Below are 288,358 nucleotides of genomic sequence, written 5' to 3'. Positions count from 1 at the left end.
TAATGTGTTTGTCATGGATGAAACCGATCCAACTGTTATGCAAGGTAACTGTTTGGGTTACTGTGGAGGACATATTATACGGTATGGATCATCTAAGGTAAAGGCTTGCCTGCATGTGCCATACAAATCCTAAAGGAAATCAAATACAGAGAAAGTCTGAGATGGCAATTTGATGGAGCATATTCTCCTTCTGCAGTTGCAGGCTCTCTGTCTTTCTGTTTATTTAGTACCAAATAGCCTTCCAATTTATACATGGCAAGACCAGAGGCATAATAATGGATCCGTCTGGTTGATTCTGCTGGACTGGACTTTCTGAAAAGCAATAACAGTTTTTGCAGAAAGAATGGACATTGGGACAAGAAACAAGGAAAACTTATGAGGCTCGGTTCATGGAAAAAATATGCCGTCTTAATGAAGTCTGTAGAAAAATATCATTCATTCTGTCCTCCCGAAAGGAAATCATATAAGGGGGACCTCCAGTTCTCATGCTCCCTTGACTCTTTAGAGTATCAACAAACTCTGCTATTTTTTGTTAAATTGAAAGGTTTACATAGATAGACGTTAACAATTGTGAACAGATTTTTATGATGTAGATGTAAATGTTTTTATTAGATAGATAGATAGATAGATAGATAGATAGATAGATAGATAGATAGATAGATAGATAGATAGATAGATAGATAGATAGATAGATAGATAGATAGATAGATAGATGAGGGCTGTTTTTGTGACAAAAGGGGGACCTACACAATATTAGGCATCTATATACAGTACTGTGCAAAAGCCTTAGACCGCCATGCTACCAATAGATTTGTTGTTTTTGCAATTGTATAGTGATCATATATAATTATTTCTCAGTCTCTTTATTAGAATACAAACAGAAAATACAGGAAATGTGTATGTAGTAAAAAAAAAGTTTTTTTTGGGTAGAAGTATTTAGGGTAAACTCCCCTTCCATTCGAGCAATAGCAGGCAGCTGCAGGATCTCTTAAACCTAAATGAAATTAAATCCTAATTTAATTCTTATCGAATGACTTCAGGACTTCAGTCTCCTCAAAAAGCTCAAGATGTGTTTCGTGCCAAGAGAGGTCACAATAAATACTGACTGATGCCTAAAGACGACATTTAGCTCTGAAAATTGTTTTGTTTTTAATTTGGTGTTCATATTTCCTGTATTTTCTGTATCTTAAAAAAGAGCGAAAAGTAAATATGGATGGACATTAAAATTTTGCCAAAACAACAAAGCTGGTGATGGTGGCCTAAGACTTTTGCACAGTACTTTTTATATAAATAAATAAATAAATATAAGATGTTGACAACAGAGCAGATGAGAAAGGTTAGATATTAAATATAATGACTACCTGGCATATATTGTATGTGAGTTGTATTGATGTGTTTAGTTTTATCAGATCATAAATCATGTGAACTACAGTAATTGTTTTCAAATATTGCTTGCTATTTTGAAATCTTTTAAAGGGTTTGTAAATCTTATGCATCTGGGACAAAATCTCGCTTTTCACATTTTTTTGTTGTTTTCTTGTCACTGTTATGTTTGTGGTTACATACAAATGTCATGTTCAGATTTATATTTTTTAATAAAATTAGATATAGCCTACCAAGTGCTTAATACGCAGTTACTGTACTATTACATTGCCTATTTATTACAGCGATAGTCCCTCTGGAATTACTTGAGGTAATGTAGTTTACTCATTTAAATGATCATAAACATCATTTAAATTATCATATAAGTTAGTTTGACAAAAATGCACTTTAAATCTTATTTAATGTAGCCTACAATATTATTATGTGGAATGTCATATAGGCTTAAAAGGAAAACAAAAGTTAACTATATCGCGTCCTCGCCACACCGTAAATGTGAACGCACGCGCTTACACGCAGTTTTGTACACATGACAGCAGCACGAGAGTTTCTTGAAAAGGGCAAAAGACACAGTGGAGGTGGAAGTGAGTGGTGTGAAAGAGGAGGGACTTGGAGACTTCAGTTTGTGTTTCGCTGTGTAAAGCGAAGGGTGCTCGCTCTCGCTTATGCCGGACCGTTGCGCTACGGAACTCGCCGCGCGAGTCTACTTTGAGCTGTCATAACCGTCGCGTTGAACTCACACAAGAGTATTGCCTACGGAAAAGCCGGTAAACCTCAGAAGTTGTCAGTTTCTTTCCGAGCGTCTCTTTTCCATGCGAGAATGTGAATTTCCACATGAGGATTTACAGCCGTGCCATGGTTTTGACCTGCGCGCTCCTGACAGAAATGGTGAGTGAATAATTCATCTCTAACGCGCTTTTTAACTGTCTGTGGCCAAACTCAAATGTCTCTACTTCTGTTTTAAAGTTAACATATAACTATATGTTTGGACTGTTGTACGTGCGGTGATTAAAAGAGAAAAGTGTCTGTATGTGTGCATTTTGTATAAAATATGGGTTACTCATCTGTCAGACAGTAAGAATGTGTGCCATAAATTAATACTGTCACATTGTATTATGTATTGTATTTTAAGACCAAAATTAAGGTTAATTTCTGTTTTAAATCAATGTTATTTATAAAATAGATTCCCTTGTATAGCATATACACGCCTATCAATCAAAACCAGCATTTGTATTGAATTAGCAAGAGGTATTTTCAACAAGCCTCCTAACATGTCTTTGAGAATCATTTATTATTTATAAATACAAATGTCATAACAGGCCCATACATACTTTGCATGTGACAGAGCATTGTCTAATCTACAGTACATAAACTTACCATGTAGCTAGCTATCTGTAAGGACAGAGACGATCTATGTACCTTGCCCAAAGGTGCAAGAAGCCCATTGGCTGGCCAGTAAATGGTGAGATGTGCATGTTAAGTTTCTTTAATGCTTGCATTAAATATGTATATATTATATTATTTACAAAATAAGATGCTGTAATGATAAAAAAAGCATTCTAGAACGGTTATCTTGTGATTGTTTTAGCTGAATGTCACCTAAGCTCTAAAGTATTTGAAAGCAGTTTTCCATAGCAAGGCAATTTCGTAATTGTCACATTTTAGAAGTGCTCTCTCTTCATCACCATGTGGTAATTCTTCTCCATCATTTACAATTATGAAGTTCTCCAATGATGCAGAAAGAGAGAGAAAAGACAAGAGAGAGAGAGAGAGGGAAAAAATGAACAATATTATATTTTTCTGATTTTGATCTATACATGACAGCATATAACAGAATTTGCATGGAATAACGGTGGTAAAATATTTTTTTAAACATTTCGAATTATCTATACAAATTTCCTAATGTTTTCAGTGAACACATTCATTACGTTCATGTTTCGTATTGTTGCCGGAAAAAGCACAACGTGTGATAGTCAGGTCTATCACGGGTGTAATTTAAGTCAGATGTTTCAGTCAGGTGTGACTTTGAGTGCCGTTCCCCATAAAACAAACACAGACTTTGGCTGTTGCTATTTCAAACTGTGCTCCAAATTACTAGTTTATGTACTCAATTATACCCTGACATAACAAGAATGATAAAAAACAAGAAAAAGAGATGTCGATATTAATAGACTTGGTCTCCATAAAATTGTTCCTGCAGCAAAACTTCAGGAGCACAAGGTTTCATGCTTCACATCGAAAGATCTACTTACTTTTTCTTTGGAAAGACAAAACAGCCCAAATGCTTTAAATAAATCTATTTGTTTATCATATGGGCTTGAAATGACATACTGTAAGGATAACTACGTATTTAGATAATTTTCACTATTCATTTAACAGATGGAGTGTACAGTGTATTTATTTTGTCATTTGTTCAATTAAATGCTAATTTTGTATCACTTTAACAATATGTTCTCATGAGATCCTATGGATCCTAAATCAGGAGGATCTGTGCGTTTTCAATAGGCGGAGTTAATCACATATCCAGAGAGCTACTAGGTCAATTTGCATTTATTCAATAATGAGAACAGCAGTCAATATTGCCGTGTCGAGCGTACAACGAATGCCCTTTGATAGATAGCTTAGCATGGGGTACTGGCCAGAAGATCAATAAGCTTACTTACATTGCATTGGGGACCGGTCTGAGCCTTAAACTAAAGGTGAAGCTCAGTGCATCTACTGCTGCCATTCAGCTGTCTCTACGTTTCCTGAAACCCCATAATCAATTTCTTCTTTTGTGTAATCACTTTCAATGGATGGAAGGTGTAAATCTATTGATAATTGTAGGTGGACATGGAGTTGTCCATTTTTAAAGGGAGGTTAAACATTGTTCGATTTTGGCATGAAGACTTAATGAATTTAGGACACCATGGTGATTGGGATGATTTGTTTCTCGTTCCCTTGTGTTGCGGAGAAGGTTTAGAGACTGGTTAACTTAAAATGACCAACTCACTGAGCTGCTGTCATTCATGACGTTAATATTTTACAGCACAGTTAATTGCCATCTCAGTGTTAAGCCTCCTCAAAGCTTAAAATCGCTGCGGTAATGGATCGTGATTTAGGAAAGTTGATTTTTATTGAGGTACGGTTCCCTCAATGTTAACAAGGGTTTTTGTTTTGTCTCACTTGTCTGAAAATGGGCACCGACCCCAGACGCAAACTGTGTTATGAATGCTGAGTGCAGTATTATTCTGCCTTTTCCTGTTTCCACCTCGTATGAACTTTAGGTTTTAATCTTGTCATGCTTGTCGTTTGGTTTTGTACTGATATAAAACAGCAACGGGCCTTATTCATTGACATGAGCAGATTTTTGTGTAAATTGTTTGTACTGTAAGTCCATTTTCAAAGAAGTTGGCTGAATTGAATTAAATGTGAAAATGTATGCACATTAAAGCCTATTCGGACGGTAATTGTTTCTCATGGGGATGTCTGTAAAAATAAATTTGCATAGTTTATCAGTGATAAAACTCATTCGTTTGAATGAAGATAAGTACGTTTGTAAGTCTGTAATTCACACTGCTCATGTGGATAATCACTTGATCATTCACATGACTTGGACACTTGGTTTACATGTGGATATATATTTGTATGATGATGATAATGGGCAAATTCAAATGTTTTTCATGATTTTCTCTTTATTTTTATCAGCTCCCAGTCGCTGTAGTGGAGCGATGATGAGAAATTGTTCAAATAAATATGTTTCCATCATTTTAGTTATGAAGGTGTAAGTCTGTAAAATGCATGCAAAACCGCTTCACTGATGCAGTGTTTTTCAGTGGACTAAAAGTACAGAATTACTTTTGCATTGATCACGTTTTATAAACTCAGAGATGTTTATTCAGATGGCACATAAATTACCACACGACCTTTGTGTTTGTCAAAAAACAGTAGATAATTTGGCTGGGATTTGGACGGCAATAAAAATCACTGATTAGCCGCTGTAGAAAATACTTTATTTCCCCATGAGAAACAATTAGTCTACTATACGAAAAGGGCTTCTGAGTGAGTTTACAAACATATGACCAATATTTTCAGATCATACATAAAGACATCATGGGGATGAATGCCAAATTTTGTTCAATTGTGTCCATACGGAGTGCTTTAACTAAAAAGTTTTTTTTCAAAGAAATGAAAAATGTGCTCATTTAGTGCAAGTGCTATTACATACTAAAATAACAAATAAAACACATCCATAATGGCCATCAGCAGCCAATCAAAATTCTGCAGTTAATAACTTGAATTCTGAATGGCCGTCTTTTAAAAAATTGGTACAGAACATCAGAATGAGGTGGTTTATCAAATTATGTGAGAATTGACCACAAGGTGGAGCTTTATTAAGCTATTTACCTTTTTTTGTTACACTTATGATGTGTACACACCAAAAGCGAAGCATCATAGCCCTCGTTCTAGATTAGAGCTGCAAGATTAAGGCAAAAATCATAATTGACGATTATTCACCTTGATATTGTAATTGTGATTATTATTGACAATTAATAGACTTTACATTTTAAATTTTTTAAATTTTTTTATAACTTTCTGTATTAGTGATAAACCGATATATCGCCGATATATTTTATATGCATCGGCCGATACGTGGCTGCTGTGTTTGTCGATTTTTTCCGGCATTATTTACTGACAGACTGCTGGAAGCCGCAAGTGATTGCAGGTCATGTGACTAAAAACAACCAACCTGTTCAATAAATGTTACTTTTTTTAATTGAGACTAATATTTGGCATCATGTGTCATTTTTATGATGTAAATTGAGTGAGCAAAAGCAGTATCGGCTCCAAATATCGGCTCAAGAAAATAGGCAGCCTGTATTGGTCCTTGGCTAAGGCTGATGAAACAAAAATCGGTATCGGCATCCGCACAAAAAAAATCCATATCGGTCGATCCCTATTCTGTATAACAGCTGTAATTGAGGCATTATGAAAATTGTTTTACCCGTAATTGTAATCCTGATTCACTAGTTTGCCTGCGCATTCAGTCTGTTGAATGATGGTAAAATAAAATTTGGCTTGCTGTCCTCAGAGGGTGCTCCAACCCGAGGGTCAGCTCGAGCCGCAAGTTCATATCCCCTCATGGTAAGACTGTGCAGAGAAAGGAATGAGCAAAACGAAGAAGATTTGGGAGGAGGAATGCCGGATGAAGCATCGCTTAAATAGGTTTCAGAATGATTGACAGGACTGAATGTTTACAACTTTATAGTTTTTTAATTAATGTTACTCGTGGGATTTAACTTCAAGTCATGCAAATTTTCCAATTCATCTAGCGCAGAAGAAGTGTTTCAGGCTAATAGCCCGTGTTCTTGGCAATCACGCCACCCAATACACATTATTCACATCGCCCCACGCGAATTTGCATCTGTTCGGATAAGGGATCAACCGATATGGATTTTTCAGTGCCGATACCGATTTTTGTTACATCGGCCTTAGCCGATGACCGATATAGGCTGTCGATATTTGAAGCCGATACTGATTTTGCTCAATCAATTTACATCATAAAAATGACACAATGATGATGCCAAATGTTACACGTCTCAATTTTAAAAAAGTTACATTTATTGAACTATATTTAACAAATAGTAAAAACAGGTGAGGGTGCTATGGAACCACAGGGTTTCCAGCAGAAAATGTGTTAGTTAAGGTGGTAGGGTTGTGCCGGTGGGCGGGCCGGGGGCGTGGCAATCAAAGGGGCGGAGCGTACGCGTCATGATGAAAATATTTTTATTTAAAACACTCAAATTAAACTCAATTTTGAAGAAACTATGACAGAAAATGAACACATACTAGATTATTAATTAATTAAATGTTTTATCAACAGGCTAGTTATCCTCCAGACAGTGAGATCATGTCTTTCTCTCATTTCGGCCGTGTGGCGCGTGCCCGCTCGCGGTGTGAATCGCGTCCACGCTATTCTCCGAGATGCACTTGACAGCCTTTTGTGCAACTAATTTTTTTTTTGGACGACCTAGTTAAGGTGGTAGGGTATCCCAGCTTAGGTGGGCCGCCCGAACTGAAAAGTGCTGTGGGAAACCCTGGAACCATGAACTACACTCTCCACAATGACGAGGAACTATCAGCAAAGGATATTGATTTCTAGCACTTTACTACTACAAATCTATATAAAGATGAGAAATAAAAACCCGCTTTGTGCAGCTATGATCAGCTGTTAGGCCAAGCTTTTGATGTTGTCATGGAAAGGTTGGTTGTTTTTAGTCACATGACCTGCAATCGCTTGCGGCTTCCAGCACTCTCTCTGTAAATAATGCAGGAAAAAATCGGAGAACACGGCAGCCACGTATCGGCCAATACACATAAAACTCGCAAATATCGGCCCGATATATCGGCCGGCCGATATATCGGTCTATCTCTAGTTCGGATCTCTGCATTGGCTTGTGTGTGTAATCTACTCGCGCATATAGTTAAATTCACTTCTGGTGCAAGCAGCATAAGAATTTAACCATTTGGCATTAAGAACCCTGTATAGGATTATAGCTAAAAAAATCTAGGCGATCTGGTGCATAGTGCGAGCTATCAGAGGATTGATGACCACCGTATTATTGAGTGGCTCTCACAGATGGCATGAGCCCAGAGAAACACCTGGAGTTCTCCTCATTAGCCTTGTGATGTGCACTGGTATTATAGTGCATCTCAGATAAGATCACAGCAGTCCACATCCTGCAGCGCTGGGGCCACGAATGCACCGTTATTAGGACCACAGCACATTTAGAGAGGCTAAAAGGCTTTCGTGTAGAAAATAAATTTTTATGGTGGCATCAGTGTTGCTGCGGTGCGTACCACACTGGGTCTGTCATCATGGATGCAATTATTTGAACTATTTTAAATTGGTCGTTTTCTTCGCCAAATGTTTGTGGCATGTCATCACATGTTTGAATTTTGGCTGCTTGTTTGAAAACATGCACTGCAGTCCTTCTGCGAACCAGAACGGCTGGACATATTTGGTAGCATCTGGGCCATATTCCAATATATGGGCCTGAGTTTGTTCTAAATGTGTGCTTAATGGAAATCAATGGTAACAAACAAGCAAAGCTGCCTAATTAAATTCATGACATCGATTTCCCTTAAGAAGTGCGCATTTTAGTTCCGTAAATTAACTTTTATTGTTTAATTATTTGTAAACCACTCTGTTTTTCCAGACTTGAAGCATTTTTATATTTTGTGTATAATAGAGGCGAGCATAAACCATAAATGTTTATTTGAGAACTTGCTGTTTTGTTGTGCGGCAACCATGACATGACACTACTTGGAGGATTTGAAAAAAAAAACAAGCCTGCTGCTGTCAGCTCTCGCCTGCCCGCGGACAGAAAACAAACTCGAGAACGGAGCACTTACTCTTCCCCATGCTCCCCTGGCTTACGAAAATGTGTGAGACCCTGTCGCTAATTTATCTGTCACTCGTCTCCGCAGAAATTTACAGTTTATAAGTGAGCTCTGGAATGCAAACGCTTTCAAAGGGGTTGTAGGTCAGATCAGTTTGTCATGCGCGACCAATGAAAATGTAAATTTTACTTTAATTCTCGTCGTGGTGGATTGCAGAAGTATGCGGATGCGAGACATGAGAAGACCTATTGAACTGAATTGTAGGCAGAGTGCTTGACATCAAGAGGATATTGATAAGGATAATATTTACAGTAAGGATAATATTTGTTTGCATAGTACTATATAGCTTAATAATGAGGCGGGATGTTTTTAATAGCCAGGCGTTTTTGCTGCTCACTCACTCATTAATTCTCCATGTAGCTGCCTTTTTCTCCAAAGCAAACAAACTTGATATTTTAATTAGGATTTTGTCATTTTTATTTCCATGCAAGCGCAGTACGAGTTCACAACTGTGCCAAATAATCGATTAAACGCTCTCAGGCCTTGGCTTACAAATTGCCCCGTCTGAAACAACTTTCTATCCAAACAGTCTATAGTTCAATTTATTTTTTTACAAGAAACTCGCTGTGATATGTAAATCTATGGCACAGGCTATTTTAGGGAATGAGTAGGCAAGGCAAAAGCTTGCCACCTGGCCACCTCCTTCTGCAAAGTTTTACCGTACCTCCTCGACTGAGCTAGAGGTGCCGTGCAGCCCTGGTTTTCGACCTCACTTTGTTTCTTCAACCAGTCTCATCTCGGATGAGGAAGACGAGCTTTAACACTAACAAAAACACAGCTCCACAATCAATCCAAGCCGGCATCTGTTTTCCACACGAAGTCTGGTGTAATCTTAAAACCTCAACATCTGACACTTAGACCATGGTTGTATGAAACCTAAGCAAGTGTGAAGCGTTTGCTCTGTGGAATCATCATAGTTTACCCTGGCAGTGGTGCAGCGGTTTTATTACCCCTGTATGAGATGCCACCGCGTCCTCCACACCTGCTGACACTAGAAAATAAACACTTAGAGCCGCAGCCCACTTCACAACGTGAAAATGGATTCCCTCTAGTTTTTTTCCGCCCGCTGGGATTCATCCATTAAATCCGTTTTGATGTGTTGCACAAATGGGGTTGGCGGATTTGTCTTTTTTGTCATGCTTTGCTTTGTGCAAATTTGATGAAATGTTTAATGCTTACAAATATGATCACTTGGACCATGGTGGTGATTCGTTTTACAGTGGAGTGGGGATAAAATTCTTAAAGCAACACAAAAAGAAAGCTTTCAGCGTTTTACGACTCCAGACATTCCTGTTACCTTATTACAGTTCTTAGAATATGTAGTGGAAGGTTTCATTGTAATCTTAGCATGATATATTGAGGCATAACAGTATGTGGATTTGTGTCTGTTGTTTTTAATAAAGTGCAGAATGACGTTTGTTTTGAAAGTAAATGAAGCCAGTACCTTTAGCTTTGTACTTCACTGTTCTCCTTGCATTTGTATTTATGCTCTTAATCACACCACTCTGCTGTTTGCTTTATGGCTTCAATTTAAATCGAAAAACACACTGGGTTTCGTCTTCGGTTTATTCTACTAAAAGAGTTTTAAGGTGAATTAAATGCGCTTTGATTCTAAGGCTAACATGTAAATTTAAAACATTAAATTAAATAACCTTCATGTATCATTTGCATTGCTTCTTCTCACCACAGTAGTATGGGAATGTAATAATAATATAATACAAAGTAATAATAGCATTTTATTTTATGACACATTTATTGGTTACACTTTTAAAAAAAAGACAAAACTGTACCTTTTCTGTCACTAGGGTGGTACCCTCAAGGATTAATTTTTTTTCCTTTGGGTATACAACACATTGAAATGTTGTACCTTTTGGGGTACAATATTATACCCAAAGGACCTATTGTGTATCTTAAGGAACAATTTTGTTCCACTTAAATTTTAGGGGTACAAAACAGTTAACTGTACCTTTAAAGATATACAATAGATCCTTAAAGGAATATTCCATTTTCTTAAAAGAAAAATCCAGATAATTTACTCACCACCATGTCATCCAAAATGTTGATGTCTTTCTTTGTTCAGTCAAGAAGAAATTATGTTTTTTGAGGAAAACATTGCAAGATTTTTCAAATTTTAATGGACTTTAATAGACACCAACAATTAACACTTAAATCAACACGTAACCGTTTTTTTCAACTGAGTTTCAAAGGACTATAAACGATCCCAAACGAGGCATAAGGGTCTTATCTAGCACAACGATTGTCATTTTTGACAAGAAAAATAACAAATATACACTTTTAAACCACAACTTCTCGTCCAGATCCAGTCGTGATGCGTCAGCGTGACCCCACGCAATACGTCATGACGTCAAGAGGTCACAGAGGACGAACGCGAAACTCCGCCCCAGTGTTTACAAGTGTGTTGAAAGAGGACCGTTCCTACGTTGTTGTATGTCAACTGATACTAATGAATGTCTTTGTGTCAGTTTATAGTTTACAATGGTCCGCAAATGTGCGTTTTCCCTACGTCACTATGCATTTACGTTAGGTCACGCTGGACCGGATCTAGACGAGAAGTTGTGCTTTAAAAGCGTATATTTGTCATTTTTCTTGTCAAAAATGACAATCATTTTGCTAGATAAGACCTTTATGCCTCGTTTGGGATCGTTTATAGTCCTTTGAAAAAAACTGTTAAGTGTTGAGTTAAGTGTTAAGTGTTGGTGTCCATTAAAGTCCATTAAAATTTGAAAAATCCTGCAATGTTTTCCTCAAAAAACATAATTTCTTCTCGACTGAACAAAGAAAGACATCAACATTTTGGATGACATGGTGGTGAGTAAATTATCTGGATTTTTCTTTTAAGAAAATGGACTATTCCTTTAAGGTAAATTAATACAGTGGTTCTCAAACTGGGGGCCATGGCCCCCTGGGGGGCCCTGAGATGATGCCTGGGGCCCCAGTTTTAATGACATTTTATAAAAAACATTATAATAATTAATCATAAATTCTGTATTTTTGAGAGTCAGAAAAATTAGGCTACTAACCAACAGCACTAAATTGTATAATTTAATATGTTTTGTTTAATTGTAAGTTTTGTTATGTTATGTTTTATGTCATACATTTTTTGGGGGGGCCACAAAAGGATCCACCATACCCAAGGGACGGGGGCACGCCGAAAAAGTTTGAGAAACCCTGCAGTAATGTATACCCGAAAAGGTACAACCTCATATTATGTTTAGTTTACCTGTAAAAACGGAACTTTAGTGCACCACCCCAGGGACACAAAATGTACAGTCTTGTACCTTTTTTCTGACAGTGTATGATATAAAAGAGAACATTTTAAGTTAAACTTAAATGTTTATCTGCAATAAAACTGTCAATGTGATGTAAATGGCATTTTAAAATGTATCACTAAATGTCTCCAACAACTCTGGCAAAAGTCAGTCCAGGGTCCAGACAGTCTAGAGAAATATCTTTTCTGACGTCAGCCGTTCTGCACACTCACTGATGTGTGAAACTGGCAAGAGCTCACCTAAAATGCGTACAAGGTGAGGTATAGAAAACTGTATAGTAGTTCATAGTACAAACAATAGTGTCAATTGTCAAATGAAAGGAGAAATACGAAAAATAATAAAATGCATGTTTGAGCTGCCTTAATTTAAAAACATCTTCCACTGACACATTTTTTTTACTTGTTCACAATTTTTTGTGATTTATCTTTTATTATTTTTGCATAACTTTGTCAAACAAGTACAACAAGGTACACCAGGGTTTGTTGAGGAACGAATAAAAGGGGGGGGGGGGTACATTTACACATCATCAAAAAAGTACCCACTTATACTTTTACTTTGTATAAGTATGATAGTTTTGGCTTTGCTTTATTCATTCTTGCTGTAGAGCATTCTAGCAATGCAATATTGTTTAATTCTTTAAGCCATACTTTAACTGCTGGGACCAAAGGGTTCATGCTATATTTTAAAGATAGTCTTTTTCGCAGCAGTTAAAGCAGTGTAAAGAATCTAACGCTTGATGACAGTTAAATTATGATCAGAATCATCATTCAGTAAACAAATACCGGGATGTGCTGTATCACATAACTCTGATAGAATTCGGAAAACCTCATCCCAAAATGTACCGATAAGTTGACATTCATAGAACATATGCACGTAAGTCCCCACAGTAGCCTATTAGAGCAGCATAATAAACAAAAAGCAGATGGCACCTGTTTCATTTTATGCAATAGATACAGGGTGGCATAGGCTTTATGAATGAGTTTGTAATGTATTAGCTGATGAGCCAAGTTCTTAGACAGCACTGGGATGCCATCCCAAATCCAGTCCCAGTTAGGTTTGGTACGGACACATCTTAGCATACATTAGTGTTATTGATTTGTCTCAAGACGTTTTTTGTAAGGTATGTTTGTAAAAACCACTTAAATGTCCTAATATATCTAAGAGCTAGTCCTGGATTAATCTAAACCCTGTCCGGGAAACTGCCCCTTTAAGTCTGACATGTTTTCTTATAAATGAGCATTTTTCTATTAGACTTATAAAGGATTCTGCCTACAAATTGGTATTTCTGAATGGCAAAAGGGTCTAGATAATCTAACATTACTTAAATCTTGCCTTTACACTTTAGTGCAGATAATTGCTGTTTTAAATGACAGATAAGTTTCCTCTGAGACATGCTCTGTTGGCCAACTGAATATGATATCCTCATTCAGTCTCAGAACTTGCAGGATCATAATCTGACTATAGAGATCTTTCAGAGCATTACACTTTGCTACATCTTATCCATTTCATTTAAGAAGGAACCCAATCAACATTCTTTTTATTTTCTGCCAGTCATTGCTGCAATGGAAAATCCCATTTGCTTATGCTTATAATTTTATTACCAGGGTTACTTTGTGGTCCATTTGTAGAATTTTCTTAGACGCTTGCAAATACATAGCCCATTTTTAAACTTGAATTGAATTAAAGACTTTTAATTGTTTGCTTTCTGCATGTAATGGGACCCACGATGGGTCAAAAAGGGATGAACCTTTAAGCCTATTGAGTGAGTTGTTTTAACCCAAAATGCTGAGCAGTTTTATCCCATTTTTCGGTCAAATATAAAACTTTTCTTGGTTAATTTAATCCAACAGCTGGGCTCGACCCTTTTTTGACCCAATACTGGATGAAAAATAAATTTTGAGTATTTTAAGAAGTGTACAAATTAACATAAAAAGCTACAGTTGTCTGAAAATTGATTTTAAAATAAAGCAAGGACACCTTTGTGTTGACTACTTTTAGCCACTGAATCATGTAGACAACGTAACATGGTTTATACTTATAAAATGCTTTTACTTGGCTTCTTAGTAATATTCCACAGACAGAGGGAACATGTTTTTAGACTGAGTCATCATTGTGATAAATAATTTCTTAACTAGAGTCCCTCTTTTTTTTTCTGTCTTTTTTTTCAGTGGCTCTGCAGTCTGAAGCTATATTTTAAAACCAATAGTTTTTTTGGTTTAGATTAGTGATTTGCCAATATATTGCAGAGACCAATATATCAGCCGATATTTGGATGTTTTTTTTCTGTTTTTTTCAATCGGCCAGTAAATTTCTAAATGTACTTAAATTTGATGTTTGTAATAAAAGACACTCTGTGTCACTCAATGTAAAGTCTGATAGACAGTAAATTTACCAATAATTATTCACTTTTTAACATGATATTCTGTTGTGTCACACACAACACACACTACAGTAGTTATTCACTAGTTAACACAACAAATTTATTCAAACAGTATCATGAGATGTCAGATCCACATTAATTATGTCTTATAAATAGGTTTTAAAGGGACAGTTCGGGCAAAAATTATAATAAACCCATGATTTACTTACCCCCAAGCCGTCCGAGATGCATTTTTTAGACCAACACATTTTCATTTATTTTAGAAAATGTTTTTGATCTTTCAGTTAATTAAATGTAAAGTTATGGGGTCCACCATGATAAACAAAAACCTTCTGAGGGTAATCCTCTGGTGTTGTTGTAAAAATATCCATATTTAAATCTTTATAAATGAAAATAACTAGCTTCCTATAAAGCGGCTATCTAAGTCTTATCTGCATTCAAGATGAGAGAATATGCAGTTTACGGAGGTTTCTTTGTTGCTGCTCTGTGCCCCCGCCCTCCAAATTTGTCATATGTCACTAAGAAAAGTGCGTACAGTACACTGATACTCTCTCCTGAATAGGGATGCACCGATACCGATACTGGTATCGTGTATCGGCCTCGATACCACATTTTCTAAAGTACTCGTTAAAAGTCCCCCGATACCAGGGATCGATACCACGGTCTGAGAAATGTCTATGTTTGAGCGGCGTGTAAGGGGTTAATGCCTCTTGTGTTGTCCAAAGAGGCAGAGTTTACAACAAACTGGAAAACTAGTCCCTTGTTTTTTTTGTTAAATTATATGACTAAAGCTGTTACCTGTAAATTTAAATCATGTTTTTTATTAAGTACTCGGTATCGGTATCGGCAAGTACTGAAATGCAAGTACTCGTACTCGTATTCCAAAAAAGTGGTATCGGTGCATCCCTACTCCTAAATACAGATTTTCATTTATAAAGTTTTAAATATGGATATTTCTACAACAACACCGGCGGATTACATTAATTTGGACTTGAAGGAGCTGGATCCCGTAACTTAAAGGCACACCATGGAACTTTTTGGCCAATAGGGGGTGCTAGAGTATTTTTTTAACGTTTAGCGCCCCTAGAGGCCACAAGTGCTGCAGCATTGTCGCAAAGGAAAAGACGACAACTCTTTAGGTCACAAAGTGTGCCTTCCAGCATGTCATGTGTCATATAATGTAATTTCATGGGTTTTATTTTTTTCAAACGCCAAAAGATCACGTAGCTCACATTTACAAGCCAGTTGTAATGGTGGTCACTTCGTAAAAGTTTATATAAAAAAAATGGCCTTAAAGGGGAATCGAACCCGGATCGCCCGGGTCGTAGGTCCATGACGCCACCACAGTGCCACAATGTCACGTGATATAAGTTTCTATAAACTCTCCAAGAGTGTTCGGGCACCAAACAGGACTTATATATGCAAGCAATATAACATTACTTACTAGTACAAAAGCATGAGGGCCAAGTCTGCATCAGTCAGAAACCCCTCCTCCTCCTTTAGTTCACGCCAGCGAGCGAATGCTGGCCCAATATAATTGATCCTCATCCTTTTTTTTATTCTATCACTCTCCCTTTTTCTGGTGTCTTCCGACAAAACCTTGGGTTTCTTTTTCTTAGTTGCTGCTTCGGCCATGACAAAAACATCAGGAAAATAAATAGTTGCGCTCTCACGTCCGAATTTGAGGTAGTGGAGAAAGTGACGTATGCTGTAAAGCAACTTTTTGTAGTTCTTTGTTTTGTGCTCGGGTTACTACCCAAAACCCCAAGTTTTAAAGTATGAGTAAAAGCGATACAGACCCCGTCAGGCTATGGTGGACGTGTCATTCAACCTATTTTAAGTCGATGTACCATAAAAAGGGTCTTGAAAATATATTATGAATGTTGAAAAACTACAAAGTGTCACTTTAACATTTGATTAACTAGAAGATCTAAGACATTTTCTAAAATAACTGAAAATGTGTTTGTCTGAAAAATAATGAGCATATGCATCTTGGACGGCTTGGGGTGAGTAAACCATCCCTTTAAGTACTTTATAAGGGTATATTTACAAATGTTTATTTAGTTTCACCACTTTCCGTTTGTCTCTTATTTACTGTAATAACATTTGTGTTATATCAGCCTCATATCGGCCAATCGGCAAAACAGCTTTCTTTTCTTGGTATCGGCATCTGCCATAAAAAACACACATATCGGTCACCCACTAGTTTGGATGATTCAGTCATGCCTGTGATGCCAAAAATGCTGTTTTATTCAGTGGTATATTTTCTGGTTTGCAATGTTTGAATTTTTTGTATGTGCCTAGCAAACCTAAAATGACTCTCTTCGGTAAGTAGCTGTCTAGTTTCAAATGATCAAAAGTGTCTTAATGTCCAAAAATGCTGTCTATGAGAGTACTGAATCTCACTGTGGTTGCGGCTGTGGTTTGAACAATTCAAATGTGCCTCAGATGCCCAAAAAAATGTTGTCTACTGTAGGTTGTTTTCTGGTTTCTGATTATTGGTTGAAATGATTCAAACGTGCTCAGAAATGCTGTGTTAGCTGTCTTAAAAGGTTTTGACACACATCCAGAGATTCTGCATTTGATAAACTTGTGGTCTACACATACATTACATAAACGTGCATGTGGTCGGTGGCAGCGGTTAGCACACCAGACCCTCAACACAATATGGGAGTCCTTCGACTCTGCTCTCAATTTTAAGATATGGAGAGGAACTCAGACGGGTGTTAATGGGTCGTAAAATAACGGGGGATGCTAAAACTGTAAAAACATGGCATCCACTATTGAATTAGACATGTAGACTCATTGTCCTTAGATCATTTATTTGATTTTGGCACAAGGTTAGGCTATTTACAGGCACTGTTGCCTCTCTACAAAGCTGTAGAATATGTGAAATCAGTAACATACAGTAGGAGTGTTACTGGATAATTTACCAAGACTCCTGATTAAAGTTTTTTAAAGGAGAGATTTGTAACAGAACCTGGACCTGGTTCACAAAAACAGTCAGCTTTGTGCTGTATATACTGTTGGCATTCCTGTATGAAGAACTAATTGCTACCTGATGTGCGCTGTTCAGTTTTATAGTTTATCACTTGTTGGCTTTACATTGTATTTGTTTATCTTTGTTTATGTTCTTTCTTTAAAAGGTTAACAGAAGCTGTTTTCATCTTTTTTATAATTTATCTTAATGTGCCTACAATGCTTTATTCATTTTTTATCATAGTTTATGATAGCACTCTCATAGAAAGAGAAAGGCTTACTGTAAGTAATGCTCAAGAATCTTAATGGAGCGTTTATGCTTTTGTGAAATATCCATTTTATCTCAGACGCTTAGGAAAAAGAAAAGCAGCAACAAATCTTTGAGATATAATATGAGTATATAGTTACTTAAATAAACTTGCTTTTGATTTGCAAAGTCTAGACTCTAGATGATCCGGTCAGAGATTTTTTCCAGTATTTCTTCTGAAATTCTATAAAGAATTTAGATGTCATCCAAAATATTGATGTCTTTCTTTGTTCAGTCGAGAAGAAATTAGGTTTTTTGAGGAAAACATTCCAGGATTTTTCTCAATTTAATAGACTTTATTGGACCCCAACAGTTTACAGTTTTAATGCAATTTAAAATTTTAGTTTCTACGAAGCTTCAAAGGGCCCTAAACGATCCCAAACGAGGCATAAGGGCATAAAATCATTTTTGGCAAGAAAAATGAAACATAGACACTTCTCGTCTTACTCCAGCCATGTGACACGCCAGTGCGACCTTACGTATTTTTCTAAGCACGTCGAAAGGTCACACATTACGTATGCGAAACTACCGCCCCAGTGTTTACAAGTGTGGAGAAAGAGCACCGTTTTGATGTTGTTGCATGTGGAATGATACTAGTTTATGTCTTTGTGTCAGTTTGTTTAAGATGGTCCACAAATGTGCGTTTCACATATGTGACGCGTAACCTTTCGACATGCTTATGCAATTACTGTACACGTCTAGGGCAAGACGAAAAAGTTGTTGTTTAAAAGTGCATATTTTGTATCGTTTCACTAGATAAGACCCTTGCGATTTTAAACTGCATTGAAAACTAGGGGTCTCAAGCTCGAACTGGCTATTAAAATTCTATTATTTAATGTATAATAATACTTGAAAATATATGCAGTGGTTTTTAAATGGAGTTTGAGACCACTCCTGTAAACTGAGGTCCAATAAAGTCTATTAAAATGAGAAAAATCCTGGAATGTTTTTCTCTAAAACTTAACTTCTTCTCGACTAAACAAATAAAGACATAAACAAATAAAGACATAAACAACTTGGATGTCATGTGGGTGAGTAAATTAACTGGATTTTTTTTATGAAAGTGGAGTAGTCCTTTAAACTGTTGTCATAATAAAATGATTAAAGCCATATTAAAGTCCCTGCAAAGTCAATTTTGAAAAGAGTTTCTAAACACATTAAAACGTCTATTAACTAGACCGTTAAACAGTTTTTCACCATTTCTGAGTTCATGATTTTTAAGGAGGGCCTAAAACAGTGGCTCGTAATTGAGCCACTGTAAATAACCCCGCTCCACACACAATACAGACTATCGGCACATCCGGGAACTCGACTGTAAATTTCGTCACCGCCCCTTTTTGGGGGAAAACAAACTAGTCTTCTCATAGACTTTCATACCAAATAGCGGAACAAATCAACGTTCGTACATAGCCGGCAGGCGTAAATAATTATGAAATCACTCAGATTAAACATGTCGAGTAATTATCTGCCCACCCTGCCTGCCATAGAGCGCGAAAGATACATTAACACATTTTATTTGGTCAATATAAAAACATGTCCCTTTTATTCTCCCAGCGTCAAATTTGTGTAACAATGCTATCTAGTGATTGCTGGAAAATCACTAAGGCTAGTTGTATGGCATAATATATAAATACGAAGTAACTTTCAAATACGAAGTAAAATCATTCACTGTCTTCCCTGTTGACTCGATGAGGTACGAGTAAATATCCGGGTAAGACAACTCTGGCCAATGGGAAAGGCACATGTTTTTATATTGACCAAATTAAATGTGTTAATGTATCTTTCACGCTCTATGGCAGGCAGGGTGGACAGATAATTACTCAACATGTTTAATCTGAGTGATTTCTTAAGTTATTTACGCCTGCCGGGTGTGTACGAACCTTGCTTTGTTCCGCTATTTTGTACGGAAGTCAATGGGTGGTCTAGTTTGTTTCCTCCAAAAGTGGGCGTGAACCTATTCAGAGACATTCTATGACGTTGCGCCGGTTGTGCGTATCGAGAGCATCCATTCAGGTTGTAGCAGTTTTTAAGAGACGTTGAGAGAGACGTCAGCTTTCCTGCGAGTGGGCGTGGTTTCAGCACTTACAGCAGACACGCCCCCAGCCCTTGAGAGCAGACAATCTTTCCTGATTTTTTTATTCATTTTGGCGTTTTCTTTTAATCATTCAAATTTGTCTGGGTAGTTAAAAACAAATTTTTTGAGGTGTCACAAACTCAGAACACATTTAAATACTTTACAGAGACTTTAAAGAAAACTTATCTGCTACTTCATTCTGCATTTCAAAGAGCTGGAGGTCACTGCACAGTAATCATAGAGGACTGCTGGAGTGTATTTTGAGTACAGTTTAGGGTGTACCTGCTATTGTGGGAGATTTATCACCCGTCCTTTATTTCCTGTTATGGAACTCACCGCTATTGAATGACTTCAGTGAGATACTACATAACAACTACTGAATAGACAGATGTCCACTTGTAATAACAATACATTGTTCAACACATACTATAAAAATAAACAAGCTATATTGAAATGATGTGTTTGGCACAGTGTTGTAGTCAAGACCTCATACCGCTAACCAAGGCTCAGACAAAAGCAGGCCGAAACTAATTCAAGACCCAGACCACCACACCAGACCAGCACTCCTAATATCCATTTAAAAGATCCACATAACCATAACCTTAAAAAAGTCATATAATAATAATATAAAGTCATTGCAGATGTGAATTTTATGTGTAAGCATTTTTTCTTTGGTGTCTACAAGAAAACAAATACAAAAGGGCTGAAATTAAATTTTTGTTCAATGCTTATTTTCAGTTTTATTATCCTATTTCATTTAGTGCTTTTGGAATATAATTTTATAAGATGTTTTAATATTAAAAACAAGATCTCATACAGTACTTATGCGATGTCTTGTATTTTGTGGGATTTGTATTATTAAGAAATAGGTTTTCATTGCATTTGAAGTTTTACACCCATCACATAATGATGGGAACATATAAATGAACACATTCATCAAACAATGTATCTATGATCTTCCTGGAGTTGTGTAGTTTTGACCAATCTTGAAATAAAAACCAGAGTACTCTTGGTCTGAGGGACTAGAACAAGTACAAATGTGGCGGTCAAGGCCGAGACCGGTTCAGTTTGGCAAACGCTTTGTCTTTGTGCAGTAGGTTTTTTCAAATGACTAATAACAAAGTGCACTGTAATTTCCTGGTAATGGTCACTCATTACTGAAAGTATGGCATTAAATTACAATCAATTAGTGGTTTACAATAGCACAAAAGGACACATGATTTAACATTAAAAGTTTGGATAAAGCACAGTGAAAAATGAAAAAACTTAATCTGAGCAATATTAAGCACTGAGAAACGAGTGGCCTTAAAAAATATGATCCTAAGGCACAGCGGATGCTCGGGCTTAATGTGTAGATGCCCCAGATCATCATTAAACCCCAAATTTGCATTTAAATGAAATGTGAAACCCCTCCGAGCATTGCAAGCCCTCGGGCATTTCAATGAGGCTCATTTGGAAGAACTTTGCTTTGGTCTCATTACTCTCTCCATTACTCTCAGAGGAAACCGCAGGTGCTGGGGACCCTCCTCACATCTGGGAGATGGTCTCCAGTGTTAATTCAATCTGCACACTGGAGAGGCTGACTCAGCGAAGCCTGGTTTATTGAGATGGAGAAACATTTGAAAAGCCCTCTCTATTTCAGTCGGCGCCTGAAATTCAAAGTGTCCCTCAATTTTAAGCCTGGAATATTGAGCTTACCTAGAGAGAAGATCTGTGGGAAAGATTTTCTTGCTTCTGTAATGAGTGTTTTTTTTTTAAACAGGTGTAAACACATCTGTTCTGAACAAGCCACTAAAATATTCAACCCAGTATCACAAAATTATGTACCTATAGTCACGTAAATGTCACTGACACGGTTTTCCGCCTTTTTGCGTGAACATGTGTCAGTGTCACGCTTAAGACTTACGTGACTAGAGGTACATAATTTTGTGATACAGGGTTGAAATATTGACTTCATTTTGTGTACAATACGCTCGTACAATTACTTGTTTATACTACTCAATATTGTAGGTATGAGCAATATACACTTTAAACTTTATCTAGATCATTTTATGTATTTATCCTGAAAACTATAATAATGAAGATATAAATATAAAACCATTTGCCAGTAACTTTGGCAACAAGTGATAGGCAGTCTTGAAAACCTCATGGAAATGGAAAAGTTGCACATACTGTATACTTCTTTGCTATGAAAATGCGCTAATGTTCAAATACCGTGGTGAAACTGTGCTGAAAACAGTAATAATACACAACAACCATTTTAATTGAATACATGTTTAAAATGTAAATACAGATTGTGTATTTGTTCATACTTTCATGGTGCAAACAAGTAATAAACAAGTGATTTATCATGGTAGCTGTAAACACACAAGCTAAATTTTTTTTTTTATGACTTTGAGATTTCGGAATGAAGATCAGGAAAGAACAGGAGTTTGCATCACGCCCATCCAAGCTTAACCAATCAACTGCACTAGTGATAACTTACACTCTAAAAAATGCCTGGGTTGTATTTAACCCATGCTGGGTAGGTATTGGACAGAACATATGCTGGGTTAAAAATGACCCAATGTTGGGTTGATTTTTGCAACCATGGGTTAGAATAACCCAACTTTTGGGTTAAAACAACCCAGCATTAGTTAAATTATAACCCAGCTGTGTGTTCTGTCATATTTATTTAGCATGCGTCATCACCAAACTTGGCAGAAATAGTATCTAAAAAAAAGGTACAAGAAGGTACAAAAATTGTCACTGTGGCACTGCCTTTTCAAAAAGTACAAATTTTTTTGTACATGAAGGTGCATATTGGTAGCTGAAAAATACCCATTGATACCTTAGAAGTGCATAATGGTACCTCAAAGGTACATATCTGTACCAAAATGGACCAAAATGGTACCATTCCAGTGACAACTTTTGTACCTTTTGTGTAGAGAGTGCGAGTTAGAGACAGAAAGGGAAGAAAGCGAAGCAGATCAAGCTGCAAACCCCACAATCTGAGTCAATGCCCCGGTTCGACGGACTGCCGAAATGCAAGAAGCACCAGCCCAAGTCCCATTACATTTAATCGAGACAGTGATTTCACACGTGTACTCATATTTGTTTTTGCTCTGCATGTGAGTTGCGAATGGGTCACCTACAGAAATCATAATTTAACTTGCCAACAGCAACTTTTATAACCTTATAAAACCTGATTCCACTGACTATAAAGATCAAAATGGAACTTAAATAAACATCTCTTGCTATTTGTGTGTACAATACAAAATGTGCAATCTGAGAACAATCCTTGAACCTTTCATCTGTGACTGAGACATTTAGACATCCAGCAGCTGAAACCTAAGACAGATAAAGGCAAACAGAAAAAGGTTTCACCAACACAATGATCGTCCTTCAAATCCGTGCAGATATAGGACATTGATCACAGTAAAAAACTGAAATATTATTCTTTATCCGGTATCGTCTAACAGCACCAGTGACACCCCTACCACTCACATCCTGTATATCCTGTGAATCATCTGCACGTCCTTTGAGAAAGTTCTGTGGCTCTCTCTGAAGGTTAAAATTAATCTTTTTAATTAAACTGTAATATAGGATGTACACACAGTTTTTGAATTGACCCTCAGGATTCAAGGTTAGCTTAGAAAGTATCCGAGTCTATTCTTCTATTCTGTACATGCCACGTCAAGATTAAAAGACCCTTGTGGGCCAAACACGTTTTGTAGCTTTTCAGATTTCATAAAACAACAGGTTTATTTCATTTGTTCAGATGTTAAAGGGTTTTTGAAGTTATTTAACATCAAACAATGAAAAGCGAACATTACTCAGAATTAGACACAAGCGTGTCTGTGTGTTATGACTTTGGCAGGTCATGTGTTGGGTTAAAAGTAATGGCATTTGGCAAGCTGTTTTAGCTGCTGTTAGCTGTAGTAATTTGTTCTCGTTTCTCTGTGTTCATTCGATTTTGTCAGTGCCCATATCGTGTTTGTGTATCGAATCATACTCATTTAAATCTGAAAATAATTATTGCACTTGCGGTGTTAAATACATGTTGTTCTAAGTAATGACGTAACGGCTCTCGACTGCAGTTTTATGTATCAGTTAACACAGTCTCACCCCATGTCGTCAATATTTGACGACACTTGACCATTCGTCATATGTTGACGCGAAGGGTATACCTTTCGCGTCATTTTTTGACGAACTGGGGACTTCAATACTATTACGTCCGTTGCATTCTCTTTCCTATTTTCTTACCATTTTGCGTCGGTTTAGGGTTAGATTACCCAAAATTAAACAGTGTACGCGAAATTAAACAGTTGTCACCTGGCGTTGGGGTTAGAGTTAGGTACGCGAAATGAAACAGTTGTCACCTGGCGTTGGGGTTAGAGTTAGGTTTGGGTAGGGATGTCATTATGTAAATCTAACCCTAAACCGACGCGAAAATGGTAAGAAAATAGGAAAGAGAATGCAACGGACGTAATAGTATTGAAGTCCCCAGTTCGTCAAAAAATGGGGTGAGACTGGGTTGTATCAGTAGAGCGTTTATGTCTGAAAGTGTGAAAGGCTGATTTCACTTTCCTGGTGGTGGGCGCCATGAATTTTTCTCCCGTACAGAGCACAAGGTGCTGAGAATCCCACCAGTCCGGCTGCATTTCACTGTAAGCCTTTAACAGACCCAACTGCAGCTTTGCTCTTATAGTGCCGACTTGGATATAAACGTCTGTGCATGTGCTGAACCCAGACAGTTATTGCAGTTGCAAATCTCTTTGCTTCCCAGTTAATAGAAAACAATGCAATTTATAGAGCTCACTACTGCAAAATGGATGAAAACTCTCATGGTGCCTATGCGGATATATATGAGGAGTTCAGATGGAAAACCTTCTAAGTGTATCTGACGTTTTCTTGTAAATTAGCATTTTTATCAGGCCTTTATGTTTAATTGCAATGAAAAGGTTATAAGTCAGTAATCAAAATATCTTTATTTTCACAAATGTCACTTTTGACGTTTCATTGGTATTTAAAGGTCACGTTCTTCCTGATCCCATTTTTTAAACCCTAGTTTGTGTGTAATAGCATAATAGTAGCATAATAGTTGCTATAATAGCATAAATAATACCTGTAAAATAATAAAGCTCAAAGTTCAATGCCAAGAGATATATTTTAACAGAATTCACCTTTCAAAGCCTACAGCGAGCAGACGGTTTGGACTACAGCCCTCTACTTCCTGCTTTAATGACGTCAGTTTTTGACTAAACTCCGCCCACAGGAATACGTCAGTCACCAGCTAAGCTAACGGGAAGCTAAGCTGCTATCGAATCACAACACACTTAAACAAGCTACAAAATCAGAACTCGTTACGTATTTCTGAAGGAGGGAGTTCATAGAACAAGGAAGACATTAGACTACAGAGTTAAGTAAATTATGTGAAAAATACTGCGTTTTTTTACACGTGAAACATGAACAAATTGCGCACTGTAAACACAATCAAAGTTTCAAAAACACAGAAATAAGGGGACATTTAATAAACTCTGACTGTCTTTCACTGCAAAATCCTCTAAGTGCAAGCTTCTAAAAAATACATAGTAAACAAATGCACAATCACTAAAGATGCAACTAAAACATTGGAATTGGTTGTGATCCATATCACTGCGACATTCAGGTTGTATTCTGATCAAAGTACTCACAAGGGACCCAAGTGTGGATGTCGTTTTGAGCAATTTGCACCTCTCTTATCCAATTAATCTTCTGTGCATTTAGAGGACTTTGCTAAAAAAGCAGTGTGGCGTTTAGTGGATTCTGCCAACAAAGTGGTATTTCTGAAGTATAATATATGTGCTGAGAGTATTGAGTTAATTCCATTATCTCGTTTTTTGACCACGTGGCTTTAGTGGATTATTGAATCTTATATTAGTTTTGTATGAATGTAAGAGTTTTCTTACATTTCCTCACATCAAGTTAGAAAATAAATAATGTAACTGGCAAAGAGCAAACACAGTGAAAAACAGTACAGTCAAGCAATTGACCTTTACTATGTGTACAACTTGGTTTTAAATATGGCTATTAAGGTGTTATATAAACCTTGAATTTATCATCTTTTACACGTCAGAACAGACTTGCGTTACTCTGCATTCTCCACACCCTTCTGCCATTAACAGTGTTTACTGAGTACATGAGTTAATCCTGTGTAACTTGAGCTTTTATGATTATGGAAAACATGGTACAGTTTTAACCAAGGGATTCAAGGCTGGTAAGTGATTTATTAAAATGAATAAAATAATATGAAAGAAAATTTCTATAGTAAATGTACATTTTTTATGTAGATATTTATATAAATATTTATTTGGCTTCAGATATGTAGAGTGCAATCATTAAACATTGTCATGCATGTCTAAAAACGAATGAATAGATCAGAAGATGTGGGAACCCTCTTTTATTTTACATGAAAAATAACAGTCTAGTTTTGAAATAGTCTGTTACTGTAGGAGCATACAGTATTTCATTGTACTCTCCTCTCTGACGAATGATAGTCAATAATGTTCCCCGCCACTTTAAAGCCAGTCTCTCACATTGTTCCCGGGGTTAACAGAGAACACACATCACGCACGAGTGTGTTTTCCTCTCTTTTATATTTAGGCTGACCCAATTTCTTTGTGTGGATATTATTGTCATGTAAACAAACGAAACAATGCAAATTACCAAATCGTGAGACAGGTTTTGTAAAATAAACTGGTTGGTTGTGTTTTAAAAATTACTTTTTAATGTTGACACATGCAAAATATTCAATACTGTATGTTATGTTTAACACCATGCACTTTTAACACTGTCAAAGCATTTATTTAAAGGTCTTAGCAGTGCCAATTAAGCCAAAGCTGGTGACTGACGTATTCCTGTGGGCGGAGTTTAGTCAAAAACTGTTTTATTGATGTCATTCAACTGGGAAGTAGAGGGCTGTAGTCCAAACCGGCCGTTCGCTGTAGGCTTTGAAAGGCAAATTACAGAAAATATATCGCCTGGCAGTGACCTTTGAGCATTATCATTTTACAGATATTATTTCTGATAATATAGCAACATTACACACTAACTAAAGTTTGAGGGGATCAGGAAGATCGTGACCTTTAAATTTGCATTTAATTATACTGGAAGCTCATACTGTCACACATGAGTCAAATTCCATCATTCATACAAATGAGTGCTGCAAGGATGATGTATTTTTGTAGGCCAACCGTGGAAGTTAGCGGGATACTGGTTCCCTGGCTAAAAAGCCCATTCATTTTTCCCAATGCCTTTTGGATTATCGCACAAAATAAGCTTTGTGTTTAACAGTTTTTTGTCCGACTAGTTAATCTTCACACATGTACACAACTTTTTTGAAGTCTAAATGCGTTTACTAGAAATAATAAAAAAATACACTTCAAAACTCATAAAAGTTGTTTTCATCTGTAAAGATTACCTTGTTGCTCTTGAACACACCATCAATGTAACATCTGTCTCCTTGATTCCCAGGGTCTCTCTTCATCTACGGGTACATGAATCTGAGTTCCACCGGCCAGATGCCTGAGATGGAGGAAGTAGATACCAATGAGAGGTCAGAGCACTACCATCATCGTCTTTCTTTTCAAAAAAAAAAAATGTATTCAACCTCGAGGACAAAGTTGGCCTATAAATAGACCATGTTCCTGTATAAAGCTTTTTTGCCCCGCCTAAGGCCTACGCACTACCATATGTTTACCTCAGTGACCCCTTTTTGCAAAATGTCACTGGCATAAAAGCGGCTGGTTAGTTCAAAAATTCATAAGCATTCGAGCTCTCTGGGAATGTTGGGGAAGTTACTTCAGAATCAGACTGACTTGAAGGTCTCCAGAGGGGTCAGGCTTGTTTGCTCAGAAGGATAGAGGAAATATGGTCTTCCTACACTGGCATCAGCTTTCCTTGTTCATGTATCTCCTTACATTTTCCCCAAATCTTTACTCGGTATCCTGTAACATCACTAGAGTTTCACTACACTTAATGGCAGTTATAAATAGTCCTGAGCGTGTGGTGCTAATGGATTGGCATCCAGCCGTCTTGATGTTGTTGTCAGGCTTTGCTGTGAAATGTTATGCCATTTAAACACCGTTACTGTTTACATTCATGGTGATGACAATTAATGTATTTGCCTGACACAGTTGATCTGACTGTTACTATATATATTTTTTAAATATATATTTTTTTTAAATGCACACATTATTCAATGTGTTTGGACATAAATGTGTGTCGGCAGTGTGTGAACACAACAACACTATTATAAAAAAATCATCTTTTCCATCTTTTTTTAATCCCTATTAAACCAAAGCAGTGTCATTTGACATGCTGTGAATGTGATGTCACACAAACAAAGCCCCGCCCATGGCCACGGACTGACTGGTTAAGCTTTTTTTTAAATGTGTTTGTGCCAATGCAGCTTAAGTTACCATTCTCTCACACTGTATTTACAGGAATCAGATTTATTTTATGTGAAAGCACTTACTGCCTGTTGGTAAGGGAATGAGGAGCAGTAGCTAATTTGCATTTAAAGGGGGGGGGGTAATGTTATTTTATGCATTCTGACTTATTAACACAGTTAAAGAGTTGTAATCATCATGCTAAACAAATGCAAAGTGTCAAAAAGCAGTTGAGCGTGTAACAGAGTATTTCTGATCCAAACTCACACCTCGTCTTTACTACAAGTTTCGTAAAGTTTTGTTGAACATGGGTATCCATTACGTATCAGTGACCCCATATTCCTTTTATGGGCATTTCCCCTGGAACAACACGGCCACATGTCTGTCAGCGAAAATGCTTATTATTAGCATCGTTCCTTCAAGTAGAAGTCACAGGCATCATTGCATGCAACAGCTTGGTTTTATATCAAGACTCAACAATTGCACAAAAGAAGAAGTGTGTATTTGTGTGTATGGAGAAGAAAGCCTTGTTCAGCTTTCCAAGTAAGCCAGCCTTATGGAAACAATGGATGTAGTTTGATGCTGGATTTTGTTGAAATGGAAGTCCCAGCCAGGTCAAGATTCGCAGGCGGTAAGTAAAGCTGCACTGTGTTTGGTTGGCAATAGGCAAGAAGGGCATATCATGTAAATCAATGTTTCCCAATCCTGGTCCTCGGGCACCCCCTCCCAGAAAGTTTTAAATGTCTCCTTATTCAAAACACCTGATTTGACTCATCAGCCTTCTTCCAAAATGGAAAAACACGTGTCCCTAACAAGCTGATGAGTTAAATCAGGTGTGTTAAATAAGGAGACATCTAAAACTTTCTGGGAGGGGGTGCCCGAGGACCAGAATTGGGAAACACTGATGTAAATGACACGAACATGTAATGAATCATAAGTTATCCAGAGATAGTCGGATAATGTTTTGTGTGTGTTGCTTGCTCGTGACTCGCTCCTCCTGCCAGAAGTCTTTGGGATTTCGTGCTTGTCCGGAAACAATCGCTTGAGCTGATCTGACGGATAAACTAAAGACTTTTCGGAGATATGAAGGATGTAATACTACCCTATAGGTAATCAAGATTAACATGAGATGAGCAGTAACAGCGTGTGATATGTAAGCTTTAAAGGTACACACACGAAAACAGTGCTTTATTGCTCCCACCCATATAGGGGCATTTTAAACATGCTATAACAAATGATATGTGTGGTATTTTGAGCTGAAACTTCACAGACACATTCTCGAAACACCAGATACTTGTATTACATCTTGTAAAAATGGGCATATGTGCCCTTTAAAAATGTGAGAGGTATTGCAATTTTAAATAGCAATTACTTTAAATACTTAATAAAATGAATAGTTTTGTTCCAAAACGAGATAACTCAGATTTTAACATTTTTTGTCAAAACATGTTTATTATTATGTTATCATGTTTTTATTTTGTTTATTTTTTTTAGTTATGAAGGGTAAAATCAAAACAAACCAATTACAGTTTGATTGATATTAATTGGAAAGCAAAATCAATTATCTCGTTTTGGAACCAAATTCTTCAAATTTTTTTATTACAAAAAACTTGTAAAATATAATCACTTAAATTTCATTGACAATTACATTTTGTCAACTGTTGTGACATTTTAAGGCCTGCTTTTTTAAAATTGCACCTGGAGCATTTTCCACACTTTTATAAGCATTAAGCCATATGCACCAGCAAAGTGCACCACTCTGTTAAATTATATGCAACCTTGTAAGTCGCTTTAGATAAAAGCATCTGCTAATTGAATAAATGTATCTCTGAAGCACTCAGGCTGGACTCAAACCTAGATCCCCAAAACCTTTTAATACAGAATTTTATACTGTAAGCAATACTCTACCATCTGCACCACATCTTCAACAATACGTGTGTACTAAATACTGAATCATTGGTGATAAACTCATACAGTTTATTCATTTCATCCCTAGCACCTATGGTAGAAAAATGGCACAAAATCCATTCATGTAGGCACAGCATAACTCCAGTAAAATTCTCTGTAAAGAAAGAGTCTGGCAGCCATCCAACTCTTGGTGCATTCGAGCATGTCTAACAAAGCTGTCAAATCTCCCATTGAGAAAACACAACACCCCGGTCTGAGTGTGTGATCATCACTGATCACCGTAGAGTCATGCTTCATCTTGGAGGACGCTTTGTCTCCCCAAACATTTTTATTCATACCGGTAAGCATCACTGATATCACAAAGGCCCATATCACAACAAACCACATGGCAGTAAGCCTATTCCCTTCTTTCAGTTGCTTATCAGCAGAATGTCCCTCTCTCTTCAGGAAATGCCGCTTTGCTTATCCATGTCATTGTATACAGGACTTTGGATCTTGAAGAATCACTTTAGACTCTCCTGGAAGTTAAAAAGACAGCAGAGGTTATTCTTGGTCTGTTTCTCTTAGAGAAGGAATTCTTTTCATGTAGTTTTTTGAGACTATTATCATGGGATCCCAGTATCCAGAGTCTTAAATTAGAAAATAAAAATGTATACCACTGCAGAATAAAATTTAAAGTGCATAATAAAAGCCTGTCACTTTGAGAGAGGTAAATCTAAAGATGATGCCGTTGATGATGATGCAGTTGTAGGTCATGCTAACTTAATATTGCACTTTTTTGCCTATGGGTTACGAAAGTTTGCTTCATAATGCACAGATTTTTTTTGTAGGATGTAGTGTGACTGTGTTTGTGTTAAAGTTGACATTTCACAAGACTTTTTTTAGATGTCCCTAGAGTATGTGACGTTTTAGCTCAAAATACCATATGGATAATTTATTATAACATGTTAAAATTGCCACTTTGTAGGGTGTGTCCTTTTAAATGCAAATGAGCTGATATCTGCACTGAATTGCAGTACTGTGGTTGGATAGTGCAGATTAAGCCGCGGTATTATCCCCTTCTGACATCACAAGGGGAGCCACATTTCAATGACCTATATCTTTCACACGCTTGCAGAGAATGGTTTGCCAAAACTTGTTGCTGGGTTGTACTTTTTAAAATGTTCTAGGTTGATGCAAGCAATGGGGACCCAATTATAGCACTTAAACATGGAAACAGTCAATTTCCATTGACAAATTCTTTAGAATCCATTGCTTTATCACTTAAAAATATTTAGCTTTTTTGTTTATGAGTAAACTTAATTGTGAAACAAATTACTTTAAATAATTTGTATGATATTTATTTATTGCCTAGAAGCAACATTGCATTGCTGGTGCCACAATAGCAAATATAGCAGTTCAGTCATAAATGATGGTTTATGTCTATACTGCAATGTTAGGAAAAATGGCCTCTAGCTGTCACTGGGGGTATCCTTTCAAAACGTGCGAAGTACTGTTTGCACCTAAAGAGTTCATGTTAGTACCTCAAAGGTAAATATTGGTGCACAATGTATACATTATATCTGTACCTAAATAGTACACATTAGGACCTTTTTAAAGGGTACTGCCTCAGTGATAGGTAGGGATTATTTTTTCTAACAGAAAAAATATTAACATTGAAATGCTATTTGTACTTGAACCTCTCATGCATCTAATTAATTTAGTACTTGTGGTATTCTCATTTTGTTCACATTGTTACCTTAAATTTTTTTTGGTATTGACAGCCATTAGACATTTTTCATCCACCTATTTTTATGTGCATTTTGGGTACTATCGCATTAAAACACTGGATGGAAATGCCAAGATGCAAATAACTGTTTAAAATTTCCATTAAAACATATGCGCTTAACTGAGTAGAATTAATTTCTTATCCGATAACAAAACATGGCATGATCTGCGAAGGAAACACAAAAATGTCATGTCATTTGGTCATTCTGAAATGCCTCATCTAAAGCGTGCAATCAGAGTTGTTCGGAATAATGACCTCCCAGAACTGTCTTACGTGACTGCATTCCCGAACAGCAGGCTTCTTCCGTATAAGATATGCAATTATTTATTAAAAAACAAAAAAGGTCAAAATCGGCTTCTACTGCAGCAAATTCTGTTTTTCTTTTTGACATCTGGCACCAGTTTATGAGGAAACGACATATTTGTGCATTTCCACTCATTTAAGCTTTATTCGCAAATGTTTCAAACGATATTCCAGTTTTGCGCAAAAGTTTAATTCGCAACTTTAAATGGAAACATATTGTGTGGAAGAAAATGAAATCAAGCTCATCTAAATTTATGTAAAAAAAAAATGTAGTGGAAACTAGAGTCCATGAATCTAAAGCTAATTTTCTCCCCCCCCCCTCCATTCTACAGATGAGCACATCATGAGACTGATTCCCGGTACAGCCAGACTTTCCTAATGCCGAGTTCAGACTGCACGATTTTCAAACTAGTCGGGTCAGAGATCTTTTCATACTGCATGACTATCTGGGGTAGCGTTCAGTCGCTGCTGTTTTCACACTGCACAACGGATCGGCGACAGGGGGTTTCACACGGCATGACTTTACCATAGGAAGAAATGCTGACAACTTTGTCCTGGTCCGCAAACTACGTCTCACAGCCAAACGCAAGCAAGAAGGGCAAGGAAACAATGCGAGGTTGCGCGTGCGAGACCGGAGTTCTCACGTGACACTGTGGATTATTATTAAAATTATTGCCATACAAACTGCATGTGCGCTCATTTGTAAAGTAAAAATAAAAATAAAAATAAAGAAAATTAAAAGAAAAGAAGCCCTTTTCTTAACCAAATCCATACTTGCTGATATTATGCACTGTAACTTCATAACTCCTGCCTGAACTTCCAGCTGTCCTGTATGTTGCTTTCTCATTGGCTGTAGGTCATCGCCGATGTTATTTTCAGTCAAAACACATTTCACACGGCATGATTTTGAGTCGCAGACAGGTCCAGATATTTAGCATGCCAAATATTTTTGATAATTCACACTGTGTGATTGTCACTCGGTTTCATTTGTCTGCGATTTCTCAAAACCTGTCAGCGAGTCAAAATCATGCAGTCTGAACTCGGCATAAGAAACATTGCTCTGATAAAGCATGTAACATGAGAGTAAATGTATCTTTAGATGAGAATAAAGAAGGCAGGCAGGTAGATAATATAGTAATATATCCTTGTCTGTCCTGAACTTTCTCTCTCTCTCTCTCTCTCTCTCTTTCTGCTTGAACATGTTCAGACATGCTATTTTAGAGATGTCATGGCCTTTTGATCTCAGCAACTCAACCTGCAAATCATCCCGCTGCTTTGAACTTTACTTTTGAAACGACCTATGAATAGGTGCTATTAGTGGGGGGGGGCAAGTTTCTTTGTTATAGATAAGGGGTTTTCAAACTTTTTGTGTGTGTGGACCACTATTTGTAATCAAGAATTTTCGCGGACCACCTCATAACTCATAAAAAAATATGTCAACACAAAGTGCAGTACCCTCATGGACCACTAGTGGTCCGCGGACCACAGTTTGGGAACGGCCGTTATAGATGACCTAACTCCATCTTAATGAGATGCAGTAGTAGAAAAAGTCATGTACAATTTACTGCCCTTGTGTGAACTAGCACATAAACCCCTGTGTTCTGTACAATACAATTTCATTTAATGTCAAAAAGAGCACAGCTATATATTACATCTTTTTCTAAATATCGGACTTGTGACTTTTACGTGCATATTTCCGCCAAGTAGCAAACCCAGGACTCGGGCACCAGCTGGAACTTCTATGGCTCAGAACATTTGGTTTATCTTATGGTTTATTTTATGGTTATCTGTTTTTTAAATTTTGCTTAAATGAACCTCCTAAGACCCAAGCTTTGGTTTGGCTTGCATTTTAGATTTCTCCCAGCTATTCGAGGTTAGGGAGAACCAATAACCAATTTTTTTTTACATTAACTCTTTCACCGCCAGCGTTTTAAAAAAAAAGTTGCCAGCCAGCGCCAGCGTTTTTTTCATGATTTTCACAAAAGTTTAATGTCTTCCAGAAAATGTTCTTCTTCAAATATATAAACATACAATATACCAAATGAAAGAACAGACCCTCTGCTTTCAAAAAAAAAAAAAAACGTTTCATCCTACCTTCAGTGGTTCTTTTGTAATCAGCTTTTGAATATGGGTAGGTTTCTGCAAAAACACCACATTTTGAGCAAAAAGCAGAGATAATTCCATTTTTGTGACGGACTTTTCATAGAGATCCCATTCAGAGCGATCTTTAAAACAGACACGGACATGCAGCCGCTTGCCAAAGGGCAATATTTCCGGGTTTAAAAAGTTGCGGAAGGCACCTGGTGGATAATAGCGGTATTGCGGAAAGACGGAAAATCTCGTCATTGGTGGGGAAGCGTTTTCTCTTAATTGACGAGATATCTCTTCAATGGCGGGGAAAGAGTTAGGCAGTGTAAATGTCCACGTTTTTGTTCCAGTTACACAGAATTAAGTGTTATGGTGCAAACAACAAAAAAATTGGATGCCCACGTATGTGGACACACCATGTCTTAAAGGAAAACAACACAGTTTTTCAATATTTTAATATGTTCTAACCTCAACTTAGATGAATTAATAGATACCTATCTTTTTCCAAAGTGTGCACTTTTAATCTTTATACAGCGCTTCGTAAATGTGTTAGCATTTAGCCTAGCCGCATTCATTCCTATGGCTCTAAACTAAAGTTTTATTTTGTGCCACCATACTTAATTGTGTAACTACTCATGTAACAGTCTTTAACCCTCAATCGGTCCTTGGGGTCAATATGACCCCAAACGACATTTCATTGGTTAACAAAAAAGGTTCCCTTCATCTCAGAGATGTAAAACTTTGTGACTTTTCCTAAATAATCTATCTTTACATGCACAAAAAAACTGGGCTTGATTCGGTTGTTCTAAAGGTATGTAAAAAAATTTTTTATCAATCTGTCCCTTGGGGTCAATATGACCCCAATTGAAAGTAATTGGGAAATGCAAAAAATGTTACTTTTTTTCCATTTGTCAAAAAATAAATATCAATAAATCCAACATAAATCTGAAAATTTTGACACAGAAATGAAGGCCTGGTACTTGTGCACAAATGCAATGCAAAAAACACATGCTCACACAAACACACACAAATACACACACACACAAACACACACAGGTATGACTGCCACAGAGAGCATTTGTGTGGAATTTGGCAAATAAAATCAGTCACAAATGCAGAAAATAACACATAAAGGGGTGTGACATAATGCACACACATGTACACTCACAAACACGCTCACGCACGCACACACACGCACGCACACACACACACACACACACACAGACACACACACACTTACACTCAGTCAAATTTATATGGCATTTTGTAAAAACAGACATTTCAAAATGTATCAAAAGCTATAAAAATTACTATTTGACATGATATTTATTTTTAATATCCTTTCTAATGTTTATATAAACATAAATTAACAAAATGTATCTCAAAAGTAATGATTTGAGCAGTTGTCCATATCCAGGAAAATGAATGGGTCTCTATGGGAATCTGCCGGTCTAAATGATTTAATTCCTACACTGTAATTCTCTTATGTTTTTTTTCTAAAAACCGATGCCTGAATTCAACACCTCACACCTATATTAATATCTAGAAACAATTTAAATCAAATTTAGATAATAATTTATGTGAATTTTCGTAAAAATTTGATATTTTTCAGGAAAGCCAATTGTGTAGTTGAGGATTTTAGTGGTAAACAGGTACAAAACTACTTCAAATCTCTCAAAACACAGCTTTATTGTATAGATGAGAAGTAAACAAAAAAAATGATATATTATTTGTATTATTGAAAATGTATATTTTTCTTACAATTACGCTTTCAATTTTGGGGTCATATAGACCCCAAGGGCCAGAAGTGTAAACAGAAAACGAGGAGCGTTTGAGGGTTAAATAGGGAAAACATGGAAGTGTTTGGTGGTTTCTAAATTCATCCCTGTTTGGAGCCATAGGAATGAATGGGGCTAGACTAAATGCTAACACATTCACAAAGTGCTGTACAAAGATTAAAATTGCATGCATTTGAAAAAAATATGCTATGTATTAATTCGTCTAAGTTGAGGTAAGAACATAGTAAAATATTGAAAAACAGTGGTGTTTTCCTTAAAGAGGTTAAAGCAAAGGGGACTGCAGAATAACTTCAGCATTTTGAAGTACATCTGAAATTGACATGGCTTATCTCCAACATACTACTTCTAATTTGTACACTAACAAACAGTAAGGTATAGAATAAGATTTTTACTTGTCAAGAACATAAATCCGTAGGCTAACTCATATATGACCTTTCTGAAATGAGTCTTAATACATGTAGAAATAAGGAAAAATCACTGCTTTCACATGTTTTCAAACACCTCATCAGAGGTAAAGGCTTCTGACAGCACACCAAATAAAATTCAACACTGATGACGTGACATCTGGAAATGCTGTAAATTATCCAGAAATATGAAGCTTACAAGCATTAATTGATCCATGTTTGAACCCACACCAGTCATCCTTTCAGATTTATCCCAAGAGACACCTTCGTCTGAATGGAATGGAGAAATCAAATGCGTCCCTAAAATGGCAACCCAGACGCATCGCTCAACCCAGGTGCAAGTTATTAACAGATTTCCCATTAATTAGTGTCAATCTGCAGAACATGATGGAAAAAGGTTAATAATATTCATGAAACACATTTTCCACTGCGAGTCTGAAAAAAGGTAGAAGAGGTTCAGTTGCATTGAGATGCCTTATTCGGCTTCAGGAGTGTGGAGTGCTCATTTGCAAATGGAGTAGAGAGAATTATATGCACCCTGGATATGTAAAAAAAAATATTTGCACTTCTAAAAATGCGCTTTTGGAAGTGTGTCTCCCGTGTGAATTTTCTCATTTTGTATTTTCTACTGACATACTTCAACCCGAGGACTTTGGCAAATAGAAGCAATGCTCCAGTGAAACCAGAGATGTGACTGCTTGATGCATATCATTTAGTAAACAACCTTGGAGGAAGTGAATTTATAACCTTTGCTTTAAAAGAGTTAGACTCTTCACTGATTTACAGCACCTCAGGAACATTTCAATCTGCACCACCTCCCTAAGCTGAAGGTCACATTATTTTTATCTACGGGGCTTCATATGGACCCTTCTTTGCTAAACCTAAACAAGGTCTTAGACTTACTGACCTATGGAGCATTTCTAATGCCGCCACAAGTGAAGCTACGGCAGATAGCAGAACGAGTCATGAATGATTTGTTTGGCATGGTCAGCGTTGCTTTCTATCGTGCACAGTTGCAATTGTCAAATAAATTCACTGCAAGTGTGAACGTCAGGAATGGCCAGAGCTTGATAATTATTACATTATAATTATTTTCACTATGATCAAAGGCACATTTACAGTTGAGACAAAAGGGATTGGGGCTTATGCCCCCACTGACAAACACCTATTTGCAGGATTTTTATTGCAAGCCAATAGTAAAATAATATACAATTTTAAACATTGTCATCATATTAAGATTTATTAGTGTTTCTTGTCACAATTGCTTATTTTGAATTGCAAATATGCATGCTTCTTCAAGGGTCAATTGTTCATTGATCCCAGTAAATTCACACCATGCACTTTGTGCTTTTAATCCGCATATTTGTCTTTCCAGAGTGGCCATGAAGGGCCTAAGTTCAAGTTTGGATCCAACACTTGCTGGTTTCCCAGCAATTGAGGGCAGATTTCCTCTAACCTTCAAATCACTAGCAATTGAATAAAAAACAGGTACGGCTGAATGCGTAATGTGATAGTCAATAAAAACGCTTAAGCTGACTACACTGCAATGCTGGAGACCTGTGCTGTTTCAGCAGCACTGTTGTTTCATTTGGGAACACTTTTTTTATAATGTATTATATTTAAAGATACACAGAGCTGCACAACTTCACTTTGTCTGGCATTATATAATAAATTAAACATGTGTTAGCTGCAAAATGTTTTCCCACTTGATTCCTCAATATTTCAGACATGTTTTCTTTCAGCAGAAAGAGTAATGGAATATTAAAATAGTAGTGTTTGGGGCTCAATTATCATTTATTATAAGTACATTTAAGACTTCAGTTTAATTTGAGCTCCTGCCATCCATTTCAGAAAGAAACATGTTTTTACTTAGAGTTCAGTTTAGAGACTGGAATCTTTGACGTTAAATGAAAACATGTAGGACTCGAGTAGCATAATTACATCATTTTATAATTACATCATGATGTCATTTTGACAAATGACATCATTTTACAGCTAGAAGAATACATTTATTTAAAGCAAAGTTTAAGTGAAAATCCCACCTTTCACCTATACAGATTTAAGGATCTGTATTTTACTGTTGTGAAGTGAAAAGTGTTGGTTTTAGGTTTAAAATGATACATTTAATATCATAATCATAATGTATTCATACTCATGGCAGTATTTCTGCACATTCAACACAATTCATACGCATTTAACGAGGTGGTTAAATCGTATTGATTTATACAACCACACTCTTTTCTCAATTTACTACAATTTGCTTTTGGCCCTGGTGACATTGGGGTTAGGTACACTCTAAAAAAATTCCACAGAAAATGTGCTGTAATTATTAAACTAAATGCCAGTAACTTACTGTAGATTTTACATTTATGTTATTTACTGGCAACAGTTTGTTCAAAGTTAAATGAACATAATTTTCAGTCTTTATCTTCTACAGTAAGTTACTGGCAACCAGCTGCATAATTACAGCACATTTTCACAGTGTATGGAGTTAGGGGTGTTTTTTATGATAATAATTAGCCAACTCGTAAAAATACAGACGAATTCTGTGATTTAACCATATGTACCACAGCTAAAAACATATTTTGAGTATTTTGTTTATCATCGCATTCAAGTGGATAATTTTATATTAAGGTCCTTTTCAGACCTTTCTTACATAAAATATGTATTTGTGACACACAAGCTAATTTTTTGCAACAAACTGGGCTGTCTGTACTGACTGACCTCAGGTCATTTGAGACAGTGCTTTGATTGAGCCGATCTATTCTGATTGCACCCTAAGCTCAATTACATCCTCGGGGTCAAAGGTTTTACACGGTCATTACAGACGCGCGCGCACACACACACACACACACACACACACACACACACACACACACACACATGCACCTATAGCCGCACACACTGCCAAAGGAGCAGGCATTGGTTTTGGCCCCTCTGAGATGTTTACTTTTGGCTGATTTCTGTTAAATCAGCCAAATCCAGCTAGACAAGTATAATATATTTAAAGACCCACCATATTTTAAAAGAAATATAGGAAAAAATACACATTCCTTCCTTTTTGGTAGTGAGTAGTTTTTATTTCCCTGGTCATTGTATCAATAAAATATAAGTTTCATTACATATTTTTCATTACATGTCCTGAAATACTTTATTGCTGTTGTATAGTCTTCAAGGGTCAACTTTACCTTGATTTTACACATTTAAATATATTTACACTACCATTAAAAGGTTTTGGATTACTTTTTTATTATTTATATTTTTCCTCATTCTAAAATAACTAAAAAAACTAATCGAAAATATGGCAAAACTCATATGTAACTCTAGCCTGATCTCACCAGAATTAGTAAAAAAAAATTAAAATAATACAAAATTAAGTAAAAAATTTAAACTTTATGTGAAAAGTAAAGTTATGTAAACTAAATACAGTTCAAAAACTTAAAATAGTAGGTTAAATTGGCTTGAATAACCAATTTGATTAAACCTGCACACAGCACTGTAGCATTGCAGTGTAGCCTACATATTTTACGAGTTGGCTAAATTGTATGAATTCTTACGAAGTGAGTTGTACAAAAACATATATACATACCCAAAAAAAATCAAATCTCTATTCCTAATCCTGACCCTAAACCCAACGTCACACACTACACTGTAAAAAAATGCAGCCTGAAGTTTAAGCAACTTAGTCAATTCAACCTAATATTTTAAATTTTGACTTGTAATAAGTTTACATAACTTATAAAAACAAGTTTCAATTTGTTTTAACTTGTTATGTTAAAGTAAGATAAAAATATATGTCGATATTATAAAAACATTTTTTTTTAGTGCAAACGCAAATTGTACAAAAATGTACGAATGTGGTGGTATTAATTAATACGAATTATACCTCGTAAAATACTTATGAATTAACATGAGATAGCGTTGGTAACTCACAAAATCTCAATGTGAGTGCCTTTGAGCACTGTTAAAAGTGAAAAGTTGGATCCACTTAAAAATGTACTTGATTTGGTAACACCTAAAACAATTAAGTTGTTTCAAGTTGTTGACATTTGTAAATAAAAAAAACCCTCTCCACCTTTTTGTTTTCGTTTTATAACGTTGGTATAGTAAAGTGTCCACTGAATGAACACTTTGGGATCTTTCCAGAAGTAGTAGGTCATCCGGATACTTTTCGCCCAGTGTTTTTGGAATAATATGAATTCGGACAAACCACTTGCCTCACTTTTCACCTACTATATATTCGGTTTAGAACACAGCTTAAATCAAAACTGTATCAACACAATAGTAAAATTAAACATTAACAGAAGATGCTTCCATATTTTAATTTTAAAAGAATTTAAAGTATAATAAAGTGAACTACTTCATCACTTCAGGATGATTCACAATGAGTTTTTTATTAATTTACTGTATGTTGCAAGCAGTATGTCCTCTCCAGTCTATTGATCTAATTTGTTGTATTTAAACAACAAATGAACTTTAGCCAAGATGGGACAACTGACACTAAAGCAAAATCATAAATGTTTAGATGACTTTAGAAAGGCTTTAGGAAGGTGCAGCTTTATAGCTTATGAACAAAGGAAGCGTCAGAGTCTTATCTTAAATGCCCTGTCATTCATTTGTCTGTAATGTGCGGCTGGGGGTTGCTTCTGCCAAACACCTGCAGTCACAATGATAGGGTTTGTCCTACAAACACATAGTTAGTGTCAATCATAAGGAAAACATTGTGTCAGATATGAATTACTTTCAGAGATTATGCAAGACTCAATCTGTCGCATTCTGGGAAATTCAGTCTCACTTTACAGTAAACTGCAATAGCTGGGTTTTCAAACATGAAGCGAATCTTTTCCAAATTCAAAGTTGTTTGAGCAAATAACAGTGGTATTGGTAACCAACAGTAAATAAAACAAGGCAAGCTCAGAAAATGAAGATAGAACTGCATTTAGTTAGGCAAATTATAAATTTACTAGCAGTGCAGGTTGTAATTGCCGAACTAAATGCAGAAGAAATGCTGAATTTTTGATGCAGGCACTAGCAACAAGGGCATTGTGACAACATCAAGTCCAATATATGGTAAAAACATTGACAGCAGAAAACGCTAGACATCAGTCTCGTGGGTTTAACGTTTGGTACATCATAATTTGCCACATATTTTTCCATCTCCCATTATTCGCATTTACTCTTTTCCGCATATGTCAAAAACCACCTTAAGCGAGCTTAAAAACTTTTTTTTGTTTGTCATTTGTTTGTCAATCCAATATTCATACTTCAAAATGGAGTGATGGAAACCCAACTAGTGTGTGTTGCATTCCCATTGAACTTAAATCAAAAAGCAGATGAAATATAAACGTTTTTAGAAATTATTATTGTAGCACACATGAAGAGAAACAACGCTACAGTAAATGTCAGTGAGATTTACGTCATCAGTATAACACTATATACTTTTTTTGCAAGAAGGGATTGTCTTCGGTCACACTGTGTGGGCAATGTTCTTTCTATTCCTGGCCATTGCTCTATGCTGCTGTTTCCATGGGAATTGTGATGGCGAAGCCTTTCTTAAATGTCAGCATTTAATAATTAGCAAATCAAGCTTACATTATTGTAATAAATATACGTTTACAGTAAAGGGAAACATTGTTTCAGTCACAACTCGCACAGTGAATGTCATCAAATGTTGAAACACAGTATGTGGCCTTTAAATCCTTAAATTCCATCATACTGAAACAAAGTTAATCAATGACTTTTACCATCTCACTTTATTTTTTATGTGATCAACTGATTTTTAATAAAGCCGTCTTCTCTCTGTTGCCACAGCAACTGGATGGCGAAGAGGGTTGCTCTCATCAGCTTCCTGTCACTGGTCATGCTCATGAGCGTCCTGGGCAACCTGCTGGTAATGGTGGCCGTCTGCAAGGACCGGCAGCTCAGGTCAGAAACTCCGCCCTCCTCATATCTTCTCTCCGCCCATTGCTCTCCACTCACAGTACCTCTCATCCCTAAAACCAACCGTGCCGTTTAACATAACATTGCATAATCTTTGGCATGAAACATTGCAGTAATGCAGTGCATTTTGAACTGTTTCTTATTAAATTAAAAATGCTTGAATGATAATAAGGTTTTTTTCTGTATAATGGGTGTACTTTTAGAAATATGAATAATAAACTAATAATAAACTATTAATTGAAGCATAGTTATTTACACAATAGAGTACATGTATTAATGAAATATTGAAAATAAACAGGTCAGTTTATATTTTAAACAAGTTTTTATATATTTTAAACTAGCTTTAGCTAAAGCTAGTTTCGCCCAGTGAGGGATTAAATGCTACTTTAAATGAGGATGCCATTTAAATCTGTCTCTGGGAACAGCAGGCATTGTTGGTTTAGTTTAGCAGTTCAGAGGCTCATAAGCACATAGTTAGAGTCTTTTTAGGGATTTCACTTGGTAATTAGCAGTTTGTTAATTACTATATTGGGGACCTGCTGAGTTCCTGGAAAATTGTGCACCAATTGTTTTTCCATCAATGAAAGCTGAATAAGGCCTAGTCATTTATTAACAGGAATAGTTCATGTTTGAGAGGAAAAACAACAGTTGTTTCTTGTGTTCCAGATATACACCCACGCAGGATCAAAATCTTTGTCGCAGTCTGTCTAAAATGTCTCAACAACAAATAACCAAAGATTACCCAGCGTAACATGATATTCTAATTTTCTGTATCACTTAACAATAAGGTTGTATTTGTTAATGAAAGTTAAAGCATTGGCTTACATGAACTAACAATAAACAAAACTTCTACAGCATTTATTAGTCTTAGCATCTTTAGGTTATAAAAACATAAAAAATTCAAATCCATAATTTGATTTTCATAGATTTATTATAAAAACTGATTTTTTTTTCAAAAGGCTATAAATCTATTTAATCATTATACAAATGTGCATTCATCTTTGCCATGTTATATTCATTTAGTTGAGTAGTGGTATACACTAATAAAAAAAACATTAATGTCATTAATTAAAACACGAACGTTGTCATATTAAGAACACTGTCATTGCTTCTGTCATCCTTGGGACATCGTCACTGAACTTTTTTCACAGCGATCAGCTGTAAAATGTTTTGGTCCTACTCGATTTTCGTTGGTTTTGCATAAAATAATAAAAAGTTTTAATAAACTATATATATATATAGTGACCACAATATTCAGTTTGCCACGGCTAAATCATATCTGATATATGTGCAACATAGTTTAATATGTTCATATGACAGATGCACATCCGGCAGTAAATATCTGATAAGGACACCAGTTATACTTTGATCTTGAGGAAAGCGCAAATGAGAAGAGGTGTGCACATGCACATTTTGATATCACTTTTTTATTTTTCAAAGATTGGCCATTATAGACATTATTATTTTAGTTATTACAAAACAGTCACACTTAACAATTTGTTATATTATATTATAGAGTACATAGTATATTAAAATATAAAATGCTTGTCAAGTCTGAAAGTCTGTTGACTAGTGGGTAGTCAATGCACTCTGGAGTGACCTGAGTATATTTCCAGATCGAGTCATTCAAAGAAAAGAAAGTAGGACCATTTATTTTACAATTTGGAATTTCATTGAATCATGTTTTTTTAATTGAAGTAACATGCACAGATGAATCAGGCACAACAAAACCAAACACATGAATTAATAGAAAATGTTGACGTCCGTGAAGAAATGTGTGTTTTAAAGCCATGCACAGTGTTTTCTTCATTTTTTTTCAAAGTTGAATCAACACCTTGTTCTTTACAGTAAAGCAGAGAGAAGAAAAAACATTGCCGTAAAATAACTATATGAAAGGTTAAACAGATTATAACCCCAGAGTTGTAAATACCACAGTCCCTTAAGATCTCCAGACTGGAGGCAACACTATGCTTCATGTCCTCTCAAACTTTACCACGTGCACCTCATTTAAATATTGTACATCTGATTTATGAATTGTTTATTGTGTATCACCTAGATGCACTTGCTCAAGCAACACGTTTCCCCTCCACCTGCGTAATGTTTATCTGATAATAGACGTCATGAGAGAAAACATTTACATTTATCAATGTTATCAAGAAACTCAAGGGGTCATTTACTGAATGTTACATTGGGATGGTAGTGAAAAATTCCCTTGCTGTTCGAGCGCCGGTTTGCTTTAACGAAAATCTAGAGAGAGTTGTAAATAGTGACACGCTATCTGGTGACATAATTACCGCATGCCCGTTGCTTTTCATTCTTGTATATTGGGATCAGATTCAGGCATGAAAGCCAATCAGTGCTCTGCATTCCTTCAAAGATGTATATTGTTCGCAGGCAGCTGGTATGCAGTTTTTATGCCGTGTTATGGTTAAGTGCCAGAATGATTTGAACCCATTAATGGTTCTTAGTGAGCTATATATAGAGCTGCGAGTTCAGACGCTCCAGTAGGACTTTTATTACTCATTAATAGGTTACCTAGAGCTCTGGACATACTCAGGAGGAATGAACATTACGACAGCCACGTACCACACACATAGCATGAGGACAAATGTACGTCAAATCCATTTTTAGTTGATATCCTGTTACTGTTTTTATTAAATAATTACTTTAAATGTTAAGACATCATTCCCATATAAGCGTTTCTGTTTTTACTCTAAACAACAGCATGAGCATTCCATTTTTTATTTTATTCAATGCATAAATATGAAAACGAAACTGTTTTTCCCTACAGAAAAATCAAAACCAACTACTTCATCGTCTCGCTGGCATTTGCTGACCTGCTTGTGTCAGTGCTGGTGATGCCCTTTGGTGCCATAGAACTGATCCATCAGAACTGGATCTACGGTGAGACCTTCTGCCTGGTCCGCACCTCTCTAGACGTGCTGCTGACCACCGCCTCCATCTTACATCTGTGCTGCATATCCCTAGACAGGTAAAAATGTCAACAAAACAACTCTTTGTCTTATACCATTTCATCTCACAATGCTTAAAGTATTTCCCATGAGCCTTCGTGGTTGTGTACAACTCGAGTGCTATTAATTGAAATTCTGTGAACGTATAGTCTTGACACATGACTGCAGTTGCTGTTGTCATGACAGCCATAAACTCTTTTGCCACAAAGGACAATCAGTCGAGAGTTTAGTTTTGCACGATGTGTGGTGATGCTGTTTCCATGGCGATATAAATGTGGCCACATGAAGTCCTTATCTTAAATAAGTAGTCCACCAACATCGAGGTTAAAAACCTGAAGTGTGGTAGGCATCAACAGGTGAGACATCCATGAGGACATCAAATGCACAAATAAGAGAAACATCTAGATGCTTGACGGTTTAGACCTTTGGCGTAATTTTCGTATACAATGCATATCAATTTATTAGTTACAAAAAGATTATACTCAAAACAATGCAAAATGAAGTCTTCGTAACATTAGCACAAGCTAATGTAGAAAATCATTCTGCTTGATAAATCTATCATAGCGTTTACATGAACACTTAATAATGTGATCGAATTGATGCACGTGTTTATATGGCACAAGTTTTAAATCAGTGCATGTGTGCATGCTATCTTGTGCATGTGTGTGCCTTCACTACTCCGGGGTGAGTTAAATGCAGAGTTCACATTTCGAGTGTGGGCTACCATACCTGATAATCACGGCACTGTCTATCTGTCTTTATATTCCATCTCTTTGTCATATTTTGTGTTGCGAGACGATGTGGATCAACTTGTCAGACGCTATTCTTGATTTTGCTATTCGCTTGTATGGTGGCTCTGTCGTCAAAACACCTTAAATGCTTGCTATGGGTGTGAAAAACTCCCATAAAAAAATGTGGATCATGTTCAATGTTCAGACGGACGAAATATTCGGAGGCAGTTTGTAAGCATGATTGACACAAGATGAGGTTATGTTTATTTTTAATGTAATAGTAAAGATCTTTCAGAGTCATTTAAGTTAAATATTTATTCATCGGGGATCAAACCAGTGAACTTCCAATAACAAGCTCTGAGCTTGTATCAGACAAACTTGACAAAGTCTTTTTAAGAAGGTCGCATAAGCGTGCGCGCGCGTGTTCGCGTGTACGTTTTCGCGCGTGTGTGTGTGTGCGCGCGCGTGCGCGTGTCAGAGAAATTGAGAGAGGCAGAGAGACAAGCAAAAAGAAAACAAATAATGCTTGCCTATGCAATCATATCTTTGTGTAGGTTAGTTGACAACAACAGTGTAAACTATTCAAAAAGGAGTTAAATAGGAGAGTGCTGCGAGACTGACAGGAGGATGGCTGGACCAATCGCGTGCCCCGGGGTTTCCCATTGACAAATGATCAGCGTTTATGAAGATTTCTGATTGGCTCTAAAACAACGTGTAACACCATATTTGGAGAGATACGTTTCAGGGGATCCCCGGGAAATGGTGACGAGAGGACTTGAGAAAAGCAATTTCCAGCGAATTTAGTAAAACTGTTTCAACTTTACTAGTCATTTAAACACCTTTACTCAATTATTTGGACTACGAAACTTTGGGAGATTATTTTTTAATGTCTGTTCTTTGAAATTAGCTAAAAATATATTTTTTGATAATTTCATTGTTTTTCCACATTATCGGCTCATATCTTAAAATAGAACGTTGCGACTTCCGACTCATTTCGCCAGAGCGGGTCACATATGTACCATTTGGGTTTAATATATGTATACATTTGGTACCAATATGTACCTTTGAGGTACTACTATGCTCTCTTTGGTAAGGCTGTGCAATTAATCGTTTTTCAATTTTGATTTTTGCACATTTTGATTGCAAAAACAAGATAATCGATGTTATTCGATTAGTGTGCCACATCTGGTTTCTGTCATTTGATTTTGTGTTTTAAATCCAGCGCGTCATAAGCAGCTGCGTGCGTGCATGTGTGTGTGTGTGTGTTTACAGTCATTAAGTAATCGTGTTAAATAACCGGAATTATGATATTTATCATGCAGCCCAAAATTTGAGACCGCGCAGACAGTGTGCGTACAGTCCGCGTACAACAGTGCATGCGCGTGAAAATATTTCGACAGGACACTCCACTACAAACAATTATAGAAAGGAAATAGACAGCATTTGCACACGCTATCGTTTCTCTTCTTTAACTTTTACTTCTTCCAAGAACAGAAAGCTGTGGAGCATGTATGTTACCATAATGTTTGATTCCTGTTCTTTGTTGTCTTGTTGTTTGTACTAAACTGTGTTTGCAATGGTGGATCAGTTACTTTTCTTCACCTATCCTAATGTTTTAATGTACTGTAAATGTCGCCAAATCAGTGCTGCCCTGACGGCCTTTTAGACTAATAATTTAAATAAGAAATCATTTGTATTGCGTATAGTGTCGAACGCGGCCATCCGCATGTTGCCGCGGGGAGTATACTTGGAAAGCTGCGCGAACGCGTGTGCGCGGGAGTCGGACACGGAAAAAAGGTATACCCTTTGCGCTTTGGTACCAATATGTTAGCCTGGTCCAACCAGACTCTCGTGCATTCATTTCATTTGTACAGAGAGTCTGGCCACGCTCCATTGCAAAGCGTTACTTCCATTAAGGAGGGTCCATTGTTGAAGTTTAAAACTATTGGATCTGCCCAGAGTCACTCAGGATCTGCCAAAGCCAATCGCTAATGTGTGGTCGTGACGTATATCATGCACCGAAACCGGACGGAAACAACAAGTCAGAATAATCAGACAAACAAAACTTATCAAACCTGGTTCTTGCTCCGGCTTTAACTTCTGTATATTCGGCAGTTTTGCAACAACGGACCGAATAGCTTTTCTCACGTCTTTCTCCGCTGCCATTACTGAACTACAACTCAAACTGACGCACGACCTCAATGTCATCGTTCTTAGCCACCCCCATCTGTTCGCTGATTGGTCCTGCAGATTTTTGCAGGAGAAAACGAAACTCTATAGAGCCATCCCAGACGTACTGCTGAAGCGAAATGAAAATTAAGCGGAAGCACGTAGGAGGGCGGAGCCAGGCTACCAATATGTACCTTTGAGGTACTAATATGCACTCTTTAGGTGCCAAGTTGTACTTTTTGACAGGGTATTGTCACAGTTCTCATTTACATAACTAAACTAAAATACCAAGAAGAGACCGAAATACAAAATAGGGGATATTTATTGAACATGCAGCCGATAATCACAGGAAACAACATTGATTGACAAAGAACAGTCACAAGGGCAGAATATAAAGGCAAGTAATTAAACGTAACAACAAACAGGTGCACGAACACAGGTGTAGCAACTCAGGATAACAAACTAAAAACGATTACAAATGACAATGATTACAAATGATAATGAAATGATTAAACAACGAACAGAACAAACATGTATCACCCCATTGATCATTTTTTGACAGTGTACTTGATCTTTTGGCCTGTTGCCATCCGCTTAGACAGTTTGCTAGAATTATAACCACAATCTCCCTATAAATACATGCTGTTGTTTTTATTAAGACACCTAATTCATCATTTTTTTTCTGCTGAGCTTATCTTTTTGTGTGTTGAGCATTGATGGACAGAATCCATTCTAGTTGAATCCTATTCATTTCTGCCTTTCTGACAGTCCCATCAGAAGCCAACGTTATATTGTGAACGATAAAAGAAGTAAAGAAGGTACTTGAATATGTTTTAATATCTTAAGTATCTGGTGTGACACTGCCACATAGTAAAGTTACCCGCGTTGTGAAGCCACTTACAGCAGCAGTTTAACCTCTTCAACCCTGAGGACCCTGTCCCGGGTCCAGAATTTCGTATTTTGACTTAATATAAAATATTCTTTTAATCTTTGATGCTCCGTCATGGACCCCAGTAACACATATGAGATACTGTTTGAAAGCTTAGAGTCTCTACTTTCTGCAGATATGCATCACTTTGACACATCTTTTACTGTAAGAAAGTTATTTACACTTAATTTACACTATCACCCCCCCAATATTTTATTATATCATTTAATATTTACATATTTCATATTTTTCAAAAATGACAAACATGGGCAAGTCTTATATCAAATGAAAGCTCTCACTCTCAGGAATAAGGCTACAGCGTTATTTTTGTTCTAATATCAACACATATCTAACAATCGCTGAATGAATAATAAGGTAAAAAATGGTCTTTTGTAAACATATGTGAAACTTGAGTGTGGACTGCCTCAGATAGCACATATAGCCACAAATGATACACCATCTTTTATTTTAGGTCCTACTCTAAACATTGAGTCCATTCACAGCATTTTCTTTGGTTGTTTGCATATATAATCCCTTGCTATTTATTATATGTGCAAAACAAAAAATTAATATTTATATGAAAAATGTATTTTCGCACCCTTCAGTAAAATAAGAATATCTTTTGAATGCGACATGCTAAAGAGTTCATTCTTTTTTTGGGTGTTTACTGTCTGCTCCTGCTAACAACCAGAACTGTCTGCAGTCTGCTAGAGTACACAGAACCAGAGTTATACACTATCAAAGACAGTGTTTACAACATCAAAAATAAAATTTGGTGTTTCATCATAGGAAAAACAACATAAATAACAATATTTGTCACAAACAGCAGCTTTTTATGTAACTTCAAAGGGTTTTCTTTAAAATGATATAAAGAAATTGCATTTATTCCACTGTATGTGGTTATGGTAGCACTTCAAATGTTTTTTGGCAGAAATTGTACACCATAAGCGTATTATTCCTCCTTTCAGTTGGAGTAAAATAACTTTTGCATAGATTATGATAGAGAAAAAATTCCTTTTTCCTCTGTAAGCTGACAATTGCTGGAATCAAACAAAACTCTCTGCAGGGACCTGAGATACCCAGGGCCAGAGTTATATACTTTCAAATAAAAACTTTAGAAAAAAACATCAAAAAGCGCCTATTTATTTTTGTGTTTATTAGAGGACTGATATCACATACAACCATGTTGAGCACTTTTAACAGTGTTTTATGTAATTTCAAAGGGTTACCTGTAAAATGATACCAAACTTTTGTATGTAAATCTCTGCATGTGGGTATGGGATGCTTTTGAAATTGGGTAGGCCAAATCCAGGCGAAAATCCCCAAAATAGCTTCAGGGTGTAAGAAGTTAATAAAACACTAGGCCTTAGTTTGTACTTCCCTTTGGCGTAAACCATCCTTTCAGCTCAGGCCCTTTTACCCCAGAGTGATGCATTAAACTAAAGGTCTGATATTCAGGATGAGCTTTAAGTGCTGTGCTTCGCTTGTTTACGTCATTCAGCCTCTGCAGTCACTGAGGACGTCTTCCAAACGCTTGCTTGTTATAAGGGCCATGAGGACAGACCGAGAGGAGGGCAGCTGTTTATATTTGGCTTTTCACAAAATGTCTTCCTATTTCTCATGTCTCTCTTTTTATTACAGCTTTTACAAAGCAGCACTCTTGATGTTCTGGCTACGGCTAGAAAACTCTTGACAAACCCTAAATATTTAGCAATGAAGAATGAACCGCTTAATGTACACAAATCATTCAAACTTTGTAGATATTTTCAGTGAACACAAAGTGTCTGTCACAGTGACTGCATATGATTAAAACTGTGATATTCACGCATACCAATGATGATCCCAAACTTAAAAATGACTCCTAACACTCATGCAAATCTAGTTGCCTTTGTTGCTGTACAGTACTGTACTTGAACTTGAACTCACCCTGTTGTCTCTCTCTGTTTGTGTGTGTTGTAACCTCAGCAGAGAGATTAACCACCCTGAATGGTTATGCCAGGGCAGCAGATGTTTTTGTTTTACAATTCTGCACTTAACATTGCTGTGATCTCACACATCATCCAAAGTGTTTAAGAATGACAAAATGTGGGGCTGAGTCGACTGCTAAGGTGCATCTTTTATTTCATTTCTATTTATTTCAGCTTACATTCACACTGTGTTCTCCTGTGCCCTTGTGTGATTTTCATAAGGACAGTAATGCTTTTCTCAGTACAGAGGAACAAAGAGGTTCCAGTCAACTCATCTGCGGGCGGCACTTATTGCAATCACGAATCCTGAGGAAGGGAAATAGCATCCATTTCGGCTATTTCACAATTCATTTGCTCCTCTGAGATTTGACAATGAGGCAAGCCGATGTTCTTCAGGCAAGCAATCACTTAGCAGCCAGAACAATAATAGCCGTTTCTTCTCATTTTATAGTCTGCGAAACAAGCTGCTGTCTTCACTGTATTTCTACTTGGGCTTTTGGGTTAGTAGCAGTGGTGTGTGCTTAAGTAAAAAGGCAAATTCCACTCTCTGGTTTTGTCTTTTTTCTATTCATCTTTAGTTTCCATTGTTTGTGTATATGGTTTATAGATTAAAGGCTTATGGAACACGATTAACGTTAAAGGCACCAATACAAATACTGTACATCTTTATACTGGATTACATTTTATTATTATTACATAGGGACTATAAAACGGTAAGATCAAGTCCTTGATTCTGATTGGTCAATAGCTGTGTTTTATTTACGGTAAAACACAGCTGTGACTGCTCCACCCAACGTTTCTGCGTTTCACTGCACAGCACCCTTAGCAACAGAAACATATATGAAACATTTTGTTGCTCTACACCAGGGGTGTCAAACATACGGCCCGCGGGCCGAACATGGCCCAAAAAGGTGTCCAATCTGGGCCACATGATGAGTTATTATTTATTAGAATAACCTGAATGAATGCTTTATTCTGATTGGCTAAGAAATGTTCCGTGGGTGTTGATTATTTAGCTGTTAACCGCACACCTAACTTGCCAAATGTCTTAAAAATAGGCAGCAGAGCGATATTTTTGGTAACCGTGTTATAAGCGGAATAAATGACTCCGGTCTTTCGCGTCGTGCCGAAATTATTACCTTGCAGTGGCAGCTTGTGACTGTTCTTCCAAGGGGCGTAAATTCAAAATATGTGTTCGGAGTGTCATGTGTGTTGCTCGTGTTTTCAAAATATGTGTTTGTAGCGTCATGTGAACCATGTGCATCGAGTGTTTTGTCAAAATAAGTGTCTGCTGCACACGCGTCAAAGCCGTTTATGATAAAAGAGACGCTCATGTTCACAAAATACACACAAGACACTCGCTAACAGTAAACTCTGATTATGCATGAGATTATGCGAGTATCTGGCAAACGCAAGCGTCTCTTTTATCTTAAACCCTTTAGACGGATCTGCAGCAGGCACTTATTTTGACAAGACACGTGATGCACACAGAATCTCTCGACCCACAGAACACATATTTTGAAATTACAAACCACACACATGACACTACACTGTAAGAACTCATACAGTGAGAGGCATTCATGTGTCGCAGGTGTTTCTTTGATGAAACAGTGTTAAAAACGTTGGATGATTTTCGCCGCAATGATGTCAGGGACTGGCATCAACCACTATTTTGTTCGGAGAAAGTTTTGAGAGGCAGGTGGACTTTGACCTTGATCATAAAGGCAGTTTGCGTCTAGGCAAGCATGCGGCACCATGTACTGAGGATTTTTCTTAACTTCAAACACGCTACCTTTGTTTTAATGAAATATTATATACAGCTTAATTATTTCTGTAATGCCGCTCTTCTTAGTAAATCTTTATATTTATTAAACTTGTGTACTTACAGCGTTCACGTTTATTTAAGTTGCATTTTTCAAAATGATAGTGAGGTAAACTGGAGCTGACACAGTGGGGTTTCATGACCCTTTAAATAGGAGACATGCGGAAAGCACCAAAATACAGACAGTTTCACAGACGGAGCTCACGCGGCCGATGTGCACCCAAACATTATGCCTTAAGCCGTGATGGCGACACGCGATTAACAATAGTTTGTTCTAGTTTAGAAACTTTCTTAAATGTTGTGGCTTCAAATAAACAACAGAAGATGTGTTAAAACAACACTGTAATGTGTCATTTAAAGGTCCCGTTCTTTCTGTGTTTTTGAAGCTTTGATTGTGTTTACAGTGCGCAATATAACATGTGTTTATGTTTCGTGTGTAAAAAACGCATTATTTTTCCACAGTTTACTTATCTGTATACCGCTGTTTTCACTGTCGTAAAACAGTCTGATGTCTTCTTGTTCTATGAAGTCCCTCCTTCAGAAATACGTATCGAGTTCTGATTGTGTATTTTTTTTGTTTTGTGTGTTGTGATTCGATAGCAGCTTAGCTTGCCGTTAGCTTAGCTGGCGACTTACTTATTCCTGTGGGCGGAGTTTAGTCAAAAAACTGTTCTAGTGACGTCATTAAAGCAGGAAGTAGAGGGCTGTAGTCCAAACCGCCCATTCCCTGTAGGCTTTGAAAGGCGAATTCTGTAAAAGAAAATATATCGCCTGACAGTGAACTTTGAGCTTTATCATTTTACAGGTTTATTTATGCTATTATAGCAACATTACACACTAACTAAAGTTTAAAAAATAGGATCACGAAGAACGTGACCATTAATGTATTGTCCTTAACTAGACACAAAATGTGTTGCTTTAACACAACTGTTTTAAAAGTGTAAAATGAGTTTGACACCCCTGCTCTACACATCAGGTAGGGACTATTTTGTCCGTCAGAAGGAAGGTTTTTAATGATTTTACTTTATTAAAGCTGCATTGATACTTTTTTTGCTGAAATATTTGTATTGTGTGGTAAGCGTTTTATAAAAGCAATAAGGTACTCGAGGATAGTTCTGTATTGTGAATAAGTCATGTCTGAAAGGGTTGCAGACATAAAAGCAGTTTCTCGTACATTATTGTTTACCCTTGAATGTGTCTTCAGGTTTTAAAAGGGTTGCGTACTGTATATCTTTTATCTGTTACATGTTCAACCTTTCCAGACCATTCATCAAAAAAGTGCAGTTGTAATAATAGTGGGAGATACAAGGTACAGAGCTGAGTGCTCTCCAAACACCAGCTCACTGACACATTTCATACACTTGACACAATGACAGTATAATCATCCAATTCAAGAGATGTGGAGTCACCGCCTCCTCTCACGTGATCTATTTGCCTTTATTTCAATCTTTTCACCCTTTATATTCAAGTCACGCTTCAGTAGCTCAGTGGAGCCAAAAGAGTTTCTTTCTGTAACTTCATTCATTGGGTTTGCTGTTGGATAGTTTTATTGTGCTTTAGATACTATATAAGATTATATATAAGATATTTATGACCCAGTCTGTGAAAACCTAGCTGAAGTCATTTTTGTGGCTTACTATTTTCCACATTAAATCATCCAAGATAATATAAAGAACATTCTGTGAAAATATGGGATGTGATCTGGGAAAACCTGAAATTTTAGATTTTGATACCACATGGGTCCAAGCCCTTTTCCAAATCTGTTTTTACATTGATGCCACCTTCACATAAAAAGTCAGAGGTATGGAAGCATTTAAGATTTTGCAAGACAGACGACGACGATAGTGTTGTGGCTTTTAATTTATTTTTATTAATTGTAAACTTCTGTTCACAGTTCTTTTTTAAAAATATAGTATTTGTATTAAATCTATATTCCTTGAGTTGAATCGAGAATCGAGTTTTAAAATCAACTCGAGAATCGGCTTGTAAATCGTATCGATCTGAAACATCTGAATGGATACCCAGCACTAGTCGGCTGATCACTGTGATTTTAAGGAACAGAATTTTCAGAAAATAGGTTAAAGAGAGGCAATGAAAATTAAAGCACAACAATCAAGTAAAAGTAAACAAGTAAAAGTCACTTTTTACTCTCATAAAAACTCTCATAATTTTCTTGAATTTTAGAAAAGAACCGCCTTCTCCACTTTTTAAAAAAAAATGCTATTGCGCAACACTCCTGATTGACAGCTAGGAGGACCAATAGTCTTGATGATCCACCCGGAAAAAGAAAATCATCCGCAATACTTTTAAGTAACATCTTTATCATCTAATTCTTCATCTATGGATGTAAAGTAGTCCTTTATAACATCATTTAGGGCACTGACATCACCAGGATTGATCAGATTGAAGCGTTCATGTTTATCATTAAAGTCAGTAGCTACTCACTTTAATGCGACTTATTGATGCCCCACAGAAAAACTGCTTTTGCATAAAATGCAAAAAGCTCTCTCTGCTTCACCATCTACAGGTCTTAACCAAGAGTATGTTTCAGCCCATTCGCTGTTAAAAATATTGTTCGTGGCCACACTGGCCATGGCTGCTTAACCTGACATAGAGATGGGAAAATACACATATCCATTAACACTACTTGTTTTAGTGTCATGCTGGTAACTGGACTTCATCATTTTAATACATTAATACAAAAAGATTTCAGCTTATGAAGCAGCTTACTACTCTCACCTGTTACATTTAAACAAAGGTGATTATTCCTTATCTCTTGTCTGTGACAAAAGGTCATTCTCATAATTACGTACCCTTCATCTGTTTGCATATGTAGATTTTTTTTCTAAATTAACCAACGCATGCTAATCTTTATATTTAAATTTCAAGGGGAAAGTCATTAACGGGGAAGGATCTGTGGTGATATGCCTTAGTTATTTTGTTTATCCTATTCACCTGCAGTGCTTTGTCAACTGTAATGACATTAGCGCATTTTAATTTGTTATCGCCTAATTTGCATATGGTGATTAGGATGGCATTATTAGACGCAAACTTTACTGTATCCAACTGTAGTGTCTTTATTATAAATGGATTATTAAGTATATATTATTAAGTACAGTAGCATGTATGGCCATGATATAGGCTTATTGCGTTAGCAAAACTTTAGCAAACTTGTTACATGAGCTGCATACAAGGTACGCATGTTAGCAAGACACAAGTTAAATAAAGTTGTCTTGTGGGTATTAGGTGCAAAGTCAAGTCTTTTGTTCATCACAACACACCTAAATAACAAGCCAAGAAAAATACAACCGAAATAAGAGTTGGGAAGGGCTATTGATTACCTGTGTGATGTGATGCGCTAGTGTCGGAGAAACACGGACACCTGGACGGGGTTGGGAGAGATTGCATGGGAACCAGCGCGTTCTCCAATTTGACATTGTTGACAATGTTGAGGAGGCGTTTGTGCACCAGTCAACAGTTTGATTGACGTACGACTCAGCCTATCGACTACCGCTTTTATTGCTCTCCAATGAACTATTGGACATAAGTTAACAATACACCTATGGACGTATCTGTGTATTTATTTTCAATAGGCAAGGTCGAATGAAAAAGCGGGATAGATTCTCAATTTGTGTGAGGCGGGACAAAGGGTAAAATTGCTTTACAGTACAACGTAAAGTGGGACAGGTGGTCACCCCAGGTGGGAGATGTGCATTGACACACCTTCAATCTACATGTTAAATGTTTTGTTTTGATAGGCTAACTCTCATTGTAGTGTTAAAGTCATAATGAAATTGAAATTATAAACTTAAAAAAAAATCTACAAATGACTTATCTGTGAGTTTCATTATCATTATATTTTTTAATCTTTAATCAAAAACACAAATCTTATCCCCAACTCGAAACGATCTCTTTTTAATTTCAGTCACTGTGTATGGCAGGTGGGCGAGGCTTGGGAGAAGATCGCAGTGATAAGCAAATAGCAACATGACCCAATTTCAAACAATTCCATCAATTCTCCATGGATGAATTCAAGTCCAGCCCTACATTGTTTTAATTTTAGAAGCCTTTTTACTCAGAAGACCACAGGGAAAAAAGACAATCGCTACTTCTGTTTCATTGTGACTTTAAGAAAGGGATATCTGGGGGTGACTGTGTTTCCCGAGGGGCAACCTTCCGATCTCTCTAATGAAGCCAATACAGAAGTGACTTAAACTGCAATTCATCGACTGGCTGCTTGAGGCTGGCTCCAAAAGGGAGTCAATTCCCACAGACTCCCATGTTAAAATTGCCAAACTTTACAGTAGAAAATAATATGTTTACAGCCTGGTACAAAAAGTGTTTTTTGTCTATATAGCTAATTTTGCCCTTCATGACAACTGTGAGGGGGGTGAATTTTTTTGTAACTCATCCGTTTAAATTATATTAAACCTTAAAGTTCTGCATAATTAAGGGCGTGGTCACTTGAGTGACGGTTGAACAGCCACTGCTATCACTAGAATCAAGCTAGGTGGGCGTGGTTACAGCAACCAGCCACCTCAGCTTCACCCATGTCCCGCCTCTTTATCTATTTTCGGTTTTCTGCGAGTGATTCGCGGTGACACACGGCCAAGGCAACGCCTACTTTAAGCTTCAAAAACGATCTTCACAAACCAATGGGGGACGTCACGGACACTACGTCCATACTTTTTACAGTCTATGGTTGCGCCTCCACCAGTCTTGGTGTGTTAAAGACGCAGTCTTTTCAGCTTGTCAGTATAAATCGCTATTTTCCGAGACGGTGGTCTCTGCAGAACAAAAAGAGGCGTTTGGGGAATTTTCAAACTGAAATATGTGTTAAAAAAATGATGTATGGCCTTTAGGCTTGCTTCCGTACTTTTTTGATTGGATGGTTAAAAACACCTAGTCTCAGTTTGAAAACGCCCCAAAATTGGAAAACGCCCCTTTTTTGTTCTGCAGAGACCTTAGGTGTGTTCGACTACATGCGGCGCTCCGCAGACCGATCGGGGGCTGACTTGAAGCAGTGCATGCCGGTTAGTAATTTTGTCCGACTTTAGCTGGCCCTGCAGGCATGTGATTGTGACGTAGGGTTTTAAAGTAACGCAAGAGCGTTTTGAGAGTAGCGATGATGATGACATAGCTCTTCGTGATTGGTCGCCTCACTGATGACAACGATCACGTGCGTTTCAAGTTTAATCCAACCTTCAGTTCCACTAATAAACATTATAAATTCATGTTTTTCTTGCAGGAAAAACATGTTAATATGCATACATATGTTATATTGTGTCGTGTAACACGTGTAACTACGGCAAGCAGGTGTATGGCTGGAGGCTCCGTCTTCAGCTCCTCCCTCAACTGCAAGCAGCAAACCTCGCCGATCGGTCTGCGCAGCACCGGACGATCTCGAAGACATCTCTATACTTACATTTTTCACACTAAACAATTTTTCCCACCAAACAAGTGAATTTTCCCTAGATATTTTCATTGATGATAAACAAGCTGTTGATAAAACAATTGTCATTTGACTTCTTTTTGCATTTTCCTGAAAATGTTCCAGCGATATCCAATTGGTTTTCCCACAACTCATCCCATATAACCTTGATATCTTAAATTTTTTTATTATATAAAAATTTGATTTAAGACTTTAACCTGCATTTCAGAGATAGGGTCACATTTGTAGTTTTTTTTTGAACCGTCAATCATTCATCCTCAAGGTAGCAGTCTCATCTCATTCCTCACGCTCTGAGCAGCATGTGTTTAGAGTCTTTGAGTCTCTTCAGATGATTCACAGTCTCATTGTTGATTAAATGCTTAATTTAGTGCTCTCTATTATGCCTCCTCTCGTCTGACTCATTCCAGTTGAATGCTAATGGCTGGCTCATTAGCTGTGCTGTGCTGTGCGTCATAAACGGATGCTTATATATGTTTCTGAACCTTCTGAAGTTTTACTTGATAATTGTTTTGTGTCTTTTGGGTTATGTAAATTGTTGTAATAAGCAGGGTCATTTACTTCGTGCTGTAATTTTTATAATTTCTGATATGTGAAAAAGTCATCCACTATTGAGTGCTTACTTTAAACTAGTGATTATGCAGCTCTTAATACCGTCATCTTACTTTAAAGACTCAATAAACTTTTCTAAAGCATTAAGGTATGATTCACTGTGCCACAAATGCACATTAAGCCAAAAAATAGCATGCAACTTCAAACCGAACCCCTGACAGAGTAAGAAGACAATATCAGTTGTAAATGAATCTAGGATCTTTGCCGTCATGACTATTTGCACACTTCAGCAGCGCAGAGACCCAGGTGGCTCTCCAAAGATGAAATGTTGAGTACCGCACCTGATCAGCCTCCACACAGGGAACAAAGAGCAACAGGGGAGCCGTCAGGAAGCCTTTCAGCTCTTGGCCGTGACTCTGAAATGTCGTGACTGGAATGCTTTCCCTCATTAAACTGTTGCCCTCCTGTCAGATTTCTTTTTGAAATTGTAATCATTTGAATAAAATGCACTATTAAGTATCTCATTTTTATTGTAGTAGCACGAGTGCCCTGGACTAACAGCTTCTAAATATATCCGGAAGACCTTTGCACTTTTCCATCATGCACATTATTATGACAACAATAAAGAGTGTGTGTTTTGCCGAATATACCCCATAAGAATTCGCTTGTTCAGACATCATTTGGGATTTATGTCCTCACCGCCATCTCTACAATTATTCTGACAGCTCACACGGAAGAACTTTACAGTACTTTTTGCGTGCATTAAAACCTGCTTCCAATTCACTAACCGCCCACAATCCAGTGCTGATAGCAGCGCACTATACAGTCGTCACCTAGGCGCAAACACGCCTCCTATTTATGCAAATTAGACTTATTCACAAAACTCAGTCGCAATTAACTTGGTGTATCATGCAATCAAGCGCACTTTCAGCATTTCAAGCTCTGATTGGATCGCAGTACTAAAATGATGCTGTAACAGTCCCAGTAATGCATGCCAGATTGCCTCCAAGCATAGCAAATAGGATTCAGCACTAATTTTTGGAAAATGTTTGCACAGTTACCGGATTTGCATAATTCGTGTCGTAAATCAGGCGCTGACACAATGCAGACAGCGCATGCACATAATCAGTGTCTGCAATTTATTCTACAGTAAGTGGACTCCCCACTTTAAGTAATAATATTTTATTGGGGGGGGGGGGGGTATTACTTGGAGGTCAGTTCATAAACTCACCCAAAATAACTGCACTTCTCAGGCCTATAAATCTCACTCAGGATTAATAATTCTCTACATATCAATGCTGGAGATGAGTCAACAGAGCCTGTGAAAACAGTGATATAGGTGGCTCTCGCTCGCGGGCGTATATTCATTAGAACTGTGCATCTGCCCATTCAGCCCAGACATATGCTTTTCATTTGGTTGGAGGTTTATTTCACCACAGCACATGCTTGTCCATTGGCGGCCAAGCCTGGAATTGGATTTTCATGCAGACTTTCACGATTTAAACAAATTATTTCCCCTGGGGCCTATACCCTCAGTTTGCATGACTGATGGTTAATACATGCTTGAGGAGCTGTGCAAAAGCTGCTGTGCTTTTCTTACTATTCTGATCACAGATTTGACTTCATCATTCAAATTTAAAGACAAGTCAATGTTAAAAACAACCCAATTTGCAACCCAGCGCTGGGTAAATATTGGACAGAACACATGCTGGGTTAAAGTAACCCAACACGCTGGGTAACACATTTTAACCCAGCAGGTTGGGTTGTTGAAAAAACCCAACGTGTAGTCATTTTAACCATTTATGAGATTAATATTCTGGGTTTGGGTTATTCTTGCTGGGTTATTTTTATCATGTGCTTTATTGTAAATCAAGACCATTGCGAACACCAAATAAATGTTTATTTGACTTCAAAATAACTACAAACTCTTAAATTTTTACAGTTGGCAGTTGCAAAATCATTTAAAGGACTGCTGCTTACTGACATCAAGTATAAATATATTTATTAAATATCAGAAATTATGCACATTGAAGTAACAATGTAACAGGTTAAATCAACTTGTTTAAATTTAAGACAGAATTTGTATATAAGTATATACAATATATAAATGAAATACTGAAATGTACATAAACAAAACTGCAGCAGTGTAAGAAAATAAACAATGTAATTGTTAAATTAAAAGTAAAATCATTTACAGATGTGTAAAGTTTTTTATAGACCAGATGTTCCAAGTTTCAGAGTATGGAATGTATTTGACTAAAAATACTTCATTTATTAAAGTTACTCCTCACGAACAAAGATGTACAAAGGAAACGAACAGCAGAGGATTTATCCATTTGGAAAATGACAGACTACAGTAGATGCACATTGCCTGGGGTATTTATTTTCAAGCATGTAAAATGCCTTTAAACCATAGACTGTAAAAAATATGAAAGTAGTGTCCGTGACGTCACCCACTGGTTTGTGAAGAGCATTTTTGAAGCCTAAAGTAGGCGGTGCGTGCTGTCGCCATCTTGGCCGAATTGCAGTTTAAGTCACTTCCGTATTCAGAGAGACTGATTGAGAAAAAAGATTGAGAGATCTGTTGCATGTTTCCCATGGCCAGGAAATAAAGGAAAGGATTTTGAGGATTCTGTCCAGAGAAGAACTTCCACCACATTTGTTGCAATCTACAAAAGAGGAAAAAACTTTTAGTGGTCTGAACTAATTGATCAGATTTAAGTGTTCAGAAAACCATGTGGGCCAAGGGAATTATACATTTTATAAAAATTATAAGACTTTCTTTTGCATCCCTGGCCGCATTACCACCACTTGTGAGATTTTTTTCCCAAAAATGCAATGGCCTGTCATCGGTTTGCATAAGACTTTGGTTTTACACTGCTTTAATTGTTGTGTCAACAACAAAGGCTGCAAACCACACAGACTGACAAATAGGATGATCTGACTATAAAGAATAAAGTGCTGCAGAACTAAAATGCAGCAGATAATTAAGACAATCCCAATACATTTTAAATAGGAGTTATTAAATGTTATACTTACTGGCTGTATGAAGTCCTTGCTAGCCTCATCAATGGATGGACGTAAAAACTCTGCACACTCTAAAAAAAGAATGGGAAAACAACATCACATCTAATCTCTGCAAAAAACATAACATCTCTGATACAGTATCAGCCACAGATCAGAGGGTTGGTCAATATAAACTTGAAATCACAGGAGACAACCCAAGAATATTATAAAATTAATATAAAATAGTAACTAAATACGACTCAATAACACATCTTCATTCATATAACACATATAAATGTTTGTTAAACTGTACACGCAGCCTCCATCTTGGTGACAAATGCGTTTATGTATTCAAGTTCATGTCCAAACACTTAAATTACTGTTTCATTTTAAAAGAGAGGACGAAGCAATATACATATTAGACACCGGTTCTTGGAAACGCTGTTTCGTTTTCTTTTATCGACGAGTTACCTGCCGTACCGACGGTGAATTGAAAGTGCTGCTTGTCCCTGCCTCTCAGTGACAGAGTAGACGCCGGCTCCGCAATTCTCCGCCGCCGGTTAAGTTAACTTGTGCTCGCGCCTCGCGGTCTGTTTTCCATATCGAATGACAAGAAAGCAACTCGTTTGTCATCAAATTTAATTTAATAGTGTTGCTATTGCTAAGCTGGGAAAACTATGCGCGTGTGTGACACAAAAAGCCGAAGTGGGGTTGCGGAGGTCGACTCGGTACCGGTTTTGACTCGCTTTGTTAAAGGCTTACAGAAATTGTCATGAGTTAATAAATCAACCGTGTGATGGGGAATTTGTAACATCGATTTTATTAATTTTATTAATATGCCATATTAAACATCTTAGAACGATTATTCAAGTCAATTTGTGTAAATGGCGATCTGAGGTAACAGTCGTCATTCCTCTAAATTACACCCGTCGTCTTAGTCTGTATAAATTAACACGTTGGTGTCTCGCAAGATGTTTTTAAATTAAATTTTGTTTATATTCATGAAATGTTTACAAAAACATATAAACTTACCTTGAAACAACTTCTTCCAGTGACTCTGTCCTTTCACAACGACCGTTGCTGAGCACATTCAAACATCAAAGGCACGAAGCACGTGAGCCTCTTCAAACAACCCAGCATAATAACCCAGCAGTTTTAACCCAACAACCAGAAAACTGAAACTACCCAAAAAGTGTTTAAAATGTTAAAAAATAACCCAGCAAAACAACCCAACAGACTCAACCCAGCATTTTGGGTTAAAAAATAACCCAGCCATTTTTAGAGTGAAGAAAGTGACAAGATGAAAACCACTATTTTCTGTTACAAACTTTCACATAGCATCTTTAGGTTATAAAAACATAAGAAATTCAAATCCATAACTTGATTTTCAAAGATTTATTATAAAAACTAATTATTTTTTCCACAAAATGCAATAAATCCATGACAGTTTTTTATTTCAAAATGCTATAAATCTATTAAATCAATGTATAAATGTGCATTCATCTTTACCATTTTATATTTATTTAGTTGACTAGTGGTATACAATGATTAAAAAATAAACATTAATGGCATTAACCAAAACACTTACTTTGTTATATTAAGAACACATTGCTGCGGTTATATTTGACGTCGTCTCTTTACATTTTCACAGCGATCAGCTGTAAAATGTTTTGGTCCCGCTCGATTTTCGTTGACTTTGAGTAAAATAATGTAAAGTTTTCATAAGATCCTCTGGGGTCAATGTTTAAGCATGAGAAGCTTGATGCTGTCTGGAGAACAAGCAGCCGAGTGCCTCTCGCGGAAATTATTAGATGTTGATGGCTTACGTTTCTTTCCCGTCACAGAAAACCATCACAGGTTTAGCAATGCTATTAAAGTATTATTTTGTTTTGTTTGTTGATCACGAAGTACAAAGAAGATGAGGAAAATTAGGATTCCGTGTACTCAGCGCGCCGCCATGTTTGTTTACATTGCGTGAATGGTCCGCTGTAATATCAGGAATGGATTTATTGCGTTCTGTAAAAAAGGAGGAGTGGCGTTTGTCGCATTTTGGGAACAAAGGGAGAAAAGATGACAGAATATCACGGCGGGTATTGGAAAATTAATTTTAAATTAAAATTAATTATTTACTTTTAACTACTGACCTGATATAATACTGATTTTGGCAGTAACTCATTTTTTTCAAAAATGGCGTTTATTGCGTTTTGGAACCAAACTCTTCATATATATATATATATTTTTTTTTTTTTTTGCAGTGTAAGGTGGTATGTGCTAGAAATGGGTAAACCACTATCAATAAGTCGGCCCGTGGGTTGGGTGCACCGCCGGGCCAGGGAGTGTTCCACATTATCCCTCAGAAACACACCCCTTGTCCCCCCTTGGGCTTATTAGCAGGTGGTCACCCTAGCTGTATAACATAATTTAATGTCAGTTTGGATGGTGATTTCTTCCATCTGTGATTTGTGTTTACTGCATGATGAAGTCTCCAAGTGGCCATTTGATGATCAGAAGGTGTGGGATTGACATTAATCATTGTCGCCAAAAAACGGGTCAAATATCCAAATCAAACTGACTTAATAAAAACTTGATGTCTAGACCATTTCACATCAACACACTCATGTTCTTTCTAAAGCCCATTCAATAACAAAGCTTTCTCTGATTTTATCACATGTACCCTCTAATAATGTGTGGGTCAGTGTCTTTATTTTTACATTCTGAATATCCTCTTTTCAATATTTCTAGTTGCATCTAAAGAGAATGTATTTTTTAAGTAAATGTTTTTGACAAAAAAGATTGAATGTACATAGAGGGTTTTGCAGTGAAAGACAGTCAGATTTGTTAAATACCTATCAAATTAGTGATTTCTGAAAATAAGGCATTTCAGTTTCTGACTAATAACCTTTTTATTATCATTAAAGGGAAATTACTGAAACTAAACATACGTGCTGGATAAAAAATGCTCATTAACAAGAAAACAGGCGCACTTAGAGTATTTTGCATCTGAACTCTTCATATGTTATTTTGTATATTTAAAAAAATCTGATCTTTGATTCCCTGTCTAGCATTTTCATTTTGGGGGTCTTTGAGTTGGCTTTGGGGATGCATGGATCAGAAAAGTTTGCCAACCCCTGATAGTCAAGGATTCAGATGTCCCAGAGAATTAGCACATTGATTAAATATTCTACTGCTTAGAGGTTTCATTGCTAGATATTTATGCCAGGTGCACAAGTTTTCAGAGCAGGTGCCCACAGCCAGGCTATTGTTTGCATTATCTGCCGTTGATTATCTGCCGTAGCTGACAATCAACCGAGTTCTCCAGCCAACGCTTATTTCGTAACAGACCGGATGTAGGTGGAAAAGGATAAGTTAGTGTTAATCATTTATGTCTCACTAGAAACTGTAATATCAGCCAGAAACAAAAGTAAAAAATGAAGCCAAATAAAAAAAAATGGCCATTTGATGATTACACATTAAATATATTGGGTTGTTTTAACCATAGACTGTGTCTGGTTGCTGAAACCACATCTGCCTAGCTTGACTGTAGTGACAACAGTGGCAATTCACCTGTCACTCAATTGGCCACGCCCCTTAAGTATGCATAAATGTAAGGCTTAATATTATTTAATTGGTTTAGTTACAAAAAAATTCACCCCCATCACAGTTGTCATGAAGGGAAAAATTAGCTATACAGACCAAAAACTCTTTTTGTACCAGGCTTTAAACACATTTATTTTCAGTTTAAGCATTTTAACATGGGGTCTATGGGATTGACTCTCTAGTCGCCAGTCGATAAATTGCAGTTTAAGTCACTTCTGTGTTGACTTCACGATAGAGATTGGAAGGGTTGGATAAATGGTTGGGTAAAATTTTGGACCGAACCAACCATTGGGTTATAAATAAACCTATGCTGGGTTGTTGTTACCCAACCATAGCACCCCAGCATTTGGGTAAAAACAACCCAGCGATAGCACTGTTGCCTTACAGCAAGAAGGTCCCCGGTCCGAGGCTAAAAACATGCAAGTTAAGTGAATAAGAGATACCAAATTACCCCAGCCTGTGTATAGATTAACTTGTGTGGATCAACTTGTGTATGGATTAACCAATTCTCGCCATGAATATAGCCACAGATGCTGGAATGGCATGAAGAATACAGAAAGAAAGAAAGAGAACAACCCAGCATAGGTTTATTTATAACCCAAAAGTTGGTTCTGTCCAATATTTACCCAACCATTGGTTAAAGCAGGGGTGGGGAACCCTGGGTCCTGGAGGGCCACTGTCCTGCACAGTTTAGTTTCATAATCAAACACACCTGCATTTTATTTCCAAGTAATCCTGAATGCTTTGATTGGATTTTCAGGTGTGTTTTTATGGTTAGAACTAAACTGTGCAGGACAGTGGCCCTCCATGACCAGGGATCCCCACTCCTGGTTTAAAGGAACCCCATTTTTGATGAGTATTGATACTGTACACTGTAAAAATTAGCTGTAATTATGCAGCTGGTTGCCAGTAACTTACTGTAGAAGACTGAAAATGTTTCATGTTAATTTAACTTTGAACAAACAGTTGCCAGTAAATAATGTAAATGTAAAATCTACAGTAAGTTACTGGAAACCAACTGCCAGTAATACTGTAATTTCTACAGACATTATTTACAGTGTATATTTTGACTTGTGCAACAATTGAATGTAAAACAATTGCTGTAAAACCCTCTAAATAGCACTAAAAGGTATTGTCTGGTAAGCAGAAACCACTTTAAGTGCTATATATAAAACTATAAATGTGCTAAAGCACTATATAGCATATGGTTCTACATTGGTGCTAGGTGCTATATAGCCGTTGTTCCCCTTGTGTATGGTGACCCCCACTTGTGCCCTTATGACATAAAAAATAACATTTGAAGTAAACAAAACATATTTAAATACACAATGATAGTGCTGTTGGTTAGTAGCCTTATTTTTCTGAGGTTTAATTACATAAAATTCATAATAAATATTTTACAAAATTGCATTAAACTGAGCTCCCCTTGCACAATCTCAGTGACCTCAGTTTGAGAATCACTGCTGTATAGCACTAAATGTGGTTCCCCTATGATTACAAACCAGTAAACCACTTTTAGTGCTATTTAGCACAATTTTCTATAATGTAGTGTCAAATCATTATGTTGTGTTTCATCTGAAACCCATTGAGTAAATGCAGCCAATTATGTAGACAATTCAGCATCGCTCTATTCTGTCCCAATTCAGCAGTTTAGAGATATTGGAATACCCTCAGAGACTAAAAGGAATAAATTGTGGCCCAAATGAACTCAATTCTGCACAGACACTGCGCAATTAAACAAACAAATTAGCCATATGCACTCCTTAAACTTTAAATGCAAGCATGTAAACTGTACCCAGTAAACCATTAACAAAGTTTAAACATATTTGTTTACCCAGCATAACACTGTGATCTTGAATAACTGGCCAATACAAATTTTTTAGGAAATAACATGAGGGTATAGTAAGGAGCGTATCCAGTGCCTGATCATAGCAGAGAGTGTTTTGACACTTAAAATGAGAATGATTTAAGGCCTTTGCTGTAAGTAATGCTCAGTCAGGGCTTCTGCTGACCCACTAACACTTCTTCTTGCTGATACGCATCTCCTAAAGCACAACCTTTCCAAATTTGTTACAGAAGAATGACATGTAATAAAAATGCAATAAATTGGATAATTTTCGGGGAACCCAACACAGACGTTCCAGTCACTTTAAAAATTACATTAAAGCTGAGTAATTTCTGTTCCTGTTGGAATTGTGAAAATAAAATATTACAGAACATCACTCCTGATTTTTTTGCTTGTGCCAGCATTTGACCTGTTGGACTGTTCAAACAAACAATACCTGTTGCCAAATTGCAGATGTCTTCCTATCATTGTCTCAGTAAATGCACACTAAATGGGGAAAGGAGAAAATGCTTCAGCACTACACATTTACCTTTAAAGAAGTGCGCTTTTAAAGTGCCTTACAAGGCACCGTAATGTTATGCCTAATCATTTAAAACCACTTTAACTAAGTGGGTATTTAATCATTGCAATGCTTATTAAATGTAAACATAATAGGAATTTATGAATACATTTACTTAATTTAAATGCTTGTTGAATGTCATGGGATACATCCATACTGCCTAAAATCAACCACATAAAGGCTTATTAGTACTGTAGATAATTACTTAGTACTCAGCTTTTATCTGTGCCATGCTCAGGTGCATTAAAGGGATAGTTCACCCAAAAATGAAAATTCTGTCATCATTTACTCACCTTCATGTTGTTACAAACCTGTACACATTTCTTTGTTTTGCTGAACACAAAGGAAGATATTTTAGGCAGCGTTTGTAACCAAACCGTTTTTGAGCACCACAGACTTCCATAGTATTATTGAAGTCAATGGTGCTCCTGTTTCGTGCTTGATTACAAATACTGTATCTTCTTTTGTGCTCAGCAAAACGCAAACATTTATAGCGGTTTGCAACAACCTGAGGGTGAGTGAATGACAGAATTTTTATTTTTGGGTGAACTTTTCCTTTAAGGCCCAGAATGTGAACCGAAGGGGCAGAGGTCATGTTGCCCTTTCATTGTGCAAAGATTATCTCTCTTTGGCAGAAGTAAACATGCTGTGGTGAACACATGGTTAGAATGGCAGACCTTATGGCTAGAGGCATTATATAAACAGGAACCTTCTAGGTCAAAGAGAGACACAATTTATTCTCAACTCCGCAGCATTGCACAAGCATGTTTGTAGCTGGTTAGAACAGGCAATCTGGTTAATATGAGTTGCTTTTACTGCATTGCGGATTGCCATATTATGCCAGGTTAGGACATGGTGGTTAGGACAGAGTTTTATTGAAGGCTTTTCATGCACCTTTAACTTTCTAATAATAAGTGAATCACCTCGGGTAGCTCATTGTGTTTATTTTACAACTTTGAATTTTTGCTACCTCAATAGTTTGTAGCTGTATAGCTGAAAATTAAAGGTGAATAAAATGAATTTCCAATGTTGTTTATTGTTATAGGCTTTATAGACATATAGTTTAGGACGCAGGTGCGTTGTAATGATTACGCGCCTGAACAAAGTAAACTTCCCGTCTATATTTATTTATCAGTCTGGCTATTGGCTAAACTGATCTCTAAATCAAATTCCTTGTTGAAAAGGAAATGTTTTGGCTTGCGAAAGAGGGGAGATGACGAGCATGGATCACAACTATGTGGAGAGGATTGGCAGCCAGGCAAGAATTCATAGACCTGTAGCTAACATTATATGCATTCATTTTACACAGTAACTTTAGCTCAGTGTAATAGTTTACGCGTTAGATATGATATATGAACGAATTTATTTACGTGTCATTTATTTCTCTTGTTATCAGAAATAAACTACTGGAAAATAACTGTGTTGTTATTGATTCTATGTGGACATCTACCGGATGTCCACAAAAGCTGTTTGTTTATGTTGCTGCTGCTGAAACCATCTGTAGTGAACATTTTCCTCAGGATTTTTCAGCAAATCACCAAATACAGCATAAACATGTGAAAAAAGAAATGCAAAGATTTCCGTGTAATCCGTCTGGGTCTCATTTACTGTTGCGCGATAGTGAGATCGTCCTATCATCAGCCTGTGAGATTGCCGATACGAGGCAATAGTTTACTCATTTATTTATTTGTTCATTATTTACTCATTTATGACAAGTCACTGCTGGACAAAAAACAGAAGCCGAAGGGCAGATGGCAACACTGTCATGACCGCAACATTCTTTAAAATGATGCCATTAATCCGAGTGCGTCATTGATGCCCAGGTGGTCTGCAATTTCCTGCGTGCCAGGGAGCGGGAACAACTCACTTACTAATTTTAAACCCCTGCGTGCATAGCATCCTCTCCAGTGCAAGAAATGTCAGAGCCGGGCGCATTATAAGCTTAAGTGCAAGGAAGAGTTTGAGATGCGTGCATTACAAGTTTAGGTGGGAGAAAAACTTCGAGCCACTCGTATTACAAGCTCAGGTGAGATTAAGAGTCAGAGCTGCGTGCATTACAAGCAAGGAGAAGCCCACAAGCTCTCTCATGCAAGGAATAGCATGCAGTGTGTGTTGGTGTCAAGGGCAGGTTATGCAGGAATGTTAATGTAAAACTAGGATGATAATAATAATAGCATAACAATCATTTAAAATTATAATGGGCAAACATGCCCACTATCATCATGAATGCTAGCTAGCCTATCAGCCTATCGTATAGTAACTATATAGTCTGTCGGCACAACCCTAGTCTGGTTATTGAAGTGTAAGGTGAAAATAACGTGATTGTCAAGTATGGTAATTCATTATTGAAAGGTGACCTCTGAATTTAACCCATCAAGTCTTTTTGAATGCTTTGGGTTAAAGTTGAAGGTCTTGAGTTAACTTGACTGACAGATCTGGCAGTTCGACAAAACCGTTCTGTTTTATGAATCTTACAGATGTCTAATATGTTGACATTTTGTCAGTCAGGGGCATTGAGTGGTCATCTCCCTTTAGGTTTTTCAAGGTTGCTGTCTTTCACTTGCATATTAAAGATTCAAGAAAAATACATCACAAAACAAACTGAATAGCTGAATACAGGGTTCCCACGGGTACTGGAAATCCTTGAAAGTTTTTGAATCTGGGGGAAAAAATTCAAGGCCCTGGGTAGTTTTTGAAAATATACGTACATAGATACAGGTCATTGAAAGTGCTTGAATCTATTTTATGCAAGAAGTTTTCTGGGAAAAAAATCCATATTATTCCCTGTGTAGTGTAGGATAATATCATAAAAATTCAAGACTTTTTAAACACACGTGCTAAAGTGTTCGCTTTAAATGCTTATATCTTCTGTATGCAAATGTTGATTCATACCAAAATGCTGTTTTTGCATAGTTGTTTGTAGTTTGACACATGAAAACATCTCGGTTACATATGCAACTGTTGTTCCATGAGAAGGGAACGAGACGCTGCGTCTCCCTTGCCATACTTCCTGCATGCCTGTAACGCTGTCTATGGCAATATTTCAGATAGCGAAATACTTCCTGCGCCCTGTTTTTGTCGTTAAGCCTCACCATTAATTGAATTTGATATACACATTCAGACGCACTTACCACTGGAGGTGTTCCCAAAGTGTCACCACAGTGACGCAGCATGAGTTCCCTCAAAAGGGAACTGTAACAATGTATCTTTAAAGGTAACACGATGTAGCCTTGCTCTCACTTGAAATGTGTCCCCACATTTAGTCCTTGAATTTGAGGGTATTGGACCTGGAAAGCCCTTGAAAGGTCCATGAATTCGAAGTTAGCTAAGGTGTGGGAACCCTGTGAATAGCTAAAACAAATAAAGAGTATTTGTTATCCTGTGTTACAGGTACTACGCCATATGTTGCCAGCCGCTGGTCTACAGGAATAAAATGACACCGATGAGAGTGGCTCTAATGATCGGAGGATGCTGGATAATCCCAGGCGTTATCTCCTTCTTACCCATAATGCAAGGCTGGAACAGTATTGGAATACATGATTTGGTAAGTAACATCTATCAGACTGTTCGTGTTAAAAAGGTTTTTGACTTGAATTCCTGGAACAGCGATGTTGCTTCGACTCTCACTCATCTTGTATGCAATCACGCAAGGATGGATTATTAAAGTGCTCTATAAAAAGTGCAGAGCGTGAGTATAATCCCAGCAATCTTGTGACGCATGTGTTTTTGCATCACAAAAATCTAATCTTTCTCTCAACCATTTCATTTTCCCATCCTCTCCTCCACTCTGTGTGCAGCTTGAAAAAGCAATTATGTATCCATACACAGAACCCAAGCCACTGTCTGTACGTGTATCAAAAAATGAAATGGCAGTATGCAAGGGTTCTCATAAAGTTCTCCTTTGTAGAAAATTAAATGCCAAAGTCTCAGGTAGGAAACTTAATCCATTCCTTTCCAGTAAACAAATATGACCCAGGGTGAAGATTGATGTAGGATAATTAAAGTCATGCTGAAAAAAAGGAATTGTTATTCAAATGTAACCTGGAAAGGGTTTCTCTGTACTTTTGACATGCATGTAAATGCAATATTTCAGTAATATTTTCTTAGACTTTGGCTGTTTTTTTTTGTTAGGCAATATAGTATTAGAGTTTTGTAATTCATGCATGCATGCATTAACTCTTTCGCCGCCAGCGTTTTAAAAAAAAGTTGCCAGCCAGTGCCAGCGTTTTCATGATTTTCACAAAAGTTTAATGGCTTCCAGAAAATGTTCTTCAAATGAAAGAACAGACCCTCTTTCAAACAAAAAAAATTCATTCAAATTCGTTTCATCCTACCTTCAGTAGTTCTTTTGTAATCAACTCTTGAATATGGGTAGGTTTCTGCAATAACACCACATTTTGAGCAAAAAGCAGAGATAATTACATTTTTTACTTCCGGGTTTAAAAAGTTGCGGAAGGGCGCCACCTCGTGGATAATAGCGGTATTGCGGAAAGCCGGAAATACTCGTCATTGGCAGGGAAGCGTCAATGGCGGCGAAAGAGTTAAAAGTATGTATTATTTTTTTTGCATTTTGCATAGCATGTGCCAAAGTCTATCTTATTAAAAATTTTATTCACTTTATTTTAATTCACTACATTTTTGGCGAGGCTACACAGAACTACGGCATAGACCCTAGGTGGGACTATCCAAGCAATCCAAGATAAATATGTCCATCATCTTTCATACCAAGCGTGCTGCACAAGCCCTGAAAAGTGAAGCCTAAACGTTTCGATCTCCCCCAGTGACTGGTTCCAGTATAGGTCAAAAACCCCGCATCCCCCATGTTATTCAATGGGACTTGAGACCAACTAAACAATTTATTTACACCTCTATTATCTTTTTTCTGAAGCTGGTTTCTTTCATTTACTGTAGTTTTTATCATGCTTATGTAAATACCAGTGTTTGTTTTTAAGATAAGTTTTTAGTTAGTTATTTAATGCTAAAAAACAGTGGTGTCACGTCATGATTGACAGCTGTGATATGCCCATTCTGCGAGGGCGGGGCCTTGATTTTGCGGCTTTACTTCCTGTTCATTACTGCGCAGGACTGGTTGCGAAAATGCTACTACGCAGACTTAAGACCCAAGTTGTCAGCGCCGTATCGGGACACTGGCGGCTTCACGAATGGAAGAGAGCGAATGGGCGTCGTCCATTTTTTTTTTTTTTTTTCGGTTTTGTTTCATACAAACACATTTTAGATTTATTTTAGTAAATGTCCTTGCTTTTCTAAGATTGTAATAGGAGAAAACAGGGATCAGGGAACAACTTCTGACTTTGAAGCCTAAATAAGTGCATCCATCCTTCAAAGAAGTAATCCACACGGCTCAAACGGGTTAATAAACGGGTCTTCTGCAGGTAATCTATGCGATATTGTAAGTAAAATATCCATTTATAAAAGTTTACTGGTTACTCTGGATTACCCTCAGAAGAACTTTATTAACCCATTTGGAAAAGCAAGAACATTTACTAAAATACTCCAAATGTATTCGTCTGAAAGATGATGGACATATGTATCTTGGATTCCTTGAGGTTGAGTAAATCATATATACAGTAGGGTCATTTTGATATTGGGTTGGAGTATTGCTTTAATAAATGTGTTAAGCACTGTTCCTGTTTCCTGAAGTAAGAAAAACTTTTTGAAAGTGTTTTCATAAGCTAAATGTGTCACATCTCTCCACAGATAGAGAAACGGAGGATCCTTGGCAACTCCACGGTTTGTGTTTTTATGGTGAACAAGCCATATGCTCTGACCTGCTCAGTTGTGGCCTTCTATTTTCCACTGATCCTGATGGTTCTGGCCTACCAGCGCATCTACGTCACAGCGCGGGCACATGCCCGTCAGATCAACCTGCTCCAGAGGGCCGGGAACGCGACTTCGGACAGCGCGGACCACCAACGGAACCATCGCATGCGCATCGAGACCAAGGCGGCCAAGACTCTGTGCATAATTATGGGCTGCTTCTGCCTGTGCTGGGCCCCTTTTTTCATCACAAATGTGGTGGACCCCTTCATAGACTACAGTGTTCCTGAGCAGCTGTGGGCAGCCTGCCTCTGGCTGGGCTACATCAACTCCATGCTCAACCCCATCCTCTACGCCTTCCTCAACAAGTCCTTCCGTCGTGCCTTCCTCATCATTCTCTGCTGCGGACAAAAGCGTTACCGCCGACCTTCCATCCTGGGGCCTGGAACGCCCTGCGCGGCCACGCAGATTAATGGCTCTACACATGTCCTGAAGTAAGTGAGATTTATGTTTTGCATTTCTGGTTTGAAGAATTATGCTTTTCCTCTTAAACAAGGATGGATTATGGTGCAGAGAAGCACTGACCTCAATTGAGGCTGTCTTTTGAAGCAACTATGAGATGGAGATACATACATACGTATAATATACATTTGGTGGGCTTACATGTCTCTATACGTTGGTAGTCAGCTGAAAATATATTGGATATAAACAGATTATAAACAGAATATATGGATTATATAAATACGGGAAAATGAAACTGAAGTCCCGCCTTATAGTTAAAAACACAATAATCAATCAATAAAGACAATGAAGCACAGCTGAAACAATTAAAGCTTAAGAAACAAACGTTATGATACAGTTGATGTCATGTTTAATTGTTGGTCAGAAATATGTTGTTTAATTGGGATTTTAGCATGCAATTTTAGAGATATATGTATTTTCCCAAATAAGTAGATAGGACTTTATTCTTGCATGACTGAAAGAACTGCCTGGAAGTGTTGTAGTGTTGCAACTTCCCTAAAGAGACTTTGTCAGATCGTGGCATCAGGGCATTGACCCCTGATACCCCCAATAGCTTCAATCATAATTCATTTATTGTTGTATGCTGATGCTTCTTTCAGTTTGAGATGGGGTTTTTTGTGCAACATTCGTGAAGTACCAGGCAGCAAAGAATAAGTCAATTTTTTGCCGTGTCCACAAATACATTTTGACTCCTGACAGGTGTTATTTTCTTTCTTGGTACTACTTCATGTGACCTTTCTAGATTGTTCACCTGTTGACCTAACAGCATTTACTCAGAAAAGAGCACACGGGGAACATCTATATGTTGGAACTTCAAAATGATATCTGAAGTTAAACCGCAGTGTGTCTGCTTGAAGTATTATAACATGTTAAAATATTAAGATGTCTTTACTGCTTTACTATTCTCAGAAAGGGTTGTTGTTTATTACAGTTGGTTCAACTTAAAAAGTAAGTTACCTGGTTGTCTTAAAGGGGACATATCACAAAAATCTTACTTTTTCCATGTTTAAGTGCTATAATTGGGTCCCCAGTGTTCTATCAATCTTGAAAAATGTAAAAAGATCAATCCAGTAACTTAGTTTTGGTAAACCATTCTCTGCAAGCATGTTAAGAAATCTACCCAGTCTCACGTAGATGCGTATAAATACCACGAAGTGTAAAAATCATGCTATACATACGCCAAATTTCACTTTGGCGTGCATATGATACGCCAATCCTTCCCATTGACTTAAACGCTGCATCTTTTTTGTCATTTATTTATTGATTTCTCCATTTTTGTCTGTTTTTTAAACCATTTTCGCTTGGGTTTAGGGTTAGATTTCAGATTTGCTTAAGGCTTCTCCATGTTTTTGTCTATATTTAAGCCATGGTCATTGGAGTTGGGGTTAGAATTGGATTTTAGGTTGGGATTTCATTTTTATATAACAAAAAGTTGTTCTTACCCTAAAACCAATCGAAAATTGTAAAAAAGCAAAACAAATTGAGAAACCAATTAATAAAATGACAAAAAAAGATGCTCTGTTTAAGTGAATGGGAAGGACTGGTGTATCATATGCATGCCAAAGTGGAATTTGGTGTATGTTTTGCACGATTTTTACACTTGCTATTTATACGCAACTCTGTGAGACTGGGTTCGAAAAAAAAGGTAATTGAAATTTGGCTCCTCTTGTGATGTCAGAAGGGGATAATACCGCCCCTTAATCTGCACTATCCAACCACGACACTGTCTTTTAGTGCAGAGATCATTTGCATTTTAAAGGACACACCCAAAAACATCACTTTTTGATCACACCTACAAAGTGGCAATTTTAACATGTTTAATAAATTATCTATATGGTACTTTGAGCTAAAACTTCACGTGAAAACTCTGGGGACACCAAAGATTTATTGGACATCTTAAAAAAGTCTTGTGAAATATCCCCTTTAAAATTTTGAGTTAATTCAACTTAAAAAAAACTGAATTATCTCAAAAATAAATTTCAGATAATATTTTTAAGTTGAATTAACTCATAATTTAAAGGCAACCAGGTGACTTACTTTTTAAATTGTACCAACTTTTGTGGATTAAAAAAAATACTGATTGAATCTACTGTTGCTTTGGATAAATGCATAAATGCGTAAAATGTAAAGAAAGATCACTACAAATTTAAAAATGAGTGAATGGCTGTTTAAATGATTTCATAGTAATGTAGGTTACAGTGTCAGAGGAGGACACAATCCCAGATGATCCTCAGCTTACACAACATGGTGGTAAATATTGTTCAGTGTTGCTCATCTGCTATGATGGAGGAGAAAAGATAGAGAGATGATCTTGGCTGTGAGGGGTCTATGGAGGGGAACTCCCTCGGGCCTTAACCACAGTGTTGCATGTTGTTTTTGATACAAGATTAAAGATTTAAGCCAGCTGGTCTATTTGAAGTCAGATGCCTCAAAGGAAATCTAGAATGAAGGGATGTGTCTGTTGCTATTAATGTAACAAGACATAAAAATGTACCATATGCTGAGTGAATGAGGTATATGAAAGATATTAATATGTTGTAATGTACTGTGCCACTGAAGGACATTAATAGTGGCAGACATATATAAATATTTCATTTTTCTCCTGTGAGTACAGTGAATTTCTTTATGGCAGATCTTATGTTTTTAAAGTTTTCAAGAAAGAACATTACATTGTACAATAGTCGTTCTTTTTTATTAAGCTTTGCATTTACAGTAGAATCACAGTGTTTCACAAACGCTCAAATGCCCAAATACACTGAGGCAAGAAGACATGCTTTTCTATTTTGTCTATTGTCAGATGTTTATTGGACCTCTAGGAGGAACTTTTATTATGATTTGTCGCAGTATAACGCTTGAGCCTGTCTACACTGCAAAAAAGTACACAAATTGGCCAAAGCTTACTTGGGAAGTATTGTACCCTTTAAATGGGTCCTATTATGTATAATTTAGGTACAGACATGTATACATTTTGTACTAATATGAACTCTTTAGGTGCAAAGGTGTAGTTTTGAAAGAGGACCGCCCCAGTGACAGCTAGGGACCATTTTTTATGACAGTGTAAGCCATAATTTAAGGTACTGAGGAAAGCAAAAGTGAACTGTTTTCAATAATGAATGAATCTCAATAATTTATATTTAAAGGGGGTTTTTTTTTTACATAAGAGTGCTTTTATGCATGGTTTGTTGTAGTGATGGGGACAAGACCGCCTATGCCGAGTCAGAGTCAAGACCAAGTCTTAAAGGGTCGAGACCGAGTCTGTTGGTTTTCAAATAGAGTCGAGTCCGAGTCTTTGAGGAAGCAAGTCCGAGTCGAGACCGAGTCCTTTTAGGAGTCGAGACCGAGTCAAGACCAAGACCATAAAACATGTCAGTTTTCATATTCATGATTTAATATCACCCCAGTTAATAATCAACAGTTAGGCCTACAGACTAAGCTAGTCTTAACATGGACTATAGGGGTGTGACGAGACCCTTAATCCACGAGACGAGACGAGACACGAGATTGGGTTCACGAGAACGAGACGAGACGATATTTTTACACTTTTTAAGAAACCCTCGATGATAAAATAAATGAATAAGAAACTGAAATCATGTTATTTTTAAATGTTTTAACTAATCAAGGACTGCCCCTAACAATTATTTTACTAACTGATAATGAAGTAATTTGTTATTTTTGGGTAATAAAAATAGACCCAAGTGAGCAGTAGCCTTTAAAATTACATAATAACGAAGATGCAATAATAATTGGTTCAAATAAAGTATTAAAGCCAAGTTACATTAAACAACATTACATTAACAAACACATTACATTTGTGGTCTATAAATAAATAGCATTATGTATATATTATAACAAATGCCTGCAGGGGGCGATAGTAGACTCGTCTCGGATGCTATCTTCACTTTCACTTTCACTTTAGACGGGAAAAAAACGCTTATTTTTTAGCCAAACAATGTTTAAATCCATTTGAATATTTAATATACGTCCATTTCTTTACAATAGAAATGAACATGCAGACATTAAATCATGTAAACTCTGTGATGGTTTAATCTGCTGAGACTTCACATCTGACACTGATCTACAGACAAACACAACACGTCTCAGACTTCATACGAGCTCCCAAACGAACATTATTGGAAACCCAAACAAAAAAGCAAATGCAGTAAAAGACAGAATATAATGCATGCACTGTAAGAGGCTAATTATACCAACCACGCTTTAAACGCTTGGAAACGCAAGGCGCGACGCACTGCCTTTTAAAAAAAAAAGAGCAGTGCGTGTCGACGCGGCTTTTAATATTGCTAGGCAACCACCTAGTCAGCTGTCTTGTCAATCAAATATTGAAGCGTGCGCTCTTTTGCTGTTGACTGTCATATTAGCAGAAACTTTAAAAAGAGGATGCTTGATCTGACCTTGTTTGAGGGTGAGAGGTGCACAAACACGCAGGAGAGAGTGAGCGAGTAGAGTCCGGTTCTTCAAAGCAACTGTTAACTTCCCTCACCACAACGTAAGGCCCGCATCTCCCCTCATTCGAGTGGACAATGGAAAGACGCGAATGACGTCGGGCGCTTCTCCGCTCTCAGCGTTCCTTCAAAGGCGCGTGCTGCGGCCACCGGCAAAAACCGCAAGGCGCTCAGCGCGCATAAACAGCGCGCAAACGCTCCATGCCCATAGAATATCATTTAAAAAAGGCGCCTGCAACTGCCTCCTCCGGAGGTCGCATATGCAGGCTGCATACGTCATTAAGGTTTATTTCAGATCATTAACTGAGCATTACATTCGCAAGTCGTGAGCATATTACAACAATTTGCGATTAACTAAATTATTAGTAAACTTTATAATTGTTAGTCTCTAAAAAGACAGTCTTTATGAAGTAAATGCAGTTTAAAAATGCGACCTCCGAAGGATGCAGCCTTTTTTTTGAGAAACGGCCAGAATTTCACCTACACAAGAAATCTCGCGAGACACACTTAATCTCGTCGCACGAGATCTCGTCACATCCCTAATGGACTATGCTTTTACATTACACTATTCTTTATATTTTCTTTATATTCTTTATATTTTATATTTACACTATTCTTATCATTAAAAAAATCCACACCACATGCATCATCTTCTGCCTATTTTACTAGAGATAAATAAACGGCTCTGATGGCAGTATCTTTGCATTGCACCATAGGATGTAATTTTCAAATAATGCCCGTCAACAATACATTTTATTATTGTTGTTATGTGTTGTGTGTATTTTAATATAAACATAAACAATGCGCTGGTCTCCAGGACTCGGTCTGAAATTGCGAGTCCTTCTCCTCCAACTGTGATCCGATACCGAGTCAAGTCTTTGAAGGAACGAGTCAGAGAAAGCAGAAATCGTTCTCTAGACCGGACTCGAGTACTACATCACTAGTTTATTGTGATATTTAGTGATGGTCCTGCTGTGAAGGGCATAGGAACTTTAAAAGAGGCCAAATAAAACTAATCTGATGTCAGCAGCTCTTGTCCACACACAGCATATAAGATCGGTGTCTCTCTTTACTGCTTGTGATTTAATCTGCTGCACACTATTCATGTTTACTATTTAGTGCACCACTAAGACAAGGATACAATTTTGCAGTAGCATTGAAGCATTGTCAGTCCCGCAAACATAGAGGTTAGATTAAAAGCTGAGCCATTTCGTATTAGCAGGACTCAAAGTTTGATTTGAAGCTGTTGTGGTTTTGCCTCTTGCTTGTCGTGCTGACAGTTTCTTGTGCTCGTGGTAATAATGAACAGAGTGAAAATTCGTGTGCTGTTTCTTCTCATCCTAATCATATGTTGTGAGTCTTGTCTTTTAAAACACTTTCTCCAAAGAGATCTGTGGATTGTGTTTCCATGGCAACACCAATGGGTTAACTCGATTTAGACAGTGGCTTTATGTTTTGCCAACTCCCAATAAAGGCATGAAGAGGAGTCATAATGCATTTGTTAATCCGTCAATTAGTTTTGCATTTAGTCAACTGGAATTTCTTTTGAAACAAAACAGAATGTAGACAGTCAAACACATGTCTGATCCGTGTAAGCGAAGAATGAACAAGAAATTGTATTCTTTTAAAAGCAAATGAGGTCTTTTTTGTGGCCATTTGTGAGATTATGTTCAGCTACTACATTGTTATTACTGTAATGCAAAATAAGAATCACTACAATACGTTTGGAAAGTGCAATAGTAAGTAAACATTATGGTTGTTTTTCAGCCTGTCAGTTTGTCCATCTCAGTTTAATATGGTCAGAATAATGTTTTGACAGTCTCCAGTGTTACCTTCAAGTCTCTCCAAGTGCACTCAAATCAAATGATTCATAAGAATGAGACACGTTGCAATGTCAACAGTGTGGGCAGCAATTATGGAGTGTCTTATCACTGTCACTTTTATGTCATAACATACATGGCCATGTTGACTGTATTTTTACCCTTGTCGGTTTGATTGTGCATTCTCAACCTGAATAGTATTTACTTTTCACTACAAAGAACCTTTTGTGAAACAGAAAGATTCTTCAGATGTTAAAGGCTCTTTATGAAACCGTCGAGCCAAAAATGGTTCTTTTATGGAATCTTGAAGAAACTTTATTTTTAAGAGTGTTTTGAGACCACATAGTCAGCTGCATATGACAATTCTCCTTTAAACCGCTCACATTATTAGACATTTTGGTTGAAGAATTAATTATAGGTGATGAATATGCTTGTGAATAGTATTTTTGAAATGCCATTGGTAACCAAACAATTTGTTTTAACATAATGCTGCATCCATGCTGATATGCTTCAGCATGAAATCAGACAAATTTTGTATCTGTTATTTAGGAAAAAAGTGAGAGCCAGCCAAATACATTAGAGAAAGGTTTCCTGCTAAGTGCATCACAGGCTAGCAAACCATTTTGATGTCTCTATTAAAGTACATTGAATGAACACAAATTTTGGGGAATTAAATAATAGTGACATCGAATTGCATGCTTAATAAATCCTTCAAGTGAAATGATTTATGAGGCATGCAATGGATGTTTCAGCTGCATCAGCTTCATCTGTAGCAAAATAAAAACATTTTTATTTTTGCAAATTGCTGATTGATTACAACAACTACAGTAATAAATCAACTCATCAGAATGCACAGCCACTATTAACTAATATAGAAATAAAATAAAATGTAAAAATAAAATTTGCATAACATGTTAAGGCAAGGGAAGACATGTTTATTTAAATAAATGGTTTACAATTAAATAAATTTGGTAATTTTTTATATTATTTGTTAACATTACACTCTTAGAAAGGATGTGTTGATTTTTTACACATGTTTTTGTGTTAAGCTTTTAACACATTATGTGTAATTTTAACACATTATGTGTCATTGTGTGTTGATTTTGTGTTAAAAAAACACAAATTCTGTTAAAAGTTAAACAAAATGTGTTGTTTAAATAATAACACAAAGATGTGTGGATTCTGGGACAACGCATTAAGTATAGTCCCAGAATGAACACCAATGTGTTGTTTTTAACACATCTTTTCTAAGAGTGTACATGCAGTAGATGCATTAACTAACAAGAACAAACATTGAACAATATAGTTTTTCAACATTTATTATTTCTTTTTAATGTAAGTTAATGTCAGTACGGTTATTTGTGTAAGTTCATGGTGAATTAACTAATGTGAACTAACAGATACAATGCTTGATTTTTATTAGTAAATGCTGAAATTAACATGAATAATTGTTAACAAATACAACCTTATTGTAAAGTGTTAAAAAAAATGTAAGAGAAAAATACAGTAAAAAAAATAGTATATATTTAAAATCACAATAAAAGATCACAATAAAAAACAAAAATAAATTTATACAAATAACAATTAAAAGTAATACATTTAATTTCATATAAAAAATACAATATCAGAGATGCTGGACACCCTGAATCCCAAACCTAAAGGTGTTTCAGACTCTTCCAAGACCACGAAAGTTGTCGTCTACACAAGTCCCATTAAAAAAACAGATGCAGATTGGGCTTCGCAAATTTCCGTGAAGGCTCTTTACTTTGTCGTAGACCACTTTGTTTTTCACAGCTATTGGAAAACTGCTCGGGACATAAATCGTGTATCTGTTGTCAAGTGCTGGGGCTGTCAGCATGTTAATCTGCCTGATAAACATTGCAGTGAAGTATGCTGGGATCATGGGGCAGCTGCTTTGGAGAGGCACAGCTCTGCCGGAGACGCTGGAGGCAGGAGCTGTGGAACAGGCAAATAAGTTTGGGGGGATCCAGGCAGATTAACACAGACGACACAGATCTAAACACAGGCCTGCTGTCTTCCGTCTTAATTATTTAGTCTTTTAGTCACGGCTCAACGTGGAGAAGTTAAACCCATTTGAGTATCGGAGGCTTCTCTGGATTCTGTCTGAATGTATTTGTGTCTTAGGTGTGGGAATAGTACTGTTTAATACAGTCAGGTCTTGACAGGAAGTTATTGATTTTAGTAACATGATGAGGCTCATCGGTTAATTTATTTAAAGGTGACATAGAATGATTGAACAGAGTATTTATTCTTGTTCTGTGATGTGAAATGTAGACAAAACTTTCTTTGTTTGGGTCTGTAATTCCTTAGAAGCTTCCTAAAAACCTCTCTCAGATAGCTCTATTAGGGTGGGAGATTTTAAACAAGTGGTTTTGCACCCATCTGACTCCCCCTACTGGCTTAACTTGCAATCTCATTACTGATTGGCTGACTTTGCTGCCACTCAAAAAATGTAGCCAATTATTTTAAAGTGGAGGGGCAGTGAGATGCCTGTGATGTCATAAGCATCAGTTTTTCAGATTGGGCCGTTTTCTGGCTGACATTTCTAAAAGAGGAATTTCTATGAGACTGAGATGTTTAGCATGTCTAGCACTTTTTGTATGTTTGTGAATGCGGGTAGACTACCATTATTCAACAAAGACAAGGTAAAAATGGTTTTTCATTCTCTGTCCCCTTTAAAAGTGTTGATAAGAGGTACCAATATGCACATTTTAGGTACACATGTACAACTTTTGTACATTTTGTATGTATTTTTTATCAAGCCACCTTAATTTCCTTTTAAACCTGAGCTTAAGTTTATACTCCAACACATCAATGCACTATTCATTGAATATTTACAGTGCATCCTTAATAAAATATATGAATATGGAGCGATAGATTTGGAGTAATGATGTCAGTTGTTTAAAGTTTGATATCACTTTTGGCCACTATTGTACTGTACTAAAAACATAAAACCATAAAACAGGAAAGGATATCACAGAAAGAATCCACTAGCTGTAAAAGGGTGCATGTGATTGGTTTTACTTTAGATGCACATACAGTATAGGGCACATGCCCTTTCTTTGCTCAGTGCTATTATTGGGCAGGGTTTACGAAATTAATCCCAATTCATCCATTGCAGATCAAAATGCACGTAATCTCCATTTACAAAACATTATGTATGTGTTTGCTTTTGAGGTAGGTGAGGTTAGGTATGTAAGTGAAGTAATAAGTTCAGTGTGCAAAGACAACTAAAGTTAAGCCAGTTAAGGATGACTACTCTGTGGCTATAAAAACAAAACAATGCCCTGTTTGAGTAGCACAACATGTTAACCAGTGGCATGAGTTTGGGATGGGTCCTGTTTCTGAACAATGGAGAGATTGAGGGCGCGGCACAAGGAGTGTTTGAAAATGTAATGGTCCTACTGTTTCTGAATACAAATCCAGTTTGCAACACAATTCAGCTATAATACAAAAACCACACTTGGGGTTTATTGCTTGGTTTGAGATCTACCAATCATTGCAGTCCTTTACCAATTGCTTTTTGATGAATTAAAATAATGTTCACTGAATAGATTGGCATTATAATTAATATTAGAGTCTTTGTTTGGTTGAAGGATGAGAGTTATTAAATATGTTTTAAAATGAATGAGTAATGAAGTAATGCATGTGGAAGCAGATATTAATCTGGGTGATAATATAAACTCATTGTGTATGTTGATTATTGACCCACAAATTGCTTGTGATGTTTCATCATTTGTAAGTTGCTTGGCTAAAAGCGTCTGGTGAATAAATAAATGTAAATGGAGGATATTGCTCAGCCAGCTCAGTCCCTAAACACCCAAGGACTGGTGCTTTATGCATGCATCCACTGTTCCCACATTTGAATTCGTTTCAGACAAGCTCTGAGTCACCTTTATTTTCAGTGCATTCACCTTTAATTTTTGGTGCCATTTAACGGCTCGAGCACAAGGAAGGCAGAAATATTCACAGAGTTAGTATTTGCTTTAGAAACTTGATTTAGATTAATGTACCATAGTCATGGAAACTTAGCACTCTGGGACCCTAGATTTAACATCAGCACACTCTCAGAAAAAAAGGTAAAAAAGTTGTCACTGGGGTGTTACCCTTTCAAAAAATACACTTTTGTAGTTAAAATGTGCATATTGGTAACTCAAAAGTACACACTGGTACCTTAGAGGTACATAATGTTTCATATGTGCACCCAATTGGTACAGGACCTTTTTAAAAGTTACCGTCCTAGTTAGGGTTGTGCGGATAGACAAAACTATTGTCTTTTGACGATAGTCAGACATATGGCCGATTGAGGAATGAATCAAGCAAATGCTTGAGTCTTTTGGTGTGGCACAAGATCAAATCAATCACATGGATCTTCTTTAGGTTTTGCGGGACACATAACTTTACAGGCCTTAAATGGGCCTGTGCATGTCCTGATATTTTAAAGCGTATGCCCTGTGCAAACATTAGCACACAGAGTACATGTGAAGCAGACGTTAGCTAAATAACACCTGGGCAGAGTCACTAAAACCAACAGCAGGTTCGTGCGTTAGCCACACTTGGGTTGCGATGATATATGGGATTCAGTGCGAAAGAGAAGGCATGCATGTCTGTGTGATGAATCCTGTCTGAAACGATGGACCTCCATTTCAGTGCACAGCACATTGCCATGGTGATGACAGCTGGATTTTGTATGTGCCATAACCCATTCAGAAGCAAACCCAACACTGATTAATTGAGCTTTTTACTGAACAAATGCCAGTTCAAATTCATGCCTCATATTTTAATGTGACGAATAAAACCATCCAACTCTTGACATTTTCGGTAGTAAATTATTTCGTCCATTTATTATGGAAGGAAATTTCTAAAATGTTTTGGATTATTTTAACCATGGACTATGTAACGCATTATCAACGTCAATCACCAGAGCGACATAAAATCTCCAAACAGGTTGCAGAGGGCCACACAGTTTATCGCTTATCTACAGCCCATCATATTGGTTTTGCTAAGTCTTTTCCCGCTCTCCATAGAGGGCTTGGCTTTTGATTTTGATGATAAGCATATGTTGTCTGGCATGAGCAATCCCTCAACACTGATTTACTTAGGACAGGATGTTTTCTTCAGCAAACCTCAGACTGTAACAATACCACACATGTCAACTCTTACCAGCGCTCGGATACAGCCGCGCAGATCGCCTCGAGTGTTTTGTTCTTCGAAAATAAACTTCCTCGAAATGAAACGGCGACTGACAGAGGCAGATCAAACGAAATGTCCAAAATGAAGGACAGAAACAATATATGTCATTTTCAGTTAGTTTGATTCTGATTGGTGCTGTCGATTCAATTGAGATTGAAGGTATACACTGCATCAGACTCTCCTGGCTTCCATTGTGAATGATTAATATTAATAGTGAAAGGATATAAAATTGCAGTTAGGTTTGGGCCCTCACTTAAAATGTATTTCTTAAAGGCGGAGTCCACAATGTTTGAAAGCCAGTGTTGATATTTGAAATCGCCTAAACAAACACGCCCCTACCCCAATAGAATCTGGACATTCCGTTGATAGACCCGCCCCACACATACGCAACCCGGCATTTGATTTGATTTGATTGGCTATAAGTGTGTTTTGGTAGTCGGCCCGTCTCCTTTTCCAAACCGTTTTTCAAACATCGTGGACTCCGCCTTTAATAGCAATTATTTTATGATAAACATTAAGGGGTTAATCTTGCACAAACAAACCCAAGGTAAAATGTGAAAAATCTAAGCATGATTTTTGTGTCATGTTTTTCTCTGTGTCAAAGCAAAATCAATGGTGACTAAAGCCTAAATTTTAAAGGGTACATTTCATACAAGACTTTTTAAAGATGTAAATATATATAAATCCCAGAGTACATATGTGAAGTTTTAGCTCAAAATACCATATAGATAATTTATTATAGCATGTTAAAATTTCCACTTTGTAGGTGTGAGCAAAAATTTGCAGTTTTTGTCCTTTTAAATGCAAATGAACATTTCTCTGGTTAGATAGTGCGGATTAAGGGGCAGTATTATCCCCTTCTGACATCACAAGGGGAGCCAAATTTCAAGGACCTATTTTTCACATGCTTGTAGAGAATGGTTTACCAAAACTAAGTTATTGGGTTGATCTTTTTCACATTTTCTAAGGTGACAGAAGCATAGGGGACCCAATTATAGCTCTTAAACATGGAAAAAGTCAGAATTTCATGATATGTCCCCTTTAAGGAGGGGGGGGTCTAAAGTTATTTCATGCATTCTGACTTATTAACACAGTTGAAGAGTTGGATTCCTCATGCTAAATATAGGCAAAGTGTCAAAAAAGCAGTTGGACTTATGAAGGAGTATTTCTGTGCCAGGGTTTGTACAAGTTTTTGAAAGCTTTTTTTTTAACATGAAAGTTTCATACGTAACAATCTTGCTTTATGTCTTTTATGGACAATTTCAGTGCAGGAAGTACAGTGGAAGTCCTTATATGGGCAATTTAACCAGAATAGTGCACGCACATACCAACCATGAGCTGATACAAAATCAACATCAATAAAGACGTGTGTTGTTGTTTGTGAGATAAATTTAAGCTTGTTCAGCTTCCCAAAGAGCCTAGCATTATGGAAACAATGGATATAGTTTGTTTACCTGAGGTTGGAGCGGAGTTGTGCGTGTGTTTGTTATAGAGCTGCAAATTTCGACTATTTTTTCAACCGATTAGTCTATCGATTATTTTTTCGATTATTCGAATAGTCTAAATAAAGATTTTTTTTTACAAATAATAAATGTAACATCTGCTATTAATGCCAACATTTTATTGAAGCATTTTCTCAATTAAACAAATACACAAACAGTGCCAGTGCCAAGGAAAATATAACAAATCACATAAAAACAAGTCCAACATTAATTCAGCCTAACATAAACAGTGCAAAAGGGGCATTATTCACCTTAAACAAATAAAATATATTAATATTAAAGAAGTAAAATAAAAATAAATCAAACTGAATAATAACTCCTTATTAATATAAAAACATGTCCTGCTCTTTATTGTTCCAGCCCTAGTGCTAATCATAAACTAATGAAGAGTCATCATTAACTACAAAATGACTCACATGAAATCATTGTTTATTAATACATTAACTAAAAAACATGTCATGTTGTACTTAATGATGACTCTTCACTTCGTTTATGATTAGTACATGCATTTACTCAGCATTAGTTCAGACTGAAGTAAAAATAAGTTCATTGTGATTCATGAACCCTTATTATAAAATGTAACCATTATATTATTACTGTTAATATTATTACTATCAGTAGTAACGTTACTGCATTCTCATTTAGCATCAACTTTAACATTTAACTTTTCTTAAGTCTCGGGTAAATACAAATTTAGTTAGCATGATCTTCTAATATTTTATAAACGGCGTTTACGCTGCTGTTACTTTAAATAAACGCATGTCAGGAATACCTAACCAGACGAGCTTTTATAATATCTGCGCACATAGCAAAAAAATAAGCTATGGGAACTCCGCGCTGCCAGCTGGCTTTCAGTGCACGCGGGCACATGCCTATCTCAGTGTAACACAGTAACTTATTATTTCATAACTTCTTAATATAAAAAGTTAAACTTGTCCCGCTCTTTATTTACTGTTTCAACATACTGCCCAGACGTGATGCAATGTCGTGTCTGTCAGGCGTCTCGCAACTCGTATTAAACTAAGATGTAAACACAGCTGTATTAAGCACCATATATGCCTGCATTGATTCTATTGTTGTATAAAAACTTACTGTAAAAATTCAAATACTTACGCTGCCGTCGCGTCATTCTGAGGTCGGAGAGCTCCAGGTTGTTTTCTTTTAAGATGATCATGCACAGATGTTGCGCTGCTGTGGTATGCCATTTCAGTTTTACACAGTATGTGTTTTATTTGGTCTCTGCTTAAAGTATTCCCACACTTTTGATCACGTTCTGGCTGTTTGGTATAACACTTGTATTATCCGGTCGGAGCTGAAGCCGCCTTCATTTGAAAACGTAAACAATGCGACGCATCGACGCATTTCCGGCAAATCGACGTAATTACGTAATCGACGTAATCGACTACGTCGACGCGTCGTTCCAGCCCTAGTTTGTTAAACGCTGAATTTTGTTGAAATGGGGCGGTCTCATCCGATCATGAATCGCAGGCGGTATGTAAAACTGCATCAAATGCCTGTGCTTTGTTGTGCCAATAATGTAACTGACACAAACATGTAGTGAATCATAAGTTACCCAGAGATAGTGAGATAATGTTTTGTGTGTGTTGCTTGATCATGACTCACTCCACCCGCAGTACGCCTCCAGGAGCTCGGGCTTATTTGGAAAGAATCTGTAAAGCTGATCTGACTTTTAGAAATCTGATAAAACTGACTCTTTAGATCAGTGGTCTCCAACATGGTGCCCGCAGGCACCAGGTTGCCCGCACAGAGTATGTGATTTGCCCCCCAAATGTAATATTCATTTATTACATATTTTATATTAGCTTGGCTTCTTGTATGTTAAAGTGAAACTTTTGAGTAGACTTTATTAAAAAAGTAGCCCTCCACATTGTTTTATCTATTGTGGTAGCCCTTGCTCACAAAAGGATGTAACACTACTGTAAAGGTACTCAAGATTACCTTAAGATAAGCAAAAAACAGTGTCTTTTATGTGAGCTTTAAACTTACCTAGACTTATCTGCCACACAAGCACTCATATTTCTTTTTTATACAATATTTATCCATCCTTTGAAACTGGCACTGGTGCGATATGCCAGAAGATGTCTGGAGACTTGAGAAAATCTTTAACGTCCTGTGTGATTCCTCTGGAGGAATTTACCCACAATGCACCTTCGGCAGAGACTTGCTTATAGTGTGCATCTGCAGACATTGTAGTATTGCACTTAAATTTACTGATGCCAAACTTTTTAAGACAGGGGTAAGGATTTTTTACAGGGCTTTGCAAGTTTGCACATATACATAAATAATGTCCTGATACAAAGCTTGGAGAGAAAATGTTGATCTGTAACCTTTATGAGCCACAGCACAGTGAGTCATGCAGTTATTCGTGCATCTATTGGAAACCTCTGTGTTTGAGCAATTTGTGTAATGAGTCTTTATTGAAGAGCTATAGATAAAGTGTATTTTAAGTATCAGCTACTTAAAACCAGGAAAAGATCTCTGTTCTGCTCACAAAACTGTATTGTACATATAAAGAAAAACGTTTACATTGCACATAAGCTATATTTGCATGCACAAAATTGTGTCAGTCCGCCTGAATTAATATTATTGCAGATTACGACCATACAGTCGCATCTCATATACTGCATACAAAGAAATTGCATACTTTGTCTTTCTTGAGTAGGTACTTATTTAAATCAGTAATAAGCTCATTATAAGTATGGTCTATATAGGATGAATGTGTGTATATAAATGAAATCCAGACGCATACTACATTCCCTATGTTGCCATTGTGACCTACCAGCATCAGTGTGTCGCGTCATCTCCATTCACAAATCCTTTCCCATTGCTATATGGGCTAGTAAAGTGTCCATCGCATGCACACTTCAATATCTAACCAGAGGCCTTAGGTCGTCTGGTTACTTTTTGAGTACTGTGGATTCAGACATACTTCTTTAGTCACATACTGTTTCTCGCCTAATATACAGTTGGAAAGTATGCGGTTTCGGACACAGCCATTGATTGAATTTGCAATGAATGAATCAGGGCTGGAATAACCTGCATTTCCTGTTCTCTCCTTCTTTTCCTCATCTCCTTCCACTCTGTTCTCCACATGTGCTGTCCTCCTCTGCTCCAGTGGCTGCTCCTCTGTCTCCAAACTGCTCCTCTGGTTCTGCAACACTAGGCCTGTTCCTGTCTAGTGCTGTTTGGGAAGTTGTCAAGTGAGTTTTTTCACACTCGCTCAAATACACACAATTTTCTTTTCCCAACTCTGCATGTTTTCTTTGGAAATTTGGCTTTGTGTTCTTTGTGAATGAATGGGTGATGAGTGTCAAAAGGCATGAGGGTTGTAATGGCGTGTGTGCTTTACCGGTGTATTTGTGAATGTAGAATTCAGACTGATTTCAGATTTACTGATTTTCAACATGACAATGTTTACTGCCGGCACTGTGAATGGAAATTCATTCAGTATTTTTATGCACGTTGGTTGTAGTCTCTAATGCAACTTTGAATGAGATTATTGTGTAGGGTAAACCTATTCAAATGGTTAAAGTGGCATTGTTATTTTAAAAGCTTCCTGTATGTATTTAGTATCGGTAAAGGCTGAACATTTATGCAAACTCCTAATTTTAAACTTTGGTGCATAATCTTACCCTGCGTGTATTCTACTTCGCACATGAATGATATGTGACCCATACGTGAAATCTGTAAAAACAAAGCTAAAGTCATTTTTGGTGATTTACTGTTTTCTATATTAACTCAAAGATCATACTGTAAAAAAAGTCATTTTAATATCTATAATATTGACTAAGTGAGGTCATGCAGGGCTCCAGACTGTGCCTAAAATAGTCGGTTTGCATCTGCAAGTGATATTTTTGCAGAGATCACCACTGGTGACAGTGTAAATTTACGTCAAATTTGCACGCTATCAATTTTTACAGTACGTTAGTGTTTTGCGCGCAGCAGTAGCCTATCACATAATTTGTTGTGTTAACGTAATAAAATGAGACGTTTTGAAACAATCTTTATTATTGTCAGATCTTAGATAAAATATAGTAACCATAGTTTTTTGTTTTATTTGTATTAAAATCATAGTAACCACAAATTTACTATTGACTCACCACAGAAATCATAGTTTTCCATTATAATATATTAAAACTATGGTTACCTAGGTGAAAAAGTAGTACACTTTCATAAACCTCATTCACACAGCACTTTGGTGCTAGAAAATACCCGTAAAATTGCCAGACAAGCCTGTTTGTGAACCCAAACACTTCCCATAAATTTCCTGGGATTTCTCCCGGAAAGAGGACCTAGTAAGATACCCGGAAAACCCTCTTGTTGAACAAGAAGCCGAAACAATGCTGTATTGGGCGTGTTGTAGTGAGGACGCGCGTCATCATAACAAAAGTTATGGTTCAGCTCTTTAAAATTAGAGATTTACATGCAGATCAACATTCAACTAGACTGAAGCAGATATCAGGTAAGTTAGCTCGTCACTCTCTGCGCTGGAGCACTGGAGATCATTCAGCAACATATAAGAATACCACATCAACAAATATATATCATTCAGCTCCTCAAAACAGGGGTTTTAACTCTTTCGCCGCCATTGACGAAATATCTCGTCAATCAAGAGAAATCGCTTCCCTGCCAATGACGAGATTTTCCGCAATACCGCTATTATCCACCATGTGGCGCCCTTCCGTAACTTTTTAAACCCGGAAGTATTGCCCTATGGCAAGCGGCTGCATGTCCGTGTCTGTTTTAAAGATCGCTCTGAATGGGATCTCTATGAAAAGTCCGTCACAAAAATTGAATTATATCTGCTTTTTGCTCAAAATGTTGTGTTTTTGCAGAAACTTACCCATATTCAAAAGCTGATTACAAAAGAACCACTGAAAGGTTTTTTTTTTTTTTAAAGCAGAGGGTCTGTTCTTTCATGTGGTATATTGTATGTTTATATATTTAAAGAAGAACATTTTCTGGAAGGCATAAAACTTTGAAAATCATGAAAAACGCTGGCACTGGCTGGCAACGTTTTTAAAAAACGCTGGCGGTGAAAGAGTTAAATGCACATTAATTATCACGATGAGAAATGTCTGCAAACTGGATTAAAGCAGAGATCAGGGAGCTTTTCAAATATCCACTCTGAAGCTGAGATCATTCGCCAGCATAGAACAGTGCGTCACACGCTCCAAAAATGCACACGAGTGGTTTCTGGAGAGAGAAATAATAAATAATAAGCAAAACTTCAGACACTGCGGAGAAGTAAGTGCAGGACTTTAAATAGGTCACATGTCTTTCCGGGACCTTATCTGCGTGAAGGCACACACAGATTCCGGCAAATCATTTGGCAGTGTGAATGAACAAAAAAATCTAATGATCCCGAAAAAATCCCAGGTGTATTTTCCATGTATTTTATGGAATGTCTGTGTGAAAAGGGCTCTAATGTACTTAACGTGCTCTATTATCACGCACTCAGTTTGTACTTAATTTACTAAAAACTCTTATTTAGTACTTTTAAAGATGATCTAAGTGCACTTATTTGTGCTATTTTGAGACACCATGAATATAAACTAAAATGCGCTTTTAACATAATAACACTTAACACTTCCATACAAAGATTGATTTAAGTTTACTACAAGTGGTACCTACATTTTTTTTAATCCAATTTTAGCACCGTTTAGTTTATATTCATGGTGTCTCAAAATAACACAGATAAGGACACTTAGATGTTCTTAAAGGTGCTGTAGATAAAATTGTATTTATGTAGGCATAGATGAATAATAAGAGGTTCTGTACATGGTAATGACATATTGTGAGCCTCAAACACAATTGTTTCCTCCTTCTTATGTAAACCTTGTGCATGCAAAACACCACTGGAAAACAGACCAATCTCAACATAACACAGATTGTGACATTACAGTGGAGGTATACGCCCCAAAATTAAATTACACAATAAATTAATTACAATGTTGTTACAATATTAAAAACAAAGTTGTGACTTCTGAGTTAGCACTATATGCTAGTTATGCGCTTTAAGCGTTAAGGCTAAAGTTTTACTATTGACAATACAGTTATGTTTTGCATCTCCGACTCCATACTGAAAATCATAAACTTACCACTCAGAAATGTCCATCAACAATTTTCAAACGATTGATTATTCCTCAAAATCTGTATCTTCGTCTAATACGGGCTAAATCATAAGGTCTGTTTACACACACATAGAGCTACTGAAATCAACTGCTCTGAGAAACAGCCGATCAAAGCAGAGCTCAACATTATTATTCATGACCCTGTCAAATAAGTTAATAATACACCATTTTACTCTAAAAGCAAATCATTGGGTTGCAAAATGAACACTTTACTAAAACTATGGTGCATTTCCTAGGGAAAGAGAGGGCAGACATACACATTCAACATTTTAAACATTTAAGTTTATTCTTATGTGGCAGAAAAAATTATTTGGCACCTGTTTTTTTTTTGCCTCATGGGAGCCTGTGGCTCCTTATTTGATTTTTTGTCTGGACCCTTGTCATGTCACAGATTGAAATCAATGTCAAATCAATAATTGAAATAATGAGATTTATTTCAGCCTGGATTTTACAGACAGGGTCACATATATCAAATCATGTCTTGTTTAGGAGAGCTGTTGTTTTTTTAGAGACCAGATATTTGAGAATGGGTTCTTTTGACTTGGGCAAGGAACTAACCACCTAGGACCCTTTACAAACCATAAAGAACCTTTTACCAACACTGAACACCCTAGCAACCTAAGATGTCAAATACATCTTAGGGTGTCCCCAGAGTATGCATGTGAAGTTTTAGCTCAAAATATCATATAGATAATTTATTATGGAATGTTAAAATGGCCACTTTGTAGGTGTGAGCAGAAATGTGTCGTTTTTGGGCGTGTCCTTTAAAATTCATATGAGCTGATGAAATGCAAACACTGATCGCCATGATGGTGGTTTGTTGAAATTGAAAGTCAATTGGCAGTAAAAATGGCAGTGACGTGGTTGGATAGTGCAGATTTAGGGGCGGTATTATTATAATAAGATCCCCTTCTGACATCACAAGGGGAGCCAAATTTTAATGAATTTCCTATTTTTTCACATTTGCAGAGAATTGTCTTAAAACTAAGTTACTGGGTTTTTATTTTTCACATTTTCTCGGTTGATAGAAGCACTGAGGGCCCAATTATAGCAATTAAACATGGAAAAAGTCAGATATTCATGCAGGCACCCTTATTTCTTTAGAAATAAGTACAGTATTTAGCAACCAACAATAGCTGAACAATACTGTACGTGAAAGTTTGGTTTCTCTAATTAGAGTCGTTAATTCTCTCTAATTGGACTTCATTATTGACTGAACATTTACAGAAGCACTCTAAAGCACAGGGAAGCTTTTCATTTTATGATTTGATTAACTTGACCTGTAATGTGAAACGCTGTTATCATCCTACCCACATGTTGGGCTTCTGGCATGCAGAGACATTCATGAGCAGTCCACTTATCTTAATGAGGAGGAGCACAAGAGGGGCCGCTTGAAGAAAGAATACTGCCATGGGCAACTTGCGCCAGTATCTGCCACTGCTGATATGAAAGCAAATAGTTTTATTAATTTACCCGATGATTCATTTCAGTGGTGTTGCATATCATGGCGATAAAGCACTTTGGAAAAAGTAAAATGTTGCTCATAACACCTTCACTTAGATCAGACCATTAAAAGGCGATGTACTGTAAGTATTATGATTGAGGTTTTGTCTGGACGCATCTTGTTTGCATTAAACAGACTCACGGTTTCCTCCTAATGAGCTTAGGTTCGCTGGATCCAGCATGTTGTTAAGGCTGCAGTGATCATGGACACATTTCAGTAAATTATTATCCACCAGTAATTGGAGTTTCACTGTGTTTTCATCTAGTAAGGATGCCTCATCACCTCTGAAAGTTTTAAGGCTTTTCCTCTCAGTTCACATGTTTCAGAAGATCAAAAGGTACTGGAAATTGAAAAGATGGCTTTTAGACTCAAAGTCACAGCATCCAGAGGATTATTATTAATATTTTGCACGTGAATGATTCTGCTTGCGCCCATGAAACTTGCTTTGCTAAACATTTACTAATTTACCTGAAAGGCACAGCACACTGACATAAAGGGGGAATGGCTGTCAATATTCTTTTAATTGTGAAGGATGATGTATCCAGTCTAATAGCTTACCAGCTTACCATTGGACTGTTGAAAGATATCAACTGAACCAGACCCAAAATACTATGACTTGTAATAAGATGCTTGACAAGGCAGGAGCAATGTGGACACATGGTACTGTGTCTATTGTAGAGGTCTTCTGGGCTACAGAGGGTCTGTTCTTTCATTTGGTATATTGTATGTTTATATATTTAAAGAAGAACATTTTCTGGAAGGCATTAAACTTTGGTGAAAATCATGAAAAACGCTGGCGCTGGCTGGCAACTTTTTTTAAAAACGCTGGCGGTGAAAGAGTTAAAGGGGATGAGAGCTGAGACCCTCATTGGCTTATTGCACGTTACGCCCAAAACACTCCAATTACTCATAAGGGGAATATGAACCACCCTTTTCGATCGTGCGCTCGGCGCACAAACCATTTTTCGCATCCTTAGATTAGCAAAACTGTATTCGGCTTTAGACAATGCGCTTAGATTGTTAAAATAGGGCCCTGAGACCTGAACCCGTCTCCTCCGACAGCCCCCCTATGGGAGTCCATCTTATGTTGGTTTTATCTGGTCTTTTCAGTGGGGTCTTTACAGATTTCACCCTTACAGTGTCAGTAAAAAGGGTCAAGAAAGCTGTCATTGGTCCGGTACCCTTTCAAAAAATGCACATTAGCACCTAAAGAGTTCATATCAGTACATCAAAGGTACATATTGGTACCACATATGTATAAATGTCTGTACCTAAATGGTACATAAGGACCTTTTTAAAGGGATAATTTGGGTCTATTTATGCAATTGAACTGTGAAAAAGAATACACATACTGTACTTACATTCAGGAGTCAAAGATATTCAATGTTTTTTTGTAAAATGAATGGATTTGCTGAATAAATACATACACAATGGTAAGTGAACACAAATGATTTGAATATTTATCATTTGATTTATTTCACCGAGAGTGTATGGCAGTGTTGTTATTACACTTGAGAAAATGATCTCACTCGACTCGGTGCATTTGCGTGTGTAAACAGCTGGATTATAGTGTGTATTTTGGAGATCTTAGCCATTGTAGATTGATAGAGTCCTGATAACCTTCACTGCCTCAGCTGGGAATACTCCAACGTGCATGAGTCATCCGTACCTAATTTTGATGTGGCCTTTTGGACTTGACCCTTTGTCCAGTGCTTTAGTGGATTTATTGCTCAGCCAAATTACAACAAAGACTCACAGGAAGAGGAAGAACTCGTGTGGTGCAGATAGCAGCGCCATTTCCAGAGCTATAAGCATCTTGGTTGTCATAGCTCTTTGAATGGTACTGCCATATGCATTGAACTATCACCATCGTGCTCCGACTATCTCTTCTAAAAGCTGTGTAAGTGATGTCATTTTAACTTTTGAATTAGTTTTTTTCCAACCTGATTGTTTCTTTCTGTTGTTTATTAGACTTTATTTTCTTTTTTTTTAATAAACAAATGTGAATAACTCTGGAGGTCTTGTGCAAATTGTTAGTGGGTTTAAATTTGCCTTACTCAGAACACTCTAGCAATTACTTAAAAACATCCTATTATTTAAAACCTTTTAAACTCCACGGTCCCGCCAACGCATCCAAAACTGCATCATCACATTTATTTACAAAATTGTAATAAAACTAAAAAAAAGTTGTGGATGACAAAGTTTTCTGTAAAATAAGACAATTTTTATCAATTTATACTACCTAGTATGTGGGTAGGGGACTTTTAAATTCAGGCATGTCTAAAAGAATACTATGGAAGTAAATGGTGTCCATGAATGGTTTGGTTACAAACATTTCTCAAAATATCTTCCTTTGTGTTCATCAGAACAAAGAAATTTATACAGGTTTGTAACAACCTGAAAGTGAGTAAATGATAACAGAAATTTTCATTTTTGTGTGGACTATCCCTTTAAAAGGATAGTTTTGTCATTCTGATTGCTGGAGTCAGATCTCTTTGGATACATTTCAGTACCAATGCACAATTACAGAATACCCACTGGCATTAAAGGTATTGTCAACAACAGTTTGGCAGAATGCTTTGGATTAGCCTGATAAAAAGAGATGCAATTAAATTAACTTCTTTCCATAAGATAGTGTCAGGATTTGCTTACATTGTGGAGACTAACCAACAGTTGCCACAGGGAAACCAGCTTTATAAGCATACTAAGTAATGTTTTAATAAAAGTCAAGTAAAACAAGTAAAGAATGTTGTTTGAGGATTGTTTAGGCACTGGGTTAAGAGGATAAAAATAGCATTATCTCAGTATAAAAGCAACCAAAGTTTTAAAAAGAAGTCAATAGAAAGAATAACAAACATGCATGTGTGTGTTCTCAGATCAGTTGTGGCCAAATGCATACAAATAAGTTTTCAAGAAATAGATCAATGTGGTTATTGTTAGGATCCCTCGTGGAAAAAAGTCCCTGCAGTTTCAAAGCAAAGTGACCTTTTGGTAAACGAATAATGCTGTTCAGGGCATTAACTCAAAATGGGATGAAACCTGATAGGCCGAAGAGAGTTTCTTTGGCTAAGTGCTGCTTCTATATCAGGACATTATATAAAAAAATCAAGTACTGGCTCTGTTATTAGCTCTTACTGGTTATGTAACAGCAGTCATTGCATGAGAATAATGGGACACTTCGAAAGAGTTCAGCCGTGCATTCCTCGCTTTCATTGATCTGTGCATTATCTCAACAGAGTGACTGTGAGACAAACTTTTAAGTTTGTTGATTGTTTGTTTTCTAAGTGGCATTATTCTCCATTATCTTTGGCATGCTGACTCTTTGTTTTGAATTTCTCATAAGGATGCTACCTTTTAACTTGTAAATGTATTAAAATGTATTCAAATGTGTAAGCTTTTACCTTTGTATGGTTTATAATATTTTGAACGTAAATCTGTTTATATTTCAGCTGTGGTCAGCAGTATAGTGAGTCATTGCTTATCACACAAACATCTGGCCCGCTGTGCCATAAAGACACAACCAAGTCCTAACACTGAGGATGACTTGTGATCATTAACACATCCTCACAATAACACAGTGACCACAAACATGTTCAGGAAGTTTTTCCTATATTCATTTTCTCCAGAAAGATTGCAAGGAGTTATTTAATCATAAGATATAAACAATTTACCTGAGCTAGTTAGCTCTGATAAGTGGATTTCAAGCAGAAAGTATTTAAAGATACAAAACTGCAGGGCTTTGAACCAGAATTTTTTCCCAATTGGTTCGTTCCGAACAGAAACAGTTTTTTAACGTTTCCGGTTTTTGGCTCAACCCTAAAATTGACGTTCCTGAACTGGTTAGAACAAAAAAATAAGGTTCCTGAACCGGTTAATAACGTTCCATGTCAGCTGTGGGACATACAAATAAGTAGGGTGATCATTAAGACATTAAGCTTAAATTATTAGTCTACATAGTTTACATTTTACTTTACATTATGTAAGCGGCATAACTTAATTCTGACACGCCTACATTTGTTGAGTGCACTTAAACACGCACACACACACACAGACGGAAGACAAATTCCAAACGGCGCTTCAGAAAGAAGATGCAGCATAAACAGTCGCTCCACATAAAGTGAAAATTACGCTGTTTTTCAGTGCTTTATTCGCCAAATGTATTTATACATCAAGAGATCTTTGAAGGGCATAGGGATAATCACGTTTGATTGGAGTTGGACCGGAGACATTCAACCGCTAGTGCGTCTGTGCGTACAAAAAATTGTTCACTTTAGCACCTTTTTGTGGTTAAATTGTTTAAAATCACTTAAAATCATATTGCACAGAAATCTTATCAAAGGACGGAAAAAAATAACGGTATTAACCGGTTACCATTATTTTCAATAAACGGTTTCATTTCTTTTCCTTGCAAAACATTAAAAGTTTCTGGTTTTCGTTTTCGTTCCGTGAACCGGTTCAAAGCCTTGCAAGACTGTGGACAATCTATTGCCAGTATTCTGCAAAAAAAAAGGTCCCTAGATGTCACTGAGCGGTAGAAGTAAGAAGTAAAAAAACGTTGCACCTAAAGAGTTAAAATTAGTACCTCAGAGGCACATTTGGTACCTAAATGGTAAATATTAGGGCATTTTTAAAGGGTATTTTTGACTATTTATGTCTGACAGTGCGTTTAGTGTAGTTCTGGGTCGGGTGTGCCTCATACGTCTTGAAAAGTGAAGCCGCTGGCTCTTTGATCGCCCCCTGGTGGCTGGCTGCAGTACAAGTCATAAACCCCACCCTCTCCATGCAAATGAATGGGACTCTGCTCTAAATGAAAAAATTATTTACACTTCCAATAAAAGTTTCTGAAAGATGGTTTTGGTCCTTTAATGTAGCTGTTATCATGCTGATATACAGTATGTTCAGTTGTTCGTTTTTGTGATAAGTTTCATTTTAGCTAGTAATTTGATGCTATAGAAACGGGGCGTGTCGTTATGATTGGTGCGGTTGAATTAGACGTGCAAGGGTTTGAACGGAAGTTTGATACCGCAGCTCCACGGACGATTCTTTCTGCGCATGACTTGGCTCCAAACTGACGTCGGCCATTTTGGGTGCAATTCATTTCAATGGAAGAAGGGCGACGTCGCATCTCTTTTTTACAGCCTATGTTCTGGGTAATTCATCCATTAAACACATAATTTATTCATTCATTCATTCAACCTCAAAGCTCAAGTCTTGAAAGGTGGGAAAATGATTTAAATATTTTTTATTCCATTCCCCATCTTTATTCTGTCAGTGTTGTTATGTGAACCCTTTGGATTAGGTTCTTATGGTTGGGAAAAATCTAATTTAAAGGTTTATCTGATTAGATCAGTGATCTTGTGCTCTGGTTTCAGTTTGAGACAGATGTGCTAGTGGGTTTAATGGGGTTCACTTGCAGTTTTTTGCAAACAAAGCCTTTTTCCAGCCAATGTCAGTGTGTGGCCTAAACAGAAATATAAGAAGATTAAAGATTTTTTTACTGCTGTACATAATAGCCTCTGCTTCGGTAGTTATTATACTATCAAATGTCAAGGCAACAATGATATTAAATTACTTCCAATTTAGCTTTAGCTTAAAGGGAAGCTTAAAAAGGCATGCATTTCCAAAGATTGCTTTCCAGAAAATATATTTATAGCACCAGGAGTCTAAAAATGCATTTTGATTACCTTTAAAAATAAATAGATAATACATTTTCTGATTCAATTATAATAGTCCTTTAAAATCTCAGAATGCACAAGTATAATAAAGGGATTATTTTGTTGCTTTTATTAATTTTTGTGTGAAGAAAATTGCATTAGTGTTTAGAAAATTGTCATTTTATGAAGCTCTCGTCTCTATTGCTGGCTTTTCAACCTCGACTGATTTTTATAGAAAAACACAAAGTGAGCAAGCCATGTAAAGATTTTCTTCTCTAAAGGTCTTTTTCTTGTAATTGCTTTGCAACGATTGAAGGGAAAGAAGAAACACAGAGCTGTTAACTGTAATCATAATCATAATACCAGGAACTCACACATACTCATTTTTTATCATACAAACCACTCATTGCAACATCTAAAGAATGACTGTACATATACTGATATATGAACAGAGTATTTATGTATGTTCTGTTGTATTTATAGACAATAATATCATACTGTCAGAAAAAATGGTCCCAAGCTGTCACTAGGTCCTAATATACCATACAGATATGAATACATTTGGTACTATAATATGTACCTTTGAGGTACGGGCATGTAATCTTTCCTATCAGTATGTACCTTTTAGGTACTAATATGAACTCTTTAGGTGCTTTTAAAAGGATACCACTTCAGTCACATAGGTGCATTTTTGGCAATTGTTTTGCATAATTGACTTTTCTTATGTATCAGCTTTGTCTTACACACTGATAGAAATGAAAAGGTATTAAATAGCTTAAGACCTCATCAAAATATTGTTTGCATTTAATCTATTTATCTGAAAGAAATGATTATTGAGATATTGATAAGATGTGTTATTCTTTTATTTGAAAATATATAAATGGATGCATTAATCTTGCAAAATATGTCATACGGTTTAATTAATTTAATATAATTTCTAATCATTGAAATTTCTTTCAAAGCAAGCATTCATGTTCATGAATTATGATTGCTAGGAAAAGGTTGTCAACTGAGACCATAGTAGGTAAACAGCAGCTGCTGTCTCATAGTCACTGGCTTACAGGGATATTTCCCCACTGATCGGAGAATAGTCCAAGAATTCCCAAATGGGACGGGGGTGTAAAGACATGCTGGTTGTAAAGTCATTAAAGAGCTCTTAATAACATTATGCTCAATAGTTATGTGCGTGGTGGTATGGAACCAAAGATCAAATCTGTGATATTTGCTCATTTCCAAGCAATTAGAAATATCCAACCATTTGTACTATTTCATTAGCACACTGAGTTGGCGTTTTATTAAACCGTTTCTGGGAACATTTATTCTTGCCGAGTGAATAATTCTGAAATGAACTTATGGCTCAGTATTTAAATGTGAAGCATGACAAATTGGTCCATTGGTAATTTTCACTTCTAGTTTGCCCACCCTACATATTAAAAAAGTAAAAGTTGGATCAACTTACTTCAATTGGTAACGCCTAAAAATGTAGTAAAAAGGGTTTATTTATATAATTTTTTACGTGTTACCATTTGAAGTAAGTTATTTAAGTAGAGCAGCTTTCACTTTTTTACACTGTAATAAAACATTTATTTTCATTATAGTTTCATTGCAACATTGCAGATTGAGAGACTGACTGGACTGGAGAATGGATGATTTGCAATGGTTTGTTTTGCGATGTCACTGGAAATCCCTGTCTGTCATCCTGCCTGTTTCCCTGTTCATTCCTTTCTGGATTTTTATTCCCATTATCCTCCATGCACCTTCTTGTCTTCAATCATCCTCACCTGCTAGCTATTACCCTCATCAGCTCCTCTTTATACCCTGCCTGTGGTCCCCATCATTGAGTGCGTTTACATGCACAGAATAAGCGGATAACTATCAAAAATCTGCTTATTATAGAAATGCGTTTACATGCAAATCAATAAACTGGTTTACATGGGACTTGGAGATTTCTCAGGTTTCTCGCAGGCTGTGACGTCACCGCCTGTAGTACGTTATAGTTGTTCAAAAAGCCGAAGGCATATCTGTCTTAAACTTAATTACTGTTGTATATCTTCTCGGGTTTGCAGAACCTGTAAATGAAACATAAGCTTTTATTTTCAGAGTTTCTCTGCCAACTGCTTTAGTCGAGCGTAGGGATGCTAAACAATTAATCGCGATTATCGTTAGCAGAATAAAAGTTTTTGTTTACATCACATATGTGTGTAAACTGTGTATAATAAATATGTATATATATAAATATGAACACATTCATGTATAATTTTAAGAAATTTTTTTTATATATTAAGTATTTATATTTATATATAATATAAATTATACATAAATATACAAATGTATATACACATGTAAACATTTCTAAAACGTATACATGCATGTGTGTACATTTATTTATACAAATTTATTATACACAGTTCACATACATATATGATGTAAACAAAAACTTTTATTCTGCTAACGATTAATCGCGATTAATCGTTAAGCATCCCTAGTCGAGCGGAGACTTTTATGCGTTACTTTGCGCTTACTTCTGCGTGGAGACATGCGCACATGGACAAAACCGTTAGAAAGCCGGTTTAAGGTGTTTACATGTTACGCGAAATGAGCAAAAAAAAAAACTACCTGTGCCGATCGGTTTTTGTTTATGGCGTTTATCGGCTTTTCCTGATAAAAGAAAACCATTTTACGCGTTTACATGACCCCACATTATCAGTTTATTAAGCATAATCGGCGTAAGACTGTGCATGTAAACGCTCTCATTGTCTGTTATTAGTCTATTGTGTTATGTGTTACCTTACTTGTCTGTCTTACTTTGTATTGTTATTGGATATCACTCGTCTCCGTCGCCTTTCCCTACACACAACCTGATGCTAGAACAGATAGGCTGTGGGAAATGTATATATTGGACCAGTTATTTTAAAAGTACGTGTGGGTTAGAGAGAGAACATTACCACTTCATCATCGATGACGACTGAATCACTGAACAAAGAAATAATATAAGAAATAGGTTTGGAATGACATGAGGATGAGTCAATTATGACCATTTTCAGTTCTTATGCCTTCAACCTTTGGATCGAGAGAGAAAATGGATCTCCATTTCCTTATGGTGCTGGTTCTGACAGACACAGAAACGCACACAGGTTGTGTTTCTAAGGTAAATGCTGAAGTCGAATCTTTCGTAAGACCTCCAATGTGTTGTTCTTCTCATTTCTGTCTGTTTGTCTTTTTCTGTCATTGCCACTGCCACCAAATCTTTCTTATTTCTTTCAGAAAACAATCAGGTCATGATCCTGTTCAGCTGTAAATCAGTCACACAGTAATGAAACCGTGTGTGTGTGTGTATTTGAGGAACGTCACACTGTTCTGAGAAGACAAACACACACATTTATATATCCCTGTAGATGAAATGATCCAATGTGGATTGACACCACCATGTGGCTAACAGGTCTAGACTTTTGACGTACACCATAATGTCTGGTTTACATTGCAGCTTACTCTAGCCAAAAGACAGCCACAGGTCTGTCTAGCTGTGCAAAGCAGCCAATCATAGTTTGTTTTGTTGTCGCATTTAGGGTAGTATATCTTCAAATATGACATAGACATCTGGTTAATCGGTGATGAGTGAGAGCTGGATGCATCAGTCCTGGTGAGATGAAACTCATTCCGTCTGACCCCATTTGAACTGGAATATGTCAGTAAAAGATCGTCTACTCACTCTTCCTGTAAAGTAAGACTGGAATTGCAGATGGTATCGGATAGTAAAGAAAGTTATCTTGACCAGCCTTTGCTGGTTAATCCTATGAAGGAAGAGATTTTCTTAGATTGCCTTCTCTCTCGCATGTCACCGACTACATTATAGCGAGGTCTGTTTATCAGATAGGAATGCTTGATAAACAGGGTTTAGTGCTCCAATTAAATAAGCCTTTCTGTTATCACCACCTACGTGAGACATGTGTTTCAAAAGGAAGAATAATTTGACTTTCAACTCTCAGCATACAGTATGGAGATTTATTTTAGTCTGTGCAATGTAAAAATTTTGCGATTCTGGCAGTTTTAATTGAGCGGATCTTTTTCATCAGCAGGCACATTTTTCTGGGTTTTTGTGCCAACATTTGCCTGCATGCATAAACTTTAGGTTTTAGCCATGGAAAATCCAGAATTAGTGTCAGGCATTTGAAAATGTAATTTGTGATAGCTCATAAGACTCAGGTTTCAGTTATACTTCATTTAAGAATCAACTTCTCAGATTCGGCTAACATTTATTTGGACAAACAGAAATACTGTAAACATGAATTAGATTATTTGAAATAGTATTTAACCCTTATGGGTTGTTGAGGCCATTTTTGGCATTTTTTTATCTTAATTTGGCCACAATTTCTCTGTGTAACAAATTACAAATGGAATGATTTTTGGTGATACATCTTATATTGACACATATTTTGAGAAAATGCTTTGAAATTTTTCAAAAACTCAACAATATACCATGGACAAATATACTACCCTTTCGGTTTGTTCATGAAAAAAAAACACTAAATTAACATTTTAAATTTATGAAATTATTTTTTTTCTGAATATTTGCATAAATCTATTAATCACCCTCAGTATTGATCAAAACTACCAAATGTTTACAAAATTTCCATAATTTTAACTCTTTAATTGCCAAGTTCATAAATGATGTCACTTATTTGGGGAAAAACCACACAAAATGACAGGTTTTCAATAAAAAAGTGTGGACTGGATTTTTTTTTACCTTTTTCACAGTCTTGGGCTTTCAAAGATTAGTAAAAACATTGGCTTTGATGCATTTTTAGTTTTTGTGCAGCATCAGATTTTATTTTTTTCTACCTAATTAGTTGTTTGTGGCTTTTTTGCCCCACTGACTTCCATTATATTTTTTGTTTGAAGGTTTTTCCTTTTGCTAAGAGGTAAATTTTGTTATTTTTACCGTTGATCACCATGTGGCACCATTAACCCTTTAGTAGGCCTGTGCAAAAAACTAGGGATGCACCGATACCACTTTTTTGGAATACGAGTACGAGTACGAGTACTTGCATTTCAGTACTTGCCGATACCGAGTATTGATAAAAAACATGATTTAAATTTACAGGTAACAGGTTTAGTCATATAATTTAACAAAAAAACAAGGGACTAGTTTTCCAGTTTGTTGTAAACTCTGCCTCTTTGGACAAAACAAGAGGCATTAACCCCTTACACGCCGCTCAAATATAGACACTTCTCAGACCGTGGTATCGATCCCTGATATCGGGGGACTTTTAACAAGTACGAGTACTTTAGAAAATGTGGTATCGAGGCCGATACCCGATACCAGTATCGGTATCGATGCATCCCTACAAAAAACAGAGCTTAATTTCTGGCTTGGACATTGAGTTATATAGAGTGTGTTTGTGTGTGTGCGTGCGTGTGTACCTTGTAATTATCCAAATTACCAAATGTCCCCTCAAAGATAGGAATACCAGTATTTTTGTGACCACGTGGTGACATTTTGAGGTCCCCATGAGGAAACAAGCTTATAAATGAAACAGAATGATGTTTATTAAAAATGTGAAGTAGGAGAAAGTTTTCTGTGATGGTTGGGGTTAGGGGAAGGGAATATACAGTTTGTACAGAATAAAATATGAATGAGCTCTCATCTAATCCTGTCATCTAATGACTAGACTGCATGTACACTCATGATCATCAGGATATTATTACTGAAGTGTACTCTAAGTATTATATGTTTGCATACGATGATATTAATTTGTCAGATATCTCATGCTGTGCATGAGTTATATTTGGATGTTTCTGTGCACAGTGCAGTTAGAAATTTGCAATGTGGCAGCAATTTTGGGTTCTGCTTCATTGAAAAGCTGTTGCACATTTCCTTTGTAAACCCCGGAACAACTTCTAAGAGGTTTTTCTTTTGTGTTTTTCTTTTTCCCAGGTAAATTTCATGCCCAATTTCTCCGCAGGAACTGCCTTCAGTTTGTTTATGTATATTTGTAATGATTTTCTGTCCCAGAAAAAGGGGGGCTTATGACTGTAATGGCTACAGAGCGTGCAGCAGTGTGAAACAGCAGAGCAATATGTAACAAAACAAGTAATACATAAACTTTTGTGCAAATATATGTTTGAATATATGTGTGATGTAAGGATTTTATTTTACACATACGATTTATCATATGCCTGATAGTATGCGCATCTTTTTTTTTTTTTTTTTGCTCTGTACATATTAAATTTGAATATTGAGAGTGCACAACCATATAAAAACCTAAGAGACTTTTATATATAAAGCCACAAAACTGTAACTTTTTGTCACTGTAGTCTGTAGTTGTACCCTAGTGGGTGCCCTCCAGGAACACAATGTAGGCCCATGCTTTAGGTCATAAAAGCTGCTTGCACAAAACCTAGGATTGTTTTTTGGAGAAAGACAGATTCTTCCTAAACTCTTTTAGATCACCTAATCAAATCAATTATGGAGATGATTATGATATTATCAGGTGCCTACAGTGTAATTTACTAAAAATTATGTTTTTTTTTTCTTTTCAGGTATTCAGTTCTTCACAATGGAAACCACAGTGAACAGGAGAAACTAACAGTACAGATTGACACAGAATCCCAGGAATCATGTTTCTGACAAAGGTCACCCTATAATGAGGACCATCACTGGAAGGTGCCATTTCTTACCGCCCCGCCTGCGGCTCAGACCCAACCAGAGAATTTCAGGACTCAAATACTGGGAGTCGGACTGAACTATTTGCTCAAAGAGCTGGTGAACAATGAAGGAAAGAATAATGATGCCAAAGGTATTTTGGTCTATATTTTGAGGTATTTCCATTTGTAGTGGAATGCTGGTAAAGTTTGCCCAATACTTTTTGGCTCACCTGGGAATACTGTTTCCAAACCAAAAAAAAAACACATCTTACAAGCTTTATATGAAGAGGCTGCCTTTAGATCTGGAGTCGAGATAACACTTCTGAAGTAACTGCAGAAACGTCTAAACAGCTCAGATGACACTTTGTTCAAAAGTTTTTTCTTTTTAATAAAAGAGAGTTAAGACTTATAAACATTCACATCACAGTATTAAAAGCTGGGCGCACAGCTAAGGGAATTATCCGCTTAAGTTTTTCTTTTAAGCAATGAACCTGTGGTGATTTTTGATGATTAAAGTGAATGACAGACCTTTAACAATGAAAGCAAAACGATGAACTAAATGTGAGATGAAAGGATACCATTTCTGTTCAGATTCCAGCGTCTATGTAATGTGAAGAATGAAAGTCTATCCTTGGGTAGGATTTATTCCAAAGGTACGCCACAAAATGTCTAACAGAAATATATTTTTTCTAGGATTGCAGACTCGATATACTTTACGTTCTGTAAAACATCTGAAGTGCTTTGAGCAATAAGATGCTCTACAAGCTCTTAGCTAAATCACACACAATTAAAGCACAGATGTGCTCATCTAAACACATGTGACCGATCTTTGATCAGCGATGCCTTTCGCGTGCATCACTAAATCCATTCATTTCCATAGTGATTTACATTCCAAGAGTCTCCTCTGACATAAACAACTCAGTATTTTATAGATGCATGATGTCTGGTGACTATGTGTTACTGAAATGGCATTCGAAATGAAATATTCAGTAACAGCAACCAAATTTTTCTGCTGCTGTCCCAAACATTGTGGATAAGAAAATGTAGCTGTTCTTATGGTGGCGTTCACACCTGACGCGAATGAAGCGTTAAAGCGAATGATTTACATGTTAAGTCAGTGCAAAGATGCGATAGACGTCCTGCGGTGTGATTTGTGTGCATTTGCGCAAGTTGAGCGCTTGATGCGCGTAATGAATGATTTAACGCAAGTTGAAAAAACGGAACTTTGGCAGATATTTGCGCCACATCAGGAGCTTGGTCTAGTAGCAAGCTGAGGCAGAAATACGAAATAACAATGGAGGACAAAATCATTTTCACTGTATGTGGACACCCTGAGCTGTAGGGGAGAGCGGGGCACAACCTAACGCTTTTTGGTTTTGGCTCAATCATTCCGAATTTTTTAGTTTGATAAATTATATTTTTACACAAGCAACACACACATCTCTGCTACAAAATGAACATTTGAAGTTTGTTTTCTAGTACTTACCATTCTTGGACAATTACACCAAACGTGACAGAAGTGCAAACGTTACAACTTCCCCCATAGGTAGGGTTCATTGTAACAGGCAGGGGGTTAGTTGTAACACTTGCTAAAATTTAAAAAGTTTGCAGGCAAATATTTCAATACTATTTTGTCTATATACTTGAAGTGGATATTGTTTATATATCTGTCTATAATAGACAGGTATCAACACTGTATTCATTCATCCAGCTCTTTTTTAACACTAGTTCAATTATAAATGGATACAAATGTCTAAATATGTAAGAAAAAGCAGCACAATTATGACAAAACTTTTTTTATATGTGACCCAGTCTGTAATAACCATATTACAGTTTCAAATTCTGAGATAAAAAGCATCAAAGTCTGATTTCATCCTTTCATTTCATTATGATTTCAATCTTTGACGTGACCTTATTCAATCAATATTAAAGATATGAACAAAAATAAATTTGACACACGGTTTTTGATAAGACAGAAACATTTATTTTGTTGACAGCCAGCAATCCTTTGTGTGTAGTCTATTTAAAACTACGGCAAGAACTATGCGAACGTAGTCAGTTTTCATATCGTAAGTGCTGAGGGGTTAGTTGTAACACAGCGTTGCAATTAACCCCGCTGGGTCAAAATATTTTCAAGCCCACCAAAAAAGTTGCTTAAAGCTGCAGACATATTTCAAAACAATGCTATGTTTTAGTCAACAAGACACTGATTAATATGACATAGGATTGGATTTGGTATCTTACACAACCAACTTAGAAACCGAAAAAAAAACATATGATGAAAAAATGTACTTACATGCCACCAAAACATTAGTTCATCAATAACTCTCTGAAAAAACATTATAATAATTTGCAAGAGATCGTCTTTTGGCAGCGTGAAAAAAATACCAGAACAACAAAACGCACCTTGTGCAACAATGTAAACAGTCCGTGTTACAACTAACCCTGCGTTGGTTTTTTCCGCACACAACCCTACGACACATCTATGTACTTTTTATAGCAACAGGAATAAAAAAGATCTTGCATGAAAGAAAGTGAGTGAGGAGGTCGTACAGTCTGGTAAGTTGTAAAACTTTACTCAATTGGAGCTAAATATATAGCGAGTTAACTAAAAATGTTCAAGCGTCCAACTACGCGTGAATAGTGTGATTTATTCGCTTCATTCGCGTCTGGTGTGAACGCACAGTTACAAACATTTTTAAAGAAATCATACATCCAAACCTGTGACAAATTGTGGAACGTGATTGTTTAATTTTGGCGCACTGTTCCTTTAAGCTTGGAGTATCGTCTGTTTTTTTACGTGTATACAGCCTACATTCTCTGCTAGGCGCATCACGACCTACGCTTACAGTGTACATGGGGTTTCAAAAATTTGGTGGTGCACATATAGTACTTGCGCACTCTTTTCACTCTTCACGAAATTTGCGTTATGCACTGTACGCGGACCCTCACGTATGCGTAACAGTGGGACTATACTTCTAGCTTTAAGGGTAATTCCTATACATCAGGAGGGGAAATATACAGCTGCTAATGAACGTATGTGTCACAAAAATTATTTCAGGGACGAAATTGAGTACGGTCCAATATTTTAAACGTAGATGAGGGTCTGCGTACAGTGCGGGTGCTGCAATTTTCGGCATCAGAAGATGCATACATGTAGTATGTAGCCCAGGAGATGATTAGCATTTTGTCGCAATGCACATGCGTCAAATATCTGCGTCAAATAAACTATAATTTACTAAGCTGTGCATTTGATCGTGTGCATATGTACACATAAAAAACTTCCAAAGTCGTGCCATGGTTCCTTACAAAGCCCTGCCCAAGCAGAACCAACCAAGAACAATTTACACCCCTGAAATCCAGCACTTATCAGTCTGTGCCTCTGCCTAAAAATGAATACTACTTGTTGCTTGAATTGATCAAATAAATGTAAAGATTTTTAAATAATGAAATTTTATGTGCCAGCCAGTTTCATGCGGGGAACAGTTCAGTTTATTTGCAAATTTGCAGGGACAGCTACACATCAAGAAAATATAAATATCAAAATGTACAGTCCTCGTATTCTTCGTTGTTTCGAAACGGTGACCTCTCCTGCAAATAAAGCACTTGTAGCACTTTTTCTAACATAACAATTGTTGTACCCACAAGTCATTCAGTATTCTGGTCACGATGAATGCATTTAATTTCGTGATCAGTTTTCTTTCATGTAATCATTCACTGAAGTGATGCACATTAGGAGGAACACATTGATCCTATGGGATATCATTCAGACCTTTATGGCCTGGTACGAGAAAATGCCCACTTTCAAATTTCTGTATGTTTGTATCAACTGATATTTAATTTCTAAAAAAAAATAGAGCTTAGTTTTTGAAGTCTATTTTGATTTTATTGTACATAGGAATATATTTTTATGCAAAAAAATGACGTGTTCCTTTAAATGCTTAGTCAGATGTGTTTCTTCTTCCAGTTTGGTAATTCAGCGGTGGCCATGAACTCAACAATGTCATTCAAAGCAATGTCAGTCGAGCTGTGTACCACGCTACTTGTTTTTGTTTTTTTACAATTGAACATGTACATGGTCGTGCCTTCACATCCATCTTACAGATGTACAGAGCATTGTGATCTATACAGTGAAACTGTGCAAGTTAACACAAATACATGATGGTAGTGCTTTTATTATTACTAAAGGACTCTGAAGAGTATTTTCCCGTTAAACCAGTATGATAAGTTATATAAGTTAACCTTTCAATGTAGCATCCTTTGATCCTTGAAGTTCATTGTTGTTTTTAAAAGTAAGCCATTTTTGTTGGTTACAACAGAAAAAAGCTTGCACAATTGCCTGTCAGTCGTTGGTTGGATGTCATCGTGTTGTTCAAAATAGGGATGGAGATTGTTAAGGATTAAGGCTAAAAGAAAACGGGTGACTGAGCAAAAAGCAGATCTCACGAAATTCGGTTATAAGCACAGATGGATGTAGACAATACTCCACAGCCATGATGGGTACCTAAAACACTCCTTTAATGAGTTATTTCATCTAAAAGAACTAAAAAATATAATTTAGTGCTCTCTCCAAACATTAATGCTTACCTACTGGACCTTCAGGGTTATCAATAATATCAGAATTTTATGTAAAATTGATTCCTACATTGCTTCGCCATGCGTACTTATAACACTTAACCTCACATATGAACCGTAATTGAACACCTCAGAGCCCTGAAGACAGAAGTTTAAAGCATGAATGTGTTGTAAATCTCCCAACAAGTTGTAAAACTTTTGTAAACTCAGTATTTATTATGGTGGATTTAAGATTGATATTTTCATGTAAGGCTTCTCTTTCAGGGAGCTATGTGTATTACTTTTTCTGTTGCTATGTGACAGCTCTAAAAATGACAATTAAAGAATATATGATGTTATTAACTTTCATGTGTGGCGTGTTTTATACAGTACATATATAAGGAAGTGACTTAATCTGCAATTTATCGACTGGCCGCTTGAGGCTGGCTCCAAAAGGGAGTCAATTTCCATAGACCACCATGTTAAAATGCCCAACTTTACAGTAGAAAATATTGTGTTTACAGCCTGATACAAAAAGTGTTTTTGGATTGTATAGCTAATTTTGCCCTTCATGACAACTGTGAGGGGTGTGAATTTTTTTATAACTCATCCATTTAAATGATATTAAGCTTTACATTTCTGCATAATTAAGGGCGTGGCCACTTGAGTGATGGTTGAACAGCCACTGCCGTCACTAGTGTTGAGCTATGTGGGCGTGGTTTCAGCAGCCAGTCATCTCACCTTCTTCCACTTCTTGCCTTTTTACCCATTTTCGGATATCCGCAAGTGATTCACGGTGACGCGCAGCCAAGATGGCGACGGCAGGCACCGCCAACTTTAAGCTTCAAAAACTATCTTCAGGAACCTATGGGTGACGTCATGGACAATACGTCCATCATTTTTTCACAGTCTATGTTACTTATTTATATGACTACATTCATACATTTTTGTACCATTCGCTTTTACCCGTGACGTTTGGGTTAGAGGTGGGGTTTCATTGTTGTTTTTCATGAAAATTGTATGTGTACAATACACTTCCTACAAATTCATACAAATTGCTGTTGAATATGAACCATGTATTGATCATAACATCATGCTTAAAACTAAGATTTAGAATGACTGTAATGTGACAATTGGGTGCAGATATCTAAATCACATTTCTCATCTAAAACCACGTGAAGAACGCAACCGCACCGCTTTCCTACTTCTATTTTCAAGCAAGCGCTTGGGTGCTCCAGAGCGTCTGCTGTTGCTGTGTAACCTAAGCATTGTGACGAGCACCCACCATTGAAAATAGAAATCGGCACCTATAAACACGCATGTTTGTTTAAAAAAAAATGTATATCCGATCCTCGTTTACATTTTCATATTTTAAAATATATGTATGCATAAGCTTATATGCATCAGTGCACGCCCACACAAACACACAAATTGTCTGCATTTGTGATTGTAGTACAAACAACAAGCGCTACACTACACAAATTGGTGAATTACCATTGCGGTGGTAAAATACTAACACCGTCACAGCCCTAGTAGTGTAGAGTAGCGCTTGTTGTTTGTCGTTACTACATGTTTATCTGTTACGTTTCGCTCAAGCTGCGCTGGCAAAGTTGATCGATCAGCTTGGTCATCTGCATTTTCTGTTTCTGGATCAAATTCTTGCTCCTAACAATAGGTACTAAAGACAATATTATCTCCTGTTGGGAGCCGATCTTTCAAATATGTAAAGGAGCATCATATTTTCGCTACACACTTAAGGTATTCAGCCAATCACAATGCACTGGATAGCTGGCCAATCCGAGAAAAAAAAACGATGCGTTTTAGAAAGAATAATGTACAGTATGTGGAAAATATGTTTTTTTTTCCTTAAAACAAGTGAACACATTGGATTACACAAAATATCGTTTTTTTGCAACTTAATAGGTGCTCTTTTAATATTAATATGAAATGATCTCACGTTACAAGCCATTCCAATATGTGTCAGTATTTTGCATCTTTTTCAGGGAATGATACCCAGCAGTTCATTAATTATACATTTTTTCCTTTTGAAAAACAACAGACTGACAGTGAACTCTTAAATAATGAGGTGCATTATCCCAATAGAGCCTTCAGCTCAGCATTCACCATTGGCAATGCCAAAGCCAATTCCCCTTTACCATTTTGATGGACCATAAGCTCTCCATATGCCCTCCTGGGCCAAGTTCACCGAACTTTGCCCTTAACATTACGGCACCCGTATTTTTTTTGGTACGGTGGGTCAATGTTTCCAGCTGGCTGTGTGCTAGATTTGAATGGATTGGAAGAAATCGGAATGACCCATTGTCCCGCCTTCCTGTCTTGGGTACTGAAAGAGGCATCTGCAGGGTTGAGGAAGGTCTTTTCATCTGATTGCATTTTTAAATGACGTGCTGAGTTAAGTGCTCCCTCGTCAGGCCTTGGGAACCATTTTTTTGGGGTGAAATTCTCAAAATGCTTCATTTACACAACCCCAGATGTCAAGTGTGATAATGGGCTTTGTGTGCTCTCTGTTAATCAAAACCAAATGGAGGGCCAGCCAGGGCTTAAACACAGAAGCCGGTAGTTGTACGTGAAACTCTTGTTTGGCTTTTAAGGTCTGTTTATTGCAAATTGCAATGTTATTTGCTTACAATAATGTTCTTGAGCTACCTTATCATATTTGAGGATTTAATGTCTGTCGTGAAGATTATATTGATTCTAACTTTTAATTGTAGGTATAAATGTAGACATAAGCCTACGTCTTAACTTATATGGAGTCTTAAGTATACGGAGAAGCCCTGCAATGAGAAGGATTTACAAGAGATGTCAAGTTAATGCTATTAACTCTGTTTTAAGCAAACCACATGCCATGTGCCCTTTGTTCTGGACTCTGATAAGGACTTAAATGACCCTTAAATAACTCCTCATACAAGTTTTATTTCAGGTACGGTCATTTGCTGGATAACTGAGGTCTTTTCTTTCAGACAAGGAACTCAAACAGCTTTAATGACACGTATGCAATGGAAACTTAATAGGGTGTTGTTATCCTCTCAGAAGTTTATAACATTGACCTTAGCTTGAAATGCTTTCAGAGCGAGTCTATCACACGCACAGTTTTTCCTCATATCTTGCTTTTGCTCATTTCTAAACGACTGTTAGATACTCTAGACCAGGGGTCTCCAACGTGGTGCCCGCAGGCACAAGGTAAACCGCACAGTCTATGAGGTGCCCACCAAAGCACATTAATAGTCTCAATTGTGATATTTATTTATTACATATATTTTATATTAGCTTGGCTTGGTTTACCTATGTAAACATTTTAAACAATACTAAAACATATCAATAAGTAAAATAAAATCAACAAAAAAAGACTATATCAAAAAGTAGCCCTCCAGATTGTTTTATCCATTGTGGTAGCCCTTGCCCACAAAAACGTTGGAGACCCCTGCACTAGACCCAATAGACAAGGCTTAAAGGGGTCATTATGAGTTTTTTTTTAAAGATTTTAAATAAATCTTTGGCGCGTATGTAAAGTTTTAGCTAAAAAATGCTCCACAAATAATTTATTACAGCATGTTAAAATGGCCACTTTGTATAGGCCTGAGCAAAAGTGTGCCGTTTTTGGGTGTGTCATTTAAAATGCTAATGAGCTGATGAAATGCAAACATTGATCACAATGATGGTGGTCTGTTGTAATTGAAACTCAGTTGTAATTGATAGTGCAGATTAAGGGGGCGGTATTATTGTAATTCGCCTTGCTACCTACCTCACAAAACAGGGGAAATCTGAACGACCCATGCTTGCAGAAAATGGCTTACTCGAACAAAGTTACTGGGTTGATGTTTTTCACGTTTTGTAGGTTGATAGAAGCACTTATAATTATAGCACTTAAACATGAAAAAACATGGATTTTTACGCTATGACCCCTTTAAGGCTAAAGTATCTGTCCTGGATTTTCATTGGTTGAGCTATAGGGCCCTATCTTACACCCGGCGCAAGTGTCTTTTGCTAGTTTCCACCCTGCGCAATTATCATTTTCACGTTTAGCGCCACGTCGTCTAAATAGCAAATGCATTTGCGCCCCCTTTTGCGCCCATGGGCGTTCTGATGTAAAAACGAGGTGTGTTCAGGCGCATTGTTGGCGCGTTGCTATTTTGAGGTGACTAAAATAGACTACGACATTGACCAACAAAAACCTGCTCTAAAGTCAATGGCGCAATATGTTTTTTGTTATTTAAGGAGCGCATTAGTAATATGCGCCTATACACGGGACGACAACGCGGGTTTGCTTATCACATACAAGAATGGCAGCAGCACAAAAACGCTTTTAAATATAAAAGATTAAAGGATTGAATGTAAAAGATTATTTTTGAGTCTCTTGGACATAAATGAGGACTAATTATGAGACGTTAGAAGGCGCAAAGAGCTGCTTCACCTGCAGCCTGGTAAGTAAATAAATGCTTTGCTTTAAACAAAAACAAATAAATGTTTTTTTTAAATGCTACCTCACGGATTTATTGTATATGATGACTCTGTACCTGTGTTTATGGTGAGATGAGAAACATTTTTAAGTAATGCTTTAAAAAAAACTCATGATGCTGTCCAAGTGCTGAAACGTGCAGAGAGCTGTTTGTAAATTCTTTATCTCCTGTTTGTTACAAATAAAATATTTTTACAGTACAAACCTTTTCTTACATACTTGTAAATTGTTTTTTGATGATATTGGATAGCCATACATTTAAAGCAATTAAAAGCCTGCTTTTTTACTTCCATGACTAAAAGAAAACGGGTTTTAAAGGTTTTAATAAAAAAATAAAAATTTCAATACAAGTAATAAACAACACAATTATTTAACATTAATCTTAAACTGTGGATCTTCTTCCTCCACTTAGTTTTTCAGTTTACAAAGTCCGTCATCTAAATAGGGATTAAACATAGCGCCAGCGCAACTGGCTTTTAAAGGGGATGAGAGCTGAGACTCTCATTGGTTTATTGCACATTACGCCCAAAATACTCCCATTACTCCCCTTTAAAAAAAGGACAAACTCTTTTTGACCATGAGCTCGGCGCACAAACCATTTTTCCCGTCGTTAAATTAGCAAAAGTGGTTTCGGACACGCCCATTTGGAAGTTGCGCTGTGCACTTTAGACAATGCACTTAGATCGTTAAAATAGAGCCCATAGTGGTTTCTGCTATAGATCACCATTTGTTGTGTTTAATTGTGCTATAAATATAAAGTGACATAAATGAAACCTAAATTGTGGATTGCATTACACCAGTATTACTGCGTGGCTTGCAAAACACTGTTGAATTGTTTCTGAAGAACTTCATTGCTCGGAAGATGATTTAAAATATTTATCATTTTTATTACATTTTTCTTACTGTGTGTTTATTTTATGAAACCGTTTTTCCCCCCATCCATCCGTTCTTTAAACCCATGTAAGGGATTTTAGGCATGAACAATTTCTTATGAAAGAGAAGCAAAATATTAGTCCAAAAGGGAAGTACTTGGTATTGATAATGATCAGTTATATTTATGTGATTCAAATAAATGATTTGGGGTATGATTTGATATCTTACTAGAAATCTTGAGCATAAACTACAAACAATGTCACATGTGATATAAACAAGACTTTATTAACTAGACTAAACACATACTTTCCCAATACACACAGTTTAGCATTGGAAGAAGGCTGAAGCAGGGTAAAAAATAAAGCTAAATAGTTTTTTTGAAATTCAGCAGATCAACAGCCTGAACCTATTTTCAGTTTCGTAATTTTTATGCACCTTGTGAAGGGATTAATGATGCCTGCATGTCTTGCCTATTAAAAGAAAATGTCCTGATGCAGTTTGATGAGGCTTTAGTTGATTTAGGTTGAAAGTTGTATCAATAATAGAGACCGACATTATCATAATTCATCCGGCTTCGGACTCAGCCTGTAAGTTCACTCCTGTTACCAACCAAATCTTTCAAACATGGTAAGGGGCGTCACGTTTCCGGCTGACATCAGAGGTATTCCGGCCAATTACAACGTACATTTTAGTTGGCCAATCAGGGACACAGAGCTTTTCAAATCCGTGTGTTTCATGAAGAGAGTGAAATCTGGAGCTACAAAAATTTATATACAGTATGTGGAAAATAATGGTATTTTTAACAATAAACCACACAAACATGTGATATTATACCAAATACACAAAATAACGTAGTTTTTTAGCAATGAAATAGGTGCCCTTTCATATTTAAAAATATAAACGAAAGACTAAAAATACTAAAATACCCAAAAGTGATGTATCTAGAATAACAGAAAAATTCCCAGAAAATGGTCTTTAAACTGTTTGGATGTCACACAAGAGGTGAGTGACCCAGGTTGTCATCAATCATCCTGTTCTGCAAGTTGATTGGATGTTAAGAGAACAAAATATTACCAAAATGTTCATTGATGTTCAGGAATTAAAAAATGCAACACATAGATATCAACCATGGTCTTGATCTTAAATGAGTAAGTCTGGATCACATACAGATAAAACAGAACAACATTTTATATATAATTGAATATATATGGCTTATAATATGGTATATGCCTACCTTGTTTGTCTTAAAGTACTGTAGGTAAAGGGGGAGTGAGTCTCCTTACATTCCATTGGGTTGTAAACTGCCTTATCTTGAAGATTTGCGATGGGTTGCTATGGTCACCATGGCCTGGTACTGCATCTACATTTACATTTAGGTATTTAGATGTATGTATGTATCCATAGCAACTTACAAACATAAGGGAAAACAAGACGTATGGGGGCAATAATAAAAGAAGTGCTATACAAAGTTTACTTTCAGCTATCAAAGTGCCAATGCTTCTTGCGTGTTTTGTGACTGTATGTTTGTTGACGCATATGACGACTCACTAGAACCAATGATCGAACCAATGCCGCCATTTTTCATCTAAGGTTGCACTTAAATGCCATATTGATTGCTAAATATAAAAAAGTATTGTTTTAATCAAAAAGGCATATTTTCAATATACATGATGGGCTACAAAAAACAGCTATTTAATGCCTATACTATTCAATCAACCCAGCCTGTTAGGTAAAATTAACCCAGAATTTTTTTTATATTAAACCTAACAAATGATTAAAACTTAGCATTTTAGGTTTAAAGAACCTAGTATAAATTACAACCCTACAGGATGGGTTTACCTATCAGGATGTTGTTTAAGGGTCTAGTTAGATACATGCTTGGTGTGTGCATATACAATTTCAGAAAAAAAAGTACAAATGTTGTCACTGGATGGTACCTTTAAAAAGGTACCATATGTGTTCCATATATGTACCTCTACTGTAGGTCTCAGTATGTACCTTTTAGGGACCAGTGTGTACCTATACTAAAGTGTACTTTTTAAAAAAGGCACAGGCCAATTGACAACTTTTGTACCATTTTTTCTGTGAGTGTACCTGTACCCTAGACAAAAATGTGATCCTTTCTGTGAAATCCACTCTAAAGTCTCATAATCTAATGCATCAAAAGCATCAAAGTTGGATTTCAATCATTGATTTTAATTGTCATGACCTTAGTCAGTCGATATTAAAGATATCAAGGATATATTTCAACACAATCTCATGGCAAGTTGTGTTATAGTCACAAAATATTTGATTAATTTATTTGTGTACATGGACACGATTTTCCGCTTTTTTCCTGCCATTGAGCGTGAATGTCTTTTTTGTGTCAGTCAACACAAATTTCTATAAATAGTTTTTCGTGTTCGTGGCATAACTTTTTCGTGTCATTTTATGTATTGTTTTCTCATAGTTTTTTCTATTTTTAAATCATTGTCGCTTGGGGTTAGATTTGGGGTTTGGGTTAGGATGTAATTTTATCTATTGGTTTCTACATGTGTTTCTTCCAATTTTAAAACAATTTTCGCTTGAGTGTATTGAGGTTTGGGTTAGGATGTCTAAATTGTAACAAAAAGTCATAATAACCCCAATAAGCGACAATGGTAAAAACATAAGAAAAAACAAGAGAAAACAAAACATAAAATGACTATTTATGTTTATAACTATTTATTTAAAATGACATAAAAAACGATCTAGCCTATAGAAATTCGTGTTGACTGACAGAAAAAAGACATGGCACAAAAAAAGCGGAAAATCGTGTCCATGAACATGAATAAATTAATCAAATATTTTTGACTATAACACGACTTGTCGTGAGATTGGGATGTATATTTTCACAAAAAATTCTTTACGTATGATGATTTTATGTAGAATATAGTAAATAAGTTGGGTTTTCACAGGTAGGGTCACAAAAGTTCTGATGCACTGCACTGATAAATAGATCCCTAACTAACAGTTTGAAACAGTCTGAAAAAGCAGTCTTATTCAAATAACTTATTAAAGATGCTGAGATGCTGTTAAATATTAAATAAGTGAATAACGTAATTCAAAAATCTGACTCATCTCAGTTTCCTGATTGCTGCTGGATAAAGAGTCTTATACTGCTCTCTGCTGTTCACTCCATCAGTTCTCCCTGTAAAACAATTACTTGGTTCCTGAATGCCAAGACAGCTTTTTTATCATCTGTGACCCTGCCTTTGAAAAGTAATTTATTTGTGATTTACTGTTTACTAGATAAAATCATCCTACATAATGAACATTCTGTGAAAATATAACCTTGATATCTTTAATATTGACTGAGTAAGGTCATGTCAAAGATTGAAATCAACGAGTGAAATCAAACTTTGATGCTCATCTCATTATTTGATTCTGAGACCTTAACCTGGATTTCACAGTCTACTGCTGTTATGTGTATTTGTGTTTAAAATTTCATGAGCTACACAGTTGTGGACAAGCAAACTTTGAAAAATATTCTCTATTTTATGGATATATTGCATAATAACAAAATAATTACACAGATTTTTTGATAAAGCTCATGATTTTCAATTTAAGGATATAGATGGCATAAAGTTTCTTTCTAAATATCTATTCATCCTAATGTTGATTAGCAAATGCACTTTTTCAAAGTATGCCACACCAGTTGTTTGTCAAGCTCCAATTCAATTACCTTGAGAGTTATCTTGCAATATAAAACTCTAAGCTTTGTTCTCCAGGTATAATGACTTAAAAAACTGTTTTGATAGGCTGTATTTTTTGTAGTTTAAAGGATTTGGGGAGATGAAGAGTTCTTGATCCAGAGTAGCTGAGAAGGAGGGTCATTAGTATATAAAAACCTATAAATGTAAATTTATTCATTCAATTATTATTATTGTTATTATTATTTATATTATTGCTGTTATTTTTATTGTTATTATTTATTTACATAAGCTTCCCATTTTTTAACTTTTATTTTGAAATATTTACCGGAAGTAAGAGGAAAAACACTGAACGTGTTTGTCCTCGCGCTGGTCTTGCACGTTTGCTTTTAATCGAGCTAGTCGTAATTTTCTGTTTCGCAGAAGACAGAAACGCGCGAAGAAAACAAAAATGTAAGTAACATCTCACTTCAGTCGAGAGCCAGAGGACATCATGGCCCGTGTGTAGATTTTGAACAACATTTAACCTCTGCAGCGGCAAATATTTATTACATGTCTGCAGGATTGGGCCTGTTCGTGCCTGTTTCATTTTCACTCTAGGTTAACGTCTTCCATACTCTCTTTGCATTTCGTGTTTAGCATAGCCGACCTCTCCAGCCCTAAACCTTTGTGTTTAGAAAATGTTTGTCTATAGTACACCACGATGTATAGACTATACTATTAGTGCACACCAGTTGGCGATCTTTGAAATTGATGAACGTTGAATGCGCATCGTAGTCTGGGATACATTCCTCGACAGACACTTTGTTTAAAGGTGTCTGCATACATTTTGAACTGGTATCTAATACTGATTTTCATCCTTATGTAATTGATGTTATTTTAAAATGCATATAAATGCCAACAAATCCTGTGAAATGTTCTTTGGTCAGCGCAGTCGGTTGTGGGATTGGTTTTTCTTGGAAGAGCGCCTATCTTTCTTGTTTGCCTTTCTATCACGAGCAGTGAAACAAAAAGTTTAGTGCCACTCCTGTGTCAGTTGGTAGTTTTATGTGCACTGCAGGTCGTTAAATGCATTGCTGCTTAAATATAATGAATATGCATCATATTATCGAGCTACAATCGTATGTTCAAAACCTTCCAATAATGCATATGTGATGTCCAAGCAATTTATTTGTGAAGATTCTAAATTAGGATTGACATGGATATATATAAAGGGAAATATATTTGTTAACTTTTTCACACTTTTTTAACTTATTTTAAAGTCTATGTAAAGTCAATTCAGAGAATTAATTCTAAACACACAAATGTTAGTAATATATTGCTAAGAAGACGTTACAAAGACTGTGACCTACCTATGTAGTAATAAATTGTGGTATATTAGAACATTTAACAGTTTATCATTATTTCTGAGTATCCGGATTTTTTAGGCGGGCCTAAAATCATGGCCCTCCTTATACAATAAGAAGAGTGCATCTCACTGTTGAGATTTTGGTTTCTGAGATATTTGGTTTCACTGAAGGAGCTTATGTGAATATTCATTAACTTCTCGAGCATGCACATTTAAAAGAATGTGATGCCCTTTATGGGTAATTTTTAGTAGTGGTCGACGATATGTATTTTTTTTTTATTGCCGATATTGAGAGAGCTGTATGGTTGATGGGCCGATTTAACACAAACATACTTATGCCAAGATGGGCCAAGTCCGTCACCACAACAGAAGGCCTCTCCCCTAATTCGATTGGACAATGGAAGAACGCGGATGACGTCGGGTGCTTTTTGGCTTTTAGCGCTTCTTCAAATACGCGTGCTGCGGCAAAGAACGCAAGGCGTTTGGTGCACATTACACTCACTGTCCATAGAAAATCGTTCAAAAAAGGTGCATGCAACTGCCATAAACGTGTTTGGTTTGATCAGCCCCTTAGTGGGCTTACTGGCTAAGCTGCTTAATCTTTGGCTGTTGCACTGCTACTGTGGTTTACACGTGTGAATGCTGGCTGCTAACAGTCTGCATGTGTTATTGCACGTCGACGCGGACAAAGACACAGAAGTTTGAATAAAAACTGACACGTAGCCTAAGGCATTGAGGCTACGCTGTAGGACCTGTGCAGAACTATGAGCACTTTCAGGGTTTCCCGCAGAAAATTTGTTAGTTAAGGTGGTAGGGTTGGGCGGGGATCCGGGAGCGTGGCAGTTAAAGGGGCAAAATTTTATCTAATAACAGGCACGTAAAACCTAGCTAGCAGGTTGCTCAAACAACAAAATCACCAGCTAACTTAATTTAAATTTGCAAGAACTGTAGACTAATAGAATAACAGGCTTCAATAAACCCAAAGCATAAGTCCACTTACAGTTCTCACGGACACACGTTTTATCAACTGGCTATCTTGCGGTGTAAAGCGTGTCCGCGCTATTCTCCGTGATGTTTTATCAACTGGCTAGTTATCTTTCAGACAGTGACGGTCCAGACCATGTCTTTCTAATTTGGGCCGTGTGGGGCGCGTGCCTAGCCTGGTATAACCAGACTCTCGTACATTCATTTAACATGTGGTCGTGACGTATATCATGCACCGAAACCGTCCGGAAACAAAAAGTCAGAATAATCAGACAAACAAAAGTTAGCAAACCTGGTTCTTGCTCTGGCTTTAACTTCTGTATATTCGGCAGATTTGCAACAACGGACCGAATAGCTTTTCTCACGTCTTTCTCCGCTGCCATTACTGAACTACAACTCAAACTGACGCACGACCTCAACGTCATCGTTCTTAGCCACCCCCATCTGTTCGCTGATTGGTCCTGCAGATTTTTGCAGGAGAAAACGAAACTCTATAGAGCCATCCCAGACGTACTGCTGAAGCGAAATGAAAAATAAGCGGAAGCACGTAGGAGGGCGGAGCCAGGCTAGCGCGTGCCCGCTCGCGGTGTGAATCGCGTCCGCGCCATTCTCCGAGATGCACTTGACAGCCTTTTTTGCAGCCATTTTTTTTTTACGATCTAGTTATGGTGGTAGGGTTTCCCAGCTTAGTCTCAGCACATCTAATAAATGGTGGAAGTTTATGAAGTTTACGAGTATCTCAGAAACCAAAAATCTTGTAACACCGGCGTGGTTTAAGTGGCTACAGCGGACATACCCCCAGCATTTGAGAGCAAAGGATCCTGCTTATTTTCTTATTTTCGTTTCGTTTTTTAAAAGGTTGAATATAACTTTACATGGATTTTAATAAGTCCTGGTGTGAAATGTGAATTTGTGAAATGTGAATTTTTGAATTTTTGCAGAAATACTGCATAGTTATTGATCCTAATCGTCAATGTGAATTTTTAACAAATTTGACACTTCATGATCCTAATCTGCAATTTACATTTTTAACAATTTAACACTTCTTCACTACTGTGCCTACACAGTAACTTGGGTTTTGTGACGATCCAAAGCAGGACTTACAACAAAGCATCATTTTCAAGTATTTTTCAGACTATACCATCTGCCTTTAAAGTCTTATTCAGAATAACCACCACCATTATCAATTGTGGTTACTTAAGTGAGTAAAATTTCACTTCTTTGAATAAAGGTGCACTTTTTCGCCAGGTTTGTTCTGTTTAGAAAATATTCACTCTTTGCCGTCAGTTGTTTTACTTGTAATCCACCTTGATCTTAACATCAAGTTAATTTGGTCCATAAAGGATTAGTTGTGTCTATTCATCATTAAATATGTTTTCATTCTTGGCCATCACATTTGTAGTCAAATTGTACAGCTTGATATTTTTAGAAGCATTAGTACCAATGTCTTTGGTTTCTTCCTCTCCAAGAAATTGCATTACTTTCCATGTCTTTCCCACATTAAAGGATTTAAATTTGATTCAAATTTCTTTCCTATTGTACTTTCCATTTAAATGGTGCTTATTAATTCTTGTGGAACTTGTAAATCTTCATTTAATGGTGTAATTGGTCACTATACCAAACTTTCCATTTATAACTAATTTGACCTTTATTACTTGAATTGTATCAGTTATGGAGCTTATGTCTTGCTTTCCTGTGCCACTGCTAACCATTTCCTTGAGCATGCTAGAAATCATTGCTCCGTTGTGTTTCTGCAGACCCGTTTCATTCAGGAGGAGCGCACTTTTCTCTGCACTCAAGTGTCTTTGAGATCCAGACTTGTATCGACGGATCGTCCTTCCCTGGACTTGATTTGCTTTGTTCTTCTTATTCCCCGCTCATCTGAAGTTTTATCATTTTTAAGGCATGTCCCAAAAACTGAACAGCGATGGTACACAGAAAGGCTTCGCCGTTGGCCGTGGGCTTTTGGCTGCTGCTGAGACTTTGAACTTTAGTATGGGTGAGAAACACTCAGATCCTTACGGGTCTTCCCAGTCCCGCAGCGGCATGTCCAGTTTGCTCGGAGGGGAGGGAAAAGACCATGACTCCCAACTGCCCCGCCGAGCAGGCAGCCACATTAGCAATACCATGAAACTCTTTGCCAGCCTAGGTCTCTCACCAACTGATTTAGATGCGCTGGCACAGGTCCCAGAGGAGAACATCAGTGTGGAGACCTTACCCCGTCTTATCATGGAGCTTAAGAACCGCAAAATGGAAGCCGGTCGCCGCATGGGTGGAGAGACTTCATACAGAAACGACCGAGAAGATTGGGGTGATACCCAGGGCGGAAGAATGGACCGCTCCGGCGGGCAATCTCAAAACCGATCGCAGGGCGACTTCGGTTACAGTTCCACACAAGACACGTCTGGTCGAGGATACGACATGTTAGATTATGGCAGCGGTGGCAGTAGAGACCGGCAATATTCTGATCTTTCCCGTGATTCCTACCGCGGCATTGGCATGTCTGCATCATCATCATCCGACGACATGTTCATGCAAAGAAGAGTGGGCACCCCGTCTAACGGCAAAGTACAGGATTTCTTGGGAGTCATGCCTCTCATGTTTCCTCATGTGTGTGCTCTTTGTGATTTTGATGTACACACTTCCATGGTGAGTAATTTAAGCCGCTGTCCTTTTGCACACACACTCACACAACTCCTTTACCTGGCCAGGTACTACACATGATGGAGAAGACCACTTTGAAAAATCATATGTTGAATTTGAATTGCCACATCTTACTGTTGCTTACACATTGGGTGACTACTAATACTTACACACACTGTTGTTAGCTGTTATTGCTTGGTCATTATATTTGGCTTTAAATAAGGGTTATGTAAATAACACACATTCCAGATTCTTTTCTGAACATATTGACCTTCCTTCTACTTCAGTTATAACACTTCTCATTGTTTTAATGTTGGATACGGGCCATATTGTCTCAGTATTCTGGATATTTATTTTATCCTTTCCTGTGTTTGTAAAGGAATGGACTCAACACACAACCGGGATTCGTCATTCTGAAAACCGGAGACTCCTCCTGCAAATGTAAGTAAAGGTTATCAAGCTTCAAACGAGACTTGAAAACACCTTATATGTTCACATAAATATGACAAACCATTTGATAGTTTTGTATGACCATCAAAAGACAATTGAAGGTATTTTTATTTAGATTATCGCCATACATGTTAAAACCCGCTACGATAGGTTTGCTATATTACACAGCTGTTTGTTGTCACGTATCACTTGAGAAATGTGTTAAATAAACAGATTTGTTTGTGAATTATGACATGTTCACTTCTATTCATTATAAATGATGAAAATAGAAGCTTTACAAGTAATTTCACAATGGTTTAATTAAGTTATTAATCATAAACAAAATGCTTTAAAGGGTGTTTACCACCGTTTATTAGAAAATAGTTATTGTAAAGCAAATATTTAAGAAAACAATGACACTTTATGTAATCTAGCACATAATTGAAGCACAAACCTATTCGAGACACTATAATACTAGTACTTTCTTTATGTAATGTAGGGGTGTGCAATATTGGAGCAAAAATTATTGTCGATAATATCTGATTTTGATGTTAACGATTGGGGCTGGGTATCGATTCAGATGTTCCATATCGATTCGATTTAGATTCACAAGCTATCGATTCAATTTAGATTCTAGATTCAATTTTCGATTCCGATTGTCAGGTTGGTTTTTATGCTCGATTCTCGATTCAACTCAGTGAATATTGATTTAATACAAATACTATATTAATAAAAAAGAACAGTGAACAGCAGTTTACAAGTGGGTAATTAATAAAAAGAAATTAAAAGCCACAACACTATTGTCGTCGTCTTGCTTGTGAAATCTAAAATGCTTCCATACCTCTGACTTTTTATGTGAAGGTGGCATCAACGTCGACAAAGCACCTGAAACCGCCATTTTAAGCACTGAATGAATGAATGACAGGCTCGCCTCTCGCTCCTTGGTAACATCACGCAAGGCAAAAAAGAGGTTGACATCTAGTGAAGAAGACTAGTAATAAGATTAACTTTAATCTTACGTTCAATGTTTGCGGAAATATATCTGAACGAAAAAAAAAATCGATTCTGCTCTTTGAGAATTGATTTTGAACAAAATATGTTTAAAAAAGTGATTACTCGAAATATCATTTTTTTTGCCCAGCCCTATTAACGATGAAAGATGATATTTTGTATCCTTTAAAAATGTGTTTGTGAAAGTATTGTTCTATCGCACTCTTACAATATGATTCATGTTTTTAAAGGATTAGTCAATTTTCTTAAAAAAATCCAATTTACTCACCACCATGTCATCCAAAATGTTTATGTCTTTCTTTGTTCAGTCGAGAAGAAATTATGTTTTTTGAGGAAAACATTCCAGGATTTTCCTCATTTTAATGGACCCCAACACCTAACAGTTTTAATGCAGGTTAAAATTGCAGTTTCACAGGACTCTAAACGATCTCAAATGAGGCATAAGGATCTTATCTAGCCAAACGATTGTCATTTTTTACAATAAAAATAAAAATATGCACTTTTAAACCACAACTTCTCATCTTCCTCCGGTCCTGTGATGCGCCAGCGCAACCTCACGCAATACATCATCACGTCAAGAGGTCACGGATGATATATGCGAAACTACACCCAGTGTTTACAAGTGTGGAGAAAGAGGACCGTTCCAATGTTGTTGTATGTGGAATGATACTAATTAATATCTTTGTGTCAGTTTATTGTTTAAAATGACCCGCAAATGTGCGTTTTATATATGTAACACGTGAACTTTCCTCGGCATTACGCATTTACGTGAGGTCGTGCTGGCGCATCACGGGACCGGAGATTAATGAGAAGTTGTGGTTTAAAAGTGCATTTTTTTTTTTTTTTCTTGTCAAAAATGACAATCATTTCACTAGATAAGACCCTTATGCCTCTGTGGGATCATTTAGAGTCCTTTAAAACTCTGTTGAAACTGCAATTTTAAACTGCATTAAATCTGTTACGTGTTGGGGTCCATTAAAGTCCATTAAAATCAGAAAAGTCCTGGAATGTTTTCCTCAAAAAAACATAATTTCTTCTCGACTGAACAAAGAAAGACATCAACATTTTGGATGACATGGTGGTGAGTAAATTATCTAGATTTGTTTTTTAGAAAATTGACTAATCCTTAAATGTTAATATTAGAAAGATAAAAGTTTAAAATTCTCGTTTCCTGTTATTTTGTAGGTATCCGGACTGGGATCCCCACATGCCCTCCAGTCGCATGTATGTCATAAGTACTAAATACTGCTTCATTAAGGGGCGGTTCACGTTTCGCATCTTTAGCGTGTGCAATTTCATTATTTTGAATGTAGCCGTACAGCAAGCGCCCTCAAATAGATAGAGAGGCGCTTTTTTTAAATTCAACTTTTTAGAATGCCACGTTGGAAAGGAGATTTTAGACGCGAAATGTGATACGCCCCTAAGTGTGAGATATAGAAAAGTAGCTTGTCTGTACAATTTTTGTGAAGAGTAGAACGTTAATGATGAATTTCTCTTAGGTCGACTTCCCTATCACTCAACACAAAAAATCGCTCGGATGGATTGCTGGGAGCTGCACCGGTTGGTGTCGGTCTACAGAGAACTGGGATGAGCTCCAACTGGGGTAATAAATCTGTATGAGGATATAGTCAGAGAAAAGCACCAGCTATGTTTTGACACACATGTTTTTATAAATCTGTAGAGCAGATGTGGTTTTGTTTTGTTTTTTGTAGGTGTTAATTGTAGCTTACAGTTCTTTAGTTCATGTTTTAGAAATATTAAAGCATTGGCTAATCTAAATCAATGTCTTTAGGGTCGGATTCCAGTATGGGAATGACAAATAAAGTGACATCATATACAACAGCACCTAAGGTAATAATCTACTAAAATTGATCTGCTGATTAATCTTCAAAGCCATTAAATTGGTCACCTTGTGCACTTTGTATGTTTTAAAATATTTGGTTATCTTACACGTTGTTTGATAAACAATACATTGCACTTACAAATACTTTATTTTAGATAAGAAGTAGGGTGGTTGTGGCAAAATATGACAGAAAACCAATGTCATCAAACACCCTGTTTGCTTTGGCAAAACCGTTTGGCACCATCCGAGAACATCTTGTACTAAAGAATAAGGTAATGTAAACACAATTGTTAAAGTTTGTATTTAGGGTTTGAATATGATTTCATGTAAATATGTTCCATCATCAACTTTTGCATTTGTCTCTTTTTTTTTTTTTAAAGGCTTTCTTGGAGCTCCAGACGCATGAAGAAGCTTTGGCCATGGCTAATTATTACCATCGTAAACCTGCTATATTGCATGGCAAAGAGATACAAATTTATTTGTCAAAGGAATTGCTGGTAATTGAGGTAAGATGACATGAAAGTTAGATTGTATAAAGACAAGTAGGGACTGCAATCCTCTATTACCCCTTTATGGACAAACCTTTACTGTTTTTATCAATGCAGAAAACAGGAAGACCAGACAGAGAAACTAGACCAGTGAAGGGAGGGGATAGCAAAGTGGTGTTTTTCTCCAATTTACCACGAGGGGCTGACCAGAAAATGGAGCTTCTGACTATCGCTCGTAGATTTGGTATTGTCGAAAAGCATCTTTTCCTAAATGATGAGGTAAGGTGTAAATACAGCTCTATCCAGAACATCTCTATAATTTAAAACATTTCCTGATCAATGAATATTTTTTTAACAGGCATTTGTTCAAATGAGCAATACAGAAGATGCTGAAATGTTGGTAAAGTACTACACCCTCCATCCTTTGACTATCAGTAAAAGATCTGTCAGGCTGAACATCTGCACAAAATACAAGTCTCTAACGTAAGTCTTCAACCCTTCCAGATATAACATTAATGTGTATAAAAAGAAAATAAACCCACTGTGATGTATTTATGTTCCAGGGTCCCACCAGGCAAGGGTCAAGGAAAAGTGGAAACCACACGAAGGAGTAGCGACAGCAGGAACAGCGACAGCACCAGCAGAACTGGTGACAAATCTTCGTCGAAAAGTCAAAGATCCTCTAGCTCCAAAGCCAGAGAGAGTTCGGATAAGAAGGAAGAGGTATCTAAGCAGGAGGATGAAAATGAAGCCAAGAAAGATGAATCTGGAGACGAAGAAGCTGATGTTATGGAAGCACGTGATGGAGATGAAGAGGATTTGGTTGAAGAGCCCTCTGCCGAGGAGGACCTCCAATCCTGTGAGCCAGAGGAAGGCAGTACACAACCACCAGATCCTGAGACCAATATAGAGCATGAAGACACCGAGGAACAACAAGCCAATGATGGCACAGATGATGCAGATGCTGTGGATGACCGAGAAGACACTGAGGAAAAGCAGGAAGAGGCACAGCTGGAGGAGCCTGCGGTATCTGAGACTGAGCAAGGGGAGAACACGGATGAGCTTCCTAAACAACAACAACCAGAGGAAGAAAATGGCGAACAACGAGAGGATGAAGTTCCTGAAGAGGATGATACACAGCAGGTAAGAACTTATTGGGGATGTTATACCTGGGATTATTAAGATACATTTTGGTCGATCGGATCACAAGTGGAAGAGAGAGACACATTCTTGTTTACACCTGGCATTTTGATCAGTCTCTTGTCCACTTCGGAACGCTTTTGTCCTGATTACTTTAAGGGGGTGGTCTGTGGGCAAGTTATCCTCACTACGTCAGACTTTGCGCTTCCGCTCTGTCAGTTCGCTTCTGTACTCCGTCTGAGATAGCAAACTTTCTCCCAGTTTTCCTCCGGCTCCGCAACACAGGACGGGCTGAGAGCCGTGATGTAGACGCTAAGCGCTGAATTTAACCCGTTAACTGGTGTTGTCTCGTAAGCGGGACACCTAATTTCTTCAATATTTTTATGTAAATGGTAATCTATCCAGCAAACTATATATTGTTAGAAAGGTATAAAAATGTAGTTTTCATATTTCAAAACTAGGGCTGGGTATCGATTCAGATGTTCCAGATCGATTCGATTCGATTCTCGGGACGGTTTTTATACTTTATTCTCGAATCAACTCGATGAATATAGATTTAATAAAAACACTATATCAAGTCATGTTCGATGTAAAACCTTGTGCTTGGTACATTACAGTAGATAGATAGGTGGAGAGTTTGCGTCTTATGTGTTTAAACAGCCACAATCGATCACATGCACGCCTTCACCACAAAAGCAATCTGGTCGAATTTGTTTTCGACTGCTTCAGAATGGGGTCGAAAGTGGATGAGCTCAAAATGTTTAACACCCGGTTTACACCTGTATTTAGCGTCGTCCACTTGTGATCTGATCGACCAAAATGTAATACCAGGTTACAAGCCTCAATTATATTGCTGCTGCTAGGCATCAATGAAACCTACTGATCAGAATCTTTCTCTCTCTTATTGGCACGTAAAGCTATTATGGCCTCAGAAAATAAGGAGTACACTGTAGCCTTATGGACTATTTAGCTTTTTTGTCAATTTCAGAGCTTGACAGCCTATGTCGTTGTGAGGTGAAAAAAGCATGGGTGTAATTTAAAACGTTTTCCCAAAGAAAATCTCTTTTTGTTATAAAATGCATGTTCACTGATTGATAAAACTCAGATTTGTTGACTGTATTTGTCTGCTTTTAGGAGGCTCAAGGTGAAACTGACTTTCCTGAGAACCTGGATGAGTTTGTTACTCTTGATGAGTTGGCTGAGGAGGAGGATGCAGAGAGACACGACTCAAAGTCAAGAGCTAAAAACCCTTCAGGTACTTCAACAGCTTTACTGACCAAAACAATGAGCCCTTTAAAAGACTTGCTTTGTTTTAGTTGTTTTGGCACTAAAATTTATGCTTACCCAGAAAAGAAAATTCTATCATTTATTTACCCTCGAGTTGTTACAAATCTGTATTAATTTTTGAACAAGCAGGAAGCAGAAGCACCATTGACTTGCATAGTAGGTTACAAACATTGCTCAAAATATCTTTGTGTTCAGCAAAACCAAGAAAATGATACAGGTTTCAAACTTGTGGGTGAATAAATGATGACAAAGTTTCATTATTGGGTAAACCAATTTCTTAAAGGGATAGTTCACCAAAAAGTATAAGTCTGGCATCATTTACTGACCCTTGCGTGGCTCTAAACCTGCTCTAAAGTTCTTTTTTTGTATACACAAATACAGATATTCTGAAAATGTTACTAACCAAACAGATCTGGGGCACCATTTACTTTAATGGAAGTCATTGGTGCCCCAGATCTGCTTGGTTACAAACATTTTCTATTTATCTTTTTTTGTATTCAGGAGAACAAAGAAATGTATAAATGTTTGCAACAGCTTGATGGATTTTCATTTTTGGTGAACTATCCCTTTAAGAACCATAAACAAAATTACAATCATTATTTTAACATTTGTGACTCCATTACGCAATTAGGAGCCTCAAAGTACTCAAGAATTTGGCTTCCTAAGCTTTGATTTCAATATTTGACGTGGTCTTACTCAGTCATTATTAAAGATATCAAGGTTATATTTTCACATAATGTTGTTTACGTGACGCAGAATGATTTTATGTAGAAAATAGTAAATCATTTAAGAAATTACTAGTTTAATTTTGACAAACTGGGTCACATGTATCAACAAAAACCACAATATCATATTCTGTGCTTTTGCGCCAAAAATGTTTTATAAAAGCTGCATGGTTTGAGTCGTTCCATTTAACCGTATTCCTCTTATATTTTGTAGGAAGCTCAAAAGATAAGGGGGTGAGTTTCTTAGTTGTTATAAAACCCTTTTTCTTTAGCAGTTTTAAATGTAAAATTTTTTTTTACATTTTTGCAAGTAACCAATTTTAATGGTCATTTTCTGATTGTAGGGACTGAGAGTTGTGAATGTTGTTGGCTTTAAGCGTGGCTATGGTTATCTGGAAGAAATTCTTTCTCTAGCAAAGCCGTTTGGGAAAGTTGTGCGACATCTGGTCTTGGATGTAAGGCCTGAGGTAAGAGATCTTGGATGTTCTGTTTGATGCTCACAACAGCTTTACTGTAGCTATAAATACAGACTTTAATGCTTGGTATCAGCAGTCTGACATTGTATTAAAGGGATAGTTCGGCCAAAAACGATATTAAACCCATGATTTACTCACCCCCAAGCTGTCCGAGTTGCATATGTCCATCGTTTTTCAGACAAACACATTTTCGGATATTTTAGAAAATATTTTAGATCTTTCTGTTCATTAAATGTAATGTCACGGGGTCCAGCAATAGTCCACGACCTTCAAGTCCAAAAAAGTGCGTCCATCCTTCACAAATTAAATCCAAACGGCTCCAGGATGATAAACAAAGGTCTTCTGTGGGTAATCCGTGCGGTGTTGTTGTAGAAATATCCATATTTAAAATGTTATTAACGTTATAAACTACCTTCCGGTAGCGCCGCCATCTTGGAGTGATCCGCATTCAGGATGAGAGCTTACGCAGCGTACAGAGTTTCTCTGCTGCTGCTCTGTGCCCCCGCCCTCCGAATTTGTCATACGTCACTAAGAAAAGTGCGTACACTACGCTAATACTCTCTCCTGAGTCTAAGATGGCGGCGCTACCGGAAGGTAGTTTATAACGTTAATAACATTTTAAATATGGATATTTCTACAATAACACCGCACGGATTACCCACAGAAGACCTTTGTTTATCATCCTGGAGCTGTTTGGATTTAATTTGTGAAGGATGGACGCACTTTTTTGGACTTGAAGGTCGTGGACTATTGCTGGACCCCGTGACATTACATTTAATGAACAGAAAGATCTAAAATATTTTCTAAAATATCCGAAAATGTGTTTGTCTGAAAAACGATGGACATATGCAACTCGGACAGCTTGGGGGTGAGTAAATCATGGGTTTAATATCGTTTTTGGCCGAACTATCCCTTTAAGGGATCATTACAAAATAGAATTCAGTCATTGTTTACTCAACATTACGTCGATCTAAACTAGTATGATGCTATTTTTGCTATAGATAAAGAAATGCTGAAGACATTAATTGTCTGTGTGAGATATAATCTTACAGTCTTGTGATTTGTTCTCTGTTAAAGGCTTTTCTTGAGCTCTCCAATGAACAAGAGGCAAAAGCAATGTCTAATTTTTACAGTGGTAATGTCATACCCTCTGTGTGTGGGAAACCGGTTAAGGTTTACCATTCACACACCTATCCAACCATCCAGGTATGCTTCGTAACTCGACTCTAAACCCTGTGCTCATTTATCTAAAAGGTACGAGACATCTAACACATGTTTGTGTCATGTTTGCAGAGCGGCAGAGTCGTCTACATCGGTAATGTTCCACCCTTCAAATCATCCGATGCATCCCTTTTAAAAATCGCTGAGCCGTTTGGACAAGTGAAAAGATACTTTCTCAATCGGCTACGCAATGAGGTAATAGATATACATATATACATAGCTTGAATGCACTGTAAGTCGCTTGGGATAGAAATTTGGATGCATGAAGCCGAATTAATGTTTATAATGTTTCCTTAGTGCTTCGTTGAGATGGAAAAAGGGGAAGATGCTGAGAAAATGGTAGAAACCTACAAGGAAAGTCCTGCTAAATTTGAAGGCAAACGACTTGTCGTCTATATCAGCAGGAAATATAAGCAACTCAAACATGGGTCAGTTTCACAATCAGATTGTTTCTCTTGCTTGCTTGTCCTTGTTAGTCAGGTTTGCTATTATAACATAAATCTTCACTCCTACAGACACAGACCCCCAAGCCCAGAATCAGAGGATAAACGGCCATCCAAAAGGGAACGCTCTGAAGAGACGGAGACCCAAAGCAACAGCTCTGGCAAAAGTAACACCAAGAAAGAGGAAGAACCTTCTCCTAAAAAGATTAAAGTGGAGAAGCCTGCCACTGATAAACACGAGGAGGTGGACAACAAGGAAGAGAAGGAAAGTCCAAATGTTTTACCGGAAACTGTTCCCGAGGTTATTGAGGAGGAGGAGGAAGAGCAAAGCGAAGAGCAAAGCAAAGAGACACCAGAGGTCCAGAAAATGGAGACTGAACCTGTAAGTGGATTTGTGTGTTCTTTTCATTTTTTAAATGGGCATTTTTTTCTCAATTAATTGCTTGAAATTATAAAAACAAAACATTAGGTTTATTCAGTGCTTTTACTTCAACAGGAGGCTAATGATAAAGAGGCTGTTATTACGCCAACTGTTGCTGTGTCTGAGAAAAGTTTGGAAACTGAGGAAAAATCTGCACCACCTGAAAAAAAGCCTGAAACTAGCCTTGCTACTCTTGGCCCACATGACCCTAACGTCCCAGTGGGTAAGTTGGTCTAGATTTTGCATTTTTCATTGAATCCAGCTGAAAGAAAGGAAAAACTTTTTAACACATTGACTAGTCTTCTGTGTAACCAAAAATATAAGTTTCCAAACAATTTGCTGTCTTTATAATATCACAATTACTCTATTTATACATAATATGGATATATATTTTAGGAAAGGCCCCCGTTGCTCAAGATTCATCATATTTAAGGGTCGCTGACATCATTAGTTTTGAAAACCCCTGGCCTAGTGCATGACTAATAAATCCTTTTTTACTTGAAATTGTTTCAGGTGTGGAGTTTGTAAAGATGGGATACTACTGTAGAGTCTGCTTCCTGTTTTACTCTAATGAGGACACCGCTAAGAAGGTTCACTGCTGTAGTCAATCACACTACGATAAACTTAAGGTGATTTTTAACCCCCCCCCCCCCCACACACACACACACTTTAACATGTAATATTAATAGAGAGCACTTACATGCAAGGTTTCAAAAGCCCTGTAATGGCATTATTGCATGTGACCTTATTATTGTTTTTTTTTCTTACTAGAAACATCTGGAAAAGGAGAAGGCGAAAGCACAGAGTAATGGAGGAAAAAAGTGAACCAGCTGCAATAGATGTCATATAGCCTTTATGCTGTTTTTTAAGTTTTCTCATGATAAAATGGTTTGTTGAAATGTTTGTTTTTCCTATAAAATAGTTAAAGTGATATCTTGCTTTTTATGTAGTAATGGAAATTGTCATTGAGCAGATAAAGGGTTTTGTTTTTGCAATGTAGCAGTGTAAGAGATTTTACCCCTACAGCGCTTCTACTATTTTTCAGATTTTCCTTTAATTAAACAAACCATTCCAGTGTATTACTGCCTGTTTTAATCATTGTATCCTGTGATTTTTCTTTATTGATTCTCTTTGAACAGAATAATAAACTCAAATCTCACCAAGTACTTTAAGAGCTGCAGGAAATAAATTGCCAGTAATTAAAAAAATCTACTTTTCACATTGAATTTTTTTAGCATTCTTGACAATAATATTTTTTTAATGGTTTATATATCAAAACTTTATTCGCACCATCACCACTGTGTCAGAAACAAAACTACACTAGTCAACATTTTAAGAGGATCAAAACCTTTTATAAAAAAGCCTTAAAAGATGAATTTTTTATCCACTTTAAATATTGACTAGTATATATTCCCAATACTAGACTTATTATAAATATTTTGCCTCGAAACAAGATGATCGCAAAAAATGTGAAGACTACTATATTTATTGTAAATACTTTTAAGTGATAGTTTCTCAGACAGGGTTTAGATTATTCCAGGACTAAGCCTTAGTTATATTAGGACATTTTAGTAGTTTTTACAAACATACATTACGGGCGGTTTTCCGGACAAGGTTTAGATTAATCCAGGACTAGGCCTTAGTTATATTAGGACATTTAAGTATTTTTTTACAAACAAACCTCACAAAAAACAGTACTGGTGTTCATCTTGAGACAAAACAATTGCACTTATATATGTTTAAATGGGTCTGTGCAAGTCTTTAAGGCTGCTAAAAACATGCATCCTAATCTGGGATTAGGATTAGCTCTGTCCGTGAAACCGCCCCTACATATTTTAATAAAAGTAGAAATTAATATGGGACTTCTTTCATTTTTAAGATTTTTAACCAGTTTATTTATTTTGTAGTAACAACGTGTAAATTATATAACAGTTTTTGTTTATATATTTGTAATGGCAAAAAATAATCCCAAACCGCCTACTTTCATACTATATAGTATGTAAAAAGCGCTACTTTGCGTACTATATAGTATGGAAGTAGGCGGTTTGGGATTCTGTTGCACGAGCGATACGAGAAATGCGACTTTTATTTTGAAACATCGTTGTTTCCGCAAAGAAGACGACGAACGGCTTGTTGGCCTAAAGACGCAGCTTTTCAGAGCTTCAAATCCTAATTTTAATTTGTGTAGGTAAGTCTTGTGAGTAACCGATTATTTAAATTTTGAGTATTATCTGTATTAGTAAGTTGACATACAGATAAGATGGCATACTATATTACCTAAAAAATGACCGTTAATGCGTTAGCATAGATGTTAGCGTTAGCACAAGGGCTAAGCACCGATTTCAACAAATGTTTGGATATCAGTTTTATTAGTGTCCTGCGGTATTCTAATCGCCAATGTGCGTATTTTTAAAACACACAACTTCTCAATTATTATTATACATACTGCCTTACTACACGGAGTGTTTGTACTTTTAAACGTTGAACGTAAAATTGTCAAGTCACGGGACATAAGATTTACATATCCACTTTCATGTACGTTTTAAATCAATGTTAGGTTAAACAAAAGGCAATCTGGTAACTTGGTTATATGTCAACTACCCATTTTTGAGATGCCTCCAGGACTAGTACACTCCTTGCTAGTTTTCCTGTTATTCTTGGCCTTATACATCACATACCCACAGACATTACCGCAAATCCACAATGTGTGAATGATTTGATTTCTCATCTCAAGGTAAGAGTGATAAAATGACGCACGACGGCAGGTTGACCAGCAGATCTCCAACCCGAAGCTGATCTCTTCACATTCTCCTTACTTACCATTTTGTTTTGATAGGTGAGAAACAACCATCACTGCAAGAGCGGCTGTTCTTGGCAGTGCCTGAAAGATTCTGCTCGACTCATTTGCCACTTGAGACTTTGACATGTCCTACAATCCTCCATACCGTAAACCGCAAGATGATTTCGGCACAAATCATGACATGTACGCCGACTCGCAACGTATGTATCACAGAGAGTCTGGTGCTTACAGGTCAAGAACTAGTGCCTCGTCTCAAGAGCACATGGTGTCTCCAACCACATCGAAACCTTCTGTTCTTCCACCTGGTAAGGCTTTGTCCTTTCTGCACAGCTGTGGATTAGATACTGAGGACCTTCAAACTCTTGCTGAACTCCCAGAGCATCTCATCTCTGCCGAGAAACTTCCGGATCTTCTTGCGGAGATCAAAAAGAAAAAAGCGGCCAATGCATCTTCGTCTAGGTCCAGCACGCTGCAACACGGTTCATCGGGTCGCTCCTGGGAGGATAGGAGCTACACTCAACCGGTTGAGTATTCATCTGATTTGCCTGTTCGTGAGTCATATTCCCATCAACGAGAGCAAGATCAGACCTGGGAAGACCGGTGGGGAAACGTCAAAACAACTAGCTCGCTAAAACCTGCGTACACCAGTTCTAAATTGAATTATGTGGTCGAGTACAACCATCTGAAAGACAAGGATACTTATTTTGATAAGCCATCTTATGCAGCAGAAACATCAAAGCAGAAAACTACAGCTGTCTCTCAACAGTCCTACTCTAACTACAACAGAGACATCAGTCAACCTTCATATCTGACCAGTAGAGATGCTGTTCAACCCTCACACCTCTCCAGTAGAGATGCTGGACAGTCCTCATTTCTGTCCAGCAAAGATATTGGGCAACTCTCAAACCTGTCTACCAAAAGTGCTGGGCTACCCTCACTGCTTTCAAGCATAAATATTGCGCAACCCTCACTGCTTTCGAACAGAAATATTGTGCAACCCTCACTGCTTTCGAACAGAAATATTGTGCAACCCTCACTGCTTTCTAGCAGAAATATCGGGCAACTCTCACAACTGTCTAGCAAAAATGTCGGGCAATCCTCACACCTTTCTAACAGAGTTATCGGGCAGCCCTCACAACTGTCTGGCAGAAATGTTGGGCAACCCGCACGCCTGTCCAGCAGGGACATTAGTCAACCCTCGTATTTATCCAGCCTGTCCAGTAGTGCCACAAGTTATTCCTCCATCCAGTCTGGCAGAAACATAAGTCAACCCTCACACCTATCCAGCAGGGATGTCGGTCGCTTTTCGGATCAACGGAGGGCAGAGACGATTCATACGGTGCCAACTAGGAAAGAGGCGTCAGACTTCCACGGGAAAACCCCACCAGTATTTCCCTATGCTTGCGTACTCTGCGAAATCACTGTACTCTCTAACAAGGTAAGTAGCTTTTTACTCTCACAGATCCTGCATTACCAGCTTATTTACCAGAATTTTATCTACAGATTGATGTATTGCAGCATTACAGGTAAGTCAAAGTGGCTTGCTTTTTAACCAATAAAAGAATGTTACCCCAAAATTCTGCCATTATTTTCTTACCCTCCTGTCATTTAAGACTGGTATAACTCTACTGCATTATACACATAAGGAGAAATCTTGAAGAAAGGACCACTGCTTTTTTCTTAATATTAAAGTATCAATGGGCTATCAATGACTCAAGACTCAAGTAATACTAAAGACGCTTCATTAAAATGGCTCAATACAATATATGACAAATCTCCCGCATAGACTGTGTAAAAGATGGACGAGAAATAAGAAAAAAGCCTGCCCATATTCACGTTTGACTCACCGACACAAATCATATCATCACACAAAGTACATTAACATGATGGGAAATAACAAAAAAGACAGAAAACATCTCTGTGAAAAATGTAGTAACCCTAAAAGTCCCTTGGGGTCAATCTTACCCCCAAGCCACATTTCTTTAGTTAAAAAACATGGTTCCCTTAATCTCAGTGGAATAAGATTTTGTGACTTTTCCAGATTATCTGTCAAGATTCATATAAAAAAACTGGGCTTGATTCGGTCGTTTTAAAGAGGTGAAAAAAATCGCCAAAAGAGCCCCTTTGGTGGTAAAAATGGTAAAAAAGAGGTTGAGTCGTACGCACACACTAGAATAAGATTTGAGTGCCGTAATATATATGTAATGATTTTCACACAAAAGCAATTATTTGGATATCAGCACACTCATACAGACTAGTATAACTCTCATACAGTATATTACTATAAAAAATACATTAAAATGAGTCTGCATAAATCACATTTATTTAGTTACTTTTGGAGCTTGACAGCCACTGGTTGCTAAAACTTGTCAAAGAATCCCATGAAAAAAAAATGACATGGGTTTTGAGCAGCGTGAGAGTGAGTAAATAATGACTGAATGTATTTTTAAATTAACTTAAATTCAACAATAGCATTAACTGAAAGCTGCATCTGTAAGTTTTTTGTTATGAAAGCCTGCCGTTTTTACAGCAATTTTTGTAACTTGTATGTGTTATTTTAAAATTAAAGTATCTTCACTATATAAATATGATATATATTTCATACTATAAATTAAGTTGTAAATAAAAATTGAGGGTTTATTTTTATCAAATAATTCTCCTTTTATAGGACTGGTCTTTGCATATAAAAGGAGCTCAGCATGCTAATAGTCAACTCAGTCTTGTGGAAAGGTAAGTCATCTTTTTTTTTCATTTTTGCAATATTTTATTCATTTAACCTGGCTTCTTAATCTTTTATACTGAATTTATGTTTTCCTTAACTATGTTTTTCGCCAAGAAAGCCTCAAAATTGACTCACACACATACAGTAGATTTTTGCACAGAGTGTTTTTACTACCTGTCTTTCACATGACACGATATGTACACATGTGCGCGCTAAGTGCCCAATTAAGGTTAGGCTTTGCACAGCATTTTTTGTAACTTTCAACACAACTTAGAACCTGGCAAATGGGCACTACTTTCCAAAATGAAGACACAAAATGCGTCCTTATTTGTTTTACACAGTCATTACTTTTTTTATTTTTTTTACTCTAGGTATCCACAGTGGGATCAGAGGATCCAATCAGCTCGCAGGTAGTGTCAATCCCAATATATCCTTTTACAAAGCACTCTATCAGTTTATTTCTGTCTTTGCTGAAACTAAATGTTGTTACAGGAATGATGTACCCTCTGAGAAAGCACAGCTTAAAACCAAAAATGGCTCCTCTAGTACCCGAAGTGGACTGTCGAGCACTAAAAGTGAAACGTTGAGCAGTAAGAAAAAAGCCGAAAAGGCGCAGGTCTGTTTCGTCATTGTTTTTTTCCCTTGCTTATAAACATTTTAACTTTTAAAGATTAAATGTTTAAAAATATTTGAATGCAGTGCACAACGGTGTGCGTAAAGTTCGAAGAGGAGGAAGTGGATGAAGCTTACCTAAGAAAATTGCTTGGACAGTTTGGAGCGATTGTAAAATTGGTCATGTTTCCAAGGATGGTATGGAGTTTAATGGTTCATTTTCTAACACATATGAATGGTTCGGGCTTAAATGCTTAACACGTTTTCTTGATAAATCCTAAATCTTGTAGGCTTTTGCGGACATGGGTTCAGAGCTCCAGGCAACGGATATAGTAAAATATTTCATAGACAACCCGCTAAGGATCAAAAGCAAACTGATTGAATTTTCTCTGTCTGCGCCATGCAATTTCTTACAGGTGAGTAATGCTCATAAACTCATTTTATGTGATGTGATCATTTTATATTTGAAATGTTTCAAAGTAGTAATAAGAACACTTAGTGGACAAAATGATTTAAGGCATCTGCATCAGTTTGCTTAATTTTTGTTAAATGTTGTCTGTATTTCTGCATGTTTCACAGACTTCACGTGTAGTAAGCTTCTCACCATTACCTACTGGAGAAGGCGTACAGCCTGAGTTGATGGCCATTGCTAAGCGTTTTGGATCGCTGAAAAATACCCTGTTTGTGCCAAACCGGGTAGCCTAATTAATAATATATTATCAAAAATCTTTCTGTTTATTTAATTTACTAAATGCAGTGTTCTTGCTCTTTAGTCACCTGTTGTGTAAAGACTCTGATGTATTTTACAGGCTTTCATGGAGATGGGCACTGCAGAGGAAGCCAGCAATTTGGTGGAGCATTATTCAACCCATTCACTCAAAATAAAAGGAAAAACCATTCATGTTAGCTTCTCAACTGAGTACCATACGCTTCGGTAAATATGTTCTGCTGATCATGTGTTTCGTTAAAAACACACCAATAGTATTGCAGTGTTCTTAATAAAAGGTGTTGTGTGGTTTTAAAATGTTAAAAGGTTTAATTTCTCGTGTAAGCACTGTGGCGTGACATATCTAACATATTAAACATTGCTCTAATTTATGATGAGAGACACGAATAGCCCAACACAAACAACAACATTGCCTTAATGGCATATTTGATTATTTTTCTTCATGATGCAGTGATAAATGTTCTGAGAAAGAAGAATCAAGCAGGAGGAGGAGGAGGAGGAGGAGGAGTTTAAGCCCACGAAGAAGATCCCACAGTTCTCGAAAAGACTCTCCCAGCCCCAAGCGAAGAGAAAGGTCCAGGTCTCAGAAAAGTACTGACTCTAGGAAACAAGATGAAAGTCGAGGCTCTAAAGAGAGAACTAGAGAGAGCTCTAGACGGGACCGCTCATCTAGGAGTCACTCCAAAAAATCTCCCTCAAAAGACAAACAAACTAAGGAGGCTGTTGAGCAGAAAACCGAAGATAGTAAGAATCAATCTGATATTGTGTGTGATGATAGTGATCTTGAAGGAGTGGCAGTTATAGCAGATGATTGTGAAGAGCTTAACTCGGATGAAGAGTTCATTGAAGTTGATCAAGACATTGAGTGTTCTGATGAAGAGGATCTGGATTCCTCAATGGCTCTAACTGAACAGGAAGTATCTGAAGACATCCAAGAAGTTAAGGAGTCAGATGATAACACAATACCTTCAGAGAGTGTATCAAATGCTACAGTTTTAGATGAATCAAGTGACTGTAAAGAGGTGCTCCAGAATGACCAAGAGCTTCAACATAACCAAGATCAACCAGAAGACAAAGTTGAGGAAACTTCAGAGGAAACAAGTCAGTGTAAGGAATCCCAAGAACTTCAGGATAACCAAGAAGCACCAAAAGACGAAACTGTGGGAATTTCAAAGGAATTAAGTGATAAGGATGCAGAAGAACTTCACCAAACCCAAGGAGAACCAAAAGAAGAAACTGGTGAAATTTCAGATGCGTCAAACGAGTGTAAGAAAGCTGAAGTGCTTCAACAAAACCAAGATGCACAAAAAGACGAACATGAAGCAATGGAACAGGTAAACACAATTAAAGGGTAAAATTTGACATCACATTTTGAACTTGGTAAAACAGTGTAAATTATGTTGAAGCTATGGCCGAACAGTTTTCTCAGTTTTGCTGTGGTGCTTAACTGTGATGTACAAGCTTGAAGCTGTGTCTCAATTCGAAACCTGAGACCTCCGAAGGCTGCATTCCAAGACCAAATGCATCACAGTAGCGCGATTGAAAGCTAGTATGGCCGTCTTAATTTGAAGGCTGCTTAAAATGCAGCTTCACAATGCAACCTTTTTTCTGGCTGTGAAGGATCCATTCGTTTCTATCCATCTGATGTGAATCTAGAGTAGTTAATATAGAGTAGTATTTTATCCTTCATGTGTTTAAAGAGTCTTTCGAGTCTTTGTCAGATTTATAAAGGACAAAACTGCCTTTTAGTTTTTTTTTCCCGAAAAAAGCCAGAATTCTTGGAAGCGTACGGTGGGAGGAGATAAAGAGTTATGAGTACAGCACAGCGATATGTTTGTGTTGTTTACATTATATGCACTTATGTGCCGATTGAATAAAACACTTGAGATTAGATTTTGATTTACTTTACTTTTCGCTTGTGGTTTCTCCTGAAAAGGATTCTTTTAACGTTGGGACCGCACCATCACTCGGTTGTAAATAATTGGCAAATCCGGTATCAAACTGGGTCTTGTTTGTAAAGCAAATGTCTCCGAAATGCAGGTAACAAACATTAACCCATTTACAATTACCTTGCTGCCCTGGAAAAAACTAATTGCATCAAGGGATACAACTTTTTAACTGTTAATAAATCAGAATGCATGAAATACCGTTAACCCCCTCCTTAATGTTATTCTGTGTCTGTTGCATTTTATTTTGTATATTTCTAAGGTTCATTCATTTGATGTATTGTTGGTTAGTTTAATCTGTCAACGTTTGATATGTTTATTTAAAAAAAAATCCATATTTATTTTAATAAGTCAGAAACGACTCTGCTGTGTCCAGCTGATAGGCGCGGTGGGTGGGAACAGCAGGTGACGCAACAATGGATCCTCCTTAGGCTTCGAATGATGCATTTGAATTTGGGGCACAGCTTGAGTCTTGCTTGCTTAGTTTCCTGGGGTTTCATTTATAAAACTGTGCGTAGGATCCTTACTAAAAATCTACGTACACACAAAAGCCAAAAAATATCACGACTTATAAAACAAAGCAATGTTCCCTTTATAAGTCACAGATCACCTACAAGTGTGCGTACATGAATCATCCTCAGAACCCAACCTGCAAGCCCATTTTCCTATCAAGTTTCTTTTTATAGGTCAAGTATGTTTTTTACAAAACCTTTGCGTGGGAACTGGTGTATGCACGTTTCGAGCCCTGTTTTGTGCGTATGCACGCATTATAAATGAAACCCCTGATCCTCACTTTCCTATTTACCTTTTTACGGAATATAAATGATCTTCATAAATAAACACAATTCCTATGCATTAGTGTATAATAAAATGTAGGAGAGCACCCTGAATTTGCTTCTTTGTTTTTAGGATGCATCAGATGTCCCGGTGAATCTGGAAAGCAGCATCACAACAGATGAATTTAGGGAGGAAATGACAGCTCAAGGTTTTTTATCTAATATGTTGTTTATTTCTAAAGCAATTATAGTAAAAATATTAAATTTGTCTTTGTTTTCATTTATTTATTCATTGTACGAGTTATATGTCAGGGCATTCATTCAAGAACAATCACCATTTCTGTTTTAGGTGATATACAAGAGGTCTTAACTCCAAGTGCTGAGGTCAGTCTGTTTTTCTTTATAGAAAATAAGTCTTATAAATTGCCATTGTAAACTTATTAAGTTAAATACATTTTTGTATGTTTTTTAGGAGACGTTTGGCAGGGTCCTTGAAGTAAAAGGTTTCCCTCAGGCAAAAAAATATTCAGAAGATGATTTGCTGAACATTGGAAAAAAATATGGAGAAGTGGCAGACTGTTGTCTAGTTCGCAGCAATCGAAAGGTAAAATTATCAGTGCTTTTGTCAGGGAGACAATTCGTTTTTTTTCCTTAGCTTATACTTATTCTTAAACGCAATGAAAGATATTTTAATAAATATTTATTAATATATATTTATTATATTTTAATTGTAGGTGGAAAAAGCTTTGATTGAGATGGTAAATGCTGCTGATGCTTCTAAACTTGAAGCTGCGTCAAAACGGCAGAACCTTAAACTTGGTGGCAAAGTCTTGAGGATAACAGTGTCGGACAAATACTCCCAAGTGAAAGAAAGGTATCTTAAAGTTGATTATGTATTTGTTCTTATAGATGTTTTGTGCTTGAGTACTTATACATTAGTCTTTTTTCTATTCCAGAGTAATCCCTGAATCTGACTCTGGGAAAGCAGAAGATGAGAACCTGGACTCAATCATGCAAACGTCCAGCGGGAAAGCAGATGGGGACATGCAAACGTCCAGTGAAAAAGCAGAGGATGACATTCAAACATTCAGTGAGAAAGCAAAGGATGACATTCAAATGTCCAGTGAGAAAGCAGAGGATGACATGCAACCGTCCAGTAGGAAAACAGACAATGACATGCAAGCATCCAGTGGGAAAGCAGATGATGACGTACAAACGTCCATTGAGAAAACAGAAGATGACATGCAAACATCCAGTGGGAAACCAGACAATGACATGCAAACGTCAAGTGTGAAAGCAGATGATGAGAACCTGGACTCAATCATGGAAACATCCAGTGATGAGGAGGTAACATCAGCAAATCTTTTCACAAAACTTAGTATGACAATGTTGCTTTTTATAACAGACAGCTAAACTAACAGTCTTTACCTCTTTTATACCCTAGGAACCTTATGGCAAAGTTCTCAGGATCAGAAACCTTCCACCAACCGATAAATACACAAATGCAGATTTTCTTAGCATTGCAGAACCGTACGGGAAAGTAAAGCGCCATTGGCTGCTTAGCCCTCATCATATGGTTAGTAAATAAACTCCTGTAAATGTTTTGACCAATTTAGTGTTTTTACAAATTAAATCTAACAGCTCTGTTTTATTTTAGGGGCTTATTGAAATGGAAAATGCATCCGATGCTGAGAAGGTTGTAGCTGCAGCCAACAAGAATAAAATTACAATCGCTGGGAAACATCCGAAGATTACCGTGTCTACAAAACATTCCAGTTTAAATAAAAGGTATTAGGAAGTCATTCTGTGGACACTTAGGGTTTTTATTCCAATTGCAATGCGTTACTAAGGCCCTGTTTACAGATTAAGATGCGTTTTGGTCAATAGGATCAGAAGTGGACGAAAGAGACACAGCTCACACAACAATTAAATATTCTGCATAGAAAACATCTTAAATTTGATCTTAGATCATTTCTCAAAAGCATGCACGTGTGAAAATACGCGTACACCTCACTTTCAGACGTGAAATCTACAAATTGCAAATGAACTTTAAAATGTCCACAGCTGAACAGTTGCAGATTTCTGCCTTTAAACAATGGTTAATTGATGTCATCGACATAAAAGAGCACCAGTCAATGTTTAAATCTTTTTCAAGCAGCAAGAATGGCTTATGTTTCCAAAAACAGCAGGAATCGAACAAGCAAAAGTTGCGTACGTCTGCTCAGATCCTGACATGGCGCTAAGCACTTTCCCACGTCAAAGACAGTTTTTATAAATATGGACTTTGCCGTGGATTTTTGTGTATGAACACGTTACGATCAAATCTGTCTATAAGCACGCTTTATAAATGAGGCCCCGGTATTTCTTTTGTCCTCTATCCTTATTATTTCGAGGGGATATGGTCTATAGGCGAGTCCCTCTGCTTGCTTTAAAACATGAGCAGGAGAAAAGACCAACAAGTTGATGCACATTCATACTTTGTCTGAGAGACCTACTGTTAGTAAACATATTGCAAAATGTTTTGCACATGTATGTAGGGGCCTTTTTAGATATTTCAGAGCAATTGATGAAATAAGCTCACGCAACTTTCCCAACAAAAATGAAAGAGGCGGAGAGCATCTGCTTTAATTTTTACAATTTTATAATGACAGCTTAAGGGCCGTGCCGAAAACTGGGTTCGCCATAGAATTCAGGATTGATGGAAAAATCCTGTTTATACTTAATCCACTTGTGATCTGATCAACCAAAATGCATCTTAATCCCAGGTGTAACAGCCTGAAGTGCATACTCAAAACAATGAGGCCATTTAGGGAATTGTACAGCACTAATTACTTGTTTGGCTCCCGTTTTAACTTCTTAAATGTGGACTGTAAAAGCAGTTATTGTTTCCTAACCACAGAAGTTTCATCTTGATACTATGTTTCCTAGGTATTTTCTGTATACACCCACCATCGATTCTCAACCAACATCTGCAGAATTAGGGAATGATAAGGATGAATCCAAGACACAACACCTTTCTGACCAGGTGATTAGCCAAATATGACTGAATGGCTGTATATAGTGTGTATATAGACTGTGTACATTAAGCAACAACAATGCATTTTTATATTATAACAACAATACATTTCCTACATTATTTATACTAACCTATTTACTACACTGGTTTTAGGAGTCCTCAAAGCAGGTTTCTGCCTCTGATGAAGGACCAGAAGCAAAGACTAAAGATACTAATGGTGTGTCAGAGCTAGACACAAAACTAAGTGATGCAGTGGGTAAGTGTTTTACTTGCAGGTTTATTTAAAACATGATGCTTAAAATCCCAATGCTGATGCATTCCAATTGTGGATGTAAATATGTCATTCAGTACATAACATAGCAACACATATAAAGGTTATAATGAGCACTTGAGATGCATTCTTAATGTATCCACTTGTACCTTATTGCTAGTACGTTCAACTGACCTCTGACATTTTTAAAAACAGGGACAGAGTTTATTCGACCTGTGGTGGGCTACTTTTGTAACTTGTGTAACGTCATCTATGCCAACGAAGAAGAGGCTAAGAGTGAACATTGCAGGACCGTCTTGCACCATCAAAAGCTTAAGGTAAACATTGACCACGTCCTTACATGATTATTTTTGTATAGCTGTTGAGTGTTTTTTAATGTGGTAAAATGTACAGTACTTACATATCTTACTTTCTTTTAGGAACACATGGACCAAAAAGGTTCAGCATAAGCCAGCCCAATCCAGAAGTGACTGATAAACCAGCAGAAATAATAACATTTTTAGTTCATTTGCATTAATGTGTATATTATAATTTTTATTTCCGTATCAATAGAAAAATCTATGGTTGTCTTATGTTGTGGTGTCATATATACTTTCATATTTAGGAAACAAAGATAAACTGTTGTAGTTGTAGCCATAAAGCATGGACTGTGCAGTGTATTGTGTTACATTTATGGTCTCATTTGTAAAGGTTAGTTGGTACATTAGCTTACATAAATTAAAATGCAACAAATTTTTTTTTTGAATGTTGGTTATTACAAATGTTAACATACGTTTGATTATAAATGTGTATTAATGCTGTAAAATGTTTACTTATGTATTGAACTAATCTTAACACAAAACCTTGGTGTTAACTATATACCATTTATATCACAGTACAATACATTTTGCTCAAATTAAACAAATGAGCCCAATAAGGAGTTGTTTTCCTGATGCGCTTTCTGAGTGAACGGCGGTTGTACGGTGCGCTTGCGCAGTTTCCATAGGATTTCAGTTGGCGTCTAACGGAAGCGGGGGGCATTGTTTCCAATTTATGTAATTGTTTTTATGGATAGCTTGTGTTTTTAATAAATACATTGTCAAAATAATTTCACTCAAATAAAACAACTAAAAAAACCAACTTGTTTTCACTGCTCGTTCTGATTGGATAGCGGTTGGTGTTGGACTACGGCGCGCCGTTTCCATGGCAATTCAAAATGGCCGCCCACGGTAAGTGGAGCTCGGAGGCAGTCTATGGTTTGTGATTGTAAACATTGTCGTATTTAAATCAATGTTAACACCCATTTCTCTGTTTTATATAGATGTATAACATGTTTATACGGTATTAAAATGATGAGCTTGAATTATTTAAAGTGAGGGGAGGCGTCGCTTATCTCAGCATAACTAATCTAATAACTTTCTTTAACTCTTGTTAAGATTTCGTTAGAATTATATAATCTTTCCTTTTTAAATTAAAACATACATTACTTATAATATAAATATCTAATGTAAACGCTGATAAAAGGTTAGCCTTTTCGTTTTAGATCAAACTTAGCGTTACGTTAACCTACATTCATTAATTCCCTGTTTAATTTCTGTTTCACAGGTAGACAACCGGTCGTATCCTTTTAAGAAGCCTCGTGTCAGCGATTATATTTGATTTTATGCCTTTTTATGCATGTCTTCTTAACACAGTTGTTCAGTTGTCCTCCACACCACTACAGATTCTGTATTATCTGAACGGCTGGTATTCTGCCGCTTTCTTCATAGCTGAGGGTCTTATGTTTGTTTATAAAGGTGATGTATAGTTTCTGTAATAGTCTCAAGAGTTGACTCTGTTTTTCATATGTGGCTTAATCACAATTTGTGGTAACTTTAACAGGTGTGTTACTGCCATACACTCAAGCTAATCTGATACTAGATGTTGTTCTTCTGCTTCTCTTCCTGGGCCTTGAAATCCTCAGACTCTTTTATGGTCAGTGTGCCTGCATATTATTTATTGTTATGCACCTGAGAAGTAGCAAAATTTTATAGTGTTTATAAAATAAAATCAATGAATATAAATACAAACATTAAAATTTTATTTGGTACCATGCATAAGAGTAATTCACCCTGATAGCACACAGTCTTGCTTTGAGATGATCATTTAATTTCATAACCAATAATATTACATTCTGTTGTATCCTTTATATTGGTGAAAATACAATTTATAATAATAGAATCTTAAATTTGACTTACAGGCCGGAAGGGAAACCTGTGTCAGCGTTCACTGGCACTGTTTACAAGTGTTGGTATTTTGGTGCCCTGTGCAGTGCTGAGCGTCTACTACCTTATACTACAGACGTTTGTTTTACGGTTTGAGTTTGTACTCAATGCCGTACTACTCTGCTTTTACAGTCTTGAGCTGGTCCTGGGGCTGATGACCATCTCTGTTTTTACAAGGTATCAGTTTCTATACTTTATTTGTTTTTTACGAGTATCAAAGGTTATAGGGGCAGTTTCAGTGACAGGGTTTAGATTAAGAGTAGGCCTTGGTTATATTAGGACATTTAAGTAGCTTTAACAGACATACCTTAAACATGCATTTTATTCCGTGACTAAGCTTAAGCCCTGTCCAGGAAACTGCCCTATAAAGTTTATATGTGATCCTGGACAATAAACCAATCATAATAAGTAGAGGTATATTTGAAGCCATAGCCAACAATACGTTGTATACGTCAAAATGATATGGTTGAGACGCCTAAACCGACGCTTAAACCGAGGTCCTGACTCTCTGTGGTCGTTCAAAACCCAGGATGTTCTTTGAAAAATAGTAGGGGTGTGCCCCGGCCTCCTAATCATCCCCTCATACTATATATATCACTCTGTCTCCTCTCCACTAATAAGCTGGTGTGTGGTGGGTATACTGGCGCAATATGGCTGCCGTCGCATCATCTAAGTGGATACTGGACATTGGTGGTGGTTGAGGAGAATCCCCCTTTCATATGTAAAGCGCTTTAAGGGCTGCAAAAAGCACTATATAAATTTAACAAAATAAAAACACATTATATTATACCATAAAAAATCAAAATAACGTTGTTTTTTAGCAATGAAATAGATGCACTTTAAGTAAAGATCATGTTCCATGAAGATATTTTGTAAATATCCTACCGTAAATATATCAAAACTTTATTTTTGTGATTTGCTACGGACCTCATTTAGACCACTATATAGGCCATTTTCTCAATATTTTGATGTTTTGGCACCCTCTGATTTCAGATTTTCAAATAGTTACAAGCCATATGATGAAAAATGTATACATCTCAATAAAAAAAAAATCTACCCTTATGAATGGTTTTGTGGTCCAGGGTCACATATTGATATTTCTTTTACAATACAGGATAGACAATATCAGGATGCCTGGATGATTTCTAAAATAAATCTCTTGCATATTTTGCTGTTTCTGATGATAATATTGTACTAGCTGTATTTAAAATTATTAATTGTTTTAAAGGCATGCCTATGTCAAGGTGTTACATAAAAGTCTGACTTATTTTTCTTTTCACACTCCTTCAGGGCTAAAATTTATTGAGTATCTGTAAATCTTTCCCTGATGTCAATATGAAAACGCTACACTGAACAAGCTGGAGGCTTTCTGACATTGAGAGCCTTAAAATGCATAACAAATGTTGGTAGGCATATTTTTTTAAGTAAACATTTTATTTGTACCAAACAAATGTATAAAAAACCATCTAGTTCATAGGATGTAATGAAAGTAGTAAAATGCAATGTTAATTGTAATGTAAATGTATATATGTAAATCTAAAGGTTAATAAATTGTCAAAATGAAACAATGGTTTTCTATTCTCTGTATGCTCGGTCACATGGATAGCTTGAGAAGTGAAAGCTTAGTAAACCCTGATATTGTAAAAGTAGGCAACATCTTTAAGCCAGAAAACTTTACATTTTCTAAATGTATCATATATTTCGATAGACCACATCAATCTGTGGCTGCTGTCATGTGAATACCTTAATCCCAATTACAATTGGACACAGGATTATGTGCACACTCAGATGCCTCTTAAAAAATCTCCAATAATCCCTTAGCTTCTTTTGCCCAGGTACATAACAGCACAGAGCTTTGAGCAGTTACATAGACGCCTCTGCCAAGTCTAACATTTCATCGACAGGTGAAAAGCAATGGCTGCAGTGGACAAAGATGTGGCCGAGAAGTTTCTGGACAGTAACCCAGTTTTTGCCAAGCAGTACTATGACTCCAGGTTCCGGGCGAAGGTCATTTCTGACCTTCTGTCCACCACCAAGAAAACAGCGGTGGATATCAGCAGGTATCATGACCTGACATCGGTTGAGGAGTGTGAAATCATTTTTGATTTGGTACGTGACATGCAAGAAAATTTACAGATGGAGCGGGCAGTCTTCAACCTGATGCGGCATCTCACGTTCATGATGCGAGCCGACCGCATGAGTCTCTTCATGTACCGCCAAAGGAACGGCATTGCTGAACTGGCCACGCGCATTTTCAATGTACATAAAGATGCCACGTTGGAAGAATGCCTGGTGCAACCAGACAGCGAGATCGTGTACCCACTAGACACAGGCATTGTGGGACACGTGGCCACTGTTAAAAAGACAGTCAATGTACCGGATGTCACACAGGTAAGAGTAGTAAAATGTTTTTTTTTCCAGTTTATTCCTAAAGGGATAGTTCACACAAAAATGCTGTCATTTATTTTGAAAAATGTTAGATTTGGGGCACCATTGACTACTATAGAAGTGAATGGTGCCGCAGATCTGTTTGGTTATTAACATTCTTGAAAAGAGTTTGAACTTGCATTAAAATGAATGTGCACAATGGCCATTAGAGGGCAGCGCAAGGCTAGTATTTCACACTGGTATATGAGAACTTATTTAATGGATGATTAAGCAACAAGATTAAGTAATAATTATTCAGATTGTGTGCTTTCTACCCAACATAAAATATGACTTGCATTGATTTATGTTACAGCCAACAATTAAATAATCATTTATGTGCATGAATAGGAAATATATGTTTGAAGGATAAACTTCAAGATTGTATTTTATACTCATTATTAGTGGTCCAGTGCTGTTGTGGAAGATCAATTTTATTTGACAAATGTGAATGAGACATTGCACAGACAGATAATGTAAGACTCGATGTGCTTTGTAAAGATGGCCATGAAATCCCCTCTCTTTGATTAGAAATTACTAACCATTTTTCAAAAGAACAGGCTGTCTTTGGCACACGGTGTGCTTCACTGCCTCTCAGACAGCAAAATACTTTACCCTGTAGTGTTCATCATCACTTAGAAGAAAAAATGGTTTTCTCAATCTTTGACAATGGTGTTATGTGACTGAACTACCAAACAGGTCTGTACCAAACCTCGGAGGTAGCGACAGCATCCTTTCTCAGTTTAATCTGTCTGCCAGACTGCTGAGTAACCAAAATATTCACAGGCAGGTGAATATTTAGTGGAATATGAAATGCATGTCTTTCCCTGCACAGATATTCAGATATGCAATTTGTTGCACCCCAGAACTAAACAAATGGAGTGGCATCTATAAAATGAGATTTGGTTTAGGATGAATTGACGGTTGAAATGACTGAATCCTTATTTAACTACAGTGTGAAAGGCTTAGAGAAGGTGGATTCTCTTCTCCATTGATGTTACTGAACCTGGGAAGGATAAAAGCCTTTAATCTCAGTTGAATTAGAGCGATCCCAGATTAAATTTAAAGGTCAGCAGCTAACCCCATATTCCACATGTCAGCAGAATATTAGTGTTTACCTTGACTCCACATTTCTATTATTCTATATACATACTGTGCAAAAGCTAGGCCACCACCATTTTAATATAAAATATATTTAATTTAGTATTACAAATCCATCAGACGAATCGGGGCCAAATCTGCACCAGATCTGCTGACCTCGATATGGATCCGAGCCAGAGTCGTCTTCTGTGAACGAAAGCATTTTTGACCTTTTACCTTATTGTAACATTGTCAAATTCACCCAGTAGTTTTGGGAACCTCATTTCACAATATTAGCAGAACAGCATTTTATTTTTTAGCAAACAATCCTTAAAAATTACTGTTATATAAAATCTAGATGAAACATGTAAACATGAAACGTTTTCTGTTTAATTTACATTTATGCATTTGGCTGTTTTCCCTTGGTTTGAACCCATGAGTATTTGCGTTGCTAATGCAATGCTCCGTCATATGTTTTCCCAAGAAAACTTTATATTAGTCACAATAAGAGTCATGAAAAAATGTACTTTATTGTGTAGGACAGCCACTTCAGTGACTTTGTGGACAAACTCACTGAGTACAAGACAAAGAATGTGCTCGCAACTCCCATCCTGAATGGTAAGGACATGGTGGCTGTTATGATGGCGGTCAACAAGATTGATGGCCCTCATTTTACTGCCCAGGATGAAGAGGTACACTGGCATTTACTTACATGTTTAAAAGAAAATATATGACGCTAAAATGTTTTGTATTCAACTCTTCATCTCTGTCTTTCACCTGCAATAGTGTTATTTTTTGTTGCTTGAAAATTATTTGCATAATTATATTAAATGGTATCTGGTATAGTATGACTTCAGAGAAACACAATCACGAAATGCAGATTTAGAAGGTGTCCAGCATCAGAATTTTTAAAAAGCCCTTGAAGCCAGTTTTTGTTTTTGCACAAATAAGATTAAGGTCTGAACTTACTATAACCATTATTTTTAGAGGATTTAAAAATATTTCCTGTAGAATTATTTACATTTTTTTAGATGATCATTATCAAAAATGATCATTACCGTAACATGATATTACATTAAATATATGCATTTAAAAACTCATGTTTCGGTAATGAGAACTAAAAAGTTGTCTAGGTACTACAGTATGACAAACAAAATTTTAACTTTTATTTAGAGAGAAAAAATATAAACTGCTTACCTGGCTGGTAGCCATCTTGAGTGTCACAGTAAATTATGTCCCTTCCAACAATTTTTTAAAAATGTTAGTTTCTTGAGGGCTTAAACAATGATTGAAAATTGTTGCGGAGGATGGGAAAATTGGTCTTAGACACATTTATATTCCTTATTTTGTCTCTACATTTACCAATGATCACCAAATACCACATGTTTCTGTACTGTAAATGTTTATGGTATAACATGCACTGAAGCTTTTTATTTTTTAGATTTTTTAATTATAAATATTTCCATGTCAAAGAACACAAATCCAGTCATGGACACGTTGCGGTAATGAAAATTTCCCCCTTAAGTGGAAAAAACAACAGTATTGGTTTGTATGATGTCATTTGAAATCATGTACATGAAGAGATGTTTGTAACTGTATGCTTCTTATTTTGATAGCATTTACTTTATCAAAATGTTTCATGACACCTCATAAGTCTTATTTCGTGAGAATCACCCACTACTGGTTTGATGTTGACTACTTTAGTGTTATTAATAGGGCTGTGTGGAGACATAAAGCAGAAGAGCATAACAATGCATAATAATAATAAACTGAATAAAGAAAAATGTGAAATATTAAAGGAACACCTACAGTTATTAATGTGTCTCATAGACGCTGAAGAAATATCTCAACTTTGCCAATCTTGTGCTACGAGTGTTTCATCTGAGCTACCTGCACAACTGTGAAACCAGAAGAGGACAGGTGAGATGTCAAACTCCGATTTAACATGAATGACTCTGTCCATGTGCTGTAAACGTCATGATCTTCTGTTGAAGGTGTTGCTCTGGTCCGCCAGCAAAGTATTCGAGGAGCTGACTGACATTGAAAGACAGTTTCACAAGGCCCTCTATACGGTCAGAGCGTTCCTTAACTGTGACCGCTACTCTGTGGGACTTCTCGACATGACCAAAACCAAAGTGATTATTTCTTTTATCTAATGTTAATATTGCATAATTGCTACTGCTGTAGAGCTAAAATCTGGGCTTGCATTAGTGACCATTTATATATGCATGGGGCACAAAGTCTACTGCTGAAAATGTTTTGCATTATTTAATAATTTCAATAAAATTATATCACACTGCCTATGACAACTCCGCTAAAGTTTTGTGATTTACCAAACAAATTTATCCTACATAATGCAGTAGTGCCAGTGACTTCTTTTTTCGAGGGCGCACGATGCGAAGTTCGTCACAACATGTATGTAGCCCGTCATGTGTGTGCTTCGTCATTTCAAAATATGTGTCGAGTGATCCTATGTGCATTACGTGTCTTGTCAAAATAAGTGCCTGCTGCAGACGCATCTAAAGGGTTTATGATAAAAAAGACACTTGCGTTTTCCAGTTACTCATATAATCTCATGCATAATCAGAGTTTACTGTTAAGGGAGTGTCTTGCGTGTATTTTGTGACCGTGAGCGTCTCTTTTATCATAAACGGTTTTGACGCATTTGCAGCAGGCACTTATTTTGACAAAACACGTGATGCACATGGTTCACATGACGCAACAAACACATATTTTGAAAACACGAGCAACACAAATGACACTCCGAACCGTTATTTTGAATTTGTGCCCCTCGGATGAGCAGTCACCAGCCGCCACTGACATAATGTAAAGAACGTTGTGTGAAAATGTAACCTTATCTTTAATATTGACTTTAAGATTGCGATCAAACTTTGATGTCTTTATGTGATCTTTTGTGTATATTTCTTTGACACAGTCTGGTAAGATTTCCATAAATGTATTCATTTGCCTGTAGGAGTTCTTTGACCTTTGGCCCATACTGATGGGAGAGGTGCCACCGTACACTGGACCAAAAACCCCTGACGGTCGAGTAAGTGACCTTTATGAATCATGACAGATTCTCATGCTGTTGTTTATTTCGTGTTTGACTTGCAGTATTTGTTTTCTTTCAGGAAGTCATCTTCTACAAAGTGATTGATTACATACTGCATGGAAAGGAGGACATTAAAGTAATTCCGTAAGTCAGTACGTTTTATTGTTGGAAAATATGAATTTGCCTTTAATTAAAGTCCAACAGCGTGTACTAAAATTGATGTTAGTTTCCAGCGTCTTAAAGCATGAGCAGAGATAAAATTGAGTCTCCTGAGGACTATGAAATGAATGCATTATATAACTATTGTACTGTATAAGCATATTAAGCGATACTGATTTTTTTCTTTTTTTTAAGAGAACTCATTTGCACATTCACTTTCTCCCTAGATCCCCATAGAAAAAGATGTAATACTTTACAATAGGGTTGTTAACAATGCTTCTTACAGCATTTATCAATCTTAGGTTCATGTTAATTTCAGTTTTTATTAATACATTTTTAATGTATCAGACATGGTCAACATTTAAGATGAATACATTGCAAAAAATGCCAATGGGGTGAGAAAAATAAGTCTTGAAATAAGTTGACTTTTTTCTTAGATACTTAATTCAAGAAAAATGTTCTCACCCCATTGGCAGATATTTTAGCTTGTTTTAACCACAATTTCACTGAAAAAATTTTTGTAACTATACCGTTTTTGAGCACCATTGACTTACAAAGTATTTTTCTTTCCTGCTATGGAAGTCAACGGTGCTCCTGTTTCCTGCATTTTACAAATATATTATTTTGTGATCAGCAAAACAAAGAAATGTATACAGGTTTAGAACAATCTGAAGATGAATAAATGATGACAGATTTTGATTAACTATCCCTTAACCAAATACAACCTTATTTCAAAGTAAACTATAAAAATCTATTGAAGATTAACTGCTGTATGTTTCTTTATATGTTATTCAGATTTATATGTGGTGTCTTTACAGCAATCCGCCAGCTGACCACTGGGCATTAGTTAGTGGACTTCCTACCTACGTTGCAGAGAACGGCCTGGTATGAGACTAGACCTCCACAACTGTCTCCACTTTCAGACAAGCTGAAAGCCATTATGGTTTTTAAAGCTCCCATATTGAAATGATGGATAATTGTAATTCTCTAAACAATAATTAATGGCCATGCGTTGTTCCTTCTCACTGAGCGTGACTGCAGCTTTCCCTTAACTCTTACAGATCTGTAACATCATGAACGCTGCTGAAGATGAATTCTTTAACTTTCAAGTGAGTTACTTTTCTTATCCGTTCAATATGTTAGTCAATAATAGTTAAACTCGCTGTAAAAGCTATAAAATCTACGACTGGGGTTTGTGAACTCCTGGTGGTTCATGAGGGAATTGCTGGGGGTTTGTGAGTTGATATGAAATAAATAAACAAATTACAAATAATGTTGCTATGAAACTGAAGTAGCGATTGTCTCTCTTTCCCCGTGGCGACGTATAACCATAGATATGTATAATAAAGGTTAGAAGTCTCACACCTGCTCTGCTGGCCAATGGAGGTCGACGTCCGCACCTGGCGGCCATCTTGTCTCAGTCAGCTTGCTCACTCCTAGCATTGTTTTTTAATAGTGCATGTACTTTTAAATAATCATAACTTGCTATAAACTGTTTGGTTTGTTATAAATGTCAGAGATATACCTATGCCACTTCATGCTTATGAATAATGTTCATGAAACATGTTCAAGCATCCATAATTTTAGCCACGTTAATAGCGTTTGTAAGAAACCAAACCATTTGAAAATTGGTAGAAAATTGAGCAAGTTATGGTCATTTAAAAGAACATGTACCATTAAAACACGATGCTACAAGTGAGCGAGCTGCCTGAGACAAGATGGCCGCCGGTGATGACGCAAGACATCTAGTCTTTATTATACATATCTATGCGTATAACTGAGTGAAACGCTTCGGAACTGAAAAAAGGTTGGGAAATTGTCCATCGAGAACTGATTGGATCGTTTGCTAATTTGCTAATCACTGCAATTTTTCATGGGCCCGCCCAGGTGCCATAGCTTGTGACCGGAAGTAAAGAGAGATCGTTTTGAGGAGTGGAAGAGATTTGCGTTTTTGATTAAAGTTTATGTGGGCACGTGGATTAAAAAAAAATTTATGAAGCTCACAGATAATTCATTTGTAATGAATATCATAATACCCCCCCCATAATAGATTTTAATTTCAATTTTATTGTGACTTTTAATGATTAAATGCAAAATAGAACAGATGAAGGTCCAAAAACAGGTTATAATAACAATAACTATGTAAAATATTACTAATAATAAATGCTTTTTGAAGTTAAAAATGCAAATGTACTAATAATATTACATGATTTAAATATTTACTTAAAATCTGAGGCGGTACTTCAAGTAAGTAATTTAGGTCAAGGGGGTTCGGCTGACAAAACAGTTTGAAAACCCCTGATCTATGAGATGGAGTTGGTAACAAGATTTCAAAATGGAGAGTTGTGTAACTTCAGCATTTTCTATCTATTAAAGTGGATTGCATTATGCTGAAATGTTGATTGAGGTTTCTTTTTGTCCTGCCAGAAAGAACCTCTGGATGAATCTGGATGGACAATAAAGAACGTGCTCTCCTTGCCTATTGTGAACAAGAAAGAGGAAATCGTTGGCGTGGCCACATTCTGTAATAGGAAAGATGGAAAACCATTTGATGAAATGGATGAAACACTAATGGAGGTATCCGAGACCAGAGTACTGATTCGTGGCTATATAAATATACACTGATGGATGGATAAACATAGTCTGCATTATCTATCTGTGAACTTTTCATCCATGCTGTGTTTACTGCTAAGAACCGATCTCAGTTCACAGAAAACATTTCAAATTCAACACATTATTTTCCTCTGATAATAATAATCCTCTTGTTCTGGTTATTGAGTTTCGATTCAAGTAGGTTTATCTGAATCTATTTCAGTCACTCACTCAGTTTCTGGGCTGGTCGGTGTTGAATACAGACACTTACGACAAGATGAACAAGCTGGAGAATCGTAAAGACATCTTTCAAGACATGGTCATGTACCATGTTAAGTGCAGGAAGGATGAGATTCAGAACATCTTGGTGGGTTTCTGCAAACTAGTTAAGTACTTAGTATGCACTTCCTCAAGAGTCTTGTAATAGCAGGAAATCCCATTTGGTATTTTATTGATGACTTTATGATTGATAGTCAGGTTTAAAGGAGTTAAATGGCCATAAAGGAAAATAAACAAGGTGAAACGGGTGATGTTGTCTGTGCAGAACACGCGTGAGGTGTACGGGAAAGAACCCGACGAATGTGAAGAAGATGAGCTGGAGGAAATTCTGGTAGAAAACAAAAATCTCATATGCTGTTTAACATCTTTTCATTTATCAGCCGTGCATCCTAATGTGGTTGTTCTCCGCAGTACGACACCCTGCCAGATTCAGGAGAATCTGAGATCTTTGAGTTTCACTTCTGTGATTTTGAGTTCTCTGAGCTGGACCTGGTAAAATGTGGCATCAAGATGTACTATGAGCTTGGTGTGGTGGACAAGTTTCATATTCCACGTGAGGTGAGTGATAATGCTGAACAAGATCTTGACTACACTCTTGAGGTTTTTGCAATCCAGCGTTGAGTCAAAAAGGGACAAACCCAACCTGTTGGGATGTAACTTTACCTGTGCTGGGTTTTTTAACTGATTGTTGGGTCAATAAACAGTTTCTGGGTTAAAGGTCCAGTGTGGGACTTTTATGGCATCTAGTGGCGAGATTGCGAATTGCAACCAACATGTCAGTCCACAGCTCACCCCTTAATTTCGAAACGCATAGAAGCTACGATGTATTGCGCTCTGCAAAGCAGTTTGTATGTAAGGAGACTCACAGTGTATGTAGATAAAAACGTCTCATTCTAAGGTAATAAAAACAATACAGTTCATTATTTAAGGTCTTTATACACCACTGATAATATAGTTATGTATATTGTATTGCATTTCTGTTAAGAGGTCCTTCTATAAGTCCCACATTGCACCTTTAATTTTACCCAACGGCTAAGTTTGCCTCTTTTTCATATAACATTGGGTTGAAAAAAAAATTTTAGTGCAGTAATTTACTGAGCACCTACTGAGTTCAAATGGGCCCTGTTTAACACAATAAATGTGACAATTGAAAATTCATAAATGTAAAAGTTCAATCAACATTGCAATTTCTAAGAGCTCCTGTCTTGCGATTCACGATTTCCTTTGATGTGTAAGTGTGTATTAGTACATGTTAACGATATGCAAAAGGTACAAACCCCAAAGTAAACGATGATGCAAGTTATCTTCTCCAATGTAAATCTCTTTTCTTGGACTTAACAAACACACTGCTTTAGGCACAGTTTACTTCCTGGGATTGGTGATGTAGTAAAGACCAACATTATCATAATTCCTCCCGCTTCGGACTCACAGCCTGTAAGTTAACTCCTGTTAGCATTGCATTGTGAGCGAATCTTTCAAACATGGTAAGGAGCGTCACATTTCCACCTGACGTAAGAGGTATTTAGGCCAATCACAACGTACAAAATAGCTGGCCAATCAGGGAAACAGCACTTTTCAGATCAATGAGATTGAAAAAAATCAGTGCGTTTCAGGAAGACGGGGAAATCTGGAGCTATAAAAATGTACGGTATGTGGAAAATAATGTGTTTTTAACCATAAAACATGCTAACACATTATATTATACCAAATACTCAAAATAACATGAAATAGGTGCCTTTTAAATGTTTCTATTTCTAACTTTTGAATTCTGTGTTGCTCTCTTGTTGTGACTCATCTGTTTGTAGACCCTGGTGCGGTTTGTGTACTCAGTCAGTAAAGGTTACAGAAGGATCACCTACCATAACTGGAGGCACGGCTTCAACGTGGGCCAAACCATGTTCACATTGCTTATGGTAAGAAAAAACCTGTACAGATGGATGGTGTGATGATTCGTTCAACAACAGCCAATGCAAACTTATCTATAATAAAATAGTTTTTCCCACTCTGCAATGCAAAAAAAAAAATGAATAAACTAATCTTGTTAGTCTAGTAGTCATATATTTGTGACCCAGTCTGTGAAAATCCAACTAAAGTCATATTTTGTGATTTACTGTTTTCTACATAAAATCATCACATATACGTACATTATGAACATTGTGTAAAAAATAACCTTGATATCTTTAATATTGACTGAGTAGGATCATTTCATAGATTAAAATCAAACTTTGATGCTCCACATTTCAATAATAAGATTATGAGACTTAACAGAGGGACAGGGTCACATTTGATGAATTTCTCCCTCTGGTTCACATTCAATGATACCCCCATTCCAATTTATATTCTCTGAAATGGCAGACGGCCTCATCTCATGAATCATCCATGTGTAAATCTGCTCCTGGTTAAGTCTTGTGTATTCAATGTGATCTGGCTGTAAATCAAGTAGAAGGTCCAGGCAGCTAATAAGCCTCTCTCAGCACCACACTCATGCTTCACTGAATCTAATGAGCGCTCACTAGTCAGATTCTCTCGCTATACAAAAGGAGGGGGTGTGGCTTACATAAGCCCCACCTTGGATCTATTAAACTTACTGTCGTGACTTAGACAGGTGACCTGAAGCGCTACTATACAGATCTGGAGGCGATGGCGATGGTGACTGCTGGACTCTGTCATGATATTGACCACCGTGGCACCAACAACCTTTACCAGATGAAGTATGTGCTCATTATAATGAACTGCCAGTGCCAACATCCAACTGCTCTTGTCAAAGAAACATGTAGCCTAACCCAGTCTGTGAAAACCAAGCTAAAGTCATTTTTTTGTGATTTACTCTTTTCTACATAAAACCATCATTCATGCTGTAAAGAACATTCTGTGAAAATATAAACTTGATATCTTAAAAGATCGGAATCAATGAGAAATTAATGATTAAAATCAAATTATAGTGCGTACAATCTCATTATTACATTATTAGACATTATATAGCCTGGAATTCACAGACTCACAAAAAAATGATTTCATGCTCATATACAGTAGAGGGAATTTTCATTATTTGAGTAAACTAGCAGTTCTTGGGGCATACACACCAAATGTGAATTCATCAATTTGCATGAGTAGATTACATACAAAGTCAATGCAAAGACTTGAATAGACTTGGGCAATGCAAATGACCTAAATTGGGCAGCGCGATTGCCATGAAAACACGCCCCATTCAGCTCAAACGCATCTTGCTGCAAGTTGAAGATATTTAACTCAAGCTAAATATTCACATGACACAATGTTAAATCCCGTTAGTGATCTAAGACAAAGAACGCAATGCTTTACATTTAGTGTGTACACCGCATAATGGGGCATACACAACAAATGCAAATGTAACAATTTGCGCGAGTAGATTACATGCAAAGTCAATGCAAAAATATGAACTCATGCGGGGCTTTGCAAATTACGCATAATGGGTGGCGCGATTGCCGCAAAAACACTTTTCTCCTCAAATGCGTTTTTGCGCAAGTAGAAAATATTGAACTCAATTGAAACATACGCTTGACAAGAAGTTATATCCCGCAAGTAATCTAGAGCGAGGAACGCGATGCTTCGCATTTAGTGTGTACGAAGCATAATGGGGCATACACACCAAACGCAAATTCAATGATTTGAGCAAGTAAATTGCATACAAAGTCAATACAAAGACGTGAATAGATGCGAACTCGTGCGAGCGTTGCATATGCATTTGTCGCAATAACACTTTTTGCCTCAAATGCGTTTTCGTGCAAGTAGAAAATATTAAACTCAAGCTAAACTTTCGCATGACACGAAGTTACATCCCGTGAGTAATCTAGAGCTAGGAACGCAACGCAATGCTTCACATTAAGTGTGTACACAGTATAATGGGGCATACACACCAAACACAAATTCAACGATTTGCTCAAAAAGATTACATACAAAGTCAATGCAAAGACATGAATAGATGTGAACTTGTGTGGGATGTTGCAAATTACGCATATTGGGCGGCGCAATTGCTGCAAAAACACTTTTAGCCTCAAATGCGTTTTTGCGCAAGTAGAAAATATTAAACTCAATTGAAACATTGGCTTGACAAGAAGTTATATCCCGCAAGTAATCTAGAGCGAGGAACACGATGCTTGGCATTTAGTGTGTACGCAGCATAATGGGGGATACACACCAAATGCAAATTCAACGATTTGTGCAAGTAAATTGCATACAAAGTCAATACAAAGACATGAATAGATGCAAACTTGTGCGAGCGTTGCAAATGCGATTGCCGCAAAAACACTTTTTGCCTCTAATGCGTTTTTGTGCAAGTAGAAAATATTAAACTCAAGCGAAACTTTCGCATGACACTAAGTTACATCCTGTGAGTAATCTAGAGCAAGGAACGCAACGCAATGCTTTACATTTAGTGTGTACACAGCATAATTGGGCATACATACCAAATACAAATTCAACGATTTGCTCAAAAAGATTACATACAAAGTCAATGCAAAGACGTGAATAGATGTGAACTCGTGCGGGATGTTACAAATTACGCCTAATTGGGCGGCGCGATTGCCGCAAAAACACTTTTCGCCTCAACTGCAGCTTTGCACGAGCAGAAAATATTAAACTCAAGTGAAACTTTTGCATGACACAACGTTACATCCCGCAAGTTATCTAGAGCGAGGAACGTGATGCTTTGCATGTAGTATGTACCCAGCATAATGGAGCATACACACCAAACGAAAATTCAACAATTTGCACGAGTTGACTACATACAAAATCAATGCATAAACGTGAATAGATGTGAACTCATCCAGACCATGCAAAAACACTTATCGCCCCAAATGCGTTTTTGCACAAGTAGAAAACATTAAACTCAAGCGAAACTTTCGCATGACACAAAGTTACATCCCGTGTGTAATCTAAAGCGAGGAACGCAATGCTTCACATTTAGTGAGTACACAGCATAATGGGGCATACACACCAAAAGCAAGTTCAACAATTTGCGCAAAAAGATTACATACAAAGTCAATGCAAAGACATGAATATATGCGAATAGATGTCTTGCGAATGACACATACTGGGAGGTGCGATTGCTGCAAAAACACTTATCGCCCCAAATGCGGTTTTGCACAAGTAGAAAATATTAAACTCAAGCGAAACTTTCGCATGACACAAAGTTACATCCCGCAAGTAAACTAGAGCTAGGAACGCGATGATTTGCATTTAGTGTGTACACAGCATAATGGGGCATAGACACCAAACGCAAATTTTACGATTTGGATGAGTAGATTAATTACAAAGTCAATGCAAAGACATGAATAGATGCATTGCGAATGACACATATTGGGAGGTGCGATTGCCGCAAAAACATTCGCCTCAAGTTCATCTTCGCGCAAGTTGAAAATATTTAACTCAAGCAAAACATTCCCGTGACACGAAGTTACATCCCGCAAGTAAACTAGAGCTAGGAACGCGATGATTTGCATTTAGTGTGTACACAGCATAATGGGGCATACACACCAAACGCAAATTTTACGATTTGCATGAGTAGATTACATACAAAGTCAATGCAAAGACATGAATAGATGCAAATAGATGCGTTGCGAATGACACATATTGGGAGGTGCGATTGCCGCGAAAACATTCGCCTCAAGTTCATCTTCGCGCAAGTTGAAAATATTTAACTCAAGCAAAACATTCACGTGACACGAAGTTACATTCCGCGAGTAATCTAGAGCTAGGAACGCGATGCTTCGCATTTAGTATTTACACAACATAATGGGGCATACACACCAAATTTAAGGATTTGCACGAGTATATTACACACAAAGTCAGTACAAAGACATGAATAGATGCGAATCGATGTGTTGCGAATGACACATATTGGGCAGCGCGATTGCCACGAAAACACTCGCCTCAAACACATCTTCGCGCAAATTGTAAATTTTCAACTCAATCAAAACTTTCGCATGACACAAAGTTAAATCCAGCGAGTAATCTAGAGCAAAGATTTGGTTTGTACGCCTCATAACATCTTACTTTAAGATATTTTTTACCACTTACCATTGATACATTGCACTAATTTATATTATTATTTTGTGAATGTGCGTCTGTGTTTTGATAATTTTGTCAGGTCTGGCAATCCACTGGCAAAGCTGCACGGCTCTTCCATTCTCGAGAGACACCATCTGGAGTTTGGAAAAACTCTGCTTAGAGATGATGTAACGCTGCAAATTTAATGACATTTTTCAAAAGGCTTCTGCTTTCATTGCAAGTTCGAACCCATCTGTTATTTGCCTAAATACTTTCTTTCCAAGGCTTTGAATATCTACCAGAATCTTACCCGAAGACAACATGAAATTGTCATCCATTTGATGGACATCGCTATCATCGCGACAGACTTAGCCTTGTATTTCAAGTAAGAATTGTATTACTTTTAAGACATGCTTGTATTTTCATGATTCATTTTTGCATAATCACCACTTAACCTGCTGCAGGAAGAGAGCCATGTTTCAAAAAATCGTGGATCAGTCCAAGACCTACGATAGCTGGGATGGTTGGACGAAATACATGATGTACGAAACGACTCGGAAGGAAATTGTCATGTGAGTGCTGCGAGGAAATATGATTATGTCACCCATAATAACAGTTCAACTCATATACTTGCGAGTTACTGTATATAAAATGACATGCAACAGCTTGCATTTGCGCCCATTATGGTTCATAAATATGAATTCACAGTGTTTTTTCCCTTTCGTCTCCGCAGGGCAATGATGATGACTGCCTGCGATTTGTCAGCCATTGCCAAGCCATGGGAGATACAGAGCAAGGTTAGATATTTTCTATTCATAATGCAATGTCGCACATACTACAGCAATTTATTCAGACACGTGGGGCGGCCAAGGCTGCGACTGAATGAGGAAATGAAATATCTGGGCTCTCAGCCAGTGTAATGAGACTTAAACTCCATTCATATGTTAATGAATCAATGGACGTGTTGTTTACATTCAGAAGCAACATTGCTTTTTATGTGTGTGTTTCTGCAAATGCTATTATAATATTCATGAAGGTACAATGATGATAATGGTACATTTCATAGCTGCACAAAGACGTGAAAATAAGACAGACTGATTTTCTGGGTCATTAAATGCAAAGAAAATATATAGGATTTGAAAACTAGTAGTATACAGGTGTATTATTGATATCGTCTATATATTCTTTGTACTCTAGGTGGCGCTATCTGTAGCTGCAGAATTCTGGGAACAGGGAGACCTGGAGAGAACAGTGCTGGAGCAGCAGCCCATTGTGAGTGAATGAACGGGTGGAGGGTTTTCGGGGGTATGGAAGGGAGAAAGAATGAGAAAGTTCCCATGGGTCATGCAGTGATGTACTGCCTATTATGCGGTGCAGTGAATCAGAAAGAGCAGTCGCAATGGTCCAGTCAAACCCACCGCTCCCAGACTCCCTGTTTTACTCAGCCGTGATTGGAAACGCAAGAATTTAATGTCAGCGTTCGAAAGTCCCATCAAACTTTCCACTTTAGCTGAGTAATTTTTTAACGCTGCTATGCATTCAGTGTGTGTCTGTTGTAGGTTGGAGTTTTGGTTTTGATACAGAGTTAAGTGCATGCTGTTTCTCTTCCAGCCCATGATGGACCGGAACAAAGCGGATGAACTTCCCAAACTGCAGTGTGGTTTTATTGATTTCGTCTGTTCTTTTGTGTACAAGGTGAGGTTGTGCATTTCGATTAGTACACAAAACTACACGTGGGACTTCATTGATCGGCTCCTCTAAATGTTCACGAGATCCACTCGAGAGTCCATCAGGAAACAGATGCAAAATCATCAGCATAAATTCACAGCGCTGATGTTGATCAGATGTCTGCTTGCATTGTATTGACCGAACATCACAATGCAGGCCTGCTGGAATTAGACAATGTGACGTTATTAAAGGGATAGTTCACCCAAAAATGAAAATTCTGTCATTATTTTCTCATCATCACGTTGTTCTAAATCTGTATGAATTTCTTTATTCTCAATGGAACAATTGACTGCCATAGTAGGAAAACAAATATGATGGAATTCAGTGGGTACCGTCAACTGTGTGCTTATCAGCATTTATCAAAATATCTTCTTTATCATTTATCACAATATTTCCATAATATTTGTTTTCCTACTATTGAAGTCAATCAGTTGTGTGCTTACCATTATTTATCAAAATATCTCCTTTTGGGTTCATCAGAAAAAAAGAAATTCATACAGGTTTGTAACAACATGAGCATGAGGAAATGATGACAGAATTTTCATTTTTGGATGAACTATCCCTTTAAAGGCGGGGTGCATGATCTCTGAAAGCCAATGTTGATATTTAAATTGACCTAAACAAACACACCCCTACCCCAATAGAATCTGGACCTTCTTTTGATAGTCCCTAGCCTGGTCCAACCAGACTCTCGTACATATTTCATTTGTACAGAGAGTCTGGCCACGCTCCATTGCAAAGCGTTACTTCCGTTAAGGAGGGTCCATTGTTGAAGTTTAAAACTATTGGAACTGCCAAAGCCAATCGCTAACGTGTGGTCATGACGTATATCATGCACCGAAACTGTCCGGAAACAACAAGTCAGAATATCAGACAAACAAAACTTAGCAAACCTGGTTCTTGCTCCGGCTTTAACTTCTGTATATTCGGCAGTTTTGCAACAACGGACCGAATAGCTTTTCTCACGTCTTTCTCCGCTGCCATTACTGAACTACAACTTAAACTGACGCACGACCTCAACGTCATCGTTCTTAGCCACCCCCATCTGTTCGCTGATTGGTCCTGCAGATTTTTGCAGGAGAAAACGAAACTCTATAGAGAAATCCCAGACGTACTGCTGAAGCGAAATGAAATTAAGCGGAAGCACGTAGGAGGGTGGAGCCAGGCTAGATAGTCCCACCCCACAATACGCAACCCAGGCAACAATGTTGGTTAGTAGACTACAATAATTTACAAGAAAACATGTCAAAACCACTTAGAGGGTTTAGCATCTGAACTCTTCTGGGTGGTTATCCGGACAGGGATTATCTTAAGCCAGGACATGCCTTACTAAAAACATTACTTGTGTGCATTTTGAGGCTAAACAAAGGGCACTGATGTATTTTAAGACGGATCTTATATTTATTTTAGTCTAGGACTAGTCTAATCCCTGTCTGGGAAACCGCCCCTTTATGTTTTACAAAGACAGTATATAAAGTAAAATTATTACATCATTTTCTTTTTTGGTTCAACGATCCAAATCATATAAAAGTATATCAAAGCACTGGATTGACATCTAGTACTGTATGTTATAGAAGACCACAGGCAACAGATTGTTCAGTTATATTATACTCTCCATCTTTCCCACAGGAGTTTTCACGCTTTCACGTAGAGATCACACCCATGCTGGAGCGTCTTCTGAACAACAGGAAAGAATGGAACGCTCTGAAGGAAGTTCATGAGGCCAAGATAGCCAAACTGGAGGAGGCCAAGAAAGCAAAAGAAGAAGCCACAGCTGCTGGCTTAGCTGCTAAACAAGGTAAATAATGATCTCATCATCACATCTGTTCAGTTTTCCCAATGATTTTTAGCCCTTGTGTTTATAAGCAGAAGAGATTTTCTAAATCCCAAAGCCCCTAAAATAATTTACATTTGGTTTGCTGTGATGTGTAGCGTGAATATTCATCTGATCTAAATTTAAATGCCTTGCAGGAAGTGCAGCACAAGCATCTCAGTCCAAGACCTGCGTTATCACTTAACTGAATGACCACACAGGGCGACTGGACTATTGGAGTCTATGTAACTTAGACAGCTTTCATTATTTTTGTCCTGTTAAAATGATTTAGGGAAAGTTAAGCATTTTAGTTAAAAATCAGTTTTATTGTAATAAAATTAAGATGACAACAGGGTGGAGGTAATGTGTGAGCCTGTCTGTGAAATCCAGGCAAGTCTCAAAATCAAATAATTAGATTAGGAGCATCAAAGTTTGATTTTAATCATTGATTTCAATCTTTGACCTTACTTAGTTAATATTAAAGGTTATTTTTCACAGAATGGTCTTTACATTATGTATGATGATTTTTTGTAATATGCAGTAAATCACAAAGGTTAGACTTTAGCTGGGTTTTCACATATCAGTGTTTTTTTATATTTAGTTTATATCTCATGCACTTTATTAATTACATGGTTTGGTAGTTGCTGAACTTGTACAGAACAAGTATTTTCTTAAAAAATACCATTATTTTTGTTCATTTGTAGAAAATATATTTCAATAAAATATGTGAGAATTTATTTTTGTGCCGTGCTGTTGCTGTGCAAAAGTGCCTCTCGGATGCAGTACACCGTGTATGCGTGTGTGCTGACTCTCCCACTGGGACGTACAGAACCATCTTACAAAAGCATTGGATAACCCACAGGGGGGTGTTGGCGTAATCGTCAGAGAAGGCTGAAAGGTGATTGGTAGGGCAGCAGAAGGGGTTGGGCACAGTGTAGGATTCACGTCATGCTACAGACGCAATCACTGCACGTCAACAGACTATGATGTCAGGTGTTACATTTGCCTCATTCCCACAGCAAAAGAGGGGGAGTCTGGAAAATCTGCAGCCACTGCAAAAGCTAAAAATAGCACCGATGTGACAGCACACACACGCGCACCTCAGATAAATGTGCATCCCGAACACACACAGGGATGTGCCGTAGGGAATGATCGTTCTGACGTCTGAATCACAAACCAGCGGAGCGGTAAATTACCACCAGGCCTCCAAAAGATGCATGAACTGAGGTTTCATTCAGCATGTTCTGCTACATACCCCCAGCAAAAAAACCATCACTATATTAAAATCACAGGCAAACTGCATGGATACAGAATGTGATTTGCTATTGGCTTCAAGTATGCAGTAACCAATCAGCTTTCAGCTGAGCTATTGTGTAAGTACAATGCGTAATATCGCCAGAATGTGGTGGAAGTGATGGCTTTAATGCAGTTGATGCTGGGTTTGCAAAGCATTTGTTTTAAAGGGGACATTTTACAAGACTTTTTTAAGATGATTTTTTAAGTCCCCAGAGAACATATGTGAAGTTTTCGCTCAAAATATCATATAAATAATTTATTATAGGATGTTAAAATTGACACTTTGTAGGTATGAGCAAAAATGTGCTCTTTTGGGTGTGTCCTTTAAAATGCAAACGAGTTGATCTCTGCACTAAATGGCAGTGCTGTGGTTGGATAGTGCAGATTAAGGAGTGGTATTATCCCCTTCTGACATCACAAGGGGAGCCAAATGTTAATTGTTAACTTTTTTCACTTGCTTTCAGATAGGTTTACCAGAGTTACTGGGTTGATCTTTTCCATATTTTTTAGGTTGATAGACGCACTGGGGACCCAATTATAGCACTTAAGGATTGGTCAATTTTCTTAAAAGAAAAATCCAGATAATTTACTCACCACCATGTCATCCAAAATGTTGATGTCTTTCTTTGTTCAGTCGAGAAGAAATTATGTTTTTTGAGGAAAACATTGCAGAATTTCTTAATTTTATGGACTTTAATAGAGCCCAACATTTAATACTTAACTCAACACTTAACAGGTTTTTTCAACGGAGTTTCAAAGGACTATAAACGATCCCAAACGAGGCATAAGGGTCTTATCTAGCAAAACGATTGTCATTTTTGACAATAAAAATAACAAATATACACTTTTAAACCACAACTTCTCATCATGTAGATCCAGTCGTGATGCGCCAGCGTGACCCCACGCAATACGTCATGACGTCAAGAGGTCACAGAGGACGAAAGCGAAACTCCGCCCCAGTGTTTACAAGCGTCTTGAAAGAGGACCGTTCCTACGATGTTGTATGTCAACTGATACTAATTAATGTCTTTGTGTCAGTTTATTGTTTAAAATGGTCCGCAAATGTGCGTTTTATATATGTAACACGTGACCTCCCTACGTCACTACGCATTTACGTTAGGTCGCGCTGGATCGGATCTAGACGAGAAGTTGTGCTTTAAAAGTGTATATTTGTTATTTTTCTTGTCAAAAATGACAATCGTTTCGCTAGATAAGACCCTTATGCCTCGTTTGGGATCGTTTATAGACCTTTGAAACTCCGTTGAAAAAAACTCTTAAGTGTTGAGTTAAGTATTAAATGTTGGGCTCTATTAAAGTCCATTAAAATAAGAAATCCTCTCAAAAAACATAATTTCTTCTCGACTGAACAAAGAAAGACATCAACATTTTGGATGACATGGTGGTGAGTAAATTATCTGGATTTTTCTTTTAAGAAAATGGAATATTCCTTTAAACATGAAACATTTTCATGATATGTCCCCTTTAAGATGCTTGGATTTGATAGTCAGCATACAGCGTAGTAACAGGCCGTGTCACAACAGACATATTTCTGTGGCATTGTGCATCTTCTGACATGAATATACATAGCAACTCAGATTACAAAAGATATTCATTATGGATTTTATTTTTCTGAGGCAAAACAATGAATATATGCACTTTTTACAGTATATGAGGATCAGTTTCTACAGTTTAATAATGTAAACAATCTCGGAAGAGAAATGTGTTCAGTTTAAAAGGAAGCCATCATTTGCTTTTTCCGCTATTTACATGAATTAAAATATAATTTATGACATCAAATAATTTCCACTAAATAGATACTTTGATCTAGGAAACTAGATTTTAACAATTTAAAAATACTGAAATGCATTCGTCTCCACATTCTCAAGACATGAAATCACACAATACCAAAAAAAAAAAGATAAACCAACACCATTTAAAAGACATCCAAACTAAGTGGCATATAAATAAAAAACTCAAAACAAATAAAAACAAATGTAAAAATATAAAATCTTACTAACAGTATTTACCAAAAACTAGGTTAAAAAAGAAAAATCATAGTGAATTTGATAGTCATTAGATGTAAATAATAAAAAAGACAATGAGCAAAGAAACACATGCCCTTTTACTCAGATTTTGTTTCGACTAAAGACAAGATCTTGAAGCAGCAATAAAATATGACATGGATGTAATGACATCATTAACTAATGCTCTGGCACCCAATTCTACATCCACTTCTTAATAAACACAATTTAAGGTATAGCACAGACAATGTTATTTTCCCCAATATAATTGCTGATTCAGAGGGCATATTCTCGACAACTAAGTTGGTTCAACTTAAAAACGTAAGTTACCTGGTTGCCTTAAAATTTTGAGTTAATTCAACTTTAAAATGTTAGTCGACACAACTTTTCAGAGTTAAGTGATATTTTTAAGTTGAATTAACTTTATTTGTTTAACAAACAAATCTTTTTTTAGTGTGTGAACAACAAATGTGTATGATGATAGATGTAGTGAATTAAAATGGACTTGATGTATGAAATATAAAGAAATGCAACACACAAGCACACACACACACGCATACATTTAAGGGCCTGGCCAAACGATCATGACATTCGTAAAATGGATTTGATGTGATACCACATTTCTCCTGTAGCCGAACATCAAATGTATTTTTTGGTCAACTTGTCTAGCGATCACTGAAATGACTGGAAATAAAAAAAATGTATTGCATTTTAAAAAGGTTCCCTTTGGAAGGTGTTTTTTCAATATATATCTATATATATTTTATTTGGATCACCTGTACATTCTAGATCGACAGTGTAAGTTGAAATGTATTGAAGTGTTTTGAAACACTGAATAAAATGATCTATAACAAATTATATCTATATATTTATCTACACAAACACACAAATATATATATATGTATGTGTATATATATATAATCATATATATGTATATACCTTTTATAATATGGCTGTATCGAAAAACACATTGGATTGTAAAGGAGATCAGACTGGTAGCTTTTTTCCCCACTAAAGTTTAAGGCTCTCCTTGTGTGAGACTGGGCTATCTGGGAATTTTTTTCCTCATAGAAAAAGTCCTTCTTGGCTAGTGATCCTAAACATCAATGATTTTTTTTCCCATTTCATCGTATTTCCACCACAATCTACGACATGCAGTACATGATCTCTTTTCGTAAATTCCCCTGATACCCAACCAATCTCATCAATAAATCCTTTCTTTTGTGAGAGAAAGGCTCTCTTAGATAAGCGGTATTGCATCTCAATTGCATAAAAAATCAAAATAAAACAAACATATTAAAATTGTTAAAAAAATCATTTCTAAAGGGATACTTTATACAACTGTAATCGACTTATGAAGCCATATCAATGAATTTTCCCTTCTGGATTTCCCTGTATTGCTTATCGCTGCATTAAACTCTGCTCTTACAAACATAATAACAACCCTTTAAACCACAAGTTACAGCACATGACCATATATCTCATGTTTACACAAGACACAGTGCTATATACACATTATATATCTCTCTTATAGATATATGTATATATTTATTCATGTAAACCAGCACAATCTCTCACTTGTTTAGTAGTATACACATACTAAGCAGCACACTCATTCAGTTTAGTTTTTCCCAGGATCTCATTGGGCATTCCCAGGAATTCCCAGGATTCGAATTGGTCAAATAAAGCGACTGTAATATTCGGATGAACTTCTTAGTACCGTACGAGGGACTTCCTAATACGGCACTTTAACACTGAATAAGGCTTCAGTAGTTTGTGTGCGCTCTAGTAAAGTGAAAAGACAATTCGATCATGTAAACATTCAGGTTTGGGGTGTTGTTTTTCGAAGGAGGCGACTGGATAAAGGGAGAGGCAGGGATAATGCGAGAGTAAAGAGGCAGACAATCCTCTCTATGTCAGCACACACTCATACACACACACGCGCGCACAACTATACCATAACAACAGGGTTCGGATTGAACCCCGCAGAATAAAAGTGACAAGTGGGAGAGAACAGACTTCAACTCCCAGCATATCAAACCTGTTCCTAAACCCGGTAAAAGACACGGACGACGCACGAGGTTATACACAGGTACACGTTTAGACTTCAGAAAACAGACATAGAGGACAAATATAGAATTAGCCACTAAGTAAGAGCTAGAAAAACCCGCAGATCTTCGTTATAAAAGTGAGTATTTGAGCTTCGAGAGAAATATGAGAGAGTGACATGTAAACAAAGCAGAGATACGATCGTATCTCTATTGAGATTGAGCTCTGGATAAAGATCTTCCTCCAAGTTTACCGCCACCCTTCTCTCAAGAACTGCCGGCAGGTGAACTTCACTGGGTGAACATCCAGAAGAACGAGAGCCATTAGACTTTTCTTCTTCTGGATGTCCCTGGGCTAAGCTGCTGGGAGAATCTTAACATTAAACTGCGTTTTCAAATGAACACCGATAGGATGGACGCAACAGGCGCTACAATCGCATTTGTGACGGTACATTGCATTCCATTAAACATTAGGAAAGAAAACAGCATGACTATTTTCGTGAGATTGGTACTTAATTAATTGTTAGAGGGTTGTTAAAGGACTGGAAACGCAAGTAAAATCGTTAAAGGTGAAGTGTGTCATTACTGCATTACCAAACAGAAGTGCAATAAAAGGTCAAATTAAATTACTTTTCATGAAACTAAACTTTTTATTGTTTAGACAAAAACAGATAGTTCCATCCCCAAACACACATCATTGGTTAAGCAAATTTCTTCATATTTTTAAGAGACAGTACTGCGGTGTCTCGTCAATAAAGAGAAAACATTTCCCTGCCAATGATGCTTCCATGATGAGTTTTTATGGTAATCTTTTATTCTGCTATTATCCACTAGACGGCGCTCTTACCCAATTTGTAAAAAACTGAAGCAAAACAATTCAACAACAGCTTAAACTCTGTGTATGTTTTGATCTTTTTTTTAAAGGTGACATATCATGCAAATGTGAAAAAGAACAACCCAGTAACTTAGTTTTGGTAAACCATTCTCTGCAAGCATGTGAAAAATAAATCATTGAAATTTGGCTCCCCTTGTGATGTCAGAAGAGGATAATACCGACCCTTAATCTGCACTATCCAACCACGGCACTGCCATTTAGTGCAACGTTCAGATCATTTGCATTTAAAAGGTCACACCCAAAAACGGCACATTTTTGCTCCAAAGTGGCAATGTTAACATGCTATAGTAAATTATTTATATGATAATTTGAGCTAGAACGTCACTCTGGGGACACCAAAGATTTATTTGACATCTTTAAAAAGTCTTGTGAAATGTCTCTTTTAAACAAAAGTCATTTACAAAAATGCAATTATTTCAGCTTTTTGCTCAAAATGTGGTATTTTTGAAGAAACTCTTCTTTTTAAATTATATAAACATACAATAAATCAAATGATAAAACAGACCCTCTGCTTTAAAAAGAAAAAACAAAACAAAACAAAAAAAAAACGTTTCATCCTATCTTCATTTGTTCTCTTTTGATCTCAAATATGGGAAGGTTTCTTCAAAAGTGTTCTTTACTGTTTTTGGATCAGTGGATGCTTCAGTGTTTTATAAGCTGGGTAAGAGCGCCATCTAATGGATAACAGCAGAAATATGGATTGTCGTAAAACTTGTCATTGGCAGGGAAAGAGTTAACACGAAGCGGAAGTGACGACTGTTGCATGGACGACGCTGTGATCAAAATACAACTCATCTTTGCAATTATTATTCATTATTTGTCATGTTATGTTTACCATATAGTTTAATTTATAGATTCAGTGATGCATCATCTATTTAATTTGTTAATTCTGTGTAGCGCAACTAAACTCCAGCCCCTCGTAATGAGTTTTTTATTTTTATTTATTTTTTGGCCATTTTTGCCTTTTTATTGATAGAAAGTAGTTTTTGATAGACGGCAGAAAAGTAGAGGGTTAAGAGAGGGGTATGGGATCAGCAAAGGACCTTGAGCCGGGATTCGATCTCGGGTCGCCGGAAGTGCATTTGCACCATATGTCGGAGCACTGCCCACTACACCATCGGCTCCGAACCCTCGTAATGAGCTATATGAACGGTATGAGTGTGCACAGATGCTTTTTCATCAAAAACAGAAGACCATCCAGGAACTTTATAGATACTTAACATACTACGATTAAAGGTCCACTGTGTAGATTTTTAGTAACATCTAGTGGTGAGATTGTGAATTGGAACCAATAGCCCACTTCATAGCTCATCCCTCACTTTTGAAACACATAGGAAACCTACGGTAGCCACAACAGGACAAACACATAATCGTATGAGACAACGTAGTGACAAAATGCGCTCTGTAGAGCAGTTTGTCCATTTAGGGCTACTGTAGAAATATCATGTAAGGGGACCTGCGGTGTATGTAGAGAAAAACGTCTCATTCTAGTGTAAAAATAATAATAAAAATAATGCAGTTCATTATGTACTGCTGATAACATAGAATGTAGATTATATTGCATTTCTGTTAAGAGATCCTTCTAAAAGTTACACAGTACACCTATAATTCTAATTTTGAATACTGTTTGGGATGTATAATATGTGATCTGGGACGCAGGCAGTGTTTAGTTTTTGGGGGATTTGCCTGCTTAGAATCATCTTTAAATACTCTATGAGGATAAGCGAACGTATTTACGATTGTAAAAAATGACACACTTCACCTTTGGGGATCAGGTTGGTTTGGAATAAAGATTATTGGCTCGGATGTCTCTGGCGGCCAGCAGCAAAAGCCCCTTTTAAACCAGAGGAGGTCAGACACCGGATAAAAGAAACACTACCTCGTTTGAGTGCATAGATGAAATCAAGGAAGCACTAAAATTACAAAAAGACTATTTTTTCTTTTCCTTTTGATTTGTAAACTCTACCTTGTAAGGATTTTTTGTGTCGTTTTTTTTAATCTGCTTTTAATCCACTTTTCATCGTAACACACGCACACACACACACACGGAGTTGAACATCCACAAAGTTTCGCTAATACAAGTAGCAGTTATTATTTATATATTGTATTTATACGACAAAATGATAAAAGCACCTTGCAGGTCTATGAAGAGTGACAAAGGGGTAAAAACAAAATTAGAAAAGCACACACACGCCACGACAACCAACGGAAATAAGTGCGGTTTGCTACTGAGCCTGAGCCGCTCGCGATGTCACGGATGACGTCCGGGTCACAGACGCGTGCGAGAAGCAGCACTTGTGTCCGTGTTTTCAAAGCTGTTTGTGTTTGTTGTGTCGTCCTGCCCCAGTGTCCTCCGATCCTCGGTTACAAGGTCCATTTTTTTTATTCAAATGTAAACATGAAGAGGTGCCTTGGTTGAGGTTCTGAGTCGAGTCTCGGACAGGGCGGGGACGCTGGAGGTGTGCTAAGGCGTGTCAGCGATGCAGGCTTCTTTGCGCTTCCTTTAGTAGAGCGTCAAAGTCCAATGCATCATACTTGCTCTTTACTGGTCCTGGACCTGCCTCATCTAAAGAGTAAAAAACACAACAATAGCAGAATTCACTCATTAAATGTGCATTAGTAACTGGGCTATTTAAAGTCTGATTAAATGTGTTCTCAGTTTGTCACACCGCAGGAAAATTTGCTGTTAACCACCCAGACAAATTTGAATGATTTAAAAAAATTAATCTTGGAAAAACAAGCTCTGAAACTCTGGGGGCGTGTCCGCTGTCTGTGCTGAAACCACGCCCACTCACAGGAAAGCAGCTGTCTCTTTTTTTAAGCAATACAACTTTCAACAATACTTTTCGAACATTTATAATGTGTTTATAAGTGTGTTTAAGTGTGTACTTAAAAATGCTTTTTTTATGCAATTGGCCTTTACAAAACATATATTATGTGTATTTCTGGAATCCTTGATTCTGATTGGCCAACCATATTGGATGCAAACTTTGACTCTTTCCCAGTATGCTGCAACATTCACGTATCTTGTATCGCTTCACACTTGCTCAGGTCAATATTTCACATCCACTTATTCACTAATTTGGTAAGCCTCCATGTAATAAGTTGGAAAATGTAAAGTCAGCAGATCATTATCGCAAAACAACCCCCTTCAGAGGTCCTGAACCGCCTGTCAGGGTTTATTCTGCAATAATGTCCAGCTGACTGTGCATTATTCAGTTACTTGTAGGCCAACTACTAGTCTAATATTTGAAATGTATCCTGAGTCAGTATGTTGGGTTAGATAATGGGTCTGTTTGAAAAATAAACAAATCAAGTTTCTTCATTACTATTATCTGGACTTTACAAATTGCTTAATCTTTCGACAGTGCAATAGCACACCAAAAACTTTTTGAGTAGCTCAAGCAAAACTCCACAAAGTCTATTTTCCTATTTAAATGCAAATGAAGTGAAATTAGTTTATTCAATAGCTTTTCTCTAACTCGCCAGGGCACCAGACGTCTGGTGCAGACAGAACAAAGAAAAGGGTGCTGGAGAAGAATCAGACCGCACTTTGGGCCAGATCTTCACCGAAGTCTGCTAGAAGAGAGTCTTACCCAGATCTATGTAACGCTTCCTGCCGAATCGCCGGCTGCCGTTCCCTCCGCCCGGACTGACCGAGTCCCACCTGTGCCGTTGAGTCGGGCCGTTCTGAGAGGGCCGCAGTGTGATAACTCCACAACGCTCCCTGCGCGGGCACACAAACACACAGACGATCAATACTCCGCCCTCCCGGCCACTGCTGAAGTCATAATGTCAGAAAGTGAACCCACTCGTCTTTGATGACCACTTCTGGGTGACCAAGGGCCTCGAAGCGCTTACGCAGCATGGACTGAGTGACGCTGCTCGGAAGGTTGTGAATGTAGATCACTTGGCACTTGTTCTGGAAAGGCAGTTAAACAGAATAAATACGTCAGGCGGCACGATCCCAACTGCACTTATGTGAAATGAACGAGCCTTGAAATGCACTTGTGGCAGGTTAGCGCTGCTTGCTAACTAAAAAAACGCTAACAAATAAATCTGAGATGTCCTACCACATCATTCTCTTGTCCACACTTTATCTTGCTTCTTTTATCCGATGTTTCATGGCATGTCTCAGAGCTCCCACTGCTGAAAGAGGCAAAAATGTATTGAACAAATGTTAAAATAAAATATTAAATGATCAGATATTAAACAAAAGATAATAAAAAATTAAACAAAAATGTGTCTGCACATTCACATTTGCACTTATCTTCCATTGTCCACTGTTTTGTCTTTTGAGACTTTCTAGAAAGTGACTGTATAAGTGCACAAGAACAATAAAAAAAAAAAAAAAATGGTACAGCCCTAAAAATGCAGTGGAGCTGCTAATGAACTAGGGCGTGTACTGAGCACTGCAAAGTCAATACCTGAAGGAAATTTTGCAGCCGGGGGAGGGGGGCGAGCAGGACACCGGGGATTGTGCATCCAACTCTTGGGTGGGTGAACAGGCCGGAGTGGGTTCGCTGGTCTGCTCCGGACTGAGTGTCGGTAATGCTGCGGTCTGGTTCTCCTGCAGCTCTTCCTCTGCCTCAGTCCTCTGCTGGTATTCGTTCATTTTATTTACGAGCTTCTCCCCCTGTCCCTCCATCACCCCGTTGCTCTCTTGTATCTTTCGGCGGGGTGCGATGGTGCCGAGCACTGCCGCTGTTCTCTTGCGACTCTCCCCCAGTCCCAGTAGGCAGTAGTCGTGGTCCCCGTACGCCCGCTGCGTGCCGCCCTTACATTCTGCATCACCGGTCTGGTCCATCCGGCGCAGCTGGGCGTACAGTTCTGTCTGCTCTGGGAGCTTGCGTATGTGCGCCCGTGCCAGGCACGAGCTCTTGGTGGTGATCTCAGCCTTGCCGTCTGGTTTAAAGAGCTCGTCCTCCACTGGTTTATGAGGGGGTGTGGTGGGGGGAGTGAGGCCTGGAAAACAAACATGTTTATTAATCACAATGACACACAGCAGCGCATAACAGCCAAATGGAACAGAGTAACAAATATATGAAAATACTGCCTGAAAAATTGTGGGGATTTTTTTGTATTTGTGTACATATTTGCTGTATTTTCTTAAAGGGACAGTTCTTGCAAAAACAGACATGTTGTAAAACCTGTATAAATGTCTGATGACCACAAAGAAAGACATTTTCAGAAATGTTTGTAACAAACCAATCATAAGCCCCATTCACTTCCATAGTATTATTTTTTCCTACAATGGAAGTGAATGGAAAAAATAAATGAGAACAAAGAAATGTATGTGGGATTGTAACAACATAAGTGAGAAAATGATGACAGAATTTTAATTTTTGGGTGAACTATCCCTTTAATAAAGAGAGCAAAGACAAATATGGATTCCCATTAATAGTTTGTTAAACAAATCTGGTGGTTGCCTACTGTAAAATGTTTGCATAATACTGTTTATATGTGTAATTTATATAATAACAAAGCATGACTATGTTGAACAAGCTCAGTATTAAACATAAATATTATCTCTTGACTTATATGCCATCACATTAATCACCGATGGGCTCTTTTGTCATCTCCCCCCTAACAACCACCCAGAGAACCCTAGCAACAGCCCAGCATCACGGCAGAGACTTTTGTTTGACGAATAATCACTCACATCCAGAAAATGTTTAAATATAGTACAATATTCTTCTCCCATATCATATTTCTTCCCATTATGTTCTGTGTAAATGCCAAAAACAAAAGCCTTAGCCATTCACTTAGCGTTAGCTCAAAGCCAATGCAAATGCTTGGCGAGCTACTAGCATGTGTGAAAACACGAGGTGAAAAACTGGTAATAACTCACGCAATGCCAAGCATGGCACGTTTATAAAAATCCCACTGACTGAGTGCGTAATGTTACCTGCTGTGCCGCACAGCTCCATGCAGAGAGTCTGCTCAAAGGACTTGGTGGCATACTGCGTGTCTCTGATCAGAAAAGAAAGAGATTGAAAATATATAACACGTTTACATGGTATAACATGACATTAGGAGAGAGAGAGAGAAAGCATGAATAAAACTGACTGCTTATAAGGGTTCTGCACAGGGTTAGACCAATCACGGTTGCTTAACTTTACAGTAAATCTGAGCTATAAATCTGCATAATTGTAATTGGCAAAATAACCTCAGGGATTTTTATAGAATAGTGTTATTGTGTGAGACAAAGTGTTTGGGGACGTATGAGAAACAGTGACTACAAGACTCCAGAGGCAATTTAAAAGATGGACAGAGTCCAACGGTGGTCTTAAACATTTGCCCTGGATGTGGTCCAGGGTTCGAGAAAAGATAAGATGTGAAAGGAACACACATACCCGTTGGATTTGGAAGCCAGCGGCAGACAGAGGCAGGCGCGTTTCTCTGCGAAAGGAACAGCATTGTCAAAGATCTTAACACTATTATGTTCTCAAAGCTACATTACAGGTTACTAGAGAAGACAATGTTCTTTGAGGAACCCATTTAAAGGTTGTGAATGGGTCAAGTAAGAGATAATGCAAAGGCAAGCAGGATGTTATCGCAGAAATAAGCCTCGATGGTGTGATCATTATTTTGTGTTAACAACTGTCTGCCTGTAAATTATCTCACTTATTACACGGCTATTTACTCGTAAGGTAAGAAACATTCATTATTGATTTGAAATATTTGATTTGCTCATTTTTAACAAATGCAGACCTTCCGCGAGGAAAACACGTTTATTTTCTTACTTTAAGACAAGACGTTCAAATGTCACGAACACGCTATTTGGTTTAATAATTTTTATATAATGTCATATATATGTTATTAAAAGACATATTTATATTTAATTTGTGTGTAATATTAAAGGAAAACACCACTGGTTTTCAATATTTTACTATGTTCTTACCTCAGCTTAGACGAATTAATACATAGCTATCTTTTTTCAGTGCGTGCACTTCATCTTTGTACAGCGCGTCATGAATGTGTTAGCATTTAGCCTAGCCCCATTCATTCCTTAGGATCCAAACAGGGATGAATTTAGAAGCCACCAAACACTTCCATGTTTTCTCTATTTAAAGACACGAATTAGTATGGTGGCACAAAATAAAACATGCCGATTTTTTAAGCAGATAAAAAATGAGAACTATAGTGTATGCACTTAGATAGCGGCACTTCGGCCTCGGGCGCAGTAATATTGACTGAAGTTTGAGCGAGAAGGGGAAGGAGTCAGGGGTGATGATGTTACTGCGCACCGAGGTCAAAGTGCTGCAAACTAAGTGCTCTTCTGCCATACAATATAGTTCTCATTTTTTATCCACTTAAGAAATCCCACGTTTTATTTTGTGCCACCATACTTACTTTAAATAGGGAAAACATGGAAGTGTTTGGTGGCTTCTAAATTCATCCCTGTTTGGATCCTAAGGAATGAATGGGGCTAGGCTAAATGCTAACACATTCACGACAAGCTGTACAAAGATTAACTGCACGCATTGAAAAAAGATAGGGATGTATTAATTTGTCTAAGTTGAGGTAAAAACATAGTAAAATATTGAAAAACGGTTTTCCTTTAAACTTTTAAACGATTTACAGGATCCGGGTTGTGTTATTAGTTTCAGGAGGTTGTTATCACAGAATAACATAACTTGCAATGTCCTGACTGTCAATCAGAATCAAGCATTTTAGAGTGCTGTGTAATAACAATAAAAAAGGAAAATGTCACCCATGCACTGTAAAAAATTTGGTTGAACTTAAAAAAGTTAGTTACCTGGTTGCATTTAAATTTTAAGTTAATTAAAATTAAAAAATATTAGTTGACACAATTTGAGTTAACTATTTTTAAGTTGAATGAGCTAAAAAAGCTGAACCAACAAATCATTTTGTACAGTGTGAATTTATGTATTCACACGTTCTTAAACTGATATCATTTTTTGGGTTTGATTGATTCATTTTTTATGTTCTGATTTACTTTGGTAGTATTAAAAATGTTTGTATTTTGTCCAGTTATAAATATATACTGGAAGAACATAAATACAACTTTGGGGACAGTATTAAAAATCAATATTCTATTTCAATTCAATGTATTATATCTTGGAATTTCAGACCTTCAAGAAACTAATATTGTTTATTTATGGAGAATAGTATTGATAGCGGCAAAGAGGGCTATTACACGCAGATGGCTTTAACCTATTTCATCTGCAATAAAAGATTGGAGAGGGGTTGTATCTGACATAAACTAGATGAAATCTGCAAACTTACCATATAACTAAAAAAGGAGTATATTTATGGAAGAAATGGAGGGATTTTGTGGATGCAGATAAATAGTTAAACAGCAGATGTTATTCAGTTGTACCTAATGTCTTCCTTAGTATTTTTGTCTTGTTTTCCAGTAAAAATATTTAAGAATTCTTAAAATTGACATACATTAACCTGATAAGCAAAGTGGCTTAAGATTTTAAGTAAGTCTTGTTTACTAAAATATATTATGAAATTTAAGAGGTTAAGGTTTTTACTTGTTTAAAGTATAAACCTTTTGATTTTCATCATTTATTTCAATTAACAAGACTTAATATATTAGGCCAATTTGCTTACCAAGTAAATATATCTCGATTTAAGAATGTTTTGATATGTATACTAAATATACTACTATATACTTAACATCTGCTATTTACAACAAAAAAATTGTATTTAAAAAACACTTCACATGTCTTCATTCTTATTATAAGTCTTACCGTCACTGCAGCAAGGGTTATGAGTGTCAGGACTTTTGAGGATGTTGATCTTCTGGCTGTCAGAAGCGTCTATGGGAGGATGTTTGACCGCATTCTCCTCTTCACCGAAATGCCCACTACTTCGTTCTGACCGGTCGCAGCTCACGCGGACCCTCTTAGCGAACCTGCTGGGAAAAGAAGCAAGCCGGCGAGAGCGCCTGACCGAGAAGGAGCCCTCCTCGGGCTCGGGGCTCTTGGGACGCTTTGCGGCCTTTTGCGAGCTCTCACAGTCTCTAGGTTCGGCTTTAGCCTGGCGTGCGGAGGGGGAAATAACCTCACGATCGGGCTGTGCCACGTCCCCTCTGCCGTGGCTGTAAGGAGGGCTGTGCATTCTGTAAGGCTTGCTTACGTCAAATGAGCTGACGGCCTCCAGTAGTTCCTTGAGCAGGGAGTGGGCTTTGATTTCCCTGCGGCGAGTGAAGGGAACGCGTGGCCTGGACGCGCTGCTATTGCAATTTTGGGGGGTGGGCTTGTGAGAGTTCTGAGGAAGGCTGTGGGAAACGTGAGAGTTTTCGGATTTGGCCTTACGTGCCTGCGCCTCGCGCTCTTTGCGATCCCAGCCGGCCTGCTTGCGTGTTGGCACGCAGTATGTGTGCATGTATTTGATGAGCTCGACTACAGAATGCAGTTCTTTTTCTGAGGTGAACTGGGGCTTTGGTGGCTCGACGCACACCGTGCTCTCGCCCTCGCTGCTGGATGACTCTTCCTCTTCAGAGTCACTGTCCTCTTCTTCTTCCTCCTCTTCGTCTGCGGAAGGCGTGTCCTCCGCTTCCTGTGCGGTGGTGAGGTGGCGATGGAGTTCAGTGCAAAGACGCCCGGCGGGTCTCACTGGTCGCAGCCTACGGTCTTGTGTGCTTGTCTTGTCCTTCTGTAAAAGGAAACAATTACATTTAGTTTGATATGAAATACAATGCTTTTTTGCCACTGTTACCCAGTTAGCTTAGCATTTTGTATATTTTGTAGTGCTGGGAAAAGATGAATCGCGATTAATTTCATTCAAAATAAAAGTGATTTTTTTTGCATAATATGTGTGTACTGAGTGTAATTATTGTGCATATTTAACCACACACACATACATATAGTCATTTCAGATTTTTTAATTTATATATAATTTTTTTAATGTCTATAATATAGAATATATAAAATACAGTATACCTAAATATATATACACATGTAAATGTTTCTTAAATACATACATGAATGTTATACAAAATCACTTTTATTTGGAATGCGATTAATCGCGATTAATCTTTTCCCAGCACTAATATTTTGTTAAAGGTGCATTGTGTACATTCAAGAAATATCTCTTGACATAAGTGCAATACAATACACATAACAATATTATCAGTGGTGTATTAAAACCTTGTATAATGAAGTGTATTGTTTATTACTATACTATACTATATTATATCATACTAAATATTAAAAAATTTAAGTTACGTTTTTTTGTTTTTTATGTAAAGCTGCTTTGAAACAAGACTTGACTTGACAAATGGATAAAATATGATGACACAATTAAGTAGGAAAGTCTGTGCATGATTGGAATTTGAATCAGAGAATAAAATTACAGTAAAATTTAAGTAGATGCATTGCAGTAGCATTTAGTCATGCGTTTGATTCCCAGGAAACACACATACACGCCAAAAAAATGCTGGGTTATTTTCAACCCAGAGTTGGGGTCAAAAACGGACAAACCCAACCAGCTGCGTTGTCATTTAACCTATGCTGGGTTGAATTAACCCATTGTTGGGTCAAATATAAACATTTTCTGCATTATTTTACCCCGGGCGGCTGGGTTTGTCCCTTTCTGAGCCAACGCTGAGCTGAAGATAACCCAGCATTTTACAAAGTGTACTGATAAAATGTATAGTCTGTATGCACTGTAGGTCTGCCAAATGCATAAATGTAAACTTTAATATAGTGTTTACTTACAAAATTTTGATCTTAGACCACAAAACCATAGTCATAGGGTAAAAATCTTTTAATTGGTAGATATACATAAACCGAAAGCTGAATAAAAAATGCTTTCTATTGATGTGTGCCAACCAAGTGTGCCAAACCATTTCAGTACTGTTACACAAACCCAACCCTACTTTGAAACAGTCATAGTAAAAAGCATTTGCTCATGACAGTGATTTACGTGGCATGCAGCGAGCTATCTTTCGTAACACCCTTACAAGTTAATGACGAAATGCGCGAGCCATCTAAAACAGCTCAGTGCCGTACGGTCTTTCTCAGTGTGCACGCTCCTCTAAGGTTACTGTGACAAATGTGCAAAGCTTAGTTGCAAGATATTCATTGGGTATCCAAGGAACTACTGCTTGTTCTTTAATATAATCTCATACTCCATGTGAACACTGCCCTTCAGGCTGGGTAGAGACTCTTGCTTTGGTATGACAGATGGCTGAACTCAACTCTAAAGCAACGGCAACCTTAGCCGGGGTGCGATGTGCCAAAACAGAGGGAGTGAATGAGAAACCACAGGTTTCACAGGCTTTGAAGCGCAAATCCTCAAGGCCGGCGCACGATAATTAGGCATTAGCATTGCGGTGGGAACACACCACAGCTTTAACGGCTGGTGAATGGTGTATGCGCTCAGACGGAGTTTGTTAACTCCATTTCCTATCATGGGATGGATCTCTTGTGTCACATGTTCGGAGTTTAAGCTGCGTCTCACCTTCAGCACAGGCCTCGCGGGCTTGACGTGCAGAATCCTGCTGCTATGGCGATGCGCGCTGCCATTTTTGTGCGTCTCAAGGCTCACAGGCACATTAGGGGGCGACAGCAGGAGCTTTTTTAGCTGTGGGGTGAATGAGAGGAGGGGGATTATAATGTGCTGTGGGTTTACTTATTCAAAACATTGAAAGAACACAACAAATGAATCAAATATAATGTCTCACATTCAAAAAAAAGGTCTGAGAAGTGTTTCAAACATTAAACTGACAGGTCATGTAAAACAGTAGTTGTACAACCCATAGGAAAGAAAAATCACATAGACAGCAATAAAGATGTAATATGAGCTCTTAATATGAACTCAAACATTTTTATTAACTTAACCTATTATACATACATTTTATAGCTCTATACTCTCACTATATGTCAATAATTCTCACATTTGTGTCTATTTATGGAGACAACATCAGTAAGACATTATTAAGAAGTAAATATATTGTATATAAGATCAATTCGTAAATGACCAGCACTGGATGAGATGCAAGAAGCAGCCCTGTGCTCTTGAATCCCTTAAGTGATTGTTAATGTGCCAACTTGGCAGGTCCGTCCACTAGAGGAAACCAAAGGGGCGCTGAGGGTTTCAGCCTTTGCGCCCAAACTGTTTTGGCACGCAATGACTATCTATGCCATGAAAACATGTGCTCCACTCTCTCTGCTCCTGATGAGTGAATGAGCTCTTTTGTTTGGCACCCAGACTGGCCTCAATTTAGGGATTGAAGTGTAATTAAAGCCATCGCCAGCAGAGGGGGCTCGCAGATCTTGGGTAAGTTGCTTCAATTTATACCCAGACTACGGAGAGGAAGCTAAACAATCCTAGAAGATTTCCTCGTTGTTACATAAATCACCCAACACAGGAATGCATCTGTTCAGACTTGCAGCATTTAGTATAAGTAAGAAAATGACATGTGCTGTGTTTTGTAAGCATTCCAGTCTGAATCAGCAATAATGACTCAAACAATGGCATGAGCTGGAACGGGACTATCTGTTTGTCCAACCAATGGAAGACGAAGGACAGTTCAGGGCACATTTTTCATACATAATATTGCTTTAAATACCCTTAAAGCGATGCTCCAGCCAAATATCAAATTATCCCATGATTTACTTACCCTCAAGCAATCCATCATCTTTCAGATGAACTCAGTTGGAGTTATTTTAGCTCTTTTTCAAGTTTTATAATGGTAGAAAACAGGAATCAGGGAACAACTTTTGACCTTAACCCCCCAAAAAGTTCATTCATTCTTCACAGAGGTAATATATGAGGCTCTAAGGGGTTAATAAAGGTCTTCTGCAGGTAATCGATGTTATTTTGTAAGAAAATTGTCTATATTTTAAACTAGTTATTATAGTTTGCCATGTGGATTACTTTTCTGAAGGATGAATGCACGTTATTGAGCTTCAAAGTCAGAAGTTGTTCCCTGCTTTCTCCCATTATAAGCTTGGAAAATCAAGGACATTTACTAAAATATCTACAAATGTGTTCGTATGAAAGATTATGGACATATGTATCTATGAGGGTGCATAAATCATGGAGTAATTCTGATATTTGGCTGGAGTATCCCTTTAAATGCAATGTATCTCATAAAACATTGTAAATGTTCCCAGTTGCATAACACATTTTTTCTCATTTGTCTCATCTACAGGAATTTCTTCTAGAATTTTATCCCCAGCCTGTAATGAAGTTTTTTGCTACCGAGCCTATAAACAGGCAGAAGCTATGTCCTGTGGCCTTTCAAGGGCATCAAACAATGCAATCCTAGAACAATTTGAATGATCAAAGGCACTGAACGTATGACAGATGTTACTGTAGGTTTAAACAGTCTTTGCTCATAAGAACATGACAAACAGGAAAAACCACTACATTACAATAAAGGCTGCAGACCGATTGTTTGCAGCACTACAGGAAATAAAAACTGTGGACCAAAAACAAAGGTAAAAGAAGAAACAGAGAAGCTGTTGAACGGGTAATAACTGTATTAACTGGCTTCACAACGTACACAGATGAAATTGTTGGGGTTTGGTTGCTGAGAAGAAAAGATAAGAAAGCAGCATCATGTTCCAGGAAGTATTTTCTTAAAAAAGATGTTATTATTTACACAACCTCATGTCTCTTTTCAAAGCTGTATGAAGAATTGTACTGGTTGCTCTTTTTCATCTCATTACAGTATAGGACCGCACTATACGTTTGTGAATTATATTCAAAGTCATTTAAATTCAGTCGATTTGGCTGAGAAAAGTGCCATATTTTTAAATCTTTACAAAGTACTTATTGGCACGCTCATGAGTTTATGAGGAAACTAAAATTTCTGAAATTTGGCTCTCACCAATGAATCAGTTAATCCAGTTCACAAAGCCAATCCTACCGGTTTGTTTACACATTGGACTTAATTCAACCCATTACGTTTAACTTTATCCGGCAAGCTATTGCATGACTAAAGACTACTTAGGGCAGATCCTAAGTCCTATAGACGGATTCAGCGGCAACGTCATAAACAAACAGCTTTTGTTGCCCAAATTCATAAAAATTGTCATCCAAGATGTTTATGTCTTTCTGACTTCAGTTTTCATTTTGAAGAAAACATTCCAGGTTTTTTCTCCATATAATGGACTTTAATGCACCTCAACAGTTTACAGTTTCAATGCAGATTCAAAGGGCTCTAAACCATGGGTCTTCAACAGGGGGTCCGGAGACCCTTGGGGGTCCGTGGTGGTATTACAGGGGGTCCTCCAAATAAAGTTTGAATTCAAAATAATATTTTTGGACAAATGAAAGTAGGCATCAAACAAAAAATGATGTTGCTAATATGTTGATAATATATAATATGCTAATAACAAAAAAAAAAACTTTAAATAAAGAGCATAACGTACCCACAATAAAATGTATTCAGATAAATTAAAATGTAATGTAGTATGCCAAAAATTATTATTTTAGTGTCTTTGTAACATCACCATAATAACAAAGTATGTATAATAAATAATAGTAAATACAGTCCTAATTTGACACATGTACTGGGGGTCCCTGCTCCTCCTCTCTATCCATTAAGGGGTTAAAGACCCAAACGAGGCATTTGGGTCTTATCTAGCGAATCGATTGTCATTTTCACCCAAAAAAATGTCTACTTTTTAACAACCACCCCTTGCACTGTGATGCTCATAATGTATGCAAAGCTACCGCTCCAGTGTTTACAAGTGTGCAGAAGGAGGACCATTCAGACGTTTTTGTTTGTGGAATGACACTAATTAATATCTTTAGCCGTTTCTCAATATGCGTTCTTGTGTTCTTGTGTTCTTGTGGACTTGTGAAACGTCATCAGTCGCGGCCCAAGTACTGTTCCAATTCAAAGTTCGCATCAAGCCCAAGTTCACATAAAATCCCCGGATGTGTTCTTGATCCGCCCATTTTATCGAGGATGCATCAGAGGAGACTTGTGTGGACTTATGACAGCGAAGTTTCCCAGAATGCATTTCGCGTCAGGAGTTCGTTCTTCCGAGTCTGAACTTGCAAGTTCGAACTACGAAGGACACAAGTCCGAGTTCGGCGTACTTGGTTTTGAGAAACGGTTTTTGTGTCAGCTTATTGTTTGAAATGGTCCGGTACGTGTGCGTTTCACTTGCGTCATGTGTGACCTTTCAACTTGATTACGTAATACATAAGGGTTAATTGAAGACGAGAAGTTGTAGTTGAAAAGTATATTTTATTTTTTTGTGGAAAATGTGGCTAGATGAGAGCATTATGGCGCGGTTGGGATCATTTAGAGCCCTTTGAAGCTGGCAATTTGGCAATTTGGACCATCAAACTGTTAAGGCCCACTGAAGTCCACAATATGGAGAAAAATCCTGAAATGTCATTTCTTTTGCGACTGAGAAAATAAAAAAATATTGGATGACATGGGGGTGAGTAAATTATTGGGCATTTTTCATGAAAGTGGACTTCCGGTAGACTTCTGCAAAGAGTCAATAACAAAGCACAACGGTGACCCATGCTCGCCATCTCCCCTCGTCTTTAAAACCAAAACATTTTATTTTCAAAAAGGTATTTGTCAGTTTAGCCACTAGCCAGACCATTAAACAAATACAGACCGGAAGTTAACTTTGGGCAAGGTGCGTAATCGTGATGACAGAGTCTGTCTAATGAAACCTCCTATATTTTATGATACTTTTACACTGTATGGACATTCAATGTAACTGCATGAGAAAAAGAGCAATTCATAAAATTCATCATTTCTTGACATGAGGGTGAATAACCAGAGAAACTGAGATAAGCAGAGATACAGAAGGTTCTTTTACAGGAGGGAAGGTGAGAGAGTACTGCTGTAGATCCATTAGGTAGGTCCATTCGTCACCTGTTGGGTTGAAAAATACAGAAACCTGGGAAGTAGATGTAAGCATGCCCTTACAAAAAGGTACCACGCTGCTGACACTATGCAAGACACTAATAATGATGTATTCCTTATGTAAATACCATGCTAAATAAATATGGTAACACTACAGTACCGTAGTACTGATACTATGACTGTACAGTGGTACAGTCAGTACTTTTTTGTAAGGGTGAGAGAGAAAAGAAAAAGCAGTGGGCTGTTTGGGAACATACAGGACTAGACGTCCATAGTGGCCACGTTCCATATCCCTGCGTGTGAAGAGGATTCTTGTTAAAGAGAATCGAAAATGAGCCCAAAATGAGAAAAATTCAGACCTGTGTTGCCTATCATACCCATGCTGTGGGGTAGACTGAGGCCCATCCAAATCCACCTTAAACAGGAAGGAAGGGTTCTTACTAGAGACGGGTCTTCTGTCTCTGGGCTCAGTGAGCCAGTGAGGGGCTCACTGTCCAAATCGAAGTCGTCTTCGTCCTCTTCGCCCTCATCAGGGTCTTCCCCCAGCGAAGGGAACACAGACAGACCCCCGACTCCATCCTCTACAATGCCGTCCAGGCTGTCTGTGAGCGCAGCGAGCAGCGCTGCATTTTCTTCCTGAAGGAACAGACGACAGAAACGCTGTTGAATACAGTCACCATTATTATGAGCAAACCAAAACAGTGGGGGAAATGGGACACAGAGGAGGCCAATTTCGATCCTGATTTATTCATGTCATCTTATCTACAATTACCCACTGTAACAGATTTCTTGAACTTGGCTCATGATGAACTTTTTATCTAGTAACACCTCCGAATTGGTGACATCAGTGAGGAAGTAGAGAGAGATGATGGTTCCCACCTCAAATAGCTCTGGGTCTCCAGCGCTGTACTGTATGGAGGGAGGGGATTGGTCTGATTGCTCATTGCACCAAGGCAGCTCGCCCAGGCAGTTCACCGAATCAAAGTCGCTGGCGTCCAGCTGCGAGAGGTCGAAGTCGGGGAAGTCAGCATCTAGGCGGCCTGAGGAGACCTCCTCTTCCCCAAACTGAGAAAGAAAAAATAGTAACGTTAGAGGTCGACATCAGAGGAAGGATGCTCTCAGTAAACATCCATGGGGAATCCATAAAAAGGCTGCGACTGTGAAGATCTTAATCTTTAGTTTTGCAACAGAGATGTTTTATGCGACATGATGACATCATGGTCAACTAGTCAATTACTGATGTCGACTGATGGCGCTCCGTCTAGTCTCTTTGAAACAGATTATTACCCCCTTAAGACGTACTATCTGAGCATTGTCTCAGGCAAATTCACAGATCAGTCGATTTAAAAAAATGTGTGGTTTTGCACATGCCTACACTGTGCGAGTGAGCGGAGAGAAAGTTTGTGTGTGTGAAAGAGACTGAGAAGCATTGCATGTGTGTGTCTCAGTGTCAATAAGTACTGTGAGAAGGGAAGTGGTCTAAACCCCAGGGGTAGAGCAGAAAACCACACATGCTTTAATATCTCCATGTGAGCGATGGGGCTTTGCATTTTGCGCTCGGATCATTCGGCTAGCCGGCCCAGCCCCACCCGTGCACGTCTGTTTGCGGAGAGGATACCTGCAGGACACCTGCTGCAATGCTACCTCGGTTTGCAGGAGGCCTCAGCATGAATATTCAACAGGGCTGCTGCGATGCATTTTTGATGACTGCTTGAAATAAACCAGTCCTCTCTGTTTCACTAAGCTGATGATTGTGTTTTTTCGGTTCTCTTTATTTCCTCATGCTAGAAGTGACACCATTAACGTCTACGTGACAAAATGCTCACAAAGTTTTACAAAGAGAGACACTACCCTACTGAAAAATCCAGAATAAACTGGTAGCTGGTTTTTGCTGGTTTAAGGTGGGAGTAGCTGGTTTTAGTCCAGCTTAAAAAAGACCAGCTTAAAAAGTGACCAAAACACAGCTTGCTACACTAGCAATACCAGCTAAAACCCGCTTATGCTGGTCTTTGCTGGATTTTTCAGTAGGGTATGAAGCACCTATCAGCATCTGTGGAGCTTTGGGGAAATGAGGTCACATGTTTTACCTCTGCAGCATTTGAACTCGATCTTATTATATTTGTGGTGCTTTAATCTCGCGGCTCACTAAGCTATATTGGCGCAAAAAGACTTTTATGTTAAACCTGCTGTCGGATAAATGAGGCAACATTAGGGCTGATGATATATTTCATGTTCAAAATACATTCACAATGATTCATATATTAAACACCACAGACATTGTGATGATTTTAATATGCTTTTTATTTGCCCATTAGGTTTCTCTGGATTGCCAGAATGTTTAGGAGTTTTATTAATGTCACAATTCATTTGTGCCACTTACTCCACTACTGCCCGAGGCATTTTTTTTTTTCATATATGAACTAATGCTATTTAGAAAAGAACAGGCAGCACTATTTATTTGGGGTGCCCTGAACATGCTGTGCGTGTGTATTTATGCATGCATCGATGCAAATATGATGCAGGTGCTCGTCACCGGCACGCGCCGCATGCAAACACACACGCTTAGCACTCTCTCCACATCCCCGTCACGTGATACTGAGTCATCTCCATCCTTTGAAACCCCTCCCCAATAGCACAAGAACCTCAGCTAATCAATCTTCTCCCCAACCTTTACATTCTCTGCACTCGTGTCTCTCCAGCTCTCTTTTTCTGTGTTATGGAGAGTCTCAATATCAATCAATAAAAACCTCCTTGGGCTCTGAAGGTTTAAGGTCATCAGCGCAGCACGCGTGCTGTGACGGCAAAAATGAATGTGAGACGAAAGCGTGTCGTTTCTCTGCGCATGCGTGGCCTCTTATCAGCTGTGCGTGCTTCAGAGATGAGAGAGGCAGAAATGTTTACACGTGCTGGAATCCTCTACCAAATTCACATGCTGATAAAGCCATCGGTTCACCTTCTTCTGTGTCTGGACCTCGCGACAATATTTAAGTGGATGACGTTCAATGCACAGAAAAGAAACGTCAAACCAGTCAGCGCTGTTAAATGATCAGAAGTTAATGAGCGAAGCTGACCTACTCAAGACTAAAGCAGTAAGACTAATCTCCTATCTGCGCAGTCAAGAATGACCTTTTGGCACATTTAAAAAACTGTTCGGCACATCTCTCATAACAAGAAAGGTCATTTAAAATATAAATCATGCTGAGAAATGTGTAAGTTTGCATATGTATTTGACGTATGGAGTAGGCATAGTTAGACCGAGTCCAAGGGCACAGCATGATAACGCCTAAAACAACCCCGTAACAGTATTGCATCAGCTCTACACTGAGCTTGTCAAGTTTTTTCACTAAGATCCCCACTTATGACAGTACGGACATATTTTCAAGGTATCTAGGGAATTTAATAAACGCATTTAAGGAGAACTAGAGGACGATGTGGAAAACAAAGAAAAGTTTGACCTTTATAAGTTTGAGCGCCATCTGAAAGACTCACTGGACTGGGGATATGAGGAACCACATTTTTCTAGAAACAGCCAGGTGGACTAATCTCTCAAGAAAGCCTGGTTTTGGGTTTACCTATACACTAATCCTCAAAAATATGCATTCTTTAAAAAAAAAAACATTTATATGGAGTCCAATAATATGGACTGCGTTGCGGGCATCTCAAGCAAGGGGCGGCATCCTAAATGAAGAACCACTGCAAAAAGTATACAATATATTTATGTATGAAGAGAAGTTAATTAATCTAAATTCATATAAAAACATAATGTACCCTATCAGTCAAAATGGTCAAAAATGGTCCCAAGCTGTCAATTGCGCAGTACCCTTTAAGAAAGGTCCCAATACATACCTTTGAGGTACTACTATGCACTCTTGAGTTGCAAAGGTGTATTTTTTAAAAGGGTAACACCCCATTGACAGGTAGGGGTCATTATTTGTATAAATGTAAAATTATGTATTCAAAACATGTACATCATTCAATCTCACTATTGTAATTATTTAATTATCCTCAGTTATAGTTTCACATCTTTTATAGGACAATTTACCAGTTACTCGTTCATTCTTTGCACTTAAGTTAATAGGCTCTTATCTGGGTGTCCTGTCCCCTTTGAGCCAACTGCTATCTAAGATTTGTTATATATAGCCGTTATCCTTAGTCTCATGACTGGCTCTTACACAAGCTGCTTGTGACGGGCCCGGAATTAAATGCAGGCCATGCCAAATGCAAATGGGACTAGTGCCTCTCTCATATGCCCCCCCCACCGAAAAACATGAACACATGCGGCCCTTAGAGACACGACCTGCCTAAACTACTAAATAGTTTTCCATCACAACTCAATCCATAAAAAGCTTAGGCGTAGTAGCTAGCCGGCTCCAAACAGGAAGGATCTTGTTGCACTCATTCGAAGAGCAACGCAGATCACGTGCAGCCAGCCATCTTTCCACAAGCAATGAATTCATGAGATGGATTGTGCATCCTGTCGATTTTCCCTGACCCTTTGCTTAGATAATGGCAAATTAAATAAAGATGTTAGACCACAGAAAACAAACACACTACCGTCCGAGTTTTAACTGAATAAGACCTAAATTGGTGGCACGTCCCACCGCCTAGCTCAATTGAAACAGGAGCGATTAAATTAGCTCTTTGTATGTAGGCTTCAGAGGGGCTCTCCGCTAAGGCCCTTACATAAAAGTCGAATTAAAGGCCGAACGGTAGAAGTAGGGCAGTTAAAGGAAGATCTGGGACACTCACGTACAGTCAAACAATGATTCCTTCGTAACAGTTAAACTGATAATATATGACCAATTCATGACACCTCATTGGCGGAGTATTTTTCATGAAAGTGACCACCTTGGTATTGCAAAGCAGATGAAGAACTTCACTATCCCAGCAGGCCACCTTTATCTTTCTTGCCTAACAAGCCTTGCCCTTTAAATCCAGTGTTTATTGAACCCATTCATCCTTTCGACATTGCTAATTCCCATGTAGTAAATTTCCTCATACTCTTAGACTTCCTGGTCAAAATGCAAGTTTCGCAATCGCAACTTACGATAGCCGATGCAATCAAAAATGCTGAATGAAGTCCATAAAAGGCTCCACTTAAAATGACATTAATCTAGATATAGATTAAGACAACTATTTAGATATTATTATTATATTGCATCGTAAATGGATAGTAAAAACATTTACTTATTTACTCTACTTGCTTCAAAACTGTATAAACCAAACCTTGTGCTCCACAAAAATAAAGATATTTTGAAAAATGTTTGTAACCAAGCAGATTTGGGGCACTATTGACTTTGACTATAGAAGTAAAAAACAATCCTATGGAAGTCAATGGTGCCCCAGATCTGTTTTTTTTATATCTTTGTTTATGTTAAGCAGAAACAATTAATTTATACTGGTTTGGAACAATTTGTGGGGAAATAAATAATAATGACAAAATTTTCATTTTTGGGTGAACTATCCCTTTAAGATGCAACCATTCACTGAACCCAATTTTAATCCGTCTTTTTTTTTCCAGATTAGCCATCAAACTCGGTCTAGGCTGAGACGGATATCAAGTGCGAACCAAGGACAACGGCACAGGTCTAAGTGAGACGCTATTATGCAGGATGTCTGAGAGCTCGTGCCCTCGAAAGCGACCCTGCTTCTGTCAGGTAGGACAGTAATGAGATCTGATAAGAAAGCGGATTCAGCGCTTAAAGACGAGACTCTGACGGACTGCCGGTTCAGTTGTGATTTTAGATTCGCATGTGAAATAGTAAACAGGCTTAAAATTTCCAGTAGTTTAATACAGAATGCAATTCAGAGCATATGTTTAAATGCATTTATCAATCTTTTATTTTTTACATTTAAGAAGTTTACATTTAAACGATGAGCCGTGATAATCAAGTTTCTAAACATGTTTGCTTTCTTGCTCTGTAATCAAACAATGATGTCTCTGTCACATGTGTTATTCAGGAAATGCTGGTCATTATTTCAGTCTAATTATTCTCAACAGACATTACTTGATAATCCGCAGACACTAAGACCTGTTTGTAAGTCCCTAACAAGATTTAGAAGTGTAATAGGGAGCCCTAGGAAAGGCCAAACGTCACAAGGGTTAATAAAAAAAATTAGTGCGATTTTTAGTAGTAGTACCAAAAAGCTTTTCTTTAGAAAGATTTCCTAAGGTCACCGTGACAGAATTGATAAAGTTGGTCAAGATGGGTGTTTACGTCCAAAAAGCTAGCGACACTGATATGTCACTGTTCTTCGAGATATATTTAGACTTTAGTCTTTTGTGCCCGGTTCACTATAATCGAATCCTGGTCTATGCAGGCCCCAGGTGTTATGGACATTCGTTGAATGACAGAGCCACGTTAATCATAATTGATAACATATTATTCATAACATCTTTTTAATTAATATGATCTCCTGAGATGAGCTAAAAGAGGCATTCAAAAGGACTCAAGACATTTAATATGATGATGCTGTAGCGAATCAATTATGTGTCTGAAACAAAAAATACTACATTTATGAAGAATGGATGCTCGCATTGGCCATAATGTAAGGAGGCTGTTAGTGCATAACAACTTATTGCCAATTTTCTGCCTGAATATCAGCAATGATGTCTAATTCATTCAGCCACTGATCTAAAAATACTGTAGTTGTTTTGGTTGGACGAAGCTGCTGCCAAGATTCATCCTCCATAAAGTCATCACAGACAGTGGGTGACAATGGGAAACACTTAACAGAAAATCTCAGTAACTGTGTAATTTGTAGCCAGTCTCATGCTTAGGAAATTTGCTCTTGTGATCACGACAGATCGGCAGCATCTCGATGCCCGTCAAATCTTTGAGGGATGAATCTGTTTTCTAAACAATGCAAACGAAAAAGAGCACAAAAAATGTGATTGACATTTCAGAAAAACAATTATATTTAAAATACCATGCTTGTTGTGAGCTCTGTGAGAAAATATGAAGGGCAACAGTTTAATAACTGACCTTCTGCTGTGCTGTAAAATAGGTTTTATATCATCCTGTCATCAACTTGTCTACTGCACCACACACTTGTGCCCACCTCCAACCACAATTCATGTAATATGATATCATTAAACAATGTGCAATCATACATTTAATTGCATACGCACATAAAATATCCTTGTCCTAACTGCTGTTACTAACAGGAACGTAATCCCCAGCTTAAAAAACAAGGTCACCCACAGTTCAATATGCACGCCAGCATAGATGCATATGGTAAAACGAATTAGAAGTCAATGCACGTCTCAAAAACTAAAAACTAAGATCTCATCAAAAGATCCAAAAGCTAGTCAGCACTTCTCTCTGCTTCTAAGCTGGATCTGTTTCCATGACACAATGAGAGCGCTCGTCTCCGATTTCAAAGCCTTGTATAAGGTTGTTGACTGGTGTCACATTTTCTGTGTAATTCAGTGCACAAGTCACTGGAGTGTAGGTGCGTAACCCCTTATTATCACCAGCGGGGGTCTGATGTTCCTCAGACTGAGGTAATTTTACCTGCAGTCACGACTGTACGCGAGGGGGGTTACAGGACAATGCGAGCACTGTTTCCAGGCAGAAACCAGGCAGCGGTATCTTAGGTAATTCAAACCGGAGAGAAGTATCTTATGCAACTTTACCCCAAATTACCAGCTGACTTTCATCTAGATGTCAAGGTAAAATATGGTACAACGGTACTCTCGAGAGCGCAAATATACATATCAATAAACTGCGCAGTAGTGGATGGCCTGTACAACTAGTCGACTTAACTGTCTTACAGTAACTGTACGAGCTGTATAACTAGACTGGTTTTGAGTTCAGCTAAACATAAGAAACGTTATTTAATACAAATAGATGTAAGGGTGTTCAAATGAATTGGTTAACCTCTTCAACCCTGAGGACCCTGTCCCGGGTCCAGAATTTCGTATTTTGACTTAATATAAAATATTCTTTTAATCTTTGATGCTCCGTCATGGACCCCAGTAACACATATGAGATACTGTTTGAAAGCTTAGAGTCTCTACTTTCTGCAGATATGCATCACTTTGACATATCTTTTACTGTAAGAAAGTTATTTACACTTAATTTACACTATCACCCCCCCAATATTTTATTATATCATTTAATATTTACATATTTCATATTTTTCAAAAATGACAAACATGGGCAAGTCTTATATCAAATGAAAGCTCTCACTCTCAGGAATAAGGCTACAGTGTTATTTTTGTTCTAATATCAACACATATCCAACAATCATCGAATGAATAATAAGGTAAAAAATGGTCTTTTGTAAACATATGGGAAACTTGAGTGTGGACTGCCTCAGATAGCACAGATAGCCACAAATGATACACCATCTTTTATTTTAGGTCCTACTCTAAACAATGAGTCCATTCACAGCATTTTCTTTGGTTGTGTGCATATATAATCCCTTGCTATTTATTATATGTGCAAAACAAAAAATTCATATTTATATGAAAAATGTATTTTCACACCCTTTAGTAAAATAAGAATATCTTTTGAATGCGACATGCTAAAGAGTTCATTCTTTTTTTGGGTGTTTACTGTCTGCTGCTGGTAACAACCAGAACTGTCTGCAGTCTGCTAGAGCACCCAGAACCAGAGTTATACACTATCAAAGACAGTATTTTCAACATAAAAAAGAAAATTTGGTGTTTCATCATATGAAAAACAACATAAATAACAATATTTGTCACAAACAGCAGCTTTTTATGTAACTTCAAAGGGTTTTCTTTAAAATGATATAAAGAAATTGCATTTATTCCACTGTATGTGGTTATGGGGACACTTCAAATGTTTTTAGGCAGAAATTGTATACAAAAAGGGTATTATTCCTCCCTTCAGTTGGAGTAAAATAACTTTTGCATAGATTATGATAGAGAAAAAATTCCTTTTTCCTCTGTAAGCTGACAATTGCTGGAATCAAACAAAACTGTCTGCAGGGACCTGAGATACCCAGGGCCAGAGTTATATACTTTCAAATAAAAACTTTAGAAAAAAACATCAAAAAGCGCCTATTTATTTTTGTGTTTATTAGAGGACTGATATCACATACAACCATGTTGAGCACTTTTAACAGTGTTTTATGTAATTTCAAAGGGTTTTCTGTAAAATGATACCAAACTTTTGTATGTAAACCTCTGCATGTGGGTATGGGATGCTTTTGAAATTGGGTAGGCCAAATCCAGGCAAAAATCCCCAAAATAGCTTCAGGGTGTAAGAAGTTAAGGGTCTAAAAAGTGTCTAAAATTGTCTACATACCTTGAAACCAATTAGCAATTAAAGTAATAATTATAATTTGAGATATCGGGTACAATTCTGCATCTAATGTCAGTTCAATTTCATTTGACCATCCATGAAAGATTTAAACAGCTTTAAAAGGACTCATTTCCAGCTCCCCTAGAGTTAAACATTTGATTTTTACCGTTGTGAAATCCATTCAGCTAATCTCCAGGTCTGGCGCTAGCACTTTTAGCATTGTTTAAGTTTAGCACAATCCATTTAATCTGATTAGACCATCAGCATTGCGCTTAAAATACTCAAACTGGCGTAACAATGAAGGACTTTGCTGCTGTAACATGGCGGCAGCATGCGTAGTGATATTTTATCGCGATGCTAATGGTCTAATCAGATTCAATGGATTGTGCTAAGCTATGCTAAAAGTGCTAGCGCCAGACCCGGAGATCAGCTGAATGGATTCCAAAACTGTAAAAATCAAATGTTTAACTCTAGGGGAGCTGGAAAATGAGCATATTTTCAAAAAAAGTGGAATGTCCCTTTAAAAGTGACTATTTTAACGATAAAGCCAGGAGACATAGTTATGCTGCTAGTTATAAAACATAGTTTATTTGACTTGTGTGTGTACACAGACGTTTGTCGCATGCGCATTGCGATAAAATGCAATGCATCTCTCAAGCTACATCATATGGTTACATAATCCAGTGGTGCGCGTACAGTGCATTCATACAATTCTAATGACGCGTGCAAAAACGGGTATATACTTCTAGCTTAAAGGCAAGATTTATTAAACGTGTATTAGCGTAAGAGCACAATTAAAAACAAACACAAATGGGAGTAGAAATTTCTGCAGGTGATTCACTGACAAAGCTAATTTCCATAATGACCAACGTGATCTACCAAGAGCAGCAGAAACTAGCATAAGGTTTAAGTTTTTTTGGTGTTAAAAAATGGCGCAAATACCAGTAAAATTGATGAGCGCAAACCTAAGTAAATTGCGTAATTTTAATACTCACTTCCCATAAATGTTGTGTATAAAAAGGAAACTCCTACAAATGCATACGCAATACGGTCAGTCGTAAAAACAACCATGTCCACAGCGCAAATTTTTAACTGCGTGCACAAGCTGTTAGTAAATCCAGCTCTAAGTTTAACGTGTACCCACATTAGAGTAAATTACACCAGACAGGGGAAGCCGAAATGAAAATGCACGAGTAAAAATAGTGCAAGGAAAATGAGATGCAAAACTAGCCTTTCAGACGTAGGTGGTCGCAGATGGATCACGATGCCTGAGGAAGATGGCATCAACCCAGCTTCTTTCTAATTCACCGGAGCATTCAGTGTCTGAGCTCTTAGACGGGGATGGCTGTAATTAAATCAAAATGCTTTTCTTGCTCACTTTGTTTGAGCGTTAGGGCAACGTTAGGAATATTAGGAGATGACTGGATTGACCATTCTCCTGCACAGGGAGTAAAGTTAACCTGAGGCTTGGCTGTCCTTGAGTTGTGCTCTGTGATGCATGTTTCAACTCCTGAATACCCTCAAGTAGGTCTCACGGTGGCCAGCTGCAGTATATCGTTCAGTTCTGCAGTGACTCTATTCACGACCGATAAAGCATGGAAGGTGTTTTTCAACAGGATCGGGGCAATAGGATTACAACCATCCTGTTTCCATCTGTTGCAAAGGTCATGAGCCAGGGCAATCAATATCCCCACCCTGGTTATCAACCACAAGTGGGGGCCCAAATCCTGGAAACAGAAGCATGTGCCTTGACATGATGAAGGACACCATGCAGCAGTTTTAAATAGATCAAGAGTGTCTATTTCAAAGCGTGTACATAAACGTGCATGCAGCATCAAGTACTTTGGTTCATTATAAACAGCAATCACATTGTTAGATCTTTGCCTAAGGCTCTGTCTTGGTACAACCGATTCTTCTTCAGACCGCACCATCGACGTGCATCTCTAAGACTAAATATGGAAATTCTGCTGCAGTGTTCTTGTGGTTGCTTTCCAGCTGTCCCTTAGGAGAACGTTCCAATGAGATGAAACAAGAAAGTAAAAGCTAAAAAACCAAGCACAGCATGATGGGTATTCAAACAGTATAAAGGAAAAATGGTGGACCGCTGAAAACATTGTTGGGGAGAATGTCACGGCCACCGCCATTAATCTTGATCTTTAGTTTCTCTTTTTGCCATTTGAATGCTGGCTGTTAAACAGAGGTAAAGAATATTCTCATATCTATTTTAAGGGGTCGCTTTGCAAGCACGAGGTTTGTTTTGAAACCCAAGAATAGACTAAAATGCCGAGGTGACCTTTGCGTCTTGCATCCAATGGTCAAAAGGACAGTGCTCACGCACAGCTGTTCAAGTCTCGCACGACAGTGATCTAATGTGGGAAGCCGTATAGAAAAAGATACAGAAGGACAAACGCCGCTAACCACAATTAAATTATTGACCTCTTCGAGTGCATTTTGAGCCATCAAAGAGCACACATGCCCAAAAAATGGCTTAAAGTTCAATGTTGTTATTACACTCATCAACACTGACCCATTCTTCACTATGACACCAACAAGTGACCTTTCATAAAAGCCTCCCTGGCAACTGCATCCATTCTATTCCCATTCAATCCAATGAGGCAATAGCTTGTTTAACCTTGTGCCTCTCCTGTGACATTCTGAGTCAGCAGTGCTGCATAAAGTCTTCAGGCAAATCTTGAATGGTCCACGGGACGTCTCTGCATTGGTTTTGAAGCTGGGAGATGACTCACTCTGAATTGCTAATGCTCAAACAGAAGGCAAAGCCATCTGCCGGGCCTCATCTTTAAGCCACTGCTTCAGACACAGACTGAGATTGTAAGTATGTGATGTTCTGACATGAAATGTGGGCTGATTGTGGTTTATCCTTCACATGCTCTTTCTTGTTGGTTTGTTATGGATGGTAAAGTTATCAAAAATTGATGCTTCATTGATTACAATAATGGTTAGGGTGGAAATTGTACCAATTTGGTGCCACATGCTAAGAGGTAGCGATGCTCTTAGGATTGCAGGTGTTTGATTGGTGGCAAGAGTCCAGTATTTGGACCTCCAAGTAAGCAATAGCCATCATTTCACTGTCTAGGATAACTATAGACCCGATATATATGAGTAACCCACTTCTAGCCAAATAACATTGAATTTGGTTAAGTCTTTTTCGCCTAAATTACGAGATGTATGATATTCCATCATGTTCATGTACACAAAACACGAAATACTAACAGATGACTTAGACTAAACTTGACAAAGGTACAAACACTATACAAGATAACACATGAGTGAAAAAAAAAACGAATTTGCAAAGGACTAAGAACACAAGGGCATTAAATATGAAAAACTAAACAGGATAACAAGGGGAAAACAGGTGAGGTAATGAACTAATGATTAAATAATGAACAGGGAGAACAGGGGGGCGGAGACAAGAGACGAGACACCAGAGGCACATGACCCAATATACAAGGCCATGAGCCTCCACATAGAACATGAGGCTGTCAGAACCCTGCCACCATAATAAAACATAAATATAAAACAAGACTCTATGGCAGGATCCTAACAAGTAATTTATAGAATGCAGCCAATCAGCCAATCCGACACTGGTTTCCTCACTAAAAAGCCCATTAATTTTTCCTATTGACTTTTGTATAATTGCAAAAAATAAGCTCTGTGTTCAACCAAAGTTTATGACAACTTTATGAATTTTGAAGTCTAAATGCGTTTACTAGGAATAAAATTTAGACCTCTGTTATGGCACAGGGTTAATCGGTTTCCTAGAGGCTTTCAAAACTATATGTTGCAGTTTATAGAAATTTTTTTTATGAAGAGCCTTGACCTTGTGGTTGCAACCAACATGAAATAGCATTTGCTATCCATTTTACTTTCATAATTTGATGCATTTTTCAATGAAAGGTGATATTTAACACAAAAAAATATTCGATCTCTACCACTAGAAATTGATTGGATTGATTGGGTAACATCAGCAAATTTAAGAAATTGTGTGGGGAATATTTATAAAGCCAAACATTTATTATTATTAAAGATATCAATGTTATTTTTTACAAAATGTGAAATCCTGCACATTTTGTAGGATGATTTTATGTATATGATGGGTATTGACACCATCTTATTCGTGTAAACTTATTTGGCAGTGTCACTACATGAGTAGATTGGATTCATACTACGTGTGCTCAACCATGACAATTCAAAGCCACATTATTTCCAAATGAATAAATTGCTCCCTTTGACAAAATGTTATTAATTCGTCTCTTGGCAGCCCACCAAGACAATCCCTTTTGCTTCTCCACATTTCTTGGGTCATTAGTATAATATTGTGCCGATCATTTTATCTTTGCTATTTTCATTCTAATATTTTGTTTGAATTTGTGTTTCAAGGCCAGGGATGCAAATCTTTAGGGTAAACAATACAATATGTTAATGAGTGTACAATATGTTTCGTAGTGTCTCACTGTGCAATGTTTATCATTTCACGTGACTTTTATGAAAACTTCAATAAAAAAAATTACAATTTAACTCGCCAAAGTGGCTAGTGGGATTGGCTGTGTTACCCTCCATGACTTGGCGGGTGTTAATGTCAAGCACTGGCTGCAAGACATTACCCTGATGCCAGGCTGTTGGTAGGCAACTCTTTCATCAGATTTGAACTTTGTATTCCCTGACAGCCTGCATATGTGTCTCAGCATCCTTTCTTCCTTTATAAGGTCAGGATGGTTTGGTGCAAATACCTGGATCTCCTGCGAAGGATAACACATTTCCCTAAAATCTATTGCCTATTTTGCCACTTCAAGTGCTAAACCCCACTAACCACATTTTAAAGTCTATCCTGGTCAGTATCATACTAAGCAATCTCCTCATGTAGCAGTACCCATTAATAATACAGACTGGTTCTGCGGTGACTGACTGCATGTGTGTGTGTGTTTTACACAGCACAACCTTTAATGTATTGTGCACCACTTGGGCATAATAAAAAGTATGTTTAATATAGTATGTAGCTCCTAATGGGCTCAGTTAATGTGAGACTGGGCTTTCAAACGGGAAACAAAGTCCTTTCATTCATTCATTTGTGCCGTGTGGTCTACACTGTCAGTATAAAAGTACAAAAGCTGCCACTGGGGCAGTACCTTTTTAAAAACTATAAGTACGTATTTGTGATTAAAGAGTGCATATTAGTACCTCAAGTGCACATATCGATACCAAATATATACATATCTGTATCTAAATGGAAGTGAAGTCAGGATATAAATACCCAAAGGTCACCAAATGAAAAAAAAAACAAGCTCTAAGGAGGTTTTACGTTTGGATGGCTTTGTTGCACTGTAGCGTGACGAGTTGCTTGACCCATTCATTGTCTCATAGTAACTTAATGATGCTTTATGTATTTAGCTTCTGATGCTTTAACTTGTTGCTGAGAAACTATAGTGTCCTGATGCCAAGCCAGGTAACAGATTTACAAACAATCTATATTGTTCAGGAGACTTTTGTACCATGCACAACGGTGACAATGACAAATCCATCCTTGCAGGAGACCAATGTTTAAAAAAAACACATTTTCTTACATTAAACATTTAGCTATCACAAGGTTTAAAGGATGTCACATGACAAACAAAGGTTATGTCACGTAGGTTATAAAACACACTAAAAATACTACGCTGTCAGTATGGTGATCACACTTCATATCATCTGAGTACTGCTGAGTACACGCTGACTAAGTGAAATATCATTCAGTGAGGTTTGTGCCGTTTCACTGCAGCTTTTCAGTGACAGATGGAGAAAATGACTGCAGGCGTATGAACATTTCGAATATTGTGCAACTACCATCTTGGTAGAGTTGTTGAATGATCTATACCTTAATGGTCGGTAAGGATTGCAATATTAGTTTTGTAATAGTTTGCCTTAAGATTCATGGTCAAGAACTATTTCACAAGCACATTTTGAAATTAGGTAAATGCACACAAAATTATTTCTAATTGATCAAAGAAATCTAAACGCAGGACATGCATATGCACAATAAGTCTACAGCAAATTACATACAGTACATGCATTTGACAGATGCTTTTATCCGAAGTGACTTACAGTACATAACAATACATTCTTTATCAGTATGTATGTTACCTGGGTTCAAACCCATGACCTTTTGCGCAGCTAACGCAATGCTTTACCACTAAGCTATACTGGAACACATATAATAATTTAAAAAATCCTGCAGATTCCCATCTCTAGGAGTCCCACCCTTTCCAAAGGCCCTCAACTCAAGTGTTTCAGCAAGTTGAAAGGTTAAAGTTAGTGCCATGTCCTTTTTCCAACCTAAGTACACATGACTGATGTGGGATCTGCGGCAGTGTTAGGTATGAGAGGGTCAGATTTGTAAAAGAGAGGTGAGGGATAAAGCTGTACATCAGCAAACAGGGCCACAGCAAAAGCCGGATGCTTAGTTTCTATGGACAATTTTCCCTCTCGGCCTGTCTCTTGGTACCATGTCGGCACCATTACAAGGTGCATCACGTTTGTGCTTTCACAGCTCGCTGCTTCGCTCTCTCGCCTTTTTTTCTCTCTATGCATCTAAAATCCTTCGTCTTTGGCTCCAGAGCGGCCGGCTGTGAGCTGCTACCTGCAGCGTTTCTGTTTAACGGACAGCTGTCGCCTGAGGTGACTGTAAATTTCAACTCTATTAAGGCAGGACACAACCTCCCGAAATTCTGCTGATGCACAAAAAACAGACTTTGGAGCAGGGACGTTCAGCTAAGCAGCAGCCAGATCCGCATTACCTGTCCGTCTGACGTCTTGAGAAAGTATTCCCATTCCCTAAAGGCTTATTACACTTGGATGGCCCAGATTCGTATGATGAGGGTCTCAACTGCGTCATCTCTTCCTATTCTAGTCTCTGTGGACATGTGCCAAACCGAATTGTGTTTTGAATGCCCACCATTTATTTCCTGCTTTGTAATGATCAATTACTCCACTTGAAGTCACTTGATGAATATTAACACATTGTTAAACCTGCAAAGCTTTGTTAATTGGACAGCGCAATTGATGGAGGAGTGCTTAGAGCCCATAATAGAAAAAAATGAAGAAATGCTTAAGGCCAGAATGTGCATTAGAGCTGGCTATACTGATAATGCACATAATGACTGCGATTACCACACTCATAATTGACTGAAATGTAAAAATATGAACAGCACCAAACTCTACTCTGGGGTCAAATTTGTTTCCTCTGCGATATCCCATCACAGTTGTAATGCAGAACAGTTATCGTTTCATTATAGCAACATTTAATTACGCAAAGTGCTCTTACAGGTACCTGGGGGCTGGCGCTATCCCCTTATTCGCTTTACAGCTATACGACCCCATCCCTCAAAAAAACCACTGGTGATCTCCATCACTTCGTCAGTTTTCGAGCTGTAATCCACTCCAAGTTAAGTAATGGCCCTGTCACATACATTTAAAAGAGCCCTGTCTTCTTTAAAAAAAAAAGTAAAAAGCGCGATTAGCACACAGTACTCAATGTGCTTTCACTTTCTAACCCGTCGTCAACGTTATCTTGTGAGACCTTTGCTCAATACCGTATCCATATCTTCAAAGTCAGAAGCAATAAGGCTGAAATAATCAGGAAACAGTTTTTATCAAAACAAGGTCCACTTTGGAGCTCAAATGATGTGGAAATGGAGACGGGTTGTAAAGATTTTTATTTAAAGTTAAATATACAAAAAGGCATCTTTGCCATTAATAAAAATTTAAATGGCTTTGTTGCACAGTGGCATTCATTTTAAATTCCTGCTGTGCCGTGTGATAAATGCATTTTTTTAAATACACGTAAAGTAGTATTCCAGTTAATATGAGTCAATATAATATTAATGATAAAATACATAGAGTACAGCATGACACAGCGCATATCAACCTCCTCAAAAGGAGCTCAAAAGCATCTTTCGTTAATGGCCCAGATAACACTGATAGTAAAACACAGCACACACACATAAGCACATAAACAGAAAAGTACTTTGCGTGCAATAAATTCAGGCGCTGCCATGTTTGGTGAATGCCACGAGGTCACGACAGATGTTGTTCCCTCCTCCTGAACAATTTCTATTTATGCCTGTCTAGGTCTGGGCTGTTGACACGCAAGAGAAGCTACAACTCTTTCCACACCCCTGATCCCCATCCACAATGAATCCTGTCACTCAGACAATACGGGACTTAAAGTCAATCTTTTGCCTTCATTTTGGCAATACTAGCATCTGTCACTGGACTAGTATTTATGAACATAAAGCTGTAATTACTAGTAGATACTAGCTGTAGTGGTCTATCTGTCCATTTTTTATATGATCTCAAGGCTAAACTACTCAAAACTCTTTATACTTATGAAGTTTCTTATTGTGTTGAAAATTCTAAAATAGTTCTTATTAGTTTTCTTTAAACAACAATCACGAGTCATTGGATTGTAAACTTTGCTTGTGAACTATTTTAGAATATAATTGAAAAACACACAAAAAGAACAATATACTTGATGCAAAAACACAGGAATATCGCAAACGCGCATATAATTTTCATATAAAAAAAGTTACATTTGCTTAACTTTTCATCTTTGTTTTATAAGTTAAAAGATAAAAATAGCATTTTGAAATTACTTGTAAATCCAAGTTGATTTTACTTTTATATAATTGATTTATAATTTGTATTTATTCTTTATACTTTTATTTATAATTTAAAGGTGCAATGTGGAAATTTCAGAAGGATATACATAACTATATTGTCAGTGGTGTATAAAGATCTTACAAAATGAACTGTATTGTTTTCATTACCTTAGAATGAGCCGTTTTTGTCTACATACATCGCGGTTCCCCTTACATGGAAGTCGGCATTTCACGCCGCAATGTTTCTACAGTAGCCCTAAAGCGACAAACTGTACTATAGTTACTGTACTGTCTCAGACAATGACATGTTTGTCCTGTGATGCCTACAGTAGCTTTACTATGCGTTTAGAAAAGGACGGAGTCTTACAGCTAGATGCCGCTAAAAGTCCCACATTGCACCTTTAACTCCTTCCCCACCATTGACGTGTTATCTTGTCACTAAGTGTTCCTGATGAGTTTTTTTGTTAATCTGCAATACCATGATTATCCAATAGATGCACTCCAAAATGTTATTTATTCATTTTAAACTCCGTGTATTTTTTTTTTTGGTCGATTACCGTTCTGAATCTGGTCTCTAACAAAATTCCTTCACAAAAATGCAATTATTTAAGCTTTTTGCTAAAAATTATCTATTTTTAAAGAAAAATACCCATATTTAAAAGTTGTTTGTTTATTGTTTGTTAAATAGCAGAAGGTCTGTTCTTTCATTTGATATATTTGTAAGTTTATATATTTTTAAAAGAAATTTTCCTGGAAGGCATTTTGTGAAACTTTTATGAAAATCAAAAAAAATGCTGGCACCTTTTCAAAAAATGGCTGTCGGGGAATGAGTTAAGGACCAGAATTTTTTTTAGAGTAAAGTAGCATCCAAAAACTTTCTTATTCTCCTAATTATTTGACGTAATGTTAGTAAAATAATAAATACTGTATTGAGGTCTATTGAAAATAATCAATATCAGATTGTATCGTGATAAAACGTCCAAATTTACCAGACCTACTGTATGGTACATGTAAAATACTAGCTACACAGTATGTACATTTTACAAAAACAAAGTGTTACTTTCTTTAAAAATAAAGTAGCTGGGTGCAAGCTGGTGTGTCGTTTGAGATCTAAACCGCACACAGTGGGATAGATTTCAATTGATAGTGTGCTCGGATGACAAGCCCTCAAACACAAGCCCCCCAGTCACTTGCCAATGTCTAGCTGGGCTTCAGCCAAGCACAATCAGCAGAGATGTCCTTGGGAGCCAAACACAACTTGAGGAATGCCTTCGTGACACATCATCAACGAGCCGCCAGGTCATTACTCACCTCTGCTAGTACTGCACTCATCATCTCAACCTGGTAAATCACCACCTGCCCACAATACGACCCACGCGTGCAGTCCTCTTCCTTCTCGCCTGCGGTCAGGAGACATGGTCAGCGTGCAAACAAATTCACACATAATTTAGACTCCCGTGACTTGTGTTACATCTCCAAGATTCCCTTTCTAGCCACAATCATTCCTGGGTACAGCTTGCTGTGTCTGTATCTAAGCGATAACCGACGAAATGCGGCACGGTTGCTGCTGATAGTTTTCCTGTTTCTGGATGCCTTCGTGCCGTTATTCAAGATGAATGAAGGCCTGGATTTGTTTATTTTTCAGTGGATACTTTTACTGAAAGATGCAAAATAATGATTTTCCTTGGGCTGATGACACCACAGATGCTTTGGGGTGTAAAGTGGATTGTCTAACCCATCCTCACCTCAGCTGACAAATCCTCCGAAAAATGATTTAATGTTGCAAACGCCAGCATGGCACATAATACAATACTTTTTGAATATCATGCAATTAAACATAACTACATCCAGACATGAATGTGTCTATGAAAAATAGGCAGCGGGTCGGGTAGAGTCCTTGTTAAGAAAGATTAACCAAATGTAAGGAGACAACCAATACTTAGTGATTAAGCTCTGGTAGTTTAGAGGTTATAAAACATTTACTCTAGTATTTACCTAACTTGGTCTCTTCAATGCTGTTATTGGAGACTCTAAGTTGGTCGTTTAAATTCTTCGTAAAACCATTAGTGTAGAGTAGAGATTTAGAATAAATATTCATACAGTAAAAACATATTTCTGTACACAAAAGCAAGCCATCCACAAAGTTGTTAAAGCTAATGCACTTGCAATTTCTCACACAATGATGCAGAGAGATAAGTGCAAAAATCTTGCAGTAAAAGAACCCACATGGGAAAATACTATGATTGTACTTTATTACTATAGCAAACTGCAGTCAATTATAGTATACTGTAGTATGTTATAGTAATTACTACACTTTGTTAATGTATACTGCAGTATTCTGTAGTATTTACTTTCATGATTAAATAAATTGTAGCGAATACTGTATGCTTTAATATTTACTGGTAAAGTTAAAAAGTAAAGTATACTACAGTATGTTTTTATGCTGATGGTAACCCATTTTTTTTGTGAACCTGTCTGTGAAAAAGGGGGCAACCTTCTGTTTTATTCGTGAAGCCAACACGTAAGTGACTTAAACTGCAATTTATTGACTGGTCGCTAAAGACCGTCTTCAAAAGCGAGTCAATCCCATAGACCTCCATGTTAGAATGCCCAATTTCACAGCAGAAATAAATATGTTTACAGCCTAAAAAAGTGTTTTTGGTCTATATAGTTAATTTTGCCTGTTGGTAGGTGAATTTTTTTTAACTGATCTGTTTAAATTAAATTAAGCCTTAAAGTTCTGGATAATTAAGGGCGTGACCACTTGAGTGACGGTTGTATTGCAGCTGCTTTCACAGCCGTTGAGCTAGGCAGTCCACCCACGTCCCGCCGCTTTGCCAATTTTTGGTTATCCATGAGTGACTTGCTGCCAAGATGCCGATGGCAGGTAGGGCTGTCACAGTTATGAAATATGGCTGATGGTTAATTGTCTAATAAATTGTGACGATTGTGACGATTAATTGCCTGTTTAGGGCGTTGACAACATGAAGATTAATTGCCGGTTTAGGGCTTTGACAATTATGACGATTAATTGTCTGTTTTATTGCTTTGACATTTAATTCTCATACATTTTTTTGTTTGTTCATTAAATAATTGTCACACATTGTTGTGATTATTTCAATTAAATCTTTTTCAAGTTTTACCTGGCAGTAAATATTATTACACATAACACATATTTGAAAGTAATTATTTAATGAATATATCTTTCAGAAACTGCAGCTCCCCCTTGTGTTTTAAGAGAGATGTGCAATCATTGCGGTGATCTGAAATCATTGTGATGAGGTCAAACAATTGGGTTGAGATGATTATTTAATCATTGTGACAGCCCTAATGGCAGGTTCCCCTTACTTTAGGCTTCAGAAATGCTCTTCACAAACCTATGGATGATTTTACGGACACTACGTTAGGTTAGGCTTGTTGCGGTAGTTGGTATAAACGCTGATGCACAGTGCTTCAGCCTCTCGGTTAGATCACTCTCCCACCGGGCACCGTCTTCCACCAACGTTTAGATTTTTTTCTTGTTATTAAATCATTTAGTTTCGTTAGAGAAAGCAAACACTAACAACTGAATGTGTGAATTCAGCGGAGCTGAATGCGCGTCACGTCACAGAGCGGCCGGTGTCAGATTTCATTTATTACTTCCAGAGTGTGCGAGGCAAGCTGACTGACCAGACGATGGCAGAAGCCGCGTGCTTGTTTTTGTTATAATTGACATATAATGTTTAATATAAGCAAGATCTTTTTGTTGTTGTGTTTTCATTAAGAATAATAATAAACCCTTTATTCAAACAGCGTTTTAAATGGAGAAAGAGACGGTTACTCAGTTTGCGACTGACGGATTTCACGATTTAACGCAGCGTACGCAAGTGCTGCATTTAAACAATTGCCTCTAATTCAAAAGTGAAAGTAAGTGAAAGCCCCTCCCACCCGGTGATACCAGTATCACCAGGTTAGTCACGCCCTGATTAACCGGTGGGAAAATTCTGTCCCTAAACTACGTCCACAGTTTTTACAGTGAGTCTATGGTGAAAATCCAACTCGAGTGATTTTTGTGATTTTCTTTTAACTCTTTCCCCGCCATTGACGAGATATCTCGTCAATTAAGAGAAAACGCTTCCCCGCCAATGACGAGATTTTCCGTCTTTCCGCAATACCGGTATTATCCACAATACGGTATTATCCACAATCCGCAATACCGGTATTATCCACCCTTCCGCAACTTTTTAAAACCGGAAGTATTGCTCTATGGCAAGCTGCTGCATGTCCGTGTCTGTTTTAAAGATCGCTCTGAATGGGATCTCTATGAAAAGTCCGTCATAAAAATGGAATTATCTCTGCTTTTTGCTCAAAATATGGTATTTTTGCAGAAACCTACCCATATTCAAAAGCTGATTGCAAAAGAACCACTAAAGGTAGGATGAAACGGTTTTTTTTGTTTGAAAGCAGAGGGTCTGTTCTTTCATTTGGTATATTGTATGTTTATATATTTAAAGAAGAACATTTTCTGGAAGGCATTAAACTTTGGTGAAAATCATGAAAAACGCTGGCGCTGGCTGGCAACTTTTTTTAAAAACGCTGGCGGTGAAAGAGTTAACACCAAACCATCCTACATAATGTCAATGTGAAAATATAACCTTGATATGTTTAATATTCATTGAGAAAGGCCGTGTTACAGATTGAATGATCAATGTGAAATCAATGATTGAATCAAACTTTGATGCTCTAATCTCACCATTAGATTATGAGACAGCCTGGATTTCACAGACAGGGTCAGACCAAGATCATACTGAGACCACAGTTCACACAGCAGCACTGAGTCAATATTTGCAATAAGTACTAGATGTCTCACTTGATAGTAAGTAAAAATCTGAGAAATATTCTGTCGGTCGGCTCGAAAACAGGCGCTGTTTTGATAAGCTTCATGTTTTATCAATGCATCTGCTATGTAATCGTGTGCATGAGCACATGTGCTTCTCTGTACGAGGAGGGGTACTTTGAACTTCACAGCTGTCTGATCAAAGGGGATGGTCTTTTGAGTTTCCACAAACAACCAATTCCCTGCTCTGTTGTCCCAATCCTCGCCTTCAAATTCAATCACGCCAGATTACATCCTGCTATAGGGAACCATAACACATGTAAATATGATCTGCCAGACAAAGGTATTAAAGCTCTGCCACACCTGTTCTCTTTAAAGCATCCAGCCCACTCATGTCAGTTATGACACACAAAGACGTCCCTTTTCGTGCCAAACTTGCACGGTGAAAAACAATGATAATTTGGACGTGAGAGCACCTGACCATGGTGAGGTAGGAAATGTTCACTTTTCCATCTCCTTCTTCTCATAACCATGAAAACTGAGCTCTGCAGTAAATCACTGACCGGCAGGTTAAAACTGAGTCTGGATTTCTGATGAAAACTGCAGATGCCCCTGAAGCCTGCAGTAAATAATACAAGGCAGTGAGTGCCATCTTATGAGCTACTATCCTCACAATGGGTCACCATTCACCTGATTAGGTGTTTTTTTCCTCATAAGAAACTAAATCTGCTGTTGTTTGCGCATGGAGGCGAGCATGCTTGGGTAATTAAAGTGCCAGCGAGTGTCAAGGTCTGAGCGACCCGAGAAAATGTAATTTTGACCATAATGCAATGTCTTGCATCTATTTCGCAGTATTTGCCGTTCAAGGCATGTGTGGTAACAGTATGGACTCTTTCCCATTTCCATAATATAATAGATTAGACTGGCTGCAAAGCAATGCTGAGTTGTGAAAGCCCCATGGTGCCACGCGAGTAGAAATGGCCAATGAGTAATTCATTTCCAAGGTGTCTTTACTATCACCCCATTCATCAGCAGATTTCCACACCCATGTCCTGGTCAACCCGGCTGGGGTACACCTCTGGGGTGCATCTTTATACTAATGGCTCCCTTAGGCACCTTCAGTAATGGCAGTGAACTGTGCATGTGCATTTAATGCAGGAATGCCTATTTTCAAATGCCCATATAAAGCTTAATCCCCCTCCAGGTTTGTGATTCACCATTGAAAGGTCCTGCTTAAATCAAGTAAGCTTTTGCATGCATGCCACCTTAAGTACTTCTGATGTATTTCTGGATGCGAGTGGGAGTTTATATCTTTAGGTTTTCTGTCTGTGTGAATTTGTGGGCGTCAGGAAGTGTGGGATGCACTTGTACAATTCAAGAGCTGAACAGCATTGCTCATCATTTGCGTAAACATTTTTTCGCCTATGCAATTACAGCTACAATTTTATAGCTGTATATTTATACTGAAACCCATTAAGGTTAGAATTAAAATGTGCCTTCAACAAACACAACCAGCGTTAGGGCTAGGATGTATTGTGTAGACAACATATAACGTTCAATCTGCAATCCAACTAAAACTACTTTTCAGGTCCTCGACAATCCCAGCCTTATGCAGTCAATGTGCAGGCCTGAGCTCCCAAAAAGAAACAAACAATCCAGTGTGTCTCACTCATCCTAATGACCCTTCCGTAAAAGACGCCCCCCCAAAAACATTCCCGTCACCCACAGACACTTCTGTTGTGATGCAAGCAAAACAAAGCCGTACACTTTACATGAAAGAGCATCACTAAAACCCGTCCATGACCTGACTTCTAAGTAGGCAGGAGGGCTATATGGGCAACCACCAGCGGGCAACAGTCCAATATCATGTGATCGGCCTTTAACGGTAATAGGAGCCAGAGTCCGTGGGCATTTAAAAACTCGGATATCCGCTTTGAAGAGGAAGAGACCAAAAAAGAAAGCGATAGTCTGCAGGAAATTGTTTGCAACCTAAAAAACCCACACATTTCTAGAGACCTGTCGCAAAAGGAGTATCTGAGGTGGAGCGGTTTTAACCTGAAAGAAAACCGTACAAAGAAATCAATAATCCATCACTGGCAAGTTAACTTTCCATAAACCTTCCGGCAGCAATGTTTGTCTTCCTCGTGAGGGTTTGTGCCTGTAAACTTTACCACGTTTCATACCTGCGGTCCCTACTTGTTGTGAGACAAGTGTTTGATGTCTTGTAAAGACACTAGCGGTGTGAGTCTGGCACAGTGGTGTCAGACAGGAAAAGCAAATATTCAAATGAACGTAATGAAAATGCTAATGCAACCCATTAAGATTACTTCTGCTTTCGTCCAGGCAGAGAATCTGGAAATAGGGTCACACGCAGCTGCGGCGCATCAGGGGAGATACGGGAAAAGCACAGAGAGTACGTCTGAAAATGGGTACGTCTGAAAATGAGTGAGGAAAAAACCCATCCTGTATAGTGGGCAGAATTGAAGCGTTTGACACAAAATAAAACTGACTGCAGAATTTTCTCCAGTGATTGCTGAAATTTTGCCCTGTGGCTATGAACAACAACTGCATCGAGAGCTTGCCGGTTTCTCTCACATCCACGTACAGATACCGTGCCGTTGCTTATAAAATCACTGTAATTTTGTATATTTTAATGGAGGAGTTTTTGACGTATGCTTTATCATAATCTAACACCTTTGACAACGCCAGCAGTCATAGTGCATGCATAATCCTCAAGGGTGAAAAAACGGAAACAGACTCCATCATCATCACCTTACAGCACACCTGCCACACATCTAATGACCATCTTTAAGGATCCATCTGTGAAAAACAGACTATGCATATATTCCTACTTATTCTATATGCATATTATTACCCATCTTATATATACCTGCACACTGTTGCACTTTTGATTTGTCTTCAGTGTAGAGTGCATATTATTTATCCTCAAAACACATAATAACTGTTACGTCTTTATTACATAATCTGCTTATTTTTTTGAGTACTTGTTTTTTTTTCTAACAATATAACACTTATCAATATTTGTGATTCACATTATATTATTTAGTTTTGGATGTTTAGAATTTATCATGCAGCTGCTGCACAGAAAGTTATAAAACATTTCAAAACATCAATGTAAAGTCTATCAATTTTGGCAACAATAATCGTAATATCAAGTCAAATAATTGACAATTATGATTTTTGATGATGAACCTTTAGTGAGCGACCCCTTTCTTAAGATATATATCCATATTTTTATAAAGAAACATGTAAACTGTGTTAGATAAATATTAGTTGTTATATTGTTTACAAACTTAAATAATTGGCTACAAATAGACTTTTGACAATTTTTGCTTTGTCGTTTTTCTCTTTTAGCTTTTTGGGGACCCGTTGGAACCATCTGGGGGACCCCTGGGGGACTCCAGTTTGAAAACGCCTGCCATAGAAGAACCATTTTTTGGCTGAATGATTACATAAATTAACAACTGAAGAACTAAAGGTTATAATCTAAAGGTTTTTAAAGGAACACGCCCACATTTTGGGAATTTGGCTTATTCACCGTATCCCCCAGAGTTAGATAAGTCCATACATAACTTTCTCATCTCCGTGCGTGCTATAACCCTGTCTGACGCAGCCCCCGCTAGCTTAGCTTAGCACAAAGACTGGAAGTGAATGGCTCCAGCTAGCAAACTGCTCCCAATAAGTGACAAAATAACACGAATATTTTCCTATTTATGTGTTGTGATTTGTATAGTCACACCGTGTACAAATAACACGATCACACAGACATCTTTTAACAGTATACATACTGGGAACTATATTCTCAGAAGGCGAAGCACTGCTACTGGGCGGAGTGATTTGCAAATCCAACCAAGGAGCAGTGTTTTGCAAATGTTTGCGTTATTTTGTCACTTATTGGGAGCAGTTTGCTAGCTGGAGTCATTCACTTCCAGTCTTTGTGCTAAGCTAAGCTAGCAGGGGCCGGTCAGACAGAGTTACAGCACGCACGGAGATGAGAAAGGTATGTATGGGCTTATCTAACTCTGGGGGATACTGTGAATAATCTAAATTCCCAAAATGTGGACGTGTTCCTTTAAGATTATAAAAATGCAGAAGGAAATGGGTTTTCTTTGACATCACTGCAAAAAACCTTTAAAGCACATTTACTGTACATACAGATACTTTAAACAATCTTGCCCCAATACATTTCTCCAATGAAGTTCTTGAAAGGAAATTATGTGATGCATACTGTTCAGTACAGTATGTGCTATAAATGCTGTAAGGACATGCTTTTTAATAAGTATTTCCCAGGTTACGTCACAACATTTTTAACATCTATTTAGGTGTGTCTTTACACCAATCATTTGCAAGTCTTCACTAGTAAAAGGAATGCTAGTGTTTCAAAACATAGTTGTCTTTGTGTTCACGTCTGGCACCTTTAGAACAATCTGGAACGCTGCATGGGGTGGGTTCAGGTTGTAGGATTTATAATACAATCAAACAGCCGAGACAGTGCTAAAAATGACTGTAGCCTTAGAGTCAATTCCAGTTCACTTCAACATGGCACAAAGCAAGAATAGAGAGGAAAGGTGAATAAAATGGACTCGGTGAGTCCACGAGCAAGAGCAAACTATTACTACATCCAGCTGAAACCGCCCAGACTGACAATATCCAGTCACAAGCTGACTACGCTTGCCAAAGCCAAGGTTCGCTGTTAAATTAGGTCACAGTCAAAGTGTGTGTTTTTTGTGTTGAGGACAGGGTACGTGCAGGTGAAAGACGGTTCACCTGCAGTCGTGCTTATCTAGCAAAGCCATGTTTTTCCAAACACCATAAACAGAGATGCTGAAGTACCAGTTTTTTAGAGGTCTGTCAGGAGACTGAAAGAGTCAGGTGCTCGCTGAATTACTGGAGGAACAGGCAGCCAATGGACATCGTGTTTTAGCTTAGTTACTGTCCTGAGCCAGAACATTCTGTGGAGGAACACTGTGTATTCTCAACACTGTCATGGGAGGATATAATCTCCTTTAGACTTTGCTTCCCTCTGTCACCTCTTATGCTCTTAGGTCTGAATAAAAGATTTTTCATAACGCAGGCAGCTAGCTATATTATCCATTTCTGACAGATTCAGGGTTTTTCTTGTTATGTCAAAGGCTTATTCATGTAGCCAACAGCAACAGTGGGGTTCAGAAACTTTCATGCAATCCTGTTGGGCAGGATTCTTTTCTTGAACACAACAATCTGTTGTCACAAAGCTATGATTATAGATGATGACATTGCAAACACAACTAAGTCAAATCAACCGTCAACCAATTAGAGTTCAAAGAGTGGAAACCATGATCAGAAGTTACAAATGTTTCATTTTTAACCCAACATATTTATTATAAAATCGTGAGTAAGGCTGCACAATTACGACAGAAATCATATTTATCGTGAAAGTGAAATGCGCACATCTTCTGCATGCGCATTTATAAGCCCCTCCCACCCGGATACCGGTATCACCGGGTTTGTCACGTCCTGATTAACCGGTGGGAAAATTCTGTCAGCAACAACCATAATGTAAGTTTTAAGTCAATCAGGGCTCCAGACTAACTTTTTTTTACTAGGAGCACAGTGGCCCCAACTGAAACTTTAGGGGCGCAACCAAAAAATTTAGGGGCACACTCTGTAAATCAACATGCTAACCAAATAATCACATTTCTACAAATTTCCATTGTATTACTAATACATACTTTGATGATAGATGCAGAAAATACAATTTGCTGTTTCAAATTCAGTGTCACGTCAGAAAAAAAGGTCAAATTTACTGGTTGCACATGTGCGACTGGATGTAAAATTCAGTGCCACACTCTCAAATTTTGGTGGCAAAATGCCACCATTTGGTGGCAGTCTGGAGCCCTGTCAATACAGATAGAAATAGACTGGTGAGACAAAAATCTGATGCTTTCTTTTCCAAAAATAATATAAAACATGTATGTTGGATATATAATTTTTTCAACTTTACAGACTGAAAAAATAGCCGTTGCGTATTATTGTTGTACATGGCATAATTTAGCAAATTATCACACACCACTTTCCCTTCAATATCTTGCACCCTAGTAGGATGTCTTTGGTGGTTATGGCCATGTATAAAGGTACAATTCAGAAATTTAAATACAAATGGCAAATGCATTCAAGCCCAATAAATGAATAAGGATGGGGCATTGTTCTAAAGATAGACTGGTTGTCTCTTGGGTTCCCATAATCCTGCTGATTCCTTTGTGTGCCTGTGTCCTGAGGTGCAGGTTGTTATCTGCCCTTAATTAATAACATACTTAAAATGACCCACCAAAACAAAGTTAACACAACCAAACTGACAAGAAAAACGTGATGTTGTTTATATTACATTTTTAAATGTAGCCTCTAGGCAAAATGCACACACCTATGGCTTTCAGGTGTGTGTTAAGGACAAGAATCTGTTTCCTGCTGTTACTCCCATGGCTTGTGTTTTACGATGCTGTAGCTATGGGAGATTCCTCTTTGCCCACGGTCTCTGCCAGTCTGAGCTTGCCCTTCCCTGATGTTTCTATGGCAGGGCTGGCACGCTCATTTCCAATTCAAAACGTGGAAATTGTAAAACTCGAAGAACAATAGTGGCAGAGGATTTAGAAGAACAATAGGCCTATTTATGCTATCCAAATATCCAACATCCAAAAATTATACTTAAATGTAAAGTACACAGCTTTGTAAATCCTCAAATGCACTTAGTGGGCAAAGAAGAGGCTAAATCAATCTTCAAAAGCCTCACATTTTTGCACAATATGCAGGTGGGGGTTGATTTCATATTGGAAAAACACCTGCAAATTTGTTTAGCTTGCAAATTTACAAGCCACCAGTCTGGGTTTACAAATGATGACCAATGCAAATGGTGACTACAGTTGCCCTACTAACTTCAAGGTATATTTAAAAATGACATGCATCACTTAAAATCAGTCAATACAACTAACCTGTGTGACGTGAGTGTTTCAGAGATTAAGATATTACAGTACCTAATGCCTCAGAATACCTTTTAGCTAAGTTCAAACTGGGACAGTGGAGTTTCAACACATGCCATCAATCTACCACTTTATACCGTAGTATAAAACAACAGCAAAATGATGATGCTGCCATAATGCATTTCTTCAGGACACCCAGTAAAATGCATCCGAAGCATTAATGTATGTTTAATGAGAAAGAGAGATTTCAACCAAGACACAGCCAATGTGGTATCACCTAGATACTAATGTAAATGGCCGCTCCCACGACTTTAACAATTATTAATGAAGAGCAGTGAACACAGTGTTTCCCATACGTTGATTTATTCGTGGCGCACCGCCACGGAATCAGTGCTGGCCGCCACAAATAGATTTTTCATGATCCCCATTTACATTTATATTTTACTGTTTAAAAACGTCTTAATTCATTGTTGCAAGCACCCAGCGCGCCCCTCCCTTTCTATGTTGCATGCAGCGCGCGCCTCTCTCTCTCTCTCCCTCGCTCTCACATAACAGTGAAAAGGTGACGGCGTTTCAATGTCCGTTCCTCCGTAATGTATACTTTCTTTTTCGTGTAAACGTCAACAGTCACAGATTTTACTGACAGAGAAGACGGCGATGACTTGACGAAAGGTTAGCATTAGTGTTTCCCACACACACACCCGTTCTCTCCCTCTCTATGATGTCGTATGCCTGCGCACGTGTTTTGTATTAACTTTGTGTAACAGTTACTGTGTATTCTCTAATATTTCTGAATTTGCGCCCAATTGTCTGCGCTATATGCGACAATAAAACTCGCATTTAAATAAAAAAGGGCTCATACAAGACATTGATGAGAAGAGCAACAGCAGTAAGTCTTCAGTGTAAATGTATGGTGATTTATAGACCAGCTGTAAACATACACGTACATTTCATAATTTCCTGTTATTTTGCGGGTTTTTTTTCAAATATTAAAGCGCTTAAGCATTTACTTGCATTCTTGGAGAAAAAACAAGTCAGTGGCAAGTCAGTTCCTGAATAACACGACACAAAAAAGTCAAATTCACTTCTCAGAGGTACAGAACTGTTCCTGAAACGGATGTTCTCCCCAAACTGAAATTAAACACAGTGTTTCGAGTTTTTCTCGTCTGTGTCATGTTGATATCAAGAAGCAACGTGCACATGACGACGAGAGAGGTGACTGTTGCACAATCGAGTTACCCCTCCCACTTCTGAATGTTTTACAGAGACTTCTTATCCCGTCCGAATTGACCATCAATATTACAGACGCCCTGTGGTAAAATTACAACCGTAAAACTAATCCCGTCCGAATAGGGCCATAGTCTGCTCATTTTATGTCTGACAACAGAACTGATAATATGTAAATAATAGCAATCAGTTGTGTTAAAATGCAATATAACGTGACAAATCAAAGAGTAGAAGTGAAACATATTTCTGGTGCCAACACTCGATCAAACGCAAACACGTGATGACGTCACATATATGCTAATTAGCGTGTGACGTCATCACCGCCACAAGTCTCTCAAAATCCTGTGGGAAACACTGGAACACGAATACTAATGTAAAAATCACAGGTCACACTAAAGTAAATATATATCTTTAGACCGAGTTTAATGTTACAGCAGATGTATGACTGCTGTCTGTTACAGAAATGCAGGATTTTCCATACATCTGACCTTTGGTCCCATTACCTCGAGTCAATGAAAGTTTTTTTAAACGTGCGATTCCAGCTGCGCTCTTAGCCGATGATAGATTAGCATATGTAACTGATATCGATGCCCATCTTTCTACAGTCTATCCCTTTCATGTCGAAATTGACATTGATCTGTTACAAAGCATTCCCAGACTTCCTCACATCCCCAAAGAGAGATAGAGGAGCCGGCTGATCGACCTCCGAGGTTTCAGAAGAGGAAACAGCCCTGGTAATAAATACATGTGTGTCCTAAGCATAAAAAGAATAAGCACTATCATACTATAAAGTAATTGGAGAGAAAAGAGCGATGTATAAACTGACAATCTAGAAACTGTAGCCCATTTATTGAGCCACATTTATGCCCAACGCTCTCCTCAGAAAAACGAATTAAATTATATTCCGGTGATGTTTTACGGCATCTCATATCACTTTCGCTCTCAGTGGATTTCAAATGAATAGACTAAAAAAATGTGCAATTTCTTCATATCTGATATGAAGTGTATTCGAACCGGGCAAATTCTTACCAAAACATCTAAAACATCATCTCTTGCCTGACACTGATTCGATTTTATGCTTCAACTTTACAGCGATAAAGCAAATGATAGATAAAATGCTTCAGTAAACAAGCAGACACAGAGTCAATTGTTTGAACTCTCTGTTAGGAGTAAAGACCATGCCAACCCTATGTATTTCAAATCAGCATAAAATTATGAGGGGAGGTACAGCTAAAAGACATTGAGCCGAGGGAGGAAGACTCATTTCATGGTGTAAATACATAAGCCGGCTCTGTCAACGTAGGTGACTCAGCCCATATCACAGAAACCGAACACATAGCACTGCAGTGCCTATCATGACAAACGCAGAAAACTGGTACGATATCACATAGTTTGAAAGCTCACATGAAGTTTTATTCAGTGAATATGTTAATAGAATGTTAAGGGGGCTTATTGTGTAATCCTGGATAATTAAAAAAGTGTTGCATAATTTTTAAACATGAAGTACAATTTTGGTTTATAATTCCTGAAATAGTTTCTGTGTATTTTAAGTAAATACTATGGGGGGCATAGTTTTTATTGGGACATCTACATAGCACAGATTACAACATAAAATTACTGCAGATTTCTGCATGCTTTTTGGTTTAATTTGTAGAAAACCATAGTAACCACAATTATGATTTCACTACAGGAATCAGTTTAACCATTAAAGTAGTACTAGTTTAATCTGGTAATACAAATGGTGATCAATATGAAAAAAAACTGATACAATTTGACTATAATAAAATCATGGTTAATTACCTAAGGTATAGAGTGAATCAGAAATTTTTTTTTATACTAAATAAGTCTATTTTTATATTTCTCGGATTTAATCCCTTTTATAAACAGACTACTTTTGACATCCATAAATCATAAAGTGTAAAGTAAATGATTAATCGTGATCTGAACTGTTTCACTTTGCGCAGCAGCTCTAGTCAGTCAGTCAGTCAGTCACATGCACGCTCACAGGAGGGAGTTGGCCTGTTTAACATTAAACAGCGCTGCGCAGAACGGTCACGGTATGACATCAAAATACCGCGAGAGCGATTCGAACGCATACGAAAAAGTCGCGAGATCACAGTACTTTGTTGCGCCGCATAAAGTCGAACACGCCTCCTGCTCGTTTTACTACGTCTAACGGCGGCGAGCACATGACTGCAGTAACTGTGTGTCCTGTAACTCCAGTCACGAGGATGGAGTACTATTACACTGGGCAGACAACGCGCAATCATTCCGACAACCCGAGCACATTTACAACACTTACAATGGTCCTGCTGACCCAAAGACATCGGACAACCAACACCGAGCGTTTAAAACATCATTTAAATGTGTTAAGCTTTCCAACAATGAATGACTTTATGTATTTAACCTAACGTATGAGCGCGCGCAATACTGTACAGTAACAGGCACATGTAGTAATTATCTTGATCCGGCATACTTTAACAATGCATGCCACAATTTAGAACACATTTGTGCTCGTATTCTTCATCCCATCCATGTCTTATCATCTCTTAACAAGTGTATTAATACAACATCCTGAAGGTATCTGTATGTTTTTAAACAAAGCGGCGTAATCTATCTCCCATAACTTAACTCAAGTTTATCAGTAATGTATTGTAAATATTTCACTCTGCAGTGCGACGAGAGCCTGTTAGACATAAGCACGGAAGTGGAAAATTCAAATGGCATACTGTATAATAAGTGCACATGATATTGGCGGGTTCGTTTGACTTGTATAATGCATCAACTATTCTTGTTTTGCAACGCTTATGAAACGCATTTCGTAAGTTGCGATCTCTAACTTATACACAAAACTTACCATACAGCTTCATCAGCAATAGTTGCTCAACTTCGTACCGTGTAGTATTGTAACTTATTGGTTTTACAACCAGTACGAATACCGAATAATGTTTCATTTAATATGATGCACATAATACAACGAGCAGGGAAATAAACACCTAACAAGCACAATTATGCTAATACTACTTTTCAGCTCCCAAAATAATAAATGCACAAATTAGTGGGATTTGGTTCTGATCTTACAACTATAAAATCAAAGTCGTCAAGTTCACAAGAGCTCCCACGTGTCACGCGCACACCGGGAAATTCGTGTGATTTTTTTTGTTTAGTAACGAACGCATTTAAAGTCTTTAAAACGTGTGTTAGCTATTAACTACCATGTAATACACGCATTCACAGCAGACCAGAATAGAGGAATTATTCATCTATGAAACACTTTAACTCGTATGCATTATTTCCTGCAAACTCCACGTGAAGCGCAGACGTCAGGGAGTCAAGACGCCGGCTAAGACCCTCTGACAGCATCGATGAAATGATGAAAATACATAGTGCCACAGACACTAACATGCAAAAACCAACACAAGGTGACATAGCCAAGATTGTGCACTAACTGAAACCGAGCATGACTTACCTGGCTCCCGGAGTTTTCAGTCAAGTAATTGAAGACGAATGAAGAGAACTCCTCATCTAACAGTGAAGCGCAGTCCGCCATCTTCTAGAGAATGAGATGTGGAGAACCAGAGAGCGCTGCTATACTGATCACACCGCATGCAGTGAGCATGTCTTACCGACCGAGGGCAGTGTGTAAAGAGATCCCTCAATACTTCTCCATCACTGTTGGATTAAATAATATATAGCCGAAAGTTTCATTATTTGTTGATGTAGAAAGATCAAGTGGAATGAAAATTAAAGACAGGCGTTAGAGCTACAGAAGTAATATGCATGCATGTAGGCTATCTAAGTCTAAGACCTGACAGTCCATCTATTAATTATAGTAGCCTAACCATAGCTTTTACTTTTATCTTAACCACAAATTTGCCTCATTACAGCAACCACAGTTTAAACATGATATTAATAATAATAGTAACATGCTTACTACACTATTATAAATAATTAAATCATGATTATTTTCCTAAGCGATTACGCAATTAACAGGGTTGTGAGGTCTGTTCCTTATATGGTTAAATATGGAATACCCCATTTATGCAATATACACATCTAAATACTATTGAATGTCTTAACACCGGAGCTGCCCACCTAAAGCACTTTTTTATCATGGTTATAACAACCAACCATTGGGTTATAAATAAACCGATGCTGGGTTTAGTCAAAATGCTGGGTTATTTCAACCCATGGTTGTGTAACAAAGGTTGGTGCTGTTCAATACTTACCCAACCATGTGTTTAATCATAATATTTTTAGAGTGTATGCATGCATGTTTTTAATATTTTAACCCTTATGTATTCATGTTTTCATACACACAACACACACACAATAATATGTTGTTATACTCAATATAACTCAATGTACAAACCAGAAATTAAGCTTTGTTTTTGCACAGGCCTACTAAAGGGTTAATGGTGCCACACCTTGATCAGCTGTAAAAATGACAAATTGTACCTCTTTGCAAAAGGAAAAACCACCAACAATCAAGAATGCATGATTGTCATGGCTTTGCAATCAAAAAATGTTGTTATAATGTAAGTCAAAAACAGCCACGAACAGTAGGGAGAAAAAATCCCAAATCAGTGATATCATTTATGAACGTGGCAATTAATGAGGTTAAAACCTGGAATTTTAGTACACATTTGGTAGTTTTAATCAATACTGAGGTTGATAAACAGATTTATGCAAAATAAATAAATTCATTCATTCATTACTTGAATGTTTCATTTAGTGGATGTTTTCATCCCGAACAAAACACAAAAGGGTTGTGAATTAGATAAGAATTACAATAAAGACTAAGGATGTGTTAAAGTTTTTATTTAGCAATCTCATGCTAGCCTGGTTTCCCTTAACGATTTTCGCAAAACGTAAGCATAATTTTTTTTATGTCAATAAAACTATTGCGAAATTATGGCTTTTTAATTTTTTTATTAACGTATGTTACATGACTAAAACGTATAAAAAAAAAAGTCATTGCAACTTAGGGTTAGATTAGCTTAGGGTGTGTTCAGCATCATACTGCATAGCAAGAACCGACAATATCAAAATACAGCGAGAGCGATTTACTCGAAAAGCGAGTTCTAGCGTTAGTGAGGGTTCTTGCGACGCCACATGAAGTTGAACACACCAAATATACCGTGTCATATTAAAAAAATTATCATGTTACTTTTACGCACACCAGTGACCAGTAAATGTAAAAAAAAAAATGCAAAAACATCACAGTTTTGCGATATATTCCTTTTTCAAAATGCCTGAAAAACCACCTCACCTGAGCGTAAAAACTTTTTTTGCGATATAGTGGAGTTTCTGACAAATTGACGTGCATCGGTAATGGAAATCCTTCTAGTGTCAACGTCTTAGCTAATTGTTATACTAAAAGCTGACTTTTTTATGATAAGGAAAGTTGTCCTATCTTTAAACCCTAGCACTAAAACAAATAAAGTTTGATGTATGAGTAACGCATTAAAATCTATGTAAACAATAACAGTAATTACCCTGCAATCAGTACCCTCATTGATTCTCCGCTTGACGCTTAGAGCTTTCAGCCACGCATTAGGAATTTTGACAGGTTCCCATAACCTCCACACTTTATGACTCCAGATACTTAATTCTAGTCATCCTATTTAGTATCACATTCACATCTCCCACCTAAGGTTCAACAAATCTTTCTCAAGAGCAAAGAAAAGAAATTGCACATTGTGTATCTTACAGATATTAGGAACCAATATGTATGCAACCAATGTAAACAACAGTTCCCTTATAGGACTAATACTGTACAACTCCTCAGTCAAATCAGAAATGACCCCGTGGCTCCATCAGTCTATTGAACTGTGTGCCGACCAGCCAGCTATCGACCAAACACATGCTGTTTGAATGTTTGAGGTCATAGCGAAACTTTGCCTCTTTTATGTTGAAAACAACAAACATTGCCAGTGTGAAAACCAAAGAGCACAAATATCCAATGTGGTCCCTCATTGAAACTAAACATCCTGGGATGATATCTGCCTCTTTATGTAAACACGCCTGGTACGTGATCTACCTGTACGATTCGGTTATCATGACGCAAACAAACATTGATTATGCTAATTTGCAAAGGGTTACAAACCTTTAAGAAAGGCCAGTTTAAAGAGGGTCTTTCCTGGGCTGTTAACTATAAGTTCTCACCTTCCACAATAGTGTGAAAGGTCACTGTTGTTGTAACTTGACAGCCCTGAGGGTATGGTAGGTGTCTCTGACAGCTGTCGTCGTGAAGTTTGTTTTCTGTTCGAGTTATCAGTCAAAAGAAGACTCCGTTTCATCAGTCATAAATAAATTGATTATGTCCTGAAATATGGAGGTCAACAGCATTGTGCCTTCAGCCCCAATTGTCCAAGGACAATAATCAATAAAATTCTCACATTTACTGGCAACGAAGCTCTTGTGCTTTCTTTCACTTTGATCAATGGGACGGCATGTTGCTGTTTTCCATTCATTTAGTCCAACCATGCATACTTCAGACATCTCGCATTGTTTTTCGATTGGAAGACGAGGCCGCACTTAGCGCACCGAGACAAGAAGTAAATCAAAGAGTACACTTAGATAGTTTTGAAATCTGTCAAAAACTGATTTACAACATCAGCCCTGAGACCTGCTACAAGTTTGCCATGCAGGAACATTGGGTGCCGTTTCAGTATTGAATTGCAAGGGTTCCTACATTGTGAACTGATTTGTTGTGCTATACAAATACGACTGATGTAACAGTAGACTAAATGCTTCAGAAAAGCAAACATTCATTATGAAATACTGAAATAGCATTGCATTATCAGCGCAAAAGGTCATGGCTCGAACCCAAGGAACACACATACTGAATAAAATATATAGCTTGTAAGTCACTTTGGATAAGTGTCTGCTAATGTAAAATGTAAATGCATCAGAGAGATGACTAAATTTAGCCTTTTAGTCTCAATTGATCTCTTAAAAGGAGACAGAAATAAAGCATGCAATGTGTCGAAAGCATCAAACCCTCTTAAGTCCTATACTAGATTGAGCTATTGTAGCATGTGCACATTTGTGTTCCTCTACACAAGTGGCACAGTTCACTGCTGTCACACTTTATGTGTTGAGAATGTTCATCAGCTGGTCAGTCGTATCACAGCAGACGTCCTGATGAATGATGCGGTGACTTCAAGCACCATCGCAGAAGTGCCGTAGAGCACAAACAATGCAGTGTTTATTCAGTCTTGTCAATAGAATCATTTACTCTGTAAATCTGTTTAGTGTCTGCGACACTTCTTTCTATCATTCATTCATTAGTGTGTTTGTATTCCACATGTGTTCGAAGATAAATGCTGGTTGACCAAAATGCTTTAGGGTCGGATTCTTACTCATTTGAAAGACTATTCATTGTGTACAATGAAAGGATGGGTCAGTAAAGTTTATGCAACTTTAATTATTTAATGGCCTTAAATTTCAAGCCGAATAATTTTATTAATGTCCAATAATGTTTTATTTATTATTAATATACTTGTTTAACTCATAGTCCTTGTATAGTTTACATTTATGCATTTGGCAGATGCTTTAATTGAAAGTGACTTGTGTGTTCCCTGGGTTCGAACCTGCACATTTTTGCACTTCTAATGCAATGCTCTACCACAAACTACTAAAAAACAAAAAATATACATATTATAGATAAGTAGATATAATATTATAGATATACTGTATAGGGATGCTTAACGATTAATCGATTAAACGATTATATGTGTGTAAACTGTGTATCATAAATATGTATATATAAATATGCACACATGCATGTATAATTTTAAGAGAAAAAATATTTATATATTAAGTATTTATATTAAGTATTATTAAGTATTTATATTTATATATAATATAAATTATACATAAATATACAAATGTATATATACATGTAAAAATTTCTAAAATATATACATGCATGTGTGTAGATTTATTTATACAAAGTTATTATACACAGTTCACACACATATATGATGTAAACAAAAACTTTTATTCTGCTATAGATTAATCGCGATTAATCGTTAAGCATCCCTAATACTGTATGTAGTAGAGCTATGTTTTTAGATTTTTTATTATTGAAAAATGAGTCACACTTACAGTATTAAACATTTAAGCACTTAGGAATATTATTTAAAGTACCAATGAAATTGAAATTAAAAACTTTTTTGGGGGGGAATATTGTGGTATTTTATTTTTTACAAATTATTTATTAGTTAGCTTTATTATTATTTTTAAATAATCAAGTGCCCTCATAATCTAAAAACGCAAATCTCCTTCCCTATTCAAAATGATCAATCTTTACTTTCGGTCACGGGGGATGGCGGGTGGGCAGGTCCCGAAAAAGATTGCAGTGATTAGCAAATAGCAACATGACCCAATTTTCAATGAATTAACTGTCAATGGATGAATTCAAAGTCCCGCCTTTCACATAACGTTTCACTTGGACATATAGTACTGTGCAAAAGTTTTAGGCCACTATCACCAGCTTTGTTGTTTTAGCAAAGTTTTAATGTCCATCCATATTTATTTTTCACTCTTTTTAATAAGATATAAACAGAAAATACAGGAAATATGTACACAAATTTAAATAATAAAAAAAACATTATCAGAACTAAATGTCTTCTTCAGGCATCAGTCAGTATTTAGTGTGACCTCTCTTGGCACGAAACACATCTTGAGCTTATTTGAGGAGACTGAAGTCTTAAAGTCATTCGATTAGAATTAAACTAGGATTTAATTTCATTTAGGTTTAAGAGATCCTGCAGCTGCCTGCTATTGCTCAAGTGGAAGGGGAGTTTACCCTAAATACTTGACACTTCAGCTTATACTTTTATACAGTTTTTAATACTACATACACATTTCCTGTATTTTCTGGTTGTATTCTAATAAAAAGATTGAGAAATAATTATATATGTTCACTATACAATTGCAAAAACAAAAAATCTAATGGTACCATGGTGGCCTAAGACTTTTGCAAAGTCTGTACGTCACAACGGGGGAAAACAAGACGATTGCTAGTTTCGTTTCATTGTGACTTTAACAGCATGTACTTATTATACAGTAGGTTTAGGGTTGGAGTTTGGTTTAGGGTTAGTTACATGTAATTATGCACAGTTTATTATTACTAATTTCTTTATCCAGTGTTCTCTAGCTTGCTACTACTAGGAAATGTTTACTCAAACATTAAGCATTGGTACTATTATTATATCAATTCTCCAGAAAAGCAAGCTGATCCAGCTTCAAAACTATTGGGCCATTTAACTAGAAAAATATGTGACTTCATTCTGTCATGAAGGGTAAAGTCTAACTTGCACTAATGTACCACTGTGTTATGCAGCAGCCACAAGCAATGTGAACTACGAGACACGGTTCAAACAAAGCCGAGCCGTGATTGGAGGATGTACCCGGGTCACTACAGATATGCAAAGCATGCAAAGCAGAGCATGGTGTGATTGGCTGGAGCTCCTCCTGTCTCTTTGCGTAGTAGCAGGAGTGAGTGGAGTAATCCAGGCTGTGTCAGAGATCCGCTTTCCAGAGCAAACACGTGCCTGTCTGTCACATGACTCCCTTTTCCATTGGCGGCACCTGACAGTAAAGAGAGAGCACACTTGCCATGATGGTTAGATAAAAAGACAAGGATGATTACACAGGTGAAAGTTGAAAGGACAAAAATGTCCAGTGTCACAAAAACCCTCAAGAACAAAGGTGACTTTAAAAAAAATATCCAACTTTAAAAATACATATGAGGAACGGTCTTACTACCTATATTTAGCAGTTTGTATATACAGTACATATGTAGATAAAAATAGTAGAGACTAAGCAGTCTTTTTTGTGTGGTCCATCTATCAAGAAGCTTTACAGAAGATTAGCATCAAATACTATATTATCTTTATTTGATTTATGTGAAGCTTGCTTTAGAAATGCATCTGAAATATTGACTTAAAAGATGCCACATCTTGTTGTATTGATTTTGGTTCGCTTAGGATTGTAATACTGTTTGTGACCCTGTCTGTGAAATCCAGGCTAAAGTCTCATAATCTAATGATGAGATGAGGAGCATCAAAGTTAGATTTCACTCATTGATTTCACATTGATTTGAATTTGTAAACAGATAAAATCAAGTTCTCATCAAGAAACTCAAATGCTTTCATGTTTGGACGACTTTAATCTTTGACCTGAACTATCTGGAATTCCTGATTATCCCAATCCATATGAAAACAAAGGGCTGGTTTGGACAAAGGATAGTCGTCTCTTCTGTCTGGCATTAGTGGGTGGATGACCTGCGGTGCCGTGTGCAGTGGTTTGTGAGTGTCTGATCCTGAGTCCTCACAGCATGTGTGTACACTGCCGCATGTGTGGCATTCCATCACAAAACCTACACAAAATCATCAAAGACACACCCATCTCTCACAGCCAAACAACTCAACTATGCATAGTCATCCTCTGTTTGCTATTCTAATTAGTTTGTGAAATAAGGTGTGTGACAAATGCCACCTCTTTATTTAACCTACTGTAAATTATGCATTACCAAACTTGTAGGGACCGGTTTTTCTCCATTGACTGCATGCTCTGTTTACACTGTTTTTGTGGTTCACGAAAAAGGTGGCAGTTGGTGCATGTGATATTTTGTAATCTGACTTAATTAAACGTGTCTTGTATAAATACGGGCAGGAATGGCTTGCCGTCATTTTAACGCAGCGCTCAATGTTTTGTAATGACACTGAGATGTTGATCTCTGGAAGCCCTTTTGAAAGTTGTTGACATGTGACTGTCACAGTGTTGGACAGCTGCAGGGTACAGAAAGTGGCAGGAGATGCCCATCATGGTCTATCAGGATCTGGCAGACTCACTCTCCCAACAGGCCAAAAAACGGACCAGATAAGATAGTTAGACGTTATCCAGTAAGCCTTCCTTTGGGTGTCTTGTCCACCATAACATTTTATTATTAATGAGCATGTTATGTTCCAGGCAAGGCCTACTTTACCAAGGATATACATTACTGGAACATGATTCCTCTCCATGCTTTTTCCACAACAACTTAAGGCGCCAAGCCCCCTAACACCTGGCATTATGTGTTTGGTGATGGCACACCAAAAAACGTACATACAAAAGTTGACACTGGGGCGGTACCTTTTCAAAAACTACACGTTTGTACCTAAAAAGTAAATACTGGTACCTGTAAGGTACACGCTGGTAGTTTAAAAGTACATACTGGTACCTCAAAGGTACATATCTGTACCTGAATAGCACATATTTTAAAAAGGTTTTGTCCTTTTTAAAAGGTATTGTCCCAGTGACAAAAAGGTACAACTTTTCTACCTTTTTTCTGAGAGTACAAAATAAATGCAATGTGATTGGATCACTAAAACACATGGGCTCTCAGAAAATAAAGCTGTCACTGGGGTTGTAACCTTTGAAAAATAGACCTTTGTACCTAAAAAAGTCGTGCTGGCGCGTCACACAACTGGTGCAAGATAAGAAGTTGTGGTTTAAAAGTGCATATTTTTATTTTGCCGAAAATGACAATCGTTTTGCTAGATGAGACAGTTATGCTTTGTTTGGAATTGTTTAGAGGTGCATTGAAACTGCAATTTTAAACTGCATTGAAACTGTAAACTGTTGACGTCCAATAAAGGCTATTAAATTGAGAAAAATCCTGGAATGTTTTCCTCAAAAAACTCAATTTCTTCTTGACTGAACAAAGAATGACATCCACATTTTGGATGACATGTGGTGAGTAAATTATCATATATATTTTTACTAAAGTTGAATATTCCTTTAAGATTACATTTCACGATAAACAACTTATTTCGGGTTCGCTTCAGCTACTAAACATGTGTACCTGTACAGGTTAACAAGTTCCCTTATATGACACTTAACCAACCTAGAAGTCCTTGCGAAAAGCAATCAGACGAATCAGACAATGGATGGAAGGAGTTCATACTAATGGGCAACTTATCTTCCTATTACCGTGGTGACGCTCAAGTCTGTCCTAATATATGACTCTGGCCCTGTCCCAAATGGCACACTCCGGACTTGTGGACCTCCTCAGAGTCCACACTTTGATGACATTATGTAGTGCAGACCTTAGGGACCCTTGACGCGAGTCTAAGAGGGCACACCGGAGTTGTATTTTGGGACAGACTCGAGCGTCACACTAGAAATAGGAACATATGTTGCCCATCAGTGTGAACTTTATCACAAGGACTTCTGGGTTGATAAAGTGTGTGAAGCCTGCAGTGCGGGCTCCACTGAAGACCGCATCAAGGGTGCAAAGGGGACGCTGATGAGCGTAAAAACGTAAAAATTACAGATGGGAAACTCTATGGACTCTTAGACTAAGCGAGCACGAACAGTTTAAGGCCACAAGACCAAAAGTCCACATGAAGTGCGCCAGGACAGGGCCTTTGGGGTGCCCTCATGGACTCGCGTCAAGGGTCCCTAAGGTCTGCACTACATGATGTCATCAAAGTGTGGACTTTGAAGAATTCCACAAGTCCGGAGTGTGCCATTTGGGACAGGGCCATTGAACACTGCATTGTCCCCTATTCATAGTAATAGCAGTGCCCAATCTTGGTATTTCCAATATCTTTGATGCATATTAGTACCTAAAGGTACCAAATGTATACACATTGTGAGTGCTTGATATTTTTACTCTGCAATGTGAAAATGCAGGTTTATAACTTTATTTATCTTAATTTTTCACATCTAAACCACATTAAAATCTTTTCCTGAGGGAATGCTTCGACAGCAGGGAAACACTACAGACCAAATACTTCAATGATGTATGAAGTATGAAATATCCATCAATGCTTTTGCAGTTCGGTAAATGATGAAAAATGTTTGATAAATGTCACCTCAAATATTAAAGTGCCGTTTTCCACTTTGCACATGACTGCATGCGAGTGCAATGGGATTGATTCAATCATACTGCAGATGTATTACATGCAAGATGTAATGCAATGCAGCTAAAAATGTACAGATTTGGACATGCAATGCATGTTAGTGCCTACAGTACATCAATACAAGAGGTTTTTTTTACCTGGTTAAAGGAGGCTTACCGAATATATAAGAGTGAATATTTGAGTCTTTTAGCTTATTTAGAAAGGAATAAAGAAATACTTTTTTTAGTAGTGAAGATTTTTGCACTTAGAGGGTTTTGCAGCGAAAGACTGTCAAATTTGTTAACCAATAAAATGACTAAAGTGACATTTGTGACAATAAAAATGCTAATTTACAAGAAAGCATGTCAGACACACTTGCTTCAGCTCATCATATGTTTCCTGAGAATCAAATCTTGCTCCTGAATGTAAGGAACCATGGCACCACTATAACTGGTGTAGTTCAGTGTTTTGACCCTCCTCCAGAAAATCTTTTCAAAAACTGTCTGCACTTAACCTTATACGTTGATTTTGAAATAGTCACATCAGACAGGGTTGATTCGAGTCTCAGCTGGGTCTCTGTTTTCTGGAGGATCTTGTGTTTTCAGGGCATGGGAGAGGTTGAGCTATAGTCTGTGTGCTGATAGCCCACCTGCTGAAAGCTTGAGTGCACAGCCAGATGCCGGCCAGCCAAAGTAGGCCAGAGCAACCTAGTGTTCCTCCAGTTTTGCTCTATACGGCCCAGCGGTTCTTTACTGTGCCTCCCAAGAGATGTGCTGATTTATGGCCACGAGCACCAAGAGGGACAAATGGCTCTAATCCAAACAGCACAAGCTTAGTAATACATTGAGAAATATTGGAAAAATGCTTAACAATATTGGAGTCATAAAAATGTATCCCATTCAGACCTTGACCTGCAACGTTCTTGGATATACATGCAAGCACACTGAGTATCCCTATGATGATGGTGATGGTTTTTATCCTAAGTAACTTTCTGCATTGTTATATTTTTAATAAAACATTAAGTATGTTTATTTCGCAACTTGAATTATGGTGAGGGCTAAGATGTCCTTAACATGCAGTGGTACCGACCTGAAACCTGAAACGCACATTATAAAGACACAGAGTCATCATAATGTAGGTCATACAATACATACACAGCAAGAAATGACAGGCCATACAGAAGCACGTGTGCTGTAAGCTCCATAAACCACTGGGACACGAAAATGTGCTTTTTGAAGGACGTTGAGTTCAATAGACCTTAGGACGAGAAAAAGATGTAGAGTTTTTCACGTTTGTGCAATTTCGGAAGCTCAGGGGCATATCTGGAGATATCATGGCCATATTGTGACATTTACATCATGGAGAATATTCTGCAACACAAAACACCATAGAAGGCAAAACAGTTTCCGAATGTGACATTCTCAGCAATCTTGCCTGACTCACGGCTTAGCAGTACAATCCCCTCACCACCAGACCCGCTCTTTCAAACACATTTAGCACAAATGGAGTATGTAAATGAATTCAACACAATAGCCAATGATTACCTCAATGCTTGGCTGCTTTAAACCAGTCCTTACAGCATGACTTTAGATTGACAGAGGGAAATGACCCCAAGCCTTTTCCGATCTCGTCTGCCTTGCCACACCACAGCCAAGTGACGCACGACCCAATAACCTTACCGTCTTATCACAGAGTCGCACTCCCTCAGTGCCGGACCCACAGGTAATTGAATCAGGCACAAAGCTATTTGTCTGACTGTAAATTGTATTTAAAAAAGCAGACAGTCAGGTGGTGACCGGGTGCTGCGTAAGAAACATGCTCTTGGATGTACAGTGGTGAGAAAAAGTGTTGGCCCCTTCCTGATTTATTTTTTGCATGTTTGTCATAAGTAAACACAACATGCAGTTTTTAAATGAAGGTTTTTATTCCGAAGGGAAAACAAATTCCAAACACACATGACCCTGTGTAAAAAAAGTGCTTGCTCCCTAAACCTACAGTAATAACTGGTTGGGACACCCTTAGCAGCAACAACTGGAATCAAGTGTTTGCAATAACTTGCAATGAGTCTGTTACAGCGTGTGGAGAAATGTTGGCCTACTCTTCTTTGCAGAATTGTTGTAATTCAGCCACATTGGAAGGTTTTCCAGCATAACCCGCCATTTTAAGGTCATGCCACAACATCTCAACAGGATTGAGGTCAGGACTTTGACAAGGCCACTCCAAAGTCTTCATTTTGTGTTTCTTCAGCCATTCAGAGGTGGACTTGTTGGTGTGTTTTGGATCATTGTCCTGCTGCAGAACCCAAGTTCGTATCAGCTTGAGGTCATGAACAGATGGCTGGACATTGTCCTTCAGGATTTTTTGGTAGACTTCATGAGACCAGCAGAATTCATGGTTTCATTTAGCACAGCAGGTCTTCTAGGTCCTGAAGAAGCAAAACAGCCCAGACCATCACACTACCACCACCATATTTTACCGTTGGTATGATGTTCTTTTTCTAAAAATGCTGTGTTATTTTTACGCCAGAAGTAATGGGACACACACCTTCCAAAAAGTTCAACTTTTGTCTTGTCAATATTTTCCCCAAAGTCTTGGGGATCATCAAGATGTTTTTCTGGCAAAACTGAGACAAGCCTGGATGTTATTTTTACTCAGCAGCAATTTTCGTCTTGGAACTTTGACACACGGGCCATTTTTTGTCCAGTCTCTTTCTTCTGGTGCAGTCATGAACAATGACCTTTACTGAGGCAAGTGAGGCCTGCAGATCTTTGGATGTTGTTTTGGGGTCTTTTGTGACCTCTTGGATAAGTCGTTGCTGCACTCTCTGCGTAATTTTTGTCTGCCAGCCACTTCTGGGAAGGTTCACCATTGTTAACCATTTGTGGATAATGGCTCTCATAGTGGTTCGCTTGAGTCCCTAAACTTTAGAAATGGCTTTATAACCTTTTCCAGACAGATAGATCTCAGTTGCTTTCTTTCTCATTTGTTCCTGAATTTCTTTGGATCTTAAAATGATGTGTAGCTTTTGAGGATATTTTGGTCTACTTTATTTAACCAGGCAGCTCCTTAAGTGATTTATTTATTGCGAACAGGTGTGGCAGTAATCAGGCGTGGATGTGGCTAGAGAAACTGAACTGAGGTGCGCTTTTTCAGTACAGGGCCATGTGTATTTGGATTTCATTTTTTCTTTTTAAATAAATACATTGCACTGTTGGTTAGTCATACATGGATTATACAATAGCTCTAACTGACTTTATTCCACCGTGTGCTCACCAAGCAGGAAGAAGCTAAATATAAATGCAGACAGCAGCATCTTTGGAAAAGGTCAACAATACATTTGCAGCTATGAAGATTTTCACATGTAAACGTGACTTAGTTAAGAATTCACTTGGGAGTCATGCATTTTTTCATAACTGTATTTTTAAGAGGCTTTGCTGATTATTACCCCCCTAAAGATGATCTTTCTTCTGTTTACATAAAAGAGTTGACTTCTGATCACTACAGATGCTTTTGTCATAACCTTGCTGTGATGCTATAACAGTAAGGTTTGACACTTGATGTGGGATGTGACTGAAGTATCTTACAACTTTCCTGTTTCATTTACTTTTTGATTAACAATGTCATGTGACTGGCTTTGCGATAATCCTTAAAAAAAACAAAACAAAACGGTTCATCCTCGGGGCATCCCGCTCGCATGCATCAGCTCTATAACCTCCAGCTTAAAAACAACACATACCAGAGCATCTATTCAAATTAAAATCATAAAGGGGCAGTTTCCCGGACAGGGTTTAGATTAATCCAGGAGTAAGGCCTTAGTTATGTAAGGGATAATGAATGGACAGCCAGTTGTTATAGCAAAAATAAACCCTGACAGTGTGATCAGGACCAGGGGGTCTTGTATCACACTAAAGGGGCTTATTTCGTGATAACAAACGGCTGTACATTATCTCACTTATTACATGGCTATTTACCTCATTAGTAAGGTAAGTGTTGTGGATGTCCCTTATGGTAACAGGCAATAAGGTGACCAGGAGAATCAGAAATCCGTTTAAGATTTAAAAGATTTTAAAATTTTATTTTGCCACATAGTAATAAACTTTAGCTAGCACCGCTCCAACCATGCTCACGCTACTTTAGCTTACCACTACTAAATGTAATGGTCGCCATTTTAATGTCGTGGCCCTGGCTATCGAACATTCCATATCATTAACAGGTATTGGTAAGTAACTTACATTCACACAACATTGTCATACATTTTTACACAGACCACACATAAACTCACAGATGACCCTTTGTAAAATGTTAACAGAATATAACACAAAACAAATTATACACACAACAACCCAACATATTTTCACCCAACCCTTTTGTGTCTTCCAGCACCACAAAATCAATGTAATGCATATGTTATGCATGTGCATATATGTCAAATTAGTGAACGTGCATAATAATCTATAAATGGTCACAGAGTATTTTCGTGACAGTAAGGAACATTAAATATTGATTTGAAATATTTTATAAGATAATTTTTAACGAATGCAGACCTTGCACGAGGAAAACATGTTTAGTTTCAGTTTTAAAGGGGACATATCAAGAAGATCTGAAAGCCAATGTTGACATTTGAAATCACCTATACAAACACACCTCTACCCCAATAGAATCTGGACCTTCTTTTGATAGACCCGCCCCCCACATACAACCCAGGCAATGATGTTGGTTAGTAGACACACCCCTTAGTGCTGATTGGCTACAAGTGTGTTTTGGTACTCTGCCTGACTCCCTTTTCCAGAGTGTTTTTCAAAAATCATGCACCCCGCCTTTAAGTGCTATAATTGGGTCACCAGTGCTTCTATCAACCTAGAAAATTTGAAAAAGATCAACCCAGTAACTTAGTTGTGGTAAACCATTTTCTGCAAGCATTTGAAAAATAATTAATTGAAATCTGGCTCCCCTTGTGATGTCAGAAGGGAATAATACCGCCCCTAATCTGCACTATCCAACCAGTGAACTGACATTTAGTGCAGTGATCGGCTCATTTGCATTTTAAAGGACACACCCAAAACTGACAATTTTTTTCTCACACCCACAAAGCTGCAATTTTAACATGCTATTATAAATGATCTATATGGTATATTGAGCTAAAACTTCACATACATACTCTGGGGACACCAAAGATTTATTTAACATCTTAAAAAGTCCACTTTAAGATAAAACAAGACATTCAAATGTCACAAAAACACTATTTGGTTTAATTATTTGCAAATATAATGTAATTTATGTTATTAAAAGACCTATTTAAATGTATTTTTGTGCTATATTAAACTGTACCTGTCAAAATTATTTGCAGAATCTGCGTTACCATGTGTTATTAGTTTCAGGGTTTATTGGGAATAACAAACCTGCAAATATTCCAACTAGCCGTGTAATAAATTAGGACATTAAAGTAGTTTTTACAAATATACCTTCAAAAAAACATTACTGATGTGCATCTTGAGACAAACCAATGGCATTGCTATATGTTAAGATATGTCAAAAAAAAAATTTAATTAAGGCAGCTCAAGCATGAATATTCGTCTGGTACTGGGATAAGCCCTGTCCGGGAAACAGCCCCAAAGAGCTTTATTGACAGGTGGTGTTGGACACAAAAGGAATTTGATTGCAGTACACATTAACACAAAGATATTTGATAAATGTTTTAGCTATCTACTGTATATAATAAAAGTCAGTAGGGTCAAGAAGTCTTCAATCAATATACGTTACAATGAACAGATTGTAAATAAAGCCACTTTTACTCTTTTATCAAATCATTGACCGGCTCATGTACTGCTTACACAACCCAAATAAAATATGATGACATTTTTCAAGATGATTTAAGATTTGTCACATATACAGTTACATGCATATAGATGAAACTCTTGGAGAGGTTGCTCTTTCATACGTCAGAAGACTTTATGGATTTCTCTGATCTCTTTTAAGTATGAATTTCATCTCAGATGTTTCTCCTACAGTAAAATGCTTAGGAGAAATTAAAATATATATCTTTTTTAAATGCATATAAAGAGCCCCTATTTTCTGTTTCATGATTTTACATTTCTTTTGGTGTGTAAGTGTCACGACAATGTGAGTTTTCGTCTCCAACTGAAATTACCAAGGATTGTAGACAACAGTTTATTTCCACGCTGGCAAACTTGATCAATCTGCTTGGTCATCTGCATTTTCTGTATCAGATTCAGGCTAGTATTGATAAGGTAGTAAAGATTATATTATCTCCTGTTGGGAGCTGATCTTCCAAATACGGTAAGGAGCATCATATATCCGTCACATGCTTGAGGTATTTGGCCAATCAAAATGTCCTGGATAGCTGGCCAATCGGAGTACACAGCGGTTTGTACAAATTGATGTATTTCAGAAAGGCGGGGCATTGAGGAGCAATAATAATGTACGGTATGTGGAAAATAAAGTTTTTTTTAAACCATAAACCCACACATTGTATTACACAAAATAACGGTCTTTTTAATAATGTAAGGGGGCCAAAATGCTCTCCATTTAATCTCATTAATGCCAAAAGGAAATAACTGAGATGTTAAAGAGATCTTATCTGTGATTGTTCTTTCCCATGGGTTAATAAAATTAAAATATATATTTTTATTTTTTATAAAAAATAATATCAGACTTAAGGCCAAAGTAAAGTCCCATTTTTGGCAATATGCGAGGGACCGCTTACAGTGAACGTGACGCAATTTTCGTAATCAAAAGAGTGCGTCACCATCACCTTTGGATTCCGGTATGTGCCTAAAGGAGAATGGATGATGTAGCCCACGAGATGCATTGCATTGTCGCAACACGTATGCGTCAAATATCTGTGTAAACTATACTTTGCAAAGCTGTGCATATGACCGTGTGCGCAAGTCCACATACAGACAGTTCCCTCCATAAGTATGGGGACAGTGAAGACAAAATTGCTCTGTTTGTTGTGGATACAAGAAATTTGTTAGATGAATATAAGGTAAAAGTACAGAATGCTACATTTTAATAACATTTAATTATGTTTTTAACACGTACATACTTTACCAACAAAGAACAACCACCTTTTATCATGACTTATGTGTGTTGACTCAATGGATCAAGTTGGTCATTCTCTGTTTTTCATGTGTCAACAATAAAAGCATCAGGACACAGCTCATCATTTAACACCTGTCAGACTCAATATGCTCACATTAGATCGAAGGTTAAAATACAAACGTGTTGCTCCAATTGTGTATGTTAAAATGGCTGAAAATAAAATGTGACATTCTGTACTATTGTTTACCTTTTAACATTTAGACATGTCTTGACTCCACAGCAAACAGAGAATTTTGCCTTTACATTTTCTATTCTAAATATGGTTAAAGTTATGAACATGGTTACCGTTTCTTTTCTCATATGGTAAAAGACGTCTCCAACCAATGTCAGTATTTCATTTGAACTGTCGGTCTCTCTGAAACAGCTGTTGTTGGAGGTGGACCAGGACACCGGCTTACTCCGTCTGCTTAAAGTAAGCACAGCTCCATGAGGTGGCGGGTGGAGGAGGGTGGGCCGCTGGATTCAGCCATCAGTTTATCCTGCCCAGAGGACATCATCAGTCATCACCACATAATTAATGTACACTTACTCATCTGTTAAGGAACATCCACTGACCCTAAACCTCTCGCTGTTATCTCTTCCAGTTGGCCAAAGAGATTGGAGGCCTGGCCAGTGGAGTAATGAGATTGGATAAGAGAGGAGAAGATCATGCAAGTGATGCGAAGGAGTGATGCTAACTGAGACGAAATAGACTCTTTCCAAAATCGAATGAGATGCGAAAAGAGGCAGCATTTTAAGGCAATACGTGCATCGAGACTGTTTCAAAAAACAAACAACTTTTAATGAGGCTCATAAGATTCCTCATTTTAGTCTAATTCAGGGTAGTATTGCATACACACATTAGGGAACAGAGAATCTCAAGATGCATTGTGATGAAATCATGGGAATATTTTTTTCAAAATAGTGGACATGACAAACTTGTATTTTATTAAATTCTGTAAAGTATTTACTTAAAATAGTTCCGTTCATCTTGGACTTCACAACACTGTAAAACCTAAAAGTTAACTCAACTCAAACCATTTAAGTAAGCCGGTTGCATTAGACCATTTAAGTTTTAAAACGCATACATTTGAGTACTGTGAACTTAAACAAATTGAGTCATATACAGTTATGCACTTATATTTAACTTCACACTACTTAAATATAAGTCCATAATTGCATGACTTAAACTTAAATGGTTTAATGCAACCGGTTAACTTAAATGGTTTGAGTTAAGTTAACTGTTAGGTTTTACAGTGAAGAGAGTTTTAGTCGTTGGTTGCCATAGGTGCGTTGCGCAGTGACTCTCGTGACTTATGTCCAAGATGGCTTCGTTACCGGAAGCTAGTTATTACAGTTTATAAAGTCTAAAATATGAATATTTTTCTTACAAAATTGTATCGATTACCTGCAAAAGACCTTTATTAACCCTATGGATTACCTCTGTGAGAGACAGATTTGTTTTTTGGGGTTTAAAGTCAGAAGTTGTTCCCTGATCACTTTTTTCTACTGTTATAAGCTTGGAAAAGCAAGGACATTTACTAAAATAACTTGAGGGTGAGTAAATTATGGGGTCATTTTGAAATTAGGCTGGAGTATCGCTTTAAGACATTTGGATGTGATTGTATGCAATATAATCAAATTTAGTTTGGTAATCTCAGATGAAGCAAAACCAATAGCAAGTTTAAAACAAATTAAATAAAAAGAAATAAAAAGTAATATACAAAAATAAAGTGATAGATATACCATATGTATATTGATAATAAATCAATGGTTCAGTAAAGTAGATAAATAAATTATATGGTGGTATTGATATTATATTACCAAAGTGTTATATGTGAGAAATAATTCACAACGGGAAATCAATTACTCATATTATACCACGGTAAACGCAAACATTGCTCTGGTGGTTATTTTTAGACATTTGACAAGTCTGGTGCGCGTTTTACATAAAAATAATCAACACCCTAGAAACATTTCTTAACCATTCAGAATAAAGCATTAAACGGCCCTGTGGTATAATTCGCTTTATAACACTTTGCATGTTGAATGCTTCGCGTCTTACCACCTTGGGTGTGAATTATTTTCAAATAATTTAACAGCCCGTCATAAATTATTCCTTACATAAACCACACTGTATTATGGACTTGCATACCAATCCAAGTGAATCAAAGCTTTTACCAGTGCAACTCTTTATGACCTGCTGCCATGAGATGAGAGATTTTGCAACTGCACACAGTTTATAAAGCACATGACCTATAAGAAGTTCCCAACCCCTTACAAACAGTAAAAAATCAAGTTTGCGCAGGCCTCTAAAATGCAAAACTGCCATTCTGGTTTGGGTATTTCATAAAAACACGAAATCTATGGGAAGTGGGAGTTTCCCTCCTGAGGGAAGTATGAGAGTCAATGGGAGCGAGACAGGTCTGAAAACACACAATCATTCAGAGGAGGAAGTAAAAAGTGATTCATATGTGAATGAGGAAGTTCAGCTGCAAAGCAGTCATGATCGTCTTATACTTAAAGGAATAGTCCATTTTCTTAAAAGAAAAATCCAGATAATTTACTCACCACCATGTCATGCAAAATGTTAATGTCTTTCTTTGTTCAGTCGAGAAGAAATTATGTTTTTTGAGGAAAACATTGCAGGATTTTTCTCATTTTAATGGACTTTAATAGAGCCCAACATTTAATACTTAACTCAACACTTAACAGTTTTTTTCAACGGAGTTTCAAAGGACTATAAACGATCCCTAGCGAAATCTAGCGAAACGATTGTCATTTTTGAAAATGAAAAATGTGCACTTTTAAACCACAACTTCTCGTCTAGATCCGGTCGTGATGTGCCAGCGTGACCCCACGCAATACCTCATGACACCAAGAGGTCACAGAGGACGAACGCGAAACTACGCCCCAGTGTTTACAAGTGTTGAAAAAGAGGAGCGCTCCGACGTTGTTGTATGTCGAATGATACTAACTAATGGGGAAAACCCAGTAACACCTGACAGCGGGTCTGCGAAGACCTGTTGTTTGACACTAACACGTGACCTCCCTACGTCACCATGGATTTACGTTAGGTCACGCAGGACCGGATCTAGATGAGAAGTTGTGGTTTAAAAGTGCATATTTTTTATTTTTCTTGTCAAAAATGACAATTGTTTTGCTAGATAAGACCCTTATGCCTCGTTTGGGATCGTTTATAGTCCTTTGAAACTCCGTTGAAAAAAACTGTTAAGTGTTGAGTTAAGTGTTAAATGTTGGGCTCTATTAAAGTCCATTAAAATGAGAAAAATCCTGCAATGTTTTCCTCAAAAAATGGTGGTGAGTAAATTATCTGGATTTTTTTAAGAAAATGGACTAATCCTTTAAGCAGATGAATTTATTGTCCTCTCTGTACTCTTAAACACATGAGAGGAATAATACTGAAAGTAGGAACATACTTCTGTGGTTCTTTTCTTCATTCTGTCCAATGAAACAAGATTGGTTCAGATTTTATATTAATCAGGAAATCACACATATACACGGTTATAGTAAAAAACTTACATATACATATGGTTTGTTGTAAATTTTCATTATGTCTGAGATTTACAGTACATAAAGCACAGAGTTTATTCACCCTCTAGTCGCAGTGGTTTTACAACACTTGAGAAAGGATTGGCTGAAGAGTTTATCTTTAGTGTAATTTAATACTTATCAGTCAAATTGTAAGGCCCACACATTCTTAGAAATTATAAAATAAGTTTAAAATAAAAGAGGGCAAAGTGCAAGTGTGCCAATAAGGAAGCATGTTGTGTTTACATAATCATTCACCAGTAAAAGTTTGTGATGTTCCAGATATCTGTAAGGATTCGAAAAGAAATAAAGAAACCAAAATGAATATCAATTCACAAAAAATACAACAAAAATTAGCTGTTTATACTGTACTGTTTAAAACTTTTTCTCATGCTTTTTTTATATTTCCCACAATGGGCCCAATGTATTTTCGCAAAACGTATTTAATATAAAATATGCTGGAATGTATTAACATACATATATTTTCTCCCAATATATTTTTGGGCCATTTATGTATATTTTGCTAAATATATTTTTTTAAACATTTAGGAGGAAAATGGGGCAGATTAGGGGATCAGGCCTGTGAAGAGGAAGAGAGCCTGGAAATCAAGGCGGAGCAGGTTGGGCAGAGAGCAAGGGTGGAGCTGACAGGGCAAGGAGCCAGGGTGGTGCCGGCAGGGCATGAAGCGAGGACGGTTGCCGGCAGGGTAGTGAGCCAGGGCAGAACCAGAAACCAGGAAGGAGCCGGCAAAGCCAGAGACCAGGAAGGAGCTGGTGGAGCAAGAGACCAGCAAGGAGCAGGCGGAGCAAGAGACCAGGGAGGATCCGGCAAAGAACATAACTGGTGGCGATGAGAACCAGGGTGGAGCTGGAGACCAGGGTGGTGCTGGCAGGAAACATAGGGGACTCAGGTTTGGCCATCTTGTCTACGACATGAAGCTCAGAGGACTTAGGGGTTGTGTACACCAAAACTTTTACGCCCGCGGCCGGCGCATGTTTTCAATTGTTTCCAATGGAAGCTCTGCGTTTTTCAAATAAGCCAGCAGCTAGCGGGTTTTTTCCGCGCTGAAAACCGGCGCTAGGCGGTTTTCATGCGCTCGGCGCTGAGAGTCTAGAGTTGAAAGAGATTCAACTTTGGGAGAAAAGCTCCGCTTGTCAATGTCAGTTCTCACACGACCGCCCAATCACAGTGGAGGAGGGGCGGGACATTACCACAGCAACCAACCTGCTCGCAGCTGAAGTATCACAGCTACCAAAGCGCTCAGCTGAAGAAAGCTGGCACTCAGCTGAAAAACAGCTGGCATTTGGCGTCCTCAAGGCGTTTTCAGCCGCGTTAAAAAGTTTTGGTGTGTCCAGCCCCTTAGGCACTAAAGTGACCTCTGGAGGAGCCATGGAACAGTGTGTGGCCCAAACACACCACAAGTCATGACCATAACTGGGAGAACTTGGAGTTTTGATACCTCTGGGACCACTGGACTTGGGACCACCAGTCTTGGGACCATCATGACAGGCACCTCTGACGTGGAACAATCAACACACTAACCAATTTAACAAAGAACTACATACTGTTGGACTACAAACCTGGGACAGGATACCAAAAACCAAAATACACATTGAAAGAATGAAAAATGATTTAATTAATATGATTTAATTGCATTCTCAAAGATGACAAAAAGGCCTAAGTGAAAAAGGAAAGAGTTGTGATTTACAACAACTGTGCGAAGACTGTGCATCATGGATGATTTTTATCCAATTACTGTACATGTACAACCAACATGCTACCTTAAATTTCTGCATCTTAAAAAGGGCAAAAAAAGTATCCACATTCTGGAACAGCCAAATTTATTGTGTGCATAATTAAAATAATCTGTTTGCTTATACCAGCTGATGATTTGTGATTGACCTTATTTACTCCTTATCCCATTTTTGTGTAATTTGAATACTAGGGTAACTGGCACGGTCATTAATTTTCTATTCCTCTGAGGAGATACAAGGACAGAGTTGGTTTGGCCAAGTTCTGTTTTCCTCAAGACTGTGCCACCTCCGTGACTTGGAATGCTTGCATTAATTATCTTATCTATCCAACCAAATCAATCTGGTGATAAGAAGTAAGCCATTGAGGAAACGTTGCATGCATCACTACAAACAGCAAACTTATAATGCTGCAGGGTATACAAAAGTAGAGCACATGAAATGATACCATAGTTACTAGTTAAAGTGAGATTATACTTGAATTATTTTATGTTTATATAGAGATGATTAATGACTAATGGTGTATTGCAATCCGAATAAAAATCTCAGAGAATGTCTAAATGAGAGCTAATAGACACTTGTGAAGGTATTGACAGGCCATGTATATTGCATAGCTGCAAATGAGGAATTAAGTATAACAATAACTTCACTGGCATTTTTATAGCACCACCAAATCACAAAGTGTCAAATTTTGTCAGTTCAGAAAATATCAATTTGTGTTTATATGAGGACTCCGTTCATTTACTTGTCCGATTTAGGTCAAAGGTCAGCCGGCCTGTTCTTACAGCATAAGAAAAAGGGCATCTGTCAGCAACCCCAACTCAACACGCTCTCATAACTCAAGGACAACTGCCACCAATGGAAGGTTAGTTCCACATGAATAGCCCAACATTCCTGGGGTGTCGCTCCATATCCAAGAGTCAGCTGCTTGCAACAGGGTGACCTCCAAGTGCCATTTACATCTGAGTGCCACCCTTTTCCTATGTCACGTGGAAGGTCTGTTGCTATGGTGGTTGGATTCTAGATCTAGGTGTGGAAGAACCCTCTACTTTCCAGAAGTGGCTTCACCATTTCTCCCCAGGGAAAAGCTCTGGGAAGACACTTGTTTAGGTCAATGGAAGAGTAGCCCACAGATCAATGGCTGTGCTTGGTTATATGGGGAGGGGGAGTCCGGTAAAGGTGATAAGCTTCCATCTAATTACGCACCAAGGCTGTTTCAAGGCCATTCAGGCTACTATTCATTGCACTGGTAAAAGAAACAGCATGCGTTTTCATACAGTGATATGAGTCAGGTGATTTTTAGGATGCTGCTTTTTTGATGCTGTGATGTGATACGGGTTGCTGCCAGGGTGGTTGCTAAGAGGTTAAGGAACTAAGGAGTGCTTTAGTGATTTGCTATTTAGTTGCTAGGGTTAGTTTTTTTGGTCTAAGCTGAGTGAACAATAGCTGTCATTTCACCGCCGAGAATAACTATAGACCCGATATAGTTTGGCTATGAGTAACCAAATAGCCAAAATAAACTTGAATTTTGTTTGTCGCTTGAATGTCGTTTTTGCCAAAATAACATGCGAGATGTATGAAACAGGGTGTTTAGTTGCATTTATTGATTCATTTAATTTAATTCGGAGTCTATTTAATATTCATTGACAGCCCAAATTTTGCCTTGTTTTAGGTTTGAAAAACAGCTATACAGTATAAATATATCCTTAAGCCATTTTCTGGAGCTGCGTGTCATTGCTGCGTGTGTATGGTTCTTCGTCTGCAGCGCAAATTGAGTTTCTGCATGAGAGCGCCCCCTGGCTTTTGGATGTAGTGGCATTTTACCGTAATTCATTGAGAAGCATAGCAAGCATCATCGGCCGATATATCGGTGCACCCCTAATTTATGGTAAAATGCACATCTTTAACACAATCAAATCTATAATCTTAAGCATAAACTGTAGTTAATGCTTTCCATGGCAAATACTAGGCAAATACAAATCAGATTCATCTTTGAAATTCAGATCTCAAAGTTGTTAAAAGTTTTCTGCTTTTTCTTAATTCTCTCCCGCAGCTGTACTTTTCCTATCAATCATCTGACCCAAGTTGCGCACTTCCCGGGATATTTGGACAGTTGGAGCCGTGGAATTCAAAACAAGAGAGTAGCGTTCACCGACTAAAGCCACGCCCTCTTAGCCACTCCCCCTTCCACTCTCTCTTGTTATCATAACGCCATGTAAAGGTTAAATCCAACACTGTTTGTTTAAAATATACACATGGATGATGGAGTGGTAAACAGACCTAATATGATCTTTAACCCTTTGCAGGTGTAGCAGGCCGTACTGGTGTTAGGTCTGCGGGTAAGGGCTCATCTGAAGCAGCTGTGCTTGTGTTGGGTTGATACGCTGTCCCTAAAGGGCTCCCATCCTGGTGTGAAGATACAGAGGGCGACCCGGCGGTTCACATGATCCACATTGATGATATAACATCAACACTATAATAGAAACGGTTCAGCTCACATTGAGTGTGCCAAACAATTTGGCTATTTATTTTTGTCTGTATGGGGCGATATTGGTCACAGTAAACCGGGAAGCACACGGACAACAAAGAAAGATCATGAGAAACACATGGGTCTGTACACACATGCACACAGCAGGTGTAGCAGACAGATGCTGCTCCATTCGATTAGCTCATGAAGCACAGCGCCGGCGGTAATATGAGCAGCTCGGTGCATTAATGCAACCCATGCATCTGTCTGAAGTCAGGCCAAGCGGGGACAGTCGCATGCACTTGAAGGGTGGAAAACACAACAAGAACAGAGCGGTCCGAGCAGGTGGGTGTACGGTGAGCGTGTGCATCTCACGCTTTACGTTCTGTTTAAAGTTTAAACACATCCAAGTGCATGAAGTTTGGCTCCAGTCTGGCTGTTATTAAATAGAGAGCAAATGGAGGGGGGCGTCAGCAGGGACTTGCATGCGTGTCTATTGTCATGTCATGTGATCTGCTCTGGAAATAGCTGCCTGCCACAAAGGACGAATGGATCTGTGTGCCCGCTCTGGTATGACGGGAACACAACTCTTAAGGTGAAACTCAGCCCCCACTTTACATCACCCCATTGCGCCGCTCTCGAAATAACCCACGTTATGTGACTAAACCACAAACAGCAAACACAGGGAAAAGGTGGGCGAGAGAGCCAAGTGACAAATGGGGAGAAGATTTAAAGAGAGAGAGAGTGGTTCGCCTTTGGTTTTATAGATGAGAACAGATTCAGGTTTTAAATGATTCAATAATGCTTTTATATATCAGGCTGAAGAACGTAGCACTACTCTGCTGGATGAATGTGCATACGGGCACGTGCTGCTGTTAATGTTTGAAATGTGCATACACAGGAGAACATAAGGTATATGTCAAATCTCAGTGCTTCATGCTCCTGTATAACTCAGTGCTTTACGCTAGCAGCGAATAAGGTCATGGGTTTAAATCGAGGGAACATTAATGCTGATAATAAATGTATACCTTATAATGCACGATAAGTCGCTCCGGATAAAAGCATTTGCTGAATGAAAAATGTGATGTAAATGTGGCTTCATTCAGCAGAAATGCCCTTGCCGAATGACCGAATGACTCATATCAGGTGACCTGGCAAAACTGACTTGTTTGTGTATAACCCCCATCCAAGCATGTCATTAGCAAATTATATATTTAGTTATTTTTAAAAATTAGTAGAATTTTGGACTTCCATGTCACGTTCTGCCTGATCCTATTTTGTAAACTTTAGTTAGAGTGTAATGTTGCTGTTAGAGCATAAATAATACCTGTAAAATGATAAAGCTCAAAGTTCACTGCCAGGCGATATATTTTCTTTAACCCCCAATTTCCACTGACTGCTGCGGATCCGCTGCGGAACGGCGGCAGAGTCAATCGGTTTCCATTCAAGTCAATGTGTGTATTTCCACTGACTGCCCTCCGAATCCGTTACAGCTCCGGCCATCCGCAGCCCTCCGGCACAAATACGCAGAGCTTCTATTTTTGACGGATGCCGGACAGCTCCGCAGGGCGGAGCCATGACTTTATCGCGTGATCATACCTGAATTCGCGAGATCTCATGTTTTTTTCCTTTATTAAATCTTTGCAATACAAACATTACAAAGTCATTAATACAGAAACAACAAATAATAGACAAGAACAGAGCCAGGGGGAGTTAAATGGTAAAGTATATTGTATATAAATACATTAAAGATAGAGCATAAATAAATGGTTTTAGCAGCTTTCTTATTTTTTTAATTTTGGATGGATTTGATGTACTGCTCTGTCTACGTGAGATCTCGTGTTGTGATCTGGGCTGGTTTGTAAAAACGTCATAATTCAAGTCATAATTGGCGGAGACAGAACTAGGTATCGCGATCATCACGTGAATTTGCGAGACCTCATGGGTCCTCGTCACTTCAGCACGCAGCCGCTCTGCAACAAATATGGAACTGGTGGGTATTGGCGGACGGCGGAGTGCGGAGCTGTAATGCAGCGGAGCCGATCTGCAGCCGCTCCGCAGTCAGTGGAAATCCGGCGTAACAGAATTCACCTTTCAAAGCCTACAGCAAATGGCCGGTTTGGACTACACCCCTCTACTTCCTGCTTTAATGACGTCAGTAGAACAGTTTTTTGACTAAACTCCGCCCACAGGAATACGTCAGTCGCCAGCTAAGCTAACGGCAAGCTAAGCTAACGGCAAGCTAAGCTGCAATTGAATCACAACACACTAAACAAACTACACAATCAGAACTCGATACGTATTTCTTCATAGAACTTCATAGAACAAGGAAGACATCAGCCTGTTTTAAGGACAGTGAAAAAACATGAACACATGTTATATTGCGCACTGTAAACACAACCAAAGCTTCAAAAACACAGAAAGAACGGGAGCTTTAAATGTAAACATCAACATTAATATTTTAACTTCTATTGTCGTATCTGAGACCCAATGCACATATAATATCATCAACATTATAATTCATAAACCAAGCATGACATTATGATGAATGTCATGTTAAGGCCAAAGTATGGTCCATTTTTTACACGTCGTCAGAAGAGTGCGTGCGTACTGTACGTAGGGTGGCTATTCGTGCCAGTTCCGCCGGACACGTCCCAAACAGGATTTCGGGTGCGTTTTCCGGAAGTCGCATTGGTCGACCGCATACATCATCAAGGTTTAATATTTTGTGTTCAATTTCAGAAAAGCAACCGTTACATTTCAAGTTAAGAATGAAACTACAATGATTGTATGTCTTAAAAGAAATACATCTTAATTTTCTAATGTATTTTAAAGGTATTGCGAAGGATTTTCTTTTTCCGGGTGGATCATCAAGACTATTGGTCCTCCTAATTGACAATCAGGAGTGTTGTGCAATAACATTTGTTAAAAACGTGGAGAAGGCGGTTCTTTTCTAAAATTCTAAAATTAAAATTTTCTAAAATTCTAAAAGAATGGCCACCCTAACTATGTTATTTTTGAAACATCACATACATTGTACACATAGTTTGCATATGCGCCTACAGGAGAATGTAGTACTGTAGGTATGCCATGAGAGGCAGTTTGATCGTACACGTAAAAATACAAAGTATACTACGGGCTTTAGATGCAATAATAGCATGAATATTGGTAACGCTTTAGATTACAGCCCGGAAAGTACTGGGTAAGTACAGTGAATTTACAGCGTATGTTTCTGTAATTATAGTTTACTTATGAAGTACGTACGTGTAATTATAAGGGAACAATTTATAATATTTGGGGAATAAAGGGGTAACAACCAGGAAAAATACAAATAATATATGCAGTAAAGTACTGCGTAAGTACAGCGAATTTACAGCATACATTTCTGTAATTATAGTGTACTTATAAAGTACATACATGTAATTTTAAGGGAACAATTTATAATATTTTCGGAACAAAGGGGTAACAAGTGCCACTTTAATTTACAGCCCGCAGATGTTGTATTTACTCTTTAACTAAGTGAAACAAGGGGGTAACAAGTGCCACTTTAATTTACAGCCCACAGATGTTGTATTTACTCTGTAACTACGTGAAACAAGGGGGTAACAAGTGCCACTTTAATTTACAGCCCGCAGATTCTGTACTTACTCTGTAACTACGTGAAACAAGGGGGTAAAAAATTTTGACTTAGACTGTAACAACACAAGAAAGGATGTGTTAATTTTTTACACATCTTTGTGTGTTAAGTTTTTAACACATTATGTGTAATTTTAACACATTATGTATCATTTTGTGTTAAAATATAACACAAGTTGTGTTAAAAGTAACACAAAATGTTTTGTTTCCATAATAACACAGAGATGGGTGGATTTTGGGACAACGCATTTAGTGTGTCATCCCAGAATCAACACTAATGTGTTGTTTTTAACACATTCGTTCTAAGAGTGTGGTTCTAGTTTTGCTTACTTTGTTTTCACCATAGTTGCCTTCCCTTTTTTTAATTTTGCTTGATGACCCAACAAATTCCTGTACTCTTTTTCTTTCTTAAGGTAAGTAACCTTTATTGAAAATCCTAAATAAATTGTATCATACTAATAAATAGCATAAACACATTAACTGAATTTCAAGTTTTGTTGTTTAGTAATCTAAAATACTTACTGCATATATTATTTGTATTTTTCCTGGTTGTTACCCCTTTGTTCCCCAAATATTATAAATTGTTCCCTTATAATTACAAGTACGTACTTCATAAGTATACTATAATTACAGAAACATACGCTGTAAATTCGCTGTACTTACGCAGTACTTTACTGCATATATTATTTGTATTTTTCCTGGTTGTTACCCCTTTATTCCCCAAATATTATAAATTGTTCCCTTATAATTACACGTACGTACTTCATAAGTAAACTATAATTACAGAAACATACGCTGTAAATTCGCTGTACTTACGTAGTACTTTCCGGGCTGTAATCTAAAGCGTTACCTGAATATTTGACCTGGCACTTATTAAGCATCTGACACTTATCCAATTTAATTCTACATACAAAGCCACCTGGATGAGAATTAGAAGTGTCAGTTTCAATGTGATTTTCACTGCTACACTGTAACACCTTCAAAAAACTGCTCTGTGTCACATGAAAGAGAAAGTTAATTTGGGCCATATTGCACTGCAGTAGCAACATTGCCAATGAGACCAAAGGTTACAGATATTTCTCATATATGAAGAAATCATCCACTTGTTTCCAGTGCAAGTGTGCAAGAAAGTATCTCAAAGGCAGCTTCTTGTTAACACTCCTCCGAGTTCTCAACCTGATAGATTTAATACCGTACTTTGACTAGACAGCCAAACAGCAGGAGTTATGATGAGCCAGACAGTGAGAGAGAGAGAGAGAGAGAGAGAGAGAAAATCTCTATCATTTCCCCCTGCCCTCCCTGTGGAACAGTTGCTTTGGGAACAGTGTGTCCCTGCATTAGCTCTCAGCTTCCAGCTTGCTCAGCAAGGTGCACAGTGTCGCCCAGGCAACCACATTCACCCAAACACCTGGCTGTAGGCTTCTCATTAGGCAGGGTGCACGCCATGCACCTGTAAATCAGTAGGGACCGTTCACCGGAGGGCTTGCAAAGTTACATGTACACTAACTTTAACAGAGGCCTGATTAAAAGTTCAACCATGTCACAAGAATCACTCAAGCAATGAAATGAACTTTAAGTCTGGGATGGCATAGAATCATATACATTTATATATATATAGCGTTTGCCAAAGGCATTTGCTAAGATTAGCGGCACAAAACCCTCAAAATGGCAGCATCCAATTTTCCAATATAATATGTATTTATGTACTGAACCATAGATATTTTCTTTAGGGTGCACACGGGGGTGGTGTTGGGGTATATCTATACAGAAGCTGTGCCCAAAATAGCTCCCTGTATCTTTAAATAGTGCACTATTTGAGGGGACAGCCATTTGTAGGGGTGTCTGAAATTATAGTTGACATTATCGAGTGCACCTATTCAATCCTATGATGCACAGTAATAATGAGTGTACAACTGATGCACACTGCTGCCGCTTAGTATATGAATTCCCTTATAAGTTTTCATTCACTCATTCAAGTGTACTAAATTAGCAAACTAACATAGGGAATCAGGAATGAGGGTATAGCTACTTTGGACATAGCCAGAATCTTATGAGGTGCTTGACAACCTGGTGTGCATTTCCAAAAAATGCGTTGTTAGCCAACTATGGTTGCAAGTTCCGACATTACCAGTATAGTTCAACAATTTGAGTGTTTCCCGAAACTATCGTTCCAACTAATGTTCGCAAACTGTATCGCAAACAGCTTTTATTAGATGACTGATATAAGTCTTAATCTTATGTGATCACTGTATCATACAAACATTTTTAACATACAATAAAATTAAGACCTACCAAATATTCTTTAAATTTCTTTTTAAAAATGTCACTAAAAACTTAATACTTTTTATGTGTTTTGTCTGTTCGTCTAACAATAGCTGCGTTTCCATTACAGATCTGCGCAAAACTTTAACATTATTTGTAAATGTCGACAAAAAACTTTTGCGAAATGACGACATATCTATTAACTGATGTTATGTGACTAAAACGTCATTTTGTTCTCCCACAATAAGTCATTCCAAAAACCATGGTGGCGGGCCTTATACATTGCCATGCGAACTGACATGCTTATGACATCAAAATACCACAAGAGCGTCACTAAAGCATAGAGAGCAAGGCTTTGAACCGGTTCACGGAACAAAAACAAAAACCAGAAACTTTTGATGTTTTGCAAGAAACAGAAACAAAACCAGAAACTTTAAAAAAATATATGTTCCGTAACAGAATCGTTGATTTAAAATAATGGTAATCGGTTAATACCAGTATTTTTTTCGTTCTTTGACGCTCACTTCCGGTCGTCGTTGACTCATTGGAGAAATGAGAAGCTTGCCACCAGCAAGTAGCCTACTCAAGCCCAAGTCTCAAAACCGTTGATGTATAGCATGTGAGAAAGAGTTGCGCTACTGTGTCTCATACTGTAGTCCATTAAAATAAATTTGGCTAATAAAGCACTGAAAAGCAAAGTAATTTTCACTTTATGTGCAGCGACTGTTTATGCTGCATCTTTTTCCCGAAGCGCCTTTTGGAATTCGTCTTCCGTCTGTGTGTGTGCTCGTTTAAGTGCACTCAAAAATGCATACACGGAGAGACGCGTTTCAAAAAGCAAGCAAACAATCTTTCTGTTCTTGACAGGAGACATACAAACAAAATGATCTCGAAACCCCACATTATTCTTTTTCTAATAAAAACATTTGTTTAAGTTGTTTGCCAATAAACGACATGCAGAAATTGTTCTTGTCTTAATTCATGTATAATGCTGAAACAAATGTAGGCATGTCGGAATTACAGTTATGCTGCTTACATAATATAGCCTTTTTTAATGTTTGATGACAAAATAAAGAAAATGATGTAGACTAATAATTTAAGTTTATTGTCTTAATGATCAGCCTACTTATTTGTATGTCCCACAGCTGACATGGAACGTTATTAATCTGTTCGGGAACTTTTTTGTTCTAACCGGTTCAGGAATGTCAATTTTAGGGATGAACCAAATACCGGAAACGTTAAAATACTGTTTCTGTTCAGAACTAACCAATTGGGAAAAATCTGGTTCAAAGCCCTGATAGCGAGCAGTCGACTCCTGAAAAAAAAATCCATTGCAATTTTGCGATATATTCCTTGTTCGAATTGCTTGAAAACCACCTCATCGCATTTCCTCATACACATTTCCTCTTGTGACGGTAAAAACAAAAATGTTTGAGGTGTGATATTTAACAACATAAGCTGGAACACAAGTCGCTGTCTATTTACCGCCATCACTGCTAATGCTTCTGATGCAAGCTGCTTCTTCTTCAGCTCCTGCATTGATTCTGTACCATTAACATGCCCGTGGACGTTGCCTACTAGAGGTCTGCATGTGTAATTGCACAATGACGTGAACAACAGTGCAGAAGTATAAATGAAAACTGACGCAAAGTCTATAGCAGGGGTTCTCAAAGTTTACATTCAAAGGTCCAAATCTGAATTCTCATCATTTTCACAGGTCCGGAAAAAACTTTATGTAAATCATTTGTTTATATAACAAATCAACACAAATAGTTTGGGAAAAATATAAGTGTATTTTGCATTTAAAGTAAAACATTTTTTAAACATAAACACAAGAAATATGCCAAAAGTAACCAGGTGCAAAATACTGAGCAACCTAATTAGAGAAATGGCATAGTTTGTTCTCCATCAGATGCATAAACCATGAAAAAGTGTGGTTGGTAGGCAGAGACACTGACCAATATTAGGGGTGCACATATAAATTGGCTGATGATGCTTGCTATGCTTCTTAATGAAGTACGGTGAAATGCCGCTACATCCCAGGGGGCGCTCTCGGGCAGAAACTTAATATGCACTGCAGACGAAGAACCAGAAACACTCAGCTCCAGGAAATGTCTTAAGGATATATTTATATTGCTGTTCTTCAAACCTTTTCAGGTATTTTCATGATAATATAGAATATGTATAATGATTATGTTTGACGAGTGTTGCTTTTTCAAATGCATGTTTTAAACGAATCAAACCAACAGTGATTTCAGATTGATAAGGACATACTGATCTAAAGCCACAGTACATGAAGTAGCTGTGCATAATATCTGGATGTGATGGCTACAGCGTCACACAGGAAATTTTTAAATAACTCGTTTTATTTTCGGACCAGGAATATTCTTAAATCTAAAAAGAAAAAAAAACTAAACGAATGGTTTACAAGTTTAATATGCATTTGTAAAGTAGCAAATGCACACATTTAATCAATCACATAGAAATTAATGCACTTGTAATATGAAGTGGACGCGGGTCCGGATCAAGTTCCCGTCGGGTCCGGATCCGGACCGGAGTCCGGACTTTGAGAACCCCTGGTCTATACGGTGTAGAGGCTATGGCACCAAACGTTAAATCAGCCTTTACTCAGTCAATATTTAAGAATCAATGTTATTTTTTACAGAATGTTCTTTACATTATGTAGGATGATTTTACAGTAAATCACAAAATAAAATGACTTTAGTTGGGTTTTCACAGGCACAAATCTGGGAAGCCATACAAGCACGTACACACATTTTAGCATATGGCGCACAGACATACAGCATACAGTTTGTTGCTTCCTCCTAACAGGCCCAGTGACTCATTTCCCAATCCAACAGAACTGGAAAATCGAGGTATGCAACAGTGTGTAGTATGAATACCAGTAAAGGAGTGACAAATGAATGTCTGTCTCATCTGCTGTGTGATTATAAATGTATGTGAATGTGTGTGTGTTTGTAGAATGTGGGTGGTACACTACACTGACTCACTATAGCACAAAAAGGAGGACAAGATCAGCCAAAGCCTTGATGACTAATGGAGAGAGAAGCTTAAAGTCTTTTGGAATGAAAGAAAAAATGCAATAGGCGAAGAGCTAGGCTTTGAAAAATACATGTACCCCAAACCCAACACTACCTGATCTTCCTCAACTACTGCATTTCTCATAAGTGATGCTGTATTATTTAGGAGCACAGTTTCGGCCCCACACACAGGGGTCACCACATCAATGCAGTCAGCTGAAATAGCCAGCAGTCAACAAACATTCACATCTGCAAAACAACAGTCGTTCATTAAAAAACACTCTACAGGTCATGGCGGTGGCAATAAAACCATCTAAATCTAGCATTTCACCATTAAAAATGCATGTTGTTTCTGTGCCCATGTCTTTTTTTTAGGATTGTTAAAGGGCCCCTAACCTAGGTGTTTTCAGCAATATAAAAATAGTCTCTGGTATCCCCAGAATGTGTCTGTAAAGTTTCGGCTCAAAATACACCACAGATCTTTCATACGATTGTGAATTTGTGGCTGCAATAAAAAAATGTGCTGTTTTTGTGTGTGTTTCTTTAAATGCAAAAAAATCTTCTGTTCCCCTCCCTGTATGCAAAGTAGGGGGTAGAGCGCTTACACACGATCTTTGGACTACATCAAAACATGTGTTTCTGGCAAAAGGTTGAACTACACGCTCATAAGGCAGAGTCGGTAAGCGGTCATGGCTGGGGGGTAATCAATGTGACATCACATTGATAGGGGATCAACAGCCTGTTTTGTGTGCCTGATGCTGTTAAAGGAGATTACACAAAGAAGAATAGATGGAATTGTATAATAACAGGATGTTTCTGCACACACACTGGTGACTCATTTTCTGATATAATTATATATAATTTTTTTAGGTTAGGGGGGCTTTAAAGTGAAATGTAAACAGGAGTAGTGTCAGGTTTAATACTATGTACTTGTGCGCATGTCTGTGGGGCAGCCTCTTTCTATCAAAGCCGCGAAGATATCCTTATTGACTGAGGCGTTTCCTACTACTGATTCATTGTATTAAAAGGGTTTGGCTGTGTGTTTGTAAGAATTTTTAGCTGATCTTCAGCTCTAAATGGATTATTATTGTAGACTATTGAATGGCTTTTTACCACAAACCACAAAACTATGCAACACAAAACAAAAAGATAACACACAAAAATATAAAGCCATTGTTTTGTCTTACAGTAACTGTAACTGATACAATATGAATTACCATCATGAGAACAAACAGTTGTTTATTAGACTTTGACTTGGATTTGAACGTTTTAGCATTCAGCATATTAGTACCTCAGAGGTACATATTGGTACAAAAGAGTGCATATTAGCATTTCAGAAAGACATTGGTACCAAATAGTGCATATTAGTACCTCAGATATACATATTGGTACAAAAGAGTGCAAATTAGCACCTCAGAGAGACATTGGTACCAAAGAATGCATATTAGTACCTCAGAGGTGCATATAAGCTCTCAGAAAGACATTGGTACCAAAGAATGCATATTAGCACCACAGAGAGACATTGGTACCAAATAATGCATATTGGTACCTCAGAGGTACATATTGGTACCATAGAGTGCATATTAGTACCTCAGAGGTACATATTGGTACCAAAGAGTGCATATTGGTACCTCAGAGGTACATATTGTTACAAAAGAGTGCATATTAGCATCTCAGAAAGACATTGGTACCAAAGAACGCATATTAGTACCTCAGGTATATGTCACGGAGTGACTACGATGGGGCGGAACCTAAGTGAGAGCGGAGAGGTTCCGCCCGGACCCGTTTGTACAAACACCAACACTTCCGGGTTTCCCGGGATCCCTGAAATCATCAAAACGAGGCACAGCTGCACCAACAACGTGGCGAATGATGATTGGGTGAGTCACACTGGGGAAAGGGGTATAAAAGGGGAAGTTAGAAGAGACAAAGGAGTCGTTGGATTTGGATTGCGTTGGGCAGACGCTGGGAAACCTTCGCTGGGTTGAATTGTGGATACAGGAAGCGGTATTGGGCGAATGCTGGAGATCTGCAAAGAGAGACACAGTTAGAGTCGACAAAGGGTGAGCATCAGAGTGATATGAACGTTTCAAACAATCGGATTACTGTTGTGTTTACATGAATGCTTGGGCGAGTCGTCCCCATGGAGCCGCTTGCATTTGAGGATGCCTAGAAGAGGAGGAATTTGAAGGTGTGATCGATCAGGGACAACGCAGTCATGAGTAACCGCAAGCACCGTAGTATAAGATATTGCATATTGTTAAAGGAGTGTGTGTTCTGTTTATGCGCGGCCCCACCAGGTGTGTGACCGGTGGGTGAGCCGGAAGACGAGTGTTGTGCTGGTATTGGACCGCGAGGCTTCCAAGCCCGGTTGGGACATCGTTGGCAGGACAAGCTAGACCTTACTACCTTACCTAGAGCTGGTCTTGCCAAGAGAGGAGTACGGACCTTAATTATTCACTGGAGTGTGTGCTGTGCAGCGTGAGAGTGATCTTTTGACGTGAGTACACTGAATTTGTAGTGTGGTGCCGTGTCCTTGCTGTTTGTACTCCCCTCAGGGAAAATTAGCCTTCTGTGGAGACCATCGGGAGCCGCTACGCCGACGTACGCCCGGCCAAAATTTAACAAGCCATGGACTACGTCCTGTAGGAGCCAGCTGGAGCCCGGGGAAGGTACTGAGAGGAAATCAGTAGGCTTGCTTGACACCCAGCGGCAGAGGAGCTGCCAAAGGGGGTCCGAGGGTCCGGGGGCTGTGTGTGTGCTGCATGTGGCAAGTGTATATTAACAACTGCTATCTCGTCTAGATCTTTGCCTGCCATAGGAGAAAGGGAAGAGGAGGTGTGGACTCTGTTAGCCTGAATTCACCGATAGCGAGGCGCCGTTGCGCCGGCCGCAGCCTAGTGCCAGGAGGAACTCCCGCCCCCGGGTCTTGCTACAAGTGATGGTGTGTTGATGTATAGCCTCATTTCCATATTTTCTCTAGTGCCAAGTTCCCACTCAGTATAACCCGAAGACTCAGAGATATCTGTAGAAGGAAGATACTTACTATGTCACGAGCTAAAGCTAAACTTACCCAGCACGCCCCGAACGCTTAGAGATATCTGCAGAAGGAAGATACTTACTGTGTCACGAGCTAAAGCTAAACTTACCCAGCACACCCCGAACGCTCAGAGATATCTGTAGAAGGAAGATACTTACTGTTGCACGAGCTAAAGCGCAACTTACCCAGCACGCCCCGAGCGTCCAGAGACATCTGTAGAAGAAAGATACTTACCGGGTGAGGAGTTAAAGCTGAATTTGCCCCGTACGTCCAGGACGTATAGAGATACCTGAAAAAGGAAGATATATACTGTGTTACGAACTAAAGTCAAACTTAACCAGTCCGACTCGAGAGCACCGGAAAAACCTGCCAAGGAAGATACTTACTGTGATACGAGTCCAGGCTACAGCTATCTCCAATCTATCCAACCCGATCTGTGGAAAGCAAGAGGAAGTTAGTAGGGCGACATTGATTCGGCCAAGCCGCTGCAATACTTACCTTGTGTTTTACTTTGCCCTCAGGAGGACGAGGCGCGCCACGAGAAGTCCTTCCACGCAGGAGGGGGGCCGAGGACGAAGGAGCTCCGCCCGGCCCTTGCCCTGTGATCTCTTGGCCCCACGGAACTGACCTCTCCCCTCCAACGTCCCTGGCCCCGTAGTGTTCCCCCTGAGGGCGAGAGGATATATTTTAGACTCCCTTCCCCACTTCCCTTGATTCTTTTAATTAAATTAAATAAAGTTTACTGTTTTATCTTTCACTTATCTCTCGTTTGTTTGGTCATTGGGGTGCTTTTGGGACCTCCTCGAGGTGGGACTGAGAGGAGTGTGACGCACATAGCCTGTGGTCCACTCCGGCCTGTGACATATATATTGGTACCAAATAGTGCTTATTAGTTCCTCAGAGGTACATATTGGTACAAAAGAGTGCATATTAGCACCTCAGAGAGACATTGGTACCAAAGAATGCATATTCGTACCTCAGAGGTACATATTGGTACCAAAGAGTGCATATTAGTAGCTCAGAGGTACATATTGGTACCAAAGAGTGCATATTAGTACCTCAAAGGTAATTGGTACCAAAGAGAGCATATTAGTAGCTCAGAGGTACATATTGGTACCAAAGAGTGCATATTAGTACCTCAAAGGTACATATTGGTACCAAAGAGTGCATATTAGTAGCTCAGAGGTACATATTGGTACAAAAGAGTGCTTAATTAGTACCTCAGGGGTATATATTGGTACCAAAGAGTTCATATTTGTAGCTCAAAGGTACCTATTAGTACCAAAGACTCAAAACATTATACTGTGTGATAACTTTTTCTGGTTTCTCCTATATACAGTACTTGATGCTTCATCAGGTTTAACTGGCCATATAAGTTAACATATTGATATGCCAACATTCTATACATGTGATTATAATATCCAGAGGTCAATATGACAGATAATGATTTACAGATTCTGCTGGCAGCGTTTACCCATATCCTGATAACACTGTGTTCACTGTTTTGTTAATAGTTTGCTTTGAATTAACTACATAGTTGGCAGTTGACTTTAGCATGAAGGGCAAGCAGGTGATAAACAGGTCGTGCAGGAGAAGAAGGCCAAAAAATAAGACAGGTACACATTAACTCCGGCCCTTCCTGGAATATACAGGCGACAGAGCTAATGGTCTCTCGCTGGAGTCTGTGCTGTCATAACAACGTTAGGAGCTACGCAAGCTCACGCGAAATCATCCTTGCTTTATCCTTGCACATACAGTAGCACATGACGTGAGACGGTGTCTAATGTCACGGCGGGATATGCTCTGTGGGATTACAGCATGCATCAGATGGGAGGATGAATTAGGAGGGATAAACATCTGCCTGCTTGCTTATGAGATTAAAAGGCGGTGATGTAGGGAAGCACTGGAAATATGGAGAAGGGGTCTGGCCGTATCATTATGGTGAACTTATTCACAGCAAAAAATCTTTCTTAAAACATAAACATCACAAAATGTCATGATATATAACAACAAATATATCTTAACTTTATACGCTTTAAAAAATGTAAAGTTTTTATTTGTATATTTGTGGTGTTAACAGTCATGATTGGATTAAAGTGATGTCAAACTGGGTGAATTAAAATAGCATAATACGTACATGCAACCAACCCTAACCCTATACAAAGTACATGTTAATTAATAATATAACATTAGATATATACACTGTAACAAGTTCCCTTTAATATGTGTAACCAGAAATTTATTTCCAACAAAATTACTAACTGGAACAAATAGCTTTTTTACTCATGGCTGCTAATTTAAATTCATCCGCACACCCAGTTAAGCGTTACAGATCAGAACCACAGGACAGCGTTGCATTCAGATAACTGCTGTGCCTTATAGCACTGAAGGTTTGCGACATCAGGACTTTCCCTCACTGTGACCTGTGAGGATAGAGGTGGAAAACCAAGTGAAGATAGTCCTGTCCTGTCTTTGCTGAGCTGTGGATCTTGGGACCGCTGAAGCGGGTATCCATTATTTAGCTCCTGGGGATGGGCAGCTTCACCTCTTAAAATTAAGAACTAAGGTCTGATGAGCACATCATGCTCTTCACTGATACACACACACATACAGGACTCTAGGGAGACAGGGACACAGAAACACATCCCCTCCTCATGGATCACTGGATCTTTAGATCGGAGCATCTAAACGGTCACGTCTTTAGGTCTGTTGTTTATCATGTACGTGATTTATGACACAAACAAGGGCGGAAACATAATGCTCACACGTATACAACCACAGACGTTGCAAGCGCACGGTCTTATTTATTCTTTACCCACGTTCTTACATTACTGTGGCATGTATGAGTGTCAGTGCTTAAGGGGGTAATAGACCTTTGCTGTTAAACCGAATGTGCTATTTTTCATTTAGCCAGCTGTTAACCTGTTTAACTAATAACTTGCTCAACATGATTTTCATAAAGATATCCCCTCATGATTTCAAAAATAATGATTGGGTCTAACAATCATATAAGTATATTAATATAAAAAATACAATAAAGTTTTAAGGCCATGATAGTACACTACTAGGCCTACATAAAAAGTTGGTTCAACTTAAAAAAGTAAGTTGCCTTTAAATTTTGAGTTAATTTAACAATTTAACACAACAATTTTAAGGCAAACAGGTAACTTACATTTTTAAGTTGAACCAACAAATCTTTTTTTTTTCAGTGTGGCCTAAAAAGAAAATAAATGTATGTAAAATACATTTCACACTTATGGGCTCATTATAGTTGTGCGTACATCTACGACATAGCTGCGACCGCGTAGGCTACGCAACATTTTTATGTGTACCTTTGGTAGGCTGCATCCACACATGTAACCCACAGTAGCAGCTCAATCGCCAAAGAAGCAGCAGCTTGGCCAGTAAACCCACAAACGAAGAAGCAGCAGCAGTTTGTTGTATATTATTTGAGAAGACCAGCAGTGATGGAGGCAAATAAACAGCGACTTTTGTTGCAGTTTGAGGTTAAACCCGTTAAAAGGTGCTGTCTCGTGAGCGGGACACCTCAGTTTACTTCAATATTTTTTATGTAAATGTTAATCTATCACGACAAACTACACTAGTCAACGTTTGAAGTGGATCAAAAAGTTATTGAAGTGGATCATAAAAGTTAGTTGTCCAAAGACAAGAATGGGTGTTAGGAATTGGTTTAAAGACAACTTTTATGAAAGGTTTTGATCCACTTCAAATGTTGACTAGTATATATATTGTTGGAAAGGTCTAAGAATGTAGTTTTTATATTTTAAATTCTTTTAGCAGTAATATTAATGCAGTAACTGTAATTCATTCATTTGTGACAAGAGTATAAAGCAAACCTCACAGCAAACCAACACAAATGTCAGTTTTTTGATAATTTTATGTATTAAAAATAATACTATATTGCATTTTTATTTATTACAAATAAATTTAAACCGGTATAAAAATATATTTTCACCTCCAGACACTTTCGTAAAAAACTAAAAAGTGTCTTTTTTTAAAACAAGACCAAAATTATATTAATTTGAGTTATATTAATTTGAAGGTATACATCACCTTTTCACCACTCCCCCACTCAAAAAGGGCTGCACCAGTTAAAGGGTTTAATAACTCCTCAACTTGACCCATCTTTGTTCTTTCCGTCACAAACGGAAATACCTATGAAAAAATGCGACGCAGATATTTTTGACCTGACGGGAGGGGTTCTACGACCAATCACAGCGCTTGCGGTCTGCATAGAATGTACACGTTATTACATTTTTGGCAAGGTGCACGTAAGGCTAAACTGTAAAAAAATTCCGTACAAGTTACAATGTTATTGCAGCTGGGTTGCCGGTAATTTATCGTAGATTTAAATTTATGTTATTTACTGGCAAGAGTTTTTTCAAAGTTAAATAAATTTTCTTTATCTTTACAGAATAAAACTATACAATAACAGCCTTATGCAAAGTATTCTGGGAACCAGAAATCATCATCAACCTTTTTCTGTTTTTTTGCTTCAGATTTTGTTTCCCAGAATGTTTAGCTTGATGCTGTTTTTTTGTTTTACTCTGTAAAGACAAAGACTTGTAAATGTTTAATGTTCATTTAACTTTGAACAAAATGTTGCCAGTAAAAAACATAAATGGAAATCTACGGTAAGTTACCGGCAACCCAGCTGCAATTTCTACGGAATTTTTTTACAGTGTACGCAGAGCTATGGACAGCCTACGCATAGCCTACAGCATAGCTATGGCATAGAACTGACGCACGACTATAAATTACACTTTATTTTATTATAGAACGAATATTAACACTGACTTATAAATTGCTTTAAAATGTTTTTAGAATTCAGAAATCAAATACGCAAACGCTTGCTTGTGATAGTTGGATTAACTTAAAAAAAAAATACATACTACATACTAAATACATACTAAATATATATTTTATAACTTAAATTAGAGAATGTTACCAACTGAAGTCCAGAAGTTAAAATCATTACTTATTTATCTTTTTAGTAAAGAGAAAGCCAATTTCCAATCATGCTATCTCCAGGAACTGTTCCAGGAAATCAGCACAAATACATTTGTTGCCAAGCATATCAACATTAGCTTACTGGAGGTCTGGAGGTTTTTATAAGATATTGAGGTATGTGACATCAAACAATTCTCAACATTTTACAATCGATAGTAAAAGCAGGAGAACATATATCCAGCAATCCTTCAACCTATAAAAATATGCAGCACAAAGTTTAGATCAGAACTCTTGTGTGTTACATTAAAGGGAAAGTTTGCCCAAAATGCCAATTTTGTTATCATTTCCTCACACTTATGTTGTTCTAAACCTGTATGAGTTTCTTTATTCTGTTGAACACAAAAGACGATATTTTGATAAATATGCAGTTGATGTAACCATGGACTTCCATAGTATTTGTTTTTCCTACTATGGACGTCGGCAGTGTGTTTACCATAATTTATCAAAATATCTTATTTTTTGTTTAACAGAGTAAAGAAACTAACAAGTTAATGATGACAGAATTTAGATTTTTGGGTAAACTATCCTTTTAATACCAAATATTATTTTCTTCCTGGCTGCTTCACATCACTCATCACATAAGCAGATGTGGAGTGGCCTGTCTCACACAGCAGCAGATTGTGTTAAATGAAGCTTATGTTACATCCATACCGCTGTTACAGAACACAAAATAGTCATTGTTGCACAAAATTGACAACAGCTGTATCTTAAAAGCATAAAGTGTGTTGCTTACTGCATACTACACTTAACACCTACCTACTGTATCTACACTCTCAGAAGAAAAGGTACAAGAAGGTACAAATGTTGTCACTTTGGTGTTACACTTTAAGTATACAGACAAAATAGTAGAAATATTTGCCTGCAAACTTTTAAATTTTTAGCAAGTGTTACAACTAACCCCTTGCCTGTTACAATGAACCCCACCTATGGGGTAAGTTGTAACGTTTGCACTTTTGTCACGTTTGGTGTAATTGTCCAAGAATGGTAAGTACTAGAAACAAACTTCAAAAGTTCATTTGTAGCACAGATGTGTGTGTTGCTTGTGTAAAAATATAATTTATCAAACTCAAATATTTTTTAATGATTGAGGCAAAACCAAAAAGCGTTAGGTTGTGCCCTGCTCTCCCCTACACTTGAATTTTTTCGGGTCAAATATGGACAAACTCAACTGTTGGGTTATAAATGAAGTTAGGCTATTTGTCCCAACCTTGGGTTAAAACAATCCCAACATATATACTGTTACGTTTTTTACTAATATTTTTATTTTGACAGCTAAAATAATAAATCAGCAAGGGCATGTTAAAAAAAGTTAATACAAAGATATCAACTTTTTTCACAGCATGATCTCACAAGAATTCGTACATATTTAACAATATGGCTAAATTGTATGAATTCGTACATAGTTAATCGTGCAAAAACATACGTTTATCAAGGAAAACAATAATGACACCCAACCCCTTATCCCAAAGGGATCAAGGAAAAACGTACAAAAATGTACAAAATTGGTCATATGAATAAATACAAATTAGCTTCCTCATAAAAATACATACGAATTGCGACGAGATATTTGTCACACATCAAATCGAACACATTGCATTGTGGGACACAGTAGGCTACACATGCAGTATAGACCATTTCAAATGATGTAAACAACACTGGTCCAGAAACACTTACTGTTTCAGTTTGTGACTGTTTTTTTATTATTTCACGTATATCATTATCTTTAAGATGTTTGTTTAACTTCAGTTAATTCAGTTCTATATGTTTAGTTTTTTTATTTTATCCCAACGTTTATCTAGTGTTAAAAAACTGAAACAGGAAGTGCTTCTGGACCAGTGTTGTTTACATCTTTTGAAATGGTCTATACACGCAGCCTGCTTTTGGCAAATGTAGTTCATCATCCAGGTATTCCACGCACCCAAAAGATTTGCATACAGAAATATAGGACAGTTGTAGTTTAAGTAAAAATAGTAACGTAGTACGGTAGTAAATGACGCATGGCAATTTATAATCACACAGCCAAAGTAATGTTTATTAAAAGAGTCTCCATAGGGATCTGTGTGACATCCCAGACAAAAAAGGTGTAAAGATATGGGAACCAAAGCTTAGCGTTACTGACAAATCTAACATTTCATCATCTTTATTTCAGTGCGTCAATGATTCACTGGCAAGGATAGAGCTGAGGATGGGAAAATCTCATCTAGGAATTGGTCAGACACGACTGCCGTCATTCATGATGTAATCAAATTAGGTTTTAAACTCTTACAGGATGATTCGTGAGGGACAGGTCTGGTTGACTGCATGCATCTGCGCAGAACGGCAACAAGAATAAAAAGCATTTTCCGAATCATAATCTGTGGAAAACCGCAGCAGGGATTCGGGGAACAGGGGTCACTGCTGTGGGCACCCTGTGTCTCAGTTTATGAAAACCATCCAGAGCGTCCCTCACACTGACCTGTCCCTCAAGCCTCGGTCTCTATTATTGACAGCAATAACAATAAACCAAACCCAAGTGTTGCCTCATACTGATAAAATGACTTTTTAGTGTTCCTAGAAAGGGAATAATTTAAGAGTCTGCTCACGGATATCAACTCAGATTTTTCATTTCTCTGTCTCTTCTTTATTCCTTTAATATCAGAAAATGACCAGTTCATTTAAATCTCCATTTGCCACAGGCAGAATGTGGAGGACATCCTAACCTTCACATATGATGCGCTGCCTCAGCAAGCGTGTGGAGCATTTCATTACTGCCACTATGGAAAAGCATTACCAGCTTGTTGTGATTTGCAGGGAGATTAATACGGATGAGACAAATAATGGGAGGATATTTATTTGCTTGGTGCAATGGCAGCCACTATATTATAAAACTCACCCTAGTGGTCACATATAGACATAGCTCCAAAAAGCAATCCTAACCCATCATTCACGTGATATAGGATAAAAATGTCACCTCAGGCAATTCCAGCTATAGCCTTACCGCCAAGCGGTTATTACACAGATGGGACATTTTATTATACTTTATTAATATAGGATTGATATCTTCAGCCTAGTCAAATGTCATCTTTGCTATATATTCTGAGTTAAAGGACCTCTAAAGATCTTGGCAAACATTGGTGGGTTTAGTTAAATGTTCAACACAGGTTTGGCCTCTGTTTTTATTTCCACTTGACTATTGCAGATTATTTACAGTAAAAACAAAGCCGCTGTTTACATGTAAATCACATTACAGTGGGGCAAAACAATAACTCATGTGCTCACATGACGTTTTTTCATTTCACAAATGCCAGTAAATGCCTGGATTAGGCTCAGAAATCCCTTCATCCGCATACACTTGCAAGTTGAAACAGGTGTTTCCGGCATGACAAGCCAGCCAGAGGTCCTCCATTACGTATTGCTGTGCCCAAAGATGTCCGAAAGGGTTTCATAAACCTCCTTTTGGGTTATCGCATACAGCTCCACCGGATTCCTTAATCTCTCTGGGCTTCATTGAGCTCTGCCCTGCGACCAATGACGTTTTTATCACAGAGGCATACCCGGACTGTCAGCGCTATTGTGCAGTTGACCTTGAGCTCCGAAGCAACATCGTCTGTCAGACGGACAGCTGGTAAAGTGAGTGTGAATAAGAGAAAGCCACCTTAATGACATGGATATGAGTTCCAGGACTACAGACGACTTAATGGTTTAACAAATTTACAAAATGAGGAAGCCGCTCTTGGAATGAAGATTAATGGCGGCAAGCAAGCTACGCTATTACTTTCTTAGGAATTGAAACTTTGGCACGTAGCTCATCCCACCCTGCTACGCATACTGAAACTTGATAAGTGGGAAAATTATTACATTGAAGGAGGGACCCAAGCCATATGTAAGGACCAGAATGGCCTCTGGTGGAGGCCTCTTTTGACCTGAGGCCCCAAGTCACCCCTCAAAAAACCATCCTAACAGCTGCACGGCAACGCACACACAATACATAGCAATCCCATGAGATTTCCCATGAATAAACACCACTTAGGTTTCCTTCAGGAAAAAAAAGAAATCCAAAATAAAATGTGTTTGTTTCTCTATAATGCTACAGACAGTACTGTCTTGGCAAACAGGTTTAAATCCTTTCATGAGTACTGTTTAATAAAACCTGTTCCCATAGTTAAATGTTTAGATTCTGTTCTCTGTTAATCTCCTCCAAACATTCCCAAAGTTCTTCCAAGCAAGTTCTCAAAACACCGTCATGCTTGTATCCAAACAAAACACGCTGTCGACTGACAACAGTTGAAACTTAACACGATGCTCCTACTGTATGTTTCTTCTCTGCAGAAGCATTAAGGCCACGTGTACACTGGAGCATTTAAACGTGGCTGAAATTCTCACCTGAAAATGTTGGCTTCGCCCGAAAGCTCTAAAATGTGGCATCAAGGCCCGTCTGTATCAAATGCCTGCCAAGAAAGTGGCTGGAGCACAAATTTTTTATACCTTTTGATTGTATTTCTAGGGGAAAATTTGTATTGTAGTTTTCAAATATGGGATTAGTTATCACAAAGGTGCTCTCTGTTTATATTTCAAACAGAATTGTAGTATGCTGTCTATTCATGAATATCAGTCATCTTCGCCTTTTACGTCATTCCAGTTGCCTGCCGCCATCTTGAGTACTTACCGAGTAGCCTACTGACAAGTAGTGTTGCTTTTGTCAACGAAAAGTATGACGAAATATCCTCGTCAACGAACCTTTATCACGTGACGAAAACGAGACGAGACGTAACGTAAATGCTGGTCATGTGACGAAAACTATAATAAAATGTATAATACAATATTGTTGTCAAAATACAATTATAAATGATAACAATAGCATTTTAATAAAGTGCTATAGCATTTTAATAAAGTGCTTTTCTCACACATAGCCTACTATAGTTGTGATTTTGTTGTTGTTTTTTAACTAAAGGTGGCACCACCGTAAAAGTCAGCTTATGGCACCCATCTGACCAGCAGTGGCCCTGTGTGTGTGTTTCTGCTTAGACTACTATGTTTTGATTATGTAGACTTTAATGTAGACTCTTTACCTACAGTCAAGTCACTCACTCATAGGTTAAATAAAATTAAGTAAAATATATATCTTCAAATCAAGTAAATTCCAATCAGAGCATCTTCCATGTCTGAAATGGATGTATTCTTATATCTATAAGGTATAATATAACAAGATAACTTTTTTTAATGGGTTTGGCTAAAAGAAAATTTTGGTTTTGTCTATACTACTGCTAGGTACTTATACTATATTGACTGGGTTAAATAGAATTCCATTACTAAAAAGAGACTAAAATACAATTTTCATTGACTAAAACTAGACTAAAAATGTCACCAGTTTTCGTCGACTAAAACTAGACAAAAATAGTCAAGGATAATTCTGACTAAAATAAGACTAAAATGCCCAGACTTTTAGTCAACTAAAACTTGACTAGACTAAAAAGAGTATGAACTGACTAAAACTAATAAAAACTAAAATGTAAGCTTGACACAAAGACTAGACTAAAATTAAAACAGGCCGCCAAAAACAACACTACTGACAAGCATTGGCAAGCTTGCTACGATTTACGGATTTCTTATCTTTTACTGTCTATGAATTTTACGGATACCGGAAATGGCTACGAAAGACAACATTTCGCACCTCAACTGTCAGAAAAAAAGAAAAGCTACTTTAAAACAAATACCTTGGTTAGGGTGTGACGCCTACTCGATCCCTGATGCGTTCTTCCAGCCGCTGTCCGCTGCTACCGAACTACCACTATTTTTACAACAATAAGAAGGCACGACACAACATGAAACATTGCTCGAAGTATCACCTGAATCTCTACCCATTGTTTGTGTACACTGAGTTTAGTAAAAAGAAAGGTTTTGAACAACTGACTTTGGCTCTTATGGTGTTCGCTCGTCATCTTTGCCAGACATAAAGAATCGATTTCCGAATGCGAACAAATGAATCTCATATGAGGCTCCTTTTTCAACTAGAAGGTCAATATTGTTTTTCACTTGCGACAAAACAACAAATTATCTGTGCATTTATGCTTTAGGAGCTTTCCATCTTTACTCTCCTCCCTCCTTACGTCGCATTCGGAGATCGATACATCTTGACTGGGAAGATGGTGGCAAGCGGACGCCAAAACAACCAAAGTCAGTTGTTCAAAACCTTCTTTTTATTAAACTCTATGTCCACAAACAATGTTCTCAATGCTCGAGTTCTAGTGTAGAGACACAGGTGATACTTCGAGCAAAATATCATGTGTCGAGCCTTCTTAGTGTTGTAAAAATAGCAATTTTGATGCTCACAACATATTGAAGGCATAGCTTCTAGTTCTTTTGCGACCACTTCAGGTACTCAAAATAGCGAAAGACAAGTTTAAGATGTGAGTAACGTCAGCTGATATTCATGAATATGAAGGCTGACCAAATGTGTTCAGCTGCGTAAGCTTTCCGATGCAACCGTCGACTTTGGGCCCTTGGCAGCGATATTTCAGAGCTTTGGTTGCTAAGATAGTTTGATTTTGTTTTCCAGTAATTTTATGATGAGCCGATTGGTTGGTGTGGTATTTGTTCTTCCCCTCCTCCACTGTGATTGGATGGCAGAGTAAAAAGCGACACTGAGGAGCACAGCTTTAGGGAAGTCGGGCCACTAGGCAGCTATCTGGTGTAAACTTGGCCTAAGGTGACCACAGGAAAGGTTATGAGGAGGTGATGGATTTAGGCAACAACAAACAAGCAGAGAAATCATGCTCAAGTTGCCAGTTGAATACATGAAGACAGCATTTCCTTACATCTTCCCTAAATACTTGATCTGCCCGCCTTTGGGAAGGTGAACGGCAGGGCTATTTTCCTCACACTTGTATGCCAAGACTGTCTATTCAAAGACTGATGAGCGCTGGAGTCCACGCTGCCAGCAATAACAGCCGTCAGCCAGCACCGAGAGAAGAAACAGATAGCATGCGAACTGAATCTTATAAAGATTATGAGCTCTCCTCATTAATGCACATTTAAATACCCTTCTGAATGAATCTTTATGCTCATCATGAGAACTGGAAAGTCTTTCTTGCAAATGCGCACTTGTTAGAATAAATGGTCGAAAAATGGTCCCTAGCCATCACCACAGGGGACAGTACCCTTTTAAAAGTAAAATGAATTCATATTAGCATCTCAAAGGTACATACCAAATATGCCCATGAGGCAAAAAAAAATTATCTGGCTAAAAATATATTTTAAATATATGGTAAATACATTTAGTAGAAAGTTATGCTCAGTTAAATATTTTTGAATTTGAAAATATATTTAGCCTTCTCATATCAACATGTTTCAAAATGTATTTCAAGGGCAAGCAAATACATTTCTAATTTACATCCCACACTCCAAGGGTATATGGATGTACAAAAGTTTGGGGGGTATTGGTATCTCAAAAGGTCCATACAGTGGGGAAATAAAGCAATAAACCCCTATTACTAAAACTAAAACCCCCTTAGCTGTTATAAAATGCACTGTAACCCAACTGCTTCGAGGGGGTTTATTGCGTTTATAAAACGGTTACTTCATATGCATAACGTTAGAGGGATTTTATAAAATAAAACTCAAATAAGTTGTAATTATATTAGTACAAATATTACTCTTCCGCCAAACAAAGTAGTTCCTCAGAATCAAGAGTGACTGAAACAGAGCGCAGTTCAGATGCAGCAAAGACACAATGAAAATATGATTTAAGACTGTGGTGTTTATTTTATAAATCAACATTCATCTAATTTATACATTTATATCGTGCAACTGTTGAAGTGATGATCAAATATGCTTGGAAGCATGCTGAACTCTTTCCCCATCAGCGTTTTTTTTTTAAAGTTGCCACCCAGTTTTAGTTCAATGCCTTGCAGAAAAATTATCCTTTTTAAATAAACATAAAATATAAAATGAAAGAACAGACCATCCGCTTTCAAAAAACCCCCAAAACAAAACAAAAATGTTTCATCCTACCTTCATTTGTTCTCTTATCATCTCTCAAATTTCTTTGCTAAAAGCGGAGATAATTCCATTTTTGTGAAGAACTTATGTAAGAGATCAGATTCAAAGCCATCAAAACTTACACGCTGTGTTTTCAGTGTTGAGTGAATGCGTCAGTGTTTAAGTTGGGTAAGATCGCCACCCAGTGGATAATAGCGGACGTATGAACTTGAGTTATAAAATCCTCAGACAACGTTTTCTCTTTATCGACGAGATGACTCAACAATATTTATTGACAGTTATCTGGATATCGCCATTAATTGTGCAATTGTAGACAAATTAAAAATATGATTAAAGACACTGTTGTTTATTTTCATAAATCAGTACGCAGCAACAGTGGCGCAGTGATACTTATGTAATGTGGTCTAAACCGTGAGGTTACCGGTGTATTTTATCACGGCTTAGAACGCGTTTCAACCAATCAGAATGAAGAACCAGAACTGCCCGTTTTATAATAAAGTATTTGCAACATCAGAATTTTTATCAGTAAGGGGATTTCTAAGTAGGCTACAAAATTTCCACCAGATGTAGCCATCAAGGTAAATATTGAATTCATATAAAAAAATCAGAACATTAAAGTATACAAGTTGAGTCATAATAAATAAAGTGAAAGACACTAGTGATGGGTCGTTCGCGAACGCCGGCTCTAAGAGCTGATTCTTTGTAGCGAACGAGCAGAGCCGAATTAATCTTCAGACGCATGCAGGGGAGCCGGCTCTTCTAAGGGAGCCGAGCCAGAAGAGCCGAATCTATGAAAAGAGCCGGACTGCCATCACTAAAATGTAGAGCCGGAGCTTGAGCCGAAAGAGCCGAATCAATGGAAAGAGCCGGACTGCCCATCACTAAAAGACACAGGGAATGTAGTAAGTGTAAGGAATACAGTAAGTGTTAAACACATGAAGAGAACAAAGTGCAAAATGGCATAGAAAGCCAGATCATCACCTGAAATCTGTCAGTATTGAAAGAGAAACCCTGCCCCGACTATCAGTACTAATTGATATCAGCTGCTTTAGTCATAATCGATGGCCTACCAAGGCTTCTCAATACCCTTCTTTGCCAAAATATATTTTAAATATATGCTTAATACAAGTTAATTTTATGAAGTTAAAAATATATTAAATTTTTTAAATATTTAATATAAAGTTTTTCTTTCAATGCAACATGACTATATTTCCTTGAATTGAAATATAAGAAGGGCTAAATATATTTTTAATGCTTTAAAATGTATTTATTTTTTAAAATTAATTTTAAAATATACCAAAAAAAATTGCCAAACAATATCTGCGAAAAAATATTTTTGTAAATATATTCCAAAAATATTTCAGCAATTTTTTTTATATTTTGAAATATATTTAAAAATATATATTATTGGGTATACACATCTAAAATTTATACATATATTAGGGTACTCCGCCCCAGTGAGAGCTTGGGACCATTTTTTTGACAGTGTAAGTACACAGACTAAACTAAATCAACACAAAGGGACTTAAAAGGTTCCTTTAAAAACACCAGAAAAAGGACAGGTATTTGTATAACATGACAACAAGAACATTGAACATAATAGTGTGGGAATGAAGTGTGAAAGGTCAACAAATATAACCAGCGTGGGTGAGCGGATGGGTCATTTCATTCCTATCGCCATTAAGGTCTCTATTTGTTACTAAAGCTTTCTTTATGGCTATCTGTCATACGTGTTATCAAAAAGATAGGATAGTGTCTCTGTATCCAAACTGCATTATCATGCAGCGCAGATAGTGCCTGGAAAGCTGAGTGGCTCCTTCAATCAATGCTATTGGCTGCTAAGATATGCTGAGCCTTGCCAAGTGTTCGCAAAGCAATGCTTCAGAGTCCAAAAATATGACATTTTTAAGATTAATGCAACCTTGTACGAGATCTAACAATTACTTCATATTGCGTATACGTTTTTACACAGTCTCTGCAAACCAGTGAGATTAAACCTTACGTAAAACTACACAATGTAAATACAGAGCGGTCCAAAGATTGGATGTGTGGAAAATCGAAATCACGCTGGACTATTTGTAGGTCATAAATAAGCAAATTTGTGAAACTGATCACGTCTCCAAAAGGTTTGCTTTCATGTTAAATTTAACTGTTGTGCTTCACTGTATACTAGCAAGTCTCAGGCTTGAGTACAGGATGTCCAGCCATAGCCTATCGCATTTGAACTTAACATGGCCAGGCTGTAAGTTGAGCACCAAGTGGGACCTATAAAGCACCTTATCGAATTTCCAACCAGTGCACACGCTACGAACTAGAGCACTTACAAACATGACCCCTAAACATGACGCACTCGCAAACGTGTCCCCGTTCACAACACCACCTATCTACGGCTCAAAGTTCTCGCCCCTCCCGTTCACGTCTGACATCATTGAAATTCTGGTCCAGCACTGTTTACAACCGCTTGAAAGAGAAGAGCGACGGGAGGCGGAGAGATCTGAGACAAACAACAACATATAGAGCATGAATGAGTGGATAGCGAGTTTCCGTATGTTTCAAGGCTACACATGCTTGCTGCAAAATGACATGGGCCTAGTCGCCCCCTGTGCCAAAATCACCCGGTCTCCTCCTCCCTGCACTCAATGTAATAGCATATACAAAAACAAGAGGAAAACAACACTAGCAGGGTGCTACTTTTCACAGGGTGAGGCATAAGAAGGTCAGTGTGCTCTGATGACCCAACGGGAGAAAGACCAAGCCCACAGTTAGGCTATGGAGATCACCGTGGTTGAAAGTTCCCATGCACGGAATTCTCACTGATCCAACCGCTATGATTTATTGACCCTGTTCTCGCTCTCATTTCCTGGATGGGCTCCACCACTACTTGGTCGTACACTGAAAGGCAAGAAGGATTTACGGACCCAAAAGTTCAACGTTCCTGCGTTGGTGTAGGTCAATGTGTAAACAATCATGTCATGTAAACAGAAAGTTGTACAATCAATCGAATAATTTTATGCCAATATCCACATATTTATGCTTGCGGACGTGTGATCATTTGGCGACATAACTGTTTATAATTCTTCATCTCCATGTAAAAATGTCAAGACTTCATATAAATTCTTTTCTATATATATCTATCCTTTTGATGTCTGACTGTCTGGGCATGAAACCTCTAGCCACGATACCTCTGAACTTAACCTGAAGAGTTCAGTCATATAAACAACTGCGTGATCTGTCAACGTTACATTTTGTCAGAGACACCCAAATATGCACAGAGGTCAGTGAAGGAGGCAGCGGTGTCTCTGTGGCGGGAAAGCAGCTCACGTGCATCCTCGCCACATGAGATTTGATGTCTAATAAATCCGTTTTTCTCACGGAGATCTTTAGTTAAGGTTATGATAAAGTTATGGCGGTGCTACAGATCACCTGACAGCTCTAAAACAATCATGGCAGCAGTGCAATACAGTTACTAAATACAGGCTTGGTGTTAAGCTGGACAAGGCCACGTGCTATTTTTGCACTGCGGTCCTTGACAGATCCTGAGGTCTGCTATGCTGCGCACAAGCTCCTTGGCAGCAAGAGGGTTCCTGGTTGTACCCAGTCAAACATCTTCACGGCTGGTGACCTTTAGAGCATTCTCAAATGAATTTGACGCAAGAGTATTTTTGTCTTATTTTCCAGTAAACATCCTTCAAACAGAAGTTTTCTTGAGAACAAATTAAGGTTTGTTTTTTGAAAGTACATTTTGTAATGCACATCAGATAAATGTAACATGACATGGATATTAGATTTTTAAGTCCCCTGTGGTGTTTAATATGCTTTAAAGGGGACATGTCACAAGACTTTTTTAAGATGTAAAATAAATATTTGGTGTCCCCAGAGTACATATACTGTATGTGAAGTTCCCCACGTAAAAATTACCAATTTGTAGGTGTGAGCAAAAATGAGCTGATCTCAGTTCTAAATGGCAGTGCAGTGATTGGATGGTGAAGATTAAGGGGCAGTATTATTCCCTTCTGACATCACCAGGGGAGACAAACTTCAATGACCTTTTTTTCACATGCTTGCAGAGAATGGTTAACCAAGTTACTGTGAAATTCTGGGTTTGGGGGGTGATTTGTGGTTAGGTTTAGGATGAAAACAGTGCTTATCTGGCGAGATATGGCTGTAGCTGTATCCCTTCTAGCCACAATCGTGGATTAGGGAGGCAGAGCCATAGATATATGGATGCATAGACTCTGCATTGAAACAATTGCAGCACTGCTGCTTTAGATTTACTTCTTTGACGCAACTCACCCATGCAGCATGAATTCTCTAACCTGCTAATGTCAGCGTAGATAAAAATTTGTGCTACAAAACGCACAACTTACGTACGCATTGTAAAACTAGCAACTACATGTCTGGAACTGCCTTATGCAGCATCTATGTATATGTATATATGTATACATGTATACATGTGTATATGTATATGTATGTGTATATATATATATATATATATATATATATATATATATGTATGGATATGTATATGTATATGTATATGTATGTATGTATGTATGTATGTATGTATGTATATGTATATGTATATATGTATATATATGTATGTGTATATATATATATATATGTATATATGTATATATGTATATGTGTATATGTGTATATGTATATGTATATGTATATGTATATGTATATGTATATGTATATATATATATATATATATATATATATATATATATATATATATATATATAAATAAATGGTCTGAGCTAGTGCGATCGATTGGAGACAGGGACTAATTTGCATATTTATAGATCCGCATATACTAAATGAGGTAAGGGTGTAGTTACATTCAAGCAGTTTTAAAGCATGAAGAAATTATCATAACAGAAAAAACTTTTACATAGCCTATTAAAGGGACACTCCACTTTTTTTGTTGAAAATATGCTACTTTTCAGCTCCCCTAAAGTTAAAGGAACAGTATGTAGGATTGTGGTAAAAACCGGTACTGCAATCATAAAACTTGTGGCTAAAACTGGTACTGCAATCACACAACTTGTGGCCAATACGCGAAATAAAAACATAAACATCATAACCAACATAAACATCAGTTGAGGGCTGCAACTCCACTTTTTAAATGACAATATCCTGGCCAGACCACTGTTGACAGTAATATAAGTATTTGAAATGAAAATGATTTCTTAATGTCTAGTGACACATCAGGGCCTTTTTATGATTAATTGATATACATTTCTTGCATATACATTTGATTTTTACCATTTTGGAATCTATTCAAAAGATCTCAGGGTCTAGCTGTACCACTTTTAGCATAGCTTAGCATAATCTATTGAATCTGATTAGACCATTAGCATTGCTATATTGCTGCTGTACCACGGCTGCAGGAGGCGCAATGATATTACGCAGTGCCCGAAAAAAGTCCCCTGCTATTGAAAGTTACCAAGGAGACTATTTTCTGGCGCTGCGTAATATAATTGCCCCTGCTGTAGCCATGGCAGCAAAGTCCTTGAATATTATGTCAGAATGAGAGTATAGTTCCTAGCCATATCTGGCTAGAAAATCGCAACTATTAATTTTCCATCGGTCTTAGTACACAATGTAACTACAGAAGAGTCAAGTTCTGGATAAAAAATTTTGAAACTATTTGGTTATTTTTTAGTGTGATGCTAATGGTCTAATCAGATTCAATGGATTATGCTAAGCTATGCTAAAAGTGGTACCACCAGACCCAGAGATCTGCTGAATGGATTCCAAAATGGTAAGAATCAAATGTTTAACTCTAGGGGAGCTGGAAAATGAGCATATTTTCAAAAAATTTGGAGTGTCCCCTAAGAGGAATTTTTAGGATGAAAATGATCGACTACAGGGGGACTTTAAATGGCGTTCTAAGCGAATCTGCGAGACGTTAGTTATTGTTGACGTTTGAACTGTTTTCAAACAAACGGAGCGTAGCTAACTCCTGCCCCTGCCCCTCCCCCTCCCTTCCGTGCTTTCATGAACGCGCCCAACCCTCACCCCCAAATCCTTCTTGTCGTTTTTTGGCTGATACACTTTGTTATGGTTTCTGTTTGTAGGTTTGGCCACTGTTTTGTTATTGCCGTTTGTGAAGCCTGGGCTGTCTACAGAGATCGCGTTTTTTTACAGTTTGATCATCGGACAGGCAGCAAGCAGATAGTGAGGAGATGTTTGCTGAATGTAACAAAAAATGTTTTATGGTCTAAAACGCGTCAATTCGCTTAAGAGCACCTTTAAAGCAAAACAAGACAAAACTACTGGTTAACTTAAATATAAAGTAAGGCACATGTACATGGATATTTTTATATCAGTTAAATGTATCTTGTTTTGCATTAAACATCTAATATGTGTTTATGTCTAACAACACAAAAGTACTGATTAACGTACATACTAGTAAATCAGGCAATGATATGCAATAAATGACAATTATGCTTCTCTGACCCTGACTAACACCACTAAAAAAATCTAGATAGTGGAAATAAAGTTTATTGCAGACATAAAAGCCTTGTGCATGTTGATACTCCATTCATTCTCTTTCTCTCTCGCTTTCTCTCTCAGTGTGTGCGTGTGTGAGACGTCACCTCCCATAGGATGCTAAGGACTGGCAGCTGCACTACCCATCTTCTCCTACAGGGGAGTCGTTGAGGGATCCTGCCGACAAGCAGCTATTTTTAGACCACTGAATAGAAATATTTATTTATAGAACTTGGAGTTGTGTCGCATAGAGGAAGCAGTAGCTGTAGGGGTTCATTGCATCAAAGCTCTGCTGACAACCAGCACTTAACGGAGGGAGGAGCGATTGATGGGCAGCGCTCACGCACGATGGACCGCAGCATCACTGCCGTGCCTGCAGCATGAGGAGAAACAGCCATCATCAGAATCAGCCCTGCCGTGACATTTGCACGATCTCAAGAGGAATAGCTGCACTACATGCAGCATTATGCATTATCCCTAAATAAGCAAAAATTCTCAGGCACGTCCTGATCTGCTGCATATAAATGGAGCACTCAGAGGTCAGGTGTAAGACTTCCGACAAAAAGCTTCTGCACATTTTTGACACTGTGACTCAAAACAGATGAGATGATACGAGATGAATTCAGCAGGTCTGGAGGTTTAATTCAAGCATGAACCAACAATTTACGAGTTAGTGTATAAATAAATACAAATAAATAAGTGAAATATACAAAAGATGCCATATGCAAGGGGAGTATCACCAGAAGAACAGCAGGCAACTGAGGTGAACTGTTTCCCATTGGATTCCTGTTAAGGCGATTGTGAGGATCAGATGAATAATATATGACTGTTTGAAGGGATTAGCACAACACTGAATAAGGTAACGCTGGAAAGGTTCACAAAAGATACTCTGGTGCCTCTAGTGGACAGAAGATGATACTGCAGGCAGACTTCACAATAACAGATACTGCAGCAACCACATTTGCAATCACGAATCTGTAAATTTAGGTCAGGTTCTTCATAAAAGAGGTTATGAGGTCACCAACACGAGAACAAAGCAGTAACCAAAAGTGTATCTGCATGCAGGCAATAAATAACAGCAGTTCAACATCATTACTTTGCCAATGCACAGCAACCCCAAAAAGCACGCCACGATTAAAACTGTATAAAAATGTCATAATTTGCCAGTATAAATTTTTTTTGTTCTGCTGAACACAAAAGGAAGATGTGTAATGAAGCAGGAAAGAGAAGCACCATTTACTTCCATAGTAGGATTAATACTACTATAGAAGTCAATGGTGCTCCAAAATGACATTAAAAAAATGTGCAAATTAATAGGCAAAGTTTTCTTTATTTGTATGTTAATATGTGTTCCTGTATAGGTTGGTGGTAGAGCATTATGTTAGCAAAGCTAAAGGTCATGGGTTCGATCCCAGGGAATACACATACTGATGACATGTGTCTGTAACTGTGCATTCACACCAGACGTGGAAGAGGCGGCAAGCGCGCGTTGTTTACATGTTAAGTCAATGCAAAGACGCGAATAGTCATCCTACGGATTCTGGTGGATTTCCGCGTCTCATTAACCAATCAGGAGCTTGCTCTAGCAGTGACGTGATTACAGGAAGCGAGCGGAGGCGGAGCTCCTGGAGGAGCTGGTGAAACTCATCAAACAGGGTGTGCCTCAGGATCTGATGGACCCAGACACCGCACCGAACAAGTCCACGCCATTTTCCAGCTTTCCAAATCAAATAAACAGCAACTGCCCTCTTGACAACATCCATGTCCACCATTTTGCAATGCGACTGGAGTCGACCGGCTGGCAGTCGCAGAAGGCCCTCCCATGATGTGAATTTCAACGTGAATGTCTCGAATGACTAGAATTTCATGCACAAATGAAGCGAGTAAACTCAAAATGTTCAAGCGTCCATCTACACACAAATAGCGCGTTTTTGCCGCCTCTTCCGCATCTAGTGTGAACGCACTATGGATAATAGTGTCTGCCAAATGCATTAATGTAATATGTTAAAAAGTAAATCTACTGTTTTATATTTAAAACCCTTTTGTAAAATATATTGCTTGCTTTCTTAAAACTAAATTGGTTTAATAGTTCAATACATAAATGCAGTGACATTCATATAGTCGTACTGTTTGGGGCCACTTTACAATTGACATTCAAGATTAAAACGTATAATTAAAAGCACTGAACATAAAATACCGACTGGGATCCAGAGCAGTCTCAGAGTGCGACTCAAACCAAGATCCACATTTAATAGGAAAACCTCATTTGTTGCAGTTAAGCAGTTAAATAGGATCCAGGTTTTGGCATCCATCTTGTTAACAGCATCCCCTGAGTAGCTGTACTTTCCACTTTACAGCCGAAATGTGTATCCGAGAAATCCATTAAAGAGCATCTGTTAATCACAGGTAACTGCACGTCCCTTTAACACCATCCATGTGCCATGTCTGTCCAGCTCCAAGAAAAGCAAAGATCAAGTACTCCATAGCAGTGCCCAAGCACCACTCCATTTCAAACAGCAGTCGTATTAAGCACCAAACTGCCCCCTCATGTATAAAGAGCCCTTCAGTGCTGGCCTGTGTTTGTTTGGATGCCGGATAACGGGCTGTATCAGCAGCCCAGCAGGTATTTGGGGTATTTTCCGACATTAGCGATAAGGGAAGGTGGGCGAGGCGATTATAGAGGGCAGGATGTTGAGGTAGTTGGAGGGCACGTAGCCCCTCTGGCCTCGCGCCTCCACCAGACTCCACTCCTTGTTGCCACGCTTATCGTGAGGTTCGACCACCCGCACCGGTTCTCCACCCCTCAAAGAAAGCTCATGGGCGCTCCTTGCCGTGAAGTCGTAGACGGCATACACCTGCGGGCGCAGAAGAGAGTTGTGTTGGTGATGTTATTGTGATTTTATTGATTCTTTACATGACTGGCTATTTTGTGAGGTTTGTCTTGACATTTCAGAACGATGGAAAAACAGACCGACTCATCTGACAGGAAGCGGAGGGTTTTGTATCACATTGAAGGGTTTTTTTCATGAAAACAACCAGCTGCATATACATTATCCTGCTTATTACACTGCGATTTACCTTATGAGTCATGTAAGGAACATTAAATACGGATTTGAAATCATTTTTAACAAATACAGACCTTTTTGCGAGGAAAACCTGCTTACTTTCGGTGTCAAGATAAGATGTTTAAATGTCAAGAAAAAAATTCTTTAATCATTTGTAAATATTACGTAAATATTTTATTTTGTGTAATATAAAACTCAACATGTCAAAATGATTTTCAGCATCCAGGTTACCGTGTGTTATTAGTTACAGTTATTATCTGGGAATAACAAACCTGCCAATGATGTGAAAGGCCAAATAAAATCTAGCATTTAGAGTACCGTGTAAGTGGTTTTTAGTGTTAACACAATGTGCTTGAGACGATTTCAAGTGTGAAGTGTGGGTCGTTTCTTGGTTAAGCTCATTAGGTAAAGAGATCTTATGCTCAAAGGGTCTTCAGGCCGGTTAAAGAGCCCAGAATGTAAGCAAAGAAGATTAACAGAAGAAGACCTCCACCTGGTGGCTAAAACTGGTAATGTATTACCAAAATCAAGTTCATAAGTGGAACCTGCTAAATCAAGAATTACAGTTAATTTTGATTATAAGAGATTAAACATAAGTAAACATAACACACGCTATTACACTAAGCACCAAATCTCAGTGTAGTGGTTCTCAAACTGGGGGGCTCGAGATGATGCCCGGGGGCCCCAATTTTATGTCATTCTATAAAATATATGTATTTATCATAAATTCTGTGTAATTTAACTACTGGCCAACAGCACTGCATTGTTTCATTTATTATGTTTTGTTTATGTTTGCAAGCTGAAAAGTTTGAGAACCACTGCCTTAGTGTATAATTTTCCTTTCTAAAGTGATAAATAATGTAAATAATAGCAAAGCTCACATCAGCCCGGGCTTAAGAACGTTTGAACAGGTAGGAGGCTATGCCCCCTGCAAGGGGTTGGGGGGGTGAAATGTGTCTGCGCCAGTGGGCGTTTAGCAATCACAGTGGCTATGTTTACATGAACAAAATGTTGTCAAGCCGACTGAATTTAATCTGATTAAAGGTTATGACAGTACAGTTAACATGCACCCTAAACATTGCAATCTGATTAAAATGTTTATTTACATGTACATTTGATATAATCCGAACCAAACGTCTGCGCAAGCACACAGCCAGGGTTGCCAGATTCATGTATCAAAACTATCCCAAAGGACATTTTAAACTAGACCAAAAGCATCCCAATGACTTTTTACAGCCCAAAAACTAATAACGAATCAACAAAATCCTTTAATGTTCAACCCACAGAAGAAAAAAACTGGTTAAAACAGTTTTATAGTAGCCCAAATCTAAACTCGAAAAAAGCAGAGTACTTGGCAACGCTACCCAGCACACAGCATCTCTTGTCAAGTTCACGCTTTCTCTCTACATAAAAGTCAAAGCGAAGTTGAAAAAATTTGTTCTTAAAAAGTTTCAGGTATAGTCATAGAAAACAAAATTTTTAAAAGGGACAACGCTATTTCATTGCTTTATGTAGCCTAATGTTATGAAAGACATGAACGCTGTAGAATGTATAGCGTGTGACTCCATTAACTTAATAATGCGTTGCCATTGCGTATTTCTGTGATCAGAATCATGTGATACGCAAATATAAATGGGGAACAAGGTAGTTTGGCATCCGATTGAGAAAATTCTACGATTCACACGTTTGCATGCCTACTTTTCTCCTAATGATCGGATCACAGTTCGGATTACACCAACCCTTTCAATACGATCGAAATTTGCATCCAATCGATCTCAATTGTATAGATGAAGATGCTTACATGAAGGCTTATCAATACGATTACAAACAGATTATTTGGTTTCATGTACACATAGCTACTTGTATCTTTAAATTAAGGGTGTGATTAAAAAATATTACAAGAATACTATGATTATATTTTATACTAACTTTACTGCAGAATTTTAGGTTTTAAAAGTGTTTCAATGTTTTTCATTTAATGCCACATCCACAATATGTGGGTAGTCGTAGCCTTGTGGTTAGAGAGATGTAAAACGAAATTCACAGAATCACAGAAGATAACCAAACAGATTAAGCACTATTGACTTCCATAGTAGAAAACCAAAATACTATGGAAGTCAATGGCGCTCTGATAACAAATATCTTCCTTTGTTTTCAGCAGAACAAAGACATTTACACAGAACAACATGAGGGTAAATAATGGCAGAATTTGCATTTTTTGGGGTGAACTATCAATTTAACACACTTACCAGGTAATCTGGTAATCATCCTAAATGATTTTAAATCCATGGGCGACCACAGACGTAAGGATGGTTTTGAAGTGATTCTAACAACATAAATGCACACACTGGATGATTGGACCAGAGCATGATGACTGTAGTAATGATTTCAAAGTGACGCAAGAAAGACAAATATTGTGGTAGTTCGTGCATGACACTTTACAAAAGCACTTGTACTGTTGCCAAAGTTGTCCAAGTCAATATTTCTCTTTCATGTCATGTTTGTGTGTGTTTTTTTTCAGCTATAAAAGCACGCAACATCTGGTTGAAGCTTGCACACGCTCATTGGCTATTGCAGCTGTCACGTCGAAGGCAGCACGATCAAAAGTCGTAAATATCAGACTTGTTTTGGGCTCGAGAAGGCCTCAGCGCGATCGGAAGCAGCAAAATAATCCCCACACCAAATACCAGAGGTTTTTTTGGGGCAAAATAATCAGCTACGGTAAAACACTAATCGGTAACGCCCACTTTCGATCAATGAGGGGACAAATCGGGCTTAAAATCTTTAGGTGTGTGGACAGCCTAATTCTTCCAGTACCTTTATTATACATCATGCATATTTTTAGTTGCACACCAAATGCAAATTCAACAATCTGCACAAGTAGATTACATACAAAGTCAATGCATATACGCGAATAGAAGTGAACTTTCATGGGGCGATTCGAATGACACAAATTGGGCTGCACGATTGCCCCAAAAACACACTATTCGCTTCAAACTTTAAGTGAAACATTTGCATGACACGAAGTTAAATCCTGCGAGTAATCTAGAGAACGTGCTTAGCGTGTGGTGTGTACACAGCATGATAAGTGTCTATTACGTCACCATGTTCAAATTTGCATCTTTTCACGTTGTTTGCATTGACTATGTATGTAATCTACTCGCGCAAATATTTAAATTCACTGTGGTGTAATTTGTAAATGCTGTATATCGTATATAATTTATTTGTAAGCATTACATTTTAAACTGGATGAGATTTCTCAATAGAAGGAAAACAACTGCATCACTGTCAAAATGATAAACAACCTTTAAAAAAAAAATCAGTAATACAGCAGATTCATGAATCCCACATTCACATAAAATCTTC

The 288,358-nt window shown here is 37.6% G+C and overlaps 7 protein-coding genes and 1 long non-coding RNA gene across 15 annotated transcripts in view; 6 read left to right on the top strand and 2 right to left on the bottom strand.

Moving 5' to 3' along the window:
• The first annotated feature begins 1,994 nt into the window (after positions 1-1,994).
• htr4 (5-hydroxytryptamine receptor 4) lies at positions 1,995-108,868 on the top strand. 3 transcript variants are annotated; one of them, XM_065271519.2, is made up of 8 exons: positions 1,995-2,268; positions 27,348-27,429; positions 42,346-42,459; positions 45,266-45,466; positions 71,463-71,616; positions 73,791-74,344; positions 90,505-90,589; positions 107,222-108,868. In XM_065271519.2, the coding sequence occupies exons 1-7, from the start codon at positions 2,193-2,195 to the stop codon at positions 90,566-90,568; spliced, it is 1,245 nt and encodes a 414-aa protein (XP_065127591.1). In that variant the 5' UTR covers positions 1,995-2,192; the 3' UTR covers positions 90,569-90,589; positions 107,222-108,868. The 3 variants fall into 3 exon arrangements, with proteins under 3 accessions (XP_065127591.1, XP_065127590.1, XP_073668293.1); XM_065271518.2 differs by lacking the exon at positions 90,505-90,589; XM_073812192.1 differs by lacking the exons at positions 1,995-2,268; positions 27,348-27,429; positions 90,505-90,589 and adding an exon at positions 37,908-38,022.
• A 12,360-nt stretch (positions 108,869-121,228) lies between these two features.
• Positions 121,229-136,568, top strand: matr3l1.2 (matrin 3-like 1.2). Of its 2 annotated transcripts, XM_065266450.2 has the most exons (21): positions 121,229-121,354; positions 124,991-125,882; positions 126,256-126,317; positions 128,502-128,540; positions 128,816-128,919; positions 129,109-129,167; positions 129,315-129,431; positions 129,540-129,665; positions 129,765-129,926; positions 130,006-130,130; positions 130,211-130,790; positions 131,922-132,042; positions 133,014-133,033; positions 133,144-133,266; positions 134,353-134,481; positions 134,569-134,691; positions 134,794-134,924; positions 135,012-135,321; positions 135,436-135,583; positions 135,874-135,989; positions 136,132-136,568. In XM_065266450.2, exons 2-21 carry the CDS (start codon positions 125,139-125,141, stop codon positions 136,183-136,185), a joined length of 3,393 nt encoding a protein of 1,130 aa, XP_065122522.1. In that variant the 5' UTR covers positions 121,229-121,354; positions 124,991-125,138; the 3' UTR covers positions 136,186-136,568. The 2 variants fall into 2 exon arrangements, with proteins under 2 accessions (XP_065122522.1, XP_073668169.1); XM_073812068.1 differs by lacking the exon at positions 121,229-121,354 and having other exon boundaries at positions 124,166-125,882.
• An 854-nt stretch (positions 136,569-137,422) lies between these two features.
• On the top strand, positions 137,423-149,349 carry matr3l1.1 (matrin 3-like 1.1). 2 transcript variants are annotated; one of them, XM_065271460.2, is made up of 21 exons: positions 137,423-137,548; positions 138,197-139,598; positions 140,829-140,890; positions 141,254-141,292; positions 141,375-141,498; positions 141,582-141,692; positions 141,785-141,910; positions 142,074-142,190; positions 142,304-142,428; positions 142,673-143,555; positions 145,077-145,152; positions 145,293-145,327; positions 145,416-145,547; positions 145,678-145,817; positions 145,900-146,290; positions 146,388-146,519; positions 146,601-146,731; positions 147,872-147,968; positions 148,113-148,215; positions 148,426-148,547; positions 148,650-149,349. In XM_065271460.2, the coding sequence occupies exons 2-21, from the start codon at positions 138,285-138,287 to the stop codon at positions 148,677-148,679; spliced, it is 4,290 nt and encodes a 1,429-aa protein (XP_065127532.2). In that variant the 5' UTR covers positions 137,423-137,548; positions 138,197-138,284; the 3' UTR covers positions 148,680-149,349. The 2 variants fall into 2 exon arrangements, with proteins under 2 accessions (XP_065127532.2, XP_065127540.2); XM_065271468.2 differs by having other exon boundaries at positions 137,476-137,544.
• A 39-nt stretch (positions 149,350-149,388) lies between these two features.
• On the top strand, positions 149,389-151,943 carry tmem216 (transmembrane protein 216). Of its 2 annotated transcripts, XM_065266608.2 has the most exons (6): positions 149,389-149,438; positions 149,815-149,828; positions 149,912-150,005; positions 150,091-150,183; positions 150,449-150,650; positions 151,764-151,939. In XM_065266608.2, the coding sequence occupies exons 1-6, from the start codon at positions 149,426-149,428 to the stop codon at positions 151,777-151,779; spliced, it is 432 nt and encodes a 143-aa protein (XP_065122680.1). In that variant the 5' UTR covers positions 149,389-149,425; the 3' UTR covers positions 151,780-151,939. The 2 variants fall into 2 exon arrangements, with proteins under 2 accessions (XP_065122680.1, XP_065122679.1); XM_065266607.2 differs by having other exon boundaries at positions 149,420-149,438; positions 149,815-150,005; positions 151,764-151,943.
• A 313-nt stretch (positions 151,944-152,256) lies between these two features.
• On the top strand, positions 152,257-170,339 carry pde6a (phosphodiesterase 6A, cGMP-specific, rod, alpha). The gene is made up of 22 exons (XM_065271499.2): positions 152,257-152,864; positions 154,517-154,669; positions 155,808-155,897; positions 155,972-156,112; positions 156,952-157,026; positions 157,109-157,173; positions 158,007-158,073; positions 158,250-158,297; positions 159,616-159,765; positions 160,004-160,147; positions 160,325-160,390; positions 160,471-160,617; positions 161,865-161,972; positions 162,661-162,770; positions 166,187-166,274; positions 166,371-166,471; positions 166,551-166,658; positions 166,820-166,883; positions 167,284-167,358; positions 167,698-167,781; positions 169,444-169,612; positions 169,786-170,339. The coding sequence occupies exons 1-22, from the start codon at positions 152,388-152,390 to the stop codon at positions 169,830-169,832; spliced, it is 2,577 nt and encodes an 858-aa protein (XP_065127571.2). The 5' UTR covers positions 152,257-152,387; the 3' UTR covers positions 169,833-170,339.
• Positions 170,340-172,528: 2,189 nt separating this feature from the next.
• Positions 172,529-226,309, bottom strand: ppargc1b (peroxisome proliferator-activated receptor gamma, coactivator 1 beta). 2 transcript variants are annotated; one of them, XR_012335251.1, is made up of 13 exons: positions 226,135-226,309; positions 192,596-192,781; positions 192,158-192,352; positions 187,330-187,452; positions 184,614-185,520; positions 182,244-182,289; positions 181,796-181,860; positions 180,315-180,852; positions 179,961-180,036; positions 179,700-179,809; positions 179,484-179,614; positions 175,950-178,453; positions 172,529-175,887 (listed from the first exon to the last, which is right to left on the bottom strand). XR_012335251.1 is itself a non-coding variant. In XM_065266645.2 (12 exons), the coding sequence occupies exons 1-12, from the start codon at positions 226,213-226,215 to the stop codon at positions 178,362-178,364; spliced, it is 2,550 nt and encodes an 849-aa protein (XP_065122717.1). In that variant the 5' UTR covers positions 226,216-226,309; the 3' UTR covers positions 172,529-178,361. The 2 variants fall into 2 exon arrangements, 1 of the variants encoding a protein (XP_065122717.1); XM_065266645.2 differs by having other exon boundaries at positions 172,529-178,453.
• LOC135751626 (uncharacterized) lies at positions 215,825-218,019 on the top strand. Its single transcript, XR_010533027.2, has 3 exons — positions 215,825-216,564; positions 216,812-216,893; positions 217,840-218,019. It is a non-coding gene; the product is annotated as an uncharacterized lncRNA (long non-coding RNA).
• A 56,239-nt stretch (positions 226,310-282,548) lies between the features above and the next one.
• Positions 282,549-288,358, bottom strand: part of arhgef37 (Rho guanine nucleotide exchange factor (GEF) 37) — a 21,354-nt gene continuing 15,544 nt past the window's right edge. For both annotated transcript variants that reach the window (XM_065271426.2, XM_065271435.2), the window contains exon 13: positions 282,549-284,782. In XM_065271426.2, the coding sequence (XP_065127498.2) occupies positions 284,573-284,782 (210 nt within the window). In that variant the 3' untranslated portion in view covers positions 282,549-284,572. The remainder of the gene's footprint in view (positions 284,783-288,358) is intronic.

This window comes from Paramisgurnus dabryanus, chromosome 16 (assembly GCF_030506205.2).
Source record: "Paramisgurnus dabryanus chromosome 16, PD_genome_1.1, whole genome shotgun sequence".
Lineage (NCBI taxonomy): Eukaryota > Metazoa > Chordata > Actinopteri > Cypriniformes > Cobitidae > Paramisgurnus > Paramisgurnus dabryanus.
This window is presented reverse-complemented; position numbering and strand designations above follow the sequence as displayed.

Excerpts from the sequence above, each read along its gene's own strand:
- matr3l1.1 (XM_065271460.2), top strand. The coding sequence starts at position 138,285 with ATGTCCTACAATCCTCCATACCGTAAACCGCAAGATGATTTCGGCACA. Across the intron at positions 142,191-142,303 it reads CCCTGTTTGTGCCAAACCGG|GCTTTCATGGAGATGGGCAC; the intron begins GTAGCCTAATTA and ends TGTATTTTACAG. Across the intron at positions 145,328-145,415 it reads TCTTAACTCCAAGTGCTGAG|GAGACGTTTGGCAGGGTCCT; the intron begins GTCAGTCTGTTT and ends TATGTTTTTTAG.
- pde6a (XM_065271499.2), top strand. The coding sequence starts at position 152,388 with ATGGCTGCAGTGGACAAAGATGTGGCCGAGAAGTTTCTGGACAGTAAC. Across the intron at positions 157,174-158,006 it reads GAGGACATTAAAGTAATTCC|CAATCCGCCAGCTGACCACT; the intron begins GTAAGTCAGTAC and ends GTGTCTTTACAG. Across the intron at positions 166,275-166,370 it reads AAACTCTGCTTAGAGATGAT|GCTTTGAATATCTACCAGAA; the intron begins GTAACGCTGCAA and ends TTTCTTTCCAAG.
- ppargc1b (XM_065266645.2), bottom strand. The coding sequence starts at position 226,215 with ATGGCGGACTGCGCTTCACTGTTAGATGAGGAGTTCTCTTCATTCGTC. Across the intron at positions 180,037-180,314 it reads GGCTGCAAAATTTCCTTCAG|CAGTGGGAGCTCTGAGACAT; the intron begins GTATTGACTTTG and ends TGCCTCTTTCAG. Across the intron at positions 178,454-179,483 it reads GAAGCGTTACATAGATCTGG|ATGAGGCAGGTCCAGGACCA; the intron begins GTAAGACTCTCT and ends TTTACTCTTTAG.
- htr4 (XM_065271518.2), top strand. The coding sequence starts at position 2,193 with ATGCGAGAATGTGAATTTCCACATGAGGATTTACAGCCGTGCCATGGT. Across the intron at positions 27,430-42,345 it reads GAAGTAGATACCAATGAGAG|CAACTGGATGGCGAAGAGGG; the intron begins GTCAGAGCACTA and ends CTGTTGCCACAG. Across the intron at positions 45,467-71,462 it reads TGCTGCATATCCCTAGACAG|GTACTACGCCATATGTTGCC; the intron begins GTAAAAATGTCA and ends CCTGTGTTACAG.
- matr3l1.2 (XM_065266450.2), top strand. The coding sequence starts at position 125,139 with ATGTCCCAAAAACTGAACAGCGATGGTACACAGAAAGGCTTCGCCGTT. Across the intron at positions 126,318-128,501 it reads CGGAGACTCCTCCTGCAAAT|GTATCCGGACTGGGATCCCC; the intron begins GTAAGTAAAGGT and ends GTTATTTTGTAG. Across the intron at positions 129,168-129,314 it reads CATATACAACAGCACCTAAG|ATAAGAAGTAGGGTGGTTGT; the intron begins GTAATAATCTAC and ends ACTTTATTTTAG.
- tmem216 (XM_065266607.2), top strand. The coding sequence starts at position 149,873 with ATGCCTTTTTATGCATGTCTTCTTAACACAGTTGTTCAGTTGTCCTCC. Across the intron at positions 150,006-150,090 it reads TCTTATGTTTGTTTATAAAG|GTGTGTTACTGCCATACACT; the intron begins GTGATGTATAGT and ends TAACTTTAACAG. Across the intron at positions 150,184-150,448 it reads AATCCTCAGACTCTTTTATG|GCCGGAAGGGAAACCTGTGT; the intron begins GTCAGTGTGCCT and ends TTTGACTTACAG.